This window comes from Perna viridis, chromosome 1, assembly GCF_037379345.1.
Source record: "Perna viridis isolate PV_CMFRI_1.1 ecotype Kerala chromosome 1, ASM3737934v1, whole genome shotgun sequence".
NCBI lineage: Eukaryota > Metazoa > Mollusca > Bivalvia > Mytilida > Mytilidae > Perna > Perna viridis.
Window position 1 is genome coordinate 641,530 of NC_142445.1, and position 205,260 is coordinate 846,789.

The following is a 205,260-nucleotide window of genomic DNA, read 5'->3' on the forward strand; positions in this document are numbered from 1 at the left end:
TTCTTGACTGTCCCTTACACGAATACCTTAAGTAATCCTTATGAATAACATTAGTTGGCTGCACGATGATTTGCCATTGAATGTAAATCTTTTGACTCATGGAAATCCAAATTTAACTTATGATCAAAATGTTCGTTTAATAAAATATGTCAAAGAAACTAAAAGATTTTCTGTTGCTTGATGAAATAGTGATATTCCTGTGTTTTCTTCACCATCACCACATTCCTCTCAACTCTCTTATTTTTTCTTTCCTTTTCTCAAACTCTTCTCTTCTATGTCTTATTTTTCACTTTATTTTTTATCTAGTATTTGAACAATGTAATTGATGCATGCTCGGTTTGACAAAATATTGTATATTGCTATTGTATATGGGAGAGGACCTCGTAAGTATGTTTTTATGTTTTACTTTTGTCCAATCCTTTTTGTTTATTACAAAAAAAAATATGTTTAAACTAACAAAATGTCGTGTACAGGGTTGTTTTAGGGTAACAAAAATACCTCCTATATATGTGATTCATTGATAAATGGGAATGATAAATAAAAATAGCCACGTTTAAAAAGGAAACTACAAAATGAATACAAACAAAATCCCAAATAATAGGGCAACATTTTTGCATCGCAGCCTTTGTCAGAATTGATAAAAAACATAAAAGAATCGGCCTTCAAAGCCGAATATAGAAGTAAGTCTTCTTGCGGTTATTGAACACTAATAAAATAAAATATTAGTTCGTAAAATTGTAAGAAGGACACTAAATCTTGGAATAAACCTGAAAACAGGTAAATGCCACTCTCTTCATGTAGTGAATCATAACAGCAGGATATTTAAGTTAGACGTGTATATGCCTTATAAATGATAAATATGACATGGGATCATATTAGTTTAAGCATGTCCGTTCGTTCGCCAGTTTGAAGAGAAAGTAAGTACATGGTCTTAATTTCTACCTAAAATTACAATTCTGGGGCTTAATATTTGGTTGAAAACCGATTTCATCATTTGGAATGCTCATATAAAAACTACAGATATTTACAAGACAAAATGAATAGATTTAAAAGTGGGTGTATTTCGTGTTATAAAGACATATGTTTTTTTTTTCTTTATTTTCATGCGTCTTTTTGGTTTTTTTAAATGATTAGGTCGGTTTTCGTCTTTTATGAATAGTTTTACTTTATTTAGTTTGGGCCTTAGATTTACAACTCGCTTTATTGTTCAATAGACTAGCCAATCACATCAATTTATTAACAAAACAAATAAAATAATTGCTCGGTATGGAGGTGACTTCATTCCTTACTCGACATGCGTGTTACCCGTTTATTTCAAGGTTTACCTATGAATAGCCTTCAGATTTAATTCGTAAAGAGCTCGGTATTGTCACAGCATAGTTTTCATCCTTCTTCACCAATTATATTAGAGTACTTACCGAACATACAGAACGCGCTCGGGTTGTAGAGAGCTATATCAATGATGTGCGTATTGCAATTAAGGATCTATCAAAAGATCAGCCAATTTTACAGGCTACACACTCTTAACAACGGACCCGGTTTACTACTACAAATATGGTAAATTTGTAGCTTTCAGAAATACAACAACACTTCAGCTATCATTACAATTCCCTGTTATAACTATTAAGATGAAATACCATGTTTTCCACATTTCGTCCTTTCATGTCCCAGTCCATAATACCACTACACAGTCAATTATTATTAAACATCTTCCGGACTATTTAGTAATCATAGAAGATAAACAATTGTATGCCAACCTCTCAAGTTATACTATTGGTAAATGCACCGATACCATCCCTAGACACTGTCTTTCTAAATCTACTTTCCACCGGATTAATAATACCACTAATGATTGTGTCCTAGATATCTATTTCGATAACCATGACTCAATCAAACAGATGTGATTTTAGGTTTATTCAAGAGGAAATTAAACCCAATATCTTACAAATTGATAATAACAAAAGTTGGCCGACTCTTAATGATTTGTTGTCACTTGTAGCTTTTTTCTTGGGCTTTCTAAACACACTCGCTACGGTTTACCTCATTTACAAATTCCATATTATCGCTGCCGCATTAACATTTCATAAACCGTTACGCGCAGAGGATTTTTTTATCTTCACTTTCCCTACCACCGAGACACCATGAATAAATCAATGGGCTCAAACAATCCGCTATAATATTGAATGAGATCACGTACTGTTCGCAGGTTCCTTTTTGATACTATTAGGAATCTGCATTTTAAGTGAATATAATATCAACATGACTGCCTCCCAGACCATGATTTGTTTCGAAATTATAGATGGAAAACAATGTGCTTTAGTGTCATTCCTAACATTTCCGGTTTGTACTACTTCTTATCATTTTAATCTACCTGATTCAGTCGACAATTTTCAGTTAATATTATCGTTTCCCCTGAGACCTAGTGTAGAATGGGCAAATTTTACAGTTATTGACAGAACATCCAGTCGTTCGATACGTGTTCCATCAATAAAAAAACATTTCATATTTTAATTCTATAAAGATAAGAACCATACTATCCCATCCATTGTTCGCCTATATAGTAGCAACTCACAATGGTATAAGATATCCGATTCAATGGAACTAGCCAAAGAAAAACTCAACCGATATTTCCAGTGATAATATTGTTTGTAAAGGGAAATAATGGTGACACTATGTCCTTAAACATAAGTCCGCCAATGTACTCAATCTATCCATCTTTACATTCTGTTTGTATTCTGACATAAATTAGCTTTAATTTTATTGTTTTTTCGTTTGATTTTAAATTTAATAATAACAGTGTATACATTGTCATATTTTGTGGTTTCTCAGGCACTTCTAGTGAGAATTTACAGTTTGTTTTGGGTGATTTAAGAAAATATTTATCCTACAAAGATGGAAAGGAATACTTACCTTCATTCATTTCCTACTAACAAAAGGGTATGCTTCCATAGCGCCAGATTTATTTAATTACAGACTGACAGTGTTTCCGAGTTGCAATTACCCATCTTGTTTGAAATCACATCGGCCTGAATTATATTTTAAAGAAGATGATATACAATTTCCAAAACAAAAAAACTTAAAGAGTTGATTTTTATCCCAGGATGATAATTACTTTCTACACGTTCTTTCCTTACTACATCATGGATGGCTAGCCTTTGACTACACATAATTCATAGACGTTATATTTTTCCTATACTCATATTCATAATACAAAATATACTTGTAATTGATTGTACATGCACAAACAATGAATATCGTTCTTGCGCATACTTGTCATCGCTGATTTTACTTGTGGTCTTCTACAAGGAGTCTGTTCATTCCTGAACACGCTCCGAGTAGGTGGTATTGTACGCAGTTGCATCGACACTCGTTCAATTGTTGTAATTTCATTGACGACATCCAATTTATGTTATTATTTATATATTTGTGTTTACCTATGTGACATTATTACAAATATTGTTTATTCTATGGATATATCTTGTTAACTTGTACTTCTTCACACTAAAAAAATAATAATTGTTCTTAACATTTATCTTATATATGTATATATACCTTAAGCTGTCATTTATGTTGTTATTATAAATTTATTACATGTACGTTGATGATTTTATGGATTCTTGTGTTTTTAAACAACTTAGGACAGCTGTTAAACTAAAAAGGGGGTGTTTTGTGATACAAAATTTAGGTTTCGTGTACTTAACAAAATATGTTAACTAGGTCAGGAAAACAAGAACAAGCAATTTCATTACTTGATTAATCCCACTAGTCATTCTTTCGAAATAGATTCAGATACAAGTTATTTCAGAATTGACATGATGGCATTAATAATATTTCTAGCTAAATTTATTTTTATTTTAAGTCATCACTACAGATGTTTTATGATCGTCATCATGAACTCGTGGATCGTTATGGTGTATCCATCAGTACCATGAAAACTGATTTATTCAACGGTTCATAGTTTTCCTTTCCTCGTTTGTCTAATTGACTTGACTTGACTTTTTATGAGCAACTCGGCGGGTGTTTCTAGAAAAGCAGAGGACGCTTACCCTACCGGTGCACCTGCTCCATGCTCCCAGTTTTTAACGGAGTCCAAGTTGCTCCTTTGCTTTTGTTACTTTGTATGTATGATTTTAGTTACTTTATGTTCTTTGTTGTGTATGTCTGTTTTCCATGTCTGGTCTTTGTCCCTGGATTACATTATTTTGATTACCGCTATTACCTTGGTTCCCTTGATTACCCTTTCAAAGAATTAATCTGAATAGTTCGAGTGGAAGCATAGGAATTTCTATGATATTGTTCCATTATATTTTCTACCATTATAGTCAAGACTTGGACTGATTGTGGTGATAAAACATGAACCTTCCAGAAATTAGAGGCCAAAAAGGGGGCCTAAAAGCATGTATTTTCCATGTAGGGACTTTTGGATTGATTTTGCAGGTTTAACTAGAACCATGTTGAAGTAAGGGCCAAAAAGCGACTTGTTCTGGTCAAATGTGTCCATGCTTGCTCCAACTGTTTAGGGTTTGACCTCTACGTACGTATCAAGCTGTCCCTTAAGAAGTACTTTATTTCTCTAGAGGCATTATTTATATCCGGTTAATTAATTTGATTAGATTAATATTTTTGCTATTTCATTTAATTACATTTAACTTCATCACAAGCTATGCTTTTGCCATATGCATATTTGTATATCAGCATACTCATATATTCATCGGGTATGGTAACTTCCAATTTGCAGATTCACTTGTTTATACCAGGTTGAGCAAAAGTGTAGGTTAGATACATTTTTTTGTCAGCTCCACATGTCTTTAAAGCACAACTCCTTCTAAACGCTTAAGGCATTTTGATGAAATTTTATAGGATTCGTTGCATATTATATGTAGATGTACATGAAGGAATATAATTGCTGTCGGAGGACTCCAAAGGGATATTATCCAAATTAAGTAAGCACAGCTCCTCCTAAACCCCTCTTTTTAATGATTTTATGGGAAATTTTTATGAAATTTTATGGGAAGGTGCGGCATCATGTGTAGATGTGCATGAAGGAATATAATAAGTCAGAGGACGCCAAAAGGAGATAGTCCAAACTAAGGGCCTCGCATGTTAAAACCTTGTAAACACAACACCTCTGAAACCAAGTGCATGACGAAATTTGAGTCTAAAGGGAGATAATTCAAATTAAGTTCTAGGTTCAGGAAGGCGTATGTCCATAGAATAAAATTGTTAGGTGCAGTAAAAGAAATTAAATAGTAAGGCAGTGGACATTGGTCCAGTTAAAAAAAATGACTGGACCGAAAATTTTCAAGTGGACCGACAAATGTGGACGGCCAGGGGTCTGGGAGCCTCTTAAGTCAGAAGCTCTGGGGTAAATGAAGCCAAATCATGTATTCTAGCACTCTCCTGACACTTTTTTTTCACTTTTAAAGACTTTGAAAAACACCATTTTTTGTGAGATTTGAATTAGAAAAAAAGATTTTTTGTTGATTTTTTTATTTTCTTTTTTCTCTAGAATAAAAAAACAAAAGTTTGTCAAGTTCGTCTTCATTCATTTTATTAAACGCATCATCCTCCACATCACTACATTCTGATTCATTCTCATCTTTTTCATCATCAACTCATTTAGAGGGTTGGATAATCAGTCCATCTACTACAGCCTAAAATAATAAAAAATATATTGAGGTTAAGTAGTTTTCCAAAATGTCACACAATTTATACCATTCATTCACTAATATTGAGAAATATGTCATTTGATAATCCAGAGGTACATGCGGCATTTAGACTTACGAGATTAGAAGAGATACTTAGAGGTTTTTAAGATAATATGGGCTGATATTTCTAAAATTTTATTATCAATATTGATAGAAGACCTATAGATCATGAGATATAAATTTGTTGTTTTTTACATATTCCCTTTGTCCATTCATATTTTTTTCTGAATATTCACAAAATGTACTGATTTGTACCTATTGAATATTAAGATACATGGCAAGTTTAAGTTCATTTGCTTTCTTAAAATAAATACAACCTCCTTTACAGGGTCTGCCTCTGCACTGTCCGTGGTATTGGAGGTGGCAAAGTCATCTATATTGTTTGGGCTTTAGGTAGCAGGGCCATCAGCAACACCATCCTCTACATCGTCTATTTCAGCGAAAGCTGGGACATGTGTACGTTTTCAAGTCCTATATATTATTCTTTATGCTACGTCATCTACTGCGCCTGAAAGCATACATTTCCTTGCTAGGTGCAATAATTGGGCTATATGAGATTAAGTTGTTTGATTGTGTTTTCAAGAAATCAAGGGGATCAAACTTTTTACTAGGATTATACAATAGCAAATGCCATAATGGTCCATACTTTACTACCTATAAGGCATGAAACAAGTAAAACAGTATAGTAATAGATGACACAATATGTTGAAACACACCAGATTTTAACATTTCAAGAGCTCATGATGTCTGTCATTAGCAATGTGGTTTCAAACGGGGTTTCATTATTTTTTATTAAGCATAAATAGAAAAAAAAGTATTGCCAGAGTTCAAGGAAAAATGAATTTGCTAAACTGATCCGGTTTAATAGTATTTTACAAAATGAACATAATGGTTACTTAAGAAAGCTAGACATAGGGTCGTCTCGTCTCACTTTTTTAGATGGTTTAACTAAATTCGTTATCAGAATTTGAGAAAATAATGCACTGAAAACGAAAAAGTTCATATCAGGTGGATACAGCAATAAAGGTTGGCATGTCAATTTTATTTACACTTAGTTTTCATTGTTTTGTTTTCAAACGGAGGATGGTATATATACATGTTTGGTGCTTTAAATTTTTATTGGATAAGACTCTTTTCTGTGGCCATAAATAATGGAACATACTCTTTCGGTTTAATGGTCTTATGCACAGAATAATTAAGGGAACCGAGGTTATAGCGGTAATCAAAATAATGTAACCCAGGGACAAAGACAAGACATGAAAAACAGACATACACAACAGAAAACATGACGTAACCAAAAACATGCCTACAAAGTAACAAAGGCAAATGAGTAACTCGAACTCCACAAAAAACTAGAAGCATAGACCAGGTGTGCCAGTGGTGTAAGCGTCCTCTGCTTTTCTAGAAACAGCCACCAAGTTCCTCATAAAAAGTCCGGGGTAGACAAACGAGGAAAGAAAAACTATGACACGTTGAATAAATCAGTTTTGATGGTGCTGATGGATACACCATAACGTTCCACAAGTTCATGATGACGACCATAAAACTTCTGTAGTGATGACTTCAATCTTGTAGCAACCTAACCCTGTTCCAGAAGCCTATTTGTTAGAGTTCTAGCGCAATACAAAAAAGTCTGATATAGATCTATTAATTTTTATGCAAGACATTGGGAACACCAGGAAAATGCTCTCTGCAGGCCCATTTTTGTTTTCTTTTTTCAAATGGTTCAAGTTATGACCCTAGCTTCACCCATTGCCATCATTTTATGGTATGAATCCTTTCGTACAACTATTCACTTATATTCAAGTTAACTGTCTCACCACAGAATGCAAATAGATGTTAAGAATAAAACATGTATAGAAAGTTGAAAGACCTCTTACTGAGAAGTGGACATATTTAGCTAACCTGTCCTAAAAGACATTAATAGCTATTGCTACCACTTGGTGTCCATCGTCGTGTGTGTCGTAAACAATTTTTCAATGTTTTTATTTTTCAACTTTAGACACTGCACTTCCAAATAATCTCATAAATATATTTGTTCCAATACTTTTAGATCTTTTTAGCTACGAAAAGCATGAAAAGTACTTCTTTTGAAATGCTTACAGCACTCGAATACCTGTAAGACAATGTTTTCATACACTATGGCGAAACTGTTTACTGTCAAGTTATTGGAATTCCCTTGGGGACCATTTGTGCACTACTTATTCGGCAAAGGTCCATCCCATCATGCAGAAATATTTTACTCCCTGCCAGACTTAAGCTTAACCCAGCTATTGTTTTAGTTATTGCAAAAATCTTATGGGGCATGGTCCCTTTGACCCCTTAAAATTCATAGAATTTTAAGTGATATCTCCATATCTGAATTTTCAAGAGGAAAATAATATTAAATTTTCGTTTAAATTTGACCAAAAATTTTTAAATGATTGTTTTTTGGGGGCATGGTCCCCTTTGGCCCTTATTTGAAAAATGTAAGAGATATCTGAAATCTGATTGAAAATGAAAGAACAATCAAAATCTGAACAAAGTTAAAAAGTTGATTTCTTTGGGTCGGGGAGCAGCCCTTATAGTTAAAAAAACTAAGAGATATATCCAAAATTAAAAAGCCCAGGCGGAATTTTTCATCTGGAATCCAATAAAAAAGTCAATTATCAAAAATTTAAAAACTTTTTTTTTTTTTTTTTGGTGTGGCACATTGACCCTCTATAACTTGAAAACGGCCTGAGATATCTGAACACATCCAGGGATTTTCATAAAGAATGAAAGAAAAATATATTCCAAAATAAACAAGAGGCTCTTAGGAGCCTGAATCGCTCACCTGGTTGAGTTTTGACTTTCAAAGGCAATAAATTTAACAGGAAGTTGTCCAACAATTTCGACTCAAGAAGTCGTTGGTAGGACTTATCATCAGGATCATTTCAACAATAGAATTTCTTTTTAATCTCTCACAGTTTTCAGGATATTGACCGAAAACAGTTTAAAAAAGTTATTTTCCTCCTTTAAGGGCAATAACTCTTACAAGGAATCGTCTAACAGTTTTATCCTTAAAGACTTGTAGTCCTAATAATAAGGTTCATTTCAGCTTTTGAAAGAATTTGACTAAACCTGACGGTTTTGGAGATATATACGACGAACTACTGTCTGCCTCCTATGTTCTATTTTTAGTAACGGCGCCCATGTTTCTCGACGAATCAAAAATCCCAACATCAGTTCTATGCAGGATACCCCAAGGAACATTCATACAATGTTTGGTTTCAATTGTCAAGTAGTGTCAAAGGAAAAGATTTTTGAAAGAAATAACATTTAAAAATGCAAAATTCGTTGTAAAAGGGCAATAACTCTGACATGGCCTAAAGGATTACAACAAAAATTTGACCACAGATAGATCTCATCGTGCTAGACACTTTTACCCAAGTCAGAATTTATCTAAACCTAATGGTTTTGGAGATACATGCGAAAAACTACAGTCTGACTCCTATGTTCTATTTTTGTAACGACGGTCATGTTTTTTTTTCAACAAATAAAAAATCCCCTCATTAGTTCTATGCAGGATACCCCCAAGGAACATTCATACCAAGTTTGGTTTTAATTAGACAAGTAGTTTTCAGAGGAGAATAGTTTTGTATAATTGTTAACGACGACGATGGACGACGACAACGGACCCCAAGTGATGGCAATAGCTTACTTGGCCTTTGGCGAGGTAATCTAAAAAAGTTGATTTTTTGGGGTGTGTGGCCCAATTTTGTACCCCTTTGACTCCAAATCGGTTAATGATAAGCCTAACCTGTAAAAAATTGTTTAACAGAATTTCAAAAGTAACTCACTGACATCTGAATCATAAAAATCAATCAACAATAAACTTTCCTATCAATTCTAATGATAACACCAATTTTCTCCCTTTTTAGCCCTTTATTTCCAAAATTGGTGGGGCAAAGACCTACCAAAACTATCTTCCCCTCTACCATCTATTTAGAAACAGTGTGTAAAAACTTCAAATATGTTGTCTTAATCTTTTTTAAATAGGTTCCTACATGTTGAAGCTTGTCAAAAACAAATTTTGTGCCCACACTTGTCCTAAGTTCAACATGTTGCAGTTCTATCATGCTGCACTTACCAAAGCTATGTATTTGCATTTGGGATAATCTGTAACATTTAAGAAAAACAGAAATGCATTGTAATATTGGTGTATCATAATATTGAGTCAGTTATATCAACAGAAAATACAGGTCTTAAAAAAAACATAAACAGTCATATATTTTAACCTCCCTGCTGCGATAAATTAACCCCTGTTATGATATTTTACCCCCTGCTGAGATATTTAACCCCCTGTTTGTTTTTTAATCCCTTACCGCGATAAATTACCGCCCCCCTTATGATAATTTAGACCCATACTGCGATATTTTAACCCCCTGATGAAATAAATTAACCCCACTGTTATGACATTTTAACCCCTTCCTGCTATAAATTAACCCCCCTGCTGCGATAAATTAATCCCCTGCTATGATATTTTAGCGCCCCCACTGCGATATTTTAACCCCCATGCTACGATGAATTGAACCCCCTGCTGTGACTTTTTAACTGTTCTGCTGCGATAAATTAACCCCCTGTTATGATATTCTAACCCCCCTTTTGCTATATTTTAACCTCTCCTGCGATAAATGACCCCCCTTTGTAATGACATTTTAATCCGCTACTGCGATAAATTAACCCCCCTGTTATGATAATTTAGCCCCATGCTGCGATATTTAACCTCCTTGCTTCGATAAATTACCCTTACTTTTATGACATTTAAACCCCCTCCTACGATACTTAACCCCCCCCCCCGCCGTAATAAATTAACCCCCCTGTTATGATATTTTAACCTCCTGTTGTGCTATACTAACTGCTGGTCTGTGATAAATTGACCCCCTACAGGGGGGTTAAAATATCATAAAGGGGGTTATGTCAAAATTACCCTGGGGATCAATAATTCATACGATATATTGATCCCGGAGTTAAGATATCATATGATATTTTAACCCTGGGGTCAATATTTCGCGGGGGTTAAAATATCATATGACACCGGTATAAGAATTTGAACATTCAGTATCATACAACAGATCGTTAACAAAGACAAATACAACAAGACTGACAAAAAGCACACCCTGTCTCACTCCTTCCCTGTGCAGGTCCGGGTGTTAAAAGAATAGGCCTGCAGCAGCGCTAAGCTCGTCGTAAAAGGCGACTAAATAGTGCTCAGAACCGTAGCCGGGGGCTAGGGCGCTCTGTCCACAGAGCAACTGGGATGTGTGCCCCAGGTGGTGGAATGGGGTACCCCTGGTGTGTTACATGCTGGGGTTGTCAGGCTATAATACGGAAAACCTGGCCGCAAACCATAGTGGTGCACCGTGTTGGGAAAGATGCCACGTTCCTCGCACGTTAAAGAACCCTACTGTGGTATTCTCCCGGAGTAGGAACCATAGGACTCCGCCACAGGAGGCTAAATTGCCCGACCCTACCCACCTCTCCCTATTTTCAGTGGCAATCAAAATTTGTCGACATCATTGTCCTTGTGTCTCATCCGTTTTTCATTTCATCATCATCATTTCATGTTCATTTTATCATCAATGTCATGTTCATCGTCTGAATATAGCTGAAATATTGCTGCTCGGACGTTAAACCCCAACAAAAAAACAAACAAACAATGTCTCACTCCTTCAAGAATTGTGAAAAAAAAGTTACTAGTGTTCATTTACTCACAATAATACTATGAGTATGAATGTGACAGTCAATGATTTGCCTTAATTTGCCTTTAACCCGTAACTGAGTTAACCTTTATCCCATACTGTAACTGATGCTTTCCTGCAAACTAGGAATGCAACATGTAAACATTTCTAAATTGTAATGCTAGCTGTGCTCTGGGAAACATTTTATTGTTATACTATGCACCAATCTACTTACAGACAGACCTGAATTAACTTTATATCGGAATTCTGATTTTTCAATGCAAGTTTTAACGTTATGATTCGTTTTTTACTGTATATTTACTTCTGATTTTGCTATTTTCTGCTTTGTTTCTTGACCTTGGACAATTAGGTCTGTCAATAATAAAGAATTTTGTCTGAATTCTTGGTCTTTGTCATAAACCCAGGAATATATTACACTTTACAGATCGATGTCATTGAGGTGCACAAAGGTAAACACAGTCTTATTTAGTAAAATTTAAAAATAATAGGTGAAACTAAATGATGTTGATTGTTGGTAGTAAAGAGCTCACATGTAAATATGGGCAATACTTAAACAAAATGCATGTAAAATGCATGCTTTAAGATGTCCAGAAAGCTTTAGATCCTCACTTGATTTCATTACTCTACACAAGCTGGGTTTTTCTCAAAATGCTTATTTTCGCACAAACTTTAAAGTTAAAATTATGAAAAAAATGAGCAAAAACAGGGACATATTTTTAAATACATCACCACAAGTAATGGCAAGGGTAGTATATGATACTCTAAGAACAATTTTGCGGTTGCGTGTCTGTCTGTGCATAAGTTGAATTTTCAGCTGAAACCAAAGTACACTTTTCAAGTTATGCAATTTTTCTCTCTTTACCATTCCCCCTTTTTTCACCTGTATCCAGGTGAAAAATTGAGTGAGAATCTTAATGAATTCTTTTGAAATTTTGCACAGTTGTTTAGGACAGCATTGTTCATGCTTCATTATGTGTGTATATATATATATATATATATAGATAGATAGATAGATAGATAGATAGATAGATAGATCTGACAAATTCCCAACGATGTTAGAACTGTCAAATTTGCACAGCAAATTTTTGTCGTTCCCTCCGCGGGACTCGTACTCATACCGCTGTGACATCTATGGCAACACCGCCTGCACAAAGTCCAGCGCCCTAGACCACTCGGCCAGCTAGGCTGGACTTTGTGCAGGCGGTGTTGCCATAGATGTCACAGCGGTATCAGTTCGAGTCCCACGGAGGGAATGACAAAAAATTTGCATCGCAAATTTGACAGTTCTAACATCGTTGGGAATTTTTCAGACCTTTCTATACGTTTACATATCTTCCCTGTATCAATTTGATCCGATGGAGCAGTGTAGCGAATAGAGTCGTCACATTCTAAGACGTTGTATATATATGTGTGTGTGTGTGTGTGTGTGTGTGTGTGTGTGTGTGTGTGTGTGTGTGTGTGTGTGTGTGTGTGTGTGTGTGTGTGTGTGTGTGTGTGTGTGTGTGTGTGTGTGTGTGTGTGTGTGTGTGTGTGTGTGTGAAATGACAACAAACTGATTTTACTTAATTTACAAGTCCTGAAGATTGGTTACTGCAATACTGGTCCATTGTGCATGCAATGCAGCAAGTCACACTTTTATTGTAATGAATTAAATTAATTTTCTGTACAATACCACCAATTGCCAGAAAAGGGATAGAAGAATATGCCCCACAACTTGGCAAGTGTTAGAATTTGCACCCTGCCGGTTCCATTTAGGTAAAACGGTACTATTTATCTCTCATATACATATAGGCAACAATTGTAAAACGTCTGAAAAATTGACCTTTTTAAATAATAAATGCATTGCATATTGAACTTACCCTGAATTGCATGGTACTTAAAATACTATATATAGCTTCAAAGCAGTTATCTGATTCACATAATACCTCGCCATTTCGCGTGGCGGGGTATACAAAACCCAAGATCAGAAAAAAAAACAATATTTTAAAAAATATATTTATAAAACACTTGATATATGAACACAAAAAATAATCGGGACTGGCCCTTGTTATGGTTTTATGGATGATATAACCAGCGCACAATCCGATTACATCTACATGTCTGTAAATACAATACATATTTACAGACAATTTCGCGCAGTACATATAAATTTGAAATATTGTATAGGATTCAAAATGTAATACCAAATAAGCGGGGTCTAGGTTAATAATGATGTGGGGGATGCATTTATTTTTTCCTCATTTAAATAATTCTTCAAACTTAGATATTAAAACCATGTCACATATGTTACATATCAATGCATGTTTATACAATATACATGTATTTTCGGTCAGTTTTGAATATAAGTTAACTGTACACAGAATTCGGAGGTAGTTCAGCACATCTTGTCGCTGGCAAGTTTTTTTATCTACAATTATCCGATAAATTATTTACATGTATTCAATAAGATCTGTTACAGTTTAGTATTTATTTCTACATCAAACGAAGGCATACCGAATTCACAAAGTGTGACTAAAAATTATTATAACAACAAAATGTTTTAAATTACTTAAATATATATATATATATATATATATATATACATAATTAATCGTCTAAATAATAGTCAACTATCACTCTTACGGGGTGATGGATCGTTAAAAACGATGCGAAACATAACAATAAATTAAATAAAATAACTGATATCCTTCCTCAGCATAAAACTATATACTTTTATGAGTTTTTCAATTTAACTTTTACCATCTTCTGGTGATGTTAAACATATCTAGACGTACATGTGACGACTCTATTTGCTACACCGCTCCATCGGATCAAATTGATACAGGGAAGATATATAAACGTATAGAAAGGTCTGAAAAATAGTGTAGCAAATAGAGTCGTCACATTCTGAGACGTTGTATAATATTGATTTGTTGTGACATGCATCATTAATTTGATCCTCTATCCGACATATTAACATCTAAATGAACTGTCCCGTACCACCATACATCGTGTACTAAGTTACAGCCCTAGATAAATCCTACGAGGAGGAATGACCCGGCCAGCGAAAGCTATATTTTATATAGCCTAGCTGGCCGAGTGGTCTAGGGCGCTGGACTTTGTGCAGGCGATGTTGCCATAGATGTCACAACAGTAGGAGTTCGAGTCCCGCGGAGGAAATGACAAAAAAATTGCATCGCAAATTTGACAGTTCTAACGTCGTTGGGAATTTTTCAGACCTTTATATATATATATATATATATATGTATATATATAAAGTCTAAAGGAATCTGCCAACCAGCAAACTTAATGGGTATCGGAATTCCAGTCATGACGATGCAGCACAAACAAAAATAATAATATAAGTCTAAAGGATTGTACAACGATACCGATAAAGATGTTAACACACTATAATAAAGTATATAATGGGCAAAATCTTCAGTCAACAAATGACCTTCTTCAGTGCCTTAAAAAACTGAGTGTGTATGAAAGTAAATGGTCTGTGAACACAACTCACTACCTAATCAGGTGAGTACCTGTGACGTATAAAATTTTACCGACAGTAACAAAGATCTTGAACATTGTGCTATAGACACACGTTGTGTGTTCATCTTGAATACTGAACTATAAAAATAAAAATATTTACAAACACTGTTATAAGAAACTATACAAAATAGGAAGAACTTAATGTTTTTTGTTATTTGTTGTAAATAATTTTAAGAATCAAAAGGAAAAAAAATAATTTTGATGTATATTTACTCACGTTAGCCTGTTCACGTTCAAATTTTACAAATTACCGCGTCTTTAAAGCATTAACTCCGGGCATTAGCATTTTCTCTTACGAAGGGCGCCACTTACACTCGTGAAAAATTTAGGTTTCAAAAGAAATTAATGACACATTTTAAACAAAATTAGTGAAAATTTAACTGGAACATCACCGAATTTAACCGAGAACAACGTCGAATTTTATTAGGAACAAGTTCGAATTTAAATAGGAACATCCGTTATCTCAGGTTATTTAGGGTAGATGCGATGTATAAAATACCTGAAACAAGGATAATGAAGGACTATGATGCTGACAAGTACATGAGCCCTATTTGTTCCTATTGGAATTCTAATCGAAACACGTACGCCACACTGGAGAAGTATGTTGTCAATAAACAATTCCAGCATTTTTAAAACATATTTTTCGATATATTTAGAAGATGATTTGGAATCGTTTTTACTAAGTATGAGGGATTTCTACCTCTCTCGAAATGGGCATCAAAACGATGTGATTAAAAATTGTAATACAGAACATAACTTAGCCACATTGATTAGTGTCAAAGGGGCACCTTAACTGTGGCAGTTCACATTTCCACTCATGTTTTAGTAATTTGTGTAGGGGAACCTGATGATGATTTGATTTTTCAAGAAGGTATATCCCCATTCCTCCGAGAAATATGGTGCCCCTTGCCAAGACATTTGTATCATAAATGTCTTAAAGCGTGTATGACGTTTGCTCAGAATGCCTTCACTATATACAAAATAAATATTTGCTTTATAGAAACACTAGTAATAATTTTCTCAATCTTTATTTTTTTTTATAGCAGCTAAAAAGCATATTTTAAATGACAACTTAATTCGTGGAGGAATTTTAGCAACTCGGAGTATACATATTGTCGAGTCTTCCTTGTATTCTGTCAAATTATAACCTTAAGAAATATTTATTTTTTGTCATATGCTCTCTTACATGCGAATAGTTTTACTTTGCATAACTCAACCTTAAACATTTTATAGTATAAATAATATCTTATCGATATATGAAATAGATGTTGTTCCCGTCGGGCCTCGTCAGTCAGGTACGGGAACTATTGATGTCTAAAAATGACTCTTGTTTATTAACTTTAACATCGTCTCAAGTCATTTTAAGACAACCTGAGACCTTCCTGGTGTGGCAATTTTATGATAGATGTTGTAAGTCAACAGGTTTTTTTTTTTTTTGTTTTTTTTTTTTTGTTTTTGTTTTTTTTAATTCTTTATCTATATTTGTTATCAATTAGTATTATCATATCATTGTTCTTTGTAATTGAATAGGCATTATAGTTAAAATTATCATTGATCTTAGTAATTAAGTATGCATTAGAACTTGAATCATCTCTGTTCTTGATAATTGGGTATGCATTGAAATGTGTACATTTTCATAGTCTGAACAGAAAATGAAACAAAAATACACCAGGAAAGTTTCGGCCCAGATTAGTCAGACAGTGACAATTATACGACAATCGCTTCATATTGTTATAAGCATGAAAAAGAAAATGCATTTATAAAGCCAACTAGTGAACAATTATAAATGTATCATCTGATCCAACAAATACTTGTTATCCACAGAAAAGATTTAACATTCTTAGATCAACCAGAGGTACAAAGTACTTGATTGGTAAAAATGCCTCGTCTTTATTACACTTATTAAAACAAACAACCAACAATACAGGGTTAGAATATAGGACCGTATTAGTACCACTATAATATGAAATAAATACATACATTTTTTGTCTAACTAATTTACACATCCTGCTTCCAATATTTCAACGTACGTGCCACTACCTCTATTTCTACAATACAATTGATACTATCTGGTAATGAGTTAAATCACCTTTGATCTGCCAATTAGCCTCTTATTGCAATGGGTTCCATTAAAACACTCATATTTTCACTGTGAGGTTTTATGATGTTACAGTTTTAATAACGATTTACATTTAATAGTCTGGAAAAGATGCATCGACTTAAGTTTGTATATTTATTAAACACTTGAATAAATGAATAGCATATTTCAATACAAATATATTTAAAAAGAACTTACCATTTTGAAAACAAATTCAGTACCATTTAGAAATTAGAGCATGGGTCTACTATTTGTCACCGGAAATATAAGTAAAACTTCCAGAAATTGAACAATACATCTTGAATATGAATTATCATGAACATCGGAAATGCATATTGTATACTTTGTATCCACCTTAGTATCTAGAATGTTTATATCAAACTGAAGTTCTTATCTTACACCTTAATAAAAGTACTTACCATCTTAATAAAGGTGTTGCTTTAACTGTCCTGTCTCTCCTGGATACAGCTACTACTATAAAGAATGACATAATCCTTTATATTTCAAAATAATGAAAATGCATATTCTACTTCAAACCATTATATTTTACCTTTCTGTAAGTGTAATTGTAAAAGGAAATAGTGAAGTAATTGAGTGTAAATATTGCTCTCAAATTTATCAAATGACACGATATATGTAAACAAAAAATATTGGTTTCCAGTTTTAGCGATAAGAAATGTATTTAATTACCACTATCTTCAAGTTCTGTTGTTTGTTAGATAAATCATAAGATTCGTCGATCATTTTCACATCTGAATTGTAACCTGCAATAAAACTTTCTATGGACAAAGCAGAGCATTAAATGATTAGACAATCTGCAAAAGACAGAAAAAAATAATCATTAGAACAAGGTAATAGAAAGTCATATATATCTAGAACATATGAGAATATAGAATCATATTGAAGTGGGACAAACTGTGTTGAGGATATGTAGTCAAACCGTCTGGTCATTATATAGTACATACTAAGTCAAATAATCGGTTTCCACTGTGAAAGAGTGTATGGCTTAATCATAAAACTGATATATAAACAACAAAAAAACATCTAAAGGAGTTAATACATACATCAGGATAAAGTGGGTATCAACACACATCATTCAATGTATGAGTCTTGTATTAGGTGCATACTTGGGGTAAACCGATATAACAGATATTTGATTTACATATATATTGTTTAAATAGTTAAACATATTTTCATATAATTAACATGCAATTACAATTTAAGAATAATCAAGTCTATTTGATTAAACAAATATCAAACAGACTTTAATTGCAAGAGTATTCAAGAAAAACAAGATTCTAGGGGAAATCAAAAGAACGCAATAAATATATGTAAAATCCTTTTGTATGGCATGCAGTCTGATTATATAACAATATAAGACAAATCGGAACAAATTTAAGAACAAACAAAAAAGGTCGTTAAGTCATATATGTTACATATACATTATAAATATTTGATATGCAATGATACGAGTTGACTTATAAGAATGTAAATTTATATTACCCGTTCATCACAATGATCAAGAAATGGTGAAGAAGGTGAATTAATAAGGAAAAACAATCGTTTCATATTTTCCTGTTTACTAAAAGAATAGGAAACAGGCTTAAAACATAATTTGTACACTAATGACACAAGACATGTTTATCAGACCATCATGGTAGATTTAAACAGATTCTTCAATAAAAATAGATACACAACTAAGGCTTACCTTTTGAAACTGTCTGAAACTAATGTGAATTTTATTTATTAGTATTTTTCTCTGTAATTAGAAGTAAAATATAAATGATTATAATAGATATTACATTACTCATATTTTTACAAAACACCAGGAAGATGAAAACAACGGACCAAAACTAGCTACATATTCGGTTCTCGTTTAAAAGAACTATTTAGTAAGGGAAATCTATAGATAAAACTTACCAGTTATCAAAGTCTAAAAATGATGAAACTTTATTTATTATTATATTAAAGGCTTACCTTTAGACGTTATCTGAAAGTAAACAGAATGTAACCATACAATGGTTTGCTGAAACCACAGCAATACGACGATTACCACAAAGCCAATGCAGATAACGTATTACATAGTATATGTGTACCCAGGAATGACAGTATGTATCACACAACATCAGATATTATCACCCTTATTCATATTGATATGTATAACATCGATCAGACTCTTTCTTGAAACACTTAGTCGGTGACCAGCAGCCATTTATTATATTTTCTTCGTGGATCTATGTGCAAAACATTATACTTTGCAACACATATATGTATTTCTTTCAACGAATACACTGTTATTATTTTATAAATGGACCAACAATTACTTTGATTGTTCATATATGCACGCATTCTCGATATGAACCGGAATATGACCAAATAGGATAAGAAAAATAAACGGCGCGGTTTTCTACCATCATTCTATAGAGACAATTCAGGGAGACACTTCATAGGTAATACAGTCGAAAAATCTGTATTTGTAACAGTAATCAAGGGAACCAAGGTTATAGCGTAATCAAAAGAATGTAATCCAGGGACAAATACCAGACATTGAAAACAGACACACACAAGAAAGAACATAAAGTAACTAAAATCATACATACAAAGTAACAAAATGTAAGTCTTCTTTCACAGTTTAAAAGCTAATTGGTAAAAATATTTCTTACCTGGTATCGAAATCTACCAATAATGAAAACTTTATTCATTATTATATTAAAGGCTTACCTTTAGACGTTATCTGAAAGTAAACAGAATGTAACCATACAATGGTTTGCTGAAACCACAGCAATACGACGATTACCACAAAGCCAATGCAGATGACATATTACATAGTATATGTGTACCCAGGAATGACAGTATGTATCACACAACATCAGATATTATCACCCTTATTCATATTGATATGTATAACATCGATCAGACTCTTTCTTGAAACACTTAGTCGGTGACCAGCAGCCATTTATTATATTTTCTTCGTGGTTCTATGTGCAAAACATTATACTTTGCAACACATATATGTATTTCTTTCAACGAATACACTGTTATTTATAAATGGACCAACAATTACTTTGATTGTTCATATATGCACGCATTCTCGATATGAACCGGAATATGACCAAATAGGATAAGAAAAATAAACGGCGCGGTTTTCTACCATCATTCTATAGAGACAATTCAGGGAGACACTTCATAGGTAATACAGTCGAAAAATCTGTATTTGTAACAGTAATCAAGGGAACCAAGTTTATAGCGTAATCAAAAGAATGTAATCCAGGGACAAATATCAGACATTGAAAACAGACACACACAAGAAAGAACATAAAGTAACTAAAATCATACATACAAAGTAACAAAATGTAAGTCTTCTTTCACAGTTTTAAAGCTAATTGGTAAAAATATTACTAACCTGGTATCGAAATCTACAAATTATGAAAACTTTCTTTATTATTATATTAAAGGCTTACCTTTAGACGTTATCTGAAAGTAAACAGAAATTATTCATACAACGGTTTGCTGAAACCACAGCAATACGACGATTATCACACCATGAAGCCAATATTGATAATGTATTATATTGTATAGGTTTACCCAGGAATGACAGTATGTATCACACAACAGCTAGTAGTACCACCCTTATTCATATTGATATGCGTAATATCTAATAGACTCTTTCTGGAAAATGTAGGCGGTGACCATCAGCCATTTGGTATATATTTTGCAAAACATTATACATTGCAACACATATATGAATTTATTACTTTGACACTATGCTGTTATTATTATAAAAGGGCAAACAATTACTTTGATCCTTCATTTATGTTTATACGCATTCTCGATATAAGCCTGAAAATGAGTTAAGGAACATAAGAACCAAAAACAGCGCGATTTTCTACCTTCATTCTAGCATGACACCTTAGGGGGTCACGTCAATATGTCATAAGTAATACAGATGAATAAACTGTATTTGTATGTTTCTTTTTTTTTTGACGCGGGGGGCGGGTTTCACAACGTTTGAAATATGAAAGAACATTTCAATAAAGGAACAATATGCACAACAATAACAAGGTACGTTTTTATCATGTAACATATAATATAATCATGCCATACAATACACCATTAATTTGAACATGTATAAAGACGTCAATCAACTAATTTTGTATGAGACAAAGGACAGGACAAATTTTAAGATTCAAATTAGAAATGATAAATAAAATAAAAATGTATAATATTTCAAAATAATCTTACCTTAAAAGAAGCAACTAAAAGGAAGGTAAATTTGATTTGTTAATATGTGTCTGGAATAAAACGTAGCATTAAATCATACAAATAACGAAAACAAACTCCTTAACATTGCATGCTTAACCTTAATGATGACCTGGAAAAAATCAAATCTAATCTATTAATATCTAGAATATACCAAAGTCATTAGTACTTAAGGAAATAAGTTTTGATTACTGAAAAAGAACAAATATTTTATGTATTGATAAATATGTAAGTGTTTGAACAGAAGAATGCAAGAAAATACACGCATGCACTATTTATGAACGATATAAATTATATGCATTTTTTATCAGAATACCTGAAAGTTATCACATTTAATTGTATCATACAAGGTTAAGACAACATCTAAATCCAGTATATATATCATCCACGGAAAATAATAGATAAACAACACAATGCTAAATAAATCACATTATAAGGTGGTTATATACGGCACACCTTAATACCCTCTTTAAAATTGATACATAAATCAAATTACTGTACAGATTCGTTGTAGTGTTTGATCTGTATTACATTAGTATTTATATGCATGTGTTTCTAAGATGAAACTACAAATAACGACAAACACCAGTCATACAACAGTTGGTGTTGAAGACGAACACGTTGTTTGTACACCGAACGCGGACCTTATATTCCTCAAATAAAACATCCTGGCGACATCTTTTAATCTATTAAAGGGCTTTTTAACCAAAATTTATCATTTAGCAATTTAACACATTAATCAATAAAAATAGTCCTATATAAATATTTCGTGTCACAGCAAAAATTGTACTTGATGTTCTTTAATATTCATTTCTGGATCAGTTTCTACATTGTAAAGGTCATCTTTCCCAATATACGACGACATCAGTAACAGTAAAAGACCAGCAGAACACACTTCACCAATAATCAGAAAACTTTTAAAATGTTGTTTGAAGTATTTGCAGGCAAGAAGTATGTGACAACCTAAAACAAAAATGATATTGAAATAAGTATTACTGTTTTATTGATAAAACAGCAAACATAACTATTATTGTCATCTACTGATTTAAAAATACTCGAGGACAATTGAGGAATTGATAACGATAATCAAAAATTTCTCCTTTTTATATAAACTTTTTTCTGCATTTTATGTTTTCTGTCTGTCTCTGAGTATCTCCTGACAGACATTACGACATTACAAAGAGAGACATAAAATTAGATCAAAATAATTGAGAAAATGATAGAACCAAACATAGCTAACAGATGAATAGGAAGCTATAGGCCAGAACAATCCTGATAGACTATAAAGCAATAAATATATTCCCTCAGGCACATTTACAAATTATAGATAACCTTTCTATAAAATTTCATCAACATTATTTAAGCGGTTAAGAGGAGTTGCGCTTACAAGATTTTACTGTATTAAAACACTGGGTTTGAATTATCTATTTTTGAGTCCTCTGACAGCAATCGTATTTCCTCATGCACATATACATATGATACCAAACCTTCCTTTGAAATTTCATCAAAATCGTTTGAGCAGTTTTGGAGGAATTACGCTTACGAGGTTTTAATATGTTGTTTCGTGGATTTGGATTATCTCCCTTTGCAGTTCACTAACAATAAATATATTCCCTTGTGCAAATTTACATAGAAACTTCGACCCGGGCAGGTCCTAGTGTCAAAAGAATAGGCTTGTAGCAAGGCTGAACTTTTTCTAGTGGCAATAAAAAATATTTGTGGATCCTATTATCCTAGTGTCCTATCCATTTTTTTGTTTTCATTTCATCACCATCATCATTTTATGTTCATATTATCATCTATTCCATGTTCATCGCTTGAATATAACTGAAATATAACGGAAATATTGCTGCTCGGGCGTTAAACTCCAATAATCAATCAATTAATCCTAAGAAATTTCAACAAAATCATTACAGCGATTTAGGAGGAGATTTGCATACGAGGTTTTTACTTGTAAAACCCTGAATTTGGATAATCTCCCTTTGGAGTCTTCTAACAAAAAAATATCTTCCCTCATGCACATCTACAGATTATTCCGAACCTTTCTAAATAATGTCATCGAAATCTTTTCAGCGGTTTAGGAGGAGTTTCCTTTACAAAGTTTTCCGATAGTATACACATTCCTTTATGTACATTTGTATTTTTCTTTAAAATTTCATGAACATCCCTCGAGCGGTTTAGGATGAGTTGCGCTTACAAGAAATGTGGACGGACGGAGTGACACACAGACAGACCGACAGACAGATAGTAAGAGACAGACAAACAGGCATTTACTCCCCAAACTCTGTCGTGGGAGTTGGTTTAATTATGAAAAAGAATAGATCTGAATATCAGCAAAAATACCGAAGCGTCAGCAGTGTGATGATTCAGTTAAGTCAAAATCCGAAAATATGACCTAACGTGAACACATGAAACAGAAACGATCTACGTGCACTGTGTAGCGAACCGAATAATATAACTTACACATAAAAACTGGAGATAAGGGAAACTTGACACGAAGAAACAAAATTAAGCACAAGTAATATGAACTAACGTCTAAATATCAAACTTATATTCAGTATAAAAGTCTAATATAATGGGAGCCCATAATAAAAGACTTATGAAAGTCCATCTATGCGAAAACCACCATAATTCAAAGCTACCCATTTAAAAACGATATAGATGAAGACGTGAACGATGCTTACTATAAAGCATTTCAGACTCAGATTGGTAACACTTAACAAGATGTTTCATTCATCATAAGTAACAAGAATGCCAATGTAAGTGAAAAGAAAAACAGGAAGTGGGAGAAGATAAAAAAGATGAAAATCAACTGCTGGGAAAACCGTTTGATTTTGTAGCAGAAATGACAAGCAGTGGCTTATACAAGTCACCTCGAGAATTTGGGGGAAAGAGGAATACTCAAAGAAAAGGTCAACACCGAATCACTTAGACTTACACAACACCTGCAGAAAGAATATGGTTTTAAAAAAAGTATCCTAGAGATAAAGACACTATTGGGGCGCGTGATAAAGAAGCAGATAAAGCATTTGTAAGAGATGGCTTTTACACCGATTACAAAATAATGAAGGAACTCAATGGAAAGGCCTGCCATGTATCACCAGCTAAGGGCAAAAATGGTACAACCATAACAACAGAAGCAGATTTGTTTGCTAGAGCACCTAAAATATATTACTAAGATCAATATGAAATTTTGATGGAGCATATCTGCAGTGAGATATGGATATATTTAGTGAACCTCTATCTACAGAAGAATTAAAATTAAAACTTGTCACGGCAGGCCTAGCTACAGCAACAGAGGCGATAGTTAATCTTTTTGTAACAGAGTTTCAATAAAATTCTTAAATTGATTTTTTTTAAGAAAGATGATCTTGGAAATTGTGACAACTGGAGAGGCATCACCCTACTCTCAACCCAAGTTATAGGTCTTTTATTATGTACTTCTTAACAAAACTTATAAAAAAAGAAACAAGATATTAGCATCGTGAGTAAAAGGAACAAGCAATATTTGGGAAAGGGAATGTTGCATTGTTTGGATAATTACCCCGAAAATCATTATTGGACGGTGGATTTGGATGGCAAATACCATTGACTTCAACAATGTATTTTATAATATTTATAGACACACTCTGACAAAGTTTAAGATCGTATTGATTACCAAACAGGATTGCGACGCTCATCAAATGTTCTTATACGCAGTTTGAATGTTTTGTCATATTGATTGAATACCAAGAAAACGAACGGTTTTCTGTAATTTCGGAGGTAAGACAAGGCTGTATCATCTTTATTCTTTTATTGCCAGTGGTCATAAATTGGATATTAAGGAATACCATAAGTGTTGAGAAAAAGAGGAATAAAATAATGCCCTATAATCATGTAAGCATGATTATATTCAGGAAAAACATTCAGCCATTCAGCCTCTTTGTAAGTCAATCTAGACTTCAACAAAGGCAAAAGGAGTGAGCTTCATCACTTTATTTTGTAGGATACGAAAGGTAGATGGAAATGAGATCCAGCATGTGGAAAAAAGAAGTAGTTAACCTACGGACACTTGTAAGTACTGAAAACCCCCACACCGATAGATATTGCAACTTATTGGCAAAAGTGAAAACGACACTTTCAGACCTAACAAGCACTTCTATATCAATACATTACTGCAAAAAAACAAAGCAAAACTATATAACAACAACTTGACATCAGTTCTTCTATACGTTAGTAAATGATGGAGAGTTACAGAAGCAGACACTTAATATAGGTCACTACACATTTTTTATTACAGCTGCCCCCGATAAATTTACAGAATATTTTGGCCAAATACAATATAAAATAACAACCTATTCAAAATGAGATCTACATGTATGATAGACCAAATAAAAGTATGGCGCTTCCAATGATTTGGGTGTGATTTGAAATTGTAAAGTTCAGACATCACAAACACAGCATTAGGTGGACGCTGCAGGGTAGAAGCTGACCAAAAACAACATTTCGAAGGACTGTCGAAAATGGATTGAACCAGATGCTTTGTTAAAGAAACGTGCTGAGTGGAGAGACCTCATGTTAACCTTGTGCCGTAAATATGGTTGAACTTTGATATTGGGAGAATTATTTTATATTTACTGTACTTACAAGACTCATTTATGAATTGCAGACAGTGGCGTGGTTTGAGTAAATACTGCACTGATTTAATCCATTCTGTTCTCCTCGACATGATCCGTACGGATGCTTCTTTGTAACTCTACTCATAAAGGCATGATGGAAGTAATCATCTACCTTAAATAGAAATATGTTGTTTTATATCATCTATAGTCGGATATTTATTTACATGAGGTATGAAAGAAAAAAAGTTATTTTTCTTTTAAATGTATTAGTTGTGACATTGAAACGTAACTAACCATATTTCAAATTACAAAAAAGTAACTGAATACATATAAAATACAAACACGAAGAAATTGAGACCATATTGTGAGAGGCGAATACAACAGATCGATGGGACAACAACTGCCAACTAATGTTAAAGGAAATCAATAGGATTTTCAAAGCAAAGATACTGAAGTTCAGGGTTAAAGAAAATAAAAGACATGAATTAAATGTATCATTATAATTATGTGTACTGTTGTTTATAAGACGGATACATTCTGGCTCCTAGAAAACTGGTTATGCGTTGTTCCATACACTGTCGCCGTTGTTTTTACATGAGCAAGTTTCTATTAGTGTTTGATACGAAAGAAAGACATTCCATTTTCTCTGGAGCAGCTAGAATATTACAATATATGATTAAAGAATTGGCCAGAATAAAAGCCAGGTGAACAGGTAGTTTTTAGTGAGTCTGTAATGACAATGGTTTCATGCTATTCAAGACACTGATATTAAAGGACTGAGTCAACTTTTGTTACAGTGTTCAGGAACTTTGAATAAGGTCTGCCATCTAGGGATGTAGGCAAAGTTCAGTGTGTAGCACTTCACTTGGATGCATATTGTTTGTACAGTTTGTAAAACATTATAATCCTCCAAAATGGACTACTATTTTGGCAATTTGAAAATTTAACATAGTAATCATTCCATGATATATATATTTGTTGTTGGATTTCTTTTGTCATGTGACAAGGGACGTATGTCTGTATTTCCCTTCCTTTGTAATAAAGCCAAATTTGAATTTAAATTGTCAATATGTCCTGAATTTTCAAAAATGTGATTGTATTAAGAGTAAAACAAATCTGTTGTTCCTACTAGTTTTACAAGATTTCTTGTAAATTCGATGTATCCACATCTGTTTACTGCAATCCACATTATTTTTCACATTAATAAGATTGAGGTAAGCATTTAAGAAAACAGATGTTACGCTAAGCTTAGTGCAAGCCTGGAATGCTTTTTTGTATGCACACTGATTTGTTTTAAGTACCAGATACAAACAAGTGATATCACAATCTTTGGTTTTCATAGAAACTTGGAAAAGTACTACTGATTTATTTTGTCAATGACGTCGTCCTTTGAGAGAGAAGCTGTTGGTTTGCTAACCTTGTATACCTGCATTTGAAGTCAAGCTTTCAAAAATTGTAAGCAAAATAATAATGATCCTGAAGGTATTACTGATGACATCTTTTGTAAACTAGTAATGATCCTTAAGATATAATTGATAACATCTGCAACTAGGAAAAAAACCAAAAAAACCAGGACGGACAAAAAACAAAACTTACAATAAATCAAATTCAAAGCTAAAACTAAGTGAAACTACCACAATGACAGGCTCATTTCTGCTCTTTTGAGAATTACCCATGATCTGTAAGTGTCATATCAAGGGAAAAGATATGTGAAATTTATATGCTCTCCTTATGAACGACCAACCATAATTACCTACACGGACAAAGTAAAGGCAACGTTTTTTGGTATTCAAACTCAAATTGAATGACGTGTAATATTGGAGCACGAACTCGTTGTGAAAAACAAAATTAACCCAAATTAAGACTGCGAGATAAAATGGCGCAATATAAAGGTCCACAATGGTAATGAAGGACAAATTGACAAGTACTTTAGGTAAACATTATATTAGTCTACAAACTCAAGTCGAAGGATACACTAGATAGGTCTTCACAAAGATTTTGAGATTTTACTTGAAAGATTTGGTTTAAAGTTGACAGCGAAAGAAAAACCACATGACAAACCAAACAAACTTAAACACTCGAAATGAATTCAGCTGCGACACAAGAAAAAAAAGAGCATGTAAATTTGGAGTATGTATTGCTCTCTTTGTCAGGTTATTATTAGTAGACGACTAGTATTACCACAGAGAAACGGAATATTTGAGATTCAAGTGATTATTTAAAGATAAATACAATTGTGATTGTTCTTAATATCATGAGTTTGATTTACTTTCCAATGGTGGAATTTTACATCTGTAATTTATTTTAGTCATTAGTGATACTTATCTTTTTAATTACTACCATTTTCATCTCCGGGATTTTCAGCAGTGTATGACGTTTTCATTGCATTTGCCTTGTACAAACTCCATCTGATTAGTTAATACACCTGTAAACCAATAAAAGAAAATTAACAGATTACAAAACAAGAAGGTAATTTTATCTTTCATAATATACATACGTTTAGAAGATGTTCCATTTCGGTCCTCTCAAATATAATAAAAAAAAAGGCCGAAAAAAAACCGAATCCGCCTGTAACTAAAAAATAAGGACACAAACATTTCACTTAATTACATAGTCCATAAATACGTATGTCAATTGAGTGCATCATAGTTCAAATGAAAAATAATCTGCTAACCTGTAACAGCCTAGCTTGTTTCGTTTAAACAAAAACCAGAGTAAAACTGGGTTGACACATAACATGGTACACATGATTGAGTCTTATATCTTGCGATAAAAAGTAATAACACACAAGTAAACACTTACCTGTCAAATAATTTGAAGCACAGCATATCCTTTAAGATTACCAAGAAAATGTCTCGTTCAAAAATACGCGATTAAACAATCCGCCTTTAAAAAATAATTCAATAATCATGTAGTGCTTAGATAAAGGTATCATGGCTTTCAAGTAGCATGCTATGAAAAAAAAGTAACCGTCATGGTGAATAATTTGCATAAACTTGATATACATGCATCAAAGCAAACCATATGGTATTTCACAGAATGGTGATTAATTGTTCATGCATATACGGTCATGTCGACTGAAAGAAATTTATTGCACAATGGACTGAATACAAAACGTTTACGTCATGATAAAGGCAGCTGAAATACCAATTATGCATTGAACGTGTAAATCATAAGTGAATATGCTAAGAAACATTGTATATATTACATACTTCTATCAGAGATATGATATAAAATAATGCATGGCATAGTATAGTATATAACTTAATAAAGAATAATTAATAATGATTTAACTATATTAAACCACTTGGTTGGTTTTGATTCTTCGTATGCCTTTTATATCTTTATAATTGGAAATGTCACAGGGGCAACCAATTTCCTACAAGAAAAATAACAAAAACTCTTTAATGATTTTTACTGTCAACGTCATCTCCTGATTATTTAATTTGTCAAGCTTATGTTATCTTATCCAATCGTATTAATTTGTTTCCATTGTAAAGAATGATTATAGCATTGTATTTGTTTTAACGTTGCCCATCTTTCTTTTTATAAAACGTCTTGAAATGCGACGGAAAAGTGAACATATATAATTTGCGTCTGATTTAGGGAGCGCTATAAAACCCATCTTTCATTTTGGAATGTCCATACTGTCAGGACCATTGAAGTGGTTTTCAGCTTTTCCGTTTTTATCCTGATATTGCCATTTGTTACACAGACATTTCGTTTGACTACTGGCAAGAATATTTATGTTTGGTAATTTTGTTATTAACCTTCATTATTCAAATGTTTTATTTACCAACAACAGCGGGACTTACCAGTCTGTTTCTTTATTGAACAGTTTCAACTATTCTTGTTCTTTTTCTTATTCACTAATTCTAGAACATAAATGATATCATTCTTATTTTCTACAAATTTGTATTTATCAAGCAAATGTTTCATTATCCTGAAACAATCATTTCATGATTAACACTATAGTAGTTTAAAATTTCAACATAAAAATATCTTTCTAGAAAGTTGTATATAAGGATTGTTGCGATGATAAACGTAAAATAATTGGAGAATAGGAGATAAAAATGAAATAATTTGTCATTAACTGTATTTGGCTATATGTTTTATTTTAATCATCTTCATATAAGTTACAAGAAAAAGACGTACCAGTATGTTTGCTCTGTGAATACAAATTATAACGATCTGTGTCTTCTTTGTTATTGATTCTGTAACAGAAGCGATAGCATGCACAATTGCTACATTTTTAACAAGCATATTATCATCCATATAAATTTATTAGTGACTACTCTAATTCATGGGGAACAGATTCTTGCCCAGTAAGCCTGTGCGTAAGCCGTTGAATTCTATCTAGCATGTTGGTGTATTCGTTACAATTTAACTAGTCAATATACCAGAACTTGTTATTTAACTGATTGATTTTTGTTTTAAAATATTTATATTTTTTTTCAAGTAAAACAGTAAAACATCTTTAGAGCTAAACTTAAAACTGTATATCAATGAGTAATCAAGGGAACCAAGGTTATAGCGGTAATCAAAAGAATGCAGTCCAGGGACAATGACCAGACAAGGAAAACAGACATACACAACAAAGAACATAAAGTAACAAAAATCACATATACAAAGTAACAAAAGCAAATGAGCAACTCGGACTTCACTAAAAACTGGGAGCATAGAACAGGTGCACCGGTAGGGTAAGCGTCCTCTGCCTTTCTAGAAACGCCCACCGAGTTGCTCATAAAAAGTCCGGGGTAGACAAACGAGGAAAGGAAAACTATGACCCGTTTAATAAACCAGTTTTCATGGTGCAAATGGATGCACCATAACGATCCACGAGTTCATGATGACGACCATAAAACTTCTGTAGTGATGACTTCAATCTTGTATCAACATAACCCTGTTCAAGAAGCCTATTTGTTAGAGTTTTAGCGCGATACAAAAAGTCTGCATAGTTTCGGCAAGCTCTGGCATAACGTATGATTATTGATGTGAACACTCCATACCCATGTGCTGAAGGGATGTAGCCAGAGATGAAAGGAAAGTTGACAATTCTGAATGAAAAGTCATCACGTTTGTCGTAAAGTTTTGTCAATAGTGTTCCTTTATCATCAATTTCTAAGTGTAAGTCAAGATATGAAGCTGACCCTACAGTGTCTGTAGTATGAAAGTTATGTATGATTTCACAAGTAGCTCACAGTTTGCTTACACTGCTGGTACTAATAGCAACATGTTGTAAAATGTCAGGAGCCTTTTGTATATCATTTTATATCTTAATGTTTGACTTAAATAATCTGTGCAAGACATAATGCATGATGTAGATAGTTTAAGGATGTAATATATCTAAAACAAGATAAAAATGCCTTACCGTTAAGGACTCCTTTCCAAAATCATTGTTAAAATGTCTTTTTTCATCAACAGAACCTGCAAGAATAGATGTCAATTTGTTTTACATCAAATCAATTCACGATTTGACCAATTCGTATATTTGTCCATAAATACACTAGTCATGCAAGATAAGGCTAACTCAAACTATGATAACAATACACCACGTTTTTACTCTAACTCAAATGAAAGACAAACGTAATCCGTGTTCACCCGGTGTCAAGACATTCACTCAGCAAGGATTTGATTCGGATTAAATATTGTTTGTAATTAACAGTATGTAGTTTATTTTTGCTGTGTGGTATTTAGTCAACCTGAGCACATCTATAATAACGATAAAATGCAGAAAATCGTCTGTATTGCAACATTTAAATTTTATTATTTATCCATCTATGTATTATTCTTGAACATATTATTTAGACCACCAAAGTTACAATAGCAAATGAGCAATTCGGACTCGCCTTACAACTGGGAGTTTGGACCAGGTGCACCGGTAGCGTAAGCGTCCTCTGCTTTTCTAGAAACACCCGCCGACTCGTTCATAAAAAGTCATGTCCGGCGTAGACGAAAGAGGAAAGGAAAAACTATGACACGTTGAACAAATCAGTTTTTATGGCGCAGATACACCGTAGCGACCTGCGAGTTCATGATGAGGACCATAAAACTTCTGTAGTGATGACTTCAATCTTGTAGCAACATAACCCTGTTCAAGAAGCCTATTTGTTAGAAGTCTAGGCAACAAAAAGTCTGCGTAGTTTCGGCTAGCACTGGCATAACGTATGAGTTTCGATATGAACACTCCATACCCAGGTGCTGAAGGGATGTAGCCAGAGATGAAAGGAAAGTTGGCAATTCTGAATGAAAAGTCGTTTGTTGTGTAGTTTGGTCAATAGTTTTCCTTTGCCATCAAGATATGGGACTGACCTCAGAGTGTTTGTAGTATCATTTATCTCAAGTTCTTAAGGGTAGATGCGATCTATCAAATCCCCGAAATTAGGATTGTTTAAAGATAATACATCATATATATAGCGGAAACTAAGATTAAAGAATCTATCTAAACGATATTCTTTCTTTCGGATCAGATCAGCTATAAAGTCAGCCTCATAAGAGTGGAAGAATAGTCAGCAAGAAACAAATATATAGTTAATCTTTAAACACAAACAAATAGAGAGGGAGTAGTATTGAATGTAAGTACTATAAACACTAGAATACCTATAATCAATCTTATTATTTATCATTTTTTATTTCAGATAAAAAGCCCTGAATTTTTTTTAGCCTTTTTTCTAAGTTTTGCAAAAAATTTAGATACCAAAGCGCTCAAACATAGATTTTGAATTTAATCTATAGATGAAAAACAACAGTGACTTACCGTTATAAGGTGTCTAGGAGAACTATTGGCAAATTGGCCTCTGGCCAATATTTATATGATCATGTAACAATACAAATTGATTATATTGTCTTTCACTTGTTGTGATTAGTGGAGAGTAAGAACATTCCTGATTGGTGGATGTGAATGTACGGAATATTGACAGTGGGACGTCCGAGAGAATCTTAAAGAGTGAATATTTTGAAACTCTATTGAGATATAGCAGATAGGTATTAACAAAAACTCTTTCATAATTTTAAAACTTTAAAGCATTCAAAAAGATTCTTATTGACAAATGTTTTGGTTTGAATTTAAAGAGGCAAGGAAAATGATCATTTTGAAGTCTGTCGACATCGATAAAATCTCAAGTAAACCATTATTTAGTACTGTTACATAAGCGATTGAATAGAATACAAAATATTTTACGCGGTGGTAAAGATGTAGCGTAGTAGTTTACTTTGATTGTATCTCTATCTCCTTACACTATATCTGATCATTTATAACAAAACAATTTATCAAATTTCCTACTAGTTAGACATGCTCATTAAAATCAAGCTATTTTAAATTCAGATGTCATATTGCAACAAAGATTAAAGAACAAATAGTAGATGCAATCTTTGCATTAAAAAGAAATTGTACGAATTGACATTTTTCCAATGTGCATTTAAGCAATTCTCCGCCAGTGTTGTTTTCCAAAATAAAAAGAATGTACTTTAGGGACAAAGACCACACATGGAAAAGAGACACGGACAACATAGAACATAATATAACCAAATAAAACATACCAAGTAACAAAAGTAAATAAGCAACTCGGACTCAACTAAAAACCGGGAGCACGGACCAGGTGCACCGATGTGAAACGTGTGCAGAATTAGAAATCCAAAGTATGTATATGATTGGTAGTTTTGTATTCATAGACAAATGAATTACTATTTCTCATGGGCCAGTAGAATTTAAGAGAGAGAGAGAGAATTACAAGTGAATAACAACTCCAAGCCAAAAAGGTATAATTTCACATAGCAATCTCTTTGACCGTGGACCATACATCATTTCTTCTTTTTAATGCATATAATTACCAAATATTTACCGGTGTTCTATAAAGTTATCATAGTTCAGATAGTAATAACTATGACAAAAAGAATATAAAAATTTCAATCAATATTGCAAATTTCTATATGCTGTACATGTGTTTCAAGGAGAAACCTTTCACCAGCATTAGAATCAAATAGATGGGGAGATCTGGCTATCCCAATATGAAGCCAAATCCATTACCGAGAGGTTTTACCCTGTGCAATACAAGTAGCCTGAGTGTTAAAGGTACTTTGAAATTTGTAATACTGCAAAATTTGAAAATATAATAAATAACATTTAATTTAATTTGGGTTTATACACGTTTGACTACAGGGTTGATTAAAATCCTTTTGGTGCATCAGCAGTGGCATCGACCTATCGGTTATTAGAAACGAACGTACCAATTATATGTATTGTAATTTTGATATACTGTACAAGTGTTTCAAGGAGTAACATTAATTGTAGCATACAAGAAAGTACTCAAAAACAAAACTATAGAAATAGAAATCAGTTGACTTCGTGACATACACATATCACAATAGATTGTTTTACTATAATGATAAATAACATTATGGAGAACGGGGAGGAGCTCAGATATGTTACAAAACATATTAGAAAAGAAATTTGTATATTTCACTTTTATATTCTCTTACATGAAATAGTAAAATAATACTATGACTGAATTCATTTTACATTAAAGAAAAAAATATATACATACGATGTAACATATAAATCTTAAGTACCCGTAAAAAAAACCGAAGCTTCAAAAATAGTACAATTCAGGGAATCAAATTCCAAGAAAAAGCGGCGGGGTTAAGTACCTTGGTGTAATTACTACCCTCCCCCTTTAAAATCTGGCCACTGTGGCCTTGTATTTACAAACTTGTTATACTATATTTGATATAACAAAGATCAAAAACAATTAAAGTAATAACAAAATTACCGAATCGGGAAGGGAGAGATTAAAAAGCAGTAGAACCAGCAAAACAAGTAAAGGCAGTTTTCTGTTACATATGCTGCATTTCATGTCTCATTAGTCTAAAACTTGTAGCAATGGCTACAAAATTATTCAGCATTTCTTACAGTTTTACAGCATGTATTATTTTTACCACTATGTTAAAAAAAAACACAAAACAAATTATAATGTCATATAATGTCTTTCCATTTGTATTCATTATTTAATTCAGTACGTCAAACAAACGGGTAACGCTTTGCTCTTCCAAACAACATGTAGTGACTTATCAAATATAAACATTAATTATCATTAAAGAAAAAAAAACATGTATTACTCTAGATTATTTGTCGTGTTTCTCAAATGGATCATACGGGGACGACATTTATTTCTTCCAATCACGAAAACTTGAAAACGTAAAGAGCACTCTTACGAATATATAAAGAGCTTTGTTCTGTTTTTGATAGATATCTTAATGTACTGGTGTGTCATCAATTTCTAAAAGACACCAACCGGAATGTTAAAGTTACAATGACTATCTCCCAATAACGACAGTTATTTGATACGACAAGGAACGGTTTATTGTTGCTCCTATTTACAAAGTAGTAATCTGAGATATCATTATCAGATGTAAGCGAAAAAGAAAAAAAAATGTTTTTTTCATTTCAAATTCATTTATACTAGAAGGTTTGTGAACAAAGCAGAGGACGCTTACCCTACCGGTGCACCTGGTCCATGCTCCCAGTTTTTAGTGGAGTCCGAGTTGCTCATTTACTTTTGTTACTTTGTATGTATGATTTTAGTTACTTTATGTTCTTTGTTGTGTATGTCTGTTTTCCATGTCTGGTCTTTGTCCCTGGATTACATTCTTTTGATTACCGCTATAACCTTGGTTCCCTTTATTACTCTTCCTTAAAAGGGGTGTTTATCACTTCACTTTGAATCGAAGCATATTAAATCTAAACTTGATTGTAAGGTTGGAGGCAACAAAGTTGATGTGTCATTTGTACTCCTATATTTTACCTTACATTTAAGACAATCATATGAATTCACCATATTTACTCTCGATACATAAATGTAAAGCTTAACTATAAAAGTTCAAATTCAAGGAAACTTGACACCAAAAAAAATATGCAAAATTCATAACAAGAGGCTCCCGGGAGCCTGAATCGCTCACTTGGTTAAAGTTTGTCTTTCAAGAGCAATAAATTTAACAAGGAGTTCTCCAACAATTTTGACTCAACAAACTAAGTTGTACTATCTTAAAGATCATTTCAGCGATTGAAAATTTCTTTATATCTATTATAGTTTTCAAGATATTGGCTGAAAACTGTAAAAAAAAAAAAAGCCATTTTTCATCTTTCAAGGGCAATAACTCTTACAAGGAGTCGCCTGACAACTTTGATCCCTGATGATTTTTGAATGCCATATAATAAGGGTCGTTTCAGCAATTGAAATAATTATGATAAACCTAACAGTTTTGGAGTTATATGCGAAAAACACACGGTCTGACCCTTATGTTCTATTTTTAATAATGGTGCCATGTTCTTCAACGGATCAAAAATCCCCACCTCAGTTCTATTTTAGATACCCCAAAAAATATTCATACCAAGTTTGATTCCAATTGGTTTTGTAGTGTCAGAGGACAACATGTTAAAAAGAAATAACGTTAAAAAAGAAAAAGAACGTCAAAAAAGGGCAAAAACTCCAACATGACTTAACAGAATTAAAATGGCCTACGGGTATAATATATTTCCTTTGACTTGTTTATTACTTGTTTTTCACCAAGGTATTTTTTTGCATGCATGTGTATTTGACTGAACACTTTTGTTGTACAGAGTATTGATTTTTAATAATATGTTCTTTTGATTCCCTTCTTGGCTGTTTTATACCCTAATGTACATATAATCTAAAGTCATATAGTGTCCTAACACATTCCTCCTTTTCTCAAAAATAACAATTTTAATCAATAATGTCTAACCACTGTCCAATCACATTTCCTCCATTTCTCAAAGAATTATCGCAGATAATTCAGCAAACGGCCACTAACCGTACTTTTGCGTTTTGGTAGTACTCGCTAATTGTGAAAAGTCAATTTATGTCGAAAAAAATCTGTCACCAGAAACTAGGTACACATCAAAGGAGAAAAGTTATATAAAGATGATTACGAATATAAGTGAATTCCTCGGCAATTGCAGAAACGACCAACATTGGTACACTACTTAATATCGGTCATCGCTGTCCAATTGATCGCCAATCACTGTAATTGTTAACATGAATTGTCAATGTCCGCCACCGTATGAAGTTGAATTCGTCTCTCCGACCGTTCGTCGTACTGGACAACAAGAGTTAAGTAAGTTCAATAGTATAATAACATATTTATGATTTTATTAACAAATCATCCACTCTCCAGCTCTCCTCTGCTCCATGATTATATAATGTAAAAGTTCGATTATACAGTTATAATTCACCAACACCGTCAACTGCACTCCAGCTCTCCTCTGCTCCATGAGTAGATATGTAAAAGTTTTCTGGCCAACCATGAATGTCTGCAAAAACTAGCTTGTCGACAATAACAAGTTATCCCAATCTCAATTATCATTATCAACAGTTAACAATGAGATACCTGCATACCCCTAATTTGAAATTTGAAAACTAGTATCAATTGTTCGTAAATCTTTTAACTGATTGATTAGATTCGTCATTGGTATGGTTTCCATATGTTGCAATGTGTTAGGAAGCTCATCAATTGTAAAATATGCAAAGCTAAATCAAAAGGTTTCCATATTGTGACATATTGTAAATTTCAATCAATCTATTTAATTGTTGTGACTATTACCCATGAAAAGAGTAACAATACATGTCTTACTTAAGTTTACTGGGTAGACTGGAGTTTTAATGATGAAAAACCGTACCAACGGATTGGAACACTGTTTTAATTCATTTGAAGTCAAAAACACATACTGTGTTCTGGCCTTATTAACTGGCAGGGCATTTCTTTCCAATTTATACTTAGCAATTAGGGATAGTCTGGCACTACGAGTGGACACCATAGGAATAGGTAAATTGTGTACCCGAAAATTTTTCAATTCTCCTTGATAATCAAGCACAGGTAAAAAAAAAGAATTAAAATTTTATCATCTTGAATTAAAGTGGAACATGTTAGAGATTCCATTTTTAGGATCTGAAGATAATTGTAAGAATGAACGTAAATGACCCTGTACGTCTAGTAAAAGATTTCTTAGCTCCGAAGATGTAATAAGTGAGGGTGATAAATGGCCTAAGGATAACATGTTTAATTGAAGTTTAAAAAAATTAGCCTTTTTCAATCATGAATTGAATTTCTTTAACTAACCCCCGCAAATGAAAATTAAGTACCATGAAATTTTCTACACTAACAATATGTTTCTCTAACATTTCAGTTTTGTTTTGAAGACGACCTATGAATCCTTTATACCTAACGACTAATGAATTAAATAATTCTTAAAAACCTTATTTCTCAATAATATTTAAAATAGAACTTATTTTTATCGCAGACACTACATGTGTAACCTTTTTATGATTACGGGACAAATAAGCAAAGAGCAGGAAGACAACCAGATGGAACATCACCATCTCTACAATAAACAAGACCAATAACTAATAAAATTATACAACAAAATAACTAAAATGAAACAACAATAACTAAATATGCATATGAGATACGAAACATACAACTCAACAACTAAGACCACAATAAACGAAGGCGCAATCATGAAAGCAATTGTGTGGACTAAAACATAAATAGTTTACTAACATAAGCGAAATTAGACACAAAAATGAATGAACATTTATCATGTTCATGCTGTAATGTCCCGATAGGGTAATGTCTGGAATTGCGTTCCAGAAACTGATAACCCCTGCGCCTGCTCTGACAAAATGACTCTTCTGTAAGCAACAGTAAGCGATCATAAATCAACCAGAAGTGTTAATATGGCTGGTTCACTTTCAGGTTCTCTAAAGTAAAGGGCCATCTGCAGAAAAGAGATACGAACCCAGTGTTATAACAACAGATAACTTCTAAAACATTTGGCCAATGCCAACGAGTTCAACAACTGATTTCGATCAGAACCACTATTTATCAGTGAACTATAAGAACAATAACTTTTTTATCTATACTCTGAGGAAGATACTATGAGCTTGTTATGTGCTTTATATATTATTATGTTGCCTATGAATTTTCTCCATTTTATATGACTGTTAGATAGGGGTGTTTGAAAGGAACTAAGATATAAAAGCTTAATAGAACATGTCCTCATTCCAAACTGTCTGTTAGTTACAATTTCCCTGGCCCTGGTATAAGAAATACTACTCCTACAACCTAAGAGCTTGGAATTCCATTAATCCATGCCAAGTCAGAAAACAAAAACACTGCTTGATGACCTGGTTGAACCTGTTGAGCGGACCTTCGACGAATAGGATTATGAAATGTTCTTATCATGGTGTGACGAAGAAAAAGGAGAACTGTCACCAGATGAAGTTGTAGTATTTACTTCCGTGTCACTATCTATATCATTCTCGGAAAGAGATTCCTGCTTAATTTTGATACCTTTTATCAACGGAGTGGAAAAACGCTGAGTTAAAGGGGTGTCGTCGTCAGACGACGAAGTGGGTTCTTCCTTAACAACCCGTTCGTGCCTCTAGTTTAATCAACTGAGCCAAAGAAATATTATCATATAAAGTTATCGCATCGTCATTAGGTGGATCTGAGCTTACTGAGTCTGACTCACCTTGACTGTCCAATTCTGACGTCTCTGGAGGTACTACATACCTAGCTTTGCGTATTTTTTTACCTGCGACTTTTGGTACTTCCCATTCCAACGTTGCCAATCTTCAATGTTCCGCATGAGCTTTAGTAGTACTGTTATGTAACTGATTCTTAATAATAAAAGTATAAGGACCTATCTTTGAGGATGGAAAAAACTTGCTTTAACATGTTCTATTCGCATTTCCTTAAGAGCCTCTTTCATCATACTATTACAATTTTCAAGACTATTATCTGTAGTAATTTGCAAAGGACAACCATACCTGATGATAATATGTTCAACCAGCAGCTCAATGACATTGTCAGCATTCTTGTATTTTACTGCAAACGCTTCAGGATAACCACTGATAAGAGTAGTCGGATAAGGTCCAATACAAGCAAATGGATAAGGTGGTATACCATTCTGCTTTACTGGTGGTTTGATTTTCTACGGGCCATAGTTTTCCTTTCCTCATTTGTCTACCCCGGACTTGACTTTTTATGAGCAACTCGGTGGGTGTTTCTAGAAAACGGGTCATAGTGTTCCTTTCCTCGTTTGTCTACCCCGGACTTGACTTTTTATGACCAACTCGGCGGGTGTTTCTAGAAAAGCAGAGGACGCTTACCCTACCGGTGCACTTGGTCCATGCTCCTAGTTTTTAGTGGAGTCCGAGTTGCTCATTTACTTTTGTTACTTTGTATGTATGATTTTAGTTACTTTATGTTCTTTGTTGTGTGCGTCTGTTTTCCATGTCTGGTCTTTGTCCCTGGAATACATTCTTTTGATTACCGCTATAACCTTGGTTCCCTTGATTACGCTTTCAATTTAAATAAAATGACATTTTTTAAAACTCAGATTATGCTTTAATCTAGCTTGACAAACTCGTGGGGGTTTTAAAACTGTGTTGGCCGACAATTGCACCATGGAAGCTATACGCGTGTCATCTTCTAAAGGTACATACGAACTATTTATTTTTGAAGAATGCAAATCATAATACAACCTGACCCCATATTTTCATAGCCAATCCCTACCTAAAATTATATTCCTATTGATATTTTTAACTACATTAAATTGAAGTGTCAAAAGGAAACGTCCTGTCCAATTTCAAAATGACGTTCACAAACTCCTTGAATATGTAGTGCAGACCCGTCAACTCCTTGAACATGAACCCGAACAAATTTTAGATTTGGTTGATTTCTCAATGAATTAAAAATTCTAGAATGTAAAAAGGAAATCTGGGCACCACTGTCGATAAGACTACGTAGATAACAATTTTGAATTCGAATTTAACATGAACTTGATGCACCCGCTAAATTAATTTTTAAATTTTGACCCTTCATTTTTTTTTTAATTTCTTGACACGTATTTTACTTCCCCTTATCGCTTCCTCAATAAAGAGAAGTTTTTAGTTTAACTGAGTTCTATAAGGTGGTGGAAGTGGACAATTGATTGAAATATGACCAGGTTTCTGACATCGATAACATTGTAACAAAGTAAGCTTTTTGAATCTTTGAGCAGAGACATCTGGATTGTTTAAAGGAAAATCTTGACCATTTCTGAATCTGTGGTCTTGAAAATTCGGATTTTGTAAAGACACATGTGCTGCCTTTACAAACCCCTTTCGTTTATAGCCATTTCTAACATTTTAGGTTGTCCTAAAGGTAAATCAGATGAAGTTCTACAAAAGTCCATATTATGCACTAACTTATTACACTTATTACACTTCTGGAAGCTATCAACCTCCATGGGTTCATGATCGACATTGTGATTAAAGGGGCGTATAATCTGTCTATCAAAGCGTTGCCTAGCCTTAGGGTCACGTGATTGAGACCAATGATAAACTCTATCTGTTCTTAATGAAAATCGTCGCTTTAAATTTTATTCAGGATTTTCCCTCATTAATTTCAATCTAAGTGAATCTTCTATTAAACCATCAATACAAATTCCCAAAATTTCACGTTCATGAGCATCAATTCCCCCATGCTTAATAACCTTTGTATTTGACTGAACATTTTTGTTGTACAGATTATTGATTTCTACTATGTTCTTTTGATTCCCTTCTTGGCTGTTTTATACCCCAATGTACATATAATCTAGTCATATAGTGTCCTAACACATTCCTCCCTTTCTCAAAACTAATAATTTTAATCAATAATGTTTAACCACTGTCCTATCACAAAGTAGTGTCAGAAATTTTTGAAAGAAATAACATTAAAAAGAGCAAAAAAAAACGTCGAAAAAGTGCACCAACTCCAACATGGCTGAACAGATTAAAATGAAAATTTGACCAGATAGATCTCAATCATGCTATGTTCTATTTTAGTAACGGTGGCCATATGTATTGACAAATACAAAAATGCCCACATCAGTTCTATGCAGAATACCCCAAGGAAAATATATACCAAGTTTGGTTCCAATTGGTCAAGTGGTGTCAGAGGAGAAGAGTTTTGAAAATTGTTAACGACAACGACAGACGCAAAGTGATAGCAATAGCAATAGCTAACATTGCCTTCGGACAGGAGAGCTAATAAAAGCATATTAACTTAAAATTCAAAACGACTTCAACATTGGCCCTATATCGAATCCTTAATTTCATTGCAATTCCAATGAAGACCCCAGCGCGGTTTAAATCGAAAAACTGCTTTAGTCTGAGAAAATCCTTAGCTGTCTGTGACGCCATCAATTACAAAGACTTTCATCCGAGTTGTCATGGAAGTTAAGATTATTCTCAGACTTTATTTTTTTCACCTTTGTGGCGCCGAGGGCACTTTTTATTTGCATGTCTCTATTAAAGATTGACAAAGCATCTTAGCATTCAATATGGAATGATACTTTACAATAACCCAGTGAAGTTGACAACTATGGCCAAGTGCAGGCTTTAACAAGAACTCTCTTTTTTTAAGTACATTTTATTCTTAGTAATGTCACATAGTCTCGTTTGCATTCGTTAGGCTGTTTACAATGTGTATTTCTGACAAAATGTAAATTTGTCAAATTTAGTTTGAGTATCCTCCATTACAGACATCCGACAAAAGTTACATTCTCTTTTTCACATTTCTAACTTTCTGACTTTAACAATAATCAATTTATCTGTTAGGAATGACTTAAGATTACAAGTGATGAGAAGACTGAAGTACAAATAGTGCGATTCTTACATAGCCCTATACTTTAATTGCATGATTTGAAGCATGAAGAACTCATACAAATTTGTCTGCTGCTTTTTAAAGGACAAGCCGTTGGTATCAACTTCTTCCTATGCAAGAGCAATCAAGGGAACCACAATTCTAGCGAATATTAAAAAAAAATGTAATCCAGGGACAAAGACCATACATGGAAAACAGACGCAGACAACAAAACACATGAAATAACCAAAATAATACATACAAAGAAACAAAAGTAAATAAGCAACCCGGATTCCACTAAAAACTGGGAGCATGGATCAGGTGCACTGGTTGGGTAATCGCCCACCACTTTTCTTGAAATACCCGCCGAGTTGCTAACAAAAAAACCAAGTCCAGGGTATACAAAAGATCAAAGGGAAACTATGATACGTTGAACAAATCAGTTTTAATGGTGCAGATGGATATACCGTAAAGATCGACGAGTTCATGAAGACGAACACAAACCTTCTGAAGTGATGACTTCAATCTTATAGCAACATAAACCTATTTCAGAAGCCTAATTGAAAGAAGTCTAGCGCAATACAAAAAGTCTGCGTAGTTACGGCAAGCGCTGACATAACGTATGAGTTGTGATATGAAAACTCCATAATCAGATGCTGAAGATATGTTGCCACAGATGAGAAGAAAGTTTACAATACGGAATGAAAAGACATCGCGTTTGTCGCATAGTTTGGTCAACAGATTTCCGTTACCATCGATCTCCAAGTGTAGATCAATATATGAGGCAACTTAACCCCTTGAGGCCGTTCTAAGAATCTTGTTATAAATTTTGTACGATTCTGCACAAACAACGGACAAGAATTATGGCTTCACCTGAAATTAAAATAAGAAGTAATGCAATTGTATTTCAATTCTTTAATATGTTTCAATGTACATACAAAATTGATGTCCCTAAACTCCTGTTATTAGAATGCTATTTCTAAACATTCTAAGGTTTGGTATGGAAATGGGAGTATGCAAATGGTAGGTCTGGGCCCAGTGCCACAAAACTTGAAAAATTATTTAAGTCTGAGAAAATTCTTAAGTGTTTGTGATGTCATCTTATTCCAATATTTTGATTGGAGTTACCATAGAAGTTAGGGATATTCTAAGACTTAAGTACTTTTTTGTGGCGCTAGGACCTGTATTGATGTAATATCAGATTCTGAACCGAGGTTATATTATAATAGTAGGTCTGTATAGGAAACGAATACAGATAACCCTGTCTAAACCTGTTAAGACAGGTTTCACTGTATTTCAATGTCATTTCCTTTGTCATAAAATTTAGTCATGTAAAGAATAAAGAAATAATTGACGGTCGAAAAGACATTCAGTATTAAAAAGAGTAATCAAGGGAACCAAGGTTATAGCGGTAATGAAATCCGTCCAATAAAAAACAAAACTGAAGACAAATATGGACATAGCTTTTAAGCTCAGAATTTGTACTGAAATCAAATGTCTGACATAAAATAAGTATTTTACACAAAATTTTCTTTTAAATGACCTGATATCCAATATTTAAATACAATGGAAAACTGAACGTCATCGACTACACAGAGTAAATTATTGTTGTTAAGAACACGTATCAAGACTTGTTTTTGTTCAAGAGTAATCAAGGGAACCAAGGTTATATCGGTAATCAAAAGAATGTAATCCAGGGACAAAGACCAGACATGGAAAACAGACATACACAACAAAGAAAATAAAGTAACTAAATTCATACATACAAAGTAACAAAAGCAAATGAGCAACTCGGACTCCACTAAAAACTGGGAGCATGGACCAGGTGCATCGGTAGGTTCAAACTGGACCATTCCTTCTTGTAACATTTAAGACAATAAAGTTTAGTTATTCATAGTTAGCAGTGATTTACAAAATGTTCCCAGCGTAAAATTTTCGATAATTCACACTGTGAAATAAATTCTGAAATTTCACTCTCGCACTTTCTTCCGCCAAAACGTCACAACACGAATCAATTTTCCCACACGCTCGTTAAATCTAGGCGTCCTTCGGTACTCGTGATCATAAACTACCTCAACTGTTCCATCAAATGAGATTGAATACTAAATAGTATCTAATAAATAAATATGGGTTACGTTTGTTTTAAAAAACTGAAGGATTTCAAATATTTTGTAATTTCAATTCTCTACCTTGTATTAATTTCTTAATTGAATTTTTTTTAATTTTGTTATATTCAAATGCATTGCATGTAACTTATTTATAGTATAGTTAACATTAAATCTTAGAACAAAACGGTATTTACAATTTTAATATGAGTAAGGTGATACATTTCATTAAACATATTTATGTAAAGGGACGGCCATTTGATTCTGATGTGGGGGCCTGGCAGATTTAGGAAAAAGAATATTCTGCCTTGAAAGAATTCAAAATAAGTATTATGGCCTACACTTCCTACCAAATAAATATTCTGACCTAAGGCAGATACTTCATACGCTGAAATTGAAATAATCTTTATAATTTACCCACAAAATTCAAAATAAATTTGCAAGACCCAACCTCCGAATCAAATGATCATCCTCTAACATTGCAATGCCATTTGAAAATCATTCTAATATCAATACTGACTACTACTCTCAGACATTACTCTAGCGAGTTGGAGTTTGCTCTGTGTCACCAATATAATAAGATTTACATTGCGTCTACTGTGAATAGTCTCTTAACCTTAGAACAACTAGCAACATAAAAGAAATCAACAATTTTAACAGGAGTAAGCTACTACCTAAAATATCAGCAAAGGATGGAAATTAAGTTGACTTTAAAACAATATAATTATTTTACTAACAACTTAACAGAACTTCTGATGCAGTGAAGATGCTCATATTTAGTAGATAGTTTTAAGGAAAAAGAAGTGGAATTACTGGCGAGTTTGTGTTGAGTCAAGATCACGTTTCAATCTTTCCTGCCTTTTTAAATCATATACCATATGAGACTTTAGTACATGAATGGTCTCACTCAAAACCATAGTAACATTTCTGCATCATCATGTCCATAACATTTGCCAGTTTTGCTATAATAATAATAATAACAATTTATTTCAGCAGGATATACATTTCTAGTAATAAACTACTCCACAATATTATCCTAAATTATCTACATATTAAGGGCATCATACATTTAAAAACCTATTACATTACAGATGGAAGAGCAAATTAATCAAAAGACAGGAGATGCATATATATTCTCCTTTAGCAATCCATGGTTTAAATTATTTCTCCACGCCAGAAAACAAAATATATGGGGTGGGTGAATGGATATTACTTTTTGTTTCTTACCAGATATTTTCTAGCCTAATTATAGCTATTTGAAGTACAGACATGTTCTAAATCCATAGCCATACCAATTTCAGAGAAGGAGCATTATTTTATTAACCAAGATATGAAAGATTTGTGTTACAGTATCTCAATACTGGAATCTGACACGAAAAAATCCTGTTTTTTGAAATTCCAGGCCAAATTTTTGGGGTTTTTTTTGTTTTTGTTTGTTTTGTTTTTTTGGTTTTTTTATTATTTGTTTTTTGTCATGTCAATTTTTAAGGGCAGGGGAATGAATATCTACAAACCAATTTTATTTGGCCGAGCACGTTAATATCCTTGTTTTACCATATAGTGCTGAAATATTCATAACAAGAATAGACTAAAGGATAATCGGTTCTTCCCATGAAATCTGTAGAACAACCTGGAAAATGGAAACACTCACAGAAAATTAATCTTCCCCTGGTGGTTAAAGAGTTATGAGCTTTTTAATCATGGTGGCGGCTAAGGATGGGAGAAAAACAGAATACATAATAATGACAATAATCTTAATTGACACAAATTTAATTACAATAACTGTTGAACTGTAATCTCTTGTGAGAGTATTTGAGACTTTAATTTTAGAACCCTTGTGGCAAGCAAATATACTTATGAAAGGCATAACTGTCTTTTTATTTCTTTGATTTCACTGCTTTATGATATTTTCTTAAATATTTGGTATACATGTACTTATAAGCAATACTTAACTTGTTGTTAACATTCAAAGTCTTTATTGCTAATTTTAAATCTGTTTAAATAAATTAACTAACTACATGTATTAAGTTAACATTTAACTTTGGAACAAATTCTTACTACAATCACTAAAAACTAGTGCCTATTCTCCCATCCTTTCTCTTTTAAACTAAAGTTTGTCCTAAAACTAAGGCTTACTCCCAAGATACATAACTGGTCCTTACCATAGTTTTTATTGCACAGAATTTTTATTAAAAGGTCTGAAAACGAACAAAATTACCATTTAGAATAAATATTTTATTACATAATATACAAATGAAATCTGATATTATTAATGTTATCAGTATTACCTCCCTTGACATATATCTTGTAACTTCAGTTCAGATATTCTCATATAAAATAAAACTTTGGTCAAGGAGGACGAAAGAGAATTATTCATAAAACTGTAAGAACAAAAGCCTTTTCTATCATTGACTTTGACTGTCAAGTATTTATTACTGTTGATGTTTAATACAATAAAACTTTATATAATTTTATTAACATGTATTCCTTGTAGATTGTTTATCATGTTAGTCTCAACTCTCTTTTACATTACAGTTCATAGCTAATGGAACATCTTTCGAACATCAATAAATTAATTATACGGAAATTATTTGACCTTGAAACAACTTTTCTATTGTTAAGTAATTCTGAAAAATTTTACCATTCTTTTAATGTTCCATATCACTGACACAAACAACATGTACCTCTGCCCTCTTACTACACTTTCTGTCAAAAAATTTCTGTGATTTGTCTCTGCCTTTCACTGTACTTGTTATAAAACATTTTTCATCTTCCTTGGTTACATTATTGATTACAGGAATTCTCTTATAAACTGAAAATTGTACAAAATACACTTTGAGATCCTTTGATGTGAAGTAATTCAATGATACCGTTAGAAATTAATGAACAAAGTATGATTTTGGGTGAAACAAACTTTAAAAAAATAAATGTCATAAAAAATAGCCACAAAATATATTTTTGCTATATACCACAAGAAAATTGTTGGCCGGTATAAATCCAAATCAGTAATCCATTCTACATGTGTATGGTGTAACATTTTAATCAAGCACTGTCATGGAACAAAACTGTTCAGAAAATCATCATTTTTATAAAATTCTCAAGAATAATGATGTTATTAAATAAAATTAACATTATTACTACTAAACAGGAAATTAAGGGCAACACATGAGCACTATGACCTTTTGCTTAGTAACACTTTTAGGTCCTATTCGTGTATTTCCTTGTTCTGTCTGTCCATAGCCATATTTTTTTATTGATAATACAAACCCCTTGTAAACAATTCAATAAATTTTATTATGTCAATAGTTGTGTTTAATTAATGGGGCTTAATTCCCCAAAGCATACCTCATCTTCACCCTCTATATCAGTTATAAGTATTTTCTACACTGCAGGTTATAAGAGTCTAGAAGAGAAGTGATTCAGATTTCTGTACATAAAAGATATCTGTAAGGTTATCAGTACTACCTCCCTTGTAACAAATCTTGTCAGGAGAATCCTGATTCAGGCTTAACACTAGTGCTACTTTTAAAAGATCAATAATTTATTTTTGTCTTACAAAAATCTAATATTCATTTCAGCTAAGTTAGACAATAATGTGAAAATAACAAGAAATAAATACCTATCTGATAGAATATTGAGGACATCTTGGACAGGTTTCTTTTTTCATAAAATGTTTGAACAAGTCTATTCTAACAATGCTTCAGATAATTGATATACATTTATGTATGAACTGACTACATGTTAGATGTCTACATTTGAATTTGAACAGCCAGCAATATAAAGACTGTCATTCGCAAAAATTTAATCACCACCAGGTGATTATAACATCATGTACATTTTAATCACAGTGGTGGCTTAAAATGGGAGAAAAACAGAATCCATAATAATAATAATAATTTTAATGGGCACAAACTTAATTACAATAATTGGCAAAGGCCCTGCTTTCAATTACATGCAAATAGTATGAGAACAATAATGTTCTAATAGAAGGTCAATTGTTTATATGATTACAAGACACTTTCAATCAAGTTTACTAACTACTGCTTAAATATTAACAAAGAAAATCATCACTTAATGAACTGTAATCTCTTGTGAGAGTATTTGAGACTTTAATTTTATAACCTTTATGTAAAGTAAATCAATTCATCAAAGGTTTAACTGTCTTCGTATTTATCTGATTTCACTGATTTATGATATTTTCTTAAATATTTATTATAAATGTATTTCCAATCATTCCTTTCAGCTTACTTAACATATTGTTTACATCCAAAGTTATTTATTGCTAATTTTAAATCTGTTTGAAAATCATAATGTCAATAAATTAACTAATTACATGTATTGAGTTAACATTTAACCTTGGAACTAATTCTTAATACAATCACTACAAACTAATGCCTATTCTCCCAATACATATCTTGTCTTTTAAACCAAAGTTTGTCCTAAAAACTAAGGCTTACTCTCCGGATACATAACTTGTCCTCACCACAATTCTAATGTAAGTTTTTATTACACAGAATTTTTATTTAAAGGTCTGAAAAAGAAAAGAAATACCATTTAGAATACATATTCCAGTATACAAATGAAATCTGATATCATTAATCTTATCAGTATTACCTCCCTTGATATACATCTTATAACTTCAGTTCAGATATTCTCAAATATAATAATTTGTTTAATGTTGTTATGATATTTACTTAACAAAACCAAAGACCATGGTGTAAAGACAGAAATATATTATAACCAAACCATGGATCCAAGAAAACTTTGGTCAAAGAGGACAAAACAGAATTATTCATAATACTGTAAGAACAAAAGTTTTTTCTATCATTGACTTTGACTGTCAAGTATTTATTACTGTCGATGTTTAATACAATAAAACTTTATATAATTTTATTAACATGTATTCCTTGTAGATTGTTTATCATGTTAGTCTCAACTCTCTTTTACATTACAGTTCATAGCTAATGGAACATCTTTCGAACATCAATAAATTAATTATACGGAAATTATTTGACCTTGAAACAACTTTTCTATTGTTAAGTAATTTTGAAAAATTTTACCAATTTTTTAATGTTCCATATCACTGACACAAACAACATGTACCTCTGCCTTCTAATTCCACTTTCTGTCAAAAAACTTCTGTGATTTGTCTCTGCCTTTCACTGTACTTGTTATAAAACATTTTTCATCTTCCTTGGTTACATTATTGATTACAGGAATTCTCTTATAAACTGAAAATTGTACAAAATACACTTTGAGATCCTTTGATGTGAAGTAATTCAATGATACCGTTAGAAATTAATGAACAAAGTATGATTTTTGGTGAAACAAACTTTAAAAAAATAAATGTAATAAAAAATAGCCACAAAATATATTTTTGCTATATACCACAAGAAAATTGTTGGCCGGTATAAATCCAAATCAGTAACCCATTCTACATGTGTATGGTGTAACATTTTAATCAAGCACTGTCATGGAACAAAACAGTTCAGAAAATCATCATTTTTATAAAATTCTCAAGAATAATGATGTTATTAAATAAAATTAACATTATTACTACTAAACAGGAAATTAAGGGCAACACATGAGCACTATGACCTTTTGCTTAGTAACACTTTTAGGTCCTATTCGTGTATTTCCTTGTTCTGTCTGTCCATAGCCATATTTTTTTTTTGATAATACAAACCCCTTGTAAACAATTCAATAAATTTTATTATGTCAATGGTTGTGTTTAATTAATGGGGCTTAATTCCCCAAAGCATACTTCATCTTCACCCTCTATATCAGTTATAAGTATTTTCTACACTGCAGGTTATAAGAGTCTAGAAGAGAAATGATTCAGATTTCTGTACATAAAAGATATCTGTAAGGTTATCAGTACTACCTCCCTTGTAACAAATCTTGTCAGGAGAATCCTGATTCAGGCTTAACACTACTGTTACTTTTAAAAGATCAATAATTTATTTTTGTCTTACAAAAATCTAATATTCATTTAAGTAAGCTAAGTTAGACAATTATGTGAAAATAACAAGAAATAAATACCTATCTGATAGAATATTGAGGTCATCTTGGACAGGTTTTTTTTCATAAAATGTTTGAACAAGTCTATTCTAACAATGCTTCAGATAATTGATATACATTTATGTATGAACTGACTACATGTTAGATGTCTACATTTGAATTTGAACAGCCAGCAATATAAAGACTGTCACTCGCAAAAATTTAATCACCACCAGGTGATTATAACATCATGCACATTTTAATCACAGTGGTGGCTTAAAATGGGAGAAAAACAGAATCCATCATAATAATAATAATTTTAATGGGCACAAACTTAATTACAATAATTGGCAAAGGCCCTGCTTTTAATTACATGCAAATAGTATGAGAACAATAATGTTCTAATAGAAGGTCAATTGTTTATATGATTACAAGACACTTTCAATCAAGTTTACTAACTACTGCTTAAATATTAACAAAGAAAATCAGCACTTAATGAACTGTAATCTCTTGTGAGAGTATTTGAGACTTTAATTTTATAACCTTTATGTAAAGTAAATCAATTCATCAAAGGTTTAACTGTCTTCGTATTTATCTGATTTCACTGATTTATGATATTTTCTTAAATATTTATTATAAATGTATTTCCAATCATTCCTTTCAGCTTACTTAACATATTGTTTACATCCAAAGTTATTTATTGCTAATTTTAAATCTGTTTGAAAATCATAATGTCAATAAATTAACTAATTACATGTATTGAGTTAACATTTAACCTTGGAACTAATTCTTAATACAATCACTACAAACTAATGCCTATTCTCCCAATACATACCTTGTCTTTTAAACCAAAGTTTGTCCTAAAAAATAAGGCTTACTCTCCGGATACATAACTTGTCCTTACCACAATTCTAATGTAAGTTTTTATTACACAGAATTTTTATTTAAAGGTCTGAAAAAGAAAAGAAATACCATTTAGAATACATATTCCAGTGTACAAATGAAATCTGATATCATTAATCTTATCAGTATTACCTCCCTTGATATACATCTTATAACTTCAGTTCAGATATTCTCAAATATAATAATTTGTTTAATGTTGTTATGATATTTACTTAACAAAACCAAAGACCATGGTGTAAAGACAGAAATATATTATAACCAAACCATGGATCCAACAAAACTTTGGTCAAAGAGGACAAAACAGAATTATTCATAATACTGTAAGAACAAAAGCCTTTTCTATCATTGACTTTGACTGTCAAGTATTTATTACTGTTGATATTTAATCCAATAAAACTTTATATAATTTTATTAACATGTATTCCTTGTAGATTGTTTATCATGTTAGTCTCAACTCTCTTTTACATTACAGTTCATAGCTAATGGAACATCTTTCGAACATCAATAAATTAATTATACGGAAATTATTTGATCTTGAAACAACTTTCCTATTGTTAAGTAATTCTGAAAATTTTTACCAATCTTTTAATGTTCCATATCACTGACACAAACAACATGTACCTCTGCCCTCTAATTCCACTTTCTGTCAAAAAACTTCTGTGATTTGTCTCTGCCTTTCACTGTACTTGTTATAATAACATTTTTTATCTTCCTTGGTTACATTATTGATTACAGGAATTCTCTTATAAACTGAAAATTGTACAAAATACACTTTGAGATCCTTTGATGTGAAGTAATTCAATGATACTGTTAGAAATTAATGAACAAAGTATGATTTTTGGTGAAACAAACTTTAAAAAAATAAATGTAATAAAAAATAGCCACAAAATATATTTTTGCTATATACCACAAGAAAATTGTTGGCCGGTATAAATCCAAATCAGTAACCCATTCTACATGTGTATGGTGTAACATTTTAATCAAGCACTGTCATGGAACAAAACTGTTCAGAAAATCATCATTTTTATAAAATTCTCAAGAATAATGATGTTATTAAATAAAATTAACATTATTACTACTAAACAGGAAATTAAGGGCAACACATGAGCACTATGACCTTTTGCTTAGTAACACTTTTAGGTCCTATTCGTGTAATTTCTTGTTCTGTCTGTCCATAGCCATATTTTTTTATTGATAATACAAACCCCTTGTAAACAATTCAATAAATTTTATTATGTCAGTAGTTGTGTTTAATTAATGGGGCTTAATTCCCCAAAGCATACTTCATCTTCACCCTCTATATCAGTTATAAGTATTTTCTACACTGCAGGTTATACGAGTCTAGAAGAGAAATGATTCAGATTTCTGTACATAAAAGATATCTGTAAGGTTATCAGTACTACCTCCCTTGTAACAAAACTTGTCAGGAGAATCCTGATTCAGGCTTAACACTACTGTTACTTTTAAAAGATCAATAATTTATTTTTGTCTTACAAAAATCTAATATTCATTTAAGTAAGCTAAGTTAGACAATAATGTGAAAATAACAAGAAATAAATACCTATCTGATAGAATATTGAGGACATCTTGGACAGGTTTTTTTTTCATAAAATGTTTTAACAAGTCTATTCTAACAATGCTTCAGATAATTGATATACATTTATGTATGAAATGACTACATGTTAGATGTCTACATTTGAATTTGAACAGCCAGCAATATAAAGACTGTCATTCCAAAAATTTAATCACCACCAGGTGATTAGAATATCATGTACATTTTAATCACAGTGGTGGCTTAAAATGGGAGAAAAACAGAATCCATCATAATAATAATAATTTTAATGAGCACAAACTTAATTACGATAATTGACAAAGGCCCTGCTTTTAATTACATGCAAATAGTATGAGAACAATAATGTTCTAATAGAAGGTCAATTGTTTATATGATTACAAGACACTTTCAATCAAGTTTACTAACTACTGCTTAAATATTAACAAAGAAAATCATCACTTAATGAACTGTAATCTCTTGTGAGAGTATTTGAGACTTTAATTTTATAACCTTTATGTAAAGTAAATCAATTCATCAAAGGTTTAACTGTCTTCGTATTTATCTGATTTCACTGATTTATGATATTTTCTTAAATATTTATTATAAATGTATTTCCAATCATTCCTTTCAGCTTACTTCACATATTGTTTACATCCAAAGTTTTTTATTGCTAATTTTAAATCTGTTCATAATGTCAATAAATTAACTAACTACATGTATTGAGTTAACATTTAACCTTGGAACTAATTCTTAATACAATCACTACAAACTAATGCCTATTCTCCCAATACATACCTTGTCTTTTAAACCACAGTTTGTCCTAAAAACTAAGGCTTACTCTCCGGATACATAACTTGTCCTTACCACAATTCTAATGTAAGTTTTTATTACACAGAATTTTTATTTAAAGGATAGAATATTAAGGACATCTTGGACAGGTTTTTTTTCATAAAATGTTTTAACAAGTCTATTCTAACAATGCTTCAGATAACTGATATACATTTATGTATGAACTGACTACATGTTAGATGTCTACATTTGAATTTGAACAGCCAGCAATATAAAGACTGTCATTTGCAAACATTTAATCACCACCAGGTGATTAGAACATCATGTACATTTTAATCACAGTGGTGGCTTAAAATGGGAGAAAAACAGAATCCATAATAATAATAATTATTATGCAGGTTATAAGAGTCTAGAAGAGAAATGATTCAGATTTCAGTACATAAAACGTGTGGGTATAAATATAGTAAATATTCATGACGTCACAAGGACCCCTCCTTTTGGGGAGAACAATCTGTCATGGTGGATAGGCCAGAGGCATTGGGATTGAATAATATTTCTTCAACTTAATATCATTTGAAAGATACCAATGTCAAAATAACAAAATACCTACTGTGAAAGTACTCAAACTAGTGAATACCAATTTTTGTGGATTAAGGAAGAAACACAAGATCATGGATTCTTTAATTCATGTTTTTTAGGTTTTTAGTATGCACATCTATGGATTTCTTCTTTACGTTGGGAACTTGGGAACCAAATATCATGGTTTGGTTTACCCTCGAAAACCATGAAAATTTGTACCCCATGAACAATAGTACTTTAACAATATCTGATAGAAAATTTAGGACATCTTGGACAGGTTTTTTTTAATGAAATGTTTGAACAAGTCTATTCTAACAATGCTTTAGATAACTGACCACATGTATGATGTTCTTGTTTAACATTGGAAAAACCAGCAATATAAAGACTGTCAATTAAGTACTGCCTTAAATATCAACAAAGGATTAATGAAAAATGTAATCATTGGTTTAACCATTAGACTGATGCGCTCCTGTAACAAGGAGCTAAAAATTTATGAATATGAATGTCGAAAACTTGCTTGCTTACCTATGTGCCTGTATGTAATTCTTCTCTCTCAATTCTTATTTGCATCATTTTTTCCTGGCAAATACTAGGGAAGATATTTATCAAATAGAACTTCTAGTATCCTTCTTAACGGTAAGTTTTATGTTTAAAGAAAAAGTTTAATTTTGGGAAATCAGCCCTGAGTAAAAGTAACAAATATAAAAGGAGGGAATAAGATTTAATTCTTGTCAACCATAATGGCCTCAATTTGCAAATGAAAATCTGCAATCCTTTTCTTTCATGTCAATCTGATATTATTTAGCATGCTTGTTGAAAAAAAACAAGAAAATCTGCTAAAAAACTCTCTTTCAACAAAACAATATTGACTATGTATCCCTAATGCTGTATTTTGTATATGATTCATGTTTCAGATTTATATATTGCAAATTATGAATAAGTGCAGCCAGCAGTACAACCCACTTTTAGATTTTCTTCCTAAAGAATTTTCTAACAGTAATTTTTCTTCCAAACTTGCCAACGTTCTTGTATATTCTTATCAGAATCCATTGAGCAGTTTATGATGATTTGCACATACAAGATTTGAATAATTGAACAGAGGAGAAGAGAGGCAGACAGATTTCTATGTTACCCCAAAATTTCGTTTGCAGAGGGTATACAAAAAAAACTGATAAAATATGAAGCAGCCTTGTTCCATTACGAAACTTCAAATTTTACATCATTAAAACTGGTTACTTTTTTCCGTCAATAAAAAACAGAGGTCTTTTTCCCTCTATAACATACCTAGATCTTATAATATGTATGTTTCCATTGTTTATATTTTTTAACTGAAGTTTCAGCAATGAAATGTCATACAGAATACAGATTCAAATGCACAATTCATAGACAAAATCTTGTATTTGTAAGGTTATCAGTATTACCTCCCTTGACATATATATCTTGTAGATCAGAAGCAAAATTCTTAAATATAGAATGGTGAAAAGAAGAGACTAATTGATAACACTGATCACTATACATCCCACTTATCAAAGAGGGAGTATAACCATTGTTGTGTGATATCTTGTTTTCCTTATCCTTATTTTGTATATGTAATACATGTAGTATTTTATTCTGTTTGTGTGTGTGAATTGTCTGTTTCTTGTTTCTATGTTTAGATCATGTACTTGGTTTTTGATGCAACTGAATTTGTCTCCTATTGATGCTTCAGTATTTTTTGTCTATATATATATGTATATAAACTGCAGTTGTGTATAGGTATAAGTAGCATTCATAATGGAAGCTTATTTTAACAGGGCCTGTAAGTCTTGTTTATCCAGAATGAAAGGATTCAAAACTGAAGACCAATTTGTATTTAGTGGTACACCAATCTAATTCACATAAGTCTGAATTATTACCAAACATGTTTTAGTTTAGAAAAAGTTAAGTGTCATGGTTTTATCATCATATGTATGTATTAGTGGTTTTTGTTAAAATAGTGCAGTCTACAACCACGTCCTATGCTAAGGTTACCATTCAAAGAAATTCACAGAGTCACATGACAAGACTTACAAGCCATATGCTAAAAGACTATCTAAATAGATGTTAGCACACAAAATCAATGTTAAATCTAGATATCAAATTAAAATTTAAGAATGTTTGAAATTCTTAAATGAAAATGGATGAAAATCCCGTGACAATGTTTTATCTAACCAGATTAAAGATATTTATATAATATTAATATAAGTATTTTCTATAAGTTACTTTGTACATGATGACATTGACCAACTTCTCTGTTCTCTTACAACTAAACACATTTTGGCAGAAAATCACAAATCACAGCTGATAGCCTGGAACCCTCCTCCCCCATTTTTTCAAAATTGTTGGATCTGCACCTGACCGGGAAAAAAAGAATTTTATAATTACATATGCACTTTTCCACAAACATATACATATTTGTACATCTAATTCAATTCATACTCCCAATATATACATAAAAATGAGTAACTATTTAAAATTAATATCTAAATTACACTGTACATGAATAAAACAAAATACTTTAATATTGAAAGTCAACAATAAATTATTATATTCACTTTGCTTATGCATGTACATGTAACCACTCCCATTTTGTAAACTTCGGCAGAAGATATGCATATATGTATGACTAGAATTCATAAGTTATATAGAGACAAAATATCTGTGAATAATAAATATAAAGTTGTGCTTTGGTGATATTTATACCCAACCCCACAAAATAGGAAGTTGATATCAGGCAGCAACAAAAAAATTTCCTACAACATACATGTACAACTCATTTAAGGGATGCTGCAAACCTAATATTTAAATCATTCCCTTCAAATGGCACTATTCATTATCATTTACAAGTGCAGAAAAATCCAAGTTCATCTAAAAAGAATGTAGACATCAGACAGCAACCAAAACTGATAACAATGTCACTATAAAACTGACGACATGCACCAAAGGTAAGTAGAAGCAAAGATGATTGAGACAAACTTTGAATTGATGGACAAGGTGTTTCCAATATTCTGATGAAGTATAAGTATTTTATGCCCCTTTAAACAAACTTTACATGTCCTTTCTGTATCTGCACTCTTGTCAAATTGACCTTAAATTGTAAAAGGGAAGAGTTTTGTGATACCATTCATGGAATCTTTTCTATATAGTGGAAAACAATTCTGCAAAGTTTATTGGTATTATCACCTTTTAAGCAGGATAGGAAACTCGCTCGAATTCTAGACAATCCTGAATACAATTTTACAATATATTTACTATATGGCTGTATAAATATTTTTTAAATTAGCCAGCACTGCCAAAAAAATAGCCAGTCTCAGGCTGGTGGGCAGGCTGCTACTATTTCTAACTCGGTTTACGAAACTAAATGATAGATCTGATAAATATTTTTTCATCCATTTATAAACAATTGCTTTATAGTAAATTCTCCACCAAATTATAGTCAGTAATAATATGTAAATATAGTTATGATAAACTCAGTACTTAATATAGCAGAGGAATGCTTACATGACAAGTTTGGTAATAGTAAACATTAAAAGAAATATAAAAATAGGAGATGTGGTATGCTTAAGTCATCCACCAAAAGCCAAGCAACAAACAATGAAATTTCTACAGGTCACCACACAGTCTACAAAGTAAAACCCAATACCATAAAACAAGCTTTTAAATGCCCCGAAATAATTGATGTGAAACTATTAAAAAAGACAAAAATCGACCTAATCTACAAGGAAAAAAACGAATAACAATAAACATTAAAAACAACAACAACCACTGCACTACAGGTTCCTGGTTGTTAGAAAACGAATCTCTGCGTAATATCCTTTCTAAAGGTCCCAAGTACCATGAACGACGCTGCATAAATTGGAATTATAACTTTAAAGTTCTTATGGATGCGTCGAGGGCTATGCAAGAAAATGGATAAAACGAGAACAAGAAGACATAGATTATCTGTCAGAGTGGTTAAAGGCCGTGAGGTCTTTAATTTTGAAACGAATGAAAGTTTTAAGTAGGTCAATGGGTGCCAAAGTTACATCAGTTTTCAAAGACCCCAATGTAGCAAAACATTGTCTACTATACATGACAAATATGTTGTCGTACCAGCAGACAAAGCCCAAAACAACATTGTTTTTGTCTGCAAAACGTTTTATATCCAATATTTATTATCAGAGGTAGACGTAGAAAATAATAGCAGTGATAAGACCTATACTGCTACCACTCTCTCCAAATAAGAGTGCGGAAAACCATAAATCTGTGCTATCCTGTTTTGGTTTCTCTACCAAGGACGATGATTGTGATTTACCGTCTATGTACTGGATTCCTTAACTTCACAAGAATCCATACAAACAATGTTTCATAGCTGGATCTGCAAAATTTACCACAAAACCTCTTTCAAAACTTTTAACTTCTATACTCACAACTGTCAAAGAGGGTCTGCAGTCCTATCACAACACTTGTTACTCCCGTAGTGGTATTAATTCAATGTGGATCCTGAAAAATTCAAAAGATCTTTTGGAGACAATCAGTTCAAGACTATTATCTGAATATAATAGCATTAAAACCTATGATTTTTCAACACTGTATACTTCTATTTCCCATACCCAGTTAAAATCCCGACTTAAAAACAATAAATATCGTTGTTTTTCAAAAGAAGATAATACACCTAGATACAAATATATAGTTCTTGGTAGAGATTCCTCATACTTTGTAAGAAATAATTCCAAATCATCTTCCAAATATACAGAGGAATGCTGGAATTTTTAATTGACAACATATTTGTCCAGTGTGGTGGATGTGTTTTTTCAACAAACGGTCAACATTCCAATGGGAACAAATTGTGCTCCTTTACTTGCTGACCTATTCCTTCACTCTTATGATGCTGACTTTACAGCTGATCTGATCAAAAAGAATATCGTTTGGCTAGATCCTTTAATCTCAGTTTCCGCTATATAGATGACGTATTATCTTTAAACAATTCTAATTTCGGGGATTCTAAGTGTAGGTCAAAATATGAGGCTGACTTCACAGTGTCTGTAGTATCCTTTATTTCAAGTTCTTTGGGGTAGATGTGATTTATCAAATCCCCAAAATTAGGATTGTTTAAAGATAATACGTAATCTATAAAGTGGAAACTGAGATTAAAGGATCTAGCTATATGATATTCTTTCTTTTTTACCAGATCAGCGTTAAAATCAACGTGTCCAACAGTATTTAGTGAAAATATATCATGTCTTCTGAATATGCAATGTTGCATGAAATGATAGTTTGAAGAATTTTGAACTTGATTTTAAAACTTCTTAGATTTCTACTCAGAATAGTATGAAAAAAAAACAAAAATAGTACAATAATCAATGGTCCTACATTTATGTCTTTCTGTCTAAGCACCTTACCCATTATTTAGAGTTCAGTGGAGTTAAGAAGTATCTTACCAATCCTATTTAATACCATAATTAAATTGTTTGGTACTATTAATAAAGAAGTCAGGGACCAAAGCATGTGTCTTGTCCTGTAGATCAATCACTGCTGTAAAAAGATTAAGGTACATGTAGTCACAAGAATCTTACAAACAAAATCAAAAGAACTTAAAATTCTAACAAAGTGACATGCATAAAGGAATAGATGCTATTTACATCATCATCAAAGTGACATGTATAAAGGAATAGATGCTATTTACATCATCATCAAAGTGACATGCATAAAGGAATAGATGCTATTTACATCATCATTATTCTTCATCATATAGAGATAGTTTCCAAAATCCACCATATTTCAAAAATTAATCTTTACCTATTGTCCCTTACAGCAATACTAAGACATAGGTAGTAGAATTTTCAACAATAAAGACACTGCAGAATCTTAACATTGAGGAATGCAAAATGTACTTGAAGTCCCCTCTGACTTGTGGCTGTGCTTCTACTTCTCTTTAATTACAGTCCATCTGGACAAATCATCACTGGTGACTTCAATCCATGTATTATCGAGAATGATCTCCTACGCAAGGCAGTTTCTCATGGTCCAAAATTCAGAGAACCTCAGTGCCTCAACTGAAAATACAATCTCAAAACCATAATAGATGCTGTTGTAGATTTTGCCAGATCATTGATAAAGTGAGAAAAGGACAAAGAACCAGAAGTAGAGTCCTTGTCAGATTAGATTGGTTGATCTTGATCGTTTGTAAGGGTTTCACGCCCAGGCAGTAATATCTAAGCTATATACCAAGGCAATGAACATGAAATGTCAGATCAGATATGTATCATCCAATTAATCATATGGAATCATATTGACAATCTCAAGAAGTGTGTCAGTAAAAGACCCGAGTCCATATTCAACGAACATGAGGCACTTGAATGCTTTTCCTCACTGCAGACAAAGCTTAAAACAACATTGTATTTGTTTGTGAAGCCCTTTACCTAAATAGCCTTATTAAGGAATTCGCAATTGATAGTAACACCCCAGGTAATGCCACACACAAACGTACTACTTTGGACAAAGATGAAATCCTAAACAACCGTAAATCCTTCATGTCTTCTCTAAACATCCAAACAAAATGAGACGACTTATCTTACTTGTATTGGATTCCTAAATTCCATAAGAATCGATACAAAGAAATCTTCATCTTACTACACATAAGAGATGTCAATTCACTTTACAAAGATGTTGTCTGCAGTAAAAGATGGACAACAAGCTTGTTGCAATACCACCTACTCTCATATAAGGCATTAATCAAATGTGGATACTTAAAAAATTCTAAAAAATTTGCCTGAAAATCTAAAATCCCGAAGTTTTTCGGAAATTAGTTCTCATCAAACTATTGACTTTTCAACACTCTACACTATGTTTCCACATGATATATTGAAATCTTGTTTAAAATGATTTATTCATAAATCTTTTGCTGCTTCGAGAAATTATGTTGTTCTTAAGGTTACAAATCCATATATTTTTCTAAAACATAATAAATGAATTTGAGATAAATACTGTAATCTGATTGGTAAAAATAATTCTGTTATATCTCAATGGATAAAAAAAATATTGATACGCCCCTATTCAGTTAAAAGGAATAGATGCTATTTACATCATGATTATTCTTCATCATATAGAGATAGTTTTCAAAATCCACCATATTTCAAAAATTAATCTGTACATTTTGTCCATTACAGCAATACTAAGACAAAAGTAGTAGAATTTTCAACCATAAAAAGACATTGCAGAATCTTAACATTGAGGAATACAAAATGTACTTGAAGTCCCCTCTGACTTGTGGCTGTGCTTCTACTTCTCTTTAATTACAGTCCTTCTGGACATATCATAACTGGTGACTTCAATATCATCGAGAATGAACTACACAAGGCAGTTTCTCATGGTCCTAAATTCCGAGAACCTCAGTGCCTCAACTGCACTTCGAGTAATATGCATATGGAAAATTTATGTTATTTTTCAATAGAAAAAAATCATAGCCAATTCTTAATTAGAAGTGTAAAGTGTGTTACACAGAAAAGCAGGTTTATAGCATCTTTTTCATCATTTGAAATTGGGCTCCTTTACAAGCTATTTTTGCATCATAATTTTTTATTTATTTATCATTTTCACTTTTCTTTCTTCCAATTGCAGTCCAAACTTATGTATTATGATAAATGAGTGGTCATTTCAATTATAATAAATCCAGAAAAAATTATACCAATATCATAGTTTTAAAAAAATATAGCTTTTCATATGCAGAAAATACAGATTTTAAGCCATTTTGGTACCCCAGGCAGATACAAATGGACCTCAATATGACAGGAAAAGGACTTTTTCTTTAAAACAGATAGCTGTGATGCAAGAAATATAGTTTACTGGTATAAATATTATAATAACAATTGTCTGCTTTAGATACTTTTTGAAAAAATTCAGTTTTTATATGAAAAAAACACCATTATTTTTCTTGCCGCATTAGAATCTGTCCATTTGAACCACTAAAAAAAGTCCACTAAAAAACTGGCTGATGACTTTTGTGACATTTCATGAATATATGATACAGTCAATCATTCAGTCAGCAGACTGATTTCATTTTGTCCAAAATATTTAGTTACTTACATATGTTGCTAAAAGAAAAAGTAACATTTATCTCAATAAAAGAAAATGAATGTATGAAAATGTTCTCTGATATTGTGTGCATGTAAGTAACATATAACACATGTAATTTTAAAAAGCATTAGTAAATGATGCGTGTTGATCCCTGTTGATCCCCACTTCTCCATAGTGTCTCTCTGAAAGAGAAGTCACTTCTCCCTGTTTTTCTCAAGTAGCCTGAGCCCTACTAAAGTATTGGCGCTATATAAAAGTTGTATATAATAATAATTAAAGGTATACAGCTAAATCTTTCTCATTCACATCCATGTTGAAAAAAGATAAGTTCACTGGTCAGAACTGCCTCATGATTTTACAACACCATTACCAAAGTAAGTTTGTAGACCAAAAGAGGGGAAAAGTTCAGAGCATTAAGACACGCATTTTTGGGGTTCACAAATTTACCAATAGAAAGGGATAAGTAAATTGAGGTAAAAACAAATGGGGAAAATAAAAATAAGTGTTTTACGTGATTAATTCTAAAAATTTTTCTGACATAAACAAAAAGTATTACTCTGCTGTATTTAGAGTTTACAGAGTTTCGATATTACAGATATTCAAAACCCCCTCCTGTTACAAACAATCAATATGGCATTAGTACTTTGAAATTAGTCATGTGTCTTTCCAACACCATATGCCCCGTGCAGGTCTGGGTGTCAAAAGAATAGGCCTGCAGGCGCGCTAAGCTTGTCGTAAAAGGCGACTAAATAGTTCTCAGAACCCTGGCCGGGGGCTAAGGCACTCTGCTCACAGAGCAACTGGGATGTGTGCCCCAGGTGGTGGAATGGGGTACCCCTGGCGTGTTACATGCTGGGGTTGTCAGGCTATAATACAGAAAACCTGACCGCAAACCATAGTGGTGCACCGTGTTGGGAAAGATGACACGTCCTCACACGTTAAAAAAACCCTACTGTGGTATTCTCCCGGAGTAGGAACTATAGGGCTCCGCCACAGGAGGCTAAATTGCCTGACCCTACCCACCTCTCCCTATTTCCAGTGGCAATCAAAATTTCTTGACCCCATTATCCTTGTGTCCCATCCCATTTTTCATTTCATCATCATTTCATGTTCATTTTATCATACACTTCATGTTCATTGCCTGAATATAGCTGAAATATTGCTACTCGGGCGTTAAACCCCAAAAAACAAACAAACAATCCAACACCATATTGATTATTACAGACTTTCATCGGTTAGTTGGAAAGTTTTGTAATATGCATAAAAAACAACTTTTTTGATAAAAAGAAAAAAAAATGCATTTTATAGAGGTTTTCAGATATACACACCTGCTTTTCAGAATAGAGACTAAAAATAAAGGTTTTTGGTTTTTCGAGGTACCGCATCATATGGGGCATATTTTTATTTGTGGTTGATTTCACATGGTGATCAAAAACATATGCAAAGACCATTAAAAAATTCAAAAATATTATATTGTTAGATTTTGGATCTGGAAATTTACTTGCTAAGCATATAGCGTTTGTTGTTTGCAGTTTTGTGAGTTCTTGCCAAAACACAACTGAAATCTTATCTCAAATAATTCAGCACCCTCTATCAGTCAAAGTCCTATTAGATTTTTGCTATATATTTTTTATCAACTTAATTGAATGTACTTGTATCATTACTTACCTATTCCCTACTTGCGGAGCTCGGGATGCAGCCATATTTTATCCTGTTTTTGCAGACTTAACTCCCATAAGAGCAGGTGTAATTTTGAAGTCTCTCTAATCGATGTTCAGATTCGGGTACAGAAAAAAGAAGTAACTCGAATGAAAATGGAATCCCCAGCAGACTAACACAACGGTTTTTCTAAAATTTACAGGGTGTTTCATTTTGTTCGTAGGTCACATAAGGATGATTTTCATTTGTATCCCGGGTAAAGAAAATTTATGGCAGGGTCAGTAGAACGAGAAATTCCTTTTTGACTTTCGAGATTTTCTAAATATCGTCGATATCGGATGGAAAACCTTACATGTTCCAAATAGACACCTGCTCCAAAGTGAGATAAATGTTGACAAAATGTTGGTCCACAAGTCGGGAATAATTTTCACCTCATTGTCCAAATATCTCCGCTTTATGGATTGATGTTCAGACAATTTCTTAACAGGCAAATTAAACTGTTCGCAAATACTGTCCAAATGTCTGAGTATTGTCTTGAAAGAAGTCCACATAACAGCACGGTTAAAAGTTTTATACACCTGAAAAAGGTTTATCATTTTGATTTCATTCAAACATGTATGTTTTCATGTAAACCAAAAAAAAATAAAGCATCTTTTTGGCATAGAAAATCATACAGTAAATATGGAAAGCTAATACAGTCTATACCAATGTGTGTACACCTATATATACATAAAAAAAGCTTTCTGTGTTGTAAATAATATACAGGTCCATGTACAACGTACTCATAATACAATTTATTTCACACATGTACAAAAAAATGTAATTTGTAGTTTCATACCCTCTTCACTGAAATTTAAAAATTAAAATATAAACCAAAAAAAAACAATACTTGATAATGTACCTTTGTACAAACATGACCTCTGAACATTATGACACTATTGATAGCCTGCAGTGTACCCATCTGTACATTTCTGTTGAACAACAGTATGCCCATGCTTGAAATTACTGTGGGTAGCTGCTTGATTTGTCAGGCCCTGCAATAACATTACAGAAATCCATTGCTAATGGACATGTTGCTACTACAGTCCTTTATCAATGAAATATATATTATATTGATTCAATAAACAGTCAGTGAAGTCTCTTTAGCAAACTTCTATCATTCTTGAAAGACTATTCTTCATATTCTTTCAAGAATGACGATATGTTGTCCTACAAGTATTTGTGAAAGATTTTATTATATAAATCGATTAGTTTTTATTTAGTTTTACTTTTAATCATCGGTTTTTATAGTAACTCTAACATAAAATAAACATTGCCGCATATTGCTGTTTTTAATTAACGCCCTGTTTTTAGATATCGTCAGGTTTAACTCGGAATGATTTGACACGAAAGGACAAAAGGTCGCGAAAGTAAATATTGACAAAAATAAACAATAGTGACATTGTCGTAACTTTGTAATTATATTTCACACAGAATGTAAACACAACAACGTACTGTAGCAGTGTAGGTCATTGAAACATTTAAACTGTACTATATAGCCTGAGGCTGATTTTACTAGCCCCGGGCTTCGGGCTAGTGGCTAACGTCGAGGACTGCTACTAGTTGTCGACCATGAAAATTTGGCAGTATTTTTGGTATGCAGCACACAGACTTTAAGTTCACATATATACCGAGAATCTTTTGACTATTTTTTTTTTTTTTATAATTGGTTTAAATCTTTTTTCAAGTAATCAATCTGAAGAAGGTAGTTTAAGGCTGTTTTGTACTGTTTTAACACAAGTGCCCTACATGCTAATTTACTGTCCCCTTTTAGATTAGTCTGTCTTGAACTTCCTTTGAATCCTCTATGAACCTGAATTTGCTGAAAATACATACATATATAACTGCAAATGTATTAAATATATATTGTCTAAGTACACTTTAAATACATTTGTATGTGTGTTCATTCTTAATGTTAAGTAAAGATGAACATTGTACATGCACATGTAAGTGTAATAAATAATGTTTATATTTATATTTTAAATTTTCTGGAAACTTTTATTACTTACAGATTTACATGAATAACTTTAGAATAAACCAAATGCAGAAATTCATCCATTTAAAAATGTGTAATTATCAGATACACATGTATTTTCTACTAACCTTAACCTTTGGTCCTGGACTACGAGTTGCTGGAGGTTTTCTTGCTGGTGTTTTTTTTTTTTTTTTTGTAAATTTTAATCTTCTCCAGTTTGACTTAGGTGTAATGCCATTATGGGAGCTGGTCTCTTCTTTCTCATGGGAGTACACCCTGATTTCATTGGTGAGACAGTTTCTCTCTGATGTCTGGTTCTGGCAGTAACTGCCTCTTAAAACTTATGAAACCAACTGAAACCCTGTTCAATGTACTCAGATTGTCGTGTTGTTTACTTCTACTCACGCTACTTGCCCCCAGTATAATGTTGAAGCATTTGTTGCAAACAAAACAATCATAATCAAGATTGTCAACATAAGCACGTAACATCGTAACTTCGTAAGAAAACGACAAAATGTTTATAATATCAGTGAAGTTTTCCAACGTTCCGTCTACCTTCCTTGACACAGAATGCACATATTTACAAATTAACGTGTTTACAAATGTAGCTCCTCCTCTTTTTCGCACCAAGTTAGCTGTAAACAAACAAGTGACCCAATTAGCTGTTCGACTATATTACTGTCTGTTGACACATTCTGCTTGGCTGTGCATTCACACGTTAATGGAGCAATCGGAGATCGGCAGATACTCCGGCGGAATATAACGACTGGTATTATTGGTCCCAGTATTGTATTAATATTCCCATAGATTTCTATAGTGAAGTGAATATTTTTAGGATTTAAAAAAAATATATGTAAATTGATTCAATAAAACTTTCACTTATGTAGCATTTCTAAGGACATGTCACAAAATAATTTCCCGAAAAAAAAGTAGGGTTAGTCCACGAAGATCGGACGGAAAAGTAGTCTTGAACTATAAATAGCCATTTTCTCTACTATTACTTTCGTTTTGCACTCATCAAACCAACTTTTTCAGTGGAACATTTTTACGTGAAAATGTTAAATTTTCTTAACAAAAAGTTTGTCACTTATAGTGATATGTTTGCTCTAGTCATTGTTCTTATCTTTTGACAAATTATTAGTTTGAAGAAAGGTCAAAAGAAAACGCTATATCTTAATAGCCTCCATGTTTTAAAGTACACCCGCTCAGGGATATGCAATGCAATACTGGTACATGTTGCAATTATGGTAGATATCCTCGTGCGAGTGTATTGCTAGTAGCTAATACCTGGAACGTAGTCCCGGGAACCAGGATACTATTCGGGTTACTGAAATTTACCATTTTTGTATCATGTGATTCATCACGTGTCCATTTTATATCTCAAGACCAAAAAATATTATCCCAAAAAACGCGCTAAAACGGCCAAAATAAAACCTAAAGACCAAAAAAAATGTACAATGAACAACGCACCATAAAGTTCTAAGTTATAGCTAAAGACTAATTAAAATATTTGACCGGAAAGCACCAAAACGTTCGTAGGTCTTACTAAGAACGCCACTACAAATACAGTGAGCAACGCACAGTAATGCAATGGAATGTTTCTTTAAAATACCCCTTTAAATGTCCTTTACTCTACTAGATAGTATATATTAAAGTATCATACTCTACATTGTCATCCAACGAATCATAGAAAATAGAGAAAAGGACAAATATTGATAGATCACAGCAAAATCTTTGTTTACAATTGCTTTCCCGTTTATTGTTCTAGTGACAATGAACTGCGTTTAACTATATGCAAAACAACAAATAAATGGAATAAAATTCCCTTTTTCAATGCTTGCATTGTTATTATCATAGACATACACAAAAAAATTACAAAATCAATTACATTTTCAATCTAGGAAAACTGAAACTATTACTACTAGTGATTTGACTAGTTTTTCTGTATATGCGTGCTTTTGAAACAAGGCAAAGACCATGCAAGGTTTACACAAAAATGATAATCAGACTCGTAACGCTTATGTCGAAAATATTGTAAAACAATTGGCTGTTTCAATGAATAATTTTGATTTGTCAAAAATGAAAAATGTTTAAGTAAAACGGTGTTTGATGTATTGGGAAGATCAAGATAATGCTATCGTTACAATGGAAAATTGCGTAGTTAACATAAATTCAAAAACATACTTTCAAAAAACAGTCTCACCAACATTCAGTCAAAGATTTTAATGATAGAAATGTCTTGTTCAACTTAGAATTAGTGCTCATAAATTGGCAATCGAGCATGGGCGCTACAAAAAAAATACAGATAAAGAAAAGAGGTTGCGCAAACAATCTTCTTAAAAAGTTGAAGAAAATTGAAATTCATTTCCTCACAGAAAGTCCATTATATCACAGACTTAGATATAACATTTTAAATGTTTCCCAGACGATTTGTATAAATTTTGAATATTTTGATTTAAAAAATAAATTCATTTGGTAACTTTCATGTGAAAATAGCAGATTTTTCTCATAAAAGTTTTGAAATGGGGACAACTTTGTGTTAAACGACTATGTATGTTTTAATATGTGTAATAGTCCTTATTCTTCATTAATATTTATTTGCTATGCTATACATATATCTGTGGTGTAATCCTGGTTTGCCTACTTCTAATTACCCCAATCATCAACCTGTTATATAAACAAAAAGATAAAGGGTTCACTGACCATGAAGATGTATAGTCTGCACTATCTGCAGAATTGATCAAATTAATCCTGCAAAGGTCGTCAGTTATTTATTTAATTTTACACAAACTTGTCAGATGAAACTTTTTTCAAATCTGGGGATGCTTTGCCTTAAAATTCTTCTAGAAACACAGGTTTGTCTGTAGTCAGAGGGAAATAAGTGGTGAAATTGAGACCATATTTGTCGAAAGGTAATGATGAACCATAAGAGGACGAAATTGATTGAGTCCAATAACTATCAGCCGCTATTATAAGGCATGGAATTATGAATTCCCAACACCCAAAATTTACAACAGAGGTGTTAATGAAAACTTTCTACGTTAATAAGTTCAATCTTAACCCTAATTCTTTTCATAATTGAAACTAATTATGAGCACAATACACAAAATCGGGGGAATAGGGCTATGCTGAAAGCATACCCGAATTATGTGGTACTAACAAGATCTTTCTGTATATAACAACTTTATAAGGAATACAAGAAATATAAGTTTATTTTTCCAGTCATGTGCCGTCAAGGGGGATCAACATGACAAACATAAAAGTTATAAAAGTATATATTGATTTTCTATACTCAAGATAAATAAGAGGGTAATAACGGTACCAGAAGTGTACTCATATTCTATATAAAACTATATATGTAAAATTGATGACTATCATTAGACATTTAAGTTATACCAGACTCCATCAAATAGTTGCCAAATTTTGAAAGGATTTCAAAATTGTCCAAAAGAGTATATTGAAAAGGGAAAGTTTGAGAAATTTCTTGTTAGTTTAAATGATGCTCTCTCATTTTCATAATAGGGACGGGAGTAAAAGAAATGGAGTTCATCTTCAATTTTATTAAGGCTACAATTTCTCTAATTAAGGAAGTGAAAGGCTTTGTATGCCTTCCCGTTTCTATCTTTAGTTCGTGAGAACTAATCCGAAATTGTGTTACATGTTTTCTTATTCTACCATCATTAATAGTGTCAATATATTTCTCAAAATAAAAATAATTTTTAAGTTTGAGATATGTTCTCATTTTTCTTCCTAATCAACAAGTTTAAGCCTGGTTTTATTCCAAACATCAAGATATAGATTTCTAAGATCAAATTTGAGGATTCCTTTTAAGCTACTTTTCGAAAAAGATTTATAATTTAGACCTTCAGGAGACTGTACCATTTTAAAGACATTCACCATAGCTGAGTACCAGGAATATATTCCAGCATCATACAATTTTTGGAATTAATAAATGAGTCTTATAAGACCCCATTAGGTAGATTTACGAAGTATTATATTGAAGCTTTAATATTATCCAGGATTATAGGAAATTTCCGAATTTCAGAAATTTATGTAAAAACTATAGCTTTTTCGGTGAACTATGTAAGGGATACTGTTTTCAATAAATTGCATCTCCATTTTTGCCTCGGGAGAAAAATTTGACATTTTTGTAAAATTACAGAAATGTATTGAATTGAAGGAAGGATGCAAGTAACAATCCCAGATATCAGCACCATAATGTAATTCTGTGATCAAATACGTTGAGTGAGGGCTTCACCCCAGGATCAAGAGAGAGAGAAAGTCAACTTTAAGCTTAGGTATCGCTTTAAGGACTTTCCTTTTAAGTTCATATCTTGCCTCTTTAAAATACCCAGAGAGTGTAAAAGTTATGCTTAAATATGTATATGCCTTTGAACAATCCAAGTTAGAGTGACCGAAAGTAAATTTCTCTTCAAGAAACTGACCAATCTTATTAAATTTTGGAAATTTTAACATAGATGCCAAATTCTTACAAAATAATTCAAGCATGTCAATTTTCTTTTGGAAGCCATTATGGGGAGAAGATAGCAGAACCAAATCATCTGCATAGAGAAGGCATTCAAACCTTATATATATATATATATATATATATATATATATATATATATATATATATATATATATATATATATATAAGATACTCAAGATTTGCAGCCAATCACTGAGCCACCAAAAATTAACAGCAGGATCGGTTTGTAGAGAGCATGATCAACAATACTATCACGCTTAAAACATAAGCACCCGTGAATTTCAGGGGAGTTGATCTTTGGAAGTTGACCAATCAAAGTTAAGATATCTTAAGGCGACTATATTGTTTTATCTAACATATACAAATTTGGATTGTTTCTAGCCGCTCTCGAAAATACCATTTCTATCAAGTTTGGTTTAAATCAGCGAAAGGGTTTTTATATAGTTGAACAACTGAAAGTTTACAAACGAATGACGCAAAGTGATGACATAAGCCCTCTTACGTTTTGGTCAAGGTGTGCTAACATTTATCAGGAATTCAAAACGTTTTTTTTAAATTCTTGTTTATACTTTTAAAGAAGAGAAGTTATAAAAGGCTGCCCTAAGGCACACATTATGCCTGATACTCCTATATTTTAAATTTACAACTTCAAAACCTCTTTTACGGACAGAAGCTTCCTAACTATACTCGGCGTCACATAAATAACATACTGTTAAAATTTGAATAAAAATATTTTCTACGACTTTATTGACACCTACCTCGTTTAAATTGTCTTAAATTACTTGCTCATTCGTTTAGCCAAACGGCTTCTCCCAAAACATTGAATCGTTAAATTCCGGTCAGCTTTTAATTCTCGGTGCCAATATTTACATTGTAAAAGTCGGCCATGTTTACAGTGATCGAGTTGCTAGGAGATGGCACGAGACCGCAATTAATTTTCAAGTGCATTTCAATATACACATTTGAGCAGATTAAAAAAAAATTCCGCAAACTGAATGAAACTTCTCTGGCCTAAAGATATGTACAAGCAGGATTTTATATATAAATTGTAGAAAATTTTACCATCATTTTCTGAAATTAATACATATAATTCGGAGATGGGGTAAACATGACAAATGAACTGAGTTAAAAGTCCTAAATTTTAACCTTCTTCCACTGAACCAAATCACAACTTTTAGTCAGAATTGATTAATGAAAAAAAAATCCCATGTAACTTTAACCTATTTTCTACCAATTAGAGGCAAAACTTCAGCAAATAAGTTTCCAGTAAAAATATGAAAAAATATGGAAGGTACCTACTACCAAAGTTGGAACTATATTCGTATACACTGAAAACCAAGGGGAATTAATTGTGTTCTCGTACCAGATGTTGTTTACGTTTAAATGGTTTGTCCAAAAACCGAAGAACCCAGAATGCATTTCGGCGTTATTTCGGATAACTCGGATTTATTTTACGCGAACAACGTACAATGGTCTCACTAACCACTTCCGGGTCAAATGGCCACCCCCCCCCCCGTAGTACCAAAAACACACTGAACCTAGACATATGCATTGTAAGTGCATTATTTGTGTGTATTATGATTAAAAGTAGTCAAAATAAAGCTGAGAATGTGTACTTTAAAATCATATATGTTATAACTACAAAAGTGTATGAATATTGTTTACAAGTGTGAGTAATTTGCCTCCATGCTGTCAGTTAGCAGAACAGGTAAAAATGTGGATTTTCAGTATTATTTATTCAAGTAAATTTTGTGAAGAATTTCTACTATGATCGTACCATTAGCATAATGATTTTGGAAGCCTTATTTTCCAAGCTTCGCAACGGTATGCAGCTTTAAGATGTCATTTGTCCTGGGAATTCACAGTGAGACTTTGAAAATTACTTTTTTAACATGTAAAGTAATGGAAACGTTAGAAGTGGTTAGTGAGACCATAAATTAAATTATGGCATATTTCAGAGAAATGCATAATTTAAGGAAAATTGCCTTTCCTGATCATTATTTCCATTTTCCCATAAAATCAGTATAGTGATATTGGTAATCTGGCTATATTTTAAGAGGTGCATTGTGCAAGGTATTTTAAAAAACAACATAGCAACAAGATTTTTATCAGTAACAGTGACTCATAATTTGACGTCATCCATGAAATACACAACGTCACTGCTTGGGATATTCAAAGTACTCAAATAGTCACACAGCACAGACTAAGAATCACACAGTAATGAAATAGGTATGATATAAATTGTTGAAATCTGTTCTTTTTTCATAATGACAATTGATGTTTACTATTACAACTTCTTGAATTATCATAGGTATCAATTTGGTGTGACAAGTTAGTTAAAATTGTAATTTTTTAGTAATTTAGGGAAAATATCACTGAGGGGCATGATATAAAAATGACCATTTCTTTGTAGTCCTATGTCTGATTTTGATAGTTTTGGTCTTATTAGACTCACAATACCACAAGCTTTCATAAAATGTAAAAAAAGAAAAACATAAAAACTCATAAAATGTTTTTAAGGTCTCACTAACCACTTCCGGGTCAAATGGCCACCCCCCCCCCACCCCCCTATGTAGTACCAAAAACACACTGAACCTAGACATATGCATTGTAAGTGCATTATTTGTGTGTATTATGATTAAAAGTAGTCAAAATAAAGCTGAGAATGTGTACTTTAAAATCATATATGTAATTAACTACAAAAGTGTATGAATATTGTTTACATGTGTGAGTAATTTGCCTCCATGCTGTCAGTTAGCAGAACAGGTAAAAATGTGGATTTTCAGTATTATTTATTCAAGTAAATTTTGTGAAAAATTTCTACTATGATCGTACCATTAGCATAATGATTTTGGAAGCCTTATTTTCCAAGCTTCGCAACGGTATGCAGCTTTAAGATTTCATTTGTCCTGGGAATTCACAGTGAGACTTTGAAAATTACTTTTTTAACATGTAAAGTAATGGAAACGTTAGAAGTGGTTAGTGAGACCAATACCGAGAAGTTGATCAAGCAGACGATTGTCACCGGAGTTCGACGGGATAAACAAATCGTCCCGTAGAAACCAACATGGCGGATATTAGTATTAGGATTTTCCCCGTAAGGATTTGTTACGCATGATTTAAGCTAATAAGCGACTTGTTTAGGGAGAAGCCGATTGGCTAAACGAATGAGCAAGTCATTTAAGACAATTTAAACCACGGTAGGTGTCAATTAAGTCGTAGAAAATATTTTTATTCAAATTTTAACAGTATGTTATTTATGTGACGCCGAGTATAAAAGTGTAGTATAAATAACTCCAATAAAAGCATATGGATATTTATGATATTGTTCCACAATATTCTATGTCAGTATGGTATATATTGATTTTGGGGGTTTTAACTTTACACTTTAAACCTGCTTCTCTTCTGATTTCATTTTATACTCGGCGTCACACAAATAACATACCGTTAAAATTTGAATGAAAATATTTTCTACTTTATTGACACCTACCGTCGTTTAAATTGTCTTAAATGACTTGCTCATTCAACTAGGATTATTCAGAGATAATACAACATCTATAAAACGGAAACCAAGCTTTAAGGAATGGGCTATTGGCTTCTCTTTTTTTCATCTGTAGCAGATCATTTGACTGCCGTAAGTCAGATCTTAAGGAGTTTTGAAAGGGGTCAAGTCGTGCATTTGGCATTGGGCAGACCCAGCAATATATCTTTGTGAAGTTTCTGTATGCTATAAACAATAGGGAGAGTCATATTAACTTAACCTATAGATATACTATAGGATGTTCGCACATATTTTCTTTGGGTATATTAGCAGCGAGTATGTTAGATTGCCAAGTGAACTGTTAATATCCATTTCCTTTATCAAATAGTCAATGTAGTGTCTATTGCACAAAAATATTATGCTGTTAGCAGCATTGTCTATGAAGAATTTGTCCACTAGACCTGTGGGTTGTTAAAAATAGTTGGTTTTTGAACCAATTTGTGTTCTAAGGCATCAAATTCAGAAGAGTATTAAGGCTTAATGAAAGTTATCCAATTAGAAGGGGTAATCAAACTTGTCTTGTTTTCTTTTCTAGCCCATTTCCTTGCACATGTCTTACTTGGATCCATGGAAGTTCTGATGTTATATTTCCAGTTGATGTACTAGGGTTCACAGTATTTAGGACCTCTTGCGAAGTAGAACTGACAGAAAGACAGGCACATCAAAAATGTTATATCCTCTCCATTGCTGAATGGGGTATATAAAATATCAAAATCCACCGAAGAGTTTTGGAGTTGTTTACAGTGGTAAACCATAATATTTTCATCAAGACAGGCTTAAAAAATAATATGTTAAGAAAAGGAGTCTTTAATGAACTGACTGACTGCATTTAAAATGCACAAAGTGTACAAAAATACTTTTTTCATGCAGAAGTTATTGCCTGCATCCAGTTTATCATAGAATTCTGTTATTCCTGACCAAATGGTACCTTTTTTATTTAAGCAATATCATTTTCGTTTATGTTCTAAATTCCATATTTTTGCAACAACAATCCAGTTTTAATTCAAGCAATAATTAGTTTAATAATAGTAGCAGAAAGTAACAAGAAAAACATATCAATAATCAAGGAGTGTAAATTAGTGTAATATAAAGTCCCTGCAATAATCAGGGAGTCTATATTAGTGTAATACAGCATTATACCACACAGCTAATCTACAGGGGCATGAATTCCTAAACAAAAACACCTTCATGCAGCTGTGTTTACACTAACAACATAGCTTTGATGACTATTTTGATGAAAACAATTAACCTTAATGTGAACTTAATAATCTGTACTTTTATGTATAATGAGGTAGGAATTCAACAATGAACACCTTCATTAGTTAAGAAGCATTTACAACATTTACAAGTAATTATAATTTTTAAGTTAACTTACTGGTACTTCATATTTTTGTTTTGAAAATAAAACAGAAAACAATTAACATTAAGGTCTGTTAATTAAATTTGGAGAAAAAATGCAAGTTTATTTGAACAAATCAAATGGAAACTAAACAATCAAGTCGTCAGAATACATTAAACAGTTTAAAGGAGCTAATCTTATCAACATGAAAAACCTTTCATTGGATTGTCTCCCTTAACCTTCAAATGAAGTCATGTTTAAAATCCATTGACCAGATCAGAAGTTGTACATCCATGAATGGACAATCAAAATGGATGAGGTAATTTCTATAAACATTGTTTATGGGGAAATATGATTTGATTAAATGCACAATAATTTACAATCATGTCAGCTTGAATAGCAGCAAAACAATTAATAAATGAACAATAAAATCAAATCATGGGGACTTCCCTTATATTGGTGGACTGAAGACTCAATCATGGGCCCTTCCATTATATTGGTGGACTGGAGACTTAATCATGGGCCCTTCCCTTATATTGGTGGACTGAAGACTTAATCATGGGGACTTCCCTTATATTGGTGGACTGAAGACCCAATCATGGGCCTTCCATTATATTGGTGGACTGAAGACTTAATTATCGGCCCTTCCCTTATATTGGTGGACTGGAGACTTAATTATGGGGACTTCCCTTATATTGGTGAACTTAATGTGAATATACACTTAAAAATGTCAGACATTAACAAGACCAAAAATAGGGAGAAAAAGGTAAAAGCTGAACTAAATATACAGAATAATCAACACAGGCATCATTTTTGTTACTTCATTCACTTAATATTGATTTTATTTTGTTCCTTAAAATACAATTTAGGAGATAATTTAATAATACAAATGTCAAATAATTTATCACTACATTCAAAACAATCATAAAAAAAAACATGAAAAAACAGAGATTGCATGAAGGTTTGCTTGTTAACTTAATAATAAGTTAAATACTTATTTGAAAACTGAATACATATTAATTTTTAGTGAAAAAGAAATGCAGCTTGTTGCAAAAGCACCACTCAACTGAAAAAAGTTAACAAAAATTCAAATATCTGCTTCAAAAAAATACAACCATTAGTACCTTTAAATGAAAAATATATACAACAAACAGGATAATCAATTCATAATCAACAAAAATACAATAACTTGTGTCTGAGAACACAAATATATTGGTGCTTCCATTCAGTCTTGTGTTTTAAACCTGTCATTAGATATTCAACATCACACTCAACTAATAGTTTTAAATCAAAACAAAATTCAAAATCATTTTTCACAAAATATTACATAAATCAATCAAATACACATGTAAATTACTTCTAAAGTAACTATGTAACTACACTGTTTCACTCAAAATGTGACAGTGATTGGGATTAGAGGGGTCATGCTTCATTTATCACATTCCAACTGGAAATGTCTCATTAAAACCAGAAATATCAACAAAAAGTTAATGGCCCATTGAAATTCTTAATTTCATAAAAAATGGTTTTCATTTCAATTCTCAAATTCAAATCCCAATCACTGTACGGTAGACACTTTTATGGAAGTATTTCATCAATGACAAATCCACCTTACAACTCTCCTTCAATACTGAATATATCTTCTAATCATAAGGAAACAAGCATTTCCTTAAGTATACAGGCAACAAAACTGTTTATATCCTGTGGAGAAGCACAATTTACAATTATCTTATAGGTAAACTAATTAAGCTATTTATTGTTACACACAGAACTTGATGACATTTTAAAAGAGTCAACTCAAAGCAAGGTTACATATCAACAAAATCTATAAGGCAACAGTTCTTTTAATTTATTAAATTTATCAGAAATGCAAATCTACTTTTTATATTTTAAATTAAAAACTTTTTTTTTTATTTTCAAAGATTTCATTATCTAAACTGACATAGTTTAGGAGTGGGATTCTAATCTGCTGTATGTACCTTCACGTCATTTATAAACAAATTCTCATTCTAAGACCAATAAATTAAATGTGCAATACTTAAACTATGTTAATTTCCTCTATTTTTTGTATAGTTAGTAGCTTAAAATAAAGGTGGTGAAAGTTAAGTTAAAATCAAAGTGGAAATCCTAGTTTTAAAACAGGGTTGGTCAAAAACGTGTACTGTTTAATTTATCATTGAACAATGTTTTGGTGTATCGAAGTGTGTAACAGAAGGCTTAGTGAAAAGTTAATATAGAAAAAAATACCTACAAAGTACAGGTAGAACTCAGGGACAGCAAATTGAGTAAACAGATTTCATGAAAATGAAAAAAAAAAAAAAAAAAAATTTTAAACATTTTTCTTTTTTTCATTTCAGAATTACACTGAGAGATTACATAACCTTTTTAAAAACTTTTAAATAAATTTAAATTGACTTATGATTTTTACACCTAAAAATACATTAAATTCTAGTAATTTGTCATTAATTTGAAGACAATGAAACTTTTTTTTTTCACTATGATTTCCCTTTAAAATTATCCAGGGATTTAAAAATTGCTTTAAATGTTTATAAAATTTCAATAATAATGGAGGGTGAAATGGTCCTCTGAAAAAAAAAAAGAAGACAACAAATTATGTTCTCAATTGTTTTATAAGCTCTCTTGCTTATTTCTACACAAAACATCATTGCTTTGATTTTCCCACTAATTATCTCCCCTTTATTTAACTACTTGTTAAGAATAAAAACAAACCCATAAGGTTATTAAACTCTTAAATCATTTACAGGAACTGTTTACATTCTTTTCAATTAAAGGTATTTTGATTTTATCACCTCTAATTAGTGTTAACTTGTTTCCCAAACTACCAAAACCCTTAAAAACTATTTTATTGAAGTATTGAAATTTATGCTGCCATTTCTTGTTTGATCTTCTCACTAACTTAAGTCTTTACTTTGTCAAGTTGTCAGACGTGGTCCGTAACTTTGTTTTCAAAAGTAGATGTTACAATTTTGCACTTGCCATTTTTTTGTAGTCAGTAGCAGTAAAAATAATAATTGGAAAACTGAAATTCCAATTTTATTTTTTTCTCCTCGCTGCAAAAATCAGGTCAGCAGATCCGTAAACCAAAAAATTAAAAAACTGTGGCCAAATTAAAATATATCAATGGAATGAAACCAATACGATTCTATTCTATAAATTAATTGGTTATTTACAATGAGATATAGCACTTCAAACAGTATTTTCATCATGTCCTATAAATGTCACACATGTACTAATACATTTTTTTGGTTTGTCCCAGTACTAATACAGTATTTTCATCACACACAACAAGAGACACACATTTAGGTTAGAGTTGCTGGATTATATGGCCATTAATCACCACCATTCATAACAACTGATCTTTTGTCTCTGTGTTTAGAACGAGCTTTTGTTCGAGCTTTAAACAGGGCAGCATTATAATGTGTCTGTAAAAGTACAAAAGAAATAATAAATATTATATTACATTTCTTTACTCTCAAGCCTTAACAACTCTCTAAAGGTTGTTGCTACCTTTGTTTTCCATCTTTTGGTGGTAGCCAGCACACTTTCCAATCACTATAATTCTGATTGCGCTTGATACTTTGTTCTTTTAGATACCTCATTACCACTTTTCATTGCTAAGTATAAAAATATAAAAAACTGGCTTATCAAGAAGACAAGAAGTGACAAATGTTGTCATGCTAGGTATACCCCATATTGTACAGGAAGTTGGTACTGGTTGAAATTGCTTATTTCAAATAATCTGTCCAGTGGAAGCTAGGATATTTGTGATGAAAATTTTCTCCATCATTACATACTGAAAAATAAAGTCCCAAAAAAACAAAAAGTTGATAATGGACAGCAACCATAATCATTCACAATTTTACTCCCATCTACATAGCTACATACATGCAAAGCCATACATTAATTTTAGGAATCAATCCACCAATTGGAAGACAAGATAAATACAGACGGCAAAGGGGGTTCCAATATCCCACCAAATAAGTGAATCTGAATAAATATATAAAATGTTGACTATGAATTTACTTATCTTTGTTCCTTTTTCTTCTGTTGTTTTTAAATTTATATATCTTTCATTTTTTTCATCCACCTAACAATTCAAGCTTATACTAAGAGGCAGGATTTCTACTCACCCTTTCCCACTTAGAAACTTTTTGACTGGATACATTTCCCACAGGAATAGGAGATCCCAAATCAAATACTTCTCTTACTACTATGTTGTCCTGTCAAGAAATAATTAAGATACTATGTATTACCGGTAAGATCAAAAAGTGAGTGTCGTTCTAAAAACAGATGACTTTTATTAAATAAATAAAATGCTTTGCACAGCACTAAATGTACTTTTTAAATGTGCAATGAAAAAAAGACCCTCCTTTTCCTGATTTTTTACTACATATGTTATTAAAGTGATTAAGGTAGGAAAATTACTATTCTACAAATAATATACATTAAAGCATTTGAACATAATGTATTATTAACAAGAGGCTCCTAGGAGCCTGAATCGCTCACCTTGTTAAAGTTTGTCTTTCAGGGGCAATAAATTTAACAAGAAGTTGTCCAACAATTTTGACTCAAGAAGACTTTGGTAGGACTATCATAAGGATCATTTCAGCAATTGAAAGTTTCTTTTTATCTATTATAGTTTTCAAGACATTGGCTGAAAACTTTAAAAAAAAAAAAGAAAAAAAGAAAAAAAAGAAAAAGTCATTTTTTCATCTTTCAAGGGCAATAACTCTTACAAGGAGTCACCTGACAACTTTGATCCCTGAAGACTTTTGAAGGCCTTATAATAAGGGTCATTTCAGCAATTAAAATAATTTTGTAAAACCTAATGGTTTTGGAGACATGCAAAAAACACACAGCCTGACCCCTATGTTCTATTTTTAGTGATGGTGATAATGCTTTTCAAAGGATCAAAAATCCCCACATCAGTTATTTGTAGGATACCCTAAGGAACATTCATACCAAGTTTTATTCCAATTGGTCAAGTGGTGTCAGAGGAGAAGATTTTTGAAAGAAATAACATTAAAAATAGCAAAAAAAATGTCGAAAAAGGGCAATAACTCCAACATGAATTAACAGATTAAAATGAAAATTAGACCACAGATAAAGCTCATCATGCTGAACACTTTTACCCAGTCAGAATTTTGCCTTAGCATAATGGTTTTGGAAATACATGTGAAAAAATACTGACTGACCCTTATATTCTATTTTAAGTAACGGTGGCAATGGACGCCAAGTGATGGCAATAGCTCACATGGCCTTTGGCCAGGTGAGCTAAACACAGTAAAACATGACCCCTGAACAGTCAGATAGACACAACATTCAAACTTGATACAGCTCGGATTTAAGATTGTGATTAAATGTTTGACTGAAGATAGATCAGAAAGGTGGTCAAAGGAAGTTATACTGGCAACTTGGCAAAAGAAAAAATAAGTTTATATAAAGAAAATGTTAGTTTCTTATCACCTTTTTACCCCTAATTCTTAACAGATTAGGATTGTAATCTTTTAAATCCATCAAAACTTCCTTTTGTGGTACTAAACTTCATAGAGATCCATTCACTTTGTTTACCTGTTGATATTAACATCTCATTTTTAAGAAATTATCTGTTTATCTGTAGACGTTACCACCCAAGTCTAAAGCAGGGTATTATCTGTTTACCTGTAGATGTTACCACCGGAGTCATAAGGACGAAAATTTGGACTCACATTTATCAGTTTGTTTTTACGTTATTTTCATATTTTATTTGTATTTAGTTCCATTTACCTTTTAAACCTGGCTATCGTTTACAAATTCATTATTCCCATTATCTGTTTACCTATAGATGTTATCACAAAGTCTACAGCAGGGCATTATTTGTTTACCTGTAGATGTTACCACCTGAGTCTAAAAGCAGGGCATCATCAGTTTACCTGTAGATGTTACCACCCGAGTCTAAAGCAGGGCATTATCTGTTTACCTGTTGATGTTACCACCTGAGTCGAAAGAAGGGCATTATCTGTTTATCTGTAGATATTACCACCCAAGTCTAAAGCAGGGTATTATCTGTTAACCTGTAAATGTTACCACCTGAGTCTAAAGATTGACAAATAACTGATTACCTGTAAATGTTGATTAACACCTGAACCTAAAGTTTGACATAAACTGTCATACTGTTTTCTCCGTGACCAACTATCAATTTCTACACATTCTTTCCCAAATCTTATAGCGAGTTCAGGTATATCTCCTTCCTGCAAGACAAAAAAAAATGTTTCAGAAATATTAAGTGGCATCAAGTTACTGCATTTCATTATTAAAAGGTGATAATTCACTTTACTGTTTGCAATAAGCTACCACAAGCACTATACTATCTACTGATATATGTGGCCCATAATAGCAGTTTTGGTGGGTTGTATTTTTGGTTTTTGTAGGTTTTTTTTTTGGTCACATTTTGCTTTATTTTGTTTTCATTCCCTGTTGACAAGGTTTTCTTTGACCATAGTTTCCATCAAAAACTTTTGAAAAAAAATTGATAAATTTTGATCATGAAATTGAGCCTTTACTCACCAATACAAATTATTTAGTTTCCTAAATAATGTTGGTAACATAACATAATATGAAAAATTTTGTGTCATATCTATATCATATATTTTTACAGGTCAAAGGGGCATAACTGCAATATAAATTTAAATACTATTAAAAAATCAAATGACATTATCACTAATAACATTTAAAGCAGCATCAACTGTTAAATTTCTTCAGTTTTGGTTCTACTGAATTTTGTTCATTCAATGAAATAAGTTTGTAGTAATGCAAATGAAGCAATGGATGCCTATAATACCTATAGAATATTGTGAAAACAACATTTTTTTAATCAGAGAAGATGGATAGCTCTGATCTAATTATTTTCCGCCATTACTTCCGAAGATTGGCAACAAGAAATTCACCTGGGTTAAAAATACTTAAACCTTGGTAAAAAAATAACAACAACTACACAGGTAAGTACGTGTCTTCTTTTCATTTCACTAAATCTATTTCTTGATTAATTTTCCAATAATAATGACCATATTTGAGCCACATTATATCACAATACGTTAATTTCAAAAGGATCCTTGCATAATATTCGAAGTTTTTTCCTTTACGGCTTGAGACTGTTGGTCTTCCTTGCCGGTGAATAACCACTTTCGCTTTGCAATCAGATTTGTTATTAAAGAAGCGACCCTTAAAGCAAATGCGTGGATTAAGGTCACCAGAAGTCCTTATAATGCCGCATTCAATTGTTACCAATAATCTTGCTAAGTTCTAAAGTTGGTAATATAACCAAGGAATGGTGTAATTAATTATAAAACATTAGGTAATTACATCTAGCACAATCTAACAGCTGTTAGTACTAGAGGCTTTTGATTCTAGCAAAAATTGTGGCGTGAACAAACTTTCAAATATTACTGATGTAAAATAAAACTCTGCATTTCCCATATTATTTAGATCTGTTTTTTCCCTTATATGTAGAAAATTAATGGCATTTCTGAAGTATTAACTGTAATCAAACAGCACCCAACTTCACACATATTTACAAAATTAGTTCCATTTCATCTTTTTCCCAAATTTTAAACCTGTCCATAAGTTCATTTGCCTTTACATGTAAAAACAATTTTACCAGAGTATTTATCCAACACTGCAATTATACCCCAATAAAACCAATTTCACCTTAAGAAAATAATTTCCTTGATGAACATAAGATTTTCCAAAAACTAGACATTTTTAATCAATTTGAATTTTCCTGCCAAATTTACTTGGTTAAAATCACTTCTCTTCACCTCCTGTTTGTTAACATAAAATATCAATGATAGGATGAAGATTTCGACTGATAAGTTTGCTAAATAGAACAAGCTTAACACATTAAATGTTTCTTGACACATTACTGCAAGAAGTAAATTCCCTTAATGAATTTAATTACTAATTATATTTGAAGGCCAAAAAGGATTCCCTCAAATCTTCAGTAGATTTGAAGACTAGATCTTAATTTTACTTTACAGAAATAATAGATACTTAATAGTAAGCTGAATAATTGCCAGAAACATATTTACTTATTATAAATCATGTATTGAATGCTATAAAAGGTTTTACATTTGATTTGGACTTTAGTTCTATGTAGAGTTCAGAAATAGTAAGAAACATTCCAGGCATGGGCTGGTGACATAAAATATTTCGATTATGAAGGATCAAAAACCCAAAACCTTGGTCATTACCTCAATGGCTCTTAAAACATCTCTAAAGCTTGACCTCTGCATTTTTCTATCTTTCTTAGCTCTGTACTTATGTGAGTCAGTGGCTAAATTTTTCAGGGCTAAACATAAAGTGCACATATCATCTCCTTCAAAGTCCTGAAACAACACAATGATTACATAGAGAAAATCTTTAACCAATTATGTAGGAATTACAGAACTACAACAAAGAGTCATTATACATGTCAGTCTGAAACATGTATTATCATAGCAGTGGTAGTATGAACAAGTCTAATCTAAGTAATGCTGCCAATATACAAAATTAAATCACAACTGAATTTTTTACAAACCATCACATTTATCCATAAACATGATTAAGGGTTTGCGGTGATAATTCAGTCTCAACTTTGTAACTACATGTACTATATTCTGTCTATAGTTTATCAAGCACGAGAATTCCTGTTTTGTTCCTGTGTGTATATAATACTTGTCTTTATGGGTGTTGTTTGGTAATATGTACTATTTTGTTAACTTTCCATGAGGACCAAAAGGTTTGCTTATTGTAAGTCTTAACTCAGTGTTGAAGACAAAGACTGTTCCCCTTGTTGTATTTATATAATCAGTATTGAACTACTGGGGTTGTAGTATAATGAACATTTCCCCATATCTTTACTTTGATATCTGATAAGTTGATTCAAGGAGATCTTTTCCCTAACTTGTACAGCAGTTCATAGTTCAGTCACCAGCTTAGATATCTGTGTTGTGCTTTGTAAATAGGAACAACACATTGAAATTGCAGTCAGTGTAAAAGATGATAAGATAACATGGTAGATCCAGCTAAATATCATAGACAAACCTAATTAACCCTACCCATCATACCTCGTCATTTTCTCTAGCTAATTCATACAATAAGGCTATAGTTTCTCCAGCAACAATCCTCAACTCAACATCAGCACTCTCCAACAAATCAGATAACCGAGTCAAGTGCCTGAAAGAATAGAAGAACAGTGTTCCAATGTTCCCCATGAAAAACAAGAGGCTCCTAGGAGCCTGAATCGCTCACTTGGTTCAATTTTGCCTTTCAAGGGCAATAAATTAAACAAGAAGTTGTCCAACAATTTTGACTCAAGAATACTTTGATAGGACCTATCATAAGGACCATTTCAGTAAATTAAAGTCTAAATCTATCATAGTTTTCAAGACATTGGCTGAAAACTTTTTAAAAAAAACCTGTCATTTTCCCCTGTCAAGGGCAATAACTCTTATAAGAAGGCAACTGACAAATTTTATGCCTGAAGACTTTTGTAGTTCTAAAAATAAGGATCATTTCAGCTATTGAAAGAGTAATCAAGGGAACCAAGGTTACAGCGGTAATCAAAAGAATGTAATCCAGGGACAAAGACCAGACATGGAAAACAGACATACACAACAAAGAACATTAAGTAACTAAAATCATACATAAAAAGTAACAAAAGCAAATGAGCAACTCGGACTCCACTAAAAACTGGGAGCATGGACCAGGTGCACCGGTAGAGTAAGCGTCCTCTGCTTTTATAGAAACACCTGCCGAGTTGCTCATAAAAAAAACTTGTCATTGAAAGAATTTGGCTAAACCTAACAGTTTTGGAGATATATGCAAAAAAACTACTGTCTGACCCCTATGTTCTATTTTTAGTAAAGGCTGCCATGTTTTTCAACCGATCAAAAATCCCCACTACAGTTCTATGCACGATACTCCAAGGAACATTCATACCAAGTTTGGTTCCAAATGGTCAGGTGGTGTCAGAGGAGAAGAGTTTTGAAAAGTTGTTAACGACGACGACGGACGCCAAGTGATGGCAATAGCTCACATGGCCTTCAGCCAGGTGAGGTAAGAAGTAATTTAAATTCTCAATGTTTTTGTCTTTCAAATAGCAAAATTTGACAGAATCGACCAAAAAACATACACATTCCATTTTAAGTAAATCAAACAATTATAGCCGAAGTTTTGACTATATCAATAATGACACATTTGGACCTGGAAAAAAACTAACTGATGTAAATATCTCACGCACAAGATATACACAATTGTTATGTGTGAATTATGTGCATCACCTATGTTTTCCTGAGGAGTTTTATTCAGCAATTATTAAAAAATGAACAATTTTTATCACTGAGAATTGTTAATAGGAAAGAAATATGCAAACTTGACTTAATCATTTTGGTAAATAATTGATATGATTGGTAAATATCTTAATAAAAAAAATACATTTTCTTTTTAAAACCAGAGATAACATAATGTATATGATTCAATTTCCCAAAAGAAAAGGGAAAGACTATCTAATTAATAAACTGTGATTCAGGTACTCACGTTTCTATTTTCTTTTGTACAGAATATGAAGGTGCTAAAGATATCAATAGACTCCAGGCTGATAAGGCACAAGCATGTAGTTTACTGATCTGTGGTGGGTGGTTTGGTATAGATTTATCTCCTTTTCTGTAACTTCCTTTAAAAATACTCTCTAGGGCTACCATGGTGTTTTCTACTATCTGTAAAAGCATTCATATCACCATAGATGACAAAATGTCAGGCGCGGATCCAAGGACTGGCATACCAGGCATACACCCCAAAATCGGTAAGAAAAAAATTTTTCACCACAAGTTTCACCCCATAATATGTTTTGCCTTGCTTTGCACAGCATTTAATTCAATTAACGCCCCCCTAAACTCAAATCCTGGATCCTGAATTTGGATCTTTTGTGGAAGCTCATCCGTACATAATTTCTGTCAAATTTGGTTAAATTTTCCATAGGATTTTCATGTAGTTGAGCAATATGTGGGAAGTATATGGACAACAGACACAAAGTGATGGTTTAAGCTCATTTGGACCCAAGGTCTAGGTGAGCTAAAAATACGGTTCCGTTTAAATAAACATTCACTATCCAGTATGAATGGATCTGACAGACAGGCAGAGATAGATTGTACATCTGTCAATGACAAGCAAAGTAATGTTATAAATCTTCTTTAAGAAATATGAGTTCCTATATAGGTAGTAAAATTTTACTTTTAAAAGTGCAGAAAAGTAAAAACAAATCTTTTTGAAGTTCTACATGACCAGTCCTCAACCATAGGTAAAAAAGTGTTCCACTGACTGACCTGTTGCCTGGGATATGTAAAATTTAACTCAAGCAGGTGTTTAGTTGTTTGAAGTAATGCATTACTGATACTTACAGATATATCTGAACAGGATAAAAAGTTACTAATGGCTAAGGTTGATGCACACTGTAAAATTAAGTAAGTCCAACCCTTATCATGTGCAAACCAATCACATGAATTCAAATGCAGAATGCTATATCGACATCACAGCCAAAAGTCGTAAAATTTAATGTTTGTTGTTAATTTTAAGAGGCAATAAAAGCAGGTTTGGTGTGTACATTTTTTTCTATTTATTTTTATATCATTTGATTAAATTATTTAATAAAGGTTGGTTTAAAGTTAAATAATTGAATATACATGTATGACCTACAATTAACATGTATTATTTAGTAATGATCTAATATTGCTGGTGGTGTTCTTCACCTGGTACTTCATACTTTACAATATCATAAATTCTAAACATTGGTGAACTAAAACAATGCTTTTTATCTACACTCTACTAAATATCTGTAATATTAAATTTTGCACAGCTTGAGAGTTGTATAAATCATCATCATCAAATGTTCAAGATATTGTCATAATTACCTCTGCTCTAGCCTTTACCGGAGCAGTATTGTCTGATAAAATAGTTATAAGTAAAGTGTGGACATCTTTGAAATCTTCCTCAATATCACTGCCAAGCTGAACACACAATATACTTAAACACCTAGCTGCTAATGATTGTTCATCTCCACTGCCTTTCTTTAGACATCTCAGTAAAGTATCAGATACTGTTACTTTCCTATTAAATAGAATATCAAATATAAATGTTATAACCTTAAAGCAAGTGATGTACTTGTATACAAAAACATATTCCCTGCGACCTAGCCTAATGTGATTCCAGATGTCAGACCCCAAGATGGAGCAAACTATGGTAGTATGGACACTTGTCTGCATCATAGATGGTAGTATGGACACTTGTCTGTATCATTGATGGTAGTATGGACACTTGTCTGTATCATAAATGTAGTATGGACACTTGTCTATATCAAAGCTTAAACAACCCTTTATTAGTTCACCTGGCCAAAGGCCAAAAGAGCTATTGCCATCACTTGGCTTCCGTCATCGTTAACAATTTTTCAAAACTCTTCTCCTCTGAAACTACCCGACCAATTGGAACCAAACTTGGTATGAATGTTCATTGGGGTATCCTGCATAGACCTGATGTGGGGATTTTTGATCTGTCGAAAAACATGGCTGTCGTTACTGAAAATAGAACATAGGATTCAGACAGTAGTTTTTCGCATATATCTCCAAATCCATTTAGCTAAATTCTGACAATGGTAAGTGTTAAGCATGACGAGATCTATCATTTTAATCCACTAAGCAATATTGGAGATATTGCCCTTTTTCAACGTTTTTTTGTTATTTTTAATGTTATTTCTTTCAAAAATTTTCTCTAACACTACTTTACCAATTGAAACAAAACTTGGTACTAATGTTTTCAGGGGTATTCTGCAAATAACTGATGTGGGAATTTTTGTTTCGTCGAAAAACAAATCCTTCATTACTAAAATTAGAACATAGAGGTCAGACAGTATTTTTTCGCATACATAACCAAAACCGTTAGGTTTAGCCAAATTCTTTCAGTAGCTGAAATGATCCTTATTTTTAGGACTACAAAAGTATTCAGGCATAAAAGTTATCACATGACTCCTTATAAGAGTTATTGCCCTTGAAAGAGGAAAATGAGAGGTTTTTTTTTTTTTAGTTTTCAGCCAATGTCTTGAAAACTATGATAGATAGAAACTTCATTTGCTGAAATGATCCTTATGATAAGTCCTATCAAAGTTTTCTTGAGTCAAAATTTATTGCCCTTGAAAGACAAAATTGAACCAGGTGAGCAATTCAGGCTCCTGGGAGCCTCTTGTTTTGATTTTGATTACTTTAAACACAGCATAGTTCTCTGACAAAACAGACCTTTTAGTGCCAGTATATTCTACTGAATAGATGTTAAGTTGTTAAGTTAAAATTACTTCACACATATTCATTACTATCTACAAATAAATATAGGTATTTTCTAAGATGAATAAAGTGTACATTTTTTACCCCTATCAGCCAGAAAATAATATAATGAGAACGTGTATTGTGAATATGCCAAGAAGACAACAACCCCACCAAGATGAAAATGTCAGTTCAAGGCCACCCATTGGTCTTCAATAAAGCACGAGGGAACCCTCACACCACAGGGCAGGCCGCAGCTGGCCCCAAAACATCATTAAACTCAAGTACAGCAAAGGAGTTGCTCCAATATGATCAAGTTACATAAGAATAAACTAAAGATGAAAACGAAACAAGACATACAGAGGCTAGTAATTACACACTTGGGACAGGCACAAAAAATGTGGTAGGGTTAAAGTACTTTGGGGTGCTACATGCTTATACTCAATTTATTATGTGGACATCAAATGTCTCCTCACAACGCTGTCACAGACAAGGCCAACAGCAACATAATATAATATGATCACCAATTGTTTTTGTGGCTGTACAATGATTTACCGAACTACCAATACTGTGAGTAGGAAAACAGTAGTTACATGTAAATTCCAAGCAATGCTTGTTTTAGGCCCTCTTTGGACCGTTGTTCTGAAACGGTTGGGACCATAACCCCAAAATCAATACCAACCTTCTGGCTACAGTTTGGAATCTTGTTTTTAAATTTTATAAAGATCAACAAACTAGTTCTCAAGTTCAGTGTGGGAAACCATTTTTTTCCCATCATGCCATACTGGCTAGTGGAATATTGATCTTGCTAGCCAAATAGAAATTCAACTAGCCAATTTGGGGGGGGGTGTCTGTACTATCATCTGTTTTCTCTTGGATTTGACTATTTTCTGCCTTTCTGTTTTCTTTCTTCAACTATCTTTTCATTTGTTGCTAAATTTATCAAAAACTAGTCCCATTTTTTAATATTCCCTCCTGTTGAAGTTTTTCAAATACTTAAAATACTCCATTTCTGAACTCATATTTTAAAAATAAAATTATATTTCAACAGATTCATCATAATGAAACAAGAAAATGTTTACCATTTGCTTCTTGTTCATTTTTATTTTGACAATAAACAACTAATTTGCAAGGTAATATTTCATAAATTACCAAGATAATTTCGTTTGACTACTAATACAAGATTGGGACTGTCGTGTAGGTTTTGGCACATCCCATTTACCAGAAATTAAAATGGCAAATCGTAAACAATGCTTTAGAAGTCAATAAAATTGTGCAAAATTCACTTGACATATTCAAGCTAAACTTCTTAATATGTAGGAAACATATTTTTAATGTATGATGTTAAGGGATGTCTAAATAAATAACCTGTTGGCTGGTTACCTTTCCTTGGAACTCGCCAATCAAATGACAGTCGCCAAGTTGATGAGTGTAAGCTGATGAGAACTTGCCAAATTACACATCTACTCGTATTTGGTGAGCTGGTGAGCTGTGGTTTCCCACACTGAAGTTAAGGCATGAAAACCAAGTGTCTACAGATGATGATGACAGGGCCATACCAATTGTTTGTGGTCATATAAAAACCTACAGTTTTGACTTTGAAGGCAACGGTCATGAATGTATGATGGTAATGCACCTATGTGTCAAATATAGTATGCCTACATAAATGTGATAGAACAAAGAAGTTAAGGCCCAGACAAGAATCCGAACTTTGTTTACAGGGGGTATAAAAATAAATGACAACAAACCGAAGTGATTGTGCAAGCAAACAGATCATCTTACAATAAAGAGCTGTGCTTTAAGCACATGATAAGCCCGTTGCCCTTTTAACTTGTCTTTATGCTTTTAATGAATTTATATGATCAACTAGACTAGAAATACTGTGAATACCCTTCCCACCCCACCCAAGAAAACAGTACCTCGAAAAGCAGAAAGACAGTGTCATTAGCCAAAAGACACCGGTAAAAGCCGAAAGACAGGTGAAAAAAGCAGAAATACACCTAATAATAGACTGTTTTTGTATTTTTTGCCAATATTTAGGAAATGTATTACATTTTACAATGTTTTACTAATTGTACAAGCTACTGAACACAAAATAAATTGTGTATAGTCAACAAAGCAATCGGTTTTGCTAATACCCTGATTGATGCTCTAGATTTGTTTTCAAAAGAACATTATTTTAATTACTATATCAAAGAAATTCTTTAAAATGTTAAAAATGATTAATAATAGGCTATTATTCATTAAAAATTTTTAGGCAAAGCAAATAAAATTTTAATTATGCAATAATTGGTTCTTCAAGGCAATGTAATTAATCAAATCACTATTTGTTTTCTTAAGGATGCTAATTAAAATGTTTTAACGTAATTAGATTATATTTTATCTAATTTTGTTTCAATTCTAATGAAAACAATATATTTCACTGGATGGATTGAATTTTATGTTTTTATAACTTCTACTCAAAATTTAATATTCAAATTTCACTGGCAATCCAAAAAATGTTTTTATAATACGTTAGAAAAGTCACCAGGTTCACTCTAGCACAATTAAAATAAGACTCTTTGAGGTTAAATACATTTTGAAAAAAATCAGGTTAACATTACAATTAATTTTGGCCATTTATAATTATTTTCTTGGTCTAAATACCACAATTAAAAAAAATGAGTCTCTTTCGGCTTCTACAAGTGTCTTTCTGCTTTTTGAGGTACCCCCAAAAAAAAGTAAATAAAAAATGGACAAAAAATTTGGCACTATCAAGGCTACCTCAATTTTGACTAAGTTTGCAGTCTTGATTTTTCCCTCATACATTTCTATCTTGTCCAAAACACACTTTCCTGACAAGGTTACCAAGTACCTTTTATATTTATTAGTCGATCATCATAACAAATGGTCTGTTTTAAACGATTTTTCAAGGAATAAAATTTCCTTGGCAATTCTGACTTTTTTACAGAGTAAAACTTCATAACACTGAAACGTAAAATCTGACATTTATACAAATTGGAAGGAAGCTTACTTCAATAGATATGAACAATTCATCAAAGTTTCATAAAAGTTTAGGAAAGTGTTTTTGAGTAATTGTGCGAAAACTTGAAAATCTCCCTTTTTTTTTAAGTATAAAAATTTATAACACGGAAACGAAAAATCTTAAATTTATACAAATTGAAAGGGAACTTATGTCAATAGATATGAACAATTCATCAAAGTTTCATAAAAGTTGAGGAAGGTGTTTCAGAGTTATTGTCCGAAGTGTGGACAACGGACGGACAACGGTATACCATAATACGTCCTGTCTTTGACGGGCATATAAATAGTCAAATTACAGAAAATCTTAGAATCTAATTCTTACTTTAAAACTGAAATTATTTCTCTTTGTTTAGTTTGAAAGAGGTTGTAAAAAAGCTATAATTAATTGTACTGATTGTTTTGCCTTGATCAACACAATTGTTAGGAGTTATCCTTGGTAGTCAATCTAATAGTTTAAGCAGTTTAGAATTATTGTTTTCTATGAAAGTTCAGTGTTGAGCATTTCTATACAGCTTCAATTATTCACTAGAGTTAGATATTTTTCATACCATGTATAGGGCTGCCTAGCTTTATAAACAATGAGTCCTCTCACTGAATTACACTGGAATATTCATTGACGCAGACTGTGCCAGTATACACAATATACTTGTATGTTACACACATATTTTGTCTCATTTTCTGAATTTAACATTATTGAAGTGATTTTGCAGCCTTTTTTTTTTTTTTTAAAGAAGTCACCTCATGTACAATTGGGAAAACTCATCACTTTTTTTTATTAAATTGAGAAAAATATATCTAAAATAAAAACAATTTCAAGATAAGTTACAATTGAAGATTATTCTCATGATTTGTTTTTACTAAAAACAACTAGAAATTGCCCCTAACACGACTAATACCACAGCACCCACAACCTGTTGAAGCATGTATCTTTGGGGACCAATGTGGACACGCGGTTCATATTGAAGACAATCTTTATGGGGATAGACTAAGCACTTTTGACACACTATTTTGCTGCCATTCTAGAACACCCAACTATGTTTTTAACACAATTACTAATAACAATTGCAAATTTACTTTAAAAACATATTCATGACAATATGCACACATCTCTTTGGTAATCTAACATTACATTAAGTTTCATTACAACCCTGAGAGTTGTTAAGTTTTGCTGAAAAGTGCCTAAATTAAACAGCCGCCATTTCTACAATTTTTGCCCAAGCATAAATTAGTGACAATATGCACATCCAAATATGGTAATTTAACATACAACCAAGTTTCACAACAAATCTGCAATGTGTTGAGGAGGAGTTGCAGACAATGCATCAGAACAAATATTGCTGAAAAATGCCATCATTTCTACAATACTTGCCAAACTTAAATTTCTAACAGTATGCACATCTCCTTGTGGTTATATTTACATCCCACAAAGTATCATAACAATGCTGCAAGCTGCTTAGAAAATAGTTGCAGAAAGATGGAAAGACAGGGTGAAACTTATATCCCCTCAAAAAACCTTGTTTGCCAGGGGTATAATTTAGGTCAGTTTTCCCTGTCTTTCTGTCCTTTTGATACAAAGAACTTTGCACAGCCATGAAGAAAACAATTTACAGAGTTTACATAAATAGCCATCCTTGCAATACATACCAGTAAAACATATTTATTCACACTTGGCTAGATAAAACTTATGCTGGTCAATCACACAGACATCAATTGTTGATGAATAACTTGTATCGATACAAGAAGAGCTATCATCAAGTTTCTTTAATTTTGGGGGAGAGGGGCGACATCTGGTTTGAGAAAATTTGGACCAAAAAGAACAAGTAGAAACTACGTTTTAAACAATCTCATTGAAGATGTCTTACCTACTAGCTTAGTTATGCTTGCATTCCTTGAATATAGCTGAGATAAAGCTTTACTTTCTCTAATATTATGTTGTCTTTTGACATCTTATTTTTCATGCAACATTTTGAATTTTTCAAAGGGCAATTCTAGGCATGGGGAAAGAAACTGTAAAGGAGTTAATATCTTAGAATCAATTTGATCTACATTTGTATTCCACAATATACCCTGTAGCCTCTAATGAATGATGAAGTTCGAGTAGTTTTGATCAACCAGTAGAAATTATATGTGTTTCAAACACTGCATTTAATATGATCAAGATCTCAAACAAGCTTTAACAATGCTGAAACATACAATTATGAATTGAAATACAATGATTTTTATGCTTATCCTACCATAACTTTCAATAATTGGAAACTAGAGGCTTCAAGGAGCCTGAATCGCTCACCTTGTTTAAGTTTGTCTTTCAAGAGCAATAAATTTAACAAGGAGTTGTCCAACAATTTTGACTCAACAAGACTTTAGTAGGACTATCTTAAGGACCATTTCAGCAATTGAAAGTTTCTTTATATCTATTATAGTTTTCAGGATATTGGCTGAAAACTGTAGAAAAAACAAGGCATTTCATCTTTCAAGGGCAATCTCTTACAAGGAGTCGCCTGACAACTTTGATCCCTGAAGACTTTTGAAGGCCTTATAATAAGGATCGTTTCAGCAATTGAAATAATTATGCTAAACCTAACGATTTTGGAGACATATGCAAAAAACACATAGTCTGACCCCTATGTTCTATTTTTAGTGATGGTGGCAATGCTTTTCAAAGGATCAAAAATCCCCACACCAGTTATTTGTAGGATACCCTAAGGAACATTCATACCATGTTTTATTCCAATTGGTCAAGTGGTGTCAGAGGAGAAGATTTTTGAAAGAAATAACATTCAAAATAGCAAAAAAAACTTTGAAAAGGGGCAGTAACTCCAACATGGTTTAAACTACAGTGGATTCCGCTTAGTTGAATAGCCTATTTGCCAGTAAAAATTATGCAAATAACCAGACTATTCTTATAACCGAAATTACGATTTTACCGGAAGTGTGAGTCCAGGTAAGACGACAATACTGTGGATCAACCAGGGATATCACTGTTCAACATTTCTGATCTGGTATTTAATTGTTATAGGATTTCTCATTGTATTGTTCTCTTATCAATAAATAATAATATATATTGTGTTTGTCTTGTTTATTGACCTTCTTTACGTTGGGTGTATTTATAAGTAAAACCACGTGTTTCTCATCTATAAATAGTGAAGTAATTTCCTGACCTTTCTATGAAAGAAAATCCCATATTTCATATTTCAGCCAGGATTCAGTGTAATATTCTTCAATGTTTGCAGTTTCTGGGCTTTTGAAATGGTCTGTGCGTTTTTATTCCTCTGTTCAATCACCATTGTACACTGATAGTTGTGTATTATACATGTCATTGACCTCAATATATTCCTATGAAGTGTGGATAGTATGGGGCACCTTAGGGTAGTTGAATTGCATTAGACATTGTACTGAATGAATGATGACTTTTAATTTTCGGTTGATATTTATGCCTAGTAACCCAAGTTCACTAAAAACTGTTCATCTCATTAAAGAAAATTAAATTTACATTGATAATCATTTGTAGTCGGAAGAATTTAAATAGGGACAAAAAATACCCCAAGCCTAACTCCAAGCTGCATCATAAGGTGATGTTTGGCATGTCGTCAGAAGTCATTGTTTACCTAGGTGCTTGTTTATTTTAATGTAATTAGAAATCATTTAAATTGTCTTTTATGTCCATTATGTTTTTAATCCATTATTAACACCTCCTGATTGATGATAATCTAGTTTTTACAACAATAAATATGATTGACATATTTATGACCCGAAGGCTTGAAATAGAATTTGGGAAAACCTGTCTTTACCTGGATGAGGCAAAATTCTCTATGCAATAAACCGAAATGCACCTGCAAGGCCTATGCAAGTAAGCGATTTTTTCCCTAATAGAATAATAGGAAATGGTTTTGTGCTGGAGAAAATTATGCTAATAACCGAAATATGCAATAAAGCGATATCCGATTAAGTGGAGTCGACTGTATTAAAATGAAAATTGGACCACAAATAGATCTCATCATGCTGAACACTTTTATCCCGGTCAGAATTAAGTTAATCCTAATGGTTTTGGAGATACATGCGAAAAACTACTGTCTGACCCCTGTGTTCTACTTTTAGTAATGGCGGCCATGTTTTTAAATGGATCAAAAATCCCCACATAAGTTCTATGCAGGATACCCCAAGAAACATTCATACCATGTTTTGTTCCAATTGGTCAAATGGTGTCAGAGGAGAAGAGTTTTGAAAAATTGTTAACGACGATGACGGATGCCGAGTGATGGCAATGGCTCACATGGCCTTCGGCCAGGTGAGCTAAAAATAGTACACCAGAGTTGGAAATTATAGCCTGCCCAACTCCCCAAGACTGCCTGCTTTAAGATCGGGCAGCCAAATATTAAATTTGAACAGCCCGATGGTCGTACTATTTTAACAGATCACTGGGATTACCCTTTTCTATTTTCATGACAAGTTCTCGGTATTACCTCATTCATAACGGAATTTAAGAATCAAACCGATCAAGTAACGCTACATTATCACATGTTTTGAGTCGATCTCTGTAGGCAGTGGGGTAAAACCCTTGTATGTGTCAAATCAAATCCCATTGGCTGATTTTCATTCTATAAACCATTAGCGATTGCGCTTATCAAACAAAAATATTGACAGAAAGCGAAAAAATGTATTTGTAAAAGTTGTGTCTTTATTACAATATTTTGGAATTCCCTCCCCCCAAATAAGTGATTTTGATTCCAAGGGAAAGAATAAATTGTTTGATCAATCTTAGCCAAAGTGATTAATTGTTCCAAGCTTTAAAAAGGAGTTTAGAATGGTTAATTTGCGACAACTTGCATGAAGTTATATTGTCAACTATGTCGTTCAGCTGTCTGGAGATGAGTCTGAGAATAATTATTGACAGGGACTGAGTTTTTCAATTTGTTTAAAAGTAAAGTAACAATAAATGAAATCAAAATTTAATTTTTATTTACTTAAAGCAGAACTTTTCAGATTGCATACTGAATTACATTGGAGACCAAAAATCAACCCGCTAAATATGAAATGCTCTTTAAAGTCACCAGTAGTGTCAATTAAATATGCAATTGTTGCAGTGTGTTTTCATCAAGTGGCAAATCATAAGTCATACATATTACAGAACATCTTTAGGTTTATCAAATTATTCCTTTTTGTAATGTTAACATTTTAAACATCAAAATACATTAGAATCTGAAAAGGAAAATTGATTGGCATTTTATTGCATTAATTTTCAGGGCTGATAAATTTTAATCAGGACAGGTAACTTTTTGATGTAGCCAGCCCTGTGGTCTGGTAGATATTTTCTACGAGTTTCCTACCCTGAGTACACCTTTATTGAGACAATCGTAAGCCATTTTTTAACAAATTAGGAATATTTTTCTTGGGGAAACAGCTGAAATTTGTTAAAGCAAACAAAATCGTTGTATTGTGACATGCATCAACACTTAAATGCAGTTAATTGTCTGTAATTAGACTCAATGTGCAAACAATGAAGGCCACTGATAAAGGTATCATCACAAACCTGTCTATAAGGAAATCATAAATATATTTCTTTGAAAGGGCTTTGGTCATTCCTTCTAAGCAATTCTTCCTTCCCTGGGCACTACAAAATTAATTGGTTGGATCAGTATTGAACAGTGTCAAACGAATCTTATTTTAATTGACATATATGACAGTTTCCTCTTCTATAATTTGCTTTGGGTGAAAATTCTGGCTTTGTTCTCCTCATGTTCACAAACACACTATTTAACTCTTGAGTTGTGTTCATAAAAAAAAAAATCATTATGAATAAGTCATCAACTTTTTTTCTAATTTCCTTTGAACTTATTACAGCAGTTGATATGATATAACAACTGGCAAACCTACTTTCAGTACACAGATATGTGCTAGAAAAAAACATTAAAAATAGCATCATGTCAATATTGATAATTTAATCAATGAAATGTGTTTAATATGGGCCTACCTTTTCTGAGATAACCCTTCTATACATTCCTTTAATTTATCTTCAAATATCTCCTGTGCACTAGTTTCATCTACTCCTTCACCTGAAATGGTTAATGTCAATAAAAATTATACACTGAGGAAACCATTACACAATTAGCTATGCAAATTTGACCTTGATCTGCATTTCATGATACTCAATAAATATACTAAGTTTGTAACAGATCCTTCAATATCTAAAAAGTTGTTGTTTGGAAACTGTCAGGGGACAGACAGACAGAAAGACACGCAAATTTTCAGAGGGTATCACAAAACACCACGCCACTTTGTGTGGCGGGGTATAAAAACTATCTTATAGTCTTTCTGAAGATTTGTCTGACCGTCGAACATCATCGGTAAATATGTGACAGGACCGGTAAAAAATACCATACCGGAAGTCTGGAAAATTTCCAATATTAGTCATTCTTCATTCAGGTCAAAATGGCCTGTAAAACTTGGTTCAGTCCTGAAAATGGTATGTCATCACAGGACCGAATGCCCTGAATAAAGAACTGAACATTTGGAAAGACTGTTAACAAAAAAAGGGACAAAATTACCCAAAAGAGGAGACACGACACAAAAATTTTTTTTTTCACTTTTTGGTTTATTTGATTTATTACACCTAATACATATCATAAAAACGTCCCTTGTAGACACTTACTGATGACCCTAGCCATACAAATTTAATAGCCATGTGATCACGTGACCGTACTACGTCATTGGTTTGACTGGTTGAAATGTGTTCGGCTTCTTGTTTTCTTTGCGTGATTCTTACAAATGAGAGTGAAAATATTGAAAGTTTTGGTTTGACAGCAAACACATAATTACAGTTGTATCAATTTAAACAACTTCAAGAAGAAAATGATAAACAATGACAGAAATATTTAACTTTTACATGTGTGAAGACTAGACTCTACAGAGAGATGACACCACTTCTTTTCGAAGATTACATAGAAATGTTTCATTTTATTCTGTCATGTTCACTTGAACTTTTTACATAAAGTAAATTAAATTCACATTCTAACATTTAAACTGTTCCGATCTCGATCTTCAATGAAAATATTGATTTAGCCCTTTTTTATGGAACGTTATTCCTGACAAGTGTATCAGTACCCCTCAAGTACAACTATAGGATAATACAAGCATGTTTATTTATTATTGGTTTTTGATAATTCTATTTGAGAACCCATAAAGGTTTCATGCGGAAGTTTCCTTGTGTTCCAAATCTGTTTTGCAAAAATTAAATATAAATAAGATATTGTTCGTACCAGAAAAGCTCCCTTAAACTCACCTATAAATTGTGTATTGTCAAATTCTCCATTTAAATTGTCTTATTTCAAAATTTGTATGACAAAAGAAATGCAATTTTATTTCAGTTATCGATGTTCTACACCTGCATCGTCACCTGTGTCACAAGGCGCCGAACCATGTAAAGATATAAGAAGCCGCCCATGCTTTCTTAAGCCATAATTAAGTCTACCGGACTTGTTGATATAACCCAGCGGCAAAGAAAGAACAATACAAAGAGTGTCACTATTTTATTTGCACCCTCCTGTACAAGTCCTAAAAATAGTGTGCATAGTTGCATTTTCGCCATGCAGGGATGTACGCCAAACAAAAATGAAAAGTTGACAGAAAATGAGAAGAACTTAAGTCTTCTTACTTTCTAACCACGATTATTGCACTCATACACAGATCATTGGACCACTCTGCATTACATATACAAGCTATTTTTGAGAATTTATTATTTTTTTCGGGCACGTGTATACATTTTTGTAAAGTACTTTAGAAAACATTAATCATTAACCAGTTTGTTATCATATTATAAACCACAGCATCCTTATCATTTAACACTTACAAATTATAATGACAGTTTCAATATCGTGTCTTAGTTGTTTATCAATGAATAATGCTAAGGGTTAAGTTAGGGTTAGATTCTTTCCTGTCTGCTTTGCTATAGTCTGCAAATGTACTGATTAGACTTTAGTTTTTATATAAACCATGTAACCAACAAGTTGTGTTGTTATAAAACTCAAATACATCACAATTTTCAATGCATACAAATGGAGATCAAGAACCAATGACGTAGCACTTCAATACATTGTAAGTGGGTGTTACTACCGGCTTTCATTTATGCATATTAATTAGGTTGTCGTGATAACACAAATAAATTATTCTCACTTTATTTAGCACTAACGTGATGAGAAAACATTTGTTATACTCGTATCTGAACATACTGTAGCTTTTATAAATATAAATGTTTAAAAAATGATTTTTTTTGTGTCATGTCTCCTTTAATTGATATTGAAACATTCATTAATTATTGTATTACATGCACACAGTGCCATTACTTTGGAAGGTTATACAAATTAAAAATTTGACAGTTTACTCACCATCTTCTGATACACTACTAAAATCCTCGGACAATACACTAGCAGTACTCCAGTTATCTCCAGTGTCATACTCCTCATCACTAGGAGGTTGGGAGGCCACAACCTTTTTGCCTCCTGCAAAATAACATCAAAGTACATACCCAGTATATCTTATTTGAAAGATTGTAGTTCAGGCCAAGAAAAAATATATGTCAGTTTCAGGCTACATTAAATAAAACAGGAGGCACACAAGAGCCTGAACCACTCATCTGTATTGCCATATTCAACTCTATATATCATTATGTATTATAATCAAAATATGAGTAAAATATATACAAATTCAGCAACTTTGCTTCTGGAAAACATGAAAAAATGGAAAAAATCATCAGAAAGTGTGTCATCAGGTGCAATAATCAATCCTAGTCTTCCTTTTACAGTATCAAAAACATTCTTTCACTTAGTCAAGTTATTGTCTAGACATCAGGAAATTACACGTGTCTACCCACTTTTTGGCCCCTAATTTCTGAAAAATTCGTCTTTACCCCAAAAATCAATCCAAGTCTGACCACTGTGGTACAGAATATTGTGAAACAATATAGAAATTCCTACATGTATTCTTTTATCGGAGTTATATAGTTCAATTCAATGAAATACTTGTTTAAGCCCCATTTTGGCACATAATTCTAATACCGCTGGGGCCATATACTCTAAAATCAATACCAACCTTTCTTTTGTGTTTTTGAACCTTTATATGAAACTTTTTAAAGACTGGAGTTATTGAGAAAACCAAGTGTCTAGGGATGACGACAAGGACAACGACAGCGCCATACCAATAAATGACAGTAATTTTTGTGGTGTTCAAGTAAAAAGCTATGCCATGCTTTGTGCAAGACAATCCAAGCTAAATTTCTTCAGAGGCAGTTTGGTTCTTGACACCAGAACACTTAAGAAAGATATGAAGGATTATGACAAAATAATGTGACATGCTCAAGTAGAGAAAGCAATTATGACTATCCAAAAGAGCTAGAAATCTGCCCATGTCACTGGAAAAATTTAATGTTGGAAAAACTTCAACTTCATACTCTGAACTTAAAATTGTGCTACATGAATACCATATAACATGTTATGTTTCTATATTGTATTATTGTGTAATGCAAATGTCATCTGATGGATATTAATGTTGAACGTAAATGTCCCCTGAGGGACCATGATTGGATTAATAAAATTTAAATTTGTAGAAAAGCAGGAATTTTTGCTAGGCTATACTGGAAACTTCTGAAAATTTTGAATAAGTAGAAAGGATACACAGTACTTTTTTTCATTGATTGCTTATATAATGAACCAACGTGTTTCTTTTAATCTAATTCAGTGATATTCTAAGATAATATATGTGTGCATGTGTATCTTACAGGGCAAATTGGAATTCTAATTTCTCCTAGGGCAAATTAGAATTCTGGGTCCTACTGGCTTCAGGTTTGAATTAAAGAAAAATTTAAGAAGTATTTTATGTCTTTATAACAATTTCCTGGCAAATTAAAATATTTTTTCATTACTTTTTTCCCCCTTTTTATGTTTCCTACAAGTTAGACAGTCAAATTAAAGATTTTCATGTATTTCATTATCTAATGGTTTTGAACCAATTATCTCGTATGGTAAATTTTCTGTGACAGATGTAATTGGATTAATCTTTGTGCTTAATCCTTTGAACATCAATAAAAAATTTTGTAAATCAGAACTAAAATTAAACTTGACATAGATGAACACAAAAATTGTTTTGGTCTGTTAACCAAGACTGGCAGTCAATATCTGTCTGTAACAAAAAATGTCAAACCTTACAATGCTCATGCCAAAGGTCAAGAAATACATGTTCCACAAAATGTCACAAACAAAACATAAAAAAATGTAATAAATAAGATGTCAATGTTCAGATATTTTAGTGTTTTAGCTTATCAAAATAATATTTTGTCACCTGATATACTAAATTATAGTTCATTGAATAAAATAAGTTCAAAATGTAGTTCATTGAAGGAAATACATCTATTTCCAACAACATTCAACATCTAGCATATATTACTTTCAAATCGTTCAGTAACAGCCGGAATCCCCTTGACCATTAAAGCTAGTGTGATTCCAGATCCTACTAAAATTTGTTAGGATCTGGAATCCTCCTTGCACAAATCAAGATAACCCAATTTGTCCTATGACAAATTAAGTTCCAATTTACATGTTAAAATCCTGGGCAAATTAGAATTCCAATTTGCCCTAGGAGGATTCCAGATCCTACTGGATTCCAATTTGCCCTGTAACATGTATATACATTGTAAAATGTACATGTTAAACAATAACCGCCATTTTTGAACCTCTTTGGTTCTATAACATGCTCCTATACTGGATTTAGCATGAAAACCTGCCTACTCTCACAATATTTGCCCCTCTGGATACTCAAACTTACGATTATAGCACCCTGGGTAACAAAAGTTATTTAAGAAAATAGGGTATCATTCATCAAATTTGAAGTACCCTGGGTACTTTTATGGAATATCCAGGACGAACCATTCAGCTTTTAGTTGCTTAGGCTTGATTGCTATGCATGATAAATTCTGTGCTTTTATTCAGTTCATATGTGCATGAACAGTAAATATGTTATTCATACTTAGTGATCATCATGCCAAATCAAAATAAAGTTTTCTATCTTCCTTATTATTATTAATCTGACTACTGCTTCATTCAAGAAATTTTATCTTTGCTGATTTGAGAAGATGAAAAGTTTTTTTTTTTTTTTTTGGTACTCCAGTACAGTTTGTGCCCTTTTGTGCAATAGAACCATTCGTGGGCGAAAAACATATGGCGACACCATGAATAACAAACACATTATTCAACGAAAACATCTACCGTAGTTCCAAAACTCAATAACAAACCAACTAACAGTGTGTACGCTCCATCCAATACCTGTCAACTCTAACCATAAAAGCAAGCAACGTTTCAAATGAAACGATACACGTGAAAGGTCGTCCACAAATGTACTCAAGATATTACCTTTCTTTTTTCCTCCTTTTGGCATTATTTTATGTCTCGTACAAAATTGAAATACTTTCTAGTCCCTAAAAAAGTTTCTCTTCGTATACTAAGATCTTTAAGGTAAATCCCTTGGTAAAATAGAGAAAATCTAAGCGATAAGGCTTTTCCCACTGACAGCATGGTCAAATACATCTACGAAGTTTCACGATTTTTCGTTCTAAAAATAGATACTTATAACCTAAGTTTAACATTCTTTCAATAAATGAAGGATTAATATTATATTAGTTCAGAATATACAAAAGTTTAAAAATGTCACATTTTTGCCTCTTTTTTTTCCCTTTTTTCTATTTCTGTTTAACTTTTACAAAACTAAGTTAAAAAATGCTTGTATATGTTTATATATAAATCAATTAGTTTCAAACACTTGAAAGACCCCCAAAAAAATGTTTAGTGACGTTTCATACGTCCACGAAACGATCTGTTCACGTGATATTTTTACACATAAGTAGGGTCGTCTTCGCAACGTTCGACGCATTTTAAAATATTTTGATCACCGAACAGGCTACTAGGCAAATATTCAGCTGAATTTTACACACATATGATGGATGTAGTCTTTATTAACGAATTATCCCCCATGTCGATTATGAAAAGAAAGAAAACTCGGCGCGGTAAGAAGAAAAATGCTATGTTCAGGAACAGATCAAAACCAACAACAGCAACATGCGATCGTGTGCATAACGAACTTGAAACAGAAAACACTTGTGTTATGTGTTCAGAAATGTTTACGGAGTGTGAAAACTTGAACAATAATTTAACTTTTAAAACGAAAAACAAAAGAAAAAGAAGAGGACTTCTGAGGCCTAGATATAGCCCAAAAGCTCCAAAGAATTATACATCATATATAATGGATGATCATATTGAAAACCGTGATGGGTATTTAAGTTACACTTACGAATCTCCAGATTCAGTTTTTGGTAGAAATGAACTTTTAGTATGTTCCTATTCACCAGGATTTATTGATCAACTAAGTTTGGATAATTGTGCAAACAGTTTAATTAAATATGATTCTGAAAAGGATGTCAAAAACAAAGATTTGGATTTCATAAAAAATGACTTTGAATGTATGTACAATACAACACGCGCAGAAGAACTTGCTAAGCAAACCAAATGTGAACTTATTGAGTCAGTTTGTAAGATGGAAGAAAAAGCAGACCATTTATTGAGAAGTTTGGACAAAGTTAATTCCCAAACAACAAACTCTGATGAGTCATTGAAACATAATATTAAGAAAATTCAATTAGAAAATAAGAGATTAAAAGCAGAAAATGAAATTTTGATGTCAATTCTACAGAAACAGACAATTTAAACTCTCTGTTGTTCATTCATTAACCATATCAACAGTTATTTGATATTGGCAAAGGTTTCAAATCTGTCAATTTGGAACAATGTACCATAGAGCAACGCTCTACCTTGTTTTATTGCAGTTTTATAGTTTTAATGTACTAGAGACTAATTTTAATGTATTAAACAGTTTAATGTATATTGTAGTAGTTTGTATTTCTGTATTATTAATTCAGTGAAGTTTGTTTTTCAGGTTTCTTTGGATGCCAGGACCTTCAGGCCATTGTGCTTCTTAAGGTTCCAGTGCATTGCCTTCCTAATGAAAAGGTAATTACATATTGTACTCTTACATCTGCCTACCATGATGTGTCAGAAGTCTGAATAAACACAATTTGACATATATACATTGTACCACTAACAAGCAGTTGCATAAATACATGTACATGTACAAAAATGATTTAAATGATCTTTTATTTTTGAGATGCACAACAGAATCTTTTGTGACTGATCCAGAAAAATAATCTTCCTATAAATGATTATATTCACTGCGCTTCTTGTGTAGACTTTTCTACATATATAATGAATTTAAAAATATTTCAGGCTTAGTTTATTACAGTCTCAACATAAAGCTGACTTTACAGGTAAAGTGCCTTTATGAGTTTTATGTGCTACAATGGAGAAAGATACGTGCAGTATGACAACATCAATAATAGAAGTAACTTAGAAAATTACAATTCAGGCAGTTCTTGAAAAAAAAAATTGGTTTGCTGTATATCCACAAAAAGTTTTGAATGTGATTGGTTTAGGTAGATAAAATGTACATGTGCCAGATTTTTTTCTTCTGCAAATGATTTAAAAAAATGTCATGTTTTTGAAGTGAAGGAAAATTTTGAGTTGGTAGGTGATTTAAACAAGTGCATGTACATGTAAATCAATAAATACATGTTCATGTGGTAGCAAACCAACAATTTTATAGGCCATTGCAAAGCTTGGAAAATAAGGCTTCCAAAATCATTATACTAATGGTATGATGATTGTAGAAATTCTTCACAAAATTTACTTGAATAAATAATACTGAAAATCCACATTTTTACCTGTTCTGCTAACTGACAGCATGGAGGCAAATTACTCGCACATGTAAACAATATTCATAATTTTGTAGTTAATTACATATATGATTTTAAAGTACACATTCTCAGCTTTATTTTGACTACTTTTAATCATAATACTCACAAATAATGCATATGTCTAGGTTTAGTGTGTTTTTGGTACTACATAGTGCGGGTGGCCATTTGACCCAGAAGTGGTTAGTGAGACTTTAAAGACATTTTATGGGTTTTTTTGTTTTTGTTTTTTGGCATTTTATGAAAGCTTGTGGTATTGTGAGTCTAATAAGACCAATATTATCAAAATCAGACATAGGACTACAAAGAAATGGTCATTTTTATATCATGCCCCTCGGTGATATTTTACCTTAATTACTAAAAAATTACAATTTTAACGAAATTGTCACACCAAATTGATACCTATGATAATTCAAAAAGTTGTAATAGTAAATATCATTTATCATTATCAAAAGAAAACAAATTTCAACAATTTATATCATACCTATTTCATTACTGTGTGACTATTTGAGAACTGTGAATATCCCAAGCACTGATAAAAATCTTGTTGCTATGTTGTTTTTTAAAATACCTTGCACAATGCACCTATTAAATTATAGCCTGATTACCAATATCACTATACTAATTTTATGGGAAAATGGAAATAATGATCAGGAAAGGCAATTTTTCTCAAATTATGCATTTCTCTGAAATATGCCATAAAATAAGGCTTCCAAAATCATTACGCTAATGGTACGTTGATTGTAGAAATTCTTCACAAAATTTACTTGAATAAATAATACTGAAAATCCACATTTTTACCTGTTCTGCTAACTGACAGCATGGAGGCAAATTACTCACACATGTAAACAGTATTCATACATTTTTGTAGTTAATTACATATTTGATTTTAAAGTACACATTCTCAGCTTTATTTTGACTACTTTTAAACATAATATACAAAAATAATGCACTTACAATGCATATGTCTAGGTTTAGTGTGTTTTTGGTACTACATAGGGGGGTGGCCATTTGACCTGGAAGTGGTTAGTGAGATCTAAGACGGGTCTAAGTAGCCAGTTCTTTGTTTTCATACATTTACATGTAAAAAAAAGATTTCAAAATTTCCCTGAGTATTCCAAGGATGAATGATACAATAATTGTAGAAATTTTCACAAAATTGACTTGAATATGAATGAAACTAAAATATCTCATTTTTTTAACTCGCCTTGCTGAAGGCCATGTGAGCTATTGCCATCACTTGGCATCTCGTCATTAACAATTTTCAAAACACTTCTCCTCTGACACTACTTGACTAATTGGAACCAAATTTGGTCTGAATGTTCATTGGGGTATCCTGCATAGAACTGTTATAGGGATTTTTTATCCATTGAAAAACATGGCAGCAGTAATTGAAAATAGAACATAGGGGTCAGACAGTAGTTTTTGGCATGTGTCTCCAAAACCATTAGGTTTTGCCAAATTATGACAATGGGTAACAGTGTTCAGCATGATGAGATCTATATGTGGTCAAATTTTAGTTTTAGGTTGTTCGAGTTACTGCCCTTTTTCCACATTTTTTTTTTGCTATTTTAAATGTTATTTCTTTCCAAAATCTTCTCCTGTAACATTACTTGACCAATTGAAACCAAACTTAGGGATTTTTGATCCGTCAAAAAATGGCTGCAGTTACCAAAAATAGAACATAGGGGTTAGACAGTAGTTTTATGCATATATCTCAAAACCGGCAAAAAAAAAATGTGTGTTTACTGTCACATGCTGAAAAAAAATAGGTCAGTAAGTCGGAGGCCGCCATTGTTGTTTAATACGATAAATGCCGGTGATGGAAAAGGCAGGAATTTCTGGAATTTCAGAAAATTGCTGATAAAAAAGTTAAGGTCGCAGTGATAAAATGAGGGTCGGCAAGGTGATCGTAAATGCACATAATTTTTTTTTCTTGGGGTTAGCTAAATTCTGACATTGGGTAAATGTATTCAGCATAATGAAATCTATCTGAGGTCAAATTTTCATTTTAATCCATTAAGCACAGTGATTGTGTTAGCCTTAATTTACCTCAAAATTTCAGCCGTTTCCCCCAGAGATAGTTTCCCAGTTCTGTACATTTCCCAAAATGATAAAAATGGTAAAAATTTGTTTTGTTTACTTCAGGAAAGCCTCTGCTTCAATTTCAAGCGTTGTGGGTCATGATAATTTTCGTTTCCTGAAGCAATCATTTGGTTCAGATATCATTTATATTTGGTCCTAAGTTGGCACGGTTACAATTTTCCATCTGGAAATTCAACTTGACTTTGTTTCGCCCCCCTAATATGCAATTTTACTTGATATTTCTGGAGACGAATTCGAATCTATAGTTAACAAAGAAAAACTGTACTCTAAAGTGAATTCAAACAAACATCAAACTTGTTCTCTTATTGTATAAAACAATGAATCAATTTAACATGCAAATACATTTTATTTGTATGTATGTGGCTGTTGTTTGTATGTATATGGCTGTTATTTGTTTTGGGGCTGTCGTCGTCTGCATATTTTTTTCCAAATTTGGTGTAAATTTTCCCAATATAAAGGGAGGATGCTTTGAAAAATAATAACAAAATCACTGTAGCCATGTTGGAGTTGTTGCCTTTTTCAACGTTTTTAGCTATTTTTAATATTATTTCTTTAAAAAATCTTCTACTCTGACACTACCAGTTTAGCCAAATTCCATCAATAGCTGACCTGATCCTTATTATTAGGACTACAAAAGTCTTCAGTGATAAAAGTTGTCAGACGACTCCTTGTATGAGTTATTGCCCTTGAAAGGGGAAAAATGATTTTTTTTTTTTGGACACTTTTCAGCTAACTAATATTGTGTCCACATTTAACAGTTCTGGGTTCAACCATTGCGGTCATATTATGCTGCACTTCGCAAAGCTTTTTACTACACCTTGTTTGTATGATTGATCCTTGCTATGCTCTGGTTCATGTTCAGTGAGTTAGATTGAATTACAGTTGAATCACTATCTTATCAATTTGTATTCTTACATATTGATCATTTACATTACACATTCTCCTTTAATAAAAAAAAAAATAAACTGAAGAAAGAAAAAAAAAAGACTACCCTAGTTACTGTTTTGTAAAATTTACTTCAGTTGGATTTATGGGCCTTGATCAATTTTCAGTTGCTCAGAAAGTGTCTCTGTGGCTGCATGCTTGCCTCAAGTGCAGGAGCTAGTGTGTTTCCCATCTGATTTATAAAAATAACACCTCTAAAACTGGTAGTCAGTGCTTCTTGGCCAATCATTCAGCACAGGTTAGCTGGGACACACAATAAATGTGTTCGAATGGGACGACATGGCTACCTGAAGGCTGTTGCATCTGTAACCTAGAAGTCGCAACAATAAAAATCTACCTCAAATATTGACTTAAATATGTTGCTTCATTCCTGTACTAGTAAATTTCTAGGCTTTTGATAGACTGAGAAGATGTCTACAAATCCCATATATTGTTGCTAAGCTGGATACCTGGGTGTAACCATTTCCTAGAAACGTCATAAACTTTTCTACACTAACACAACATTTCTTTCAAATATGTCAGAATATTTACTAGCAACATTACTGAATCTACTGTTAATGTGAATAGTCCATTAGAGTTGAGTAATTCAAGTGCATTTGGTTTTCTAAAGTGCATACAAACTGAAAAATTAAGAATTTCATCTGAACAGACTTAATGCAATTTTAATTTTAAATATTTAAATATAAATTTGTCTATTTGAATGTTGGAACAGCTATTTGAATATTTGATGTTCTCAGGCTACATAATAAAGCTAGGGGACTAAGAATATCTAAAGATACAGGATTAAAAAGAATGATTTTTTGTTCTGCTGTAGAAAAGTTGAAATATTTTGAAAAATGAATTTTTAGGGTTACTTTTGGAAGATTTATAAAACTTGTAGACTTCTAGAATAAATCGTTTTGTCTTAGTTTGCAAATTGTTTATATTTATTCCCAGTATATGCAAATTAGTATTAACAGAGAAATGTGGCTCCAAAGTCTAAATTGTAAAATTCCAAAGAAACGATAAAAATGTGAGTTTCAATACCAGAAGGATTCTACCAAGGTAGACCCCTACACTTGAATAAAAAGGCCCAACCGTTATAGAATACTAGTAAGGACCTAAAACAAGCATTTCATGGAATTTAACTATTTAACTCTAATAAATAAAGGCAACAACAAAATTACCAAACACTAATCCTAGCCATAATCAAGTCCAAAATTAATCTGACAAAATAGATATTACACCACCAGAGCAGTTGGTACCACAATGGTCTGGACTTGGTACAGTCATTACTCTTTATTTTGGAAGAAACTGAGTATTTTTCAACCAAGGCCTGATATCTTTAAAAGAATAGTCTTGGATTGATTTATGGGTAAAGTACTTACTTTTCAGATGTTAGGGGCCAAATAGGGGGTCGGAAACATGCATTTTCCTGAACCAGACAGTAACTTTACTATTAGTGAATAAATCTTGTTGAAATCGTATTAAAAGTGCCATAAGACTGGGATTTATTATGGGGTCAAGGCTTCGACTTATTGGAATTTGGGGCCAAAAAGGAACCTGAAACTAGCATATTTCTATATTTGTACAACAACCTAAGTAAAAGTGAATAGACCTCATATAATAAACTACATACCATACCATAAATGTAAGACTAGGATTTATTTTTGGGATTGTGACTTGAGCCAAGTAAGAATCAAGAATAACCTCTTCAATTCTGGACAAATTCTTATCCCTTGTCGATTATCTAATTGTATAGCTTAACAAGTTTGAATGGTGAGGCTATACTTGCCCCAACAGTTCAGCTCTTTTTGAGTTATTGGAAATGGGTGGTTTCCAGTTTTGCACAGTAACTCCAGAAAGCTTCCACCAATAATAATGAAATTATATCTATAATGGCAAGCTCCCTTTTTATCCCCCTGCAATGTTAAGTTGGGGCATATTGTTTTACCTGTCCTTCCGTTCCATTCACGGTATATAGTCGTTCTGCTTAACTCCTCCTACAGTATTTTGGGTACGAAGTAGATACTTGGTATGATTATATATGGATTTTATCAGGGTATTTATTTCTATCAATATTAGACATATTCATAGATAATTGTCATTTTGTCACCATTTTGAGGGAAAAGGGTATATGTCTCTTCCAGGTATCTCCTCCTACAGTATTTAAGATAGGTGGTAAATAATTTTGAGTAAACATGAAGGTTATAAACAATTAGCGGAAGATCCTACACACAACAGTGGATCAACATAAGATTTAGTGTTTGTTCCTGTAGACCAATGCTATAAAATCAGGACATTTTCAACTTCTTTCTCTGATCATTAAATTGTTGCCATTCAAAATAATTCAAGCTTGCAAGTATAAATTGACTTTTATACTGGCATATGCCAGAAAATACATGCAGGGGCATCAGACGTGTCTCAGACAGAGCAATCTTCTCATAAATTAATTTTGACAACCAAATATGCAGTAGCTGTGTTAAATGGAGTGCATCCCTTTGTCTGGTTCTATTTTTTCTCTATGTTTCTGGTTACAGAATTTTTTTCATTACAAGGGTTGGGAGGGGGGTTTATGTTTTTGCACAGTAACTCTTGCACCAATTAAAATGGAACTTGGAAAGTGAATATATCTACAGTGAGAAACTCCCTTTGAAAACACTTGCAACAACTTTTGGGATGTGTCAATTTTCATTATATTTGATTCAAATGAGCTCGGTGAGACCATTCCTACTTTTTTAGTATATTACTTCTAAAAATATTTTCATCTATGTTGCATCATGCATATTTTCATTGAAAAATGATAGAAAATCTACTTATCAGCTATGTGAAGTTGCTTATTTATTGCGTTGCTTAGGTGCAATAAAATGTGCACATGCAGGCACATCATCTGTGTCACACACAGATGGGGAGCCCTACTTTTTAGTGATTTTGCTAAACAATTGTGTCCTTGTGGAGTGCGGGTGCATCACTTAGTCTACTGTGTTGTTTAAAATGGAATGAGATGGTCAAACAGCAAATTTTTGTCAAACTTACTCCCAAATGATAAAATAGCAGATAAGGGGCTTAAGTTGTTCAGAATGGCAATTCTATATTTGATCCATTTTCAGCTTGCATCTTCATAAATTCATAATGGAATTTTAACATACAGTTCCTTACTGCTAATCAAAGTTTTAACTGATATATCAAATGTTTGGGAACGATATTCATATAGAACTGACAAACCTTGTACTGTGTACAGGAATTTTACAATCAAGCTCAAGTAGGGCAGCAAATATACAAGTAGGATTTGTTTATTGCTGCACTTTTATCTCATGTATTCTATATAAAATTCTTCACAGGTTAACTTCAAGCACAATGTATGAGAAAAGGGACCAAAACAAAATGAAAACTTGATCTGTAATTTGTTGTGGTAAAGCAATGTACTAAATATCAATTTCATATCTGCAAACATGAAAAAGTGCAGAAAGCTGATTTGCTGCACTGACTGACAGATGAATAGATTGCATACCTAAAATCCACTTTAAAGAAAGTTGCTAATAAGGGACTAATAATTTCTTTGGAGAAGTAGTTTTCTATGTACAACTCACCAGCTTTCTTCACAAAATCAAGAAACATTGCTATATTATTGAAACAATATTTGATGCATAATAATTAATTTTCAAATTATTTCCAATAATAAAATTGTTTTAATTTTGTCACACTTTAAGTATAGATGATCGGAAGGAAATATTAGTTGTATCGCCAACATTGTCTAATCTCTGTATTGATTCGTCTAACACACTAACACATTCCTGGAAACTTTCTAAAGCTGCCTGGTCTGCTGATGCTGAAATAAAAATAAAAAATTACATTGTAGGAAAGTGCCAAGATAAACCAGTTTGACTGCAAGATTAAAGAATTGAAGGGATTTCATAATGAGAAATTGTTTCTTTCTGTACGTAAATTTAGTTGTCATTGAGAAATAATTTCTTGCTCAGAAATACCCATTTCATCAAAAGACAGCCTGGGGAGACACCACTACAGCTTCACCAATGTATTTGATGGGAGTAATGCATTTATCCAAAATGAGGCATCTAGGGATAACTTGAATTACCAGGTATATGATTTCTAAGCTATAAGCAACAATAAAAAACAGGAGGCTCCCAGGAGCCTGAATTGCTCATCTGGTTATTTTTTGTCTTTCAAGGGCAATAACTATAACAAGGAGCTGTCCAACAATTTTGACTCAATGAACACTTAGGTATGACTTATCATAAGGATCATTCGATCAATTGAAAGTTTCATTCTATCTTATAGCTTTCAAGATATTGGCTGAAAACTGCTAAAACATAATTTTTTTGCCTTTCAGGGGCAATAACTATAACAAGGAGCTGTCCAACAAGTTTGGTCCTTGCAAACTTCTGTTGGTCATATCATAAGGATCATTTCAGCAATTTAAAATTTTAATTCTTTAATAGTTTTCAAGATATTGGCTGAAAACTTTTAAAAAAAAACATCATTTTTCACCTTTCAAAGGCAGAAACTCTTACCAGGAATCGTGTGACAACTTTGATCCCTGGAGACTTTTGTAGGCCTTATAATAAGGATCATAAAAAAAATTGGCTCAACCTAACAGTTTTGGAGAAAAATGATAAAAACTGCTGTCTGATCCCTATGTTCTCTTTTCATCAATTTAGATCGAAGATCAGAATTGATGTAGCAGTCGCCATTTTGTAAAGCCTGATAGCATCTTCAATTATCTTACACTACCGCAGAAAAGTAGTCCCATTGGTATACCTCATTCAGGTTCGAATGCAGATAGTTCGGTCACCTTTATAGGTATTTCTAATAAATCAAATTCAAATCTGCGTTCTTTACGCCAATAAACAAACCCAAATAAACAACTTTTACTGCAAACTGAATATACTGGTAAATTTGGTTTGTATTAAAAACGATCAAATTAAAATAGTTTACCTCTAATCTCTTATCAGTAACTGAGAAATGTAGCTAGTTGAGAATATCATGTTTCTAAGGATATGATTTATTTCAATGATTGTGGCTTTAAAAGTTTTGACCTGGATGTCGATAAATTGAATTTCGACTTGAAAATTTAAAAACTGAGAATGGCCAAATAGTAGTTTACATTTCAATTATGCACTGAGTAGGAGAGTTTTATGTACATTCATCTAGGTGATCCATGTCAACAGATACCAAAACTGAATATTATAATGCAAACTGGTGCACTGTTACAATGCATCGTGAATTTGTGTGCGTTTTTTCAAATTTCCTTCGTAATCAGAATGGTGAATTTAAAAATAAAACAAAGAGTTCAATATTAATCATTTATAACAATAAATTTGTGTTGAGATACGTTTGAGTTCAATCCCCATACTTTCCTTTCATTCCATATTTTTGCAATTCGATGATTATTTGAGGTTTAAAAATGCAAACGATCGATATAAATTGATTCAGTACATGAGTACTTTGATTTGTAACAGCAGTTATGTTTTCCAACAAATAAAAAATTCCCACATCTACTCTATACAGGATACTCCAAGGAACATTCATACCAAATTTGGTTCAAGTTGGTCAAGTAGTGTCAGAGGAGAAGAGTCTTGAAAAATAATGGTAATATCCAGTAATGTTAATATCATAGATATGTATCTTATGACTTTCTATAATACCCATTTATTGTTATAACAGTTCATTAAAGACTTTTATCATATTTATACAGTTATTGAAGATACATGTAAGTATTCCTTAAATTACTACACATTAACTTTGATTTTCTTCAGTTAATTAAAATTTACAACCTGAGACTGGCACTTTCTGACATAGCACTGATTAGTTTCTTGACACCTTTGCAATTACATTACAGACTACAATCTGAATGATCTGTGACTAATACTTTGTTTCATAGTATTGAACTTTGTTATTACATACCAACACTTGTATCTCTCTGTGTTTTCAACCCAGCTCTTTGCAACTTTTTTGAAGCATCTTGACTGAGAACAACATAGGAATGACGGATTGAATGAAAACCAGACAGCAGCTGAAAAATTATTGAGAAAATAGGTTCTTACATGAGTGTCGAGAAATTCTGTCTTTCCCATGATTAAAGTACAGCTTAACATTACCTAATAACCATTCCCTAAAAGTTTAATACATGTAAAACAGTTAATATGCACAACAACATATTGTGTTCTTTTCTTAAAGTTCTGTTCAGTAATTTGAGGTTAGTTCTGATGACCAAACCTCAAACACATTTTACTCTCTGCACTTTTATAAATACAGCAGTGGTTTAGCATAAGTCCAGATACAAAATGTGTACCACCTTAACATCTAATTTAGTCAATGGGAAAGTCTATGTAATGCTTATGAAAACACCAAAGTCATAAATAAATGTAAACAGCAGTTGAACAATGACATTACTGAATAATCATTTCCTAAATGAAGATTTTCAAAGTTGTACACATGGCAAACGACAAAAAATTTCTTTCAGGGACTGTAACTCCTACATCCGGCATCATATCATTTTTTAAATTTTAGCATAGGTCCCTCTTCTAATGCTACACAATATTACCTCGTTTAAGAATTTAGCTTAATTCCACAGTTGTTGAGTTATTTGCAAAAAACTGATTTTGACCCTTATGTTCTATTTATAGTTACAGTGGCCTTGCTTTCAACAGATCAAAAATCCCACATCAGTTATAAACTTCGGTTCTAATTGGTCGAGAGAACATTTTTTTAAAGAAATACCATTACAAATAGCGAAAAAAAACATCAAAAGAGGGCAATGACTCCAACATGGCTTAAAAACAGATATACACAAAAATTTAACCACTGATTGATATCATAAAGCTTAGCACTTCAAACCAGTGGGAATTTTGCTAAACCTAAAGATTTTGGAGATATATGCAGAAAACTTTTGTCTGACGTCTATGTTATACCTTTTAGTAACAGCAACCATGTTTTTCCATGGAACAAAAATCCACATGAAAAATAGCAACAAAAAAAAACGTTGTAAAAGGTAAATAACTCCAACATGGCTTACCAGATCAACATGAAAATTTGATAACAGATCAGATGGATCTTATTATGCTGAACACATTCACTCTGCCAGAAGTTAGCTAAACCTTAAAAACAGTTTTGGAGATATATGCTAAAAAATTTCCTATTTTTAGTCTGACGGTGACCATGTTTTTTTATGGATCTAAAATCCCCACATCAGTTCTATGCAGAATACCCAAAGGTTTATTCATACCAAGGTTGGTCTAGTAATATCAGAGGAGAAGAGTTTTAAAAAAATATTAATTATAACAGATGCCAAATGATGGAAAAGGGGATTTCACAGTTTTCAGACTACAACTCAGTAGTGGTTATACCTATTTTCTTGAAATTTAAGTGAATTATTTCTTTTGATTGTTGAGAACTACATCTTAATTTTTTATAAATTTCTGATTTTTTTTTTCATTTTTGAGTTACAGGATATCAAAAAGGAGGAGTTTACAATGTACAATATTCATGCAATTACCTGAAAATGCATTCAAGCAATTTTCTTGAAACTTCATTGTGTAGTTTATTAGCTTTATGATTTTTTCATATTTTGGATTTTATGTTTTTTGAGTTTTGGGACTTCATTTATGAATCATGTGGGTTGTTGTCTCTTTGACATTCACCATATCCATTCTTGCTATAAATATGGGGTGATAAACTCAAAATACTTCCACCAATTGCTAAGACTTTGGGAATTATTTTTTTAATCTTAATCTAGGCTTTTGATTTTTTCATCATACTCTAAAGACACCAAAATAAAGTTCTGGTATTTACAGAAAGCACTTTGTCCACCTGTCTGTTTGTCTGTTCATGTTATCTTTCAAAGGTCTGACTGACGGTATTAAAGTTATTTAACCACTTCTGGCCAAAATATTATCCTGTGTCATACATATAACAACAATCAAAATTCAGAACTATATGAAACTTGAATTTTGTGTCCATATTTGCCCCTTCTATTAAGGGTTCCTCCTTTGAGTGCTTATCTAGCTGTACTCTATGTGGCATTTTATTAAAATTTTTCATCTCATTTCAATAATTTTTCTTGTAAATTGCCCCTCTTAAACAATAGCTTTAAGAAGTATGCTAGCAAATTTTCTCTATCATTGACCGTTTTTAATAATGGGGTACCAAGTGATCCATAAAAGCCTCCTGAAAACAGTAATTTATGTCAATGAATTTAACAATACAGCATAGTTTGTATCCAAATCAGTTGTTGTGTCCATAATGTACTGTATGTCCTTATATTTTAGTGTATCAAAAACTACACTTTCCCCAAGTGCACAGAGTTTAACTGGCAGCTGTCATATCATGCTAGACTCAGAAAGTCTTTTATCAATTCTGCAGAAGATCACAGAACAAACCAGCACTAGAGATTCACTTGATATTGTTGGGTCATATCCATTTAAATCACCTGTTGTGTATAGATGGCTTTTTGTCCTTTTATAGAACAGCATGTCAATTTGAATAGAGTTCACCTTAAACTCTTCCCTTTAGAGATTTGTCACTTTTTAAAACAAGTGATTCAAGCCAAAAATTCAAATTTCTCTAGATCATTCAAATTTAGTCTAAAAAAGCTCAAGCTTGGTGGAAGATTAATCAAGGGAACCAAGGTTATAGCGGTAATCAAAAGAATGTAATGCAGAGGACAAAGACCAAACATGGAAAACAGACATACACAACAAAGAACATAAAGTAACTAAAATCATACATACAAAGTAACAAAAGCAAATGGGCAACTCAAGACTCCACTAAGAACTGGGAGCCGAGTTGCTCATAAAAAGTCAAGTCCAGGGTAGACAAACAAGGAAAGAAAAACTATGACCAGTTGAATAAATCAGTTTTCATGGTGCAGATGGATACATGGAAGTATCAAATGAAATGGCTCAATTAAAAAAAATATTTCATCATATATTAAGCATGAGTTGTATGGTTTTGCTATTATTTGTATTATGAATAATGTAATGCCATATGTAATGCTTGTAACTGACTGTGTACTCATTTGAATGCTAGAAATAATACTCACACTAACAAACTGCTGAAGAAGGTTGTGTACTCTTTTGAATGCAGTTCCTAAGTCTGATAAAATTGGTGGAGATTTATTACACCATAAACACATTTCATTTTCATAAAGATATGAAAAGTTGGTGACAAGATGTGTTAGTTCTGTCAATACAAGTTGAAAAGTTTTCTTGACACGTTCTCTCTCTGATGTCTCTTCATCTTCATACTCATACTGTGAATAAAGGTTATATCAGACAGGTGAGAAGTAAAAAAACCCTCAATTGATGTAAACATCAAAATTATGGCTTAATTCATGACAAACAAACCTTTTAAATGGTTTATTTAATTCAAAAATAAATTTTTGGGTTAGGATTTCTCTAAATGTACAAGAGCAGGGTTTGAGATTCAACACAGGCAAATACTTATATGGTCGAACCTCTATGTGTCAACCTAGATTAGTAGAAATCTCAGATAACTTGAATTAATCAGTCCCCTCGATAGGACTTCAAGGTTAATTAATCCTGAAGTCTCAAAGTCAACTAATTAGTAGGAAAACTGATTGCTTTATTACAAACCAAGATCAAAGTGTGTTTTAACAACAATTAGTGTGGCTTTTGAAATCAATTTGTAGACACTTTTACAGGTTGATTTGTGTATTTAATCAATTTAAAATAGCGTATGTAGTGAACAAAAATTAATCTTATTAATTACACGTCAGAATTCACATTAACAGTGATACCGGATATTTTTGTATTTTGATAAAAAATGTTAACAGATGAATTGTAATGGTATCTGACTATTTTATTAAACATCAAACATAAGATGGCAAGTGTATTTCAAAGACTACATCCCTTTCGCTAATGAATATGAAATTTTATCGCAGTAATGTAGAACTTGGTTTGACTATACTCTTGATTGTGAGTCATACAAAGCAGCATGTTATGAACTTTTGACGTTTTCGATGTAGAAAGAAAAAGAAATTTCACTAAAACACTCGATGCCATTCAATATTTCAAACATGATATACAACATAAAAAAAAATATCCTCCAATATGAAACGAAAGCCATTACGAAATACCGTGTAAAGTGAAGTACATGTACATATATAAACACAACAAATGATGTATTAAAATGCAGGAAACAATCATCAACCAAACTACTAATATTTCCTGTTTATCCTTGACCTCAGATTACTCAAACCTCGGATAACTCAAACATTTTTGCATGATTCCATTGACTTCGACTTAACGAGGTTCGTCTGTATATATCGCAATGATTGTGATTTCTCAATCTTTCAAGTAAAGTAATTTGGTATCTAAAGGTTGAAGTGAAAATAACTAGATACATGCAATGATGCACAGTCTTATCACACATATGACATTATGTTTTATACTGTAATGATCAAATTAAACCAGTTTTGTATTACATTGTACTGTGATGATTACAATTAGTCAGATTTGTATATTGTACTATGATGATTACAATTAACCAGTTTTGTACATTGTACTGAGACAATTACAATTAACGTTTTGTATTACATTGCACTGTGATGATTACAATTAACCAGTTTTGTAGATTGTACTGTGACGATAACAATAAACAAGTTTTGTACATTGCACTGTGATGATGACAACCAGTTTTGTACATTGTATTATGATGATTACAATAAAGCAGTTTTGTATTACACATGTACATTGTACTGTTTTTTCATCAGTATTTTATATGCTTTGTGTATTGAACACCATAACTGTCTTATCTGGTCAATTACATTTATATGCGGTGCTGTATATATTTGGTATCTTCTTATTTATATGCGGCTGTATTACCTTTATATGTAGTGGTTTTATCGTGATATGTGGTGGTTTTACCTTTATATTAGTGGGTTTACCATCATATCAGTGGGTTCACCATTATATGCAGTGGTTTTATCTTTATATGTACGGAATATATCTTTATATGCTATGGATTTACCTTTATATGCGGTGGCTTCGTCTTTATATGAGGTGAATCCACCACATATAAAGATAAAACCACCGCTTAAAATGGTAAACCCACCGAATATAAAGATAAAACTACTACATATAAAGATAATACAAGCACATATTAATAAGAAAGTATCGAATATAAAGAAAACAGCACTGCGTATAAATATAATTGACCAGATAAGACAGTTATGGCATTTCATATTTGTGTCTTTTTACCTTTTTCTGTAGTTCTTCAAGTATATCTTTCTGTCTTTGTATATCTTTGGTCAAGTTCTCAGCTGTATCAATTAAGCTTCGAACATTAATTTTTGGTGGACTGAAAATGTTTGCAATGTAAGTATTATTTGTACATTATAAGAAAATAGAAGGGAAAAATAACCTGCTAATTGTAGTACAGAAATTATTTTACTTTTCAAAATAAATGTTCTGATGTTGTGAAATATATCAGAAAGTGAGGAGTTCTAAAATTTCCTCATATACAATCACAATTAAAAACATCAGAAATTTTTAGTTTAAGTTGCAGTTAAAAGTAATAGTTCATATAAATAAATGTGAAAATGAAAGAAAAATGTTTATTCCGATAGATTAGATTAAAGTGGATTACCAAGCAAAATAGCTAAAAGCCCATATAAAATATTTTCTCAGGTGAAATCTTTGAGAACATGGAGTAAAATCTTCCCAGGAAATATACTATACACATAAGGCCTGTAGTAGAGGGTAACACACAAAGTTATTATATCACCCATTATTTGTGTGTGCAGTGTAACAGCATCCACTTCAGACACTATGTGTTCTATCAAAATAAGTAAAAAAAAAATAATTTCTGTCTAAAGGGTGACATCACTGTCTTGCTGGTTCATCATCCCCCCAATCATTAAGTAGACTGCAGAGCAACTAAGAAATAAATCAAAATAACATATGCTGATTCTCCATAAGATCTAGATATAAAGAAAAAACACCTCATGACCCAAAAAAGACAGAGCTTAAATACAATGGAATACTAGCCTTGTCATGACAGAACTAGAGGCTCCAGAGAGCCCGAATCCCTCACTTGATCAAAATAGTCTTTCTAGCCTAATAAACTCTTGACCCTACTGTACTATTGTCACAAGAATCTGTTAATCAATAGAGAGGATCTTAGTTATCCACCTAACTTTCATATTATAAAATAAATCTCTCTTAGTCATTTTTTTTTACTCTTTAAGCGCAATCACTCTCCACATGGGTCAACAGATCTCTATGAAAATTGCGACATAGGTTTGTCTCACCAAGCTGATCAATTTTATCTTGTGAAAATTTGGTTAAACCCATTGGTTTCCGAGTTATTTCCACAAATCCTCAATTTCTAGTAATTGTGGCCATGTTTATCAACAGATCAAAAATCTCTGTGACCCCCAATAGACCATAGGAGGTAAAATGCAGAAATATGTAAATAACTCAAAAACAGTTGGGTTTTGCTAAAATCTAGCACGATAAAAAAATGTTCAGTATGATGGAATGGACCTATGCTAAAAGTCTATGAAAGATCTGTTGACTGATGAATGGGTTAGGGTCCTGAAATAGATTGCCAAAAAAAAGATTCATGCAAAGTTTGGTTACAATTTGTCCAGTGGTTTCAGAGGAGAAGATGTTTGAAAAAGTTAATGGGCAACAACAACCATAGATGAGGAATACATAGTGATGGCAATAGCTGGCATGGCCTTTAGGTCAGGTTAGCTAAAAAGGAACAGATATGGTCAAACACCACATATGCACCATTGTATAACCTTTATAAAATAGTAAATACTTACAGAGATCATCATAAGGTCATAATCATCATGAGATTAAAATTAAAGAACGCTCAAGGTTACTAAAAGCTAGCTTAGAACACATTAAAGAATGAAATTATCAGCATTAGAAATAATAGGTCACTACAATTCCAGTAGACTGGATTTGGAGTAGTAACATAGAACAATACAAATCTAGAGGCTCTAAAGAGCCTGAATCGCTCACCTTGCTAAACAATCAAAATTCTATCTTAGTAAAAGTGATTATGGTTTTTCTTGAATAGAAATTCCTAACCCTCATACCTAAGGAACAACCATATCAATTTTCATTGAATTCTGTCCAGTAGTTTCTGAAGAGAAAATTTTTGAAAGTAAAATGACATTAAAAACTGCAAAAAGATGTTGTCAAGGGCAACAAATGGAAATTTTTGAATTTCAAGAAGAGATTTTATAATAATTGTAGTGTTAAATATATTTCTAAAGTGTAAATAAAATAATATTTTATTTTTACAATAGAATATTTATCGTTACGTTCGTTCGAACAAATGTTCTCATCGCAATTAAAAACATCCAAGTGAATTTGAATTCACCACATCCAGTTCTGTCATCACCCAGAAACACACCTGGAAATACAGGTAAGCAATTAAGTTTTAAACGAGCGTTCAAATCATAACACTCATAAAATTATTATTGGGGCGTTGGTGGGCCATTCAGACATATATTTAACACTACAATTATTATAAAATCTCTTCTTGAAATTCAAAAATTTCCATTTTATAATAATTATGTTAAATATATTTCTGAAGTGTAAATAAAATAATATTTTATTTTCACAATAGAATACTCATAGTTTCCAACTGATTCCAAAGTATTTTTCCTTGTAGGTGGTGTACAAATAATTTTCACATACTCTGTACAAATAAAATCCTTATACTAATAACTTCAAATGTCAAAAAACATCAGAATAGTATATATAGAAACTATATACATACAACTGGTCATTCACTGTTCTGAAAAACACATACATGAACATAAAAACATTACTGTAATACTCTTGGGAATCCCTCCCTCAAGTAAAATTTGGCAAAAGTTGATTCAGAAGCCTAATCTGCTGCTTCTAAAATAGTTTTGACAGATGCACCCTTGTACAATGCCCAAGTTGTAACAATCGCTCTTGTAGAATGAGCTCTCATATTTTTATCTGTATATGCCGTTTTGATTGCCTGAATAATCCAACATGAAATAGTAACTGTTGTTACTGGTTTATGTGGTTCTTTAATAGCCAAAAATAACCTAAAACTGTCTGGTGCTTCCAACCTATGTCGAAAATCTTTAAGTCATATCTAAAAAGATTTTCAAACATCTCTTAGGATCCAAAAGTGGTCTTTCCTTGAAATGAGGAACATGTATTTTCATCCAAAAATGGCTTTGTCTATCCTGTTCAGATAAACCAGTTTTAACGAAACTTTATCAAGAGGTTCAAACTTTCTAAAGCTTGTAAAACAATTTCTAAATCCCATTCAGGAAGTAATTTTACTTGAGGTGGCACAGAATGAAAAATTCCATTAATCAACCTTGAAATGTGTGGATTTTTTCCCACTGGACAATTCTGAATTGGAGGCAAAACTGCCAACAACATAGATCTATAACCAGATATGGTTCTATATGGTAAACCTGATTCATATAAATAAACCAAAAAATCAGCTACTTCACTTAAAGATACTGAATATGGATCAATTTGTTTTGAACTACACCAGCTATTGTATTTGACAAACTTGGTGGAATAATCCTTCTGAGTTCCCTGCCTCCATGAAGCAGTGAGCAACTCTCTAACTGGTTCTGATAAACCTTCTGCTTTGAAGTTTCTGTCAAAAGAAGCCTAGCATTCAGATTTAACATCTGTGGATCTGGATAATAAATCTGAGTTCCTGGTTGACTCAACAGATTTTTCTGTAATGGAAGTTTGAAGGGAGGAGCTATCAACAACTCCAATATCTCCGGATACCAAATTCTCCTTGACCACTGAGGAGCTATCAAAATTACCTGACAACGGTACTGCCTGATATATTTTAGTATCTTCTGCATTAGACAAATTGGAGGGAAAATGTAAATAAACATGTTCTCCCATGAAATCAACAGTGCATCCAGAGCCACTGCTTCCGGATCCACTGTCCAAGTACAGTACTTCACAATCTATTTGTTCTGCACCGAGGCAAAAAGATCGATCTGAGGTTTCCCAACCTTGGAAAAGATCTGCTGAACAATTTCCTTGTTCAACATCCATTCTGTTGGTTGAATTTTGAATTGACTCAACTAAAAATTGGCCTTTCAGCATGTTGACTGAATTTTTCCACCATAAAAGATTGTACTTGAGATGTTGATTAAATGGAACTACTTTTGACATATCTCTGGAAGATGGTCTCCAAAAATGCAATAGATGTAACTGAATGGGTCTCATGTGTAGACGAGCATTTGGTACTAACTCCACACAAGAAGCCATCATACCCAGAATTTTTAGATAATCCAAAGCCACTGTCTGACCAGAAAACATCTCCTGAATCAAGGCTTGAATTTTTTGTACCCTTTCCAATGTTGGATATACAATTCCCTTGTCTAAATGAAAAACTCCGCCCAGATAAGTTATTTTCTGAGTTGGAATCATACAGGACTTCTCCTTGTTTATTATGAACCCTAATGAAACTAGAAGATTGACACATTTCTCTCATCTTTTATCAACTGATGTTTTGACTGACAGACTATCATTATATCATCTAAATATACTACTAGTCTGATGTTTTGTCTTCTTAAGTAAGCTGCCACTACAGATACTATTTTTGTAAATATTCATGGAGCAAATGTTGGACACAGCACATTGCTTTCCACTGATAACTTTGTTTTTGAACTCGAAAGCACATATATTGCCTGTGATTGATAAAGTGGTACACGTAGATATGCGTCTGACAGATCAAGAGATATCACCCAATCATTTGGCTTTACTAGGCTCAATACTTTGCTCATTGTGTCCATTTTGAAATGTATTTTTTTCAAATACCCGTTTAGAGGTTTGAGGTTTGTCACCATTCTCATTTTCCGGTTCTTCTTCAGAACAAGAAATAATGTACTGTAAAAACTGTTTACAGCCTGTGGAAAATATACTTCTTCTATGACATCTTTTGCCAAATGAGTATCTATTTCTTGCATAAAAAGACCATAAATTTTTTAGAAACCAAAGTAGTTTTTATTACCGTCCAAAGAGGTTTCTCTTGAAATTCCAATTTGTAACCCTCTTGAATAATCGAAATTATCCAGCGATTTGTGGAAATTTTCTGCCAATTTTGAACAAATTTTGTTAGGCTACCCCCAACATGTATTTGTGAACACAGACATGTTGTACTTGCCTCTGAGTCAACTGTCATTCTTCTTGGGGATCCGAAAAGAACCCCAAGAATTCTTGCCAGACTTGCCATCTTTCTTCTGGTTAGCCTGGTTAGTCTTATACACTACTGACTTCAATTCCCCTTTCACACGGGAAAACTTCTGATTAGAACCTGAATAACCTCCTGAAAACCAGCTTGTTGGTCTCTTAGGTTTGGGATCTGTAGATTTAGGAAACTTAGCACCTGTAGTTGATGACTTTTCACCACCATTATACTTTCTCTTTCTTGAAGAGAACTCAGGTAAAAGATAACTAAGTTGATCATTACGCTCTTTCTAGATGTGTTTCTAAAGCTTGGCCAAAAAGCCATCATCTGTTAAAGGAAGGTATTGATATTTATTACTAATATCTTTAATTAAAGCTAAACCACTATCCTGGGTTGCTGCCTTATGGCGAATTAAATGACAAAGAGCCCAGGTATAACCAGCTTGGTCAAGAGTTTTTGCAAATAGGACCTAAACAGTTTGACCTACAGTTTCTTTGTAAATGTCCTAATCCAATGCATTTAACATAGACCCTAATGCCTGTTGCATGTAAAGAATAGAAATAATGTTCATACGAGATGAAAGCTGTGCTTGATATCACAACTTTTCAATTTGACGTAGTGGTTGGGTATACAACTGACGGTGACTGTCCCAAGATTTAACAGTCTTCTGACCATGAGTTTGTTTGAGCATAGGTTCAAGAATATCATCTAAAGTAGGAACCTTCAAAAATTCTACTGCACTATCATGTATAAAGAAAATGTTCTTGTATTCCTCCCTGTATGATGTAATGCGATCAGGGTTCTTGCTACGCCAAGAATTTTCAAGAATATCTACTTGTGTATGGTCTAATATTAACCCTACTCTACTCTTTTGTTTCGCAATGTCTTCCATAAAGATCTGCGACAAAAAATTACTTCTTGTCTACTTTCGGACTATTCTTTAGTCAAATCATGCTCACTCACAGATTTCTGCAAATGTGTATTCTGTGATTTAGCACATGAAATATGTTTCAGAAACCTTTCAACCCTACTGTTTGAAACATTACTTGTATTGTCATTTACATGTATGCTATCAGTGTCTCTTTTAACTGGACTATTTCCAGAAACACTTCCATTTGGTTCACTTTTCTCATATTCAGACCTGATGCCTAACTCCTGACATTCCCTTACATTAACCGTAATAGACAATTTTGACCTGGTGTCAAAGTCTCTGTTCCGAGATATTCTAAGAGAACCTAAATCTTCATCTAGAGATAAGATCAAGATGGCCGCCGAACAAAACACCTAGATATCTGCTCTGCAGTTTTTTGTTTTGGATTTCCTCTTTAACTGGAAGATTATACATAAATTTTATATTGGAATATCCATCTCACTATGGACTTTCTGGATATGCATATTATTTCTAAAAATTCCTTGGGAATAAGAAGATTTTCGTGAAAATATCAAAATTTTCATTCTATAAGTGAGAAGTGAACATTATTCAACACTACAAAGTTCTACATTTTCACCTTAGACATTTGTGAAATTTGGATTTAATTTACAATAGGACTAATTTATAAACATGTCAAACCCTGGGGAAAAAGTTAAAGAAAAAACTGTACAAACATTGCTAGCAGCCAAAAAAGTTGATAGACCAGGAAAAGATAAGGGCAGTAACAAAGGACAATCAACAAGAGAGCCTGGAGCTAAATTCAAGAGACTAGATCTATCTTCAGACAGTTATGTAAGTCTTGATTTGGGGACAATACAATCTGATTTAGACCCTATAAAAGAAAGTCTTGAATGTGTTATGAAAAAAGATGATTTAAACAGTGCATTGTCAACCCTTGTAAAAAAAGAAGATTTAGAAACAATTGTGACTTCTACTGTAAAAAATTTGATGACTGATATGAGAAAAGATATTGACAATAAACTAAGAGAAAAATTAGACAAGCAAACTAAAGCAATAGAAGAACTGAGACTAGAAAATGAAGAGCTGAGGGAATCCATCGCCTCAAATCGCAAATCAATACTTGAACTGACAAATAAAGTAAATGAAAAAGAGGAAAATACAGCACAAGCGTTTGCAAAGCAGCATCAAAACATTCTTGAATTAAAGCGTAATACAGATGATAACTATGAAAGATCAAAACAATCATTAGAAATGGCAAATTATAATGAACAATATTCCCGCAAATTCAATATTAAGGTAATGCAATGTGCAGAAGTGGAAGGTGAAAATTTGAGGGAAATTTTTACGCAGAATATTGTGAAAGAAAAACTTGGTATTGATATTGCTCAGTCCGACATTCAGGCAATACACCGAATTCCGGGTAAACCAAGGCAGACAAGACCAATCATCGTGAAATTGATCAATTCCGATGTCAAATCCAAAATAATGCGGCAAAAGAAGAACTTGCCGAAAGGTGGTGTTAAACTGGTAGTTGATGTGACAAGGCATAACATGGGTCTCATTTCTAGACTTTCGGAAACAAAAAGATTTGAAAGTGTATGGTATTACAATGGTTCTGTCTTTGGAAAAACAAAATCAGAAACGAGAATTAAGTTTAATTTGTTTGACAATGTGGATGAAAAAATTGCTAAACATGACTAATACTAAACATTAATTTTTTTATCAGTCATGTAAACAGTTTGTATCTTAAAGTAAAAAATTAAAGTGAGATATTTCTTGTAAAGGGAGGTCAATCCCAGTTATTAAGACAACTGGTCTTTAGATTATAGTATTTATTCTTCTCAAATGTTATCTTTTATTTTAAAGAAATATGTTTAATCAATGCCGTTTATTTATTTCTTTTCTCTTTTCCAATTTAATTAATAAAGTTAGGGATTTTGGGTTTGTTTGTTTGGTTTTTTTTTTAATAAAAATTTTCAATTTGTGTTCCTTTTCCTCATTGAAATTTTAATTTAATTTTGCATGTTACATTTTGGTAGTAATTTTAAACCAGTAACAAGTTAGCTTCATGCCATAATAATGGGAGATAACTGCAGTTTATTTTGTTTATGATATTTATTTTTCTGTAGTTTGACATGAGAGAATACTGTTGTTTGTTTTACATTATGTAAGGTAAAATGTACTTATTGTATATACATGTATGTTCAAATGGATTATGACAAATACACTGTTAAACAGAAATGGTTATTATAGAACTTAATTCTGTTTTTTGTAATGGGAGATAACTGCTATATTTTAAAATGAGGGACAATTTAGGTTTTTTTTATTTTTGTCTGATTTCACATATGTTTTTTTTTTTTTAGAAATTTCAATATGCGACTCATCATTAACATATTAAAAGAAAATGAATAGATATTTCTTAAATTTTCTGACTAATTTATTGGAATAAAATTTTTGAAATCCAAACAAAAACTGCCATTTGACACAATGTTTATAGAATTACTGCGACATCTTGTGTATGAGTGTGTGAGTGTGTGTGTGGTGATTCATTTAGGTATTTTGAATTTGTTTTGCTCCTTAATATACATGAATATATTTTTGGACACTGGTTAGCATGACCGATGTGATCAAAGTGATGTCTATGAATGTTAGGGGCCTTGCTTCTAATAAGAAAAAGAGAATAGACTTGTTTAATTGGGCAATGGAACAAAAGTCTAATATTATTTGTTTTCAAGAAACACACAGTACAAAAGATATAGAAAAGGTATGGGAAGATGAATGGGGGTCAAAGATTGTTTTTAGTCATTGTAATAGTAGAAGTGCTGGTGTTTGTATTCTATTTAAAGATTTAGTTGATATTGACATACATGATATAACATGTGATAACAGTGGTAGATATATTATTATAGATCTTACTATAAAAAATCAGCGTTTAACATTAGCATCCTCATATGGTTATAATACTGATGAACATGCTTTGTTTACTGATATACTACAGAAATTATTGTTATATAATAATTCATCTATTTTGTTATGTGGTGATTGGAATTTTGTCCAAGATATTAATATAGATACATTTAATATTATACATGATAGACATGTTAATTGTAGAAATACAGTTCAGAATATTATAGAAACATATAGTTTAATTGATGCTTGGCGAATAAGTAATCCCAATGCTCGGAAATACACCTGGCGACAGCACTCTCCTATAAAGCAGAGTAGAATTGATTATTTTTTGGTATCTGAAGATTTATATTCTCTTATGAAAAAGACAGATATTATTCCAGGGTACAGACCTGACCATTCTGCAATTTTTTTCACTTTTCCCGTATCATTAGAAAAACGAGGTAAAGGGTATTGGAAATTTAATGCTCAGTTAGTACATGATTCTGAATATGTTGCTATGGTAAAAGAATGTATTCAGAATACTATTTTAGAATATCATACTTCTGGTGATTTGAATGATCTGATGAATGTTGGGTTTTCATGTAGTGATCAATTATTTTTTGAGATTTTAAAAATGAAAATATGTAGCTCTGCTATTTCATATTGTATAAATAAATCCAAACATGAGAAGATAGAAATCAAAAGGATTGAAGATGAAATTAATTCCTTAGAAGACGAATTTCACTTAAATCCTAGTGATGATACAAAAAATAAGTTGAGTGAAAAGAAGAATGAACAGTTAAAAAATCGTGAAAAAATAGTGGATGGTATTTTACTCAGGTCAAAAGCTAACTGGCATGAAAATGGAGAAAAATGCTCCAAATTTTTTTGCGGTTTAGAGAAATGTAATTTTTTATCCAAAACATTGTGTGAAGTTATAGATAGCAGAGGTCATCAATTGTCAAACTCTGCAGACATATTGAATGAACAAAAATTGTTTTATGAAAATCTGTATACATCTAAAAATCAACAGTATAGAGATGATTTACAAAGAAACACATTCTTTGATCATGATGTTAAACTCACAGAAGAAATGAAACAATTCTGTGAAGGAAACTTGACTTTCAAAGAATGCGGAGAAGCTCTAAAGAATATGTCAAATGGTAAGAGTCCGGGTTCTGACGGTTTCACTACAGAGTTCTACAAGTTTTTCTGGGTAGATTTGGGACCTTTTTTATTTCGTTCATTAAAGTATGGGTATGAAAAAGGTGAATTTTCAGAATTTCAATATCAAAGTGTAATAACTTGTATTCCAAAAGAGGGGAAAGACAGAAGGTATTTATCGAATTGGCGTCCAATAAGTCTTATGAACGTTGATACGAAAATAGCTTCTGCAGTAATTGCCAACAGGTTGAAAGTGGTACTTCCAGATGTAATAAGTGATACTCAGAAAGGGTTTATTAAGGGTCGATTCATTGGAGAAAATACAAGGTTGCTTTACGATCTTATGCATTATTTAGAAGAAAATGATTTAGAAGGTATGTTGTTAATTATTGATTTTGAAAAGGCTTTTGACTGTTGAATTCGAATTTATTATTAATGCATTACAAAGTTTTAATTTTGGTCCATCTATATGTCAATGGTTTCAAACTTTTTATAAAAATGCCAAAAGTTGTGTTATTAATAATGGATATCTGTCATCTTTCTTTAATCTGCAAAGAGGCTGTCGTCAGGGTGATCCGCTGTCACCGTACTTATTTATAATAGGTGTTGAACTTCTATCACTGAAATTAAAATCAAATCAAAGAGTGAAAGGTATTGTTGTTAATAACTGTGAATCACTTATAAGTCAATATGCTGACGATACATTTTTAACTCTTGATGGTACTGAAATATCACTCAGAGAATCTTTAAAAACATTTGAAAATTTTTATTATGTATCAGGATTAAAAATGAACAAGTCCAAAACCAGTGCAGTATGGATAGGTAGTAAAAGATATTCTGATCGTATTATATGTGCAGAGGAACAATTGAATTGGACACACTCAAATTTTAAACTTTTGGGAATTAATTTTTCTTTATGTATGGAAACTATGATTGATATTAATTTCAAACAAAAAATTACTGATATCAGCAAACTTTTGAAAAGTTGGCAACACAGGAAGTTGACCCTTCTAGGAAAGATTACTGTTATTAAATCTTTGGCACTTCCAAAGATTATACATCTACTTACATCATTGCCAAACCTTAAAGTCACCATGTTGAATGAAATAAATAAATTGTTTTATAATTTCATTTGGGATGGAAAGACTGAGAAAATTAAAAGAAACACATTAATTGGAAATTTCTGTGACGGTGGTCTGAAAATGATACACCTTGAGTCTTTTAGTACATATCTAAAAATGAGTTGGATTAAAAGACTTTTTACAGATGAGCTTGGTATTTGGCAAAAAATTGCCAACAACCAACTTCAAAAGGTTGGAGGTGTTCGACTATTTAATTTGCAGAAGGAAAAACTTCGAGAAGTTGGTAATAAAATTACCAACCCTTTTTGGCGAGATGTGGTTAAGGGTTTACATGATATCAAACCATCAAACTGTACAAACGTGCAGGATATTTTAAGTTTTGATATTTTGAATTTTGCATCTCTTGATGATTTCCCTTATTTTATCAAATGGAAATCAAAAGGGGTGACAAATTTAAAAGATTTGATAGACAAGCATACAAAAACATTTTATATTTTTGATAGGATAGGTCAACTTTGTAATACTAAAAATTTTTATTAAATATTATAGTCTTCTCTCTTGCATTCCACCTGATTTAAAAAATCAGTTGAAAGAAGGGTTGCAGGGAATGACTATGTATGATTTCGAAAATTTTGCTGTGTATAACAAATTTATTACAAATTTACAGACATGTAAAAGTATTAAATATGTTTATAAGGATTTGGTTAAAAGTATTTTTGTTTTGCCTAATCCTAAAATTGAGGCATGGCAAGAAAAGGTAAATATGAAAAGATTTGAATGGAGGAATTTTGTTCTAACTTTACAAAAATGTTGTAAGAATTCCTACCTTAAAACTTTCCAATACAAATTATTACACAGTATACTTCCTACAAATACTTTTTTGTTTAAAATAGGTTTTGTCAACTCTAAGGTTTGCACTTTTTGTAAAAATCATGATGAAACTATTGAACATGTTTTCTATGAGTGTTGCCATATTCAGGCTTTTTACACGAATTTTTCGTTCGACTGAAAAGAGTTTTTCACGACATTAATATAGATAAGAAAAATATACTGCTTGGTTATCCAGAATATTCATCATTGTTAAATTTGCTTGTTATTATTGTTAAGAATTATATTTATAAGTGTAAATTGGATGAAAAACTTCCAAATATGAGTGGTGTAAAGCAAAAAATTTTACTTTATAAAAGTCTAGATATGTATAATGGAACACAAAATAATGTTATACATAAAACACAGCTATTCTGGGCCCCATGTGATCAGATTTTTCAATAATTTTCAAATAATATAAAAAAAATAATAGAAAAAGGAGCAAACTTTTTTATATATACTATCTGGGTGCAACTGTGCGAGAGTGTGCAATGAGAGTTACAAAGAGAGTAGAAAGGAGTAATGAATGAATATTAAAATAAAAGAATTAATGATATTGTATATAGTTGAAGCAAGGAAAAGAGAGTGAATGGACATTTTTTTTTTAATTGATATATATAAGGATTTATTTCAAAAACATTATATACTTAATATTTTGAATTGAATGATCTAACTGATATTTCTTGTAAAAAATAGTCAGTGTTTTTTCTTTATATATTTCAATTTAATACCCCTGTACACCCTAGCCAGTTGGTGCTGTAAGGGTCTCTGTAAAAGCCTGACTATTAAAAAAACAAATAAAAAAAAAATTAAAAAAAAAAAAATTAAAAAAAAAATCTTCATCTAAATTAGGATTTAACCCTATAATTGTTGCTGTGGTCTATGCACCCCTCCTGGGTTGTTATCCACCTCTCGACCATCAGATCTAGGCAGAGCTGAGCTCTCCTTATTCTGACAGTTACTACCTTGGGAAAATAGCTGAAACTTATCATTGAAACTATTTTCCATGTTACTAAGTTTTTTGCCTACCTCAGCCTGAATAGTTTCTGTTTTCGATGGTTTCGAAGAACACTTCCTCTTACTTGGGACCTTTTCTGTCCGGGAACAAGAAGAATTATCACTCACAACCCTAGCTGTCGACATGTTGGAAAATGGCTGATTTCTAAACGGATTGTCGAGACAATCCAGTTCAACCTCCATACTGCTCGTAAATATTAGTACAAGAAAAGAAACTTGAACTATAACACTTTGAAATGTAAAATTTCCACAGCTATGATAAATTTATGATGAGTCCGTTCTCTAGAACACAAAATCAAAACTAAATTGCTTAACTGTATTTCCAGGTGCATTTCCGGGTGATGACGGAACCAGATGTGGTGAATTTGGATTCACTTAGATGTTTTTAATTGCTGTGAGAACATGTGTTCGAACGAATGTAACAATCAATATTCTATTATTTTATTTACACTTCAGAAATATATTTAACATAATTATTATAAAATCCAATTAGCACAACAAATTTACACTGACAACTACGAAAGCAGTGTTGACATTAACTCACTAAAATCTACTTCAGGTTTGCAAACATCACATGACATGATAGTAGTTCAATTACTACTAATTAAAATGGGGGAAACATTACTCTTAAACGTGTTTAAGTACACATAAGCTATAATAAGTGAGTTTAACCACATATCTTAACCATCAACAACATAACAAATGCCTGCCCTGATGTACCATTGAAACACTGAAGAATCCAGCACTGACTTAAACGAACTGATCTTACTTTTCTCTAGTATGCCCTTGATCAGACCATGATGCTTCTACTTGACGCTGTAAGTCTGGGGGTAATAGAGTCAACCTAGTGTTAAAAATGGCACCAATTTTCTCTTGGTTCATCACTGAATCAATATAGTTACAGTCACTGGTGAACTGTTCATCTAAACTTGTTTCATCACTACAAAATACAGATACCACTGGTCACTGTTTCAAAATTATACTAAAAAAAAGATACAGATTATTATTAATTATATGACCAAAAAATTACCCCTTACTTAAAATAATTTCCTACATATGTAGAGTGTACGACCGTAACTATAAATAGCTAAAAAATATTCTGACAGAAGTCTAAATTTGTCGCCGAAGAAATAGATGATTGTACTGTTTAGTATTTTAATAATTCAATGGATATGATTGTATATCTATTTATCTATTTAATAATAATTTGGATATTATTGGCAGTGTAGAAATGTATAAAGCTATCTCAGAAGGGAGTCTCACACATTTTCCTCACCAATTAAGCTTCCCCACAGCAACATGCGGTGGGTAGAAATAAAGACTAGGAAAGACCAGAAGTATACATGTTTTATGTCATTTTGGTCTTTATTTCTACCCATCCTAGCAACATGGCAGTGCACTGTAAACAAAAGAAGAGCCCTGTCCATCATAGGCATAGCCTAAAATAATATTACATGTATTTACACCCAAAGACTACTTAAGACCTCCATGGGTCACCAACCATGTTAACATGTTACCAACCTTACAACCTCAGGACTTCTTACAAATCTGTTCCCATGGTCCTCAGCTATGTATACAATACCCAGTGCACAATAAGTCTTATGAAAGTTTATTTCCAAGATGCCCCAGTATAGTAGATACATTACCTAAGATGTTCTGAGTACTCATTACATTGGTCCACAGCACAGTATACATTACCAACCTTACAACACCAGGACTTCTAAGAGCTTTGTTTTTTGGGTCTTCAGCACTATCTATGATACACACTAGATCTATCAGATTATCAATGAAGGCTGCTTGCTTAGATCCTATTGTTACTCCCTGAAAATAAAATACATTTGCATGTTACCTTTTATCAAAATGAAAGAAAAAGAGCTTGTTAAATTTGTACTGCATTGATCAACTGAATTTGTAATTAGGTACAATACTTTAATCATTATGATAAAGGTAATGAAAAATAAAACTGAAATATTAAGAATCCAACACCTGTACAAGTGCAAGATAGGGAAATTTCAGACACCAGAGGGTAAGATTTAATCCTTCTGAAACGAGCCCCCGTCGAGTAGAGAACTATCACATCTTACCCAAGGGTGCCTGAAATTTCCCAATCTGCACGTGAATAGTGGCTGTTTGATTCTTTTTCTCACTTCGAGTTAGTTTTGAACTCAAATGACCACATTTTAACAGCTGATCATGACATATCAGGCCAGTGATATGTCACAATCAGGTGAAAAATTTAGATCACTACAGAAAAGTATAAACAAACTGCAAAAAATAATCAATCATTGATTATTCTTGAAAAAATTAATATTTTACAGGATTTTCAAACATATATTTGTTATTGGGAAGATATGATCAAACATTAACTCTTTAATAAATAATCAATTATGCCATATTTTTGCGAAAGCGCACGTGTTCTGTCTCAACCCTTGAATGAGATATGAAATTATGCACAGCTCAAAATAGGAATTTTCTTGTTTCTTTAGTGAGAAATAGAATCCTTGCTTAAAAACTATAAACTATCATGTATGGAACATTTCAGGCACAAATGACTTTATTACCAGTACCTTCTAATTAAAAAATTGTTCTCTTCAGATGCTTTTTCAATTTTTGTCGCTTTTTTTTTTATCAAACACTACAGTATCCTAAATTAATGAAAACTTAGTTAAGTTTTTTAATTTATAATGGATGTTATCTTACCCGAATCAAATCAACATCATCATAACGACACAGTCCAAGAGTTGACGCCACAAACAATAGTCCTGAAAATATTCAAAATATTTTACCAGTACTCTTCAATTACAATTCTTTAATACATGTTTGATAGTACAATCCTTGTGTTTGATTTAGTCTTTAACTGATGTTTAAATAAGACAGCACAAAAGCTTGTTGTCCCCCACACAACACATGACTCTGTGACCTTGAAAGTAAATAGGGTTCTAAAATTTTCATCTGGTCAAACTCAATTGAAAGATGTCCATGAGGATGTTACAGAAATATAGATAGTAACCTTAATTTGTACAAGGGAACATGGTAAATACATGTACAATTCAATTTTAATTATGTACATCATATTATACTAAGAGTGTATCATATTCAATAATTGAGAATTCAGTGTAGTATATTCAATTGTAGAGAATTAGTCCACTGTGGGTGTAGTGTCTTCACTTATAGAGAATTAGTCCACCGTCAGTGTAGTGTCTTCACTGATAGAGAATTAGTCCACTGTGGGTGTAGTGTCTTCACTGATAGAGAATTAGTCCACCGTCGGTGTAGTGTCTTCACTGATAGAGAATTAGTCCACTGTGGGTGTAGTGTCTTCACTGACAGAGAATTAGTCCACTGTGGGTGTAGAGTCTTCACTGATAGAGAATAAGTCTACTCTTAGTATAGTGTATTGTATTAAATGATACAGAAATAGTCCTCTCTGAGTGTATTGTATTCAATTATTGAGTATTAGTCCACTCTGGGTGTAGTGTCTTCACTGATAGAGAACTAGTCTACACTGAGTGTAGTGTATTCAATGATATAGAATTAGCCCACTCTGGGTGTAGTGTATTCAATGAGGTAGAATTATCCCACTTTGAGTGTAGTGTATTCAATGAGGTAGAATTTGCCCACTCTGAGTGTAGTGTATTCAATGATAAAATATAAATCCACTCTGAGAGAAGTGTATCCAATGATGTAGAATTAGCCCACTCTGAGAGAAATGTATCCAATGATATAGAATAAGCTCACTCTGAATGTAGTGTATTCAATGATAAAATATAAGCCCACTATGAGAGAAGTGTATCCAGTGATGTAGAATTAGCTCACTCTGAGTGTAGTGTATTCACTGATAAAATACAAACTCACTATGAGAGAAGTGTATACAATGATGTAGAATTAGTTCACTCTTAGTGTAATGTATTCAATAAAATACATGTAAAATTAGCCCACTTTTAGTGTAGTCTATTCAATGATGTAGAATTAGCCCACTCTGAGTGAAGTGTATTCAATGATATAGAGTTAGCCCACTCTTAGTGTAGTGTATTCAATGATGTAGAATTAGCCCACTCTGAGTGAAGTGTATTCAATGATATAGAATTAGCCCACTCTTAGAGTAGTTTATTCAATGATATAGAATTAGCCCACTCTTAGTGTAGTGTATTCAATGATGTAGAATTAGCCCACTTTTAGTGTAGTGTATTCAATGATGTAGAATTAGCCCACTCGTAGTGTAGTCTATTCAATGATGTAGAATTACCCCACTCTGAGTGAAGTGTATTTAATGATAAAAAATAAGCCCACTCTGAGAGAAGTGTATTCAATGATAGTGAATAAGTCTTCTCTAAGTGTAGTGTATCAATAATTCAGAATTAGTCCACTCTGAGTTTATAGAGAATTGATGTCATGCTGATTGTAGTGTATCCAATGACATAGAAGAAGCCTACACTCAGTGTAGTGTGGACTGATAGTGTATCTAACAATGAACTCACAGAATGAACTGGAATAAGTAACATCAACATGGAAATAAAGAAAAGGAGATGGAAATATACAGGGTATGTGCTAAGAATGGATAACACCAGGCATGTAAGGAAAGCACTAAGGTAGACACCAGCTGGCAAAAGGAAACCAGGACAACCAAAGGGTACATGGAGAAGGACATTAGAGGGGGAGATAAAAATGAATGGTATCAGTTGAGGTGAAATGGAAAGAAATGCAAAAGACAGAGCTGGATGGAGGACCATAGTGGATGCCTTATGTGTTGTACAACACCAAGAAGATATGATGATGATGAGTGTAGTGTATTCAACAATAAAAACTAAGCCCATACTGAGCATAGTCTATTCAATGATAGAAAATTAGTCCACTCTGATAGAAGTGTATTCAATGAAGTAGAATTAGTCCACTCGGAGTGAAATGTATTCTATGATTGAGAATGATTCCCCTCTGAGTGTAGTGTACTTGACATATGCATGTACCATGGAATAAAAATTATCAATACTATATTTGTACCTATACTGACTTTGCATGCGGCTATCCATTTTCGATTCCACTGAAGCATACTGAGGGTCTAAGATGTCATTCAGTTGGGTGTCAAATCTGAAAATATAATCACATACAATAAGGATGATTAAATACGTATCATAGAAAAAAAAATATTGATGGTAAAACAACAACTGCACCATCATATATCCAACATAAAAATAGTAATTACTTACAGAGATCACCTAAAGGTCTTCAGTAAGTGTAAACACACCTTCAAGTAAGCTCTGAAAGGCCCTGACAACAAAAGTTTTAAACCCACAATAATAGAACGATGCCAATTCTTCAAAATAAACTGAAAAGACAAATAAAAACACATTTAGACCATTTAATGACCAACATTGTCAAACACTACTGACATTAGGGCATACCAAAATGACTTCAATCATACAAAAATGAGTCTGACAATGGGCAATGTCTGAAAAAAATTTCATTTGGTGCAGCAGAAAAGTTCACATTTTTTTTTTAAAAAGTCAAAATATGACCTTTGGTCAGATACATGTACATAAAAAATCTATTTCGTTTAGTCTACATTGTTATACCTAGAAAATATCTGATGTTATGTACTGTACATATCATGCCCTTCCATTTAACATCAATAAATGTATGCAGTGATTCAGCCAATACTCATCAATTACAGTACCTAGAAATATAAAATTGCTGACATGATACCTAAAGATATCAAAGTCAATATGTAACAATTAGATACCTTGAAACACCTTTATTACATACTTAGAAAATAACCATTGTAGCAGTCTTATTCGAGGTTCTCCAGGTTTAAATATTAATTCAGCAATCCAGGAATCATCAACTCCTTCTGTGTATGGACATCCTAGTATCTAAAAAATCAAATTTTGTAGAGTATTATTTATGAAATAAAACACTTAATCTCCAACATTTAGTTCAATATGAAAATTGACATATCACCTGTGAAGGTAAGTGTCATTTTATACAAGCTACACTATCAACTGTAACAAAAATGGGTGTATTGACTTAACCAACAGGTTCAAAATGGAAATGGTATGAGGTTGGTGTGGCAATCTCCAAAAATTAAAAAAAAATCTTACAACATGGATATTACTTTGAATGTTTTTTAAACAGAAATACCTGATCAAATCCCAGAGACAACACTCAACCTCAATGAAAGTGGTGCACCATTGAAACAACATGTTTGAATCTACTGTCTCAGTACTTTCTTATTAACTGTTTTAAAACAAGACTAAACAAAGACAACTTGAACCAAAATAAATTTACCCAATCTACAGTAACACTATAGCAAAAAAACATAAAATTCAAATAGCATGCAGGGTGAACTTGTAATTTAAAAAAACAATATTAAGAGGCAGCAAAAGAAATTGCAATTTCTTCATTATCACATGATATTTCCAGCTGGTATATTGTACACATTTACAAAATGATATGATGGCTAGGACAGAATCAATGATTTCTTATATTGATATTTATTTGATTTTCAGTTTTCAAAGGTACTGAAATGTGAAACCTAAAATTCCGGTACCCAAAATTAAAGTCTGGTATTTTTGTTATTTGTACAATTTTGTTATATATTTTACATTACACCATAATATTATTAAATTAGGGTGCTAAATTAAAATGGCATCAGATTCTATCTATGAGTCTTTCTTTTTCATTCTTGATAAGATTGTATCCATTATTTGCTGGGGCAGGGATTCGTGATACAGTACAGTATTGAATTCAAACTCTGACATTTCTTTTTTCAAAATAATATCAAATCTTTCAAAACATTATCAAAGTCTTAAAAGGTAGTTTTAACCTGTGTATATTTTCAGAAAAATGTAAAATTACGACTTTAAAGTGAGAAATAGTCAATTATTAGTTTGGTATGTTAACTTCCTGTTACACATTTCGCCCGTTTTAAAACATAAAATCAACTGAGTTTGAAAATATCATAAATGTTTTCAACTAGTTTGAACTTCAATTGATTTAAAACATTATTCAGGACTTTGAGAACAAGTTTCAGTTTAAAATTCCCAATATTAAAAGAAAAATCTGTGATATATTGTTTTGGGTATGAGAAATTTAGTACGGGTAACACATTTCAGGATGTACCACTCAGAAGTAAGAGGTCTGGTTACATTTGTTGTGAATTTGTATGGAGGTACGGAGTTCCAACCTCTTAGTCTTACAAGTTACATTGTAGGAGTAGGACAAACCCATGGTAATACTGGAGGCGAGGGATACAGAATTATAGAAGGGCAGATTCAAAAAGTTAACATTCTGGGTTCCCCAGCCTCAAAATTTTAAGACTGAATCCGACCGGGTAAACAAGTCAAAACAAGTGGACAAAAACTTGAATTAGGAATAAAACATGACAGATATTCTTTTATCTCAATATCTAATGAATGAAAATCAATATTTTCTTTTAAAGTTGGTGAAACATAAATAATCATTACATCAAGTCTTTCCTTGAATGATCTTGAAAGGTTTTGACATTTGATACTGCTTTTGAAAGAAGCCGCCATTCCTTGCCAAACTTGGTTATGTCCCCTTTGTTTCAGTCCCACTAAATAGCGACCAGAGATGACAAGAACCGTCAAAGAGCAACAAGAAGCGATAAGAAGCGTAAAGAAATCTAGAAAAGAGAAAAAGCGACAAGAAGAAAAATAAAAAAGGAAGGTTTTTTTTATTTTCATTTAGGGTGAAAAAAATTAATGTAAAGATACTCCAATAAAGTGTCAAGAAAATGAGTTCAAGATTTTTAAAATACAACCCTGAACGGAAGAATTAAAAATAAAAGAATATAAAAAATATATGAAATATTGAAGGAAAAATTGCGGAAAAAAATCGATTTTACGGAAAAGGTTGTAAAAATAGAAGTATATCTTATTTAAATGATTTGTTTTGAATCAAACATATAAACCAAATTTATCATTCCTAGTAGTAAAATATCTATATTTTTTTAAATATTTATTTGTTAATTCAAAACAAATAATTTCTTTTATCCTGCAATGAGGTTATTTGTGAAACGAATAAAGGTATGCGGTTATTTTTTTGCTGTATCCGTACATTAGCAGGTTATCCACTTTCTGGCTCCTCCCATTCAGATGATCGGCGGAACTACTTTTTTCTGGTATGCGTAAATTAATCATGCCCGCCACCATAGATACGATATAAACAAATTGCGATTGCGTATCCGGTTAATCTTTTTTTTTTCTGCTGTTTTGTTTCGTTTTCACCTGAATGAAATAAAAGATTTTATGTAAACCAAATAATGATTTTTTTTGGTATTTTTTTCACCGTCATATATATGGCAAATCCCAAATCTCGTTCAGATTTGATTCATTATCAGTTTGCAGACGACTTCCCCTGTCATTTCAGTCATGTCGGACTCTGAGCCAGAGTGTCCGTCACAGTTTAACATAAACTGGTCCCCACTTAAAGAAATTGAAACATTACAATATGATAAAACTCTTGAAGAGTCAAATGACGTGGAAACTGTTATGGTCTTGGATTTATTACTGCCTAAACCCCAAGATAATGAATCAGAGGAACATTACATTATAGATCTGCCCATACAACTGCCTCATCTTCTTCAAAAATCTCAAACAAATATTTCAAATCCAAAAGAAACTAGTGCACAAATTTCACCCCTGAACTCTACTGCCATATACCAAACAGAAATAAGTCATCTTCCACCTTCCTCGCGAAATTCAAAACTTTAATGTTCTTAAAATCGACTTTACAACATTAAAAATATTTGTATTTATTGTTCATTTCACTTATTTGTCTCTTGGAATTAAATGAATTTTGATACATTGCTTATTTTCTTCAAACAGCTTTGACGGATTATATGGTGCAGATTGAATTTCAATGTTTACTGAGTCATGCGCCATGCGTATTAATTTTTTTCTTCGGGTTTAACGATCGGGGCTCCTTAGGGTATATGCATTTTAAAATTTTATTTTAAATATATACACACGCACAAAACTATTAATATAACAGGATAAAAACAATATAGGTACATTGTCGAAAATTACTGAAGGCATAGCCTCGCATTTCCTACCCGTTCCGTCACCTCATCACATATCTTCAATAATTTTCGACAATGTACCTATATTGTATATGTCCTTTTCTAAATCATAGCTATTTCACCATTGATCAGTAATAAACATGGAACTCCTTTTCTTGCAACTTAATACATTTTATTTGTTTTTATTTTTTTTTCTTTGATTAAAGAAGATCCTCTAGAAACTATAAAAATCACTTGATGCAATCTATTACCTTTTCATTATAACATTTGAATAAAAATTCTTGTTTAAAAATACATATATACTCATTTTTTTAAAATGTTCCTGTCACTTCATCAAAATATCTTAACATTCATGTTTATTTCACCGTAAATAATTAAAAAAAAAACTTCTTGTCGCGATTTCTAGACGTCTAGGCGCTTCTTGTCGCTAATTAATGAGATCCCTTCTGTTTTGACCTCCTTCAAATCGTTCCCTTATTTTTTTTTTTTCGTCCTATGTAAGAGTAATCAAGGGAACCAAGGTTACAGCGGTAATCAAAATAATGTAATCCAGGGGCAAAGACCAGACGTGAAAAACAGACATAAACAACAAAGAATATAAAGTAACTAAAATCATACATACAAAGTAACAAAAGTAAATAAGCAACTCGGACTCCACTAAAAACAGGGAGCATGCACCCGGATGCCGATTCAAGAACGCCGGTGCGTCGATCCAATGTTTTTCTAGCAAATCGTTAGCAGATGCACCTCGAGACGATATGTCTGCAGGATTCATCTTCGTATTACTATATCTCCAATCACTAATATTCGATCCCTCGTGAATAACTGAAAGTCTATTCGCTACGAATGTTTGAAATCTAGCGGTTGTGTTGTTGATATACCGAAGAACGGACATACTGTCAGTCCAGAAATACGAATGGTCTATCGGAATTTCGAGTTCACTTATAATCATCTTGTTAGTCCTAACAGCGACCGTCGCTGCCGTAAGTTCCAACCGGGGAATAGTAACTTGCTTCAATGGCGTAACTCTAGCCTTGCCCATTACGAATGAACAGTGAATTTCGTGGTCGACATTTTCAAGTCTGAGATAACTTAATACACCGTAACCCGATTCGCTGGCATCGGCAAAATTGTGAAGATGAGCAGATAACACGTTTCCGAAATCGGGTGGTTTGAAGCAACGAGGCACACTGATGCTAGAAAGTCTCGACAAATCGTTGTACCAAATCTCCCAGTTCTGTAATAGTACGTCGGGTACCGGATCGTCCCATGCCAATCTCAACTTACATAGTTCCTGAAGAATAATTTTCGGTCTCAAAGTAAGCGGAGCCAAAAATCCCAACGGATCGTACACACTACTGACCATTGATAAGATTCCTCGTCTGGTTTTCGGTTTGTCTTGAAGAGATATCTTAAACTGAAAAGTATCGGTTTCAACACACCATTGAACGCCTAACGCTCTGTCGATCGGCAAAATCTCTTGATCTAAATCAATGTCCTTCACTTCTTTGGCTCTATCTGATATCGGTATCGATCGCATCACATCTCGACTACTGCTAATCCATTTAGCTATCCTGAATCCACCTCTCCGAAGAAGCGCTTGTAAATCCTGAACTAACGTAATAGCACCGTCAACTATTTCCACCGATTTAAGACAATCGTCCACGTAAAAGTTTCTCAATACCGTATCTATCACTTTATCATTGAAATGACCTCTGCCTTCTTCTGCAGTTTGTCTGAGCGCATAATTGACACAGCTCGGTGACGACGTGGCACCAAAAAGGTGAACGTTCATTTGATACTCGATCGGTTTCGAGTTAGTGTGTCCATCTTTCCACCATAGGAATCTTAAGTAATTTCCATCTTCAGTAGGCACGCGCACTTGATGGAACATGGAATCAATGTCACCCATTATTGCAATGTCATCTTGCCGAAATCTAATCAATGTTCCAACGAGACTGTTCGTAAGATTAGGACCTTGAAGTAAGCGTTCGTTTAATGACGTACCTTGGAATCTTGCCGCACAATCGAAAACCACTCTGATCTTGTTCTTACGTGGGTGATACACACCGTGATGTGGTAGATACCATACATGACCATCGTCCTTTAACAAATCTTCTGATGATACCTCCGACGCATATCCTTCACCTAAAACTTTTTTCATGAACGTTACATACTCATCTTGAAAGTGTTTGTCTTTTTCAAAACGCTTAGCCAGTAACATCAACCTCTGTTCTGCCTGCTTACGATTATTCGGCATCGCGTTTTCGTTCGACTTAAACGGAAGGTCTATAATATAATGTCCATTTTCGAGAGTTATCGATCTTGAAACATTATCTAGAAATTTACGATCTTCTACGGAAGGCGAATTGACATCATCAATAGTCCTTTCACAAAAGTCAAAGTCAAACTGATTGCGAATTTGATCTTCCAGCGAAACGTCTATACGATTCTCGGACACAACTGACGCACTGATGCGATTGGCTCTGACGAAATTACAAGAAGTATTTTCATCTCTAGAAACATTCAACGGACCGTTTATTACCCAGCCAAGCACAGTCTCAACCGCGAAAGGTCCACCATTAGCACACGGTACCACACTCCACGGCTCCATTGCACGAGGAACATTAACTCCGATTAAGAGTCCAACGTGATCGTTACTAATCCTTTGTAATGGAATATCACGCAAATGTGGCCAATTTGAAATGTCACTTACTGAAACGATATCACTACTAGTAACTGGTAATTTCTCCTGTGAAAAAATAGTCGGTAAGGATATAACATTATTACCGTTTAAGTCACTGATTTCCAAACCACTAACTACGTAACAGTCTTTCACATCCGTTTCCGTCTGTGTCATTGTAAGCAAACCGAGTTTCGTTTTCTTTCCTTCGACATTCAATTCGCGCATGATAGTTTCTGAGCAAAACGTTGCGGTACTGCCACAGTCAAGAAAAGCGTACGTTTCTACAAACTTGTCACTTTTCGCACATTTAATTCTTACTGGTAATATTGGAAGTGCCTGCTGGACGACATCTCCAGCCCCTGTAGACGTTGCAGAACTAGTAACATCTCTAACCGAATTGTCATTACAAGTTTCATTTACTTTCTGTTTACGTGAATCGACGTGAAGAATTGACGGATGACCCTTTTTACACACGGAACACATTGCCTTCTGACTACATACAACCTTCTGATGACCGTATTTTAGACAACCGAAACAGAAACCTTTAGACTTGAGAAAATCGTATCTGTCTTTAAGAGACTTACTTGTAATCTTGTCGCACATCTTCAGTGAATGACTTGAGTTTCCACAGTAAACACATGGTTTCGAAAATGCATTAGGTTTTGAGTCCGTACTATCGTTACGATCATTTTGAGAGTTAGATTCAACTGACGTGGCCAACGTTTTACGATTACCATAAGACGAGGATTTCGATTCTTGAAGTTTCTTTACCGACGAGGGTGTACGCATAACGTCTTTACCGTAAATAGGGTCATTAGCCTTTTTTGCTTCTCTCTTAACGAAATCTACAAGTTGACTAAATAACAAAGTTCTTCGCTGTGACTTTGTTTCATACACTATATTACGCCACTTGTCTTGTAAATTGAACGGAAGTTTTCGAACTAGAGTTTTCATATTGTCCGAGTATTCTAACACCCTGACCTCATCGACGTTCTGAACAGCATACAAACACTCGGTAAGAAATATCGAAAAGTCATCTAACGCTTTGGGGTTATCTTGCTTAACCACGGGCCAATCTAAAGCCTTTCTAACGAACGAATTAGCTATCACATCCGGCTCACCGTACCTGTCCTGAAGTTCATTCATTGACGCTGTATAGCCTGTTTCCGCATCCAAGTGAGAAAACCCTTTTACAATACGATGTGGCTCTCCAAGGGTAAACTGTAACAAGTAAGTTAAACGTTCATCACAGGAAGCCGTATTCGATTCAATTCTAGCTTGAAATTGTCTCTTAAATCCATTGAACAACATAGGATTGCCATCAAATTTCTGTATGTCGATTTGAGGCTTATTCAGCTCGCGGACTATTGAAATACTTTCTGACGGAACGACAGGTGTGTTTCTATTTACTAAGTCGTAGTTCTTCACCCTAGGCGTAGACTTACTTGGAATCCATTCAGATGCTTGCGGATTTAAACGTGACGTTTCTTCCTGTACATACGTTTTCATACGTGTTGCCTCTGATTGTCTAGGTTTCTGATTGTAAGATACTTCAGTTAGATTTTCATGTCTATTGAGTTTAAATTCTAACAAATCGTCGTCTCTCATACTTTTCTCCAGTTCCTCTATCACCTTTGATTTAGCGTCACTAACTTTAAGCTCCGTTTTTATTTCCAATTCTTCTTCTTGAATTTTAAGTTTTAACTTAGCTTCCTCGAGTTGTTTCTTCTCACTTAACGCTTCGGCTCTTGCTAGCAATTCTACCTTACGTTGTTCTTCCATTAACTTGGCTTTGGATATATGACTTGCATTACTAGATCTCGCACTTCTGTGGGACCTTGCACCTGAACTCCCAGATCTGTGTGATCTCTGATCATCTTGAACTATATGTTGCGGCGATATTGTTTTCGCTTTATTCAATATAAACCAGTCCTTTGCTGATTGATTTGTTGATAGAAAGACTCGATTTTTATCCTGGAACGAAGCATTGTCTACTTGTTTATCGTTCAAGTCAGTAAAAATTGCTTGGTACTTATCATGTGTCTCTAGTAATTCCTCGTATATACCTATCCACTTAGAATACACTGGTCGGACCAAATCAACGTCTCCTGGTTGCGATATCAATCGTTCAAGTTCACCACTTAGGATTGTCAATGATTTTATAAGACGAGTACGTTGGTTTCTATAAAGATTCATGGAATACATCAATCCCTTTTCCGTAAGCTTTCTTTCTCTACTAGCTTCTACTAAGTCTTCCGTATTGTCATTCATTGTCACTTGATAAATTATTAATTTGTAAATAATGTGTTGGCTAGCAAATGGGCGTGGAAATATATAAGTAAATGCGTAACATCTTTAATGACAACAACCAGAGAGTCCAGAGATTCCAGAGAGTACATTTCATTAGCTGAACAAAAAATATAGATGATGTTGACGATGTTGACGATATTGACGATTTACTGAAAATAGAAAAACGAAATACAATGTACCTATGTCGTCAACCAAGAAAATAACCAATCAAAACAAAAAATACAAACACAATAGTAATACAATATCAATAGAAAATCAATAGAAAATGACACAAAAGCATGAAAATACAATATGTAAAAAGAACTTAATTAAGATTTAATTAATTAAATCGCTATTAAGCTTCACTGAGAAAATAATTTATCGATCGGCACCCAACATACAGTGAAAAATTGCGGTGCACTCGAAAATCAATCTGCCTAACATTAAAATTAAAGTCAATAAACCTACAAAAATTATATCTAATTATCAAAATGTATGTAATTAACCATCAGAAGTATATTTATACAAAGATAAAGTAAAAAACTCACCAAATTAATAATATTTCCACCAAATCAACACAGAAAAACAATCGTGAAATTACAACGGAAGTACTCGAAATAGTAAACAATAACAGTGGATGGAAAAGTGATAATCGAAAATGATGATTAATGATATTTGGTTTAACGGTGGAAATGAACTCTACACTGAGGGTCTAAGATGTCATTCAGTTGGGTGTCAAATCTGAAAATATAATCACATACAAAAAGGATGATTAAATACGTATCATAGAAAAAAAAATATTGATGGTAAAACAACAACTGCACCATCATATATCCAACATAAAAATAGTAATTACTTACAGAGATCACCTAAAGGTCTTCAGTAAGTGTAAACACACCTTCAAGTAAGCTCTGAAAGGCCCTGACAACAAAAGTTTTAAACCCACAATAATAGAACGATGCCAATTCTTCAAAATAAACTGAAAAGACAAATAAAAACACATTTAGACCATTTAATGACCAACATTGTCAAACACTACTGACATTAGGGCATACCAAAATGACTTCAATCATACAAAAATGAGTCTGACAATGGGCAATGTCTGAAAAAAATTTCATTTGGTGCAGCAGAAAAGTTCACATTTTTTTTTTAAAAAGTCAAAATATGACCTTTGGTCAGATACATGTACATAAAAAATCTATTTCGTTTAGTCTACATTGTTATACCTAGAAAATATCTGATGTTATGTACTGTACATATCATGCCCTTCCATTTAACATCAATAAATGTATGCAGTGATTCAGCCAATACTCATCAATTACAGTACCTAGAAATATAAAATTGCTGACATGATACCTAAAGATATCAAAGTCAATATGTAACAATTAGATACCTTGAAACACCTTTATTACATACTTAGAAAATAACCATTGTAGCAGTCTTATTCGAGGTTCTCCAGGTTTAAATATTAATTCAGCAATCCAGGAATCATCAACTCCTTCTGTGTATGGACATCCTAGTATCTAAAAAATCAAATTTTGTAGAGTATTATTTATGAAATAAAACACTTAATCTCCAACATTTAGTTCAATATGAAAATTGACATATCACCTGTGAAGGTAAGTGTCATTTTATACAAGCTACACTATCAACTGTAACAAAAATGGGTGTATTGACTTAACCAACAGGTTCAAAATGGAAATGGTATGAGGTTGGTGTGGCAATCTCCAAAAATTAAAAAAAAATCTTACAACATGGATATTACTTTGAATGTTTTTTAAACAGAAATACCTGATCAAATCCCAGAGACAACACTCAACCTCAATGAAAGTGGTGCACCATTGAAACAACATGTTTGAATCTACTGTCTCAGTACTTTCTTATTAACTGTTTTAAAACAAGACTAAACAAAGACAACTTGAACCAAAATAAATTTACCCAATCTACAGTAACACTATAGCAAAAAAACATAAAATTCAAATAGCATGCAGGGTGAACTTGTAATTTAAAAAAACAATATTAAGAGGCAGCAAAAGAAATTGCAATTTCTTCATTATCACATGATATTTCCAGCTGGTATATTGTACACATTTACAAAATGATATGATGGCTAGGACAGAATCAATGATTTCTTATATTGATATTTATTTGATTTTCAGTTTTCAAAGGTACTGAAATGTGAAACCTAAAATTCCGGTACCCAAAATTAAAGTCTGGTATTTTTGTTATTTGTACAATTTTGTTATATATTTTACATTACACCATAATATTATTAAATTAGGGTGCTAAATTAAAATGGCATCAGATTCTATCTATGAGTCTTTCTTTTTCATTCTTGATAAGATTGTATCCATTATTTGCTGGGGCAGGGATTCGTGATACAGTACAGTATTGAATTCAAACTCTGACATTTCTTTTTTCAAAATAATATCAAATCTTTCAAAACATTATCAAAGTCTTAAAAGGTAGTTTTAACCTGTGTATATTTTCAGAAAAATGTAAAATTACGACTTTAAAGTGAGAAATAGTCAATTATTAGTTTGGTATGTTAACTTCCTGTTACACATTTCGCCCGTTTTAAAACATAAAATCAACTGAGTTTGAAAATATCATAAATGTTTTCAACTAGTTTGAACTTCAATTGATTTAAAACATTATTCAGGACTTTGAGAACAAGTTTCAGTTTAAAATTCCCAATATTAAAAGAAAAATCTGTGATATATTGTTTTGGGTATGAGAAATTTAGTACGGGTAACACATTTCAGGATGTACCACTCAGAAGTAAGAGGTCTGGTTACATTTGTTATGAATTTGTATGGAGGTACGGAGTTCCAACCTCTTAGTCTTACAAGTTACATTGTAGGAGTAGGACAAACCCATGGTAATACTGGAGGCGAGGGATACAGAATTATAGAAGGGCAGATTCAAAAAGTTAACATTCTGGGTTCCCCAGCCTCAAAATTTTAAGACTGAATCCGACCGGGTAAACAAGTCAAAACAAGTGGACAAAAACTTGAATTAGGAATAAAACGTGACAGATATTCTTTTATCTCAATATCTAATGAATGAAAATCAATATTTTCTTTTAAAGTTGGTGAAACATAAATAATCATTACATCAAGTCTTTCCTTGAATGATCTTGAAAGGTTTTGACATTTGATACTGCTTTTGAAAGAAGCCGCCATTCCTTGCCAAACTTGGTTATGTCCCCTTTGTTTCAGTCCCACTAAATAGCGACCAGAGATGACAAGAACCGTCAAAGAGCAACAAGAAGCGATAAGAAGCGTAAAGAAATCTAGAAAAGAGAAAAAGCGACAAGAAGAAAAATAAAAAAGGAAGGTTTTTTTTATTTTCATTTAGGGTGAAAAAAATTAATGTAAAGATACTCCAATAAAGTGTCAAGAAAATGAGTTCAAGATTTTTAAAATACAACCCTGAACGGAAGAATTAAAAATAAAAGAATATAAAAAATATATGAAATATTGAAGGAAAAATTGCGGAAAAAAATCGATTTTACGGAAAAGGTTGTAAAAATAGAAGTATATCTTATTTAAATGATTTGTTTTGAATCAAACATATAAACCAAATTTATCATTCCTAGTAGTAAAATATCTATATTTTTTTAAATATTTATTTGTTAATTCAAAACAAATAATTTCTTTTATCCTGCAATGAGGTTATTTGTGAAACGAATAAAGGTATGCGGTTATTTTTTTGCTGTATCCGTACATTAGCAGGTTATCCACTTTCTGGCTCCTCCCATTCAGATGATCGGCGGAACTACTTTTTTCTGGTATGCGTAAATTAATCATGCCCGCCACCATAGATACGATATAAACAAATTGCGATTGCGTATCCGGTTAATCTTTTTTTTTTCTGCTGTTTTGTTTCGTTTTCACCTGAATGAAATAAAAGATTTTATGTAAACCAAATAATGATTTTTTTTGGTATTTTTTTCACCGTCATATATATGGCAAATCCCAAATCTCGTTCAGATTTGATTCATTATCAGTTTGCAGACGACTTCCCCTGTCATTTCAGTCATGTCGGACTCTGAGCCAGAGTGTCCGTCACAGTTTAACATAAACTGGTCCCCACTTAAAGAAATTGAAACATTACAATATGATAAAACTCTTGAAGAGTCAAATGACGTGGAAACTGTTATGGTCTTGGATTTATTACTGCCTAAACCCCAAGATAATGAATCAGAGGAACATTACATTATAGATCTGCCCATACAACTGCCTCATCTTCTTCAAAAATCTCAAACAAATATTTCAAATCCAAAAGAAACTAGTGCACAAATTTCACCCCTGAACTCTACTGCCATATACCAAACAGAAATAAGTCATCTTCCACCTTCCTCGCGAAATTCAAAACTTTAATGTTCTTAAAATCGACTTTACAACATTAAAAATATTTGTATTTATTGTTCATTTCACTTATTTGTCTCTTGGAATTAAATGAATTTTGATACATTGCTTATTTTCTTCAAACAGCTTTGACGGATTATATGGTGCAGATTGAATTTCAATGTTTACTGAGTCATGCGCCATGCGTATTAATTTTTTTCTTCGGGTTTAACGATCGGGGCTCCTTAGGGTATATGCATTTTAAAATTTTATTTTAAATATATACACACGCACAAAACTATTAATATAACAGGATAAAAACAATATAGGTACATTGTCGAAAATTACTGAAGGCATAGCCTCGCATTTCCTACCCGTTCCGTCACCTCATCACATATCTTCAATAATTTTCGACAATGTACCTATATTGTATATGTCCTTTTCTAAATCATAGCTATTTCACCATTGATCAGTAATAAACATGGAACTCCTTTTCTTGCAACTTAATACATTTTATTTGTTTTTATTTTTTTTTCTTTGATTAAAGAAGATCCTCTAGAAACTATAAAAATCACTTGATGCAATCTATTACCTTTTCATTATAACATTTGAATAAAAATTCTTGTTTAAAAATACATATATACTCATTTTTTTAAAATGTTCCTGTCACTTCATCAAAATATCTTAACATTCATGTTTATTTCACCGTAAATAATTAAAAAAAAAACTTCTTGTCGCGATTTCTAGACGTCTAGGCGCTTCTTGTCGCTAATTAATGAGATCCCTTCTGTTTTGACCTCCTTCAAATCGTTCCCTTATTTTTTTTTTTTTCGTCCTATGTAAGAGTAATCAAGGGAACCAAGGTTACAGCGGTAATCAAAATAATGTAATCCAGGGGCAAAGACCAGACGTGAAAAACAGACATAAACAACAAAGAATATAAAGTAACTAAAATCATACATACAAAGTAACAAAAGTAAATAAGCAACTCGGACTCCACTAAAAACAGGGAGCATGGACCAGGTGCAGCGGTAGGGTAAGCATCCTCTGCTTTTCTAGAAACACCCGCCGAGTTGCTCATAAAACGTCAAGTCCGGGGTAGACAAACGAGGAAAGAAAAACTATGACCTTGAATTAATTGCAGCTGAATATGAAAATTTTGATATTTTAGCTTTTTCCGAGTCATGGTTAAATGATAGTCATACTGATGACGCCGTTCACCTACTGAATTATCAAACTCCATTTAGAAATGATCGTGGACATGGTAAAAGTGGGGGAGGCGTCATTATCTATGTAAGGGATAACTTGAGTGCACTAAGAAGGCATGACCTAGAGGAGGATGGTCTGGAGGGTATTTGGTTGCAATTAAAACTTAATGGTAAGAAGGTCCTGTTCTCCACTCTTTATATTCCTCCAAATAACAACAGCCCCGTGCAGGTCCGGATGTTAAAAGAATAGGCCTGCAGCAGCGCTACGCTTGTCGTAAAAGGCCACTAAATAGCGCTCAGAACCCTAGCCGGGGGCTAGGAAGCTCTGCCCACAGAGCAACTGGGATGTGTGCGCCAGGTGGTGGAATGGGGTACCCCTGGCGTGTTACATGCTGGGGTTGTCAGGCTATAATACGGAAAACCTGATCGCAAACCATAGTGGTGCACCGTGTTGGGAAAGATGCCACGTTCCTCGCACGTTAAAGAACTCTACTGTAGTATTCTCCCGGAGTAGGAACCATAGGGCTCCGCCACAGGAGGCTAAATTGCCCGACCCTATCCACCTCTCCCTATTTTCAGTGGCAATCAAAATTTGTCGACCCCATTGTCCTTGTGTCCCATCCCTTTTTCATTTGATCATCATTTCATGTTCATTTTATCATCAATTTCATGTTCATCGTCTGGATATAGCTGAAATATTGCTGCTCGGACGTTAAACCCCAACAAACAAACAAACTAACAAACCAAATAACAACATCGATATCTTGGGAAAATTATAAACATCCTTAGAAAAGGCACGTGAGGACAATAGTATTGATTATATTCTGGTGACGGGTGATTTTAACGACAATCAATTAGATCCTCAGAAACAAAAGGTAAAATCTATGCTCACTAAATTCAGTTTATCACAACTAATCGATCAACCGACGCACTTTACGGAAAGTTCTTCCTCTTTGTTAGACTTGATTATTACTAACAATATTCATAGTCTAGTCTACTCCGGGGTTGGCCCACCGCTTATTGACCAAATTCGATACCATTGTCCTGTAATTGGATTTATAAATTGCCCCAAAATACACTCGAAGTCATTTAAGCGTAAGGTCTGGGTGTATGACCAAGGAAATTTTAAGATTTCAATAATATTCTGCGTCGAGTAGACTGGGACACTTTTTTTGAGACGGAAGATATTGATTTTATAACCAATAAAATTACAGAGTATTATAGAAGCAGCCGACGCTGCCATTCCCAACAGAATTATTACGGTTCGCAAGGGTAGTCCGCGTTGGCTTACTAGCGATATACGGAAAAACACTCGTAAAAAAAACAGAATTCATAGAAAGGCGAAAAAATATAACCGCGACTCTGATTGGGCAAAATTTCGAAGGATTCGTAATATTGTGAATAGTATGGTGCGATCAGCAGAAGACAGCCATAATAATGAATTGATTAGTAAACTTGTCAATGGAAACCCGTCTAATACCAATTGGTGGCATACTGTTAACCAAATATCTGGGATTAAAGGGGTGGAATCTAGTTTTCCACCGCTGATAAAGGGGGATAATGTTATATTTGACGATCTCGACAAGGCAAATGAGTTTAATAATTATTTTACATCTCAAGCCAGGGTCGATGACTCTAATAAGAATCTTCAAGATTTTCCGTGCAACGCCGAGAGTAAGTTTGAAAGCATTATACTCAATGAAAATGTAATTGAGGATGTGCTGTCAGTTTTAAACTCGTCGAAGGCTTCAGGTCCAGACCTTATCAGTCCAAGATTACTGAAAGAGGGTGCCACTGTTTTAAAGTATCCATTATGTAAACTTTTTAATCTACCCCTACGTATTGGCATCTATCCTTCTAGTTGGAAAAGAGCGAATGTTACTCCCGTTTACAAAAGTAAGGCTCCAAACGAGGTAGAAAACTATCGCCCTATATCCCTGCTTAGTGCTGTCTCTAAGTGCATGGAGCGTTGTGTATATAAACATGTCCATAATTATTTGCTTATAAATAGTTTATTGACAAAACACCAGTCTGGATTTTCTAAGGGGGACTCGGCAATTAATCAACTTATAGATATATCAAATAACTTTGGGAAAGCTTTGGATAGTGGAAAAGAAATTAGGGTTGTATTCTGTGATATCAGTAGGGCCTTCGATAGGGTTTGGCACAAAGGTCTTCTCTTTAAACTTATGCACCTGGGAATTTCGGGTAAACTACTGGAGCAAAAACTATCTTTCATGGAGGGTTCAAAAGGTTGTTTTAAACGGTTTACACTCAGAGTGGCAACCAGTAGAAGCTGGGGTTCCTCAGGGATCTATACCTGGACCCTTCTTATTTCTGATTTTCATTAATGATATTATTACAGAAATTAATTCTGTCATTAAGCTATTTGCGGATGATGCTACCTTATATATGGTGGCTGACAACCCAAAAGAATCCGCTACTATTCTGAATGGGGATATTGAGAAAATAAACAAATGGGCATCTACATGGTTGGTTACATTTAACCAACATAAAACAGAATCACTTGTTGTATCTAGAAAACTGAATAAACCTGATCTTCCTCCACTCGTTATGGCTAATCAACAGATAAAAAAATGTTTCTAGTCACAAACACCTCGGTGTCATTTTCTCCAGTGATGGTCTATGGCACAGACATATAGATTATGTCGTTGCTACAGCTTATAAGAGATTGAATATTTTGAAAAAAAAATAAGTTTTTGCTTTATCGGTTTACACTAGAAAAAATTTATATCTCTTTTATACGCCCCATCCTAGAGTATGCGGATGTAATCTGGGATACAAAAAATTTAGGTCTGATTGATAAAGTTGAAAATATCCAACTCGAAGCAGCTAGGATAGTTACAGGTGGGACCAAATTGACCTCACACCAAAATCTGTACACCGAAACTCACTGGGAAAAACTGACGGACAGACGAAAAAATCAGACTGCTGTTATTCCACAAGATGTTAAATGGGAAAACACCGCAATATCTGACAGATCTAATACCAGATACTGTTGGAGTTCTACACAACCACACCAAGCGTCAGACAAACAATATCCAGGAAGTGAGAACAAGAACAAATTTTTATTCAGATTATTTTCTTCCGTCTACAGTAAAAGACTGGAATACTTTGCCTTCTGAGTTACGAAATACTGAATCTGTTGCCTCCTTTAAACGTCAGTTGTCAAATCAAAATAGAAAGACCCCATCTTACTATTACTCTGGTTTTAGACTTGGTCAGATCATGCATGCACGTCTCAGAATGCATTGCAGTTCCTTAAATGAGCATCTTTTCCTAAAACATTTATCTGACTCACCAAGATGTATTTGTGGGAAAATAGAAACAGTTGAACATTTCACCTTACACTGTCAAAGATATGCTAATATAAGACAAGATATGTTTAATGCCATGTCAGATTGTAATATCAATGTTAGGATTGATACGAGCTTATTTATTTTTGGATCTATGCAGCTATAAGATAAACAAAACTCTATGGTTTTTAAGCTCTTCCAGAAATTCATTCTGAAAAGTAAAAGGTTTAACACATAACTTAATTGTTATTGATACTCATACATTTATACATTTATTTACTTATTTAAAAAAAAAATATTATCATATTTTTTTTATTTCTCTTCTCTTGGAAATTTAATGATTCTAATATGTACATTTATTTTTGTAATTGTTTTCCTTCACTTTATTTTTCAACTGAATTCTTTATAAGCTCTTATACTGTGCTATATTTCATTCAATGTATTTGTCATTTGAGCATGCAAAAAAAATGTCAATTATATCATGCTGGTTCTTATGGAGACAGATTTATAAAAGCATAACTATGCTTGTTTCTGGATCCTATATCTATTATATTTGTATGTATGTTATCACATTTATGATTATATGAAAATAAAATAAGTTTAAACTAAAACGATGACCCGTTGAATAAATCAGTTTTCATGGCGCAGATGGATACACAATAATTATCCTTCTGTTGTGATCCTGATGACTTCAATCTTGAAGCAACATAACCCTGTTCCAGAAGCCTATTTGTTAGAGTTCTAGCGCGATACAAAAAGTCTGCGTAGTTTCGGCAAGCTCTGGCATAACGTATGAGTTGTGATATGAAAATATGTAACTGCTTAATGATTAATATAAGATAGTTTCATTCGCCAATCATGGACCCTCACCATAAACCTGTAATTAATTATAGGTCTCTTCTCTCACGTATAAAAAATGTTTATGCAATTATCATATCTACAATGTTGTAAAAATGCATGAACAAAATACAATAATTTAAACACCTTCCAGTTACAAATATAGTTTTATTTCTTCAAGTCCAAGGGCTTGCTCTCACTATTAAATATGCAGCCCGACTAGTATATAACACGAGGCTGCATATTTGATAGTGGGAACAAGCCCCATGTGCTTCAAGTCATTGCTCTACAATCATCGACCTTTACTATATACTACAACCAAACTTTCTATACTAACTTACTAGTGCGCTCGGTACCATAAAATCTAATAATTACTAATTAAATTATCTTATCATAAATTTTTGTAACAAAGTTTATAATAATAGTGGAATTAACTATTTTTGGAGTGTTAAAAACTCGCTTGAAGTACTTGATAAATTACATGCTCATGTGGGATCTTTCGAATCTGTTCAAAGTTTTGATTTTTCTTCCCTATACACTACTCCAGCAATGCTAGAGGTTGTCTGGCAAGCTATTTTCTGACTTGGTGCCATCCTAGGGGTATGGAGAAACGGGATTCCAACCTCACTTTGTAGGAGTACACTATACACTACACTTCCATATAATCTCATGAAAAAAATGCATATCTTATGAAATTGTCCCTTGTAAAAATCGGGATGTGAATATATTTGTTCGAATTCTTTTTTACCGTTTCAGTAAAGAAAAACATAAGAACTGGGTAAACTGGACTTCTTTTGATATGCTTACAGCCCTCGAATTCCAGTTAGACAACTTTTCGTTCGCTTCGGCGATACCGTTTATCGTCAAATTATTGGAATTCACATGGGGACCATTGGTGCACCCGTTATTGTGGACATCTTTCTGTATTGATACGACTCACAATATATTACAAATATAAATAAAGACCTTTTCAACCAACACTCGGACAAAGGTTTAATATCATCTTCAGGTCGATAGTTTGGCTCTTAACTACGACGAATTCAATATTTATTTTTAAAGATACAAATCCCGCTGAACTTTCTTTAAACATAGCGAATACCGAAAATAAAAAAAATTACCGTTTCTTGACATAAATATTTATATCAATTAATACTAAAATTTACGATAAAGGAATGATTTTTCACTATCCGTCTATAGATGGCGACGTCCCCTTGTCCCCATCATATGGTGTTTGCATATCACAATTTGTTCCATTTGCTCGTATTTGTAACAGATAATATTTCGGATTTTAATAAATGCTAAATAACGTGTTAATATATCGTTCAATTTATTGTTATTATCTAATAAACTTCGTTTAAACGTTAATAAAATATTTAAGTACTCAATGCTAATAATTTTCCAAAATACACCGCAAGTGATCCATATATGCCTTAAATACTAATAAATAAACAATACTATGTAGGTTCCATCAGGCACAATGACCAATTTTATTAAATTTTATTATGTATCAAGATTTATAAACAGTTCATGCCCAAACTGCAGGCAACTCAATCTACAAAAGAAAAAACAATCGTAAGGGACAGAAAAGGACCACTAAATACATAATCATAATACAAATATACAATCAAAAGAAATATAACTTCAGTAATGGCTTCTTGGTTCAACGTGTACCTACACAGAACTTGGTCACCGGCCTACTCGATACGTTTAAAATCATGCGCACTTCTTTTATACCTCGTTAGACTAATCACTCATAATTCAACCGTATTCAAATAAAGCGGGAAAATTCTTCCGCGATCGACCGTACTTAAATATTTATATCAATATGTTGATCAATAGTTATTTACGTGTTGATGATTCAGTTATTGATATCAATATTTTTTTTTTAACGTGTGAATAAATGTTGATTTATTGATATCAGCAATTAAATCCTAATAATTTTTATATCACGAAACTATTTATCGATATCAATAAACGATTTTGTGATATCATCAATGATATATTGATATCAATTAATGATTTTTTTTTATATCAATAAATATTGAATAAATTCCACACGCTCATACAGTTTTTACATTTTTATACGCTAACACACGGTCTTTACATAGAAGCAAACACACTATATTTAGAAGCATTTTTTTCGGCATGACGCTGGTTGTATTCTTTTTGTTTGACTTATGATGTACCGTAGTTCTCAACCACACATGGACAGCATTGCTGAAATAAAAATAAAATGTGTGCATACAAGAATAAAATACATACCCGACATCAAATTCCAGCGACCCTCTACCCCCAATTAAAGTCCTCGGACAAAAATGGTCGATGCTAAAGAAAGCGCTGAAAGACAGTTCTGATGACTACTAGAAACTATACGAAAGGACAAGAAACTTGCTGATGTAAAAAAAATAGAGAGGTTATGAGAACATTTTTGATAAGTCAAGATGAGTCAAGCTTAAACTAAACCAAAAGACACGTGAACAAGAAGATTTTACCATCGAAATGTAGTATTTTCAAACATCATACTTATAAATTGCTGACACTTGACCAAATTGCAGATGCTTTTAATATGTTTTATGTCACATAGGGCATAATTTAGCAAAGAATTTGATGATAAACTATACCATATGTTGAACAACATATGCAAAATAACTCTTAATTACAATACCTTCAATGAAAGTCAGAGGACTTTGTTAAAATATACAAATATCTGGAATGTCAACTTCCAAACTGCTGAAACAACGTGTTTAGATATTATTAAAATTATCATCAGATTTTGAATTTTTCAAAAACTTATAATTTTTCAACTCTTTATGGCTATGTTTACCATTGATATCTTAGTGTAGGTCAAGATATAAGGCTGACCGCGTCCACCATACTGGACAAATGTGTTGTCGATAAAAAATTCTTGCATATTGAAAATATCTTCTTCGGTATTTTTGGAAGATGATTTGGTATCTTTTATTTTACAAAATATGAAGAATCTCTACCAAGTACTACATATCTGTCTAGATATACCGTCTTATTTAGAGTAACAACGACGGTATAATGTTTTTGAGTCAATTATTTTTTTATGTAGATCTTCCTAAATATTTGATTCTAATGCTGCTGACGAGAGGTTACTCATTAAAACACATATGCAGCATATTGAAATTTTCAATATTAAGATGATTGGTATTTTTGTATTTAAATCATATGAACTAATACAGGACCGATTTCCCCCTAAAACGTACTTTTTCCTTTAAAAATTACTTATCTCAGCTTAATTTATTTACATCTAGATATATTTTCGCCTTAAAAACTATTTTTGAAAAACAAGATAAAAAAAACAAAGACAAAAGTTTCTTCTCAATAACAGAAAATATTATATCTTTAATATTAAACAGTAACTGTTTGATTAATCTAAAAGCCTTAATTGAATACATGTATATAAATAAATGTCTAGCCTTGTCTTAGTTTAAGGCATCTCCGCTCCAGTTTTTCAATGTGGTTATTATTAGAACTGTCATTTCTTGTATGCTTGGGTTTGTGTATTGTGTTATAACCATTTATTATAAATGTGTTCGAACGAATAAATATTTAAGGTCTTTCCCATTTCAATCGGAAGACCTTCTTGTATTTCTTCTGATTATTATTATTATTATTCTTTTTTTTCCACCACACATTTTGCCGAAGTTTTGGCTGAACGTATCACGACAAGATTTTGACAATCTTTTGCAATCTGACAAGGGACTTTGGAATTCACCCTGTGAGACGTGATCATTTGTCGGTCCAGAGTTATCTGTCCCGCAGCGTAAAAACTAATTTTGCTAACATTTCTTAAACCGTTTTAGATACACACAAACCGAAAGCTTCATATTTTTTAGAAACCCGGGGCAGTACTATTTGACAAAGTTTCGAAAAGATTTGAGGTTTCCCTGGTTACGCGATTTTCGCGACCTAAAATGAAATTGTTCGGTTGGTCACTAAACTTTTAAACCGTAAGTCGTATAGACTTGGGACCTTCACTGTTGATCTTAAATGATTTGCAGCATGTTCTTGGTTCTTTATCAAACTTTGATAAGATATTTTACCTCATTTGTACGGTCATTTCTGAATCTGTATTAGGCACTTTTTTGCCGTAGTTTTTTTGTTTAAGTCTTTATAGTATGAGTTATAACTACTGGTAACGCGGTATTTACAGTCTAAATATGTATCTATATAGGAAAACTCTCTACCGACGTTTGGAGCTATATTCGAATCCAACGAATTCCATTAGTGGTGTCTTTGTCGGTTTTCGTTATTGAAAATCTCCTCTCTCTTTGAAAATTGGTGCACTTTGAAAACAACAGTACTTACCGTCATTAATGCATTTTTTTTATTAAACTAATCTAAAAAAATGCATATGGATAAAGACAATAAGTAAATAATGTTAATACATGCGTAATGTTCGTTTCTGAAAACTGTCTTTAAAAGTATACTTCCAATACATTTTTTTTAAAAAGTGGCCTTTGACCTATCATGGGCACCTAAATCGGGGATGTCCAGCTTTTTATCAGTAAAAACCACTATTCACGATCTTTATATGCAAAAACAACCCCATGTATAGCCTAACATTTAAACAACAGCATAGCGAGAATATCACGATAAATAAACATGTATTAATAATTTTCAATCGTCATTAAAATAGAAAAATCAAAGTACTCATGTACTGAATCAATTTACATTGACTCTTTTAGTTGCCTTAAAATAGCAAGAACAGAGACCGACTTCTTGGTTATCAAAACATTTAAACAGTTATTGTACAGTAATTTTGTAAAATCACTTTGTTCCGACATTGTTGTTCCAACTTACACAATGGAGGCACATTATTCACACTTCTACACAATACTTATACTTTTGTAGAGACTTAAAAGTACGAAATAAGAGTTTACAAACTGAGTTTAATTTTGACCACATTTGTTCAATACACACTCAAATAATACCTTTACAATGCATAATTCTAGGTTAAGTGTGTTTTAGTACTTCATAGAGGGGTGGCCATTTCACCTGGAAGTGACGATTGAGACATTTAGCTTTGCATACTTTATAATTATCTCCCTTTGAATTTATCTATTTTCATGAAAATACAAGTTCATTTTGTTCTCAACTAATTGTACTGATGAAATTGACAGGAAAAAAAATAGTTTATTACAACACAGTTACTGCAGAATTCATCTTTCTTATAAGAATCAGAACTATTTTGCAAATTTAATAATTGTCAAAAACCTAGCCTTTTAAAATATATACAAGAAATAAATACTGCCGATCAAGTCGTCTCTACAGGATAGAACACAAAAAGCCAGTAGTTGTGAAACAAAGGTCATTTCTCATGAACATGATAGTTGTCAGGAGAGAATTGGTGAGAAAGGCTTTTCAATTGTTCTGGAACAATTGACCTTTTAATTGGATTTGTATCTCTTATGAGCAGGGTCAATATGAAAAGCCACAGGTAAATTTCTGTTTACTATTGAAAAATTAACGAAATACCAAAAATAACGTAACGGATGTCTTCTATATGTGAAAGTTTCTCAGTGAAAATGACCAATTAACACTTTAAAATCTTACTTAGAAAGCAACAATACCAATCTAACCATGAAAGTAGTGTGCAGTGGCGGATCCACAGTTTTAGGTAAGGGGAGGGGAAAATTTCTTGACATGATCACCGGTGAGAAAATCATACTAAATAACTAATTTGCTGGATTACTATTGAATCATACTTCTTTCTGAATGTTTTCCTTCATTAAAACAAACAAAATCTTTCAACAATTTTTAAAATTTCAATTTCAATTTTCTAAGGGGGACGGGCCCTCCGCCGACAGCATCTTGGATCCGCCACTGGTGTGATATTATTTTAATAAATGACAGGAAGTGTTTGAATGTTCGCTGATGGAATTTGCTTTTCTAGATTTACGTGTCAATAACAGCTATGCCTATGACCAACCGTCATTGCACCGGGCTCTGTCATAAGAACTACACGTGGAAACACACAGTTTATTTAACCAAGCACAAAGTCACGGAAAACATATTAACCTTACCTCTAGAAAACTGGTCTCAGTATCAAACAGGATTCTCATTCACAGCATACTACTACCATAAAAAATAATATTTTAGACATTCATAATTAAGATAGTGATATACCCAACATATCTGATCAATTCAGGCGATTAGATTTTCTTTTTGGTGTGGGTTCCAAATACCATAAAATCGTAAAAAGGGAATTTCCAGAATTTCGCAATTTCTTCTATACCACCCGTTATTGTCATTTTTTTTCAGAATTCCGTATTTTAAACTAGTTTTTGTGTGATGTGGTACATTAAAATAGTGTCTTAGCTTCCAAACGAGCCCAAGTAATAAATATTTGAACTTTTTCAAAACAATTTAGGTAAAAAATTGTCACCCCTACCTATGAAAAAAAAAATACCTCAACATGAAATAAAATGTTAATTTTGGCATATACACGGTGTACAATAGACATGGTGGGTACTATTGTTTTAACCATCGATGTATCCAACATATCTTCTTATTTCAGGCGAGTATTTTTCAGTCTTAATGTGACAATAATGAGTTTTTCATAAAAAGAGGAATTTTCGGAATTCATGTTTTCTTCAATTTCACCTGTAATGGGCAAATAAACCTACAGGTTCTTGGTAAAACACGAAAACAACTGTTCTACAAATCATCTAGTTGAGTTGGTTAATAAAACTGTCAATAAATATGTAATTTCATATTGGCCCTGTTATAGGTTTCGGTCAATTATATTGGCCTCGACAGTCTCGACTAATATGACAGACCTCAAACTTATAACAGGGCAATATGAAATTACATATTTATTAACATATAGTATAGGCTTTCCAACCATGAATCATATTTTGCATGACTCTTAGCAGGAGTCTACTGACCAACTTCAACACGCTGAAGATACTGTCATTTTTCTCTGCGCACGTTATTTACAAAATTTCCAAACGAAATTAAACCAGTGAATTTAAACATTAACAATAGGATTGAATTTTAAAATTAACAATAAGAGAGGGTTTAAAACTATATACATAGGTAATTTTGTAATGACTGTAGGTGTAAGTTGAAATGGCTATTTTGAATGATTCGACCATGTTCACTGGTATACTGTTCCATAATTTGATAGTTCTTGGAAAGAATGATTGTTGTCGGACTTGTAACCGACACTGAGATACTTGGAAGGACAATGGGTGTATCTTTCGGGTCTGTCTGAGAGATGGAATTAACCGGTCTGTTTTAGTGATGGCAACTAGGGAATGATTGATTTTGTATAACGTTATTAATCTTGTATCTGTTCTTCTATGAGCTAGGCTCCTCCAATTTAAATGCTGTAACTAGATGTATTGTGGTACCTGTTTGTCACAAACCTAGCTGCACGCCTTTGAATCATTTCTATATTGTTTATATCATTTATAGTGTAAGGATCCCAAATAAAGCAAGCATATTCCAGGGATGGCCTGATTTATATGCCTGCCTGCTCCTTTACCTTGGTGGAACTGGTGTTTAGATATCTTTTATGAAGCTTAATGCATTGGCCCTTTTGTGCATATGTTGTTCACGTGGCTGTACCATTTAAGGTCAGATTGGATCGTAATGCCAAGGTATTTAGCTTTATCGACATGATCTAGTGTAATGTTTAGGTATATTTGATAGGGTTTTTGCTACTGGGTCAGGGTGGAATGCCATGTGCCATTTTTGCTACCATTCTCCTAGTTTATCTGACAGTTTGTAGTGATTTGCGGTCGCCATCAGATTTAACTGCTATAGATAGGCTATGGTGTCATCGGCGAATAAACGTAATGTGGAATTTGGGCCCACTAATTAATATAAAATAAAAACATACTAGGTCCCTTGGGGTACCCGTGACTGAACATCAACATAGCCAGATGTACTACAAGTAAGATGTTGGAATTCTGTTAGGATGGCACCAAGTCAGAAAATAGCTTTCCAGACAACCTCTAGCATTGCTGGAGTAAGCCAGATATTACACCTTCAAGGACAACTGCTTGAGTACGATTAGATTGGAAACTATGAATCCATTTATAAGTTTGCCTTGTATACCATAGTTTTTTTATGTTTGAGATAGAGTAAATTGTGACTGACTTTATCAAATACCTTACTGAATTCCATGATTTATTCATCTGTCTGAAAAGTATTTTCGAGGTTATTAGTTACAACGTCAATAAATTCTAGAAGTTGTGTTTCACAAGATCTTCGTACTTAATATGACATTGAGCTCCGTCCATCATAGGCATAGCCCAAAATCATATTTTTGGGGTAATCGAAAAGTCTGCAGTGGTGGATCGAGATATTGTGAAAAGGGGAGCTCCCTGACTCATCTAAGGGGGTCCACCCCAGTGATTTTCATTTTTTACTATGATCTTTAACCATCCGAACATTTGTATAAGTGGGCACCACCACCTTTCGGATCCGCCTAAGGTTTGGTTTGTAGTGTTCCCCCTTAAGCCAATCAGCACCCCTCTCCTTTTTGGAATTTATGTATCTGTAACTTATAGAACTGGAACTACTACCAGTTAGTTTCGTTTTGTTTCTTTATATTTTGATTTCGTTTTGTAGTTTACTATCTCTTTGTAGATATAATCTAAAAGGTGTAACTCGTATCCGTACCCGTACCATTTTTCTCCGTGCCCAAATACTTTTTTTGCCAATTTTTTCATTACTAATGGCTATTTCCAGCTGAAAGTTGGTACACATTTACAAAATGACATGATAGTTAGGCTAGAATTAATGTTTTTAAAATGTTTGTCGAAAAAATTGATTTTATTCGATTTTCAATTTTCAAAATGTCTAAAATTTGTAACCCGAATTTCCCGTACCCAAAAATCAAAGTCCAATATTTTAGTTATCTGTACTAATTTAATGCATATTTGACATTATAACATTATACTATTATCAACGTTTTCATCGAAGATAAATTAAAATAGCATCAGACTCTGTTTATGAGAGACTTTGTTTTTCATTCAGAATAAGATCGTATCCATTCTTTGCCAGGACGGGGATTGATGCTAGGTACTTCTTTTTTTTTTTAAACAAAATCAAATCTTTCAAAACTTTATCCAAAGTCTTCAGGTGAAGTTTTAACCTCTTAATGATTTCAGAAAAAAAAACATAAAATTCGGACAGGACAGTGAGAAATAGTCAATAAATTGTTGCTACGGTAACTTTCGGTTACACATTTTAGACCTTTTCACTTCAGAAAACCGATCAAACAAGATATATCCGAACAACATACATCATTTTCTAGGTGAGAAATGAATTGAAACAGACTTTTCTACATCTCCTGCAATTTCAGTTCTAAACATACCGTAAGAATAAATATTTTAGTTAAATATTATTTTGGTACGGGGGAAAAGATGGTACGGGTACGGCTACGGGTATGGGTTACACATTTTAGTCTCTACCCTCTTTGTAGGCTTTTCTTTACCTCAAATCTAGAGAGCACCGATGCAGACTAGACCAGAAAGATGAAAGTCTGAATTGCGACTATCAATTTGCAATGGAGAGAGATCAGTCGTCTCTTAGTTTTAGGGATGACAGAGATAGAAGTTAGTCATTCTTTTAGCTGTTTACTCCTTATAGAACTTAAATATATGTGACAGGTGCACTGTGTAATTGTGTACTACGGCCAGTACGGGATTAAATAATATGATGAAGGTGAAACCTTTTAAGACTCCCGAAGAAACATTAATGAAAAACAAATACTATCTTTAAAATATGATAGCAGATGCAGTAAAATTTTCTTTTTTTTTACTTATAAATTTATGCATTTCATTCAAGAAAATAACACATGGCACGCAATTTCAATTTTCGATAGTTTTTTTTCGAATGCCACTTGGTTATCGTTATATGGCCAATTGGGAAACAGATTTGTGATCAGGTGACTTGCGTTTCCATAGAAGAGCATCCTTAAGGTCAAAGGGCAAAAAGCGAAACTATACCGACTGTGTCGGAACAACATTGATAATTTTTGTCAGCTCTGATTTGATATATTATACTTATAACCTTCAAATATGGTAAATTTTGTAATGATATATGTCCTTAAGCATTGTACCAATTGTCATGGTCTGATATGTCTATTGGTTGAAATGTCCGACATTCATAAGGAATTATTGGTTGTCATCGTCCAAAATGTCTTTGGTTCGAATTGTCCAGCTCTGGCGTTGCAAAACATCTTAAAATATTTCTTTTATTCAATTTAGTTTCACTTCATTCTGTTTCGATTTGTATTGTTTAATTATGTTTTTATTGCGATTTGATTCATTTTATCAAATTGTTTGGTTCAATTCTTTCATTTATAGATTATTTTCATTTCGTTTTGTTTTATTTTTGTTTCTCAATTTTTATGACTCGAGAATTATGGGTAATATTGATTACGTAATTTTCGTAAACAACTGGGCACCATACTGCAGACTATTATGACCAACCCTAACTTGGAAAAGCTATGATTAGATTTGTATTTAATTATCAAAACTAGTGAATTTTTACGAGACTGGTTTGGCTCTTAATCCCATATATACAAGTATGTGCAAATGAAGCTGCCATTGTGCTGTTTTTCAGCTCTTGAAAATGTAGGTACAAACCGGATATTGATGCTTTTTCTTCCCATAAGTATACAGAAACAAGTTGATAATACAACCATAAAAGCTCCCTTCAGGAGCGTATAACTAACTGTTGTTTTATTAATCTCTATTGTACTTCATCAAGTTTAACACAATTAATTTATGTCATTGGCTGAAAAAGCTAAAAGATGATAATTGAAACTTAATGAAAGTTAGAAACAAGTGAACAATGAAGCGGAAATTTCAAAATACTTCTTAAATAGAACGTAATCTACTAATATGATGCAGGTTAACTGGTAAGACGGCGAAGCTTAGTATATTTTGGAATTTTTAAGAATAATTATGCTTTCTACAGTTTTACATTACTTAGGATTTATATTTAAGACAGACAGACAGACTGACTAACATCATTATAACACACTTAGATACACAAAACTCAGAGCCCGAGCTTTTTTACCATAATTAAGAAATCAATTTGATTGAAAAAGGTCATTTATTCAAAAATCATATAATGCAGAGTTAATTCTGCATATAAAAATATCAAATTTCAACAAAAATAAAACACACAAATGAATAAATGACAGATTAGAAAAGGAGGGGGAGAAACATTCTGCCACAGATCCACTCTTATAAATGAATGATTCATGGTAAGAGAGGAATGTCCGAGGAGTTCCCTACAAATAACATGTTACTCTTTGACAATTTTTGTTTAGCAGCAGACCTTGACAATAACATATTTATCAACTTGTCCCATACAAAACTTACATTTCTAAATCTAAATGAACATGTAAAAAAAGAAATCAAATTTGATTGAGTATATGAGGTAATGAATTAGAACAAAACTTTATATCTCTTGCATCCTTGTCAAAGTTGGGTAAAACCATGTTGACGCTTGTAACATGTGTCTGTCATTGATTATATACCTTCTTTATGTTATCCTTTTAATTCCAACAATCCAATCCCTCTCTGCCAAGCACTCCACTGGTTTACAATCATTTATGTGTTCTTACTATATCTATGTGCATTGTTGTACATGTACATGACAAAGAACCAGTTTCCAATATTGGTAACAGTTATAAATGACAATTTGATATTTCAGTTCTTTACTTGTTGTTTGCTTTTTATCTTGATTTTCACTTTTGTTAAAGATGGATCTAATCTTTTTTGTACAAAATGTCCAATTGGGCTTCATTTGAAGTTTACTTGTCGGACCATTGTTTGTACTGGTATTGGACAATGGACAAGCATTGTTGACTCCTGTGCAGGTGCTTTGACTATATTTCAAAGCATCCATAGATAAAAATGTAGTGTTTTGTTTGACGAAATTTTCTCAAGTGGTCAATATAAAAAAAAATTTAGATGAATTTCTATACATTTAAGAGCGAGCTTTGCTTGCTTATAAAACTTTGAACTATTTGATAAAGATACAAAACTAGTAAGATTCTTGTTTAACTGGTTTGCCGACCAGGATTTTACTACACATACTATCTGTTTAGGTTATCAGGTTACATACTCTTATTAACTTCCTGTCAGACTGAAATCAGGCTTTCAGTGCTTCTAAGGTCAAAGGATAAATTTGAATTGATTACCAGTTTGAGGACGTCGTCTTCTATAAATATTGGGTCTAAGGATCAAAGGAAACTGGAAAAAAATTATATATGATTTCAAGACTCCACATAAATAGAGAGGGTATTGCAGAAATGAAATGCAGTGGCTTTTTTGCTGGATCCAGCAAAATATTCTGAGATGCTATTTTGTGGTCTGGTAAAATATTTTGCCAAGGGTCATTGGCTGCATTTATATTTGTAATAAAAATATAAATTTTTCTGAAGATGAGAAAGTACCAAATGCTGTGTTTTAAAGCATCACTTTATTAAAATATCACAATTAACAAGGAAGTGTACTTAGTCTTCAACATCGAAGTGACAAAATGAACATAGTCTTTGTTTTAACTCGATTGATGGTTTATCATATTGGCTAGTTCAACAGTTTCAATGTATAGGCAAAATTCCAAGTTTTAATAGCTGTGCAACTATGAAAGTGGCGAGGTAAGAAGTGTGTAACAAAATTTTCAGGAACAAGCTTCATGTCCTCCTTGTGAACTTCCAGCTTGTTTGAACTTTTTATTAAGAGTTTGTCCTTGCATATTTTTTCAACTCTTCTATATGTGTATGTGTATATTGATTTCCTCTTCATGTATTTTTAAAGAATAATCAAACTCAGAAACTTTAAACATAAACTTGGTATTGTACTCTCCATGACTTTAAAGTTGTTTGTGATATCGTTGCAATATTAAGATATAATAGCTCTCCAAATCTTTGGTCAACATTAACCATTCCAGTAATCTATCCTTTGTAATATTATTATAAAAAAATTAAGTCTGAAGTTTATACATCTATTTATTATAACCAAATGACATATGCTATGAATTATATATAGTATACTGTTAATTAATTTGGACCTGGCAAAATAGCTATGAAACTATTTTAACGGATCTGCCAAAATAGCCATGTCCCTTAAAAAAAAACCAGATATTTACTGTAATATTTTCAGTGAAATTACTTATTAAATGTTTATGCAATGTCTATGTATCACTTTTGAATCACATCTCTTATGTGCTCTTTTCTATAAAATATTGAATTGAATTGAACTAACATAAAAACAGTTTTAATGTTTCATCAAATCCTGCTTTATACATGCATCAAGAGTGAATCTTGGGTACATGTATGTTATGAATGAAGGGGTTATTTTGATGAATTGACAAAGATAACTCATTAGTGGACTTAATACTGTCATATTTTAAAAAATTAGAATAATTTTTTGGCACCAATTTTGGCTCTGATTTCTGAAAGTTGGCAAAAAACATTGGCAGCTGGCGATTTTTATGGCAACAGAATTTTGGAAGCCAGAGCAGCTCCTGAAACTAGTATCAGAACTTCAGAAAAATGTGACTTACTGCTAAATGACATATATAGAAATGTTGATTGATATTGTCTCCCCATTTTCAAGTTGACTGGATGTCCTCAGGAATTATATTGTGTACCTTTTGCTTTTCAGGAAATGAGTTGTCGTCTAAGGACAGAAAGAGGAATCTTGTAGGGTTTTGGTAGGTGTTCAGTAGAGAATTTTTCATAAAGCTTTAAGCCTTTGAGCACTGATACAACTATATAACCAACGGTGCATGTTAGATGTTGTCATTCAGAACTATTTGTATCTACAAAGGAGTATGTTCAGAAAATGTCAAAATCAGCCCCCAAAACTAAAGTGTTTCAAATAAATTTGATAATTGCAAAATTTACTATTTGAATATATGCCTTCGTTAAAAATAAAGTTTAATTGCTGTTAATGACAGTGTTTCACTAAAATTGTAGATGAAAATAAAGCAAAATCAGAAAATAAAGCCGAATTTTGTTAAAATAGCTTATTTAATGAGACATTTTTATTTAGAAAATATAGAGCGCATTTGTCGAACTCTTTGATATTAATGCAAAAATAGCCTTCTATACTATCACAACTTCTGACAAAAGATTTTGTTGTTCATAGCTTGCACTCTATATTTTTAGATTAAAAAACTACCCCTAATCCTCTCATTTTTTTGTGAAAATTCTTTGAAAAGTGTGTGGAAGTAGCATTTTGTACCCTCCTTGTGACTAAATTATGACACAAGAGCTTGTATTTTCTGTATATTAGTATTCAGATAATATTTTAGCTTTAAAAAAGGCAAATAGAAAATTTCAAATAGTAAGTTGAAACTTTGGGAAAATAGTACGCCTGAAACTAAAGTTAGTGAATTTACTCCTTTGTGTTATCATTATTACATCATTGTTCTTAAAATTCCAATTCAAAGCAAAGCCAACAAGGGCATTGGAACCAAAGTTAATAACATGATAAGGTAAACAATATAAAAGGTATGCTCTCAGAAAATAAAGATAAGATAATCCACAGATTTTTAGCTCACCTGGCCATAGGCCACATCAGCTATTGCCATCACTTGGCTTCTGTCTTCTTCATAGTCATCATGGTGGTCATGATTGTCATTAACAATTCTTCAAACATCCTCTCCTCTGAAACTACTGAATTGATTTGGATGAAACTTTAGATGATTGTTTCTTAGAGTATCCTGCCCAAAACAAATGTTTTGATTTTTGATCTGTTAAAAATGTGGCTGCTGTTACTAAATATAGAACATACATCTTTAAAACAGTTATGTTGAACCATAGAGGTCAAAGTGTTGGAATTATTGTCCGTTTTAGCTCATCTGGCTAAAGGCCATGTGAGCTATTGCCATCACTTGGTGTCTGACATTGTTGTTGCCCATCATCGTTAACAATTTTTAAAAACTCTTGTCCTGTGACACTACTTGACCTATTGGTATCCTGCATTGAACTGATGTGGGATTTTTGATCCATCGAAAAACATGGCTGACGTTACTAAAAATAGACAGTTGTTTTTCTCATATATCTCCAAAACTGTTAGGTTTAGCCAAATTCTGACATATGGTAAAAGTGTTCAGCATGATGAGGTCTGTCTGTGGATAAATTTTCGTTTTAATCTTATAGATCATGTTAGAGTTATTGCCCTTTAGACATTTTTTGCTATTTTTAATGTTATTTCTATTCAAAATTTTCCCCTCTGACACTACTTGACCTATTGGAACCAAACTTGGTATGAATGTTCCTTGGTGTATCATGCATAGAACTGATGTGGAGATTTTGGATCTGTCAAAAAACATGGTCATCGTTGCAAAAAAATAGAACATTGGAATCAGACAGTAGTTTTTCGCATGTCTCCAAAACTGTTAGGTTTAATCAAATTCTGACGTGTGTAAAAGTGTTCAGCATGATGAGATCTATCTGTTGTCTGTTTTTTGTTTTGATCTGTTAAGCCATGTTGGAGTTATTGCCCTTTTTTAGCTCACCTTGCAAATGCCACGTGAGCTCTTGCCATCACTTGGTGTCTGTTGTCCTTTGTCATTGTCTTTGTCTTTGTGAACAATTATTTCAAAACTCTTCTCCCATGGCATCCTTGACCAATTGGAACCAAACTTGGTATGAATGTTCCTTGGGGTATCCTGCATAAAAAATGATGTGGGGATTTTTTATCTGTTGAAAAACATGGCCACCATCCCATCACTAAAAATAGAGCCTAGGGGTTAAACAGTAGTTTTTTACATAATCTCCAAAACTATTATGTTAAACCACATTTTGACACAGGTAAAAGTATTCAGCATAATGAGATCAATCTGTAGTCATGATTTGGTGCAAATCTGTTGACCCATGTTGAAGTAATTGCCCTTTTTGGACATTTTTGCTGTTTTTGATGTACAGTGAAACTTCTACAAACCACCACTAGGACAAGAAAAAATGGCTGGTTTATAGGGGTGGCCGGTTTCCTGAAAAATAGCAATGCATTCTAAGGGCTTGCACCATGTGTAAATGATTTGATTTTATAAACGGTACTGCCGACAAAATAATGTTCACAGTTTTAAAAGAATGTGTAGTAAAGATCAAAGGGCTATTGATGGTAATTAATTTTTTGTATTGCTTTTCGTAAATTATCTTTCAACAAAATCTAATAACTTTACTCTTATATTGTTTTGGCTTGGGTACAGGTCACATTAATTGACAGTTAAATCATCGTAATGGTCGTACTTTTAAATGTCCCTGGTTGCCTGACGTGTGTACACACCAATTAACAGCCAACTAATGACAACATGTAATGTCTGGATTAAAGTTATTGTTTAAACTATTGTCCCCTTCAATTATCAACTGTCCACTGATGAAATGCCGAACAGTGAATGACTTATTAATTACATAATCATTTGCAGTTTTGTTGACACATTTATAACAGGTGAACAATAATCAGGCGGCCGGAATTAAGAGGTTGATTTTATTTGAAATATGTAACTAAAACTGTGAAAAACTGGCCGATGTACGATTTTAGGGGATGGCCGGTCTATTGAAGACAAAACACATAGGTTTTAAGGTATATCGGTTGGGACTTCTGAAAAGGGCCGGTTTGAAGGGAAGACCAGTTTCTGAGGGTCCGGTTTGGAGAAGTTTCACTGTAATTACTTTCAAAAATCTTCTCAGAAACTACTATATAGAAATTCAATGAAAGTTCACATAAGCATGATAAGATCTATCTGTGGTCAAATTTTGGTGAAAATCTGTTCACCCATTTTGGAATTTTGGCCTTTTTGGCTGTGTTTTGCTGTTTTTAATTTTATTACTTTAAAAAATCTTCTCCTCAAAATCTACTATACAAAATTTGATGAAAGAGTAATTAAGGGAATCAAGGTTCTAGCGGTAATCAAAAGAATGTAATCCAAGGACAAAGACCAGACATATGCAACAAAGATCATGAAGTAGCTGAAATAATAGTTAGTAATACTGTTTTTTAGGGTATCATGTACAAAATGACTGTTTGGATTTATGACTGGTGAAAAAACATGGTCACTGTTACTAAAAATAGAACATATGAATTGAAATACAGCTTTTTGCAAATAACTCAAAAACCATAAGGTTTAACAAAATTCTGACTTCGGTAAAAGTATTCAGCTTGATAAGATCTATCTATGGTCAAATTTTAGTGAAATCTGTTGACCATTATTGGTGTTATTGCCCTTTTTGGATGTTTTTTTTTTGCTGTTTTCAATGTTGTTATTTAAAAAAAAATTCTCAGAATCTACAATATAAAATTTGGAAAATTTTGAAAGTTGGTAAAACTGTACTATTTTTTAGGGTATCCTACACAAAATGACCATATGGATATTTGATTGGTGTAAAAAACATGGTCGCTGTTACATGTACTAAGAATACAACATAGGGGTTGAAATACAGTTTTTGCAAATAACTAAAAAACCGCCATTCAATTTAGAAAAGTTCTGATGGAGAGTAATACAGTACACCATCAGAAGACAGGCCTTCGCTGAAATTTTCAAAATGATTTGTTGCCTGTTGTAGGAGTCGTAGCCCGTGAAACAGTTTCTTTTTCTCATTTTCATGTGTACATTTTTCTGAAACCAATTGCAACAAAATTTAATTAAAGTTCGCTTAATTCTTTCAGGGTTTCCAGCACAAACTGATCATTTAAAATTTTTTATTGGTAAAAAACCATGGCCCTCATTTCTAAAAATGGAAGATAGGGGTCAGACTTCTTTTTTTGCTATTTTTTCAGATAAACATGATATTCTGAGTTGACTGGCAGTATTGAAATTATTTTGGGGGAGTGGCCATTTTACAACCATTTTCACCTGTTGCTCAGATTCCAATGATTTTTGGTTTATTTAGGAAACTAGGTATTTTAAGTTGAATTGTGATGACAAAAGACCATTCTGGATGGATATTTTCTTGCTAATTTTTATCCTTACTTTGATTTTAATGATAATTGATTTATATAGTAAACATGGTCTCCTGATATGAATGGTGATGATGAAGATGTTGGAAAGCCATGGTTTTACTTCATTTTATGTTCCTTTTCAGCAAATGTATACTGGGCTAATGCTCCCTTAGACCCGGTGGAAAATATGGCATATGGGGACCTCTGCCAAATTTTTTTTTCAGAGGTTGTAAACCACTTTTTGAAGGCATTTCTAACATTAAACAGTGCATAAATACTCTTTTGAACTTACAGCATTCATCAATATATGCTCTTTTTCGGCAATTTTTTGTCAAAGCCTGATACATTTACTTGCTTAATAGGGTATGGTTTGCCAGGTGAGCAATTCAGGCTCCTTAGAGAGCCTTTTGTTTAATAAAGGAAATCATTTGCAGCAGATAGCACAGTCAGTTATTCTTCTCAAAACAACAACAATAAATTATATTATACATAATCAAACATAAGTATTCTTGGAAGTTTTAACACCATATGTTTTTCAACTTTCCTTCCATCTGTGGCAACATCCTTTCAGCACCTGTGTAGAGAGTTTTTATATCACAACTCATAGGTTATGCTAGAGCTTGCCGCAACTACCCAGACTTTTTGTACCATGCTAGACTTCTTACAGTTAGGCTTCTGAAACAGGGTTATGTTGCTTTAAGATTGAAATCATCACAGAAGTTTTATGGTTGTCATCAAGAACTCATGGATCGTTATGGTGTGTCCATTTGCACAATGAGAACTGATTTGTTCAACGTGTCATAGTATTCCTTTCCTCTTTTGTTTACCCGGACTTGACTTTTTATGAGCAACTCAGCAGGTATTTCTAGAAAAGCAGAGGTCGCTTACCTTACCAGTGCACCTGGTCCATGCTCCCAGTTTTTAGTGGATACGAAATGCTCATTTACTTTTGTTACTTTATATATATTATTTTGGTTATTTTATGTTCTTTGTTTATGTGTGTGTTTTCAATGTCTGGTCTTTGTCCCTTTTGATTCCTGCTGGAATCTTGGATCCCTTGATTACTCTTTGGAAAGTTCCCCAAAATACATATGTACATGACTACATGTATATGCAGGTTGTTTTTACATGGTAATACCGTATTAAAGGCTGTAGTACTCAGTGAATGATACTTGGCAAAATCCATATCCCTGGCTGTATCATCCAGAGACTATTAATGAGAGGAATAATATTGGAATCTAGTGTGTTATATGGCAATGTTCTATTTATAGGTTACTAGGTCTGTGTAACAACTTTGCCTATGTGATTATGCTGAGTGCTGCCCATGATATACTGAAAGAGCAAGACGGAAAAACTCATAACCACCAAAATGTGAGTCCACTTGAGGTCAAATTTTATGTGCTTTTCATTTTCACTGTAACAAATTGTGTCTATAAATTGATATGTATTTTTGTGAAAATCAGTGTTTGGGTTACCATCAGACATAACAGATTTTCACTATTTTACAGCCAGGCCCACAGAGATTAATTCTATCTCTTTATGTACACCCAAGCCCACAGAGATTGATTCTATCTCTCCATATACAGCCAGGCCAACAGTGATTGATTCCATCCCTCCAAATAAGTTTTCTCTGAGAAATAACACAATAAAACACATACATAACAACACCTATATAATATGTGGGAATGTACTTGTTCATACATGTACCAATCCTTATAATTACAGGAAACCATGACAACAGTGCCTCCTAATAATGATAATCTGAAATGTAATGAAATATCAACTGGTGTAAGTATAAGTATTTTTTTTCTTACAATGAAACCTTTTGTTTGATAGTTTAAGACTACTGAGAAACAGATTAAGAAGACCAGTTAATTAAGCCAATCATGGGCTCCTAAGGGACATCAATATAACAAGCATGAATACTGTAATTGTACATAATACACAGGTACTTCGTTTTGCAATAATTTGTCTATGAACATTTTCACAGGTACTTATTTTCACAGCAGTTGTTGTTTTTAAGTAAAGAATAATGATAGAAATTCTCTTTTGCATGTACTTATTTTCGTGGATAGTGCCTGATTGGGAAATTCACGAAAATAAGTATCATGTAAAAATAAGTACAATAACAGTAATTGGTGTAAGTATTTAATGTCTGGCATCATATGTAAATTAATATATAAGTTTATAAAAAAATTCAGGAGTGTCGTCATACTATGTCAATACATGTTCAATATCTGTCATATACAGTAGAAATTTATGTGACTCCAGACTCCATCAGATAATTACCTAATTTGAAAGTTGTTTCAAATTTTCCTAGTCCATGGTTCAAAAGAGTTTGTTGAAGGAGAAAAGTTTTAGGAAGTTCTTGTTAGTTTAAATGATGAAATCATATAGGTTGGCTCTCTTATTGTAATAATAAGGACACAAATCAAAGAAATGGATTTCGTCTACATTTTCCACAATTTCTACTTGCTTGATGTACCTTCCTGTTTCTATTTTGAGTTTATGGGAACTAATCTGAAACTTAGTTTCTAATTTTAGCATCCTTTGTAGCATCAGTATATTTTTCAAAACAGAAATTATTTTTTAGTTTGAAATATGTTCTCAGCTTGTCTCCCTCATCAATTAGTTTAAGTCTGCCATAAATCAAGATACTTCTTGAATTCAGTAAGTGTCAGCCTTGTACAGTTCTTTAGAATTAATGAATGAGTCTTTTAAGATCCCACTAGTTAAATTTTCAAGCCTACAGAAGTATTGAGTATGTTATCAAAGCTTTAATGCTTTCTAATAATACAGGAAATGTCCCAATTTTAAACATGGAAGCAAAATTGGACCTTTTTCTATGAATTTGGAGAATATTTTTCATAAAATGCATCTCCATCTAAGCTTCAGGAGAAAAAACTTTATGTTGTTGAGAAATCTCAGAAAGGCTCTGAATTGAATGATGGGGGCACATAACAATACCAGATATCAGCACCATAGTGTTAGATTGATTTAATCATATGATCAAACATGTGGAGTGAATATTTCAGGGTTGAGTGAGAGAAACTCAGATTTAAGCTTAAACATTGTTCTTAGCACTTTCTTGTAAAGGTCCTGTCTTGCCTCTTTAAAGGATCCAGTGGAGGTGAAATATACATAAATATTTGTATGCCTTTGAACATACCAAGGTGGGTTGACCAAAAGTGAAATTTTTTTTAAGAAACTTCCCAGTTTTATTAAAAAAACATAATCTTTGTTTTGGAGATGTGAACATTAATGCCCCAAGACAGTTAAGAATGTGATGTGCCAGAATAGCTATTTACATGTAAGAAAGACCTTTGCTACTTACCTCCTTTGTACAAAGGATAGAAAGGTTGACATTTATGCAGTAATGTATTTTATTACACTCATTGGACTATCAGTCCGTGACTGAAGTTTCTATTCAAACAACAGTTTTATCCATTTGTTTAACATTGGACTGTTTGATATAATAGGCCGATTCCATTTGTTTAACATTGGACTGTTTGATATAATAGGCCGATTGAATTTGTTTAACATTGGACTGTTTGATATAATAGGCCGATTGAATTTGTTTAACATTGGACTGTTTGATATAATAGGCAGATTGAATTTGTTTCAGCAATCATATTACTTTGCTTCTTTTTAAAACTATATGTAGATCATGGAGCTAACAGAAATAAAATTGGATTACAAATTTGATACAGTTGAGTTGACGAAGGATTTGTGCATCTCACAAATCTCAATTTTAATCATGTTAAAATCTTGAGACCATGTTTCAAGTCACTATTGGGAATTTCACAGTAAGGATCCTCCTCAAGGTTTTAAATTATTTTCCAAATTCTGTAAAATAAAATTGTACTTATGTATTTAGATTATTGCCAAAAGTCACAGATTTTATGATCTTTTTCTCAATAACTTAGACTTTGGGCCCATTCCCATAACAGTATGGAAACCACTGCAGATTTTTATGTCTGTTTGATGGAATTATTTCTGATAATTGAATGGAAAAGTAGACAGCACTAGTTTTATTTGTGGGCTATTAATTGTATTTGATGATGATCTTTTACCATAATTTCAGTGCTAAAAATAATGTTGTTTTTTGTAGGCTATTTTATTGGCAGATATTCTTCCTACCTTAATTATCAAGTTAACAGCACCATTCTATGTACAACATATTAGCTACAGGTAATGAGTATACACATATATTGTAATTATACTTATTTATGCAGTGTATTTATTTACCGGAATTTCACAACCTATAATTATTCATGGAAATGAAACTAGATGTACATCATACTTGTAGTCAGGGGTTTTTGGGGTAAATATTAAGATGTATGATAGTACATCATACCTGCAGGCTGGGGGTTATGGGGGTAAGTATTTAGATGAACAATAGTACATCATACCTGTAGGCAGGGGGTTTTAGGGGGAAATATTTAGATGTACTATAGTCCATCAAACCTGTAGGAAGGGGGTTTTGGAGGTAAATATTTAGATGTACAATAGTACAATAGTACATCGTACCTGCAAGCAGGGGTTTTGGTGAGTAAATATTTAGATGTACAATAGTACATCATACCTGTAGACAGGGGCTGTTGGGGGGGGGGGTAAAAATGAAAAATATATAAATCTTTATTTGGAACAGGTTTATTTTCTTAGTCAGATTGCTCACAATACTTCCAGTATATTTTAGCCTCTAAGGGCAAAAATGACCAATTCTGGTGTTTCTAATGATGACAGTGTTATGATCAAGTGTTATGATCGAGTAGTGTTGTGATCATTGTTTACTTACAGGTCAAGAGGACTAATTCTGGTGTTTCTAATGATGAGTAGTGTTATGATCATTGTTTACTTACAGGTCAAGAGGACTAATTCTGGTTTTTCTAATGATGAGTACTGTTATGATCATTGTTTACTTACAGGTCAAGAGGACTAATTCTGGTGTTTCTAATGATGAGTAGTGTTATGATCATTGTATACTTACAGGTCAAGAGGACTAATTCTGGTGTTTCTAGTGTTATGATCATTGTTTACTTACAGGTCAAGAGTTGTTGTTGTAGTGCTGTTTAATCTTTCTAGTTTTTTATTGGTTGGGTTTTCCATTGGTATTTGGATGAGTTTATTGGGTATGTAATTGTATGAAATAGATTATAGAAAAAGAATCACAAAAATTAATATTTACTTCCTCATTAAGGAGAAAAGCAGCACCAGCCCTACTGAGTCTATAAGGAATGTATTATTGTCCCAAAATTATCAGTGGATATTATTTGTGCAAAGCTGGCAAATATTTTAGAGATGTCAAATTTGGTATATCTAGTACTACTGAAAACTTTCTAATGTGACCTAGGATTCTAATGTAATACTAGATAATTTTCATTGGTGATATTCTCTAAACTGAAAACCCTGTACATTTAATTTTTTTTCAAATTTTGTCAACAATTCAACTTCATTATTAGTGAAAATAAATCTTTGCTTGCTTGTTAATTGTTTTATCAGTACACCTCAAACACTTTTGTGTCCTGTTTGTAACATTGTAACCAGCTTTAGTCATTGAAAGGTTCACTACCATTATGATCTGATACTTGGTATGTATGTTCACCCCCATTATGATCTGATACTTGGTATGAATATACACCACCTTTATAATCTGATACTTGGTATGTATGGTCATCAACATTGTGGTCTGATACTTGGGATCTATGTTCACCCCCATTATGATCTGATACTTGGTATGAATGTACATCCCTATTATAATCTGATACTTGGTATGTATGGTCACTACTATTATGATCTGATACTTGGTATGTATGGTCACTACTATTATGATCTGATACTTGGTATGTATCTTCACTACCATTATGATCTGATACTTAGGGTAATGTATGTTCATCCCCATTATAATCTGATACTTGGTATGTGTGTTCACCAGCATTATGATCTGATACTAGGTATGTATGCTCATCAACATTATGGTCTGATACTTGGGATCTATGTTCACTTCCATTATGATGTGATACTTGGTATGAATATACATCCCCATTATGATGTGATACTTGGTATGAATATACATCCCCATTATGATCTGATACTTGATATGTATGGTCACTACTATTATGATCTGATACTTGGTATGTATGTTCACTACCATTATGATCTGATACTTGGGGTAATGTATGTTCACCCCTATTATAATCTGATACTTGGTATGTATGTTCACCAGTATTATGATCTGATACTTGGTATGTATGTTCACCCACATTATGATCTGATACTTGGTATGTATGTTCACCCCCATTATGATCTGATACTTGGTATGAATATACACCACCATTATGCTCTGATACTTGGTATGTATGTTCACCAGTATTATGATCTGATACTTGGAATTTGTTCACTGCTTTTATGCTCTGATACTTGGTATGTATGTTCACTACCATTATGATCTGATACTTGGTATGTATGTTCACTACCATTATGATCTGATACTTGGTATGTTCACCAGTATTATGATCTGATACTTGGTATGTATGTTCACTACCATTATGATCTGATACTTGGTATGTATGTTCACTACCATTATGATCTGATACTTGGTATGTATGTTCACTACCATTGTGATCTGATACTTGGTATGTATGTTCACTAACATTGTGATCTTATACTTGGTATGTATGGTCACTACTATTATGATCTGATACTTGGTATGTCTGTTCACTACCATTATGATCTGATACTTGGGGTAATGTATGTTCACCCCCATTATAATCTGATACTTGGTATGTATTTCCACTACCATTATGATCTGATACTGGGTATGTATGTTCACTACTATTATGATCTGATACTTGGGATCTATGTTCACCCCCATTATGATCTGATACTTAGTATGTATGGTCACTACTATTATGATCTGATACTTGGTATGTATTTTCACCAGCATTATGATCTGATACTTGGTATGCATGTTCACCCCCATTATGATCTGATACTTGAGGTAATATATGTTCATCCCCATTATAATCTGATACTTGGTATGTATGTTCACCACCATTATGATCTGATACTTGGAATTTGTTCACTACTATCATGCTCTGATACTTGGTATGTATGTTTACCAGTATTATGATCTGATACTTGGTATGTATGTTCACTACCATTATGATCTGACACTTGGTATGTATGTTCACTACTATTATGATCTGATACTTGGGATCTATGTTCACCCCCATTATGATCTGATACTTAGTATGTATGGTCACTACTATTATGATCTGATACTTGGTATGTATGTTCACCAGTATTATGATCTGATACTTGGTATGCATGTTCACCCCCATTATGATCTGATACTTGAGGTAATATATGTTCATCCCCATTATAATCTGATACTTGGTATGTATGTTCACTACAATTATGATCTGATACTTGTTATGTATGTTCACCACCATTATGATCTGATACTTGGAATTTGTTCACTACTATCATGCTCTGATACTTGGTATGTATGTTCACCAGTATTATGATCTGATACTTGGTATGTATGTTCACTACCATTATGATCTGATACTTGGTATGTATGTTCACTACCATTATGATCTGATACTTGGTATGTATGTTCACTACCATTATGATCTGATACTTGGGGTATGTATGTTCACCAGTATTATGTTCTGATACTTTGTGTGACATGTTCTTCAATAAATGCCTAGCTAAGAATATAGATCGAAGCCAAGGTCAAGAACTTAGGATTCATTTGTGTACCCTATATCAAGGTGTTTAAAGTGCTGTCTGCTTTATATACTAACCCCAAAGAAACTGATACATGATATGGATACATGGTATGGATATTTACTAGTATTAAATGTGTATTGTTACTTATGCCTGGATCTGTAGATTAGAGGTCAAAGATCAAAGATTAGTAACTCAAACTACAATGGTAAGGCCCTTAGCTGTGGTTATCTAGTTATAAGTGTTTGAGTTTTTTTATAAATGCTTGTAATTGTATGTATTTAAAAAAGTATTTAAATCTGAATGTTAGTTTTAACTTTTTAATGATTTTAGGTGTTGTTTGTGCTAGTATATGTGGTGGTCTTGGTGAGGTAACATTTATGAGCTTAGCAGCATTCTTTGATAGGTAAATAAATAAATATATAAATAAGTTTTATTTAGAGTCGACATGAAATACATAATAATAAACCTAAGGTCTGTTGAGCTTTTGACCGACATAGGTAAAGTTCTCTGGTAATAATACACCTGCTTGTTACTCTTACTATAAAATGTTTTTGACTATAAAATCATGGAATTTGTGTGGTTTGTAAAGGTGACATTGAAAGCATCTAATAGATAAAACTATATAATAATGATCTGGCAATGGGGTTCAAATTTGGTATCATATTTTCTGATGCTTATTAACTTTAACATGGAAAATATTTATATGTTTATTTAAAACCACTTTGTGCTAGTTGCAGGCAAAGGAATTTGGCAAAAAAAAACCCAATATATTCCTTAGATTGTGTTACATATTACAGGAATGTTATATCAACATACTCATCGGGAACAGGTGGCGCTGGTGTATTTGGAGCTCTGTCTTATGCTGGTCTGACCTCTGCTGGCCTTTCACCTCGGAATACATTATTTGTTATGACTATTATTCCTGTTACCATGGCAATAAGGTGAGTAAAATTATTTCCCTCAATCATAAATATTAAGTATAAGTTATAAGCTCCCAGGTGACTGTCTGTGATTATTTAGACAGTCAGTAGATTCTGTTGGAGGGTGAGGTGTTAATCCCTCCAACAGATCTACTGACTGTCAAAATAATCATAGACAGTCACCTGGGAGCTTATAACATTTATGTCAGATTTTGCTTATCTATATTGTGGGGAAATTAATTAATCTTTGTATCAAACTATATTTCTACAATTTTTTTTTTTTTGGAAATTATTCAGTTGTAACAAGGTAAAAATCTTTTTTTTGTTTTGGCATCCAAGTCAAATGAACACACTGGCCGATGGCACGATAGAATAGTCTGTGTACAAGAAATTTGCATTCTATTCTCATCAACAGATTTTTATTCTGGTAGAAGACTTTGTATTGCCACGCAATATGCAATTATTAAGTTTTGTGATTGTTTTATTTCTTATAGCTCAGCAACCTTTCAAATTTGGTCAGATTTGTATTGTGTTAGAAACTTTAAGTTCATCCATATCCCATTTTAAATTTCTTTCTTCTAATTTGACTTTATACCTAAACAAACATAAGTATTTTAAAATGTTCCATTTATATCCAATGATCAAGAAGTAATATATATTGCAATCATTATCCAGTCACTTGATTTGATATATCTTAAACAAGAATCCATGTTGTGGGTTTTACAAACACTTTAGGCTAAGTAAAGATTACAGAGAAAATTAGGTTATTAACCACCAAATGGCAGAGGCACAATTGAAGATGGATTAATTCAAGTGTACATCCCTTTAATATACACTGAATGGTAGCAGTTACTATCCCTAAAAATAGTTACTCTCTCTTTAATACATGCTCTCTCGTAACCACAACTCTGTTTATTTATTTCCAGTTATTTCTGTGTCCTAATTAAACCCAATAAAGTTCATACTAGAATAGTTACAGAGACTCCATCAGATGATACAACTGCTTTGTTGGAGGATTCACAAGATGGTATGTATATAGACCAAGAATGCAAACCATACCAATTTTAGTTCAATTTCGGAATATAACAAAGAATGCCTCCTATCCCTATGTTTTAAATGGCATTTATCTTTTATCAGATGACTGGTAGTCTCATACTTTATACCAATACTTTATGTGGTTGTATGATATTGTTGTTATCATTCTTGTCATCAACACCGTCTGTCTTGTCTGTGTCCTTACACAGTGGCTATGATCATTCTTCTCATCATCACCGTCTATGTTGTCTGTGTCCATACACAGTTGCTGTGATCATTCTTGTTATCATCACTGTCTGTCTTGTCTGTGTCTGTGATCATTCTTGTTATCATCACCGTCTATGTTGTCTGTGTCCATACACAGTTGCTGTGATCATTCTTGTTATCATCACTGTCTGTCTTGTCTGTGTCTGTGATCATTCTTGTTATCATCACCGTCTATGTTGTCTGTGTCTGTATACTGTTGCTGTGATCATTCTTGTTATCATCACCGTCTGTCTTGTCAGTGTCAATACACAGTTGCTGTGATCATTCTTGTTATCATCACCGTCTGTCTTGTCTGTGTCAATACATAGTTGCTGTGATCATTCTTGTTATCATCACCGTCTGTCTTGTCTGTGTCTGTACATAGTTGCTGTGATTATTCTTGTTATCATCACCGTCTATGTTGTCTGTGTCTGTACACTGTTGCTGTGATCATTCTTGTTATCATCACCGTCTGTCTTGTCTGTGTCTGTACATAGTTGCTGTGATCATTCTTGTTATCATCACTGTCTGTCTTGTCTGTGTCAATACACAGTTGCTGTGATCATTCTTGTTATCATCACCGTCTGTCTTGTCTGTGTCTGTACATAGTTGCTGTGATTATTCTTGTTATCATCACCGTCTATGTTGTCTGTGTCTGTACACTGTTGCTGTGATCATTCTTGTTATCATCACCGTCTGTCTTATCTGTGTCTGTACATAGTTGCTGTGATCATTCTTGTTATCATCACTGTCTGTCTTGTCTGTGTCAATACACAGTTGCTGTGATCATTCTTGTTATCATCACCGTCTGTCTTGTCTGTGTCTGTACATAGTTGCTGTGATCATTCTTGTTATCATCACCGTCTTTGTTGTCTGTGTCTGTACACTGTTGCTGTGATCATTCTTGTTATCATCACAGTCTATGTTGTCTGTGTCCGTACACAATAGTTAAAATTAGAGACTAGAATAATTTGGTACCTCTAAAGAAATGTTGATATTAATTTTTAGGGATCCAACCTTTTAGGTATAAGAGGTCAAATAAAATTTAATATTAGAATATAAGTGTATGGACCTCTTTGGCATTGTACCACTATGTTCCAAACCACAAAACACTGTAATTGATTTTTTAAAATGTTTTTGAGGGAGTAAGACTTTAACTGTCTGGGAATTATGGCCAAAAAGGGGAAAATGAAACTTTTACCTAAGCTTTGTACAAATAACTTACATTATATGTCATACTGCAAAATTTAAAGTTCTTATAACTCTTTCATTCTATGTCAGAAACTTTTTGTGTATCAAATATTTCATCACAATCCAAATATGAGACTGCATCAAGCTTGAATGTTGTAAATCTGCAGTCATGTTTTTATACAGTAAAATCTGTATTTATCAAACCCCTTTTGGACTTGTACCAATGGTCTGTTTGTGGGCCCATCTGTACCAGTGGTCTGTTTGTGGGTACATCTGTGTTGGTGTCCAGATCTAGTAATGGTTGATATGAAATCTGCTTCTGTGATATATTCTTACATTTCTTTTTCAGGGAAAACTCAGTTCAGAATGCCAATTAAAGATAAATTTAGACTTTTATTGGTAAGTAAAAAGAAGATATGTAGACTAGGTCATGAACTAGTATGGAGGGAATATGGATATAATATGGATATCATGTAGACTAGGTCATGAGGGAGTATGGATATAATGTAGACTAGGTCATGAGGGAATATGGATGTCATGTAGACTAGGTCATGAGGGAGTATGGATATTATTTAGACTAGGTCATGAGGGAGTATGGATATAATGTAGACTAGGTCATGAGGGAGTATGGATATAATGTAGACTAGGTCATGAGGGAGTATGGATATCATGTAGACTAGGTCATGAGGCAGTATGGATATCATGTTGGCTAGGTCATGAGGCAGTATGGATATCATGTAGACTAGGTCATGAGGGAGTATGGATATCATGTAGACAAGGTCATGAGGGAATATGGATATAATGTAGACTAGGTCATGAGGGAATATGGATATAATGTAGACTAGGTCATGAGGGAGTATGGATATAATGTAGACTAGGTCATGAGGGAGTATGGATATCATGTAGACTAGGTCATGGGGGAGAAATGATATCTTGTAGACTAGGTGATGAGGGAGTATGGATATAATGTAGACTATATAAAGGGCACATTAGTTAACCTATCTTTTTGGCCAAATCTCCAGAACATTTCTTCTTCAGCATTATTTGTTCAGAAAAAAAATTGCACCATCTGATACACATATTTTGGGTATCGTATGTAGATGTGCATGAAGGAATATAATTCCTGTTAGATGATGCCAAAAGGAGATAATCCAACAAGTGTTTAACATTTAGTTCATTTGTAGCATGGGGGATTTTCTTTTTTGTGAGCTTGCTCATAGTATTTCTAGTTAGCTCACCTGGCCTAAGGCCATGTGAGCTATTGCCTTCACTTGGCGTCCGTCGTTGTCGTTGTCCGTCGTCGTCATTAATAATTATACAAAGCTCTTCTCCTCTGAAACTACTTGACCAATTGAAACCAAACTTAGTATGAATGTTCCTTGGGGCATCCTGCATAGAACTGTTGTGGGGATTTTAGGTTCATAGGAAAACATGGCCGTCATTACTAAAAATAAAACATAGGGGTCAGACAGTAGTTTTTCACATATATCTCCTAAACCGTTAGGTTTAGCTAAATTCTGACATAGGTAAAAGTGTTCAGCATGGTGAGATCTATCTGTAATCAAATTTTGGTTTTAATCTGTTAGGCTAGGTTGGAGTTATTGCCCTTTTTCAACGATTTTTGCTATTTTTAATGTTATGTCTTTCAAAAATCTTCTGCTCTGACACTATTTGACCAAATGAAACTAAACATGGTATGAATGTTCCTTGGGGTATTCTGCATAGAATTGAAATGGGGATTTTTGATCTGTCGAAAAACATAGCAGCTGTTACTAAAAATAGAACATAGGGGTTAGACAATAGTTTTTCGCATATATTTCCAAAACTGTTAGGTTTAGCCAAATTCTTTCAATAGCTGAAATGATCCATATTTATTAGGACTACAAGTCTTCAGGGATAAAAGTTGTCAGATGACTCCTTGTAAGAGTTATTGCCCTTGAAAGGGGAAAAATGACCTTTTTTTTTTACCAGTTTTCAGTCAATATCTTGAAAACTATGATAGATTAAAAGAAACTTTCAATTGTTTAGCAGATCATACGATAAGTCCTACCAAAGACTTCTCGAGTCAAAATTATTGGATAACTTCTTGTTTAATTTAGTGCCTTTGAAAGGTAAAATTTAACTTGGTGAGCGATTCAGGCTCCTGGGAGCCTCTTGTTTTTATACAACCGCAATAAATTTTGGTCATGTAATGGTATGCATCCATGCCATCGTTGTGGTCAATAGACACTTGGTTTTCAGGTGATAACTTAAGTGTTAGTTTGTTGATCTAGGTTCCAAGCAACAAAAGGAAAGTTTGTATTAATTTGACGGTTATAGCCTCAACTATTATGGAAGTTAGGGTCCAGGTAGGGGTCAAAAGAAGTTTTTTTTAGAATTTAACTCAATAAAAACATATAGATGTCTGTGATGTTGTTGCGTCATATTCTATACCACTTTGGTCATTGAATTGAAGTGATTATAAATGAGGGACCTTAAGGGGGCCAGAAACAAGTATTTTCTTAATGTCTGGTCAATAACTTGACTGTAAGTAAATCATCTCATTTAGGTTCTACTACATGGTTGCAGTCTGTCTAGCGACTCCTGATTTTTCGTAATTAATCCTGATTTTTCTGATTTTGAGCAATTCTTGATTTTTTCCTGAATTTGAACCTTTGCATCACAAAAAAAAAGTGGAAATATTTATATATTTCATAGTGTTATATAAGTAAAACTGTATGTATATTGTGAAGAATGATATTATATATTAATTGAGTTTCTGTTTTACATTCAAATTGTGACTTTACCTCAATAAATGTCAAATCATGTATGCAGCTATTGTAGGGATTTTCTTTTGTTTTTGTCTGTCTGTTTTATATTTTCGCATTGATGTTGAAAACTAGAGGACATAAGGTCCAATCAATCTTTATGGAACTTTATACTCTTATGACTGTATATTGCATTGTTTAAACTTCTTTCATTTTGACAGATTTATAAAAGTTTTCTAATGTAGACATAATTTGATTTTTAATGTTGTATGAAACTCTTTGTTTTGTTATGTAATTGAAATTTGTTTGATCCTTTTCACTTTTGATAAGTAGAACTTAATAACAGGAGGTGATAAAATGTCCTAAGTAAGACCTTTTTGTATATTGGACAAACTGGCATTATATGACATATCCTTTACTAAGTATTTTAATCAAAGTGTTGGTTCTCAAACTGCTACATTTCTAGAAGGCTTTTACGTAGATGGGTGAAAGGTAGCCATTTTCATGGAATTTTGTATAATTACATTATTTTTATGTTAAAAAATTCCTGATAACGTCCTGATTTTTAAGAAAATTATTTCTGGATTTCATCATAGTCCAGACTGATTTTAGGGATTGTGACTTGAGAAGATTAAGGATAAAATGCCATAATTGGCCTAGAAACAGACATTTTTATGGTTATTTCAGGATGATAACTTGAGCTAAAGGGAATGAATCTCTTTGAAATTGTACAACAAAGTGTGTCATACCCCTAAAGGAAGGTTGGGATTGATTATGGAGGTTGTGACTGGAGCTATTTATAAAATTAGGGGCTGAAAGGGGGGCCACTTTGATTCTGATCAAGTTCTTTTCCTGTATCAATTGTCTAATAGCAATCAAATTTCAAAGCTGCATTAAATTTGATGTGGCCTTACCTACCCCAACTGTTCAGGGTTCGACCTAAGTAGTCATATCAAGCTGCACTTTGCAAAGCATTTTATTTGTTAATGACTCATAATTTGAAAATATTTACAAATTACTTAAGAACAGGTATTTAATTTTGGTAAAAAAATTCAGTTATTATATGTTTTAATTTCTAGTTCCTAGTATATTAAAGTACTAACAGAACTGCATGCTACAATTGATATTTGTTTTATTATTCTTACAGCCATTACTCTTATACCAGCCACCATATATATTTGTTAGCCCTGGCAGAAATAAATGCTACCATTGATATTTGTTAACTTTGTCATTCAGCCCACACAGAAGTAAATACTTCCATTGTTATTGGTTAACTATGTCTTTCATCCCATACAGAACTGAATGCTACCATTGTTATAAGTTAACTTTGTCTTTCACAGCCCACACAGAACTGAATGCTACCATTGTTATAAGTTAACTTTGTCTTTCGAAGCTCACACAGAACTGAATGCTACCATTGTTATAAGTTAACTTTGTCTTTCACAGCCCACACAGAACTGAATGCTACCATTGTTATAAGTTAACTTTGTCTTTCACAGCCCACACAGAACTGAATGCTACCATTGTTATAAGTTAACTTTGTCTTTCACAGCCCACACAGAACTGAATGCTACCAATGATATAAGTTAACTTTGTCTTTCACAGCCCACACAGAACTGAATGCTACCATTGTTATAAGTTAACTTTGTCTTTCACAGCCCACACAGAACTGAATGCTACCAATGATATAAGTTACCTTTGTCTTTCACAGCCCACACAGAACTGAATGCTACCATTGTTATAAGTTAACTTTGTCTTTCGAAGCTCACACAGAACTGAATGCTACCATTGTTATAAGTTAACTTTGTCTTTCACAGCCCACACAGAACTGAATGCTACCATTGTTATAAGTTAACTTTGTCTTTCGAAGCTCACACAGAACTGAATGCTACCATTGTTATAAGTTAACTTTGTCTTTCACAGCCCACACAGAACTGAATGCTACCATTGTTATAAGTTAACTTTGTCTTTCACAGCCCACACAGAACTGAATGCTACCATTGTTATAAGTTAACTGTCTTTCACAGCCCACACAGAACTGAATGCTACCATTGTTATAAGTTAACTTTGTCTTTCACAGCTCACACAGAACTGAATGCTACCATTGTTATAAGTTAACTTTGTCTTTCGAAGCTCACACAGAACTGAATGCTACCATTGTTATAAGTTAACTTTGTCTTTCACAGCCCACACAGAACTGAATGCTACCAATGATATAAGTTAACTTTGTCTTTCACAGCCCACACAGAACTGAATGCTACCATTGTTATAAGTTAACTGTCTTTCACAGCCCACACAGAACTGAATGCTACCATTGTTATAAGTTAACTGTCTTTCACAGCCCACACAGAACTGAATGCTACCATTGTTATAAGTTAACTTTGTCTTTCACAGCCCACACAGAACTGAATGCTGCAGTTGATATTGGTTTGATATGTCTTTCAGCGAACACAGAATTAAATGCTACCATTGATATCAGTTACATTGTCTTTCAGCCAACACAGAATTAAATGCTACCATTGGTATCTGTTACGTTGTCTTTCAGCCAACACAGAATTAAATGCTACCATTGATATCAGTTACGTTGTCTTTCAGCCAACACAGAATTAAATGCTACCATTGATATCAGTTACGTTGTCTTTCAGCCAACACAGAATTAAATGCTACCATTGATATCAGTTACGTTGTCTTTCAGCCAACACAGAATTAAATGCTACCATTGGTATCTGTTACGTTGTCTTTCAGCCAACACAGAATTAAATGCTACCATTGATATCAGTTACGTTGTCTTTCAGCGAACACAGAATTAAATGCTATCATTGATATCAGTTACATTGTCTTTCAGCCAACACAGAATTAAATGCTACCATTGGTATCTGTTACGTTGTCTTTCAGCCAACACAGAATTAAATGCTACCATTGATATCAGTTACGTTGTCTTTCAGCCAACACAGAATTAAATGCTACCATTGATATCAGTTACGTTGTCTTTCAGCCAACACAGAATTAAATGCTACCATTGGTATCTGTTACGTTGTCTTTCAGCCAACACAGAATTAAATGCTACCATTGGTATCTGTTACATTGTCTTTCAGCCAACACAGAATTAAATGCTACCATTGGTATCTGTTACGTTGTCTTTCAGCCAACACAGAATTAAATGCTACCATTGATATCAGTTACGTTGTCTTTCAGCGAACACAGAATTAAATGCTACCATTGGTATCTGTTACGTTGTCTTTCAGCCAACACAGAATTAAATGCTACCATTGATATCAGTTACGTTGTCTTTCAGCGAACACAGAATTAAATGCTATCATTGATATCAGTTACATTGTCTTTCAGCCAACACAGAATTAAATGCTACCATTGGTATCTGTTACGTTGTCTTTCAGCCAACACAGAATTAAATGCTACCATTGATATCAGTTACGTTGTCTTTCAGCCAACACAGAATTAAATGCTACCATTGGTATCTGTTACGTTGTCTTTCAGCCAACACAGAATTAAATGCTACCATTGGTATCTGTTACGTTGTCTTTCAGCCAACACAGAATTAAATGCTACCATTGGTATCTGTTACGTTGTCTTTCAGCCAACACAGAATTAAATGCTACCATTGATATCAGTTACGTTGTCTTTCAGCCAACACAGAATTAAATGCTACCATTGATATCAGTTACGTTGTCTTTCAGCCAACACAGAATTAAATGCTACCATTGATATCAGTTACGTTGTCTTTCAGCCCTTGCAGAAGTACATGCTACCACTGATATTGGTTTACTTTGCTGAATACTTTATCAACCAAGGTTTAGTAAGTGTACATATAAGTCTCTTAGGTTAGTTAATTCTATTGCTCTGTACATAATTTTTTATTTTATGGAGTGGGGAAGTTTAATATGTAATTTCATTTGATAATTCCATACCCAATATTAAGCCATCCTTTATGTCAGCCTTCTTTTATTGTGGTCATTACTGGTACCTCTCTGGAACCATAGTGTATATTGTTAACGAATGTAGTCACATACATCCTGATTTTATTTTAAATTGAATCAGTTATGCTCATCAGGCATAAAGAAAGGCTTTTTTTTTAATTTTAACATGTTGATATAGATAGAATTATCCCATAGTTCTATAAATGAGCTTCTTTAGCTTTCTATTGAGCTCTAAAAATTTGATTAGGGACAAATGTTTATGACACAATTCTTTGCACATTTATGTAAAATAGCAACCAAGATTGTTAAGAGATTCCAAAATGGGAACTTGATATTAAATCCCACTCAAATTTTTTGAAAGTTTTTAAACAATAAGTTAAAAAAGAAGACTTTTCTCGTCATTGCTTTTTTAGATAAAGTAATTTGGTATTCTCTCCAATCAATTGATTTTCCTCAAACCCTTTTTTTTGAAAATCACTAATAATAAAAGAAAGAACCTGCTTAAGCCAAAAAATTTAGTATTAACAAATATTTGATTGGAAATAAATTTCAAAAATATTCATTTTTCTGCAACTACTAAACTTTTTTTCCCATTTCAGATGGAAATTTTGTATTTCAATGATATCTGGTTGTCTATATCAGAGCAATACAGATGGTAAGATAAACATTAATTATGACTGGACTGTAGGTCAACTGAACCTATTTTTATCAATCTTGAGTTAAACCATGAAATCATGGAACCTCAGATATTGTACTTGGTAGTACAGATAACCCTTAGTGATATGTCAGTTTGTTCACCTGTCTGTAACAAATTGTTGTCTGGACTAGAACTTTTTTCTCTTTACTTGGGCTTCTGATGTTGGTAGATCATTGCAAGCCAGTTAATTGTGTATCATGGGTGATGGCTTTAGGCCTTAAACTTCTCGAGGTCAGGTAAAGGATTTTACATGACAATTTTGTGTGGTTGCTGTATTACTTTTTAGATTTTTTATTCTAAATTACCTTATATGTCACTGGTTCATAAGAACATCCCTACTTTTTCTGAATGCTGTATGCACAAAATATAGCGCTAATCCAATTCCTTTAGGTTCATTCAGTGCCTCATTTAAAATCAGTACAAATGTTTCAGGAAATTATTCCTCTTTAGAATATTCTACCATTGCTGCAAATAAAATAAAGATCTACCTGTAGTCTTCTTATCAAATGGATATTTAGGAAATACTTTTGGCCATTAAAGATGTTTAAAACACTCAGCTAAAGAAGATTTTGTATGTAAATGCAAATCAGTTTTTTTGTCTGCTTTAAATGCTTCAAATGATTTGTAGTGAATTGAATCAAACTTTGTAAAAGTGTGAAGTTGATTGATCCACAGTGTATATATCTTACTTATATCAGTAGCTATTTTGACAGTTCATTCAATATTTCTGTTGATTAAGTCTATAATAACCATTGTGGGTACTAAGTAGAGTTCTGTTGATTTAAGGCTAGGAGAACCCACTGTGGGTACCAAGTAGAATTCTATTGATTTAAGGCTATGAGAACCCACTGTGGGTACCAAGTAGAGTTCTGTTGATTAAGTCTGTGATAACCCATTGTGGGTACCAAGTAGAGTTCTGTTGATTTAAGGCTATGAGAACCCACTGTGGGTACCAAGTAGAGTTTTGTTGATTTAAGGCTATGATAACCCATTGTGGGTACCAAGTAGAGTTCTGTTGATTTAGTCTGTGATAATGCATTGTGAGTTCCAAGTATAGTTATGTTCATTGTAGGCTATGAGAACCCACTGTGGGTACCAAGTAGAGTTCTGTTAATTTAATGCTGTGATAACCTATTGTGGGCACCAAGTATAGTTCTGTTGATTTAAGGCTGTGATAACCCATTGTGGGTACCAAGTATAGTTCTGTTGATTGTAGGCTGTGATAACCCATTGTGGGTACCAAGCATAGTTCTGTTGATTGTAGGCTGTGATAACCCATCGTGGGTACCAAGTAGAGTTCTGTTGATTTAGTCTGTGATAACCCATTGTGAGTTCCAAGTATAGTTCTGTTGCTTGTAGGCTATGAGAACCCACTGTGGGTACCAAGTAGACTTTTGTTGATTTAAGTCTATAATAACCCATAATGGGTACCAAGTATTGTTCTGTTTATTATAGGCTGTGATAACCCATTGTGGGTACCAAGTATAGTTCTGTTGATTGTAGGCTGTGATAACCCATTGTGGGTACCAAGTATAGTTCTGTTGATTTAAGTCTATAATAACCCATAATGGGTATCAAGTAGAGTTCTGTTGATTGTAGGCTATGATAACCTGTTGTGGGTACCAAGTAGAGTTCTGTTGATTGTAGGCTATGATAACCCATTGTGGGTACCAAGTATAGTTCTGTTGATTGTAGGCTGTGATAACCCATTGTGGGTACCAAGTATAGTTCTGTTGATTTAAGGTTGTGATAACCCATTGTGGGTACCAAGTAGAGTTCTGTTGATTTAGTCTGTCATAATGCATTGTGAGTTCCAAGTATAGTTCTGTTGATTGTAGGCTATGAGAACCCACTGGGTACCAAGTAGAGTTCTGTTGATTTAAGGCTGTGATAACCTATTGTGGGTACCAAGTATAGTTCTGTTGATTGTAGGCTATGAGAACCCACTGTGGGTACCAAGTAGAGTTCTGTTGATTTAAGGCTGTGATAACCCATCGTGGGTACCAAGTAGAGTTCTGTTGATTTAGTCTGTGATAACCCATTGTGAGTTCCAAGTATAGTTCTGTTGATTGTAGGCTATTAGAATCCACTGTGGGTACCAAGTAGAGTTCTGTTGATTTAAGGCTATGATAACCCATTGTGGGTACCAAGTAGAGTTCTGTTGATTTAGTCTGTGATAATGCATTGTGAGTTCCAAGTATAGTTCTGTTGATTGTATGCTATGAGAACCCACTGTGGGTACCAAGTAGAGTTCTGTTGATTTAAGGCTGTGATAACCCATTGTGGGTACCAAGTAGAGTTCTGTTGATTGTAGGCTATGAAAACCCATTTTGGGTACCAAGTATAGTTCTGTTGATTGTAGGCTGTGATAACCCATTGTGGGTACCAAGTAGAGTTCTGTTGATTGTAGGCTATGATAACCCATTGTGGGTACCAAGTATAGTTCTGTTGATTGTAGGCTGTGATAACCCATTGTGGGTACCAAGTAGAGTTCTGTTGATTTAAGGCTATGACAACCCATTGTGGGTACCAAGTAGAGTTCTATTGATTAATGGGTACCAAGTATTGTTCTGTTGATTGTAGGCTGTGATAACCCATTGTGGGTACCAAGTAGAGTTCTGTTGATTAAGTCTGTGATAACCCATTTTGGGTCCCAAGTAGAGTTCTATTGATTTAAGGCTATGATAACCCATTGTGGGTACCAAGTAGAGTTATGTTGATTAAATCTATGATAATCCATTGTGGGTACCAAGTAGAGTTCTGTTGATTTAAGTCTATGATAACTCATTGTGGGTACCAAGTAGAGTTCTGTTGATTAATGGGTACCAAGTAGAGTTATGTTGATTTAAGGCTATGATAACCCATTGTGGTACCAAGTAGAGTTCTGTTGATTAATGGGTACCAAGTAGAGTTATGTTGATTAAAAATATGATAATCCATTGTGTGTACCAAGTAGAGTTCTGTTGATTTAAGTCTATGATAACTCATTGTAGGTACCAAGTAGAGTTCTGTTGATTAAGTCTATGATAACTCATTTTAGGTACCAAGTAGATTACCAGTTAGGAGTGTTTTTATCCAGATCTTCTGTTAACCTGTTTGAGATAAAAAGATTGTGGATTTTACCAATATTACAGGTAGGATCATTTTACGGGTTAGATTTTTTTTTACAATTGTTTATTTACCAACATCTGTCAGTTTTCTTCACCGCTTTTATCCGAGTGGATTTCTTACCAAATTTGGTCATATAATCCTAAGGGTTTCTACATTTTGTAATAATTATACCAAACAGCATAAAACCTTACAGCAAACAGTTCTTTCTAAACATGGGGGCATTGATACCAATTTCAGCTTTTAACTATAAGAGATAGATAAAAATAAATTTCCCAGCTTAACATAGATTAATCATGAGTTCTAGTTGTACAGTAACTACTAATAGGAGTTATTGCCTGGAAAGGCAAAAAAGGATTATTTTGGTTAAATTACTTTGCTTTTATCTAGGAATCTTTATAGACAGAAAAAAAGCTTTTTAGCTAACCTTGCCCAAAGGGCCAAGTGAGCTATCACCATCACTTGGCATCCATTGTCGTCATCATTAACAATTTTTCAAAACTTTTCTCTGAAACAACTGGGCCATTTTGAACCAAATTTGGTATGAAAGTTCCTTAGAATATTCTGCATAGAACTGTTGTTGGGATTTATAATCCATCTAAAAACATGACACCTTACTAAAAATGAACATAGGGGTCAGACAGAAATTTTCACATATCTCCAAAACTGTTAGGTTAAGCCAAATTCTGACTTGGTTAAAAGTGTTTCACTTAATGAGCTATCTATGGTTAAATTTTGGTGTTCATCTGTTAAGCCATGTTGGAGTTATTGCCCTTTTTTATGTTTTTTTCCTATTTTTGATGTTATTTCTTTCAAAAATCTTCTCTCCTTACACTATATGACGAATTAGTACCAAACTTAGATCTGTAGAAAAAAAACATGACCGCCAATACTTAAAATAGAAAGTAGGGGTCAGAAGAAAGTTTTTCACATATGTCTCAAAAATGTTAGAATTATGTGACATATGTTGCTTGGTGGGTAATCACCTTTTGGAAGTAAGACATTTCTATTTTCAATCGTAGATGTTATCCATGAGTTCGTCCTATTTACTTAGGAACACCAATCAAACACTGCTTCCAATAATTATTTTCAAATTTCTGTAATAAAGGATGAAAACAGTTAATTTTAAATTAGTTTTACCATTATTTCTACTTACCTATTATTTAAACTTGCCCTGACACAACCTTTTTTTAATACTCTCACGGACAAAGTTTGGGGTGTATATATATAGGAATCCCTTAGTCTTTTCATCTGTATACATTGCAAATACAAAACCTTGTAAACAGAGCAATAGAATTAAACAGATATGAAAGTTAGGTTTGTACATGAACAAAGAAAATGCTGGTTGAAAGGTAGATAATCAAATTGAAAGCTTTTTCATGTTGCAAGCAGTGAATTTAATCCTTTGTTTTCATTTCTTGATGAGGGCACCTTGGTTTAAGGTCTAAGTATGCATTAATTATATCTTTACAAGTTTCTTACTCGGCTTAACTTAAAGCTACCATAATGCTCCCTCTTTCCTTTCCCTGTAAATCAATAATAAAATTCAATGAAGTAGTTTTCACTTAATACTTCAAGGTGAATGACATAGGCTACATGGAGCCTCTTGTTAACAAGAAACTATATTAACCCTTGTCGTGCTACATCTGGACCTGTTCAGGATTGGACCTGGTTCCTCTTTATTGGTACTGGCAGTGACAATTTTAGTTTAGGAAAGCACAGTTTGTGTCTATCTGCAAGCAGTGTCACTGTGCTTTAAAATGAGGCTATCTGATACAGAATTTGTTAATAAATAATAATTTGAAAGCTAATGAAGAGGTCATGAGTTTCCGCTATCGAAAAAAATTAGATTTTTTTTGGGGGGTAGGGTTCATTTCTCGAACCCTCGCCAGAGCAGACCTAAACTGTAGTACTCTATTTTGCCTGGAAACTAAATAAGAATGATTTCTGTCACCACCATTTCGATGTCAACCCCTTGTATTGAGGCCAAAAGATTGGAAAAAATACTCATTTTTTCACACGGTTGACCCTCCAGAGGACTCCTGACCCCCCACTCATGACTTGAACACACTTTATTTGGCTTCAGTAGCCTTTACAGTGTACAGGCTGTAGAATGAATGTGCTTTGGTTCCTGATTTGCTCCCGTTGAACCCCACATATAGCAAAAAATGGACAAAAACGACCAGTTTCGAGTGACAGACCCATTTTTTCATATATGTGCCAATGCTACATCAGTTTTCAAAAACCCTGATGTAGCAAAAACATTGTCTACTATACATGACAAATATGTTGTCGTACCAGCAGACAAAGCCAAATATTGTTTTTGTCTGCAAAATATTGTACAGCCAATGTTTGTTATCAGAGATAGACATAGATAATGATAGCAGTGATAAGACTTATACTGCTTCCACACTCTCCAAAGAAGAGATTGTGGAAAAGCATAAATCTGTGCTATCCTATTTTGGTCTCTCTACCAAGGACAATGATTGTGATTTACCGTCTATGTACTGGATTCCTTAACTCCACAAGAATCCATACAAACAACGTTACATAGCTGGATCTGCAAAATGTACCACCAAACCTCTTTCAAAAACTTTTAACTTCTATACTCACAGCTGTCAAAGAGGGTCTGCAGTCCTACCACAACACTTGTTACTACCATAGTGGTATTACTTCAATGTGGATCCTAAAAAATTCGAAAGATCTTTTGGAGACAATCAGTTCGAGACTTTTATCAGACTATAATAGCATTAAAACCTATGATTTTTCAACACTGTATACTTCTGTTCCCCATACTGAGTTAAAATCCCGACTTCAGAACATTATACATTGTTGTTTTTCCAAAAAAGATGGTACACCTAGATACAAATATATAATTCGTGGTAGCGATTGATTACTCTTCCGCATTGGCCCACCGACCCTCCTCCACCACCACTTCACCCCATCAACCCATTCCCTTGGTCACCAATCTTTAATTTTTATATAACAATCAGCTTCTGTACCATTGTGCAACTAATTTGCATATAATTTGCGTAAGTTTGCAAAATATTGAAATCTACACTTTCGTTCAGAAATGCTTTGCACAAGGGTTAAAATGACTTGCTGATCATTGATGTTACAAATTATTCATTTAAAGGATTTGTGTATATTTCAGTGAGTGAGCCTTGGTAGTATATATTTTAGTAAGTGATCCTTGGTTTTGTATATTTTACTGGGTGAGCCTTGGTTGTGTATTTTTACTGATTGAGCCTTGGATGTGAATATTTTAGTAGGTGAGCCTGATTGTGTATGTGATAGTAAGTGAGCCTTGGATGTGTATATTTTAGTAGGTGAGCCTGATTGTGTATGTTTTAGTAAGTGGGCCATGGATGTGTTTATTTAAGTTGGTAAATCTTAGATTTATGTTTTGTATTTTCAGTTTATCAACCTAGGAATACTTTTGTCTCAGGTTTTTTACAGATATATACCCAACATAGCTTTTATATTTGTTATAATATTCTTTGAGGGTCTCCTTGGTGGAGCAGCTTTTGTCAACACATTTTACTCAATATCTAAAGAGGTAGGTATGAAAATTTGACCATGCTAGGTTGTACATTTGCTTCTTTTATATGGCTAATGGCCTGGCTATTGTATAGAACACATTTACCTTTGTAATTAAAGGTTTGATTAGGGAAAAATTTGTATTACAAATTTTTCCCTTAAACAAACTTTTTGTGAATGTTGATATGTCATTTTAGAGTTATTTTTATTTAATTTTATGCATTTTTAATTATATATTTATTTATTATACCCCACAAACAAAGGATGATATATAAGATTCACCCCATCTGTCTGTCTGTCCATTCATCTGTCCACATTCCTTGAAAGTGCAATTCCTCCTAAACTGCTAGAGGGATTTTGATGAAATTTTATGGGATGGTTGAGTATCATATATATATGTGCATGAAGGATTATAAATACTGTCAGTGGGCTCCAAAGGGAGATTATCCAAATTAAAGGTCTTACACATTAAAACATTGTAAGCACACCTCCTCCTAAACAGCTCAATAAATTTTGATGAAATTTTGTTGGAAGGTTGGATATGATATGTAGATGTACATGAATGAACATAATTACTGTCAAATATGTCTCCAAAGAGAGATAATTCAGATTGAGGGCTTTACATGTTAAAACCTTGTAAGCGCAACTCCTCCTAAAATGCTTAAGGGATTTTGATATAATTTTGTAGGAAGGTTGGGTATCTTATTTAGATGTGCATGAAGAAATATAATTGCTGTTGGATGACGCCAAAAGGAGGTAGTCCAACAAGCATTTACATTTTAGTCCAATTGAAGCAGGGGTATTCTCTTTGTGAGCTTGCTCACAGTATTTCTAGTTTATTTATTTATGGTAGCATTTGGTTGAAAGTTTCATGTAATAACATCAGAAACTACTAGAAATCGTGTGTTTTCAGCACCTGTTTATGAAGTTTTCATATCACAATTCACGTTATGCCAGAGCTTGCCGTAACTACGCATACTTTTTGTATAGCGCTAGACTTTTATAATTGGGCTTCTGGAATAGGGTTATATGGCTACATGACTGAAGTCATCACAACAGAAGTTTTATGGTTGTCAGCATTAATTCTTAGATTGTTTTGGTGTATCCATCTGCACCATGAAACCTGATTTGTTCTACATGTCATAGTTTTCCTCTTTTGTCTACCCTGGACTTGACTTTTTATAAGCAACTCGGTGGGTGTTTCTAGCAAAGCTGAGGATGCTTACCCTACCAGTGCACCTGGTCTATGCTTCCAGTTTTTAGTGGAGTCCAAGTTGCTCTTTTGCTTTTGTTACTTTATGTGTATTATTTTAGTTACTTTATGTTCTTTGTTGTGTATGTCTGTTTTCCATGTCTGGTCTTTGTCCCTGGATTATATTCTTTGATTACCACTATAATCTTGGTTCCCTTGATTACTCTTTCAGAGATCATAGATAGAAACATTTTCTGATATCATGGCTAGAGTCACTCAGATAGCATGGATAGAAATGTTTCCAGTGTTTATTTAGTTGTGAATCTTTCAGATATCATGAATAGAAACATAAGTCTTTGGTCTTTTATACTGTTGCTCTGTTTGTAGCCATGTTTTTATTATTTCCCTATGATAGAAACTTCAAGTAGGAATTTTTTTCTTTTTCTACTACATAAAAACCAAAGCCCCAACATGTTAATGAAGCTGACTTTAAGAGAGTATTAATTATTCCTATACTGAATTATATTCCTCAGTAAGTTAAACCTTATATCATGCCATATCCTACAATATTCATATAATATATCAGAGGACAAAATGGCTCTTTTTTTATTTTTATAGAAAACACCTTTATCTATACCTTGAGAATTTTTTTACTGGATAATGAATCTTCTGTATATTTTTTAATTTAACCTCAAACAAATTTTTCAGTTGTAAAATAATATCAGTGTTGTTGATTTTGTCTACATGGTTGGCATCTGTTAACTTTAGTCTAGTTTTAAGAGTTATAAGCCTCCCCCTTTTGAAAATAAAAGACTAAAAAGGGGGAAATAGGTGTAATAATTAGAAAAGATAGAAAAAGCTTATTGTTGATCTGATTTTGATGATTCAGATGTCTATGTCTTCCTTTTAAAATTCTTTTGTGTAAGTTTTTTACAAGGTAGATTCATCTTTAATCATTTTGGAGTGAAAGGGATGCAAAATTATGCTTTAACAAAAAAATATTGAGATTTTTATTTTTGTTTCATTTTTTTTTCAAATTTCATTGGATTCCTTATGAAAATCCTTGCCTGTGTTTTTCTGTCATATTTACCTCTCTTCGTTTTTTTTTGCTGCAGGAATTGAAGGCAAATGTCTTTGTTTTGCTCCCTTTAGGTAAAACTGTTCACCTTTAACATTTAACTGAATTTCAAATTTTGTGCTATATTGTGTCCATAATGAACTGTTTGTCTCAAAATATTGAGATTTTTATTTTTGTTTCATTTTTTTTTCAAATTTCATTGGATTCCTTATGAAAATCCTTGCCTGTGTTTTTCTGTCATATTTACCTCTCTTCGTTTTTTTTTGCTGCAGGAATTGAAGGCAAATGTCTTTGTTTTGCTCCCTTTAGGTAAAACTGTTCACCTTTAACATTTAACTGAATTTCAAATTTTGTGCTATATTGTGTCCATAATGAACTGTTTGTCTCAAAATATTGAGATTTTTATTTTTGTTTCATTTTTTTTTCAAATTTCATTGGATTCCTTATGAAAATCCTTGCCTGTGTTTTTCTGTCATATTTACCTCTCTTCGTTTTTTTTTGCTGCAGGAATTGAAGGCAAATGTCTTTGTTTTGCTCCCTTTAGGTAAAACTGTTCACCTTTAACATTTAACTGAATTTCAAATTTTGTGCTATATTGTGTCCATAATGAACTGTTTGTCTCAAATGTGTCAAAAACTAATATTTTGTTCACACTTGCTCCAAGTGAACAGTGTATAACATGCTGCTGTTGTATCAAGCTGTGCTCAGTGAAGCTCTTTATTCCGTTTTACTTCTGATGACACAGAATGAATAATGGTAATGACCTTTCACTTGTACATGAAATCAATATTCACTATATTTTTTTTTTATTTGCTCACCCTCAGTGCTTCTTTGAATTTAATTATGGTAATCTCATTTTTCTTCAGATAAGGCCAGAACATAGAGAATTCAGTTTGGGAGCTACAACTATAGCAGACTCATTTGGTATCTCAGTTGCTGGGGCTGTTGCAATTCCTTCTCATAACCATATTTGTTCCCTGCATCTGAAGGTTATATGATCTGTATTTGAAAATTATATGATGTAATATTTTATAGTTTAAGTGAAGATTCTTGTAATTGAACACTTGTTAAGCCATTATTAATTTACAATGAGTTTTTCACTGCTTTTTCAATACTCTATTTTCTTTGAAATAAAGATATTAATCTTGCTTTTGCAACATAATGATGGAAATCTGTGATATTACAAAGTGCATGTATCATGTTATTATTAAACCTGTACTATTCCTGTTATGTCTCATCTTTCTGTACTTTACAATAATATAGTGTTGTACATTATGTACAGTAGGTCTATAATGATATACGATGGTATATTTTTGGTTTTATAACACAATATTATTAACAATGTTATTATCACTAAAAGCTAGTATATTTGGTGATTTGGAAGAAAAAAATTTCTCCAAAACATTATAACTATATGATGAAATAAGCAATTATTTTTTTTTACCAAATGTTGCTTAAACTTGTCATTTTTTTGCACAAATGGAATAAAACATTTCAATTTTTCTAATGCATTATAAACTATTATTATATACATGTGTGATTTGATAATATTTCTCTAAATTCTTCTTAGGATTTTAGCCTGAATTATATGTACTGCTCTGAGATCTTGTGGATAAATTAAGAAATAATTAGCAGAGACTCCATTTTATTATTGTTTTACTACAGCCTGACCATTTATGCCACTTTATCATTGTTTTCCTCTTATTATACCCAAAGTGCTTGGGGACATAAATGGCCAGCCTTTTGTGAAACAAAGATAAAATGGAGTCTCTGTAAATTATTTTGAATCTAAAAGAACTAGTTTCTTCATGTTTTTTGCAAAGATGCAGCATATTTTTTGCAAGAAACGGAGGCTGTTGTGGAGCAACATTCTTTAGTGATGTCTTTAAATTGGTTAAAACTTATCTATAATATCATATATTTGACTGTCATTTGTCATATGTTTATCTCTGTTTTACCATGACTGTGGTTTAAAGACCATTGAAAGAACTGTTAAGTATGTTTATCTCTGTTTTACCATAACTGTGGTTTAAAGACCATTGAAAGAACTGTTAAGTTATTCACCCAGCTTAGAGTGATAATAGAAACAATGTGTATGTTAAAGTTCCTCTTATTAACATGGTCTCAGTTTTCAGTTTTTCATAATTTATGAATTATACCTTTTCTGTCCATGAAATATATTGGCATCACTTGGCATCTTTAGTTTTTGTAGTAGCTCCAGCTTCAGCTTAAATACCATGACAAAAGTTTTAATTGAATCAAGAGTTGTGTAACAACTGCTTATAAGTGCTTTCATGTTGTGGTCCTTGGTGGAACATTATTCCTGATGAAATGATCCCTTAAACAAAACTGATAAGTGTCTCCAATTGATCAAAGCTGCAGTCTTGAAAAGCAAAAAATCACAATTTTGGAATATCTTTTACATTCAAAACCATAAAATATAGAGATAATGTTTTATAGGTTGTAGGGCTTACAATTGTCCTAAAATTCTGTTAAGCTGTAGAATAACTCCTATTAGGAGTTTTTGCAAATGAGAGGTTGTTTTTGCTGTGTTTTGCTTTTATGTTGATTATCACATTAGGCTGAAAGAAACAAATTGCTTTATTAAATTATTTAAATTATTTAAAAAAAACCTAATTTGGATTGAAGTTTGTGAAATTAACTTACAGGAGTTAATGAATACACATATTCCTACTCTACATAGGCATTTTGACAGATTGAACCTCCTGATTTCCAGGTGAGTGATGCAGACTCCTAAGAGCCTCTAGTTGTGTGTTATTTTATCATTGTTTGAAATACTTGGTGATATTATCTTTACATTGCAATATATTCTATCATTCAATAAATAAAAATATCAAATTAAGGCATTTCTTCAGTAATTTTTAGGTTGGGGTAATGTTTCTGTCACAATGTGGGCATTCAGAATTAAAATATTGGGAAGCCGATAGATTATCCAACTTGAGGCTTTTACAAGTAAATATATTACAGTATAGGCCTAATTTCTCAATGAATTTTATTTTACTTGTATTGGTAGGTTCGGCCTCACATTTAGACGTGTGAATTTATATGTTAATAACTGGATCATTGCTGGACGACATTATACACTTAAGGATTTTCACAATATTTAAGTCCTAGTGAAATTGGGGTAAACTTCGT

The 205,260-nt window shown here is 32.8% G+C and overlaps 5 protein-coding genes, 3 long non-coding RNA genes and 1 pseudogene across 44 annotated transcripts; 3 read left to right on the forward strand and 6 right to left on the reverse strand.

Annotated features, from left to right (window-relative positions):
* Positions 1 to 16,364: 16,364 nt before the first annotated feature.
* On the reverse strand, positions 16,365 to 32,723 carry LOC148626762 (uncharacterized). Of its 2 annotated transcripts, XR_015922515.1 has the most exons (9): positions 32,670 to 32,723; positions 31,284 to 31,339; positions 30,068 to 30,126; positions 29,728 to 29,787; positions 28,715 to 29,291; positions 25,941 to 28,337; positions 17,745 to 22,277; positions 17,474 to 17,528; positions 16,365 to 17,004 (listed from the first exon to the last, which is right to left on the reverse strand). It is a non-coding gene; the product is annotated as an uncharacterized LOC148626762 (long non-coding RNA). The 2 variants fall into 2 exon arrangements; XR_015922503.1 differs by having other exon boundaries at positions 25,941 to 29,291.
* A 9,642-nt stretch (positions 32,724 to 42,365) lies between these two features.
* LOC148626763 (uncharacterized) lies at positions 42,366 to 72,020 on the reverse strand. Of its 24 annotated transcripts, XR_015922586.1 has the most exons (13): positions 66,398 to 67,544; positions 66,044 to 66,116; positions 65,157 to 65,289; positions 64,265 to 64,833; positions 56,765 to 60,576; positions 52,225 to 55,112; positions 51,536 to 51,652; positions 49,804 to 49,931; positions 47,342 to 49,231; positions 46,759 to 46,898; positions 46,215 to 46,330; positions 45,514 to 45,662; positions 42,366 to 43,468 (listed from the first exon to the last, which is right to left on the reverse strand). It is a non-coding gene; the product is annotated as an uncharacterized LOC148626763 (long non-coding RNA). The 24 variants fall into 24 exon arrangements; XR_015922567.1 differs by lacking the exons at positions 42,366 to 43,468; positions 45,514 to 45,662; positions 46,215 to 46,330; positions 46,759 to 46,898 and having other exon boundaries at positions 46,915 to 49,231; positions 56,765 to 56,895; positions 59,962 to 60,055; positions 60,320 to 60,576; XR_015922608.1 differs by lacking the exons at positions 45,514 to 45,662; positions 46,215 to 46,330; positions 46,759 to 46,898 and having other exon boundaries at positions 42,367 to 43,468.
* A 1,287-nt stretch (positions 72,021 to 73,307) lies between these two features.
* Positions 73,308 to 75,543, forward strand: LOC148626764 (uncharacterized). The gene is made up of 2 exons (XR_015923346.1): positions 73,308 to 73,855; positions 74,835 to 75,543. It is a non-coding gene; the product is annotated as an uncharacterized LOC148626764 (long non-coding RNA).
* LOC148626765 (interferon-related developmental regulator 2-like) lies at positions 75,091 to 103,570 on the reverse strand. 2 transcript variants are annotated; one of them, XM_088586071.1, is made up of 12 exons: positions 103,399 to 103,570; positions 100,384 to 100,497; positions 97,974 to 98,055; positions 97,533 to 97,613; positions 87,584 to 87,779; positions 87,074 to 87,124; positions 86,214 to 86,392; positions 84,743 to 84,851; positions 83,888 to 84,022; positions 81,761 to 81,889; positions 79,790 to 79,879; positions 75,091 to 79,081 (listed from the first exon to the last, which is right to left on the reverse strand). In XM_088586071.1, exons 1-12 carry the CDS (start codon positions 103,421 to 103,423, stop codon positions 78,989 to 78,991), a joined length of 1,284 nt encoding a protein of 427 aa, XP_088442197.1. In that variant the 5' UTR covers positions 103,424 to 103,570; the 3' UTR covers positions 75,091 to 78,988. The 2 variants fall into 2 exon arrangements, with proteins under 2 accessions (XP_088442197.1, XP_088442205.1); XM_088586079.1 differs by lacking the exon at positions 97,533 to 97,613.
* Positions 103,571 to 103,839: 269 nt separating this feature from the next.
* On the forward strand, positions 103,840 to 119,602 carry LOC148626766 (uncharacterized). 9 transcript variants are annotated; one of them, XR_015923317.1, is made up of 5 exons: positions 103,840 to 104,048; positions 104,975 to 105,048; positions 105,322 to 105,362; positions 114,592 to 114,606; positions 116,345 to 119,602. XR_015923317.1 is itself a non-coding variant. In XM_088586267.1 (4 exons), exons 1-3 carry the CDS (start codon positions 103,979 to 103,981, stop codon positions 105,325 to 105,327), a joined length of 603 nt encoding a protein of 200 aa, XP_088442393.1. In that variant the 5' UTR covers positions 103,862 to 103,978; the 3' UTR covers positions 105,328 to 105,362; positions 112,735 to 114,583. The 9 variants fall into 9 exon arrangements, 5 of the variants coding, with proteins under 5 accessions (XP_088442393.1, XP_088442316.1, XP_088442528.1 ...); XR_015923223.1 differs by having other exon boundaries at positions 103,862 to 104,501; XR_015923334.1 differs by lacking the exon at positions 114,592 to 114,606.
* Positions 112,499 to 140,560, reverse strand: LOC148626767 (HAUS augmin-like complex subunit 7). Of its 2 annotated transcripts, none has more exons than XM_088586087.1 (10): positions 140,459 to 140,560; positions 138,759 to 138,865; positions 138,007 to 138,083; positions 135,699 to 135,760; positions 134,701 to 134,819; positions 133,768 to 133,938; positions 120,116 to 120,215; positions 117,937 to 118,146; positions 114,801 to 114,909; positions 112,499 to 112,704 (listed from the first exon to the last, which is right to left on the reverse strand). In XM_088586087.1, the coding sequence occupies exons 1-10, from the start codon at positions 140,525 to 140,527 to the stop codon at positions 112,574 to 112,576; spliced, it is 1,155 nt and encodes a 384-aa protein (XP_088442213.1). In that variant the 5' UTR covers positions 140,528 to 140,560; the 3' UTR covers positions 112,499 to 112,573. The 2 variants fall into 2 exon arrangements, with proteins under 2 accessions (XP_088442213.1, XP_088442242.1); XM_088586116.1 differs by lacking the exon at positions 140,459 to 140,560 and adding an exon at positions 140,219 to 140,331 and having other exon boundaries at positions 137,997 to 138,083.
* Positions 125,071 to 126,604, reverse strand: LOC148626768 (uncharacterized; annotated as a pseudogene).
* A 1,675-nt stretch (positions 140,561 to 142,235) lies between the features above and the next one.
* LOC148626769 (uncharacterized) lies at positions 142,236 to 147,511 on the reverse strand. The gene is made up of 2 exons (XM_088564626.1): positions 142,714 to 147,511; positions 142,236 to 142,249 (listed from the first exon to the last, which is right to left on the reverse strand). Exons 1-2 carry the CDS (start codon positions 146,990 to 146,992, stop codon positions 142,236 to 142,238), a joined length of 4,293 nt encoding a protein of 1,430 aa, XP_088420752.1. The 5' UTR covers positions 146,993 to 147,511.
* Positions 147,512 to 166,206: 18,695 nt separating this feature from the next.
* Positions 166,207 to 204,967, forward strand: LOC148626770 (battenin-like). Of its 3 annotated transcripts, XM_088586800.1 has the most exons (15): positions 166,207 to 166,323; positions 170,395 to 170,443; positions 175,950 to 176,049; positions 176,404 to 176,466; positions 178,790 to 178,869; positions 179,725 to 179,810; positions 182,746 to 182,818; positions 183,213 to 183,356; positions 184,262 to 184,362; positions 186,157 to 186,206; positions 192,300 to 192,368; positions 193,089 to 193,144; positions 196,227 to 196,320; positions 199,713 to 199,853; positions 202,971 to 204,967. In XM_088586800.1, exons 1-15 carry the CDS (start codon positions 166,275 to 166,277, stop codon positions 203,100 to 203,102), a joined length of 1,287 nt encoding a protein of 428 aa, XP_088442926.1. In that variant the 5' UTR covers positions 166,207 to 166,274; the 3' UTR covers positions 203,103 to 204,967. The 3 variants fall into 3 exon arrangements, with proteins under 3 accessions (XP_088442926.1, XP_088443010.1, XP_088443077.1); XM_088586884.1 differs by lacking the exon at positions 170,395 to 170,443 and having other exon boundaries at positions 166,211 to 166,323; XM_088586951.1 differs by lacking the exon at positions 175,950 to 176,049 and having other exon boundaries at positions 166,260 to 166,323.
* Positions 204,968 to 205,260: the final 293 nt, after the last annotated feature.

Excerpts from the sequence above, each read along its gene's own strand:
- LOC148626770 (XM_088586800.1), top strand. The coding sequence starts at position 166,275 with ATGGAGAGAGATCAGTCGTCTCTTAGTTTTAGGGATGACAGAGATAGA. Across the intron at positions 186,207-192,299 it reads ATAAATTTAGACTTTTATTG|CCCTTGCAGAAGTACATGCT; the intron begins GTAAGTAAAAAG and ends GTTGTCTTTCAG. Across the intron at positions 196,321-199,712 it reads GGATTTTACCAATATTACAG|TTTATCAACCTAGGAATACT; the intron begins GTAGGATCATTT and ends TTGTATTTTCAG.
- LOC148626769 (XM_088564626.1), bottom strand. The coding sequence starts at position 146,992 with ATGAATGACAATACGGAAGACTTAGTAGAAGCTAGTAGAGAAAGAAAG.
- LOC148626765 (XM_088586071.1), bottom strand. The coding sequence starts at position 103,423 with ATGCCAAAAGGAGGAAAAAAGAAAG. Across the intron at positions 98,056-100,383 it reads TAGTAGTGTATCAGAAGATG|GTGAAGGAGTAGATGAAACT; the intron begins GTGAGTAAACTG and ends TAACCATTTCAG. Across the intron at positions 81,890-83,887 it reads ATGTTTTAAGAGCCATTGAG|GAAGGAGATATACCTGAACT; the intron begins GTAATGACCAAG and ends TTTGTCTTGCAG.
- LOC148626766 (XM_088586267.1), top strand. The coding sequence starts at position 103,979 with ATGATGGATGTAGTCTTTATTAACGAATTATCCCCCATGTCGATTATG. Across the intron at positions 104,502-104,974 it reads CATAAAAAATGACTTTGAAT|GTTTCTTTGGATGCCAGGAC; the intron begins GTATGTACAATA and ends TTTGTTTTTCAG.
- LOC148626767 (XM_088586087.1), bottom strand. The coding sequence starts at position 140,527 with ATGGCGGCTTCTTTCAAAAGCAGTATCAAATGTCAAAACCTTTCAAGA. Across the intron at positions 120,216-133,767 it reads CAAGGGCATACTAGAGAAAA|TCCACCAAAAATTAATGTTC; the intron begins GTAAGATCAGTT and ends AAACATTTTCAG. Across the intron at positions 114,910-117,936 it reads TTCTTCAGCAGTTTGTTAGT|CTGCTGTCTGGTTTTCATTC; the intron begins GTGAGTATTATT and ends ATAATTTTTCAG.